The sequence below is a fragment of the Pongo pygmaeus genome, chromosome 21 (genome assembly GCF_028885625.2).
Source record: "Pongo pygmaeus isolate AG05252 chromosome 21, NHGRI_mPonPyg2-v2.0_pri, whole genome shotgun sequence".
Classification (NCBI taxonomy): domain Eukaryota; kingdom Metazoa; phylum Chordata; class Mammalia; order Primates; family Hominidae; genus Pongo; species Pongo pygmaeus.
In genome coordinates, this window is record NC_072394.2 from 31,591,103 (window position 1) to 31,878,870 (window position 287,768).

At 47.1% G+C, this 287,768-nt stretch overlaps 3 protein-coding genes and 2 long non-coding RNA genes across 13 annotated transcripts; 3 read left to right on the forward strand and 2 right to left on the reverse strand.

The window, feature by feature from the left end:
• Positions 1–82,985: 82,985 nt before the first annotated feature.
• LOC129021723 (uncharacterized) lies at positions 82,986–143,536 on the reverse strand. Its single transcript, XR_008496133.1, has 4 exons — positions 143,095–143,536; positions 139,245–139,314; positions 124,068–124,806; positions 82,986–83,569 (listed from the first exon to the last, which is right to left on the reverse strand). It is a non-coding gene; the product is annotated as an uncharacterized LOC129021723 (long non-coding RNA).
• On the forward strand, positions 95,838–111,663 carry PDYN (prodynorphin). 2 transcript variants are annotated; one of them, XM_063659537.1, is made up of 4 exons: positions 95,838–96,515; positions 97,778–97,837; positions 107,332–107,479; positions 109,459–111,663. In XM_063659537.1, exons 3-4 carry the CDS (start codon positions 107,351–107,353, stop codon positions 110,092–110,094), a joined length of 765 nt encoding a protein of 254 aa, XP_063515607.1. In that variant the 5' UTR covers positions 95,838–96,515; positions 97,778–97,837; positions 107,332–107,350; the 3' UTR covers positions 110,095–111,663. The 2 variants fall into 2 exon arrangements, with proteins under 2 accessions (XP_063515607.1, XP_054323518.1); XM_054467543.1 differs by lacking the exons at positions 95,838–96,515; positions 97,778–97,837 and adding an exon at positions 106,138–106,225.
• A 7,388-nt stretch (positions 143,537–150,924) lies between the features above and the next one.
• LOC129021593 (tyrosine-protein phosphatase non-receptor type substrate 1) lies at positions 150,925–196,765 on the reverse strand. 8 transcript variants are annotated; one of them, XM_054467157.2, is made up of 9 exons: positions 196,549–196,765; positions 195,471–195,558; positions 175,653–176,006; positions 169,401–169,718; positions 168,467–168,799; positions 165,975–166,088; positions 162,908–162,932; positions 156,048–156,087; positions 150,925–153,480 (listed from the first exon to the last, which is right to left on the reverse strand). In XM_054467157.2, the coding sequence occupies exons 2-9, from the start codon at positions 195,547–195,549 to the stop codon at positions 153,232–153,234; spliced, it is 1,512 nt and encodes a 503-aa protein (XP_054323132.1). In that variant the 5' UTR covers positions 195,550–195,558; positions 196,549–196,765; the 3' UTR covers positions 150,925–153,231. The 8 variants fall into 8 exon arrangements, with proteins under 8 accessions (XP_054323132.1, XP_054323127.1, XP_054323134.1 ...); XM_054467152.2 differs by having other exon boundaries at positions 156,036–156,087; positions 196,549–196,757; XM_054467159.2 differs by lacking the exon at positions 196,549–196,765 and adding an exon at positions 196,217–196,350.
• LOC129021594 (serine/arginine repetitive matrix protein 1-like) lies at positions 195,548–229,248 on the forward strand. The gene is made up of 4 exons (XM_063659088.1): positions 195,548–195,584; positions 195,759–196,946; positions 203,782–203,942; positions 227,856–229,248. Exons 1-2 carry the CDS (start codon positions 195,548–195,550, stop codon positions 196,643–196,645), a joined length of 924 nt encoding a protein of 307 aa, XP_063515158.1. The 3' UTR covers positions 196,646–196,946; positions 203,782–203,942; positions 227,856–229,248.
• Positions 229,249–253,498: 24,250 nt separating this feature from the next.
• On the forward strand, positions 253,499–260,049 carry LOC134738905 (uncharacterized). The gene is made up of 2 exons (XR_010125164.1): positions 253,499–253,717; positions 259,638–260,049. It is a non-coding gene; the product is annotated as an uncharacterized LOC134738905 (long non-coding RNA).
• The last annotated feature ends 27,719 nt before the right edge of the window (positions 260,050–287,768 follow it).

Sequence of the window (287,768 nt, forward strand, 5' to 3'; positions counted from 1 at the left end):
GACCAAGTGGACTGAGACTGGCCCCTAATGAGTGCTTTGGGGACAGACAGGAGTCGGGAGTTACGAGGAAGGTAGTAAATTAGGAGGAAATCATTTATTATATGTCTGCATAACCCGCTAAGCCTCTTTCTCTCTGTGCTTGGTCTGAATGGTGTGTAGAGGCCTCAAGGTCAAGACTTATGAGAAACTGTGACCTTTTTCAAAGGCCACTCCATCAGTGCATACCCGTGTTTCATGCTCCAGGAGCATGAAACTGGTTTCTTATAACAGTGTTTGTTCCATAAGACCAAGCTATATCAGAACGCTGTGACTTTTACTCTGACTCAGAACTAGAAGTCTAAAGCAATATGCTGGCAACCAGATTGGCGCATGCTCTCTCTCTCACTCCCTCGCCCTCTCTCTCCCTCTCTGAGTGCCAGGCACTGTACAAGGCACTTGGAATACAAAGATGAAAAGATGCTCTCCTTGCCCCAACTCACTTGTAAGGGCCAGAGCACGCATGGACAAATCATCACCAAATGTGATCAGGGGTTACCTGGGGGACCCTGAGACCCTTTAAAGGGATCCATGAGGTTAAAACTATTCTCATAATAACACCGAGGCATTATTATTTGCCTTTTTCACTCTCCTTCTTTCACAAGTATACAGAGGGTTTTACCCCAGAATCGAGCCTAGATGCATACGGTCATCCCTCTGTATACACAGGGGATTGGTTCCAGAACCCCTGAAAATACCCAAATCAGTGCATACACAAGTCCCGCAGTCAGCCCTGTGGAACTCCTGTAAACCAAAGCCCTCCATACATGCTGTTTTCACATCCTGCGAATACTGTACTTTCAGTCTGCGTTTGGTTGAAACAAATCCATGTCTAAGTGGACCTGCGCAGTTCAAATCTGTGTTGGTCAAGGGCCAACTGCGTACCTCCAGAAAACCCTGCAGAGGCTACATGATGTGTGGTTATCAACCCATCATAATAGAGAAGCAGACATGAGAATCCAGTTGTCCATGAAGCCAGACATTAAAGAGGTTTACAGAAATGTAAGAAAATGTCACTCTTCACACTATTTTTTTTGAAAAATATACTCATATTTCACAAAAAATGTTTTGTTCACATTAGCATGTATTGAATTTATTATTGCCTTAAAAATAGACTAATAAATACTTGTAAAATGTCTGTTAATTTCCGGTACAGTAAATATCGATATAAAAATCTCTTTGGAGTACTCAATACTTTAAAAAACTTTTAATTTTGAGATTATTGTAGACTCATGTGCAGTTGTAAGAAATAATACAGAGATCTTTTATACCCTTCACCCAAATACAGTGGCTGTACCATTTTACATTCCTACTGGCAATTTATGAGTGATCTGTTCTCTCCATTCTCATAATTCTCTGCATTCTTACCAGTGGTTGGTGTTATTATGTAAAATCTTGCATAACTTTAGTGCAATATTACAACCAGAAAATTGGCACTGATGCAATCCACCCACCTTATCTGGATGTCACGTGTGGCATGCACTCGCGTGTGTGTGCGTGTGTGTATTTAATTCTATGCAACTTTATTACATGTAGATTTGTGGGACCACCACCACAGTCAAGATACAGAACAGTTTCATCATGAGGATCCTTCATGCTACCCTTTTGTAGCCACAGCAACCTTCTTCCTTCCCTCATCCTTAATCCCTATGTGCTCTCTCTCTCTCATTTTGTCATTCCAAGAATGCCATAAAAGTAGAATAACACAATATGTAACTTTTTTTGAGATTGTCTTTTTTTTTCACTCAGCATAGTTCCCTTGAGACCATCCATGTTGTTGCATGTATCAATAGTTCATTCCTTTCCATGGCTGCATAGTATTCCATGGTAGCCATGTAACACCATCTGTTTAATCATTCACCTGTGGAAGAACATTTGATATTTTTGATTTCTGGGTATTATGAATAAAGTTGGTATGAACATTCATATGTGGATATGAGTTTTCATTTCTCTGGGATAAATGCCCAAAGTACAATTGTATGTGTGGTAAGCACATGTTTAATTTTGGAAGAGAGTGCCATGTGTTTTTCCTGTATGGCTGTACCATTTTACATTCCTACCAGCAATTTATGAGTGATCCATTCTCACCATTCTCACCAGCATTTGGTGTTTTTGTTTTTGAGATGGAGTCTTGCTCTGTCGCCGAGACTTGAGTGCAGTGGCACAATCTCAGCTCACTGCAACCTCCGCCTCCCAGGTTCAAGCAATTCTCCTGCCTCAGCCTCCCGAGTAGCTAGGATTACAGGTGCCTACCACCATGCCCGGCTAATTTTTGTATTTTTAGTAGAGACAGGGTTTTATCGTGTTGGCCAGGCTAGTTTCGAACTCCTGACCTTAGGTGATCCGCCCGCCTTGGCCTCCCAAAGTGCTGAGATTACAGGCTTGAGTCATTGCGCCCGGCTGCTATTATTTTAGCCATTCTGATAGTTATGTAGTGATATCTCATTATGATTTTAATTTACATTTCCTTAATGGTTAATGATGTTGAACATATTTTCACGTGCTTATTTACTAGCTGTAGATCCTTTTCAGTGCAATGTCTGTTTATGTCTTTTGCCCATTTTCTAATTAGATTGTTTGTTTTCATTCTTGAGTTTTGAGAGTTCCTTATATACCTAGATAGCAGTGCCTTTTCAGATATGCGGTTTGCAAATACTTCCAGTGTTTTTGTCTTCTTCACAGGGTCTTTGAGCAAAAGGTTTTCATTTTGAATGATCCATCTTACCCATTTTTATTTTATGGATCATGTTTTGGTATCAAGTTTAAGAATTTTTCACCCAGCTCTACATTCCAAAGATATCCTATGGGTTTTTTTAGTCTTTTTCCTAAAAGTTTTATAGGCCAAGTATGGTGGCTCATGCCTATAATCCCAACACTTTGGGAGGCTGACGTGGGAGGATCACTTGAGGCCAAGAGTTTGAGGCCAGCCTGGGCAACATAGCAAAACCTCATCTCTACAAAAAATAATAAAAAAAATTAGTGGGGCATGGTAGCTCATGAGTGTAGCCCTAGCTACTTGGGAGGCTGAGGTGGGTAGATCTCTTGAGCCAGGAGGTTGAGGCTGCAGTGAACTATAATCACACCACTGCACTCCAGTTTGGGGGACAGAATGAGAACCTGTCTCTTAAAAATAAAAATGAAAAAATTAAAGTTTTATAGTGTTGTGTTTTATATTTAACCTTTGATCCATTTTGAATTAATTTTCTTGTGTGAGGTTTAAGTCAAAGTTTATATTTGCCTGTGAATGTTAATTGTTTTTAAGAGGCCCGGGGACCCAAGGTTTGAGAACTTGTACAATAAGGTCTGTGAAGTACTGCAGGACTGGTATGTGCAAGGCACTATGAGACAGTTAACTTTGAGCAGGGCAGTCCTGGAAGACTTCCCAGAGGAGGTGGCATTTGAGTTCTGCTTAGGAGGAAGAATAGGATTTTGCCAGACAATGAAGACGTTTTGTTTTCTTTTTTTCTGTTCTTCCATAGTCGGTGATATTCTCAGTGAAGATGTTAATTTTTAAAAAGTGATGGGGCCGGGCACGGTGGCTCATGCCTGTAATCCCAGCACTTTGGGAGGCCGAGGCAGGTGAATCATGAGGTCAGGAGATCGAGACCATCCTGGTCAACATGGTGAAACCCTGTCTCTACTAAAAATACAAAAATTAGCTGGGCGTGGTGGCACACTCTTGTAATCCCAGCTACTCAGGAGGCTGAGGCAGGAATATCACTTGAACCTGGGAGGCAGAGGTTACAGTGAGCCGAGATTGTGCCACTGCACTCCAGCCTGGTGACAGAGCGAGACTCTGTCTCAAAAAAAAAAAAAAAAAAAAACTGACATATGGAAAATAAATAGAAGAGCCTAAGGAGTCAGACAGACCCGTGGTTGAAATCCTTTTTACATAGCTAACTTGCTTACCTTTTTAAACCTTAGTTTTCTTATCTGTAAAATGGGGGAAATATGTCTTTCTTTTGAAGAAAACTGTGAAGATTAAATGAGATACATATGTAAACTGGGAAGCATGGTACCTTGCACATTGTAGGCACTCAATGAATGGCAGTTACCTTTTCTTCTCCTTTCATGATTTCCTTTAGCTTTTCTCCAGGTTATGAAGTTGAATCCTTCCTTTGACCTTCAACCGCCTTCGTTTGTTTTTCGCACATATTGTTCTAGATGAGTGGTTGTCAAACGTTAACTGGGCATCAACCGTCACAAAGCTGGTCATCTTTTGTCATGGAGAGCATCTTAAAACACAGATCACTGGACCTTGCTCTCAGAGTTTCTGGTTTAGTAGGTTTGGGGTAGGGCCCAAGAATTTGCTTTTCTAACAAGTTTCAAAGTGCTGTGGCTGCTGCTGGTTCGGAAACCACACTTTAAGTGGCACCACTCTAGATAGTCCTTGAATAGCCTCAATAAATTGTTTAGGAGGAATTAAGATGTTCATGTTGTATGTGTAAATAAATTTCAAAGGAAATGGCTTGTTTGTTTTTCAAAATTTGTGGAAAACACAGTGGGGACACTTCTGGTAAGATGGCTGAGTTTTGCTTATTTGTCTTGTATTTAATTGTGGTTAAAAAAACACACACATAGCTTAAATTTACCATCTGAACAAATTTACAAAGTGTAAAGATCAACAGTGTTAAGTATATTCAAGGAGGGCCAAGTTTTGTTTCTATCCACTTCTCTTCTCATTAAATCCACTTCAGACAATTAGGAGAACATACAACAAAAACACCCTTTCCATCTTTGATGAAGCCCATAGAACATCTCTAGCCCTGCAACACTGTAAAGGAAGATAGAAAGTGTGTTGGGGAATGGTAAACAATTTGGCAGGTTGGAAGAAGGTTAACCCTGCCGCCTTAGAAGGGGCATCTATTGAGGAACATCAAATTCACCCCAGAATGCCAGAAAGCCTCAGGAATTGGCAGAACCAGACATTGAGGAGGTGGAGGGAAAGCAGGGTGCTGAAAACATGAGGATTAACTGAAAGTCTTTGTGGGGACATTTTGACCTTATGCAGCCATGCACTTCTGTCCCCAGAGGCCACCGGGGATTTGATCTCTCGGAAATTTGAATCAGACAGGTTCCAGATTTAGCAGCCACAAAGAGAGCATTGACTCTGGCTGCGATATAGGGGAGAGTCGGGAGGGGGCTGAACCAAACATAGGGGTTAACTAAAAAGCTGCTTCCCGAATGATGACAACTCCAACCTGTTCCTAGCCCAGCATTAGAACATTACATCTAGACTCACTGGGCAATGTCCCCCATCCCCTAACAGGCAATGGACTGGAGCTTCTTTCTATGAAGAAATTGAACTGCCCCAGAGAATGGACCTGCAATCGTGACCTTTGGAACTTTTCAGTGAAAAATCTGGCTGGACACTCAATTGCCTATAAGGAAATACATCAGTTGTGAAACCCTCTCCGTGCTTACTAAGCTTTCCATCAGCTTTTACTCGCCTCCCTTTGAGATAAAGATCATCAGTCCCTTGAGGTAAGTTTCCAGCCTGAAAGAGAGACCAAACCAAATCTTGCAGAAACAATGCTTTGCTGTGACTTCCACTTTAGCCCTCTCTGGGGCTGTTGTGCATCTGCAAATGAAGGGTTGGGGACATAATGGATTCTTAATCTTGGATCCCTGCATCCCTTGGCAGTGTGCCAGTTTCTGTATATGCAGGTATATGGGCTCAATTTTGGGATAGAATTAATCAGATTCTTCAAGGGGGTCTCAGATCCCCTAAGAACTGATGATCCACTTATTGTCTGAGTCTCTAAGCTCTCTCCCTGGCTTTATTTCTTGAATATATCTTACCTTCACACATCTCCAGGCCTCTGCACATGCAGGTAATTTGACTAGATCATCTTTTTCCTATTAGGTGGAGTTAATTCCTACTCTTCCTTCCAGACTTATCTTAAATATCAGCTTTTCCAGGAAATCTTTCCTGGCCCCCAACCTCTCTTCTCAGTTTAGGTGACTGCTTGGTGTTTCCCCATCTGTTGACTTTCCCCATTTCCTTTAGAGGGATGTGCCTCCTGCCTCTGGGTGGAAAAGCCCAACTTCTCCCAGCAGCACCTGCGTTCCCAGTCTCAGGATGAAGCATTTGTTAATTGGGCTGAGAGCTGGTCTGGATAGGAGTAAATCAGCTCAGTTCTTTGAATTACACTTCAAAGCCCAGCAGAAGGCAGAGTGCGTTGTCTGAAAAAAGAAAAAGGGGAAGGCAGGGCAATTATCACAACTCTTTGTGCCTCTGCCCTTAGGCTCCCTAGTAGGGCTAGGTTTTACTGAAGCTCTTTTGAATACTGTAAAAGTGAATCTGAACTTGGTAAAGGAAAGTCAAGGTCAAGGCAACACCTCAACCGTCTGATTCAGCACCAGATGCTACTGCTTCTCAGGACAGGGGAATGAAGTATCCAAGTGGGTCCAGCCCTAACCTGTGTGATATGTGGGATGAATATTATTTATTTGGGGGCCACCCTGCCTCTGTTTGCTATATTTGGAGAATTCCTCATATTATGAGTCTTAATGGGAGGCAGAAGTCACTTGAGATTTGAAAACCTCCAAGGAGACATATTCAATTTCCCAGCCTCCCTTGCAGCTACAGGATGATCACGTGAGCTAGGCTTAGCCAGTCAGGTACACTTACCCACACTTTGGAGAGAAAACAAGTGACACAAGAAATGAGGATGGTGAGGAAGGCTTGCATGACAAGGGCAGCAGTCACAGGAAATTCATGTTCCTGCAGCAGGGGTGGCCGTGGTGCTGAGGCAGCATCCAGGCTCCCAGGTGGGAGGGGTCAGTGATGCACTTCACCATGTCTAGTGCTCCCCCAGATCAGAGGTGTGCTTCCTGGACCACTCTGTCCTGTACTTTGATTTTCAGCATGGTTCCCTGTTGCAGAGTCTCTGTCTTCAGGTTTTTCCAAAAGCAGAGCTTGAAACAAGAACCTCAGGTGGAGATGGTTTATTTGGGAGGTGATCCCAGGAAGTAGGTACGAGGAAGTAAGGAGAATGACAGCGGGAAGGAGGAAAAGCCTAGAAAGGGTGCATTCTCAAGGTGGCTCCTAAAGGAAATGGGGCTCAACTCCAGGGACCTCTGAGAAGCAAAAAGAATAGTAGGCATTTATGTGCCAGAGTCCTTCCCCATTGGATTGCCTCCAGGAGTGGTCATATTCTTGCACTTCTGAACTGAACCTATGCATGGGCTGAGCAGACTCCTGAGATTTCAAGAAAGTCCCAAGGCAGAAAAGCAGAGATGGAGTAGGCCCCTGAAGTAGAACATGATCAATGTGAATATCACTATTCACCACAGCTGGGGCCAAGCAATTGTAACATGGGGCACCTGAAGCACCTGTTTCTGCCCCTAACCTGGTTAGTCAGTTCTGGCAATTTTCTGTACCACCCCATTTCTTCCTAGTTTATTTCTTTTCTGCTTACACTGATCAGAGTTGGTACATGTGGCTTGTGGTTAGGAACCTTCACTGATAAGGAGAGAACTGAGACAGGTGAGTAAGTTGCCTGGACACCCTTCCTCCTGCCCTGGCAATGCACTTAGTCCTGGGCCAGGGGGATTCTTCTTCCTAAATCCTCCACTCCTCCCAGGCATTGCCCAGGTTCAGGCCACCCCATCTCTCATCTAGATTGCTTCTCAAATGCCATTCTCCTCTTCTTCTATTCATCTCTATATTGCAGCCAGAGTCAACTCTCGAAAATCCAAATCTGGTTTTGTTGAGAGGCATGAAAATTCTTTCAATGACTTCTGCCTCATACTTCTGTCCTCCAGAGGGATAAACCATGGTTAATTCTTTTTTTTTTTTTTTTATTGAGACGGAATCTTGCTCTGTCGCCTAGGCTGGGGTATAGTGGCACGATCTCGGCTCACTGCAACCTCCACCTCCTGGGTTCAAGCGATTCTTCTGCCTCAGCCTCGTGAGTAGCTGGGAGTACAGGCATGTGCCACCACACCTGGCTAATTTTTGTATTTTTTCTAGAGACAGGGTTTCACCATATTGGCCAGGCTGGTTTCTAACTCCTGACCTCATGATCCACCTGCCTCACCCTCCCGAAGTGCTGGGATTACAGGTGTGAGTCACCACGCCCAGCCTAACCACGGTCAATTCTAAGACGCCTGAGGTCTTTCACAGGTCAGTTTTGATACAGAATTTCATTTGAAGAAGAATACTCCAATCCAGTAATAGAACCATCTTATAACATTGTTGTGAAAATTAAATTATGTGTACACAGGCCGGGCGCGGTGGCTCACACCTGTAATCCCAGCACTTTGGGAGGTGGGCGGATCACCTGAGGTCAGGAGATCGAGACCATCCTGGCTAATACGGTGAAACCCCATCTCTACTAAAAATACAAAAAATTAGCCGGGCATGGTGGCGGCCGCCTTTAGTCCCAGCTATTCAGGAGGCTAAGGCAGGAGAATGGCGTGAACCCGGGAGGCGGAGCTTGCAGTGAGCTGATATCGCGCCACTGCACTCCAGCCTGGACAACAGAGAGAGGCCTGGGTGACAGAGACAGACTCCTTCAAAAAAAAAAAAAATTAGCCGTGCGTGGTGGCAGGTGCCTGTAATCCCAGCTACTCCAGAGGCTGAGGCAGGAGAATCGCTTGAGCCCAGGAGGCAGAAGTTGCAGTCAGCCGAGATTGCGCCATTGCAGTCCAGCCTGGGCAACAAAGCCAGGCTCTGTCTCAAAAAGAAAAAAAAAAAAGAAAAAAAAAATATGTATGTGTGTATATATATATATGTATGTGTGTATATATATATGTGTATATATATATGTGTATATGTATATATATATGTGTATATATATATATATATATATACATAGTGCCCAGAACACATTAAATGCTAGCTTTTTTAAATTTAATTTTAAAATACACTTTCTTTTTAGATCACTTTTAGGTTCATAGCAAAACTGAGTGGAAGGTACAGAGATATCCCATATTTCCCCTGCTCCCACATACACACAGCCTCCCTGACTACCAATATCCCAAACCAGAGCAGTATGTTTGTTATAATCAACAAATCTACACTGACACATCTTTATCACTCAGGGTCCATACTTTACCTTAGGGTTCTCTCTTGGTGTTGTACATATCTTTGGCTTGGACAGATCTAGAATGACATGTATCCACCATCACATTATCACACAAAGTAGTTTCACTGCCCTGAAAATCCTCTGTGCTCTTCCTTATTCATCCTTTTCCCCCAACCCCTGGCAACCACTGATTCTTTTTACTGTTTCCGTAGTTTTGTCTTTTCCAGAATGTCATATAGTTGGAATCACACAGTATGTAGCCTTTTCAGATAGTCTTCATTTGCTTAAGAATATACATCTAAGTTTCCTCCATCTATTTTCATGTTTTGATAGCTAATTGTTTCTTAGTATTAAATAATATGCTATTGTCTGGATGTACCACAGTTTTTATCTATTCTCCTACTGAAAGACATCTTGATTGCTTTCAAGTTTTGACAATTATGAATAAAGCTGCTATAAACATCCATGTGCATATTTTTACATGGACATAAGTTTTCAGTTCCTTTGGGTAAATACCAAGGAGTGTGATTGCTACATCATACAGTAAGAGTATGTTTAGTTTTATAGGAAACTGCCAAACTGTCTTTCAATGCGGCTGTACCATTTTGCATTCCCACCAGCAATGAATGAGAGATCCTGTTACTCCACATCCTCACTAGCATTTGATGTCATCAGTGTTTTGGATTTTTACCATTCTGATGGGTACGTAGTGATATCTCATTGTTGTTTTAATTTGCAGTTCCCTGGTGACATATGATGTGAAGCATCTGCTTAGATGTTTATTTGTTATCCATGTATCTTCACAACACAACACAAAAAGGTGTGTGTGCAGGTCCTTTGCCCATTTTAAAATCAGGTTGTTTTTTGTTTCTGTTGAGTTTTTAACAGTTCTTTGTATATTTTAGATAACAATCCTATATCAGATGTGTCTTTTACAAATATTTTCTGTCAGTCTGTGGCTTGTCTTTTCATTCTCTTGACATTGTCTTTTCAAGAACGGTTTTTCATTTTAATGAAGTCTAGCTTATCAGTTCTTTCTTTCATGTTTCATGCTTTTGGTGTAATAATGTAAATAGTATCTAAAAAGTTATCACCATACACAAGGTCATTTAGATTTTATTTTATGTTATCTTCTAAGAGTCTTATAGTTTTGTGTTTTACATTTAGGTTTATGATCCATTTTGAGTTAATTTTTGTGAAGAGTGTGAGATCTATGTCTAGATTCATTTTCTTTGCATGTGAATGACCAGTTGTTCCATTATTATTTTTTGAAAGACTATCTTTTCTCCATTGTACTACCTTTGTTCCTCTGTCAAAGATCAACTATTTTTATGTGGGTCTATTTCTAGGATGTTTATTCTGGTCCATTGATTTATTTGTCTATTCATTCACCCATACTACAGTCTTGATTACTGCAATTACTGTAGCTTTGTGTGTGTGTATGTGTGTGTGGATTTTTTTCAATTTGAGAGCAGGTACTGTTTATTAACTGACCAGATTAGAAAAACAATCATGGTAGACACCTTAGTTCATTCTTCTAATAAGCCTGTTGATCTGGTCCTCCCTGTTGCCAGCATCTCCACCTTCTATGAAATGGGTGGTCTGTTACTTCATTCCACCTCGTGGAGAGAATAATTTGAAGGGCCACAAGAAGTTATTTGCTTCTTTGAAGCGTTTCCCAACAGTATAGATCTCATAATCAGATCCTCCATGCAGATGATGCCATGTTTACCAAGATATCGAGCAATCGAAGTGTTATATGTCAAAGCAATTCTCTTCTTATTGATTATATCTATTTAGTGCTGTGGCATGATCATAGCTCACTGCATCCTTGAACTGCTGGGCTCAAGCAATCCTCTCACCTCAGCCTCCGAAGTATGTAGCATTCATTACATTAAATCTTGAAATCGGATAGTGTCAGTCCTGACACTTTTTCTTCTCCTTTAATATTGTTTTTCTCCTTTAATAGTGTTCTTCTCTTTTAATATTGTGTTGGCTATTCTGGATCTTTTGCCTCTAAATATAAACAATTTGTTGATATCCACAAAATAACTTGCTTTTGATTTTGATTGATATTGTATTGAATCCATTGAACTAAGTTGGGAAGAGCCAACGTCTTGACAATATTGAATCTTCCTATCCATGAATATGAAATATCTCTCAATTGATTTCGTTCTTTTTAGATTTCTTTTACCATAGTTTCATAGTTTTCCTCATATATATTTTGGACATACTTTGTTAGATTTATACCTACATATTTCATTTTTGGAGTGATAATGTAAATAGTATTCTGTTTCAAATTCCACTTGTTCAATGCTGGCATATAGGAAACTGATTAACTTTTAAACGTAAATTTTGTATCCTGCACACTTACTATAATCACTAATTAGTTCTAGTGAGTTTGTTTTTGTCAAAATATATTTTTAGCTGTAAGGTTTTTTTTTATCTGTTCTTTATCAAGTCGAGGAAGTTCCCCTCTGTTCCTAGTTTGCTGAAAGTTGATATTTTTTGTTAATTTTTTCCCCTTCCTTCTTCCTTCCTTCCTTCCTTCCCTTCCTTCTTTCCTTTTTCTTTTCTTTTCTTTTTTTGACAGGGTCTCAGTATGTTGCCCAGGCTGGACTAAAACTCCTGGGCTCAAGTGATCCTCCTGGCTCAACCTCCCAAGTAGCTGGGACTACAGGTGTGTGCCACTGTACCCAGCTAGTTTGCTGAGAGTTTTTATCATGAATGGATGTTGAATTTTGTCACTAGCTTTTTCTGCAACTGTTAATATGATTATGTGATTTTTCTTCTTTAGCCAGTTGATGTGGATTATATTTATTTATTCATTTTTAATTTGCTTTTAGTATCTGTCTGCTATTGAAAAATTAGTTGATTTTTGAATGTTGAACCATCTTTGCACATCTGGGATAAATTTTACTTAGTCATGGTGTGTATAATCCTTTATCTACATTGTGGGATTTGATTTGCTAATATTTTGTTGAGGACTTTTTTTTAATACTGTCTTTGATTTTTGCATTAGGGTAATGCTGGCCTCATAGAAGGAGTTAGGAAATAGTCTCTCTGCTTCTATTTTCTGAGAGATTGTTGAGAATTGCTATAATTTCTTCTTCTCTTTCTTCTTCGTATGCCTCCTCCTCCTCTCCTTTCTTCTTCTTTTTCCTCTTCTTCCTCTTCTCTTCTTCTCTTCCTCTTATCTTCTTCTTTTTCTTCTTCTTCTTCTTCTTCTTCCTTGTCTTCTTCTTTCTTCCCCTTCTTTTCTCCTCCTCCTCCTCCTGCTCCTCCTCCTGCTCCTTCTTCTTCTTCCTCTTCCTCTCCTTCTCCTTCTTATTCTTCTTTGTTGAGACAGGGTCTCATTCTATCACCCAAGCTGGAGTGCAGTGGCTCCATCATGGTTCAATGCAGCCTTGACCTCCTAGTCTCAAGTGATCCTCCTGCCTCAGCCTCCTGAGTAGCTGAGACTACAAATGTGTGCCACCACACCTTGCTGATTTTTTTTTTTTTAATATCTTGTAGAGACAGGGATGTCGCTATGTTTTCCAGGCTTGTCTTGAAATCCAGGACTCAAGGGATCCTCCTGCCTTGGCCTCCCAAAGTAGTGGGATTACAGTTGTGAGCCACTGTGCTTCACCAGTATAATTTCTTCTTAAATGTTTGATAGAATTCAACAGAGTGCATCTGGGCCTGGTGCTTTTTGTTTTGGAAGGTTATTAATTATTGATTCAATTTCTTTAATAGATATAGGCCTATTCAAATTGTCTATTTTTTCTTGTGTGAGTTTTGGCAAACTATGTCTTTCAAGGAATTGGTCTGTTTCTTCTAAGTTATCAAATTTATGGGCATGGAGTTGTTAATAATATTCCTTTATTATCCTTTCAATGTTCCTGGGATCTGGAATAAAAGCACCTCTTTCATTTCTGATATTATTAATTTCTGCCTTTTCTTGTTTTTTCTTAGATAGTCTGGCTAGGGGTTTATTTATTTTTATTTTATTTTTTGAGATGAGTCTTGCTTTGTCACCCAGACTGGAGTACAGGGGCATGATCTCGGTTCACTGCAACCCCTAGCTCCTGGGTTCAAGCAATTTTCCGGCCTCAGCCTCCCGAGTAGCAGGGATTACAGGTGCCTGCCACCATGCCTGGCTATTTTTTTCTCTATTTTTAGTAGAGAAGGGGTTTCACCGTGTTGGCCAGGCTGGTCTTGAACTCCTAACATCATGATCCGCCCACCTCGGCCTCCCAAAGTGTTGGGATTACAGGCGTGAGCCACCACACCCGGCCAAGGCTTATTTGACCTTGGCCAAAACTGATCTTTTCAAAGAACCAATTTTTTGTTTTGTTTATTTTCCCTATTGACTTCCTATTTTAATTTCATTGTTTTGTGTTTTGTTTTTAATTATTTTTTTACTTCTGCTTACTTAGGTTTAATTTGCTTTTTTTTTTAAATTTCCTAAGATGGGAGCTTAGATTACTGATTTTAGTTATTTCTTTTTTTCTTTCTTTTTTTAGAGACAGTGTCTTGCTCTGTCACCGAGGCTGGAGTGTAGTGGCACAATCTCGGCTCACTGCAACCTCTGCCTCCTGGGTTGAAGCGATTCTACTGCCTCAGCCTTAACTACAGGTGTGTGCCATCACACCTGGCTAATTTTTGTATTTTTAGTGCAGACGAGGTTTCGCCATGTTGGCCAGGCTAGTCTCAAACTCCTGACCCTCAAGTGATCCACCTGCCTCGGCCTCCCAAAGTGTTGGGATTACAGGCGTGTGCCACCCTGCCTGGCCTCTTTTCTCTAATGCATATATTCAATGCTATTAATTTCCCTCTAAGTACTGCTTTTGCTGCATTACTACAAATTTTGAAAAATTGTATTTTCATTTTTACTTAGGTCAAAATAGTATTAAATTTCTCTCAAGATTTCTTCTTTGACCTGTTATTCAGAAAGTGTTGTTTACTCTCCAAGTAGTTTGAAAATTTCTAGCTGTCTTTCTGTTATTGATTTCTTGTTTAATTTCATTGCTGCCTAAGAGTAGACATTGTATGATTTCTATTCCTTCTATTCTTTTTTTTTTTTTTGAGACAGAGTTTTGCTCATGTTGCCCAGGCTGGCATGCAGTGGTGCGATCTCAGCTCACCGCAACCTCTGCCTCCCAAGTTCAAGAGATTCTCCTGCCTCAGCCTCCCGAGTAGCTAGAATTACAGGTATGCGCCACCATGCCCAGCTAATTTTGTATTTTTAGTAGAGATGGGGTTTCTCCATGTTGGTCAGGCTGGTCTCGAACTCCTGACCTCAAGTGATTTGCCTGCCTCGGCCTCACAAAGTGTTGGGATTACAGGCGTGAGCCACCGTGCCCGGCCAACTTCTATTCTTTTAAATGTGTTCAGGTGTGTTTTATGGACCAGAATGTAGTCTATCATAGTGATATTCATCAGAAATTGAGAAGAATGGGTATTCTATTGTTGGATGTAGTCTGTATTTGTTAATTATTTCTTGTTGATAAATGATGCTGTTGGGTTCAACTATATCATTACTGACTTTTTGCCTGCTGTATTTGTCCACTGCTGATAGAGGAGTATTGAAGTCTCTACCTACAATAGTAGATTCATCCATTTCTCCTTGCTTTTTTTTTTTTTTTTTTTTTGAGATAGGGTCTCTCTCTGTCACCTACAATGAGTGCAGTGGCACAAACACAGCTCACTGCAGCCTCAAACTCTGGGGCTCAAGCGATCCTCCCTCGTCAGCTTCCTGAGTAGCTGGGACCACAAGTGTGAGCCACCATGCTGGGCTAATTTTTTATTTTTTGTAGAGATGGGATTTCGTTACATTTCCCAGGCTGGTCTTAAACTCCTGGACTCAAGTGATCCACCTGTCTTGGCCTCCCAAAATGCTGGGATTGCAGGTATGAGCCACTGTGCCTGGCCTCTCCTTGCATTTCTGTCAGTTTTTGCCTCATGTATTTTGATGCTCTGTTGTTAAGTGCGTAGACATTAAAGATTGTTGTATCTTCTTGGAGACATAATTGTTGGGTCTATTCTTGGAGAACTGGCCATTTTATCATTATGTAATGCTCTTCTTTTTCCTGATAATTTTTCTTGCTCTGAAGTCTGCTCTGCTTTTGTTTGTTTGTTATGAGACAGTGTCTTACTCTGTTGTCCAGGCTGGAGTGCAGTGGCAAAATCTCGGTTCACTGCAACCTCTGCCTACCAGTTTCAAATAATTCTCCTGCCTCAGCCTCCAGAGTAGATGGGTCTACAGGCACGTGCCACCATGCCTAGCTAATTTTTGTATTTTTAGTAGAGACAGGGTTTCACCATGTTGGCGAGGATGGTCTCGATCTCTTGACCTTGTAATCTGCCCGCCTCAGCCTCCCAAAGTGCTGGGATTATAGGAGTGAGCCACCACGCCCGGCCTCTATTTGAAATTAGTATAGATGCTTCAGCTTTCTTTTGATTGGTGTTGTCATGGCATATTGTTCTCTACCCCTTTACTTTTAATTTAAAGTGGATCTTTTGTAGACAGTTTATGACCCAAATGGTTGGGTCTTTTTTTCTTTTCTTTTCTTTTTTTTTTTTTTTTTTTTTTTTTGAGATGGAGTCTCGCTCTGTCACCCAGGCTAGAGTGCAGTGGCATAATCTCGGCTCACTGCAACCTCTGCCTCCCGGGTTCAAGTGGTTCTCCTGCCTCAGCCTCTCGAGTAGCTGGATTACAGGCGCCCGCCACGATGCCCGGCTAATTTTTGTATTTTCAGTAGAGACAGGGTTTCACTATGTTGGCCAGGCTGGTCTGGAACTCCTGACCTCATGATCTGCCCACCTCAGCCTCCCAAAGTGCTGGGATTACAGGCATGGAGCCACCACACCCGACTAGGTCTTATTTTTTAATCCATTCTGATAATGTCTTTTAATTGATGTATTTAGATCACTGACATTTACATGATTATTGATATAGTTGGATTCATATCTACAATATTTATTACAGTTTTCTATTCATTGCCCTTGTTCTTTGTTCCTATTTTTGTCTTCCACTCTTTTTGTGTCTTTTGTAGTTTTAATTGAGCACTTTATATTATTCTATTGTGTCTCCAATATCATTTGAATATTTGCTCCCATCAAATCTCATTTTGAAATGTAATCCCCAATGTTGAAGGTGGGGCCTAGCGGGAGGTGATTGGATTATGGGGGTGGATTTCTCATGAATGGTTTAGCACCATTGCCCTTGGTGCTGTTCTCGCCATAGTGAATGATTTCTCATGAGATCTGGTTGTTTAAAAGGGGCATCGCCCTCCACTTGCTCCCGTTTTTGGCCATCTGATGTGCCTGCTCCCACTTTGCCTTCTGCCATGAGTAAAAGCTTCTTGAGGGCCTCACCAAACGTCAAGCAGGTGTTGGTGCCATGGTTGTACAGCCTGTAGAACTGAGAGCCAATAACCCTCTTTTCTTTATAAATTACCCAGCCTCAGGCATTTCTTTACAGCAATGCAATGAACAAGCTAACATACTCTCCTTTCTTGGTATATCATACTTCTTTTTTTATAGTTTTGTTAGTGGTTGCCCTGGAACTCACTTACTCTCTCACCCTCTCTATACATATATATAATGCATATACAGCTATATATAATGCATATGCATTCTAGTGGTTGCCCTAGAATTGTGTCTATATATAAAATACATATGCAATGAATACAAGTCCACTTTCATATAACACTATACTACTTCACAGGTAGTGCAAGTACCTTATAATAACAAAGTATTCCTAATTCCTCCTTCCCATGTCTTACATCATTGCTGTCACTCATTTTATTTACACGTAAGTGTGTGTGTATATATACACACACATAAGCATACATAATTGAATCATCTTTGCTATTATTTTTAACCAACTGTCATCTGTTAGATCAATTAAGAATAAGAGAAATAAAAGCTCTATTTTACCTTCACTTATTCCTCATTCAATGTTCTTTTCTTTACGTAGATCTGAGTTTCTGACCTATATAATTTTTCTTCTCTCTGAATAAATTTGCTTAACATTTCTTGCAAGGCAGGTCTACTGGCAACAGATTCCTTCCATCTTTGCTTGTCTGAAAAAGTCTTTATTTTTCATTTTGATGGATACTTCCACAGAGCACAGAATTCTAGGTTGATTTTTTCTTTTTTCTTCTCTCAACACTTTAAAAATGTGACTCTACTGTCTTCTTGCCTGCATGGCTTCTGAAGAGAAGACAGATGTAATTCTTATCCTTGCTTCTCTGTAGGTAAGCTGTTTTATTCCTCTGGCTTCTTTCAAAATTTTTTCTTTATCTTTGATTTTCTGCAGTTCAAATATGATATGGCTCAAATGTCTTTTTTTTTTTGGGTTGTTGTTAGATTTTTGGCACTTATTTTGCTTGATGTTCTCTGAGCTTCCTGGGTCTGTGGTTTGGTGTCTGCCATTATTTGTGGGGGAATTCTCAATGATTATTGCATCAAATATTTCTTCTGTTCCTTTCTGTCTTTATTTCTCTTCTGGTATTCCCTTTATGTGTGTGTTATACCTTTTGTAATTGTCCCACAGTTCTTGCATATTCTTGTTTTTGTTTTGTTTTCAGTCTTTTTTTTTTTTTTGATTTTCAGTTTTAGAAGTTTCTACTGACATATCTTCAAAGTCAGACATTTTTTCTTTAGCCACATCCAATCTATTACTGAGCCCACCAGAGACATTCTTTATTTCTTTTACAGTGTTTTTAATCTTTAGTATTTCTTTTTAACTTTGTCTTAGATCTTCCATCTCTCTGCTCACATGCCCTGTGTGTTCTCTTGCATGTTGTCTGCTTTTCTCATTAGAGCCCTTGGCATATTAATCACAGTTGTCTTAAATTTCCAACATCCCTCCCTGCTATATCTAAATCCGGTTCTGATGCTTGGTCTCTCTGCAAATTGTTTTCTGCCTTTTAATATGCTTTGTAATTTTATGCTGAAAGCCAAGAATGACGTACTGCATAAAAAGAACTTCAATAAATAGGTCTTTAGTAGTGTGCTAGAAAGGTGTAGGGTGAGGGGAAACATTCTATAGTCCTATGATTAGGTCTCAGTCTTTTAGTGAGTCTGTGTCTATGAGCTGTGTTAAAACTCCAATAGGTCAGGCTCTGGCAAAATAGTTTCTCCTGAGGGCAGACTTGCTTATGAACAGAATGCTCTGGTGTATTTCACAATGGTTCCTTTCCCCATTCCACCTGCAAGAAGCCTTTATTTTTCTTTAATATTCACTGTGAGAACCCCATAGAGCTCCTGAAGGTAAAAAGGTAAGAAGTGTGGGGGCCTCCCTATGACTGGACCCTTCTGACGTTTTTATCTCTCAGACTTGTCCACATTGAGCCTCCATCGGTTTGTCAACTGCAGGTCAGGTTTTCCTATCTAGTACTGATTCCTGCAGAAGTTTCTACTGGAGGATTTTTCTCTGGCAAATTGTGATTCTATGTATCTGTCTCTCTTTCTCCAAGTTAGAGGGCAGCAGTTTGTCCTATGATCTCAGTTCTCTGACAAATCTGAGAAGAGTTGTTGATTTTTCAGTTTGTTCAGTTTTTGGCTTGTTAGAATGAAATGACAACTTCCAACATCTCACATGTTGAACTGGAAACTGCCAGGCTGTGATTTAAAAATTTGTTTTTCATTGTGGTAAAATAGATAAGTTAAAATTTACCACTTTAATCATCCTTAAGAGTTGAATTCAGTGGCAATAAATATATTCGCATTGTTGTACGACCATCACCAGAACTTTTCTATCATCCCAACCTGAAACTCTGTACCCATGAAACACTAACTCCCCATTAAGTAACTGGGAGCTTTTATATGATTGCTGATGCTGTCGCTACTATGTAGTAAGCAACTGCAGATCTTCTACTGGGACATTGGGCATCATTCTCAAGAACATATGTGGGGTGGGGCATCATGACATACTTTTGAGAAGGGAGCTAATGAGGTCAATGTGTGTGTTTTAGGGAGAAAAATCACTAATAGAGAGAAACTGGTGGAGCATGGTAGTGATGCTCCTTCAAGTCAGAGCTAAGCAAGCTGCCCTGAAAATTGGTCCTAAATGGAAACATTTATCAAAGTAAATGTCTTGGCTCCACATTGACTTCATTTCACTGGTTTTGTTTTATTGTTTCATCTGCCCAGGAATGGAACCTTGAAACTTTTAGCGAGATGAATGGGAAGATTCCTTGTACTAATCTCATTTCCAAATGTAACTGGTGTCTGAATTATGAAGCTCTCTGCTTCCAAAGGCTACGTTAACAGAACCATCTATCCTCCTCTCCATGTAAGAGGGCCAGGGTGCCATTGTGATGCATGTTCATTATTCCAGCAATGGAGAAGTAATGGAGTTGGTACAACCTTTCCAGAGGGCAATTGGGCAATATGTATCAAAATGTAAAATTTGCAGAACTTTCAGTTCAGCATTTCATTTCAAGGATCCCAAAGAAGTAATTGGACAAATGGTCAAGGGTGTTTGTATAAAGATGTTCAATGCAGCCTTGTTTATAATTGTGAAATATTGGAAACATTCTAAATGTTCAACAGCAGGGGACAAGGTACATTAGTTATCCACACAGTGGAATGTTTACTATGCAACTCACCAAAGATAAGGTGGAGCTGGAGGTAAGGAAAAACCTCCACAGTATTCAGGGATATCCTGCAGAGTATTTCTCTGGTTAACATTTTCCCAGTGGAATCATTCTTAGTTTATAATACCCAAACTTGAGAGAATACACATCTCTCAAGAACAATGTCTTTTTTGGCAAATGTTTGCATAGGAAAAACATTTATATTCATATCCCTAAAATGCAACAAAATATTTTAAAATTATTTTGGGGAAAAAGTTCCTCATTATATCCCAAATAAGCTTAATGCAGGTTAGAATTACATACAGAAGGATAAAAACGCAACTGAGTGACCCAAACCCTCCAGTACCAAGGAGTCCTGGCCGATAAAGGGCAGTGGAAGTTACTGGGTGAGACTTTCAGGGATGCTTTTATGGAAGGAACAGCCCCTGTTCCTTGCCTCTCTTTTGCCTTTTTGCCCCTTCCCCATTCTTCCTGTCTGGAACATGGAAGTGTTGTCTAGAGTGCAGCAAACAGCATACAGCCACGAGACTACAAAGCCTGAAGATGAGTCTTCACACTGTGCAGAGAGGAAAGAAGGAAAGAGGAGGCATAAGGCATACCCAGCACTTCTTGTTACATAAGACATATAAGCATTTTAGTAATTTATATCTTTTTTTTTTTTTTGAGAAGGAGTCTTACTCTGCTGCCCAGGCTGAAGTGCAGTGGTGCAATCTTGGCTCACTGCAACCTCCACCTCCCGGGTTCAAGTGATTCTTCTGCCTTAGTCTCCCAGGTAGCTGGCACTACAGGCATGCACCACCACATCTGGCTAATTTTTGTATTTTTAGTAGAGACGTCATTTCACCATGTTGGCCAGACTGGTCTTGAACTCCTGACCTCAGGTGATCCACCTACCTTGGCCTCCCAAAGTGCTGAGATTACAGGTGTGAGCCACCGTGCCTAGCCGATTTATATCATTTTTTGGTCATAGCTTGTTCCATGTGCTTCTAAACGTGATCCTGACACTGTGGTTATTATTTTCCCTTTTTTTTTTTATTTCTAAAACAAAATTATAAAAACATATCATGAACTAATAATAAACAATACCTGAAGGAGTTAAATAGAAAGAAGTTTAAAAACACTGCCAGGGTCAGTGGCTCATGTCTGTAATCCCAGCAACTCAGGAGGCTGAGGTGAGAGGATCACTTGAGGTCAGGGGTTTAAGACCAGCAACATAGCAAGACCCTGTCTCAACAAAAATAAAAATAAAAAATCAGTTGGGTGTGGTGCCACTTGCCTGTTCCAGCTACTTGTGATGCTGAGGCAGGAGGATTGCTTGCACCTAGGAGTTAGAGGCTGTAGCAAGTCATAATTATGCCACTGTACTCCAGCTTGTACTAGTTAGGAAGCTTTTGGCTGTATGTAACTCAAATGTGAAAATGCAAATGAAATGCTATCTCACTCAAGAAGCTAGAAGTAGAGTGTTTCCAGGGTTGGCTAATTCAACCTTAGATACGTCATCAAGGATTTGAGTTCTTTCTACATTCTTGTTCTGACATCCCCAGATCATTGGCTCATTCTCTTAGACCAGCCTTTTTTGGCACCAAGGAACAGTTTGGTGGAAAACAATTTTTCCACGGATGGCAGGGAGGGGGGAAAGGTGGGGGAGGGTACTGCTGGTGGTTTCAGGATGAAACTGTTCCACCTCAGATCGTCAAGCATTAGATTCTCATAAGGAGCGTGCAACCTAGATCCCTTCCATGCACAGTTCACAATAGGGTTTTGCTCCTATGAGAATCTAATGCTGCTGCTGATTCTGACAGGAGGCGGAGCTTAGGCAGTAAGGCTTGCTCACCCCGCTCACCTCCTGCTGTGCAGCCCGGTTCCTAACAGGCCATGGATAGGTTCTGGTCAGTGGCCCAGGGGTTGGGGACCCCTGTCTTAGTCTTATTCCCTCCAAAGCCCAGGATAATTGCCATTGCTCCAGAAGCGCCATGCTAATGGCAATATATAGAGGCAGAAGATACTAATATCTTAACCACGTCCCTTTCTGAGATTGGGGAAAACTTTTCCAGAACCTCCATCAGGTGGTAAGGGGAACAGGAATATAACAATTCTTAAACCAGTCAGTGGTAAGAACAGGACTGTAACAATGAGTTGAGACCAGTAGCTCTCAACTCCAGCCACATGTTAGCAACACTACCTGCGAGGTCTAGGCTCCTGAGTCCACAGCACACCAACAGTCTGTAGTGCAGTATCTCTGGGGGTGGGACCTGGGCTATGTATATATTTTTAATTCCTTGGGTATTTTCAATGGGTAGCAGAGTTCAAAACTACTCTTTTGGCTGGGTGCGATGGCTCACGCCTGTAATCCCAACACTTTGGGAGGCCGAGGCGGGTGGATCATGAGGTCAAGAGATGGAGACCATCCCGGCCAACATGGTGAAACCGCATCTCTACTGAAAATACAAAAAATTAGCTGGGCGTGGTGGCGGGCGCCTGTAGTTCCAGCTACTCGGGAGGCTGAGGCAGGAGAATCACTTGAACCCGGAAGGTGGAGGTTGCAGTGAGCTGAGATTGTGCCACTGTACTGTAGCCTGGGACAGAGCGAGACTCTGTCAAAAAAAAAAAAAAAAAAAAAAAACCTACTCTTTTATGCTAATTCTACTTCACCTCCTGGGACTAGGGAAGGGGCTGATTTCCACCTTGAAGAATATTGGGATTGTTAGCAGAGGAAATGATCGAGAAGTGTTTGTTATGTATGTAGACTAATGATAGTATTTAACACATATGTTGTGCTCCTATTTCTGTAGTTTAAAAAATTGTCTAAGTACATAAAATGACATATATGACAAGAAAAAATCTGGAAGTCTATAGACCAGACTTTTAATACTGATTATTATGGTGGGGTGGGGAGGGTTAATTTTGGATTATTTTCACTTACTAGTTGAACTTTCACAATGAACATTAATCACATAATTAGAAAAACAATGATGATACACCATTTTGGAAAAAATATTTTTAAAAAAACAAAGAAAAAAAAGGAAGGTGTAGAAGAAGAGATGCTACTTTACCTTTGTAGGTTGTCTTCTGTGGGGCAGTCCAGTCCCTTGTTGAGGGACTTGTTATTATGCTTGTAGAGCTGGCCGGGCATGGTGGCTTATGCCTGTAATCCCAGCACTTTGGGAGGCCAAGGCCAGTGGATCACCCGAGGTCAGGAGTTTGAGACCAACCTGGCCAACATGGGGAAACCCTGTATCTACTAAAAATACAAATATTAGCGGGGCCTGGTGGTGCGTGCCTGTAGTCCCAGCTACTCAGGAGCCTGAGGCAGGAGAATCACTTGAACCTGGGAGGCGGAGGTTGCAGTGAGCTGAGATCGAGCCACTGCACTCCAGCCTGGGCAACAGAGTGAGACTCTGTCTCAAAAAACAAAACAAAACAAAAACAAACAAAAAAACAAAAACAAAAACATAGTATTGATCACTGACCCAGCAATCCATGTGACCTGGGGAAAGGTAAACCCTGATCATGACACTCTCGTTTCCCTTGCCAGCGATTGTCGTAGGCCAGGACGTGTGATGCAGTTGTGGCCATTAATACGTGAGAAAGCATCTGCGGGTAGGGGTGGTGGCTCTGGAAAATGTTTCTTTACTTTTCAAAAACATACAGGAAAATAGGGTCTCTTTTTACCCCAGACGTATTCCTTATTACATATAATGCCTGGCTTTTGCAGCTGCCATCTTATGATTAAGACAAAGTCCACACACTGAGGCTGTCACAGTGAAAATATGAAAAGAATTGGGTCCTCTTTGGTGGCACATTTTTAAACCTGGCGTATAACTTTCATACAATAAAGTGCACACATCTTAAGCGTACAGCTTGGGGAAGATTTTATGTGTATACACTCTTGTAACCATGAGCCCGATCAAGATACAGCACACTTCCAGCTCTCCAGAGGGCTGCCCTGTGCCCCTTCCCAGGCAATTTCCAATCTTCAGTGTTCCAATGCCATAACAATTTTTTTTGTTTTTAATTGTGGTTATGAACACATAACATTAAATTTACACTCAAACATTTTTATGTGTATAGTTCAGTAGTGTCAATTATATTCACATTGTTGTGTAACAGATCTCCAGGATTTTTTTCATCTTGTAAAACCCGAACTCTATGCCCACTAAACACTAATTCCTTTCCCACCTCCTCCTGGCCCCTGGCAGTCACCATTCTATTTTCTGTTTCTACAATTTTGACTGATTTAGATACCTCATATGAGTGGAAACATACAGTATTTGCCATTTTGTGACTAGTTTATTTCACTGAGCATAATATCCTTGAGGTTCATCCATGTTATAGCATGTGACAGGATATCCTTTTTATATTTTTTAAATTTTACTTTGAGTTGTGGGATACATGTGCAGAACGTGCAGGTTTGTTACATAGATATACATGTACCATGGTGGTTTGATGCACCTATCAACCCATCGTCTAGGTTTTAAGCCCCACATGAATTAGGTATTTATCCCAATGCTCTCCCTCCCCTTTCGCTCCACCCGCCGACAGGCCCCAGTGTGTGATGTTCCCCTCCCTGTGTCCATGTGTTCTCATTGTTCAACTCTCACTTATGAGTGAGAACATGTGGTGTTTGATTTTCAGTTCCTGTGTTAGTTTGCCGAGAATGATGGTTTCCAGATTCATCCATGTCTCTGCAAAGGACATGAACTCATTCTTTTTTATGGTTGTGTAGTATTCCATGGTGTATATGTGCCACATTTTCTTTATCCAGTCTATCATTGATGGGCATTTGGGTTAGTTCCAAGTCTTTGCTATGGTAAATAGTGCTGCAATAAACATACATGTGCATGTGTCTTTATAGTAGAATGATTTATAATCCTTTGGGTATATACCCAGTAATGGGATTTCTGGGTCAAATGGTATTTCTGGTTCTAGATCCTCCAGGAATCGCCACGCTGTCTTCCACGATGGTTGAACTAATTTACAGTCTCACCAGCAAATCCTTCTTTTTAAAGACTGCATAATATTCTTGTATATGTACAAACCATATTTTCTTTATCCATTCATCTGTCATTGGAAATGTGGGTTGTGTCCACATCTTCACTGCTATGAATAATGCTGCAATGAACATGACAGTGCAAATATCTCTGAGATCCTGCTTTGAATTCTTTTGGAAATAAATCCAGAAGTGGGATTGCTGGGCCATATGGTAATTCTATTTTTAATTTTTTGAGGAGCTTCCATACTGTTTTCCATAGCTGTTGCACCATTTTATATTCCCAGCAGTGCACAAGGGTTCTTATTTCTCTGCGTTCTTGCCAATACTTGTTTTCTGTTCTTTTGATAGTGGCTGTCCTAATTGGTGTGAGATGATATCATATTGTGGTTTTGATTGGCATTTCTCAAAATATTAGGGATGCTGAGCATCTTGTCATGTGCTTTTTGGCCATTTTCTTTCTTTTTTTTTTTTTTTAATTTATGAAGTATTTATTGATCATTCTTGGGTGTTTCTCGGAGAGGGGGATATGGGAGGGTCATAGGAAAATAGTGGAGAGAAGGTCAGGAGATAAACACATGTACAAAGGTCTCTGGTTTTCCTAGGCAGAGGACCCTGCGGCCTTCTGCAGTGGTTGTGCCCCTGGGTACTTGAAATTAGGGAGTGGTGATGACTCTTAAAGAGCATGCTGCCTTCAAGCATGTGTTTAACAAAGCACATCTTGCACCGCCCTTAATCCATTTAACCCTGAGTTGACACAGCACATGTTTCAGAGAGCACGGGGCTGGGGGAAAGGCCATAGATCAACAGCATCTCAAGGCAGAAGAATTTCTCCTAGTCAGAACAAAATGGAGTCTCCTATGCCCATCTCTTTCTACACAGACACAGCAACAATCTGATCTCTCCTTCCTTTCCCCACACTTCCCCTTCTTCTTTTCAACAAAACTGCCATCATCCTCATGGCCTGCTCCCGATGGTCGCTGTCTCTTCGGAGCTGTTGGGTACACCTCCCAGACAGGGCAGCCGGGCAGAGGCGCTCCTCACTTCCCAGATGGGGCCGCCGGGCAGAGGCGCTCCTCACTTCCTCCCAGACGGGGTGGCAGCCAGGCAGAGGCGCTCCTCACCTCCCAGACAGGGCGGCCGGGCAGAGGCGCTCCTCACTTCCCGGACTGGGCGGCCGGGCAGAGGCGCTCCTCACCTCCCAGACGGGGTGGCCAGGCAGAGGTGCTCCTCACTTCCCAGACGGTGTGGCGGCTGGGCAGAGGCGCTCCTCACTTCCCAGATGGGGCAGCCAGGCAGAGGTGCTCCTCACTTCCTCCCAGACGGGGTGGCGGCCAGGCAGAGGCACTCCTCACTTCCCAGATGTGGTGGCCGGGCAGAGACGCTCCTCACTTCCCAGACGGGGCGGCCAGGCAGAGGTGCTCCTCACTTCCTCCCAGACGGGGTGGCAGCCGGGCAGAGGCACTCCTCACCTCCCAGATGGGGCGGCCGGGCAGAGACCCTCCTCACCTCCCAGACGGGGTGGCCAGGCAGAGGCGCTCCTCACTTCCCATACGGGGTGGCGGCTGGGCAGAGGCCCTCCTCACTTCCCAGATGGGGCAGCCGGGAAGAGGTGCTCCTCACTTCCTCCCAGACGGGGTGGCGGCCAGGCAGAGGCGCTCCTCACCTCCCAGACTGGGCAGCCGAGCAGAGGTGCTCCTCACTTCCTCCCAGACAGGGTGGCAGCCGGGCAGAGGCACTCCTCACCTCCCAGACGGGGCGGCCAGGCAGAGGCGCTCCTCACTTCCCATATGGGGTGGTGGCCGGGCAGAGGCGCTCCTCACTTCCCAGATGGGGCAGCCAGGCAGAGGCACTCCTCACTTCCTCCCAGACGGGGTGGCGGCCAGGCAGAGGTGCTCCTCATCTCCCAGACGGGGCAGCCGGGCAGAGGTGCTCCTCACTTCCTCCCAGACGGGGTGGCAGCCGGGCAGAGGCACTCCTCACCTCCCAGACTGGGCGGCCGGGCAGAGGCACTCCTCACCTCCCAGACGGGGCGGCCGGGCAGAGGCGCTCCTCACTTCCCAGACGGGGCGGCCGGACAGAGGCACTCCTCACTTCCCAGACGGGGCAGCCGGGCAGAGGCCCTCCTCACATCCCAGACGATGGGCGGCCGGGCAGAGACGTTCCTCGCTTCCTATACGGGATGGCGGCCGGGCAGAGGCGCTCCTCACTTCCCAGATGGGGCAGCCGGGCAGAGGCGCTCCTCACATCCCAGACGATGGGCGGCCGGGCAGAGGTGCTCCTCACTTCCCAGATGGGGCGGCCGGGCAGAGGGGCTCCTCACATCCCAGACGATGGGCGGCCAGGCAGACGCTCCTCACTTCCTAGACGGGGTGGCGGCGGGGCAGAGGCTGTAATCTTAGCACTTTAAGAGGCCAAGGCAGGAGGCTGGTAGGCGGAGGTTGTAGCGAGCCGAGATCACGCCACTGCACTCCAGCCTGAGCAACATTGAGCATTGAGTGAGCGAGACTCCGTCTGCAATTCCAGCACCTCGGTAGGCCGAGGCAGGCAGATCACTCGAGGCCAGGAGCTGGAGACCAGCCCGGTCAACACGGCGAAACCCCGTCTCCACCAAAAATACAAAAACCATTCAGGCGTGGCGGCGCACGCCTGCAATCCCAGGCACTCGGCAGGCTGAGGCAGGAGAATCACAGGAGCCCGAGGCAGGGAGGTTGCAGCGAGCCGAGATCACGGCAGCACAGTCCAGCTTCGGCAACAGAGGGAGACCGAAAAAAGGAGAGGGGAGAGGGGAGAGGGGAGAGGGGAGGGGGGAGGGGGGAGGGGGGAGGGGGGAGGGGGGAGGGGGGAGAGGGGAGAGGGGAGAGGGGAGAGGGGAGGAGAGGGGAGAGGGGAGGAGAGGGGAGAGGGGAGGAGAGGGGAGAGGGGAGGAGAGGGGAGAGGGGAGAGGGGAGAGGGGAGGAGAGGGGAGAGGGGAGAGGAGGGGAGAGGAGAGGGGGAGAGGCTGGCCATTTTCTTTCGGGAATTATCTATTCAAGTCTTTGCCCATTTTAAATCCACTGTCCTAATTCCTATCTCCATGGTTTTACCTGTTCTTGAACTTTGTATGAATTGAATAATATAGCAGAAACTCTTTTGCACTTGGCTTCTTTTGCTCAACATGTTTTTGAGGTTCTTTAATATAATTATTATACTGGTAGTTTATATTTATTTATTTATTATTTAATGTAATTATTATACCGGTAGTTTATATTTATTTATTTATTTATTTTTGAGATAGGATCTGGTTTTGTCCCCCAGGCTGGAGTGCAGTGGCATGATCATAACTCATTGCAACTTCAAACTCCTGAGCTCAAGCAATCCTCCTGCCTCAACCTCCCACGTAGCTGGGATTATAGGCACATGCCACTATGCCCTGGTAATTAAAAAAAAATTTTTTTATAGAGAGAGGGTCTCTCCATGTTGCCCAAGTTGATCTTGAATTTCTGGTCTCAGGTGATCCTCCTGCCTTGGCCTCATAAAGACCTGGGATTACAGGCGTGAGTCACTATGCCCAGGCTAGTTTATCTTTTTAAAAAGAGCATTGTGTAATGTTCCATTCATTTTTTTCCATATAGATTATTTTCTATGTTGATATAAAATTTCTCCTGACCTACTGAATTTTGGTGGTAAATCAAGCTACCATACTTGTTTGGATCCAACATTGGAGTCTAAATGCTATTCCATTGGTCTATTTGTCCATCCTTGCACCAATATCACACTGCCTTAATTACTATAGCTTTATAGTAAGCATTGATAGCTGGTGGGGCATATCCTTCTTTAAGATTGCCTAGGTTATTTCTAGGTCCATTGTATTTCCATGTAAATTTTAGAATTAGCTTGATAATTTCTGCACTTTATCGGATTTTGGTTGGGATTGCATTAAATCTACAAATCAATTTCAAGGGAATTGATTATCAATATTGAGTCTTCTAATCCATGGTATATCACTCCATTTATTTTGCCTTCAGTCTGATGACATTATTAAGCATTTGATTTAATTTCATCAATCCTGGAGTTACCTTACTTTGGTCTTCATATTATTATATGATGCATTTTACTAATTAAGACTTTTTTTGTAGTTGTTTACAGCCATAAACATCTCAACTGATACAATAAACTTGTCCTCTATTGTGATAGATGAAGCAGAAGGCTTTAGTCTGTGCGATTCACTGTGTGACCATGGGTAAGTCACTTTACCTCTCTGGGCCTATTTCCTTATCCATGAAAATCCCACAGGATTGAAAACCCTTTTTCACAAACTGGTGAATGTCAGCTCATCTCTTGTGTCTCAATTTAAGTATCACTTTTGTTAGGAAGGCTTCCCTGACTCTTCCAGAAAAATCTGATTTTCTTTTCCTATCCATGCCTCTCAAAGCAATCAACGCACTGTAATGCCATTGTTTGCTGATTTGTCTCCATCAATGCCTTGGATCAGTCAGGGACTTGTAGGAAACAGAAAGCACAGTTACAGGCTTCCTTGAAGAGAGGATTAGACCGGATTAAGGGAACCCATACCAGAAGATGAAGCACCCAGGGCCTAGCCATAAGCCGAAGCCATTACCAGTCTTGGGCTTGAAGGATTAAGATGAAAGAATTATTACTGGAGCTTAGTGATACCTATAGCTGTGGAACAGGGACTGCCCAACAGATGGACAGGTGGGGAAGGAAGAACAAATGCCCGCAATCTCTCTTTTTTCTCCCCCTCTGATTTCCTTCCACTGCTCCCATAGGCTGAAACCAACCACAGGTCAGAGGGTGATGGAGCTTGGGTGATAGACTGTATAAAGTTCAGTCTCCTGGAACATACAGCAGGGCAGAGAGAGGCACATATGGATACAGGAGAAGGAAAAGGTAATGCTCAGGATACTTACCTTCAGTGTGAACCTTTGAGAATAGACATCAAGTCTTTGAAAAGTAATGTTGCCACAGGGCTTATTACACCTGTTACAACAGTAAACATTATAGAAAATAAAAGACAGCCCCAGAAATGACCATAGCTAACTCTTTGTTATATAATATTTCAGATTTATATATATACACACTGAATATATGGGTCTGTGGAAGATCACAATTTAAAAAATGACCACAGCAATATTTCTGGTCTCACGTGCTTTTCTAGACATTGCCACTCCCCATCACAAGGTAAGTATGTTTTCCCTCCCCTTGAAACTGGGGAGGGCTTTGTGACTGCCTTGGCAGATAAAATGTGTCATACATGATATTTCGTGACTTCTAAGTCATAAAGACACTATGGCTTCCACCTGGAAGTCTCTTTCCTGGGATTCTCACCCTGGGAACTCCGCCACCATGTTGTGAGGAAGCCCTGTCACATGAGGAGGCCACATGCAAGTGTTCTGGCTGATTTGCCAGCTGACAGCATCAATTGTCAGAACGAGCTTTTGATGATTCCATCTTTCAGTGTTCAAGCCACCTCAGTTGACGCTAGTTGGAACAGGGCAATCTATTCCCTAAATCCCTATCCACATTGAAGATGTGCGAGCAAAATAAGTGCAGTTGTTTTCTTAAGTAATGGAGGTTTCGAGTAATTTGTTACATAGTCATAATAACCAGCAAAGAGGCAATATGAGGGGGTTAAGCTCTCAGAATCTGCAGCCAGACTGCATGGGTTTGAATGGGGTCTCTGAAACTTATTCCCTGTGTAATATTTGGCAAGTTGTTCAAATTCTTATTTTAAGTTCAGGAGTACATGTGTAGGATGTTCAGTTTTGTTAACATAAGTAAACGTGTGCCATGGTGGTTTACTGTACAGATTGTCCTATCACGCAAGTATTAAATCCAGCATCTATTACTCATTCTTCCCCATGCTCTTCCATCCCCCACCTCCCCAGCCCCCAGGTGCCCAGTGTGTGTTGTTCCCCCACCATGTGTGTCCATGTGTTCTCATCAATCAGCTCCCACTTATAGGTGAGAAAATGTGGTATTTGGTTTTCTGTTCATGCGTTAGTTTGCTGAGAATAATGGCTTCCAACTCCAACCATGTCCCCGCAAAGGACATGATCTCTTTCCTTTTTATGGCTGCATAGAATTCCATTGTGTATATGTACCATATTTTCTTTATCCAGTCTATCACTGATGGTCATTTAAGTTGATTCCATGATTTTGCTATTGTAAACAGTGCTGTAATGAACATACACATATTTGTATCTTTGTAATACAATGATTTATATTTGTTTGGGTATACACCCAGTAATGGGATTGCTGGGTCAAATGATATTTCTTCCTCTAGGTCTTTGAGGAATTGCCATACTGTCTTCCACAATGGTTGAACTAATTGACACTCCCACCGACAGGGTAAAAGTGTTCCTTTTTCTCCACAACATCGCCAGCATCTATTGTTTTTTGACTTTTTAATAATAGCTAGTCTATTTTTTTCCTTCTTTTTTTCTTTTTCTCTCTTTTTTTTTTTTTTCTGAGATGCGATCTCACTCTGTCACCCAGGCTGCAGTGCAGTTGCACGATCTCGGCTTGCTGCAACCTCTGTCTCTCAGGCTCAAGCAATCCTCCCACTGTAGCCTCCCAAGTAACTGTAACTACAGTCATGTACCACCACACTGGGCTATTTTTTTTTTTTTTGTATTTTGGTAGAGATGGGGTTTCACCATGCTGCCTGGGCTGTTCTGCAACTCCTGAACTCACATGATCTGCTCACCTCAGCTTCCCAAAGTGTTGGGATTACAGGCATGAGCCACCATGCCCGGCCAGTACTAGCCATTCTGATTGGCATGAGATGGTATCTCATTGTGGTTTTGATTTGGACTTCTCTAATGATCAGTGATGATGAGCTTTTTTCCATGTTTGTTGACTGCATGCATGTCTTCTTTTGAGAAATGTCTGTTTATGTCCTTAAGTTGTTCAAATTCTAATCGTCACTTTCTTCATCTGTAAAATGGGAATAATGGCATTAAAAATCTCACAGAGTAGGATTAGTGTATAAAACACTCCGCCTAGTGCTCAGCACATATTAAGTGACTCTTTTTGATGATCGATTCCCTGAAAGCCCACCAGGAAAAACTGTTGATCAAACAAAGCTAAGCATATTAAGTTAACTGTAGTAAGGGAGAACAATGCCTTAAAAAGTTATTCTAGTATTTCAAAATGAAGAAATTAAGGAAAGGACCCTTGTAGGGTTTAGGCTGCTCAGGGTAATTTTTAGGTAAGTGATATAGACAGGAAACTGGCTGGGCTTGGGCAGAATTTATGACATAATTGCTTTGGATTGGTGAGCCCAGAGAGGCAAGAGCCTTGAAGTAATTCTTGATGAGCAAGTTATCTATTTTGATAAGTAAGATGTTTAGTTGGTTTGGTCTTACCTTCCAAGAGCAGGCATTTCCTGGAGCAAACAGCTAAATTGTTATTACTTGGCCCCAGGATTGTTTAAGGCAGGGGCAGAAAAATATGTTGCTCACAGTTCTCATTATTATACATATCTTTTCATGGAAAAAAAGATCATATCCCACCTATTGTATTGAAACTTACTTTTTCATCTAACTACATGTCTTGAACACCTTTTCTTATCAGCACATGTCAATTAATTGTATCCTTTTCAACAGCTTCCTGGTATTAACTTGCATAGGTGCATCATGATTTGTTTGCCTTTTCCCATATTAGCAGGTACCTGGTGTGTATCTGAAGTGAGCTGGGGCACCCAGACCCTTAGTACAGTGCCTGGCACAGAGTAGGCACCCAGAAAGGTTTTTTTTTTTTTTTGAGACAGAGTCTTGCTCTGTCACCCAGGCCAGAGTGCAGTGGCACTATCTTGGCTCACTGCAAGCTCCGCCTCCCGGGTTCACGCCATTCTCCTGCCTCAGCCTCCCGAGTAGCTGGGACTACAGGTGCCCACCACCACGCCCGGCTAATTTTTTGTATTTTTAGTGAAGATGGGGTTTCACCGTGTTAGCCAGGATGGTCTCGATCTCCTGACCTCGTGATCCACCCGCCTTGGCCTCCCAAAGTGCTGGGATTACAGGCATGAGCCACCGCGCCCGGCCAGGGTTTGTTATTTTAAAGAGAGAGGACATGACATGTGCAAGCTGCCATATACATGTAATGTATGGGTGGAGGGTTGAGATTCCCCGATTTCTGCATCTTATCCCATCCCAGTTTGTCTCCTGTATTAGGAACCGTGTCATGGATGTGCATGGCCTGGGAGAGATCTAGAACTTCCTATGAATCTGGGATGGGGGAGATTGCTGAGGGGTTTGAAAACCAGGGAGCCCAGGGAGCTGTGGGGTGAGCAGCTGAGGCAGGGCTGGATGGAGGATGCAGCTGGGGCTCAGGTGCCCAGGAGAGTGGTGGTGGCAAGAACAGACTGTGAGTTTCAGCGGGTGTGGGCTTTAGCAGCTGGCGCCTGGCTAGGTAAAGCAAGGACACCCCTGGCTAGGTAAAGCAAGGGGCATCTCATGAAACCAGCCAGGACTCACAGGACTGTACCAGGGCCACCCCTCCCCATTGCCATGAGAACATTTCCCTACATCCAGATGTCATCTTGAGGAGAAGGGAGCAGAAGAGAAAACATTTAGAAGAAAAATAAAGCAGCCCCTGTAGAGATTTTAACCTGATAATCAGATGCAATATTTATGAAAAAGAGGATGAGATGCAATGAGGCATGGGTTTTCAACCTGGTGTGACATCACAGCAGCAGGGGGCATTTGGAAATAGGTGGGGCATTTTCCACCCACTACAGAAAAGTAGAAAGAATCATGGAACAAATACACTTATATCTATCACGTGGATTTCTCAGTTATGTGGGGGATTTGGCTGTAATCGTTTTATCTATTTTTTTCTGAAGAAGTTTAAAGCAAATGACAACTATCATAACATTTCAACCCCTAAATGCATCTCTGAAAAATAAGAACATTTTTCTGCATCATGTGGGGATGCTCTTGGTTGACACTAAGAGTGCTACTGGCATTTAAGTGGGCAGAGGGCAGAGAGGCTAAATGTCCTGCAATGTGTGATTTGCTTCAGGATAGGAAGAATTGTCAGGCCTAAAGCTCCAATAGCAACATCTTGTAGCAAGCCTGTTCTGTAGAGGAATGAACTTGTGTGGGAGTGTGTGGGTGTAGGTGGAAGGGGTGCTGTCACACATTTATTCATTGTATATATGTGTGTGTGTGTGTTTATTATAAAAGTAACACAAAAACTGGTAAGATGTAGAGACATACCAGAAAAGTCTAAAGAAGCAATAGGATAAAATCACCTGTCATCCCATCATCCTCTGAGAGTCAACCACTGTTAACATTTTGGCACATTTCCTTCTAGTTCCTATCTTTTCACACAGTTGAGATAATGCTAAACATATACACAGCTTCCCATCTTAGAAAGGCACACTTTTAATTGCTTATTTAAAGTTCCTTTTTCTCTGCCCACTCACGACAACCTAGTGGGGAAGGGAGCTGTAGAGCAAGAGGAGATCTGTCTCTAAAGCAAAAAATAATGCCACATTTTCCAGAAATGCATTTGATTTGTTGCTTGTTAATTTGTTTTCACCCTACCTACTTGTGACCTCAGTTAATCTTCAGAATTACTTTATGATGTAGAGATTATCATTCTCATTTTCCAGATGAGATACCTAAGGCACAGTGAGTTTAGGAAGCCCACCCAAGCAAGCTCTGTGCTCTTTACCATTCTGACTTGCAGCCCCTGAATACACTGTCTACTCCCTGACCAGCTCCAGGAACAGAGAAGCCAGGCTATGGGAGTGCAGAGGGAGCACTTGACTCAGGGATCTTGGGAGATAGGAGATTCTGATTCTTTTCTACTGAATCTTAAATGACAAGTAGGATTTACTTCAGTTGTGAGGAGTCAGTTTTCCACTCCCCATTTGATCACCTACTTCTAGGTTGGAACACGGTTTGGGGAAGAAGAACTTACCTATCTGTGTCTGAGCATAGTTATCTGGGGCCAGTACCTGGAGTGAGAATGCAAACTACCTGTAGTAGATTAAAGATGTCTGCAAATTCTTCGACACTCTTTTCATTCAAGAGGAGGGGTCTGTGTTTCTCCCCTTGAATCTGAGCAGACTCAGTGAATGTTGACTAATAAAACATTGCAGAAATGAAGTTGTACCCATTTTTCTGGCCCGGGATTTAAGAGACTGGAGTCTTCCAGATTCTGTTTCTTGGAACGCTTGCTATTAGAACCTGGCTGCCATGTTGTGAGGAAGCCCAAGCAGCACTGCAGGGAGGCCCATGCAGAGATAATGGAGGCCACCGGTGTACAGCCTTGGCCAAGCTCTTAGCCATTAGCTAGCACTGACTTACTCCCCATGTGAGTGAGCCAGCTTGGAAGCAAATCCTCCAGCCCCACTCACACCTTCCCAGCTGATGTTGCATGAAGCAGAGATGAGCCAACCCTGCTAAGCCCTGCCCAAATTGCAGATTTATGAGCAAAGTTAATGATTGTTGTTATTTTAAGCCACTGAGCTTTGGAATGGCTTGTGATGCAGCATTAGATACCAGAATGCATCATTTTCTGAGCTGAGCCTCTAGGCCAAATTATATGTCAAACCTTCCACACATACCAGCTCCTTTAATCCTCATACTCCACTCTAAGGCAATAAAACCAATAGCTAACATTTATTGAGTGCTTGCAGTATGCCTGGTGCAGTTCAAAATCCTTTTTCTATGTCAGTTCATGTAATTGTCCCAATAGCCCTGTTTCACAGGTACTATTATTCTTATTTTACAGATGTGGAAACAGGTGCCGAGAAATTGGAGAACTTGCTCAAAATTACACAGCAAGTGGCAGAGCCAAGGACTCCCTGTCTGATTTGAAAGCCAGCAATCCTAAATGCTCCATTGTGCTGCTTCAGGCAGAGCAGGTCATTGTCCCTAGTTTTCAGATGAGAAGGCTGAGTATCAGAGAGGTGAAGTGACTTCCTCAAGGTGGCACAGCTAATGAGCAACTTTGGGCCACTCATTCTCTGGGTGGCTTAGGACTTCCTCCAAGGAACCTGCCATGGCCCTGTTGGAGGTGACTGTTCTTTTGGGCCTGTCTCTGTATAGCCATGGCTGGCTCTCGATCTCTAATGGTGTCCATGAGCTTGCTTCCTTTCCCTACAACTGTGGCTCTTTTCCCAGTGACCTTTGGCTGTCTCCACACATTCAATTCCATCCTCAAAGCACAGGATTTTCCTAATCAAGAAAGTTCTTCAGAAGAATGTGCCCCAGGCTCATAAGGACTTTCCAAATAACTTTCCAACATTCCAAGGACAGTTTGTGCTTTGAGCTTCAGGCAGTCCTCCCTGCCTTTCCTGCCCCATCTGCCCAGTCTGCCTTGTAGATGAGGGCTGGAGGTGAGCAGGACAGGATATAAGGGATGGAAGTGAACATGAGCTTGCCAATCACACAGACCTGTGGCTTAAGGCAATTATTTAACCACTCAGAACTTCTACTTACTTACCTGTAAAATGGGATTATCAATAGTCTCTTCTTCATAGGGTTGTTGAATAAAATAATGTTTGTGTTTCCCAGAGTTCCTCTAAGACTCGTTGCTCCAGATGCTGGCAGGGTGTCAGCTGCAGAGAGTCTTCTTGCCCAAGGTTTTAATCTTCCCATGGTGGCTTGTATCCGAAGACCGACTGATATAGGAGCATAAGGGTCTGGTCATCATGGCCCAATTTGGGACAAGATTGAAGGGCCATTCTAGCTTCAGAGCTGTCCGTGGGTTTGGCCAGTGCTGTTATTGGACCTGCATCGTAGCTTGACTTCTTCTTCTGCCCAATTCTATTTTAGTCCACTCTCTGCCATCAAGTGTTGATCCAAGGGCCTTTTTAAATAAGTGTCCTGCACACTAAACTCTGTCTCAGCTGTGACAGCATGAAAAGCACATACTCAGTGCCTGGCAAGTAGTACTCATGCTCTAGAGTAATGAATACCATTGTATCTGTTATGGAGGAATGCTTTGTAATAGTATGCTAGCACACACCCATCCTTAACTCCATTTTCAGTGACATCACATTGGTATCTTGGAATCAGCCATATATGGGAATCACCAAATGCTACAATCAGGGCCTCCACTCACCCTGGTGACCTTGTTGTTAAACATCAGTGCACCACTGGAACTTAGTCACGTGGCCACACTTAACTGAAAGGGAGGTTGGGAAATGTAGTCTAGCTGCAACTCCAGAGGAAAGGAAAATGGATGTGGTGAATAGCTAGCCAAAAATACCAGGACCTATTTCTGGAACTGGAGCAATTCCAAACACCGCAGTCTTTCCACATGTAGGATTGAATGGAAGGGATGTTGAGGAGTCAGCCACAATGTCCATCATACTTTTATTCCCAGAGCCCAGTCAGGACCTGGCCTGAGGCCTGCACTTCATGAAGGCTGAATAATCTCGTCTGCACAGGTACCCAGATTTGGATACTCTAGGAGCCCCAGAGAGGAAGGTTAGCAGTCACAGCTTGGACCTCCCAAGGCAGAAAGACAAAAGTGGGCACAACGTTCATTTCTTTTGGGCTTAGCTGCACCAGTTTGACAGAACAAAGGGCCCTGCCATGCCACTTGTCTTTGCAAACCTAGAGGCAGAGATTCAAAATTAACTCCCCCAAGGGTGGTGCTTAAGATGCCAAAATTAATTCCTCAAAAGCTGGTGCTACAACATGCCTGTGGGGCATATGTGGGCAGAAGAGGCCAAAGCCTCAGGCAGTTTGAAATAAGACTCTCTCCCGCCCACCTGAGCTATCTTGGAGGGACACCAATTAAGCGGGCAGAGAAGCAGTAGAAGACATGTCAGTTCCTGGCTGCAGCCTCTCCCCAAGCTGATCTGGGTCATGTCTGACAAGGGACGATGCTGATCGAGGCATTTGGCACCTGACCTCCAAACTAAGCACAGTTGGGCAGTGTGTTAGAATCAGCCCTGGCCACTCAGTGCATAGCAGAGGCTAAGAGCAAGGCCTCTGCGGTCACATAGACATGGCTCTGATGTGCTCCGTGACCTGGCGAAAGTTACTGAAACTCCTTGAGCCTCTTTTCCTCTTCTGTAAAAGATGGCTAGTATCTGTATCTAAGGTGTGGGTAACACCGAGTACAGTGTTTGGCACAGAGTAAGTGATGCGATTGTTAAAACAAAAAGAAAAAGGAATACTCATATTGAGGACTTATTGACATATAGTGCTCTCTCTACACCACCTCCTTTAGTTTTCACAGCAACTCAGGGCCTCCAAGATATGAACAGTAACCCCTGGAATTTACAGTGCAGCAGTACAGCAGCAACCCTGTGAGGTAGGAATTCTCTTCCTTATTTTATAGAGGAGGGAACTGCAGTGTCACAGACACTTTCAGGTCCTCACTCATATCTTCTTGCCTCAACCAACTCAGTGAACACTAAGAGCTAGCACCTGCGTTTCTTTGCCCAAGGGTTTCCTCTTGCAGTTGGCCCAGCAGGCTGGAAGCATTTATAACCCCTTCACCAGCAGCTTTCAAACATTGACTGATGGGAGTTTGTGCATTGATACCCTATCTCCCTTAACCTTTGGGGGTAACCCTGAGGTGTGTGTTCTATACTGTCTCCCAGATATCCCCAGTGGGATTGAACTCCAGCGGCCCACAGTGGCAGCTGCCTTAATCACACACCCTCTCTTTGCTCTTTCCTTCTGGCCCTCACCTCTCTATTCTCCTGTCAGTTTTCCCTTCACTTCTTGAATAAACTACCTACACTTGAATTTTTATCTTAGGGTATGAAGGACCCCAAATTAAGACATGAGACTTAGAGGGTCAGGAGATTTGGCCCAGGTTGCTCAGTTCTGGCAGAGTGGCTCACTTGGGTTATCAGGAACCCTGTGTGGGGCCAGGCACAGTGGCTCACACTTGTAATCCTAGCACTTGGGAGGCCAATGCGAGTGGATCACCTGAGGTCAGGAGTTCGAGACCAGCCTGGCCAACATGGTGAAAACCTGTCTCTACTAAAAATACAAAAATTAGCCAGGTATGGTGGCAGGTGCCTATAATCCTAGCTACTTGGGAGGCTGAGGCAGGAGAATCATTTGAACCCAGGGGTCAGAAGTTGCAGTGAGCTGAGATCGTGCCACTTCACTACAGCCTGGGTGAAAGAGCAAAACTCCATCTCAAAAAAAAAAAGGACCCTGTGGGCTGGGCATGGCGGCTCATGCCTATAATCCCAGCACTTTGGGAGGTGAGGTAGGAGAATTACGTGAGCCCAGGAGTTTGAGACCAGCCTGGGCAACAAAGCAACACCCTGTCTGTAAAAAACTAAAAAATAAAAAAAATAGTGTGGTGGTGTGTGCCTGCAGTCCCAGCTACTCAGAAGATTGAGGCAGGAGGATCACTTGAGCCTAAAAGGTTGAGGCTGCAGTGAACTATGATGGTGCCATTGCACTGCACTCTAGTCTGGGTGACAAAGGGAGACCTTGTCTCAAAAAAGAACCTTGCATACTTGGGTCTAGTGACAGAAGTGGAGCTGGTTTGGAAGACGTTCTCTACCTTATTTCCTGGGGGCCTGGGGGAGAAGTTCCTTTAGTTCCCAGCTACCCAGGGGCAGTTGATAATCCTGATCAGCTGATTTTTTGTTTGTTTTGGTGGAGAGGGTGCTTTTGTCCTCCCCCCAACTTTAAAGTATAACTTAAAGAATACAGGAATCATAGAGTATAAGGAGGCGGCACTGCCCTTAGGGCTGAGATAGAGTGCCCAAGAAAGAGCTACTCTTCCCCTATAAGCTGAGATCCAGACCTTGTTGGAGAGGGCAAGGCTGTGGCAGAGATGTGGCTGACCTGCAGTGCCACCAGGACTTTGGGGAACCTGTCCTCTGGGATATGGGTGAAGCCACCCATGGAGAGATGCCATGCCTTAGTGCTCACTGCAAAGCTGCCTGAGAGGGTGCCTGGGGAGCTACTCACAGAGAGGTACCTTGGCAGTGGCACTCTGCTGCAAAGTTGTCCAAAAGGTGCGGGAGAAAGCTGATGGCCACTGCATGCTGTAGGGCACTGGAGAAGCCATACCCTGCTGAGGCCAAGTGCTGGAGAAGTCATGTGAGCCACTGGTGCTGGGCCCTGCAAGAGCCTCACACACCACAGGAGGCAAGTGCTGAAGAAGCTGTGTATGCTATCGGGGAGCAGCACTGGGGAAGCCACCTGCACTGGAGGAGCTACACTAGTGAAGTCACACGCAGTGCTGGAAAAGCATGCAGTGCTTCAGAAACCTGCCTGGAGGAGCATGTAGGAGCCAGGAAGAGGATCTCTTCCTCCTCCAGGGTCCCACAGCATTCTTTACTGACAAAGCTCGAGAACAAGATATATTTACAGAGCCCAGCTCCATTATTATAGAGAGAGAATGAAGGGTAAGGTTAGAGCTTGGAGGCAATATGTTGATAACTGATTCAGTCTACCTTTTGGTTATTCTGTTCTTTCTATGCAACAAATTACCGTAAACTTGGAGGCTGCAAGCAAAACACGTTACTATAAAGCTACCAGTAATCAGAACAGTGGCGTATTGGCATAAGGATAGACATATATGTTGATGGAATAGAATTGAGACTCCAGAAAGAAGCCCATACATCTATAGTGAATCGATTTTTTGACATGATGCCAAAACCATTCAATGAGAGAAGAATAACAGTCTTTTCAACAAATGGTGCTGGGACAACTAGATATCTACAGGCAAAAAAATTACTTTGGATTCTCACGTCACACTATATACAAAAATTAACTCAAAATTATGAAAGACCTAAATATGAGAGCTCAAACTATAAAACAAACTGTTAGAAGGAAACACAGGCATATCTCTTTGTGATCTTGAATTAGACAACAGTTTCTCAAATGTGATATCAAAAGCACAAGATGCAAAATTAAAAATGGATACGTTGAACTTTATCAAAATTAAAAACTGTTGTGCATCCAAGGATACTATTAAGAAAGTGAGCTCTCCCTCTCCCTCTCCCTCTCCCTCTCCCTCTCCCCCTTTCTTCGGTCTCCCTCTCCTTCTTTTTTCGGTTTCCTTCTGTTGTCGAAGCTTGACTGTACTGCCGTGATCTCGGCTCACTGCAACCTCCCTGCCTCGGGCTCCTGTGATTCTCCTGCCTCAGCCTGCCCAGTGCCTGGGATTGCAGGCGCGCGCCGCCAGGCCTGAATGGTTTTTGTGTTTTTGGTGGAGACGGGGTTTCGCCGTGTTGACTGGGCTGGTCTCCAGCTCCTGGCCTCGAGTGATCTGCCTGCCTCGGCCTACCGAGGTGCTGGAATTGCAGACGGAGTCTCGCTCACTCAATGCTCAATGTTGCTCAGGCTGGAGTGCAGTGGCGTGATCTCGGCTCGCTACAACCTCCGCCTCCCAGCTGCCTGCCTTGGCCTCTTAAAGTGCTAAGATTACAGCCTCTGCCCCGCCGCCACCCCGTCTAGGAGGTGAGGAGCGTCTCTGCCTGGCCGCCCATCGTCTGGGATGTGAGGAGCCCCTCTGCCCGGCCACCCCATCTGGGAAGTGAGGAGCGCCTCTGCCCGGCCACCATCCCGTATAGGAAGTGAGGAGCGTCTCTGCCCGGCTGCCCATCGTCTGGGATGTGAGGAGCGCCTCTGCCTGGCCGCCCCGTCTGGGAAGTGAAGAATGCCTCTGCCCAGTCGCCCCGTCTGGGATGTGAGGAGCACCTCTGCCCGGCCGCCCCATCTGGGAGGTGAGGAGTGCCTCTACCCGGCCGCCACCCCGTCTGGGAGGAAGTGAGGAGCGCCTCTGCCCGGCCACCCCATCTGGGAAGTGAGGAGCGCCTCTACCTGGCCGCCCTGTCTGGAAAGTGAGGAGCGCTTCTGCCCGGCCGCCCCATCTGGGAGGTGAGGAGCGTTTCTGCCCGGCTGCCCCATCTGGGAAGTGAGGAGCGCCTCTGCCTGGCTGCCACCCCGTCTGGGAGGAAGTGAGGAGCGCCTCTGCCCGACCACCCCGTCTGGGAAGTGAGGAGCGCCTCTGCCCGGCCGCCCCGTCTGGGAAGTGAGGAGCACCTCTGCCTGGCTGCCACCCCGTCTGGGAGGAAGTGAGGAGCGCCTCTGCCCGGCCGCCCCGTCTGGGAGGAAGTGAGGAGCGCCTCTGCCCGGCCGCCCCGTCTGGGAAGTGAGGAGTGCCTCTGCCCGGCCGCCCCGTCTGGGAAGTGAGGAGCGCCTCTGCCCGGCCGTCCCATCTGGGAGGTGAGGAGCGCCTCTACCCGGCCACCTATCGTCTGGGATGTGAGGAGCGCCTCTGCCCGGCCGCCCTGTCTGGGAGGTGAGGAGCGCCTCTGCCGGCCGCCCTGTCTGGGAGGTGTACCCAACAGCTCCAAAGAGACAGCGACCATCGGGAGCAGGCCATGAGGACGATGGCGGTTTTGTTGAAGAGAAGGCGGGGAAGTGTGGGGAAAGGAAGGAGAGATCAGATGATTGCTGTGTCTGTGTAGAAAGAGGTGGGCATAGGAGACTCCATTTTGTTCTGACTAGGAGAAATTCTTCTGCCTTGGGATGCTGTTGATCTATGGCCTTTCCCCCAGCCCCCTGCTCTCTGAAACATGTGCTGTGTCAACTCGGGGTTAAATGGATTAAAGGCGGTGCAAGATGTGCTTTGTTAAACACATGCTTGAAGGCAACGTGCTCCTTAAGGGTCATCACCACTCCCTAATCTCAAGTACCCAGGGGCACAAACACTGCAGAAGGCCGCAGGGACCTCTGCCTAGGAAAACCAGAGACCTTTGTTCATGTGTTTATCTCCTGACCTTCTCTCCACTATTATCCTATGACCCTGCCATATCCCCCTCTCCGAGAAACACCCAAGAATGATCAATAAATACTTAATAAAAAAAAAATACAAAAAAAAAGAAAGTGAAACGACAACCAACATAATGAGGGAACATATTTACAAATCATGTAATTGATAAAAGCCTGGTATCAAAATATAGAAATAACTCTTGGCTGGGTGCAGTGGCTCACACCTGTAGTCCCAGCAATTTGGGAGGTCAAGGTGGGTGGATCACCTGAGGTCAGGAGTTCAAGACCAGCCTGACCAACATAGTAAAACCCCATCTTTACTAAAAATAGAAAATTAGCTGGGCATGGTGGCACATGCCTGTAATCCCAGCTACTTGGGAAGCTGAGGCAGGAGAATTGCTTGAATCCAGGAGGTGAAAGTTGCAGGGAGCTGAGATCATGCCATTGCACTCCAGCCTAGATAACAAGAGTGAAACTCTGTCTCAAAAACAAAAACAAAAACAAACAAAAACAATAACATCAACAACAAACAAAAAAATGTTTACCACTCAACAATAAAGAAACAATTTAAAAATGGGCAAAGTCAGTTGCTAAGCATCATTAGACATTAGGGAGATTTTCAAATTTCAAAATTATAATGAGATATCACTTTACATTCACTAGGGTGGTTGTAATAAAAAAGACAGATGACAAGTGTTGAGCATGTGGAGAAATTGGAACCCTCACATATTGTTGGTGGAAATGTAAAATGATGCAGCCAGTTTGGAAAACTATCTGGCAATTCCCCAAAATGTTAAACAGAGAGTTGCCATGTGATCTAGCAATTATACTCCTGGGTATATACCCAAGAGAATTAAAAACATGTATCCACACAAAAATTTGTACACGAATGGTCAAATGATTGAATGTTCCATCAAAAAGTGGAAGCAACCTAAATGTTCATCAACTGATGAAGGAATAAACAAAATGTGGCATGCTCATACAGGCCTATTATTCAGCCATTAAAATGAGTGAAATGCTAACACGTGCTGCAACATGGATAAACCTGAAAACCTCATGTTAAGTGAAGGAAACCAGCCACAACAGCCCACATACTGCATGATTCTATTTATATAAAATGTCCAGCATAGTCAAATCTATAGAGGCAAAAAGTAAATTAGTGGTTACCAAGAGAAGGGTGCAGGGAAAAATTAAGAGGTATGGTGTTATTTGGTGGGAAGTGATGGAAATATTCTGGGATTAAATAGTAGTGATAGTTGCACATCACTGTGAATATACTAGAAACCACTGAATTGTACACTTAAAAACAAACAAAAAAATCCAAGCCAAACCAAAACAAAAAACCAAGCATACACATATGACCTTAGTTTTCATGGGTTGGGAGTCTGGGCTTGGCTTAGCTGGGTTTCTTGCTCAGGCTCTCATCAGGTTGTAGTCCAGGTGTCTTCTACGTTGTGGTCTTTTCTGGAGCTTGGAATCCTTTTCCAAGCTCATGTAGTTGGGAGCATAATTCAGTTCCCTGTGATTGTAGATCTGAGGTCCCCATTTTCTTGCTGGTTGTCAGCTGCAGGTAACTCTCAGGTCCTAGAGGTCACTCACAGTACCTTGCCACGTGGCCCTGTCACAGGTCTTCTCATAGCCCTCCGCCCATGACATGGCAGCTTCTTAAAAGCCAGCACAGGACCTTCTGGCTTAAATCTGCTAAAATGGAGACTTTTATCGCATAATGTAATCATGGGAGTTACTATCTTATCACCTTTGCTGTATTCTATTGTCTAGAAGTAAGTCACAGGTTTTGCCTACATTTAAGGGGGAAGTGAGGATATACAAAGCCCTTACTTATTGGGGATCGCCTTAGCATGTGTCGCCACAGCTACTAGGCTTACATGTGCACCCTCTACACACATTTAGAGTCCCATATAATAAAACAATTCCTCTTCCCATCTAACAAGGTATAACTATCCTCCTTACATTAGTAAGCAGTTCTCACCTTCTCCCCAAAATGAGGCGCTGCCCCATCCTGACAGTCATTATATCCATTGCTGGATATATTAATTGCCTTTCAATCTGTTATAGTACCACCGAATATTCTGTTATCTAAAGGCTAAATTATAAAATTAAGCTTCAAAAAATTGTATAATATAAAACAAAAATAAGAAGAAAAAGAGTAAAGTAGTTAGCACATTCTTATAACAAGCAAAGAGAGCATTTGCAGAGCTGCTACAGGTCTTGATTCTGTAATAGGTCATGAGGTCACAGTTGATATCCATGGCTTCCTTCTTCCATTACCCACCCCCCAGACAAGGTCTTGCTCTATTTCCCAGGCTGGAGTACACAGTGGTGCAGTCACAGCTACTGCAGCCTTGACCTCCCACACTCAAGCGATCTTCCACCTCAGCATCCCGAGTAGCTAGGACTATAAGCACGTGCCACTATACCTGCCTAATTTTTTTTTGTAGAGATTGGGCCTCACTATGTTGCCCAGACTGGTCTCAAACTCCTGAGCTCAAGTGGTCCACCCATCTCAGCCTCCTAAAATGCTGGGATTACAGGTGTGAACCAACACGCCTAGCCTCTACTACCCAATTTGTGTTTCCTTTGCTCTCCAACAGAGCCTCAGTTAGTTGGGGTTCCTTATTTGATGGGGCAATCCAAACCTTCCTTCTCAAATGGCCTGAGTCCTCAATTATTCTGCCTTCTTTTGGGTTGCTATAGTTTTATCTTAATGTTTATTATTGGGCATGGACACACTAAGAGGCGATCCATAGAATCCACTGCATTCCAGGCATAGATCTTCTTGTCCCCACTTTGTGGCAGCAATCCAGTTTTATCTTGTTAATCAGGATCAATCATTCCAGCCCATAGAATAACCCCCTTTTCTGCTTATTGAATCAGTGGCATAAAGAGTCCCAAAACGGCCAAGTGACAGCCTCACCTTCCAATTCAATGGAGTCAATTTTGCATTCTCTGATTGAAGTATTTTCACCTGGGAAATAATCAAAGCTAGTATTTCTCATTGCCTTAGTCAAGTGAGTGTCTGCTGGGCCTTCTTATGAAGACAGTTGGCAGGTGAGTGGGCAGGTTGCACGTGATATCCAGGCAAACCTTCTGGTCTCCCTAAGCCTTTGAATTTCCTCCTCTGTGTAATTTTAGGGAAGTTCTGGCATCTCAATATCATTCGATATAAGTCACCATTGAGCCCAAGTTTTAGTCAACAACCAAGAAAGCAGTTAGAGACGCTTCCAGCAACATGAGGTCCATACAAGATAGAGCTATCCTCCTTAAAAGTATGACGTTCTCATGCTCTCCCTCAAATCCAGTCACTAGTAAGTTCACTTACATCAGTGAATTTGCTCACTATAGTGTTATAATCTACCCTACTTGGTCTAACACCTTTCAATTCCGTACTCACACGTTACCCAGGTTAATGCTGATATACATTAGCAAATTTTTGCAATTCTTTTGGTGTTTAAGCTATTTTCCCCAGGGTCATAATGTGTACCTGTCTCCCTGGAGCATGCTGTTATTTGACCCTAGTCACTAGGTCTAGTGGCAACAAAAGGTGGTTGTGGTAGGTTTGGAAAAGAATGGCCATACCTTTTCAAGGTATTTTCCTCAGATGAGGTTGTCACAGGGCTGTCAAGCAAATAAGTGCTAGTGTCCTAATACACCAGAGGGCAAGCTACTTCCACTGGTAAGAGAAGCTCACAGTGATTTTGGGATTCAAGATTATCAACTTCATCTAGGTCCAACCAGATGTCCCTGTTTCCAGTTTTATGATTCCATTTTTTTCCAATCAATTTTCATTTGAGCAACTTAGTAAGCTTGTGAATCTGACTGACACTATAATTCAGCAAGCTGCACAATTAAATTTTTTGTTATCTTTTTCAGCAACATCAGCCTTGTATCTATAAGAAATAAAATATTCATTTAACCTCTCTGGTTTTCAGGTCATGATTTGAGCTGAGTTTGGCATTTTCTCCCTGTAAGCATTCAAGTCCACTCAAAAGAATATATTCCACACTGCAGTCATTATAGTCATCATTACTGCTGTAACAATCAAGTGGAGCATCCTCCTGGGCTCCCTGGGCACTTGCTTCGGTTGGTTGTAGCTTGTTTAATTGGCACTGCATGCAATGAATTGCTAGCATCCCATTTTCCATTGGTAAGGAGCTATTACTGTGCTCAAGCCCAAGGGCATGACCAAACCAATGCCCAAGTCCCATCTTTACAGATCCATTTCCTGAGATGACTCCTATGTCAGCCAGAGTCTAGTCAGGGGATAAAAACTGCACAGTAATTTGAACAGAGAAAGTTTAATATGAATATGGTTAACTAAGGAGACAATTGGAGTAATAAGGGATTGACTGGTAAGAAGTGAAAAACTGTAAAGAATGCAGAAATAGCAGATATGAGGAGTACCCACTACTCTTAGGACTGAGATGGAGTGCTCGAGGACGATCCCCTAGCTCCACACTGTGATCCAGACCTTGTTGGAGAAGGCATGGCTGTGGCTCACTGACTAGTGGAGAAGTGTCCAAGCTACCGCCCCAGCGGGACTTGCTGAAATCTTCCCTCTTGCATCCCAATGAGGAGCATCCATGCAGAGATGCTGTGCCTTGAAACTTGCTGGAAAGCTGCCCAAAGGGGAGCCACCAGAGGCAGTTCACAGTGAGGTACCTCATTTGTGGCATTCCACTCTGAAGTCACCTAAAGAGGTTCTGGGGAAACCTGCTTGCGTTTGGGTACTGCTGGCTGCTGCACCCTGCAGGGACTGGTGCCTGCCCTTTAGGAGTTGGAAGTTGAAGCCAAGACTGGAGCCAGGTGCTGCAGAAGCCACATGCACCGCAGAAGCCAGGCACTGGAGAAGCCACGTGTGCTACTGGAGCTAGGACCTGCAAAAGCAGCCTGCACTTCCAGAACCCGGTGATGCATAAACCATAAAAGCCTGTGGAGAGAAGTGCACTGGGAAAAGGAAAAGAAACACCTTTCTTCTTCAGTGTCTTTTCTGTGTCCCCTAATGTCAAAGCTTAACATTGTGCTTGCTGGCAAAGGAAAAATTTTCACAAGGCCCAACTCTATTATTGCAGACCAGGCAATAAAGGGAGACTTTGGAGCTGGGAAGCAGTAAATTTGTAATTGGCACATGGAACAAACATTGTAAATTATCTAACACTGCATGTCCAGTATAACCACATGTGGCCACTTCAATTTACATTAATTAAAATTAAGTAAGAATGTAAAATTCCAGTCCTCAGTTATGCCAGCCACATTTCAATGTGCTCAATAGCTACATGTGGGTAGTGGTTGCTAGAGTAGAATGCTGCAGCTATAGGACATTTCCTCCATTGAAGAAATTTCTGTTGAACAGCTCTAACAACCCTTGGCCATCTCTTTGCTTTGGCTGCTAGAAAGCTTGGACATAAATTTCATCTTCAAGGTTAAGGATAATGTACATCTCTAGCAAACGATAAGTCTATATTCTTACCCCTGGCCTCCTCTTACTTTCTCTTCATCTCAATTTCCTAATCTATTTATTTTATCCTGCTCTATTCCTTTCAGTAAACTTTTAAAATTTACACACATTGAAGGATTGGGATGGCTAAAATAAACATCTTTCAAGTAGAATACCCTTATTTTTAAAGCCGGATGAGTCCTTAGAGATCAACTTGTTCGTTTTTCAAATGAAGAAGTCAAAGCCTAGAAAGTGAAAATAAGTCACCCAAAGTCAAAGAGTCAGAACCAAGATGATGACTCAGGTCTAATGACTCCCATTCCAGGTCTCACTGCACAGAATTCAATCTCTGTCTCCAAGATTTGAGGGTGACGTCACCTGAGGAAATAATTAGACCTGAAATTTAACCCACAATTCATGGCTCTCCTCTGAGGTCCTAAAGTCGGGGCTCAAAGCCTCAGATGAGAAGGAAAATTCAAGCAGATTCAGGGAGGGGTCATGGCAACCCCCTACAAGCCTACCAGAGTCACTTGCCACCTTTACCTTGGTCTCCTTTTTCATGGATGGGGGCTGGTTGACTCTCTGCAGCCATCACCTGGGATCCTGTTCATACCTTAGGTATGCCTTAATACCAGTCTGCCCTGCAGTCCTATGAATTTCTGTTCTACAGGGTCTCCAGTGGTTCCTCTGCCCACTCGCCTGACTATTGTCCCTGTCTCCTTCCCCTTCTGAAACTACAAGGCCACAGCATGCTTTGATTGGCAGAAGTTGCAGATATCTATTGGGAAGTTGTCTGTGATACAAATGGCTCATATAACTGACAGAGAAAGCAACTGAGAGTGAGCCTACTAGGTGCCAGCCTTATGCTGCATGGTATTTTGGGTATTATGTTTACCTCCTAAATAGCTCTTGGATCTGCCTACTTCTCTATCCTCACTGCCACATCCTAGTACAGACACGTCATCTCATCTCTTATCTGCAAAGGTCTTCTAATTGGTCTCCAACCAAATCAGTTCTCCTCTCTGAAGCAAAGGTGTTGTCTTTTTAAAAAGTGCAATTCATATAGCATAAAATTCACCTTTTTTGAGGTATAGTTTTGTGAATTTTGACAAGTACATGCAGTCACATAACCACCACCACAACCAAAATTTAGAACAATTCCAAGATTTTAAGAATTAAAATTTAAAAATTAAAAAATAAACAGTACAGTTCTGTCACCCAGAGTTCCCCCTGAGGCTCCTTGCTGGCAACTCCTTCCTCCACCCCAAGGCCCTTGCAAGCATTTCTCTGTTTCCTATCCACACAGTTTTGGCTTTTAAAAGATACCATATAAATAAAGTAACATAGTAGGATTCTTTTGAGTCTGGCTTCTTTCATGCAGCATAATTCTTATGTGATTCATCTGTGTTGTGTGTATCAGTAGTTTGTTCCTTTTTGCGGCTCAATAGTAGTATTTCATTGAATAGATGTACATAGTTTGTTTATCCCTTCACCAGTCAATGGACATCTGAATTGTTTCCAAGTTTCTGGTGATTTTCTGTAAATCTGCTATTTAATACAAACATTGACCTCCAGTTTGTGCTTGTGTGTGAATGGAACTGAAATGCTGGTTCAGTTACTTGCAACTTGCAGAATCCAATTAACAGTGAGGTCTCATATAAAGTGATTTTTTATTCCAAAGCCAGCTTAGGGGAAGAAATATGGGCTTCCTGCTTTAAGGGTACCACTTACTTTTTAGAGCAGAAAGTGAGCACTTTTAAAGGGGGCCTAACATGAACAGCATGAGGAGGGGTAAGGGGAAATGAGTGGGTAGGGGGTCTTCGTGTTAGCTTAGTGCCTTATCTACCAAGCTGTCAAGGTGGTGACTGCTGGTGTTTTTGTGGGCAGGCATACTTTGGGTTGTAATTGACTGTTATCTCTTGAGGTAACCTCCTAGTGGGTGAGAGTTCCTTTCTGGAGCTCCTAAGCACATAGTTGTGGGTGAACTTGTCTTGTAGGGAGTGTCTGGTGAAGGGGAAGGAAGGCTATATTTTCATTTCTAAAGGGCTAAGTAGGAAGTGGGGAAAAGGAGAAAAGAAGAGAGAGAGAAAAAAATATTAAATTATCTCTTAGAAAAATGAGGGTACTAAGTTACATGAACATACATTTAAATTTCAGTTGAGTAAATACTTAGAAGTGGGATTGCTGGTTTCAGGGTATTTCTAACTTCATACAAAACTGCCAAACTATTCCTCAAAGTAGTTGTGCCATTTTGTGTTTCCACCAGCAGCATATGAGAGTTTCAGTTGCTCCATATCATCACCAACACTTTATATGGTTGATTCTTTTTAAAAATAGGAATGTTCTTTTTTTTTTTTTTTTTTTTTTTTTTTTTGAGACAGAGTCTTGCTCTGTCACCCAGATTGGAGTGCAGTGGCGTGATCTTGGCTCACTGCAACCTCTACCTCCCAGGTTCAAGTGATTCTCCTGCCTCAGCCTCCCAAGTAGCTGGGACTACAGGCGCTCACCACCACACCTGGCTAATTTTTGTATTTTTAGTAGAGACGGGGTTTTGCCATGTTGGCCAGGCTTGTCTCGATCTCCTGACCTCAGCTGATCCACCCACCTCGGCTCCCAAAGTTCTGGGATTACAGGCATTGAGCCACTGCACCCGTCCCAGGAATGTTTTTTAAAAAATTCAAATTTAGTCATGCCACTCCCCTATTGAAAATCCTCTGATTGCTTCTTATTGCTCAAAATTCTCAAGGTGGCCTTGAAGATTTGGCAATTGTCAGCTGGGTGCAGTGGCTCATGCTTGTAATCCCAACATTTTGGAAGGCTGAGGCAGGCAAATCACTTGAGGTCTGGAGTTTGAGACCAGCTGGCCAACATGGCAAAACCCTGTCTCTACTGAAAATACAAATATTAGCCAGACATAGTAGTGTACGCCTGTAATTCCAGCTACTTGGGTGGCTGAGGTACAAGAATCACTTGAACCTGGGCGACAGAGGTTGCAGTGAGCCAGGGTGGAGCACTGCACTCCAGCCTGGGCGACAGAGCATGACAGAGCATGACTCCGTCTCAAAAAAAAAAAAGTCCTGCAATTGCCGATGCTCATTCCCATCTTTCATATGTGCTATTGCGTCTAACTGAATATCACCCCTGACCTTGCAACTCTGCCCACTGAATTCTTGCTCTCAGCCATCATGCCTTCACCCTTCCTTAACCTCTCATTTTAGGTAGGTCCCTCTTAGGTCACCATGTATCTATCACAATTGTAACAAGATAATTAATTTTATAATGAGATATTGAATATGTGTCTGCCTCATTAGAGCATCAGCTCTGCCATGGCAGGGAGCATGTCTTGTTCACTACTGTACCTTCAGGGCCAGAACACAGCCTGTGTAGGTAGGTGCTTAATAATGTTCTCTTGGGCAAGAGATTTCATTTAGTTGTCTTAACAACCCTGAATGGAACTATGATTGTTTTCATTTTACAGAAAGTCTCAGGGAGGTGAAGTAAATTGCCTCTGTTGCTCTGTCAAAGCCAAGATTTAACTCCTGGTGATCTCTACCCATTTTCCCTCCCTTAGTCACCAGGTCTGAAGCCCCCTGCCCCCACGTTTACAGATGGCTGGGCCAGTTGTTGAGTCTGCTGGGGCCTGCCTCTCATCCTAGGGACAGTTTCCTAAGGTCTTCTGAGAAGATAAAACAGAGATGGGATGGGATATTCAGCTTGTCATATCCCTTATTTCATTGATTCCTAACAATAGCCGTGTATTTTTACCCCATTTTACAGTGGAAAAAGTGAGGCACAGGTAAAGAAAAAGATCCATCGTATGTCCCACAGCCAGTGCTGCCCTCTTTCTCCCCCTGAGGGAAGTGGCCCATGAGGAGTGGTTTAGGAGGGATAGAGGGATGCCTCTGGCATCACATCATCCTGAGGGCTCTTTAAAATCCAGATTTATGGCTCCCACCACCAGAGATTCTAATTCAGTGGGGCTGATGGGGTCTGAGAATTTGCATTTCTAGTAAGTTCCCTGGTGAACCTGTGGACCACAGTTTGGACTACTACCTTATGGTATGCTTACTTCTTCAGGTCATTGGGGCCTCTCACTGCCCCTAGAGTCCTAATAGTAATAGCAGCCAACATCTTATTGAGCATTTACTATGTGCTTGGTACTGTTCTAATGACGTCACACACAACGCCTCACTTAAACCCACAATATCCCCATTTTCCAGATGGGGAAACTAAAGCACTGAGATGTTAAATAATTTGCCCAAGGTTGCAGCTCCCATAAGGATTGGAGCTGGGCTTTGAACCCAGACAGTCTGGCTTTAACATCCACACCTACAAATACCACACTGTATTGCCCACTGCTCACAATAGTGCCTGCCCTTCCATCAACACTGACAGGACCAGTCCAACCTGAATACTTTTCAGGGCAGGGCCGGAGTTCGTGTTCCCCATTTTGTTTACAATTAGTTTCCCCTCTCCCCAGTTTAGTTCTTGGGCCACATTTAAATGGAATGCAAACCTTCCCCAGTGTCTCCAGCAAGTGGCAGTTGACACCTCTGCTGGCATTTCAAGAGCCAGCCTCTGGCATCATGCTACTTGTTGACAACTCCTCAACTACATGCAATCAGTGATTATACACTGTCAGGGGCTTATAAATAGCTTCCCCCTTGGAGCTGTGGCTCTGGAAGGCAAAGGTGTCTTGAAGATGATTCTGCAGAGACAAGCTGATGATGACATCTGAGGGCTGGGAGAACAAAAGCTTTATATTGAACAGTGGCCAAAAATAACTCTTTTATATTGGGAGGAAGAGCCATCGAAAATTCATGGTAGTGAAAAAAAAATGCAGATGTCAACTTTCCTGAGGCTAAGTGGCTAAAAGTGGTACATTTAGCTGCACAGTCCCAGAGAACATCAGAGGGAAGCTATAATGTCAGAGCTGGAGAGGTTCTTAAGGATGTGTGAGCCCAGTCTCTTCTTATTTCACCTAAGAAAGATGAGGCCCAGCGACGGTCTGGTCCTGCTTAAGATCACACAGCAGATCTTGGCCTCCCATTTAGTGAATGGGCTCCAGGGCCTGGAAGGAGGGATGCAGGCTGTCTGGGCAAAGGCAGGCTTGCAGAAGAGGCCAGTCAAAGGGGGGCTTAAAAAAGACACCAGCCTTGTCTTCCTCTGTTCAACTTCCAGAGTCATCAGAGAGGATACTTCTAATAGCACACACTTTATCAGATTATTCCTGATTCAAAGATTTTGATGGCTTCCCACTAGACAGAATGAATCCAAACCCTTGTGGAATGGATAAAGTTCAAGCTGACATAGGGCAGTACAGCTTGGTGGTTAAGAGCATGGAGCATGGAGTCAGAGAGACCTGGGCTCATGTCGTGGCTTTGCCACTTACTAGCTGTGTGACATTCAGCAAGGTACAGAAACTTTTGGAGGATCAGTGTCCTCAGGTGCAAAATGGGTTCATAGTAGCAACTATTCTCACATAGTTGAGAGAATTAGATGAGATAATACAAGTAAACGGACTTGGCAGCATTCTCGACTCACAATATTGTTATTAATTGTTCTATATGTGGCACCCAAGGGCCTCCATGATTTGCTCCCAGCCTACCTGTCCAGCCTTGTCTTCATTTCTGCCCCATTCTTACATGTCTTGGTGCCAGGCTCTCTGTTCTTTCTGCCTTGAAAGCCCTTTCTTCTGTTGGCGTTTAAGACTCGGCTCAAGTGTCTCCTTCCCTGGGAAATATTTCCTGATTCCTGATTTGTATTATGAACTTCTGCTGGGAAGAAGAAGGTCAATCACTGCTATTTGGCACAAACGTTAAGAGCAGTTTGGAGTTTTGAGCAGTTTGAGTCTGAGCACTGAATCTGCCTACTACTTGCCAAGCAACTTGGAGACTTGCCTCCTTAAGCTCCAGTTCCCATATGGGTATAATAATAACGACCTTGGGATTTTTCTGAGGATTGGAGGAGGTGATCTCTGTAAAGAGCTTAGCACAGGCTCTGGCACATAAGTACTTATTGAATTATAGTACTTATTGAATAGTATTCAGTAGCTATTATTTTAACAAGAGATAACTGGGCTCTTAAGTACCTGACTATATGTGGCTGCTTCTTCATTCCCACTTTACTCTGGTCCACTGTCCATCCAATTTAGTGCCTTTGACCATCTACCCACCATCCAACCACCTCCCCACCATCCACTCATTTCTCAACTATCCATCCGCCTACAATTCATCCACCCACCATTCCTTACACATCTATCCACTGTCCATCCATTCATTTACTATCCACCTATCCACCCACTCACCTACTACTTATTCACCATCAATTAATCTCTCTCTTCACCAAACACCATCTACTCATCCTTCCATCTTCTCCATCAGTATGGAGTGGACACCTATTATACTTCAGAATTTGTAGAGATTTAGAGATAAATCAATGAAGGCAACAGGATGTCATTGAAAGATTGGGAGCTTTGACGTCAGGCAGACCTGGATTCCAGATCAGGCCAGCTCTGTGACCCTCTAACATTACTTCACTGTGAGAATGTGGCAAGACACTTCTCAAACCACATGTATCTTTTAACACATTTTCCCATTCTGAACGCTTAAGCATTTATATAGCCATTCACCTGAGCATCTCCTTGGGCTTGATTCTATGCTGATGCCCAGCCACAGAGATGAACTGGTTGCTGTCCTTGCCTTGAGGATCTCACCCAAATGCCTCTACTGTGTGTCTAACTATTAGAGTCATCTTGAACATCCCTTACAGGGGACTCTTTTCTAATTGTTTTCATTTTTGTTTTGTTTACCTCTGCATTTTGTCTCTTTCCTCAACTTAGTTGTGAGAGCCTTGAGAGCAGGGACAATTTTCTTTGGATCTGCCTCGGTGTCTAGCGCTGTGCTTCTACCTAGCAGCTCTTTGTAATTGTTTGTCTACATTGCACCCCTGGACTGTCTATAATAATAATAAAGCTGATACTTATTGAGCACTTACTATGTGCCAGGTCTTGCATTGCATTCATTATTTTATCTTGGTCTTACCACAACATTATGCGGTAGGTACTTTTTACCCCCATTTTACAGATGAGGGAACTGAAGCCTAGAGATACAGAGTCACTGGTTACAAAGCTGCTCATTGACAGAGCCAAGAGGGAATGCAGGCAGTCTGATGCCAGAGACTGCTCTCCTCTGTAAACTGAACCACCCTCTGCTATTAGAGAGATGGATATGACTATATTCGTCCTATTTGCGTCAAAGGATGGCCTAAACACAATAAAACGAAATAACTGGAGACTGCTTAAAAAAAGAAGAGGAAGAAGTTAGGAGTTAAAAGGAACAGCATTATCATTAAACCTTTGGGATTTCCAGAAGTTATTTAACAGTTCCGGTTCCCTGACACTATCATCTGGTACTATCTGCCCTTTATTAATGGCCCCCAGGGGGAATGGTGTTGACGAGGAACCAGTGGTAATTGAAAGAAAATTGCTCCTCCAGGTGTTTCAGAGTGAACCTTAAATCTTTGCCCTTGCAGATAAAGCAAGTTTCTGAGAAGTTCAATTTTGATGCCTCATTTGAAGGTGACAGAGAGGTGAAAAAGCATTGATCCTTTTGGAGTACTTTTGGGATTTGGAGTCCTGGGGAGCTGGATCTGCATATTGTCTGTCTCCCCTTTCTAGGCCCAAGAATTCCCTGGGACCAGGACTGGGCTTCACCTACTTGTGCATTTCTGGTTCATCACGGGTATTCCAGATTGTGCTGGCAAATATCTCCCAGAGATGACTCTGTCTGAGATGATGCTTATCCTTAAAGTAACCACTACAGCCAGGCAAAAAGAGAACTTTGTCCAGGTCTGGGTGAGTGGCTACCACTGTGGTGGTGGAGAACCACATTTAATGCGTTCCACACACAGAGAAGGGGGTTCTGTTTCCCTAGGGAGGCAGGGAAAGGGGCTCTAAACCACAGGTGTCCACAGTCAGGCATCCAAAGTCAACAGTCAGAGCAAGACCTCATTTTGCTCCAAGCAGTAGCAGACAGCACAAATTGTGACCACCTTGTCTTGCACTGACAAGAAAACCACAGAGCTCATTAGCTGGGTGATGACTTTTGCTGCCAAATGAAGAGAAACTGAAGACAATGGAATTATGCATCCATTAAAGAGAGTGAGGCAGATGATAATGACAGTTAACATTTACTAGGAACTATGATACGCACTTTGCAGGCATTACCTCATTTAAGTCAACAGCCTCATGAGGTAGGTCCTATTATTGTCTCCCTTTGACAGAGGAAGAAATGACACTTGGAGAAGTTGAGTCACCTGCCCAAATGGTTTGGGTGAAGCACATTCCAGAGGCCAACTCTCTTCTTTCCTAGCTTTTTATTTTTTTAAAAAATCTCAAACCTCAGAAAAGTTCAAGACAAGTTCGATGAATACCCATATATCCTTCACCTAGTTTCGCCAGTCCTTCAACATTTTGTCACATTTGCACCATACTCAGGAAATTCAAGGCTAATACCATACATTCTCTACATTCTATATTCTATATTCTACATTCTATATTTGAATCCACATTCTATATTCAAATTTTCCCAATTGTCTCCCAAATGTCCTTTTCAGCTAGTTTCTTTTCCATCTAGGATTCAACCCAGGACCATGCCCTACAATTAGATGTCATATCTCTGTAGTTGCCTTCAACCTAGAACAGTTCCCTAGCCTTTTCCCAGTGCCCCCTGTCCCCATAACACTAACATATTGGAAGAGTCGAGGAGAATATCTCACGCTTTGGATCCATCTGATTGCTTCTTCCTGATTAGATTGGTGGCAATGGCTCTGAAGTGATGTCATGTCCTTGTTAGTACCTCACACACAAAGGCATGTCATATCAGTTTGTCCCTTGTCCCTCACTGGTGATGCTAAATTCAATCCCTTGGATAAGCAGTGGTCATCAGATCTGGACCCTCCCACCTCTGTAAATAAATAACCCTTAGGTTGATACTTGGAGACAGTGTGAAAATCCTATTCTTCATACATGTAACTCCACTGCACATAATTACTGATATGGATAGATATGGATGTACATAGTACATAATTAAATTTAAAAAGCAAGTAGCAGAACCGTGCATGCAATTACAACCTTCCTTCTTTTTGAGCTACTGTACGTATTAATAAATACGTAAGAGAGAGGTATTTGCTGAGAAAGACCTGATCTATAATAGCTGGGCTGTTTGCTCAGGGTAAGCCCAAGCCGTGAGTATCTCTGGGTCTTCTCTCCAGGGCTGCTCATTTTCCCCAGAGTGGAATCTTTCCGACTGGTGGGGTAAAAGCCTGGTCTGTCACAGTAGAGAGGAGAATGAGGCCTCAGCCTTTAAGTGATAACTTTCACATAAACTCAGCCTTTTCCCCGTTTTGGGATGGAACACCTCAAGGCCACAGCCTCTTGCTTCAACTGTACCTTTTTTTAAGAGACACATCACAGTGCCAATTCCTGAGCTTTGTGGGGATCCATAGCATAAATTAGATGAATTTTCTGGTTCTATACTGCCTGCATAGGTTTCAGCTTTCTTAGATCTGCTAAGTCAGTTTCCATTGGTCCATTTACTGCATAGCATCACTAAGGTTTCATTGCTGTTGTCTTCTCTCTCCTTCTCCTTATCCTGTGGGTCATCTCTTTGATCTCTTAAATTATAGTGAGAGTGTGGAGGGGCACAGAGGTAACTGTTTCACTGGTTATGCTTAGCTGTAAATCTATAGCATATACAGTTTTACAGGGTTTCAGCTTTTAAAATGAGCCTATATTTTGTAAAACAAATTAAAATGCAATAAAAACATTTTTGTTTTGTTTTTAAACATGCCACATCTAAGAGGCATAGTAGTCAGAAGCCTTATGATTGCATATGACAGAAATTCGCCTGAAATTGTTTTAAGGAAAGGAGGAAATTTATTGGTTCACGTAATTGAGGCATCCACAGTGACACCTTGGGAATGCCACGGACACCAATAATGTCCTTAGGAATCTCTCTTTCCATCCTTGACTCTCTCTTCCCCATCTTTGGTTTTTTTGTACAGGCTTTCTCCATTGCTCTCCATCTGCACATTTACACCTGCAAAATGGGGCTGTCAGGAAAAATGAGTGATGGAAAGAGCTGAGAATTAATGCACTCAGCAAACAGAGAAGGTTTCTGAAATCCTAACCAGTAATAAGCATAATTGCTCTTCAGAAACCTACCCAAAGCCCCCGCCTCCAAGAGCAGGCACACAATGAGGCAGAGGAGAATTTTCAGCTTTGCATTAGGAGCTGCCTGAGCTGAGAAAATGGAAACGTGTCTGGGTGAATGAGTCAGTCATCAGCCTTGGTACAAGCTGATCTCTACCCATGGCCCAGGTAGCTGTGTCCCACTCCAGAGCTGCCCCAGGTCTCCGTGTTCTCAAGACTGAGTGCTGGAGATGCTGGAGGGTAAGGTCTTAAGGTCGAAACTGCCTTACATTCCATGATGACAATGTGTGTATGTGTGTGTGTGTGTGTGTGTGTGTGTGTGTGAGTGTGTGAAAGAGAGAGAGACTGACCTCTCCGACCCTTATATGCTAAGTTCTGTTTCCTGGGTTGAAGGATGAAGATATGGTCTTTTTGTGCAGCAGACATTGAGATAATGGAGACTGTGGTGCAGTCAATGAGCAGCAGGGAAACAGCAGGAGAGAAAGCAGGGCGGCAAGAAGATGAACTGCACATTTAGGGCAAGTAGGTAGTTCTTGTTGCCAGGGCAGCATCCCTTAGAAGTTCTTAGGACCTTGGATAAATTGTCTTTTTACTGCCAGCCTCAGTTTTCTCATCTACAAAATGGAACAGCATTAGCACCCTACCTTATTTATAGATGTTAAAAGCCAGAGAGAACATTTTGTTTTCTCTTTTTTTTTCCTCCTATGTTTGGAAAAAATACTTTGATAAGCTTGTGGAGGGTGACAGACATGCACCCACCCCTTTCTGGGAATAAAACCACCAAAGGTGATTCCCATGCTGCTGTGCAGATGGCAAGGGGAATGTATGTTGCTCATGAGAGGGAGGGAGGCAACAGGGAAGAATGAAGTTGGTCAGACAGTATGTGTAAGCCTCTTGCCTACTTACTGCAGCTCCCAAGAGTTTAATCAAGTTGACAAAACTCACAAAATGCTCAGTGTGGGTGGAGTTCCTGGACAGATAAGGGAAGAGGCTGAGTAGATAGGGATGTAACAGAGACATTCCTGCAGAGGGCACAGTAAAGAAAATCCCTTTGCAGAAATCATGGAGAGGACTTTATAGCCATAAAGCTGAGGTCTGAGCAACGCAGTTCATCTGCAAGAGGGAACCTGAATGGATGGCATCCAAGGACATGAAACACAATGATGAGTGGATGGGAATGGACACAATGCTTGATATAGTAGATGCTCTATAAGTGGCAGCTACTATTATTTAAATGATCACTATAATTAGAACACTTGTTACTCCCTGTTGTCTCTCAGGACTGAGCCTGTGAGCCTTGAGCCAGTTCTCTCTAACCATGTTTTGCTTCTATATTAGGAAATATAATTTGTACAGAAGGAATTGAAATTCATTGAGCTTCACTAGCGATAAAAGAAAAGTGGCCAGGTGCGGTGGCTCACGCCTGTAATCCTAGCACTTTGGGAGGCCAAGGTGGACAGATCATGAGGTCAGGAGATTGAGACCATCCTGGCTAACATGGTGAAACCCCATCTCTACTAAAAATACAAAAAATTAGCCAGGAGTGGTAGCATGCACCTGTAGTCCCAGCTACTTGGGAGGCTGAGGCAGGAGAATCGCTTGAACCCAGGAGGCAGAAGTTGCAGGGAGCCGAGATCACGCCACTGCATTCCAGCCTGGGCGACAGAGCAAGACTCAGTCTCAAAAAAAAAAAAAAAAAAGTTTGTTTGGCACATATTTTGTTTTTCAAGTGTTAATACCTAGTATAGGTATGGACAAGGGGAGATCAGCCATCTTAAATCACGTAGGTGGGAGTATAAACTGTTACAACTTTTCTTGAAGACAACTTGACGAACAGCATTATGAGCATTAAAAACATGCTTGTCTTTTGACTTTACAATTCCATGTCTAGAAATAATATGTAGTAGATGTTGGCAAAGGTTTAGTTGAAAGGCATACTGTGCTGATTGTTCCAGTGAAAAATTGAAACTAGCTAACTGTTCAACAATAGGTATTTAATTAAATGAATAATGGTACATCCACACATAGGACTAAAAAGCAGTCATTCTAAATGATATTGTTGGAAGCATATCTACTGGCCTAAATATAAAGTTAATTGAAAAAAGCAAGGAACAAAACTCTGTGTGTGGATATGAGCTTTTCATCTCTTCAAGATATTCTTGGGCAAGCCATGTCGTTAGTGTACCCCCGGGCTTATGACTCAAGCTAGGTCAATGAAGGATCCTAGAATGATGGTAAACCTCTCAGGAGGGAAGCGCCTCTCTTTCTGCAGGCTGAAAGTCCTAAAAACCATGCATGCTAAGAGCTGTCAGATCCCTCTTTGCCACCATGTGGGAGAGCCTGCTTCAGATGAAACAAACCAAGGGAAAGCAAAGCCAAGAGGGAGAATGGGACAGATCCATGATATTATTGAGCTCCTGGATCCACCTGTTCCTGAAGATGGCCCCTTGAGATTTTTCCGTTCTATGAGCCAATATATTTCCTTTATTGCTTACATTAGTTTGAATTGGGTTTCTCTCACTTTCAAGTAAAAGAGTCTCCACTAAAACTATTTCAGCTTTATAAAAATCAACAACAAATCAGTATCCAGAAAAATTTACATGAAGATGTTGATTGTGATGATCTCTTGGTGGGCAGGGTTGCATTGTTGCTTATTGTCCTCTTTTTGCTGGAATCTTGGGGTATTTAAAAATAGGCCCGCAAGTTGATCTTTGATACTCCTTTCAGCAAAAAATGGGGTCTCTGTCTTCTCCCACTGAATATGGAGTGATCATAGTGACTAAATGTCCACTGGAGTGCTGGAAAAGTGATGTTATGTGACTTCAAATGCTAGGACATCAAAGGCCAGGAGGCTTTAGCTAGTTATTTTGATGTACAAGCCTTGGAGCCTTGAGCTTCCTTGCAAGGAGTCCGAGGTAGCCATGCTATGAGCAAGCCCAGGCCACATGGACAGATCATATGTAGCTATTCCAGCCAATGGCCCAGGCTGAGGTCCTGGATGACTGCCAGACATGTGAGTGAGGACATCTCCAGATGATCCTGCCCCCAGCAATCAAGTCAACCCCAGCTTTTGGTCATCTTAGTTGAGGTTCCCTGGTGGAACAAATACATGCCATTGCCCACCCCCCTCATTCCCTTTCCAAATTCTTGACTCACAGAATGTGGGAGCATAATAAGATTGTTATTTTAAGCTGCTGCCAAATTTTGGAATGGTTTGTTACACAAAAATAGATAGTTGAAACACAGATTTATTTTTATTTTTCTGTAATGAACAAGAGTTGTTTCATATTTTTAAAACTAGCAAAAATTACTCTTAAAGTTTTCAGACATAAAAAAAATTTCACAGCACCATCTGGGAAGATTTACTTGGTCCTTTAGGTAGTGGGGGTGAGGGTGACAGACATTGCTCCACTTCCCATTCCATAGCTCATTGAAGGTCCAAACTGAATGAGTCAACATCCTAGAGTTCTTGTGACCCCTGATATACTGAATTACTGAATTCTCAGAAGCAACTGTCAATTGTCTCATCTAATAGGTTCAAAATAATTTCTGCCTAATTGCAAATGTTGACAACTCTTTTGAAAAGCAATTTGGCAGCGTGTTGTACATGAGCTAGGATGCTTATATTTGAAAGTGAAAGCAAAAATGCCACTTAAAGTGGCTTATCCTAGAAAAGGAATTTATTGACTCACATAATTAAAAAGCTGAGAGGTAGGGCCAGCTTCAAATGAGGATGAATCCATCAGCAATGTGACCATGATGTCTCCCTTTAGTTATTTCTCTCCTCTGCTCCCTCGGTGGGGAGGGGGCTAATCCTCAGTGAGCAACAGGATCTCCCTTTGTGGCCACCAAATTGTAATCACTGGCACCGGGGCTCTATGTCTTCTGGCTCCATTCAGAAGAGTGTGTTTTCCTGATAGTAAAACACAAAGCAAAACAAAAATTAAAACCACTGCTGGATATATATCCAAACAAGATGAAATTAATATGCCAAAGGGATACCTACCTGCACTCACACGTCCACTGCATCATTATTCACAATAGCCAAGATATGGAATCAACCTGTGTCCAGAAAGAATGAATGGATAAAGAAAATGTAGTATGTATTCACAATAGAATACCATGCAGCTTTGAAAAAGAAAGAAATCTTTTCATTTTTGACAACATGGATGAACTTGGAAGATATTATGCTAAGTGAAATAAGCCATACACAGAAAGTCTAATACTATGTGATCTCACTTACATGTGGAATCTAAAAAAGTCGAATTCACAGAGAGAAGAATGGTAGTTAGCAGCGACTGACAGTAGGAGATGGAAGATGTTGGTCAAAGGATATAAAGTTTCAATTAGATAGGAGAAGTAGGTTCAAGAGATCTGTTGTACAACATGGTGTCCATAGTTAATAACAACGTGTTGTATTCTTGAAAACTGCTAAGACAGTAGATACTGTGTTTTCACAAACACTTAGCATAAAAAATGATGAGTACTGTGTATGAGGTAATATGTATGTTGCATAGCTTGATTTAGCCATTCTGCTATGTACAGTCATCCCTCCCTAGGCTCAGGGTATTGGTTCCAGGATCCCTGAGAACATCATAATCTAAGGTTGCTCAAATCCTTTATAGAAAATGACAGTATAGTCAGTCCTCCATATCTGCAGGTTCTGTGGATCCACAGATTCAACCAACTACAGATCAAAAAATATTCAAAAAAAAAAAAAAAGAACAGTCAATAACAATACAACAATAAAAGTGATGAAAATAAAAATACAGTTATAACAACTATTTTTCATAGCATTTGCATTTGTATTAGGTATTATAAGTAGTCCAGAGATGACTTAAAGTATATGGGAGGATGTTCATAAGTCATATGCAAATACTACACCATTTTACATAAAGGACTTGAGCAACCTTGGATTTTGGTATCCAAGGTGGATCCTGGAACCAATACCCAGAGAATACTGAGGGACAACTATATTTGCATATTACCTATGATGACAGTGGCAACCCATCTGGGGTGGCCACTGCCATGACACCAGCTGCAGTGGGGGAGGTGTGGCTGGGGCTGCGCACTCCACGGAGCTGGTGGGAGCCAGGAACAGGTAGGAGCCCTGCTCCCATCCAAGTTAAAGGGGTGGGAGCTCTGCCCTCCCAGGCACAGCTGCAGCTGCCCAGCCATGGCTGTGGACCCAGGAATCTCTGCACTCTCTGGGGCCTAGGAACCCCTCCTACCCCCACAGGCTCAGAAGTGCCTGCTCCCACTTCCTGGCCTCTTCCTGCTCCTGGTGCCCACTCCAATTTTGGAGCAAAGTTGTGGCCGAGCCTGGGCGCTGTCATGACCTGGCCAGATGTGTATGTGCTTGGGGGCAGCACTGACATGCCAGCCTCCTGCTGCCTCAGCCCCCTCTGGACTTTGGGTGCTGACAAGTATGGGAGGGAGGCAGAGGGGCAGTTAGGGCAGCTCAGCACAGGCCTGCAGGCACCCCTTGGCATGAACAGCCTGGGCATTGTGGGCACCATGCATGGCAGGTTAATGGTGGCAGGAGGCGGACGGGCTCCTGAGTGGAAAGGGGTGGGTCCCTGGTGAAAGCCCACCTTCAGCTCAGGGACAGCCTGAGGCCTGGGGACTGCACTGACAGTTCTGCAGGAGTAAGAACTTATGGTCCTTTTTCTGGGCCACCCATGATTGGCCATGGATAAATCAGCATATACTTCCTTTCCTCTGAAGCCCATAAAAACCCCAGACTCAGCCAGATTTGGGCAGATGCCAGGGTGACCTGCCTGCAGAGAGGAGTTACCCACTGCAGGTCTCCTGTCTGCTGACAGCTGAGCAGATGTTGGGATGACCTGCCTGTGGAGAGGAGCTACCCGCTATGGGCTCCTCTGAGCTGTTCTGTCACTCAGTAAAGTACCTCTTTGCCTTGTTCACTCTCCACTTGTCCATGTACCTCATTCTTCCTGGACACAGGACAAGGACTTGGGACTCATCAAATGGCGGTGATGAAAGAGCTGTAACACAAACAGGGATGAAGCATGCCCCTTGCTTGCCACATTGCAGGCAATGAGAAGGGGAGAAGAGCTGCAGCCCTTTGGGGACCCCAGATCTAGTAGCTCCTTGAACCAGGGCTGTGACACCATCTTTGGGACTCTGTGGTTCCTGGCATCTCCAAGCTTCCATGCACCACCATGTTCCCCAGTGCCAGCTGTGGAAGCTTCTAGCAGTACACCTGGTCCAGCTGCAGCCTTGCAGTGAGCTGGCACCCATGCCAGTGCCTGGAGCTGCCTGCCCTGCTGCAGCTGGCATGCCTGGCTGTGCACAGTGGTTGGACCCCATGCTTATTCACACATGCCTCACTACTCCATGGCTGGCTTACCTTTGGCAGGTGTGGGATCCAGGCTAGTAACATGAGCCGAGCACAGCTTGCCAGGCTGAGTGGGCAGAATGAGTCCAGCAGGCCTGAGCAAAACTTGAGCAAAGGTGCCACTGGCCACAGAGGTTTCTGGCTGGAAAAGTGACACCCCAAGGATCCTGTGACACCTACACACATCTCTAGCATATTTTAAATTATCTTTAGACCACTTATAGTATCAAATACAATGTAAATGCTGTGTAAATATACTATATTTTGTTTGTATTATTTTTCATTGTTGTGTTGTTATTTTTTATTGCTTTTTTCCTGTTACTTTTGATCCATGGTTGGGTGCATCCACTGATGTGGAATCCATGGATTCGGAGCTTCAATTGTATACATATTTCAAAATATCATGTACACAATAAATATACACAATTCTTATTTGTCAATTAAAAAGAAGGGTTGGACCTGAGTCTGGTTGACTCTGATTGGACTAGCTTTGTTCACATGATCACCCCTAAGTCCCTCACTCTGTGTGTATATGTGGGGTGTGGCTGGTATGGATGGTATGGGTGTGGGGAGTGAAAGGACATCCCAGTTGGATTTAAATCAGGGATTCACTCAATGGTGTGAAGGTTTAATAAACCTTGCCCAAACTCTATGGGTGACATATTCAGGGTTTTGTTAGAAAGGAGTAAGGAAAAAGTGTGAGTGAGGCATCTACACTATAGTGAGAGACACACAAGTCTTTATCCTTGTCCCAGGAGCCCTACTTCTGGGGAAATATTCTAAACCACAGGAAAAGGCATATTTATGGAGCTACTCACTGTTACTTACAAGAATGAAAAGCAGGAAGCATCCTCAAAGTTGAATTCACTCATTTATTCCACAGTTATTAAGCTCTTTTACAATATGGTAGGCATCATTCTAGACTCTGGAAAAACTCACAGATAATAAGACTAGTCTGGAGTTTAAAAACTCGAGGTTCAGAGTATAAGAGAAAGTAAGTGCTGTGGGAGCTTAGAGGAAGGACACCCAACTTGATTTAAGGAATGATAGCAGGGAAGACTTTCTTGAGGAAGAGACTGAGAGGCCAGTGACACTTAACCACAAAAGGGCAGGGAAAATGGTTAGGAGTGGGGAGTGAGGTAGGAGCAGGTAGATAAAAATTATGAATGCCTGGGTCCCACTGCACAGATTTGGTTTCTATTGGATTAGGGTAAGGGGTGGGCATTATTTATTTTCAGAGAGCCTAATTAAAAGAATAAGTTGATATAAATTGATAAGCTCCTGGGGGTGGATGGAGTAGGAGACTCTCAAGACCCTTGCTTCGATGTTAAGATGTGATTGCAATAATGTGGAAACTGAGACAAAGAGAGGAGTGTATTCTGGTTCTGAAATGACTTAGGAGTAGTGATGGGTGGGTGCTGCCAGTGTGCTTGTGCATTCTCTATCCCCACTTTGCTCCTTCCCATGGGAGTCTTCCGTGTTCAGACCCCGTCCCAGATGCTGGAGCTACCTTGGTCGCCGGCCTCTGTCCCATTCTTATGAGCACCTCCCCATGAACTCACCCCTAGATCTTGTTTAAAACTTTCCGTGATTGGATTGCCCATGGAGCCCACTGAGGGGCTGCACATGGGGCCTGGGAGGATATGGGGATGTCAGAGACAATGACATGGTCAGCACACATGCTCAGCAGAGTGAACCAGGCAAAGCCCCATGGAAGTCACAGGAATTTGGGGGCAGCTATGGAGTGGGAGATCCCAGGCTCTTTGAGGGAATAACAGGCAGCTCCCAAAGGTGCCAGACTCTCTTTCCTGGCAGAATCAAGGGCAGGATTTTGGTTCTACTGGGAAAGAGTCTGGCACCTTTAGGCACTGCCTGTTATTCAGTTTGGCTCAGGTAGTGTGAGGGAGAGCAGTGAGTGACAGGGTGGGAGATGTTGCTGGCCAGATCTTTTAGGTCCTGGTAAACTGGATTAAAGCCCTTGGACTTAATCCTAAGGGCAAGGAGAAGCCAATGAACCTGACTGGGAAAGTGGACTGATTAGAAAAATCCACGCTGGCTGCTGTGTGGAGAACACATGGCAGACCTGGTCTTGATCTTAGGGCACTGCCACTTACAAGTCAGAGCACTAGGGTGAGAGGTTTTCCTCCCTGAGCATCAGTGTCCTTATGTGTACAATAGTGATGATACTATTTACCCACTGTGGGTTGATGGGCAGATGCAAAGTGATAGGGCACATGAGATAGGACAGGGTCATATGCTTAAGAAGACTGAGCATGGGGCTAGACTGCTTGGTTTGAATCCTGGCTCTGCCCTTGACCAGCTGTCTGACCTTAGGCAAGTTGTCTGACCTCTTTGTGTATCAGTTTTCCCTTCCACAGAATGGGGATATACTAAGCTCCCATCTGATAGGATTATATGAAACTTAATATTAGTCACATGCTCAGAAGGATGACCAGAGAAGTGTTTATTAAATAAGCAAAGTGCTGAGAGTAGCTGAAAGGGCATTGGAGAGGACTTGACTTGCCCAAAGTCACATAGCAGGTAGATGGTATCAGAAGCTGATCTGAGCTAAAGCCTTTAGCCTGTATGCTGCCTTTTAAGTTAGATTGTTCACCTTATTACTACTGTTTCTAATTGTTTCTTTAACATGGGATAAGAGCATAGATTCAAACCATAAACACTACACAATACTGCTTCTCTTAGATATGAAATACCTGGCAGGTAACAATAAATAATGATCAAAGAAGCAATTTTCTCTTTGTCCTCAAGGCGCTGGCCAGAGGATCAGCACAGTTTTGAAAACGATGCCAAAAGGGTGCTAAAGAAACCCTGGGGTGGACTTGTAACCATCTGGACCCAGGTTGGTATTCTGAGTTCAAAGCCGGGTTCCACCGACTAGGAGGGGTGTGACCTTGGACAAATCACTTAACCTCTTTGTGTCATAGTTTTTCATCTGAGAAAATGGGGTGGGGTGGGGAATAATATCACTCTCCGAGGATTGTTGTGAGGATTAAGTGGGTTAATACCTGTAAGTGCTTTTTGTACCTGGCACATCCTAAACACTGAAAAAGTTTAGCTATGAAGCAATGATGATGATTCTTGAGTGTTTACTCTGTGTCAGGCTTCACATTTGCTGTCTTATTCCAGGCTCACAAAAACTCTAGCAGGTAGATACTATCTATATATGTATATAATATCTCTATCTATTACCCACGGAGATGAGAGTTTGGGCTCGGGGACCTTAAATAACTTGCCAAGGTCACACAGCAAGTACATGGTGAAGCTGGGAGTTGAATCCCCACCTATTTGATTTCAAAGTCTGAATCCTTAACCACCCACTAACCTTCCATGTGTCAGTCAGCAGCCCCACCAGACTTTGAATAACATGGGGGCGAAAAGCATGTTATTAATTTTCACACCCTTCACCACCCCACTAACACTTCTAAGTGCTTGCCCCAGAGTAAGCATCAGGAAATGTTTGCTGAATGAATTGTTGATCTTTCCTCCCACTCTGGGCACCCCTCAGTCCTTCAAGGACTTCCCTCTCTGTAGCCTTGAACCAGCTGTTATTGAGCATAAAAGGAGGAGTTATAAAAAGAAGTCTTTCTCTTCAAGGATACAATTAATCAGAAAGCTTCAGTCGCGCACATACCTCTGTCTGTATAAATACATGTATATGTATCTATATAAATAGTAGCATTCACAGAGGTTGCTAGCTCACTGATGTGGTTGCATGGGAAACTGACAGCGTGATTCATGCTCAGGTCAAATTTAACTCTAACCTGTCTGTGCAAGACAGATTTACTCCAAGAGCCCTTTCTGTTGCATAATTGCTATGGGCCCACCTTCTCCCCAGGAGAGGATATTTCCACATCAGCCCACAGTATCCTGCTGCTGCATTCCCAAGTCAGATCTGGAGTCTCTTGGCCACTTTCCCAGCAGTGTGGGCCCAGGTAAGATCCAACAAGGCTGTCTTTGTCAGTGCAGGAAGGAGTAATAAAAACTGCAGCAGGGGGCTGCCAGCCAGGAAACCTGGGAATATGAGATGGAGAACCCTCTGGCATAAGTGATCTAGAGAAAGCCGTTAACCCATCTGTCTATCCATTTGTCCTTCTACCCACACATAGCATCTATCTATCCATCTATAGCATTCCTCTATCCATGTGTTTAGCTGTCTGTCCATCCATTCATTATATCCACCCGTCCATCACATTCTTTTCTCCATTCATCAGGCATGCATAAGATATGTGCTGAGCAGCCCCTATTCGCCTGCACTGTGCTGAACACTGGGGTTATAGTGAGCAAGTCAAACAGAGCCCTTGCATTTATGGAGCTTACATTCTAGCATGAGTTCAGTCAATAGACACATAATCATGCCAATAACTTATTAATCAGAGGCTCCAAGAAGTGCTATACAAAAGAGTTGCATGGCGGCTGGGCGTGGTGGCTCACACCTGTAATCCCAGCACTTTGGGAGGCCGAGGCGGGCAGATCACAAGGTCAGGAGATCAAGACCATCCTGGCTAACACGGTGAAACACGATCTCTACAAAAAATACAAAAAATTAGCTGGGCGTGGTGGTGGGCACCTGTAGTCTCAGCTACTCGGGAAGCTGAGGCTGAAGAATGGCGTGAACCCAGGAGGCGGAGCTTGCAGTGAGCCGAGATCGTGCCACTGCACTCCAGCCTGGGCGACAGTGCGAGACTCCATCTCAGACAAACAAACAAACAAGAAAAGAAAAGAGTTCCATGGGGTTAAGAGACCCGGTACCTAGGGAACTTGGCCTAGTCTTGGGGCCAGGGAAGGCTTCTAAGAGTTATGGATAAGAAGGAACAATCCATCCAACTAGGAGCTGGGTGGAGTTTTCAGGGCAGAGAGGAGGGCCTGAGGGCAACTTTGAGGCTGAGAAGACCTCGGTGTGAGCAAGAAGCAAAGTGGTTTTAATGCACTAAGGAGGAGAGCGAAAGGAGACTGGGTTGGCAAGGCACTGGGAAGCGAGATCACCCAGGACTTTGGAGGCTGTGGAAGGATTTGGTGTCTGGAAGGATTCTAAATTTCTTGTGGTTCCATTTTCTCTGATGGAGTGGGAGCTTCATGTCTTCCACGGGAAGGTGGTAAATCATGGTGAAGAAGTACAGAGCTGAGCTGAACTCTGAGATCCTCCAATCTACAGATGTCCAGGCTTAGTGAGGCAAGCCATTTAACTTCTCTGACTCTCAGATTTTTTCACCTATAAAATGATGATAATCCTTCCTTCCTTTCGTCCTTCGTTTAATATTCACAGAGCACCTACTATATATTGGGTGCTGTTCTGGGCGCTGGTGAAATTCCAATGACCAAAATAGATGAAGTGAACTGAGTTGTTATAAGGACTAAATGAGATAATGCATATAAAGCATTTGGAAACATGCCTAGTTCATTGTAAGGGCTTATTAGATAGTAGCTGTTTTGATTATCATTTTAAAAATTAAGGAACACTTTTCTAATATTGTTCAATATACTGGGAGCTCCAAGAAAATAGCAGGTGGCATTTCCCTTCTCCAATCCTAGCATCCCTATTCACATATTCTACCAACACAGGAATCTGGTACACATTCTTCATTCATCCCTCTTCCTTACATCTGACAGCCAATCATTTACCAAGTTCTGCCTATCTTACCTCCTAAATATCTCAAATGTACCCACTCGTCTGTAGCTCCCATTTACTGACATAGTTTGGAGTTGTTAATCTTATGCCTGTCTAGCAGAAATTGTTAATTGCTTAGTCAAAATATATGCATTCCCTTCTTCCTTACTCAAAGAATCATGATTCTGGGTATCTGTAATGTTCATGTCTTCAGAATAAATACTCACATTCCCAGCCTGTTTTGCACTTAGGAGTGATCATTCTGGCCAAAGAGTTAGAAGCAAGGTCTCCTGGAGGAGACTTTACCCAAGAGTTACTATTTCCTAATATTTCTCTAAAAAATTTACTAAGGAGATAGGACAATGAAATGCAATGAAAGATCCTGGATTGGATTCTAGGCCAGAAAAAAGACATCAATGGGAGATTTGGCAATATTTCAATGCGATCTGTAGTTTAGTTAATGATATTGCGTCAATGTTGATTTCCTGGTTCTGATAATTTTACTATGGTCATGTAAATTGTTAACATTAGGGGAAGTGATGAAGGGCATACTGAATTCTTTGTACTACATTTTCAACTTTCTGTAATTCTTCAACTATTCTAAGTTATTTCAAAATAAAAACTTTTTCAAAAGATCCTTTTAAGCTTAAGGAAAAAAATTATAAAACACAAGAGATTGGCATAGTTTTTAATTATATTTTTATTCTAGAGAGTATGGAGTCATTCCCTATTAAGAGATATGATGATATTAGCACCCTTATAATTATTTTTATTTTCTCTTCCCCAACTTGTCAATTTCTGTTAATTATTATTATTATTACTACTAGACAATAGATATAGATACTCTCGCTCTGTCACCCAGGCTGGAGTGCAGTGGTGTGATCATGGCTCACTGCAGCCTTGACCTCCCGGGCTCAAGTGATCCTCTTACCTCAGCCTTCCAAGTAGGTGGCTGGGACCAGAGGTGCATGCCACCACACCCAGCTTTTTCTTATCTTTTTTTCTTGTAGAGACAAGGTCTCACTGTGTTGTCCAAGCTGGTAATTATTTTTATATTGTCAACAATTTTTGGCAATCATAATTATTACTGGAGCTGTTTAATCTTAATTATGTATTTAAGTACATTCAGTGCACACCACCAGGCCTTTTGTTTCCTGAAATCTTTATTTTGACTTATCTCTTTATTGGCTGGATTTCCTAAATAGGAACTTTTTTTTCAGGAATGGCTTATTGCTGCTATGTTCCCTGAGCTCATGCATGCTTGAGGATGTCTCTGATTTGCTATTATATACAAATGAAAACTTGGCTAGGTATACAATTCTGGGATTTATGTTCAGAACTTTGTAAACATTCCTCTACCATTTTCTGTCATTGGGTTTTAAAAAAATTTCCATAGTGTGACATTGACTTGTTGGTATACTATTTTATAAATTTTAATATATCAAATTGTCACATAACCATAACAAGAATCAAATACAAAATGGTACCATGATCTGAACACTTTTTATGCTACCCCTTCAGAGACAAACCTTCCCTAACCCCTAGTCCTTGGAAACCAGTAATGTATTCTCTGTCCCTATAGTTTTGCCATATTGATGTCATATAAATGAATTTATATGGTATGTAACCTTTTAATACTGATATGTTTTGTTCAGCATAATGACTCTGAAATACATCCATACTGTTGTGTGTATCAGCGGTTTGTTCTTTTTTACTGCATTGTGTCAATAATCCACATTTTGCTTATCAATTATTAAAGGACAGAGTGACTACCATTTTCCTTTCCACCAGCAATATATGAGAGTTCCAGTTGCTTTCCATCCTTATCAGTACATGATATTAGATTTTCCCTTCTTAATTTTAGCCATTCTAATAGGCGTGTGATGGTTTCATCTTGGCTTTAATTTGTATTTCCATAAGAGCTAATGATGTTGAACATTTCTTCATGTGCTTATTTGTTAACTCATGTATCTTCTTTGGTAAAGTGGCTGTTTAAATTTTTTGCCTTCTCCTTGATTTTTGAGAGTTCTTTAAATATTCTGAAGACAAGTCCTTTGTAAAATATGTGGCTTGCAAATATTTTGTCTCCACAGGTATCTTGTGTTTTCACTCTGTTAGCAGAGCAAACATTTTAAATTTGGATAAAGCCCAATTTATAAAAAAATTTTAGTAGATTACGCTTTTGGTGTCATATCTATGAACTCTGTGCCTAACCAAAGGACATGAAGATTTCTCCTGTTTTTAGAGATTTTGTCTCAAATGTTCCATTTGTGATAATTTTGAGTTAATTTTATGTAAGGCATGATGTATAAGTTGAGGTTCAGCTTTTTTTTCACATAGGTGTTCAATTGTTCCAACACTATTTGTTGTTCAATGAAAACCATTGAATTGCTTTTGCAACTTTGTCAAAAAGCAATTGACCATGTGTATGTGTCTTTTTCTGTACTCTCTGTTCTGTCCCACTGTTATGTGTCTGTCTTTTTGTTAATACCTCATTGATTTTATTACTGTACTTTTATAGCAAATGTTAAAATTGGGTGGCGTAAGCCCTTTAACATTATTTTAATCATCAAAATTATTTAGGCTCTTCTAATTCCTTTGCCTATACATATAAATTTTAGAATCAGTTTGTCTACATCTACTGAGAAATTCCTGCTGTGATTATGATTAGAATTGCATTAGTTTGGGAGAATTGACATCTTAACTATGTTGAGTCTTTCAATCAATGAGTATAGTATGTCTCTCTGTTTTTAGGTCTTTTATCAGTGTTTTGTAGTTTTCAGCATACAGATTCCATATATGTTTTATTAGTTTTATACCAAAATATTTTACAATTTGGGGGTTTGTTGTAAATGGTACCGTTTTTAAATTTTCCGTTTCTAATTGTTCATTGATGGTATACAAAAATATGATTAATTTTTATGCATTGACCTTGTATTCTGTGACCTTGCCAAACTTACCTCTTCGTTCTTTTTTTGTTTTTAGATTCCTTGGAATTTCCTATATATTGTCTGGGAATAAGGACAGTTTTATTTCTTACTTTCCTATCTGTATGACTTTTATTTCTTTTCTTGACTTATTGCAGTGGCTAGGACCTGCAGTACAATGTGGAATAGGAGTGGCGATAGTGGACCTCCTTTCCTGGGTCCCAATCTCAGAGGAAAAGCTCCCTCTTGCGCCATTAAGTATTATGTTAGTTGTAGGCTTTTTGTAGATGCCCTTTATTAGGTTAAGGAAGCTGCCTTTTAATCCTAGTTTGCTGAGAGACATTTAAAAAAAAACATAGATGAATATTGAGTGTGGTTAAGTGCATTTTCTGCATCAATTAATAAGATTATTTGGTTTCCTTCCTTACTGTGTTAACATGTTAGATTACGTTGATTTTCAAGTGTTGAACTGTCATTGTACTCCCAAGATAAACCTCGCTTGGCCAAGACATATATTTTGTGTGTGTGTGTGTTTTCATGTGTGAGTGTGTGCCTGTATGTGTGTGTGTGATTTGCATATCCATACATACACAGTGGTGTATCACTTAACAATGAGGATACCTTCTGAGAAATGTGTTGTTAGGTGATTTCATCATTGTGTGAACATCATAGAGTGTATTTACATATATCTTGGGGGTATAGCCTACTGTACACTACTATGTATGGTATAGTTTATTGCTCCAAGGCTACAAACCCATATAATATGTTACTGTACTGAATGCTGCAGGCAGTTTTAACACAATGGTGTTTGTGTATCTAAATATTTCTAAACATAAAAAAGGTACTGTAAAAATATAGTGTAAGAGATTAAAAAAAGTACACCTGTATAGGGCACTTCTCATGAATGGAGCTTGCAGGACTGTAAGTTGCTCTGGGTGAGTCAGTGAGTGAGTGTTGAGTGAATGTGAATGTGAATGGCATTACTGCACATGACTGTGAACTTTATAAACACTATATACTTAGGCTATGAAATTTATAAAAATCGTTTTTCTTTCTTCCATAATAAATTAACCCTTAGCTTACTGTAACTTACAGACTTTTTGTTTTTATTTATTTTTTATTTTTGAGATGGACTTTCGCTCTTGTTTCCCAGGCTGGAGTGCAATGGCACGATCTTGACTCACTGCAACCTCCTCCCGGGTTCAAGCAATTCTCCTGCCTCAACCTCCAGAGTAGCTGGGATTACAGGCATGTGCCACCACGCTTGGCTAATTTTTTGTATTTTTAGTAGAGACAGGGTTTCTCCATGTTGGTCATCCTGGTCTCGAATTCCCGACCTCAGGTGATCCCTCCGCCTCAGCCTCCGAAAGTGTTGGGATTGCAGGCGTGAGCCACTGGGCCCGGCCTATAGCCTTTTTAATTTAAAAAACTTTTTGACTCTTTTGAAATAACAGCCTAAAACACATTGCACATTTGTGCAAAAATATTTTCTTTCTTTATATTTTTATTTTTTCACTTTTTAAAAATTTTTAGTTTTAAAAATTTTTTGTTAAAAATTAAAACATAGCACCTATATTAGCCTAGGGCTACACATGGTCATGATCATCAGTGTCACTGTCTTCCACTTCCACATCTTGTTGCAGCGGGAGGTGTTCAGGGGCAATAACACGCGTGGAGCTGTCATCTCCTACGATAACAGTGACTTCTTCTATAATACTTCCTGAAAGATTTGCCTGAGGCTGTTTTAAAGTTAATTTTTTATTTTTATTTATTTATTTATTTATTTATTTATTTATTTATTTATTTATTTATTTATTTTTGAGACGGAGTCTCTCTCTGTAGCCCAGGCTGGGGTGAAGTGGCACCATCTCGGCTCACTGCAAGCTCCGCCTCCAGGGTTCACGCCATTCTCCTGCCTCAGCCTTCAGAGTAGCTGGGACTACAGGCGCCTGCCACCACGCCCAGCTAATTTTTTGTATTTTTAGTAGAGACGGCGTTTCGCCGTGTTAGACAGGATGGTCTCGATCTCCTGACCTCGTGATCTGCCCGCCTCGGCCTCCCAAAGTGCTGGGATTACAGGCATGAGCCATTGCCCGGCCTAAAGTTAACTTTTTAAAAATAAGTAGTAGAAGTGCACTTTAAAATAAGGATTAAAAATATAGCATAATAAACACGTAAACCAATAACATAGTCTTTTATTGTCATTACCACATATTACGTACTGTACATAATTGTACTGCTATACTTTAGTATGATTGGCAGTGCTGTAGGCTTGTTTATGCCAGCATCCACACAAGCATGTTAGTAAGGTGTTTCACTATGACATTAGGAGGGCTATAACATCACTAGTAATAGGAATTTTTCGTCTCTATAATCTTATGAGACCACCGTTGTATACTTGGTCCATTGTTGACCAAAAGGTTGTTATGTGGTGCATGACTGTACATGATTTGCTGATATTTTGTTGAAACCATATGTATGAATTTGGAGTTATATTATTGAATGTTTTTAACTATTAATATTAATTTGGTTTTGTAAGGGACATGGGAATATTTAGGTCATCTATTTCTTCTTGGGTGAGTCTTGATAGTTTGTGGCTTTCAAGAAATAGGCCCATTTCAGCTAAGTTGTCAAATTTAAGTGGATAGAATTGTTCATAGTATCTTTTATTATCCATTTGTGTCTGTGTGGTCTGTAGTAATATTCCAATACTTTTACTCTAGAGATTGGTAATTTGTGTCTTCTCTCTATTTTTCTTAGTTAATCTGGCTAGAAGTTTATCAATTTTATTGATCTTTTCACAGAAACAGCTTTTGGTTTGATTGATTTTCTCTATTATTTTTCTGTTTTCAATTTCATTGATTTCTGGCCTTATCTTTATTATTTCCTTTCTTCTGATTGCTTTGGGTTTATTTTGCTCCTTTTTCTAGTTCTTTAAATTGGAATCTTAGATTGTTGATTTGACACTTTCCTTCTTTTCAAATGTAATTATTTAATGATAAACATTTTTCTTCTGAACACTGCTTTAGCAGCATCCCACAAACTTTGAGATGTATTTTCATTTTCTTTCAGTTAAAAATTTTGTAATTTCCCTCGAGAATTCCACACTGACTTACGGATTATTTAGAAAGGTCTTTTAAAAAAATTTCTAAGTGTTAGGGGAATTTTCCAGATAATTTTCCTATGTTAATTTTTAATTTAAGTCCATTATGTTCAGAGACATTCTTAGGGTGATTTACTCTTTTAAACTGTTAGGGTTTGTTTTATGGCAAAGAATATGATCTATTTTGGTGACTGTTCCTTCAACATTTGAAAAGAATGTGAATTCTGCTGTTCTTGAATGGAGTATTCTGCAAATGTCAATTACATGAGTTCACTGATGGTGTTGTCCAGTTCTCCTCTGTTCTTGCTGATTCTCTGTGTACTTGTCCTATCAGCTCCTGAGTGAGTAGTGTTCACATCTCCAACTCTAATTGTGGGCTTGTCATTTCTCTTTTCAGTTCTAGCAGTTTTTGCATCACATATTTTGAAACTCTGTTGTTAGATACATACATCTTTAAGAGTGTTATGACTTCTTTGTGATTGATGCTTTTTCATTATTTAAAACCCTCTTGATCTCTGGTAATTTTCTTTTCTCTAAAGTCTACTTTGTCTGATATTAACAGAGCCACTCCAGTGACTTTTCTTTTTATTAGTATTTCCATGGTATATTATTTTTCATCCTCTTACTTTTAACTACCTATGTCCTTATATTAAAAATGGAATTCTTGTAGACGCTTACAGTTGAATCTTGTTTTTTTTCTTTTTGGTCCAAATCTGGCAATCTCTGTCCTTTAACTGGTGTGTGGTATGTTTAGACAATTTTCCTTTACTGTAATTATTGATAAGTTTGAATTTAGGTCTACTTTTTTTTCAACTCTGTTTTTCTTTGCTGTATTTTCCCTTTCCTGGCTTCTTTTGGAGTATTTGAATACTTTTTAGTATTCCATTAAAATTTTTCTATTGTTATTTTACTGTATCTCTTTGTATACAGTTTTTAGTGGTTGCTCTAAGGATTGTAATATACATACATGACTTTACAGTTTACTAGAATCAATGTTTTACTACTTCTGGTCTTACGTGTAACCTTATCATGAAATGGGTCCCTGGGTCCTCCTATTATGTTGTATTTCTTATACATACTACCTCTGTATGTAACCCAGCAAAACAATGTTATAATAACTTTTTGCTTTCAACTGTCATTTCTTTTTTTCTTTTTTCTTTTCTTTTCTTTTTTTCTTTTTTTTTTTGAGACAGAGTCTCTCTCTGTTGCCCAAGCTGGGGGGCAGTGGCGTGATCTCAGTTCATTGCGACCTCCGCCTCCCGGGTTCAAGAGATTCTTGTGCCTCAGTCTCCTGAGTAGCTGGGATTACAGGCAGGCACCACACACCTGGCTAATTTTTGTATTTTATTTTTAGTAGAAATGGGGTTTCTCCATGTTGGCCAGGCTGATCTCTAACTCCTGGCCTCAAACTATCTGCCCGCCTTGGCCTCCCAAAGTGCTGGGATTGCAGGCATGAGCCACTGTGCCCAGCCTATTTTAAAGTTAAGAGGAGAAAGACAATCTATCTATCCAGATATTTACCATTCTTATTGCTCCTTCTTTAGCACTCATGTTCCAAGTTTCCTTCTGGCATTATTTCCTTTCCTTCTGAAGAACTTCTAATAGTTCTTTTAGAACAGATATTCTGGTGACAAAATCTTCATCCAAGAATGCCTTTATTTTGTTGTCACTCCTGAGGGATATTTTTGCTGGATATAGCATTCTGGGTTGACAATTCTTTTATCTCTTTAAAATGTTTTTATACCTCCTCTTGTCCTCCATGATTCCTAATGAGAAGTCTGCAGTCATTTGGATAATTGTTTCTCTATATGTCATACGTTATTTTTCTCTGGCTGCTTTTGAGGTGATTTATTTTTTAGACTCAGAGTCTTGCTTTGTTGCCCTGGCTAGAGTGCAGTGGCATGATCATAGCTCACTGTAGTCTTGACCTCCTGGGCTCAAATGATCTTCCCATCTCAGCCTCCCAAGTAGCTAGGGCTACAGGCATGCATCACCACACTCAGCTAATTTTTAACTTTTCTGTAGAAGCAGAGTCTCCCTATATTACCCAGTCTGGGCCCAAACTCCTGGCCTCAAGTGATTCTCCTACCTCAGCCTCCCAAAGTGCTGGGATTACAGGCTTGAGCTACTGTGTCCAGCCAAGATTTTTTTATTTGTCTTAAACATTCAGCAATTTTTATTATAATATGCTTGAGCATGGATTTCTCAATTTATTCTGTTAGGATTTGCTTATTTTCTTGAGTCAAGTTTGTGTGTTTCACAAACTATGGGAATTTTACAGCCATTATGTTATTAATACTTCTTTTTTCTGTACCACATGCTTTTCTCTCTCCTTCTGGGACACCAATAACATGAAAGTAGACCTTTCTATATTGCCCCGTAGGTTACTGAGGCTTTGTTCATTTTTTCAATTTTTTTGATTGGATAATTTCCATTAATCTGTTTTCAAGTTCACTGACTCCCCTCTGTTATTTCCACTGTGCTATTGAGTTTATCAAGTAGCCACATTTAAAAATTTTGGTTATTGTGTTTCTCAGTTCTCAAATTTAATTTGGTTCTTTTTTATAGCTTCTATTTTTCTACTGAGACTTCTCAGCTTTTCATTCATTTCAACGGTGTTTGCCTTCTTGGATTATAATACTTACCTTAAAGTCTTTGTCTAATCATTTCAATATCTAGACCCTCTTGCCATTGGCATCTGTTGTGTTTTTTACCTGAAATTGTTAAACTTTTTCTTGGTTCTTTATATGTGGAGTACTTTTTTATTGTATCCTGGCCATTGAAATATCATGGTATGAGACTCTGGGTCTCATATTTGTTTAAATCCTATATAGAATGCTGATTGTTGTTATTATTTTTAGCCAGGAAATTGACCCACTTAGTTTTGGGCTACAAGTTTTGATCCACTTTCTGTAGGCTGTAGTTTCTTTATCAGTTTAGTTTACAGAGGATTTCTGGTGCTAGTCAGATGTATTCTGCATATTTACTGTCCATTGGCCAGCCTGGGATCTTGGTGGTGGTCTGTTCTCTAGTTCAGTTCTCAAAGTCTTTGGTGTATGTTTAGGATTGGATGCATATATGCTTATTTCAGGGATAAGCCCAGGAATACATAGACTACTTTATTAGATCCCTTTCTTCAGCTGCCTTCTGAGGGTAAGTGGCAGAGAGAGAGAGAGAGAGACATACATCAGCAGGTGAGCACCCAGAGCTGACGATGCTGAGAATCCTTAGCCAGTCTAGGGGATATTGTTTGAGCCCATGGTCAATCTGTGCTTGGTCTCCAGACTTCTCAATCACTTGTGCCAATAATTTTTTTATTTCCTAAACTAGGTGAGATCAGGTCTAGTAAAAGAATTCTGAGTAATATGTATGCCTCTTGTGAGCATGGCAGCCATGGTGGTGAATGAGATTGTGGAATAAGAATGTGTCGAGAGAGAAGAAAAGAGAAGCCCGTTTTAAAAGATAGGTAGGAAGAGGAGCCTGTGGAAGAGAATGAGAGGAGTGCTTAGAGACACAGGCGAGTTCTTTGTCATGAAAGCCCCAGAAAGAGAGTGAGTCAAGAAATGGAGAGTAATTAACAGCGTAAAATACTTGTAGGGGATCAGTCAAGATAAGAACTGAGAAGGGCCCTTGGAATCTATCAACATGAGGCTGTTGACAAAACAGTTGTAGTTACCACACTAGAAGAGTCCTTTGAAATCATATCCTACACCCTCTTCTGCAGATGAGGCAAGTGAGGTAATGAGCTACTTAGTTTTCTAGCTTTGTTTTTTTAAGTGGCAGATACAGAATTACAATAAGTAGAGGTCAAGGCTCTAAGGATATTTAAAGGTCGCCTGCTCTGATTCCTTATCCAGTACTTGAGTCTCCTGTACAACAGCTCTCTGAAGCCTGTGCTTAAATGCATCTACTGGGAGAGAACTCAGTTCCCAGTTCTAATGAGAGCCCTTAGTGTCTGATTCTTTATACCTTGTTCTCTTATACCACAGGGCAGACACATGCCAGAAGATTGTCTGCATCCTGAGCTGATCCCGGTGGAAGCTGATTGGATTTGAGAACTCAGAAGATTCGGTCAGGTTTTGAGTTTTAAGAAGGCTCTTGGCCTAAATGAAACCCTCTCCTCATAACTCCGGCCACTCCCTAAATAAAGCCAGATCCTTAGGGAATTCCAGGACCAGGGTGTTCCAGGTCCAGGATAACATTTCCACATGGGTGTTCATAGGCACCTCCAGCCCAATACATGAAAAGGTGAGCGCATCACCTTCCCCTGCCAAAACCTGTTCTTATTCTTGAGACTCTGACTCCTCTACCATCCAGGTGCTCAAGACAGAACTCTGGAGGTCTCCTTGATTCTTCTCTCTCCTCTATTCCTCATTTTAAAATGAATCATTATTATTCTTCCCAGGCATCCCTGAAACTTGTCAATTTCTTCCTACTCCACCATACCTCTCAAGTACAGGCCACCATTACCTCCTGTGTGGACAATGATCAGCCTTCCAACTGGTTTCCTGCTTCTAGTGTCTTCCCATATAACCTGTTCTCCACATTGAAGCCTATCACCTCCATGCTCAAAATCATTCAGTGCCTTCCCATAGCTCTCAGGATAAAATACAGGCTCCCTAACATGGCAAGAGTTTGTCCTTAATTCTAGGGCTTCTGCCTGCTCTGTAGCCTCATCTTGTGCCTCTCTTTCTCACTCACTTTCTGCACTTCATTGACAAAGCCATGCTATTTTTCTCTTTCAGTGCTTTTCGCTATTCCCATTCTTGGAGCTCCTTTCTGTCACCTTCTCTAATACTGCTCATACATTCTTAAGATCTTTATTTGGATATCACCTTCTCAATAAAGCCTTCCTTAACTAACCCCCGCCCATCATAGGTAGGATTGTTGCCATCCCTGTCCTCTCACAGGTCCTTGGGATGCCTGTATTATGTAACTTTTACTATTCTCTGGTTATCTGCTTTGAATCTTTCTCCCCATTTGACTCTAAGGCCCAGGAGAACAGGGAATATGTCTGCCCTCCTTCTCACGGTATTTTTACTGCCTGGCACAGTGCCTAGCACACAGAGTGTGTTAAGCGTGTACAATCCTATGGTTTAATTATTTATTTAATGCTTTTGGTGTTGTTGGCACCACTTGGATGAAAAGAAGCTGGGCTCAGATGAATTAGTACACCAAAATTCTTACTGCACCTTACAGAATTCAGATAGACATCCTCTACATTCTCTGCTGTCCCAGGGAGTACTGAGTGTAACAGCTGAGATGGGAGCTATTGTGGCCTCTCCAGAAGACCAACCCTCAAAAGTGTACCCCAGGAGGTCTCATTTCAATACCAAAAACTTCTCCCTGGAATACCAGTAAGCCCTATGATGACATCAGAGCCAACCAGGTTTCTGATTAATGTGAGCTAATTACTAATAGTAAATGTGATTCCAGCGCAGACATAAAGCCTTGGTGGCCTAATCATCCATTCCCTCTTCATTCAGCAAATATTTAATGAGCACCTACTCTGTGCCATTCTCTGTGCTAGGTGCTGAAAACACAAGACAGACAGGGGTCCCTGTCTGTTAGTTAACTTGATAGTGGTCAGGTTGAGCATGGGGCAAGGGAAGGCTGTTAGTTAAATAATTACATAGTGATTGCGATTAGTACTATGATGTAAAAGTACTGGGTTCTCTAACAGCATATAAAGGGGGTCCTGACGTAGGTCTGGAGAATTGGAAAGGATTTCCCTGAAGCAGTGGCCTAGGTATACACAATTTTTTGCCAGGCCATAAAATGAGCAAGGAGTGTTCCAGGCAGAAGTAGCAGCAGAGCAAAGGGACTTGGCAATTGGGAAGGAGCATGATGCCTTTTAGTTGCTGAAGGAAAGCAAATGGCAAAGCATTTGAGAGACGAGATGGGCAGAAAGAAGCTAGGGAAGAAATCAGGCCCAGACCATGCCAGGCCTTGTAGGCCATGGTAAGAATTTATAGATTTTATCCAAGAATGATGAAAAGCTCTCACCAAGAACTGTTTGATCCTCTGAGGGAACAGGAGTAGCTGTTGTCAAGTACTTGGCATTGAATTATAATAATACCCATGCATGGTAGGTGTGGTAGTTTTCAAACTTGGCTGTAAATTGACACTCCTCCCACTTAGAGGAGTCTATGTCCCCTCCTCTTAATCTGAGTGGGCTTGTGATGGTTTTGGCCAACAGAGTGCGAAGGAAGTGACACTATGTGACTTGCAAAGCTAGGTCATAAAAGGTCATGCAACTTCTGCCTGTTCACTGGAACACTAGCTTTTAGAATCCTGCTGGAGAGGCCAAGGTAAGTCATTGTAGCTGAACCCAGCCTTTGAGGCAACCCTGCCTGGGACCACGTGAAAAAGCCTCAGGTTATTCCAACCCCTACCCATTTGAGTTTTCCCATCTGAGACCCCAGACATCATGCAGCAGACACAGCCATACCTGTTATGTCCTGTCTAAATTTCTGATCTAAGACTCTGTGAGCATAATCGAATGATTGCTTTGTTATTCCACGAAGTGTTAATGTGGTTTAATATGCAAGAATAGAGAGCTGAAAGAGTAGATATATTATTAGTATTCTCCCATCTTACAAATGAGGAAGCTGAGTTTCAGAAAGATTAAGCAACTCGATCCAGGCTTTGCAGACAGTCAATAGTAGAGCCACGATTGAATCAAGGTCTGGTTAATTGCAAAGCCTGCTCCCTTCTGATGATCCCGGGTGACTCCTACACTGAGTAAGGCTCCCTGACAAAAATCTCCCAAGCTCCCCCGTTACTGCTCTTCAATCTGGAGACCCACTTTGGTCAATCTAGATTTCAATGACTAGGATTTGATTACAGAAACAGCCTTCGTGACACATTTGATTTGCATTCTTTTCAAATAATTGAAAGACATTCACTCTGCAGTCGCTTCTTTTCTGACTTTATTTTCCCCTCCACACCCACAGGCAGGAGCCAGATATTTTTGCCAAGCCTGACAAATCTGCTCCTCTCCCCACATTGCCCCCAGTGCACCAGTGCCCACTAGTCCCCTATTAAATCCCAATCAGGGTTGTGAGAGGGCTGATTCAGCTCCCTCTCCCCACCCCCTGGGAAGAGTTAGGGATGAGCAAATCACTTACTGGAGTAATTCTGGGAGCCGAGGCAGAGCCATGGCTGGAAGCCACCCACTAACAAGAAACCCAGGACATCAATCAGCCAAACTGATTTTTCCGCTGCCGCAGCCATTTAAAGTTATCTTTGCTCGAGGCTTTGTCCAAAGTTACTCAATCAGAGGGTTCCTGGGCGATAAGTCACGGCAGCGTCACTGCACTGTCTCTGTGTCCTAGGGCTGCCTCTTTACTCACTTCTCGAGAGGGGTTGAAGTTCATTTGTCGCACTGTAAAAAGAAGAGCTCCTGCACTGCTTGCGCACATATTCTGGTTATAGCGGGAAGATGAAAAAGGATACTGAGGTCTGCTGGGATATCAATACACTTCTCATTTGACGCCCTGCGGAGGCAAGGGAAGGATGTTTTAATTCATTTTATAGCGCCCCCTGCTGGTCGCGTTGTCTAGCTGCAACAAATGCATGATTCAAGCCTTCCGGGGAGCCCCTTATAAGCCATTTGTGGGGTAGGGAGGGGAGCCATTAGCCATACAATCTCCTTTTCCATTTTACATATGGAAAAGTTGAGGCCAGAAAGAAAAACATGATTCCCTCAAGGTTGAATAGTGAGTCAGTGCTATTGTTAGAATCATCCTCTCCCAAGATGGCACCTTTTCTAGGCTCCGAGAGTGCCCAGCGCATAGTTAAGTGGCTCTGCTTGACAGCACAGCATGAAATTGGGAGGTCCTGGATTCAAACCTAAGCTCTGCCGCTTAATAGCTGTCATGAGAAGGGAGTTTTCAGAGACTCAGTTTTCTCATCTATGAAATAGGGGCAAAATAAAAATGGGCAAAATAGGATTTTGTGAAGATTCATTCATCCACACATTTATTAAAAACCTATTGAGTGTCTACTATGGGCCAGGCACCGTGCTGGGTACTTGCGGTATAATGGTGAATAGAACATTGCAGTACCTGTTTTTTGCTTTTTTGTTTGTTTTTAGGGTGGCAGTCTAATGACAGTATTAGATAACATATGCAAATACACGGCATGAATTCAACAACTGTTGAGAAGGGAAACATTTTCCCTTTGAGTCTCCACATTTTCCAAGCATCAGGAGGCTCGGGGCCTCGCCCCAGCTGTATCAGTTTAGGAATATTGATGACTCGAAGAGATTAAGTTATTTAAAGGTCAAGACCACATAAATCTCTGTATTCTTCAGTATGCCTGCCCCCAGGATGTGCTCAGTAAATATTTGTTTGGTTACATGAAAGTCCCACGTTCTGGCTTCCTCGCCTCCCCGGCGGCCAGCCAATCGCTGTCCGTGGTGCTGAAAAGCAAATTCCTGCTACCGAGCATGAGGCGGCGCAGGTGCTGAGGCAGAAAATGGAGCCCAGGGGAAGTGAATAAAGAGAGGAAGAATGAGCCAGCTTTTCACTGACTATAGTGACATCTTCATTTTGCCATCTCTTGGAATCCAAAGCTGATATTCCTTTTTCCAGATGTCCTCACTTGGCATTTCTTGCTAGCTGGAAACACTGGGCAGATAGGTGATGCAGGATGATCATCTCTACAATGGGGGTGGGGGGGGGAGGGGGTACTGGGAGTCCATAGCCCCATAAAGCCCTATTTTAAAGTGTTCTGAAAAAGTGGTGGATTCTTTCTCTAGACTCTTCCTGGGCAAGGAAAAGGCAGCAGTCATCGATGCCTTCTCCAGCTGCTTTCATCCATATCTGTCACCAAAGAATGTAGGCAGCTCTGAGTCAGAACTGGCTGTGAAAGTTCTGACTCAGATACTCAGATGTATATGGTAGAGTCATATATGTGATATATAGTAGCCCAAGAGAGATCGTTCTGGGATTAACAGGCTGAAGCTGAATGAGTGTTTCATTTTGACCCATATTTAATATGATAACATTTTTACTTTTTCATGCATTCTATAAATATTTATTGAGTGCTTCCATGGCCTGGAACTGTTATAGGAGCTACAGATATACAGTCAAATACAAGAAAGACAAGATTTCTGGCTTCCTGAAACTTACATTCTAGTGGATGAGAAAAAGAATAAACAAGTACACAAATGTGTAGCATAATTCCAAGCAAGAGGATAGATGATGATAGATAAGTGCTCTTTTAGATAAGGTAATCATTGGAGGCCTCTTTGAGGAGGTGTCCTTTGAGCACAGATGTGAATGAATTGAGAGAATAAAACATGAAAATATTAGGGGAGGGCAGCATTCTGACTAGAAGCAACAACAAGAGCAAACACCCTAACATGGGAACAAGATGGCATATCCAAGGACCAGAAAGGGAGCCAGTATGAGTGGGGACATTAGGGGACACGAAGATGAGATCCTGTAGGTCTTGAGGAGGACAAAGCAGGATGTCTGGAATATGAGAAACACAAAATGACAGTTACTGCTGCACCTGCTATCATTTATTGATCATTGAGTATGTAGTAGGCACTGTGCTAAGCATTTACATATATTAATTTCATACTTGCAACAACCCTATGAGGAAAGTGAAGTTGTTACTCCACTTCACTGATAAGAAAATTGAAGCCCAGAGAGATTAAGCAACTTGCCAAAGATCACACAGCTAGTCCAGGGCCGAGCCAGGCAGTCTGGCTCTGGAGCCCTTCATTGCTCCTAATCACTGTATTCTATTGATAAAAACATCATTACTCAGAGAGGTAAGTGAATTGCCTAGCTAGTTATACACAGCCCAGAAATGACGGATCAGACTTGAATCCTAGGATTCAGCCCTAGGGTATTTCCACTGCACCACACTGCCTCTTTCTATGGTAAAGCAGAATAAAGGAGAGAGGCTGTTCTGTGACACCACCACAGAGGCACGGAGCAATTTTAATGCTGCCAGCGAGCCCCACGGGGATTTTATTTAAATGATGATCTGCACTGTGCAGTTGTCTGATATTCCCTCCCACTTACCTTTCTCAAATGTGAAAACCATGTCACTCCATGCACCCTCCACCAGCACGTAAATGCTTTACCAAGGATGCTGAACCTTTCTGTAGGGATTTCAGGTGTTGAGAAATCTCCCTCCTTAAATACCATTGTTTCAGGGGCTTGTAAAGATGACTCAGAGAGAGAGAGAGAGAGAGAGAAGCTGCAATGGAAAATTAATGATCTTATCTGAGATGGGACCCAGGCTGAAGGCTCAGCTTTAGGCTGATAAAGGCCCTTCAGCGAGGTCTCCAAGGAGTCCTGAGTTGTCACTGACCAGTTGTTTAAAGAGAATTCAGGAGCAAGGCTCCAAGCTACTTCCATTCTCCACAACTTTTAATATTCCTGAGTGTGTCACAAAACTAGGAGGGTGTGGAGTGTGCGTGTTGAAGTATATGTATGCATGAGTGCTGCTGTTGTTTCTCTGTGTGTGTGTCTATGTGTATTTAGGTGAGGTAGTGATTCTATAAGTTTGTGTGTGAATCTGAGTACTAGTGAGGGTCTGTGTATTTGACCATGCTTATGTGTGGCCGTTCAAAACCAGGTGTATGTATAAGTGTTCGTTTGGTGTTAATCTGTGTATATTGGTCTGTGGGTACTTGTGGGTCTCTGGGTGAGATGAGGGGAGGAATCCTAGATGTTTAGTTAGAAATTGGCAAATGCAGGTAGGCTAGAATAATGGAAGCAGTTACAGTGCAGGTCTTTTTATGCTGCTACTGAGGTCGGAGAAGAAAAAGCAGTGAGGTTAAACCACATAGAAAACCTTTAAAAAGTTTTCATCTTCAATTTGGGAAGGATTGGCTACTATTAATAGTAATAGCAGTTTATAATTAACAATAGTATTGTGGAACCAGTCCCATCAGCTCCCATTTCGAGAATACCTACTGTAATCTTCATTATATTTAGTATCTGCCATTCTCATGACAGCTCTGTGCTTTTCTCCATGTCCATTTCACTGAGGAGGCAACTGGAGCTCAGGGAGGTTGAGTAACTTGCCCAGAGTCACACAGTTAGCAGGAGTGGAGCCCGGAGGAGAACTCAGGCATAATTGACACCAGAGGCTGAGTTTTTTTCCCCTCTCCAGACTGCAATTCTTCACCTACACCAGCCACCACCCCCAGCTCCAGCCAGGCCCCAGCCCTGGAACATGAAGAAGAGGATGGCAGAGCAGGCACAACACAAAGGGGAGAACAAGGTTCTAGGCCCCACTTGTCCATGGAGTTGTGTGGCCTTAAGACAATAGTCTTCCCTCTGCACCTCCATTTCCTCATCACAGAAGTGAGAATCTGGATTCACTGGTCTCCCGCTCTGACAGGGCCACAGGGAAGGGGTCCTTGTGGGTGGTCCTTATATCACCTGTGGAGTGTTGACCTGAAAAAGGGCCTCTGTGTGGAGGCAGAAGAGAAAATTCAAGATATGTGTCCACCTGGCCTAGGGCACTCACTCCTTTCCTTCCCAGTTGCAGGGGATACGCCTGCTTGGGCCTCAGCCCCCATTCCCATCCACTCCCCCTCTTCTCCTTGGTGCACTTTCCTGTATTGCAGAGATAGGAGTTGAAAACTATTTTCCCAGCCTCCCTTGCAGCTAAAGTTCTCGATGTCAATTAGGTTCTGTCAATTATCTACGCTGTGTGAGATTTTGACTCTGGAATTGAAACAGAGGCCGTCTCTCTGCTGCTGTGGCTCTTTCCTCCAGCAGGAGCCATCATGGTGGCATGGGGGTTTTTGCAGCAGCATCTCAGAGTCTGGTGGCCACCTCCATGGGTGTTGAGAGGCAGTTGTGATGACGTCATGGTGGCTCCCCAGTCCCAGCTTCCAGATCCCTGGACCCAAGTGTGACAGTAAGTTCTTGAACTCACTATTTGCAGGGGTGGTCTCCCGTTTGCCTGACTTTCTGATTGCATGGCTGGTTGGTCCGGTAGTATTCTGGGAGTCATTTACAGAGGCCCTGTTGACTCCTCCAGCACCTTCCCTCCCCTAGCACCTTTTAGAGTTCCTTATCCCCTGTGTTAAATCAACTTTTGCTTTAAAAAGCCTGGATGATTTCTTTCAGCTGCACAGAACCCTTTCTGATCACCATGGAGCTCTCCTACTCATCCTTCAAAACCCAGCCTTGGTCTCTAGCTCCAGGATGACTTCCCATATTGAACAGACTGGCTTGGGTACTTCTCCTGTATATCCACACCTCTATCTCAGCCCTGTCCAGGTGGTGCTGAAATTACTGGAAGTACTGTTTACTTCCTATCATCCTTGCCAGCTTGTGATCCCCAGAGGGCAGGAACTGGGTCATCTTAGCCATGCAGCTGAGTGTTTAGCAGAGAACCTGGCCTATAATACACACTCCAGGTGTCTTGTGGAATGAATACAGAAAAGGCCACAATTTGTCAGCTCAATAGGATTTAGGAGAAACTATAAGATTTATGACTGAGAAAAAAGCAGTTTAATCTCCTCCTTTGGCAAAAAGAAACTCACCCGGCATAAAGAGCTATTATTAGGAATGATGTACATTATGGGGCTCATGGGATGATGAGGAGCAGGTCTTAGATGAAGGGTCTCATTTCAGATCAAATACCCAGGATCTCCGGGCAGGTCTGTCCTCTTGCTGATGCCCAGGCTGCTGCTGAGGAATTAGGAGATGGTGGCTTTTGAGAGGTAGCTTGATGAGTGAAAAGAGCCCTGGCTTTTGAGGCAGACAGACCGGGGTTTATATCCTAGCTGTACCACACTCTGTGTAACCTCAGACAGGTGACTGAGCCCTCAGCTCGGTTTCCTCATCTGCAAAGGGGAGCTAATGATGTTTACCTCCTAGAGTTGTTGTGAGGGTTAAATGAGATAGTTTAGGAGATGTGCCTGGGACTTAGCAGAGACTTGATGAGTGGAGGCTGTGATTAGATTTTAGCGATGTGAGATGTAAGGTTTTTCTCTTTTGTGCAGGGGGCTAAAAATAGTTCACATTATTACCCAGTGAAGTCTAGACCAGGCATCCAATCCTGCCACTGACCTCTTGTTCGACTGGCAGCAGAGGTCAGGCGCATGTTCCAGATACGTGGTCATAAATGTGAAGCCTGTAGTCCAGACCCAGAACATAGTAGGTGCTCAGTAAACAGGTGTCCCTCCTTACCATGTGCTGGTCAAATTCTTGTTCAGGTCTTGGTCCCAGAAGGCTAGGAAGGACAGAGGAGCATCATGGGTGGATGTGACAAAGCAGAAAGGGGCACAGACTTTGGAGCTATACAGATCTTGATGTGAGTCCTGACTCTGTCCCTGTCGTGCTGTGCTACTTAGGAAGTCATTTCATCTCTCACTGTCTCAGTTTCTTCATCTGCAAAGTAGAACTTACAGTGCCTGCCTAACTGGGCTACTGAGAAGTTACTAAAGATCATGTATCCCTGTTCTTAGCATTCTGCCTGGCACAGGGTGACTCTTAGTGGATAATAGCATGTATGCATTTGCTGCTTTTGGGTTTCAGCTTGCCTCTGTGAGGTAGTAATGCAAAGCATGGCCTTTGCAGTCAGAGGAACTTGGGGTCTATTCCATTTGTGAGCTGTATGACCTCAGGCAAGTGGCCACCTCTCTGAGTTCAGTTTCTTCCTCTGGCAGATGAAGGCAAAAATAGCACCTACCTTGTTGATTTGCTATGAGGATTAAATGAGATAATAATACATAGAGACGAACTAGCAGAGTGATGGGCATCAAGTAGACGGACAATAACTATCAGCTCAGAGTGTGGAAGTTGTGCTGCCAGCTGAGGCAAAATAGGAGAGAAGGTGAAGTTTTGCCCTTTGGGAATGGGTAGTTCGGTGGATTCATAATGCTGTTGCAACCATTACCACTATCTATACCAGAACGTTTTCATCACCCCAAGCAGAAACTCCATGCCATTTAAGCAATAACTCCCCACTTCCCCCTCCGCCTAGCTCTTGGTAAACTTTACTCTGCTTTTTCTCTCTATGAATTTTCCTGTTCTACGTACCTCATAGAAGTGGAATCGTACAGTATTTGTCCTTTTGCATTTGGTTTATTTCGCTTAGCGTAATGTTTTCAAAGTTTGCCCATTCTGTAGCATGATCCAAACTTCATCCCTTTATATAACTAAATAATTATTTGTTGCATGTGCGTCTGCCACATGTTGTTTATCTATTTTGCTGTTGATGAACACTCAGATTGTTTTTAACTTTTGCTGATTGTGAATAATGCTGGTATAGGCTGGGCATGGTGATCACACTTGCAGTGCTAGCACTTTGGGAGGCTGAAGTGGGAGGATCACTTGAGGCCAGGAGTTTGGGACCAGCCTGGGCAACATAATGAGACCCTGTCCCTAAAATAAATAAATAAATAAATAAATAAATAAGCTGGCTTACAGGGAACTGTGATCACATTACTACACTCCAGCCTGGGTGATAGAGTGAAACACTGTCTCTAAATTAATGGTGGTGATGATGATGATAATGATGCTGTAAACATTGGTGTACAAGTATCTGTTTGAGTCCTTATTTTCAATTATTTTGGGTATATATGTAGGAGCAAAATTGCTGGGTCATATGGTAATTCTATGTTTAACATTTTGAGGAACCATCGAATTCTTTTTTCCATAGCACTGTACCATTTTACATTCCAGCCATAACACATGAAGTTTTCAATGTCTCCATTTCCTTGACTTTGGCTCTTTGAGGTGCATTAGGAGACCAATCTTTGTTTGGCAAACTCCTATTCATCCTTCAAAACCCACCTCAGAGTTTGCCTACTCAGGGGTCCCCAGACAGAGTACATCACTGCTGCCTCTGTATCTTGCGTTGCTTTGCTTTTGCTCCCACTCCATGGTGTTTTATGCCAACAGTAACCCTTATTGGACTGTGAGCTTGTTGAGCATAGGAATCATGTTGGATTTGAATCTGAGTCACCAGCACCAGAGCATCAAGAAATGCTCATGAGCCAGATTAAATGATTAAGTTCCCTCCAGATCTCTGAGTTCTCTGTCCACATGGAGAGCCATTGCCAACCCTTTCCAGCCTCCAAACGTGCTTCAGATAAAGTGCTATGTTGACCTGGCTCTTGGGGTCCTGTGTGGCTTCTTCTCCATTTCCCAACTTTCACTCTGTGCTCCAGCCACACTGAACCATTTGTTGTTCTCTTAGTCACTAACTCAACAAATGTGTACTGAGCACCTACAATGTGCCAGGCAAGACAAAAGGCCTACCTCCCTAGAGTTTACACTCCACCAGTGGAAACAGGCAATAATCAGATAAACCAATAAATATAGTGTATCAGGGAGGAATAAATGCTGTGGAGACTGACAGAGGTGGGTGAGGGATGGAGAGGGACAGAACACAGGGCGTGCAGAAGAGAACCTGTTTTAGGAAGTGATGTTTAAGCCCAAAGCCAGATGCAGTGATGGAAGGAATATGGGGAAAAGTGTGTTCCTCAGAGAAGGCACAGCAAGCACAAAGTCCCTGAGGCAGGAACGTGCTTGGTATGTTTGGGGAGCAGCAGGGAGGCCAGGGCAGCTGCAGGAAGCGGGGAAGACAGGAGGTCAGCAGAGAGTAGACCCTCCAAGTGAGGCATGTGGATTTCTTTCAAGTCAGATGAAAACCACTGGGGTGTTTCAAGCAGGGGTGAAGTACAATCTGAGTTGCTTTTTTTTTTGAGACAAGGTTTCACTCTTTTCATCCAGGCTGGAGAGCAATGGCATGATCTCCACTCACTGCAACCTCCACCTCCCAGGTTAAAGCGATTCTCCTGCCTTAGCCTCCCAAGTAGCTAGGATTACAGGCGCCCACCACCATGCCTGGCTAATTTTTGTATTTTTAGTAGAGACAGGATTTCACCATGTTGGCCAGACTGGTCTTGAACTCCTGACCTCAGGTGATCCACCTGCCTCGGCCTCCCAAAGTGCTGTGATTACAGGTATAAACCACAGCACCTGGCCTGAGTTGCATTTAAAAGAATCTCTCTGGCTGCTGAGGAGCGAATAGTAGGCTGGGTAAGGGCAGAGGAAGAGGCCAGCCATCTAGGAGAGAAGTGACAGCGACCAGGGGCCCAGGTGATAGAGTCAGAAGCAGTGAAGAGGAGGTGTCAGGGCAAAAGAAAGAGGAGAGTCAAAAGCGACTCCCCAACCGTCCCACTCAACTCTTCTTGCTTCTAGGCCTTTGCCTAAGCTGTTCCCTCTGCCTGAGATGCCCTTTCCTGCCCTCTGCCTGGAAAACGCCCACCTGTGCCTCAGTCTTCACCTTCACGCTCACTTTCTCCAGGAAGCCTTCTCCCAAGTCTTCAGCAGGCTGGTTGGGAGCCCCTCTTCTGTTCCCACAGTATTCCAGGTCTCCTAGCCCCTACTTGCCATACTGCTGTGAGTGGCTGTTCCTATATCTGCCCCTCAACCTGGATCATGAGGACAAAGAGGGCAAAGTTGTGTGTGGCATGTTAAGCCCTAAGGGCTCAGCACTGAGAATGGCACATTGAGATGTTTCAATATAGAAATATAGAAGAAGAGGAAGAAGAAGGAGAAGAAGAAGAGGAAGAAGAAGGAGAAGAAGAAGAGGAAGAAGAAGAAGAAGAAGAAGAAGAAGAAGAGGAAGAAGAAGAAGAAGGAGCTGCAGCAGAAGGGAAAGAAAGAGAGAGAGAGAATGAGCACAGCTCCTCACTCCCTCTTGCAGCAGCGAGGCACAAACACGACGGCTGGGGCAGTGGGAGTCTCTCACCCGCTTGCCCACCCAGCCCCAGTGTGGACATTCACGCTGGACACATGGCAGCATGAAAAATGATTTGGGAGACTTGACACTGACCAGAGGACCGGAAATTAATCCCACTGAAGTCCTCCTGAGTGATCCATGTTGCCGGCCGCCGCTTTTCCAGGCCGACGGTGAATAGAGAACACACACAGAGCTCCAAGCATGAAGCAGAGCAGGGAGGAGAATTCCAGATGCAGCGCAGCTCATGGCTGGGGCACAAGCCTGGAGTTGGATTGCCTGGGATCAGGCTGTGCTCTGCCACTTTCTAGCTGTGTGGCTTTGTGTGAGTGACTTAACTTCTCCCAGCCTCTGTTTCCTTCTCTGTAAGGTGGGGGCAGGAATTGCATCTAATGGCAGAATGGTGGGGAGAATCAGGTGTTGATTGGTGTCAAGGGTTTACAATGATGCCCGGTAGCAGACAGCCCTTCAGAAATGCTGGCTTTGTTTCTTAACTTTTCTGTCTTCCAGCCTGTGCTTCCTGAATCCTACCTAATGGAATGATTTGAGGACTGGTTGTGTTAAGTATATCCTTTTCTTTATTGTTTGCCTTTTGCCCACCTCGAGATCTGCAGTAGATACTGGTCATGCACAGAGGATGTGCAGGGAAGGGAGCATGCTAGAGCTTTGGAATGAGCCCTGACATCTGTATAAAAGCTAGCAGCATCCTCCTGTCTTCAGAAGATGGCTCAGGTGCTCAGAGAGGTGAAGTATCCATCAGTTGTCACACAGTGATGAAGCAGTGGCGTCGGGATCTAAGCCCAAGTGAGCCTGGCTGAGCCATGGTACCCACCCCCAGGGCTGCTGCCCACAGGGCCAGCACCATGATTGGTGCATCACTGAGCCCAGGAGAGAAGGTGAGCTTTATGGCAAGGTTCTCCAGGACTAAGGGGGAAGGCTGCTCCTGGCCTTCTCCTACGTGTGTGTGTGTGTGTAAAGGAGGCTGCGGAAGGAGAGGAAAAGCAAATGCAGGAACTATTTGCTCTTGAGGTGACAGTAGACTCAGGGGGTGAAGGATGTTAAACATCAATGGCTTAATGAGGATTATCCACAAGTGTCTCTACTCTCACCGCCCCGACTTCCCTCTGGTGAATAACAGTCAGGAGAGGCCCCTGTTCCTCTGCTCTTCCAGTGCTTGCTGACTTCCAGCCATGGGAGCCATTGTACTCCCTCTCTAAGAGTCTCTGTGTATTCGAAGGTTATTACCAAGAGCTTATAGAGGCAGAGGTTAGGAGGAGAAGGAGGAAATGAAAAATGAGGATAGAGAGCAGCTGGAGTGAGGCTTTGGCCTTGGGGATGAAGAAGACGCTCAGTCCTGGGCTCCCAGATTCCCAGGGTGGCAACGAATAGACTCCACTCATGTCCTCTGGCCACCATGCAAGAAGCCAGCCTGAGACGTGGCCAAGTGCTTGCTGACCCTGCGCACTGGCTATCACACACTGGGCAGGGGCTTCCACATAGGGCACCAGGAGTCGCTTGCACCCACCAGTCAGACCCCTTGTGCTGCCTCGGGAAGAGGAGACAGGGAGGAGAAGGAAAGTGAGGCTGTGGGTCCAGAGGGGAGTGTGGTGGGGCTGCAGCTTTGGGATCTGAGGGATGGGTCTCGGTTCTTCCTCCCTCCCTGGGCGGCTGGGGCCTCTCTGAACTTCTGCTGCCTTCTCCATCTGAGGATGCATTGTGAGATCCACACCACAGGTTTTCTTGTTGTGAGGATGTGATGGAATGTGGAAATGTCTGAGGCATAATAGGTGCTCAGCAAACAGCCCCTTCTACCCTCCTCCTTATGTGAGAGTTTAATGAGCCAGGTGCAGGGAGAGGAGGATGCCCAGGAGAACCTGCTGCATCAAAGCTGGAGTGATGTGGTTTATCAGGAATGATGGGAGCAGAACACTCGCTCCATACCGGCTGCTTTAAGTGCTATTGACACATCCTCCTTTCGCCCTCACAAGAGCCCAAGAGCCCCATGATACTGTTGTCCCCATTGTACAGATGAGCAATTAGAGGTTGAAGTTGGCAGCTTATCCAAGGTCTCTCCGATGGTGAGTGGCAGACCTGAGAGTCAAACTCACATCTTAAATGTCATTAAGCACAGCCTGTGTGTGGAGAGGCTGAGTCCTAGAGAAGGAAACTGGCCCCACCCCTCAGTGTGGGCAGATTCAAGCCTGGGGAGAGGCAAGGAAGGGAGCAGAAACTTGGAGGATAGATCAACCTGATTTTGGATTCTAGCTAGATGACTTACTTGCTGCGTGTCTTTAGGCAAGTTTCTCAGCTCTCAAACTTCTGTTTTCTCATCTGCAAAATGGGGACAATATTAACCAACTGGCTAGGTCATGAGGATTAAATCTGACAACTCTAGCTAACTGCCTGGTGCAGCCAGGTGCCCACAAAATGGGCGGCCCTGCCAGACTTCTGAAATAGTTGTGCCTCCCACCACAAACTGTCTGCTATTGGCTGAGAAGAGAAGCATGTTCTCTTCCAAACTCAGAGACCCCTATGTTCTGGAAGATCTCTGTAGCGATGAAGAGTGCCACCTTCAAGCTGCTGCTGGTCCAGGCCAAGGGTATATTGATGTGGGTCCCTCCCTCACCCAGAGTGTGTGCTGAGGCATATTGCAGCCCATATTTTGAGGGGTTTTTCCTGCTATTCATTTTGTGTTGCCGCCAGAGAAAACTAAACTGCAGCTCCTGGCTGTCAGGGAAGAGCTGTGCTTCTGCCAGGGCTAGTGTGCCTGGCACCAGCTCAGGCATGTACCAGAGCCGAATGCCGTTTGCAGGCAAATGTACACACAAAAAGATTCCAGCACACGCATGCACCTGCCAACACAGAGTTGCCACGGCACACAACAGTGGGCCATGCACGTGCCTGCTGACTCGGCTGTCACCTCCCCACTCTCTTCCATGATCAGAAGACTCTCTCAGCCTCTGTCTGTCTCTGCGTCTGTCTGTCTGTGGATCAGTGTGTTTTGAGTCTGACTGTTTTCCTGGTTGGTTTCCTTTTTTCTTGCTCTGTCCCTCTCTCCTTGTGTTTCTACCCATCTCCCTATCTCTGCCACTCTCTCTGTCTCTGTTTTTCTTTCTCTTTCTCCCCTCCTTTGTATCACTCCCTAGGTCCGACATTGCCTCTTTCTCCATTTCCGATTCTCTCTGTTTTTCTCTCTGACTCCCTCTCTCTCTCTTTCTCTAACTCTTCTGTCTCTGTCCTTCCCTGTCTTCTTTTTCCTGTGACACTCTCCTGGAAACGCATCAAAAATTGAAGTGGCCGGATTTCAAGTGACAAACAGCACTACACCCAGAATCCGCCCCCCTCCCCAACACGGCTGCCTTCCTCCTCCACATCCCTGTCACGAAGAGAAGCCTATTGTGTCGGGCCCAGGGAGTTCGAGTTGAAGGGCCTGGGGGTCTGCGCTCTGACTGCTCTCAGCCACTTCCCCATTGGCTCCCAGCAGCCTGTGCTCAGCAAGGGCTGAGCGACAGGGGAGGCTCTCGTCCATAAAAGGGGGGAAGAGGCACCAGAACTGCTATTCGAAGGGGCTTTGGTGGTGTTCACAGCTGCTTCTTTGGCACCTCCTCCCAAGCCAGAGTCAGGGAGGCCCCTGAGCCTTGGACCAGCCACTGCCACCTCCGACCTGCTCGGCCAGAAGCTGCCCAGGGACAAAGCAGAGTGCAGGTAACATCCAGAGGGGGCACTGGAATTCTATCGCTTGGTTTTATTTGCTTATTCCTGGTCCTCTGGACCTAGAGATGGTGGGAGCTCGGGCTGGGGATTTTAGGTTTGGGTCTGATTATCTAGCAAAGGTAGTTATAGTTAGGAGGCTAGTTCACAAAAGCCAGACCAGTGAGAGAATGCTCTTTGGAATCTCCCTTTCTGCACAGTCCTGGCTTAAACAGGTGGTAAGCTCTCTCCCAAGAGGACCACTCTTTGGCTTTAGCTCCAGGGTCTCCTTCTCCTTGCAGTCTCCCACACAGCAGTTCCTATGCCATTCCCAGGGTCTGGGGAAAATGGGACACCCTGGGTGGGAGAAGTGAGAGGTTTCACTAATCAGGGTGATTTTAAAGGTCAATGAGTCTCACTGGACTTAGAGAACAATGGCTTGGGGACATTAATGAGATCCAAGGCTCTGGCATTTATCACATAACATGTACATCAATGTACAGCCAGGTTCAGCCTTTTCATTCTTTTCGGATTGTGTTTAATTACTGACAGGGTGCTGGTTTGAGTGGCTTCTTTCGATGGAATTTGATACAGGTTGAAGTTTGGGGGTGTTTTGTTGGAAGGGAATGGGAAAAGGGAGTGACAACAAGCCAGGAGGCCCAGGCTTAGCAGGCGTTTTGTTGTCCATTTTACTTGGAAAGGACTTGTTGCTCTCCTATTAACTATAGCCAGAGGAGTCTAAGGCCAGGAGGAAGCTCAAAGGGAAAGCCATTTGTTCACTGGTCCAGAGACCCATATTCAGAAAAGTACTGAGTCTCAAAGTTTGATTCTAGCAAAAAGCTGATGAGTTTCAGGAAAAAAAAAAAAAGCCTGCTGACTACTCCAAGGTTGAAGAGTAAATTCTGCAACTGCTTACTTTTTCCTGGGTATCCAGAATCCCTCCAAGCTCTACAAGCATTACTTAATTAAGTCTCCAGGCTTCCCAGGGGAAACAAGCTCTTTCGATTATTGGATCTGATTTCAATTCCCCTCCCACAGACTGAAAGTCTTCATTATCATCTTTCTTCCAAGGGTTGCTGAAATATACAAGGCTTGCCTTTCTAATTTGACAGGCATCCCAGTCGAGATCCATTGCAAAGCGTTGCAGAATGTCGATCCTCTTCTGTTCTTTCTCACCCCAGGCCTCACTCCCACCCCCCTGTGGCACCTTCCTTCTCTTTTCCCCTCCTCTTCTCCCCCCAGTCCCACCACACCTTGCCTTTGTTCTATTTTTGCAGGTCATTTGTCTTCAGGCTTTGAGATCTGCGTGGGGGGAGCTGTCGCAGCAGCCCAAGCCGGTGAGTTATGCTGCCTGGAGGTGGTTTGCATTCACTGACGGGATCTCAAGCCCACTGCTTTGCCCCAGCTGAGCTAGAGGTGTGATAGGTGGTAGGCAAATCCTATGCCTCTGTTGGCAGCTGGGAGGGGGATGTCACACTGGTCCCCAAGGCTATGTGGCGGAAGGCAGCACATTTTAAGGGAGCAGGCAAAGGGATCAGCTCTGGGGCTATTTGAGAGATTTGCGATCTTAAAACACGTGGAAGGAGTTAAGGTTTCTTGAAGTAACTCCTGGGAGCCAGGAATTTTCCATCTGTCATCTACACGTGTGTCTCACAACACCTGAAACAGTGCTGGGCTGAAATCCCAGATCCTACCACTCACTTACTGTGTGACTTTGGAACAGTAGAAGTCCCTCTCTGAGTCTTACTTTCCTTACCTGTATGATGAGAATAATAATAATATTCACCTGCTAAGGTTATTGCAAGGCTCCAACGGGATACAGCAATATGCCTGGCATTCAGTAGGTGCTCAATAAATACTGGTATGACTGCTCAGATTTTCACTGTTCTGAAGTGGTGAGATTGGACCTTTCTCTCCATCGATTATCATATCGCTGATCATCCCACTCCATCATGCTGTGTGCTATGTCCAGGAAATATGCTCTAACGTCTAATATTTTCATTTGAGGGGCTGGTGCTCCTTTCCCCTCCCCATCCCAGAAGAAGACTTTTTATTTCATCTGCTGCATCAGGATCATGGAGTCTCTTTTTGATCAATACTCCCTAACTCCCCCTCCCACTACTCACCTCCTTGGGTCATTCCTGCACAATTGTTGTATTTGTTAGATCTCTTCCATCATTGTAAGAGAGATCAATTGTTACTGGTTCGATTTCAATGCATGCCTGAGAAAGTGTGGTTACACAGCTGATTTCTCTCACTGTATTCACTCATCTCAGCCCATGAATGTTGGCTAATCTTGCTGGGTCTGACAAAGTGATAAACCTGTTTCACTGAGACAGAGCTGGCCACTGTGGTAAGCAGTAAACATTGGCTGGAGACACCCAGGTAAGCCCAGGATCAGACCCTCGATATGGAGTGAGGTCTGTTAGTGCTGTGAAGCGCAGCCTCATCAGTCCCTCCCAGCCTGGATCCAGACTGATGCTCCTGGCAGGAGGACGATGGCCCAGGTCCATGAGGCACATGGCTTGGCTCAGGGGGCTCCTCCCAGAGTCCATCCAGGTCATCCCACTGGCCAGAGCGGCTGGCCACAAGCCGCAGACATATGCACTGAGGCAATTTGTTGATGCATTGGCTCGAACTGCCATTTGGTCCCTGTCCTATTCCTGGACAATTTTATTTAACTTGACAGTGGTTTACTGAGCAGTTATTATGTGGCAGGGTCTCTTGCCCACTGGTCCCTAGGAACAAAGGGCGGACTCAGAGAGCAGCAGGAGGGAGAGAATTGGTGTTTGTGATTCACATGGTAGGTCAGCATCCTGAATCAAAATCTACTCTCCCTCCCCACTTCTCTCTTATTTTGTTCACTTCCCTTCTCTTTTTTCCCTCTTCTTCTCCTCCTCCTCACCCACTCCCCTTCTATTCCCATTCGTCCTCTCCCCATCTCTATGTCTCATCTTGTTTTTTCTTCCCATATGGTCCTCCACCTCTCTCTGCTTTTTCTCGGTGTCTCGATCTCTTTTTCTGTATGTGCAGGTCTCACCTCTGCTATTCTTTTGGGCCCATGTCTTTTTCTCTGTGTCTATATCTCTAACTCTCTCTTTCTACATCTCTCTTTCTATGTCTCTTCATCTCCATATCTCTCTGGTTTATCCTCTTTTTGCCTTTCTCCCCATGCCTTAATTGCACCAGATAACAAAAAGGGTGGCGGTTCCATCCAAACCTTGCTCTTGAAAAACGTTCTTATAAATATGGATTGAATGATCCCACCAGGACCATTGCCTGCAAGGCCATCTTTCCCTCTGGTCTCTGCACAGCAAATGCAGCCGACCACCAAACGGGACCCTTATCCGATTCTGTGCTTTGATCTTTGCCAGGCTAAAGTGTGGGTTTACTTTCTGTTCAGAACCCGAGTCTCCTTCCCACTGATCATTCATCTTCTGTTATGACGCGAATACCTAACAAGGGGCACCACTTTTCCAGGTTCAGGGGCTCCCTTTGCCAACCACATGGAGACCCACAAGGGTGAACTTTACACTTTTGAGTGTGGGGCAAAAGCTCCTGAAATGGTTTCAACGTCAGGAATGTGAGAGTTTGGGAGGTTATCCAAAAGACACTTGATACATATTTAGGCCTCAGGATGGTTTGTGGCATGGAGTCAGCAGACTGACTTTGAAATCTTATTCTGCTGTTTCCTTGCTTCTTGGTCTTGGCCCAGTCTTTTAGACTCTGAGCCCCTGTTTTCCCCATCTGGAAATGGAACTGATAGTTCCCAACCCACTGGATTCTCTTCAAGAGAAGAGAGAAGTAATTGAGATAAAGTGGAGAGCAAAGAGCTTGTCCCTTCTCATAGCTACACCCTAAATGAGGAATGCGATGGACTTAGAGAATTCCAACTCTGCCATGCTCTGTGACCATGGAGAGGCACTTTATCACTTGATCTGGATCCTAAGCCTGTAATATTAGCCCCTGCCCCGTAGGGTCCACGGGAGGCACCTGGAGTGCACAGCGCTGGTGCAGAGCAGCGTCTCAGTCCTTGCTGGCTGTTAGGATGGTTGTCATGGCAGGGTCATTGAAACAATGCCATCTCTTTAGTGGGAGTCACGGTTCGGGTGTGGGAGGCTGGAATTCTGTCTCCATTTCCCTCCTGACTCATGATATGACCTTAAACAAGTGACTTCATTTCTACCTTTTCCCATTTCCTCTTTCATCAAATAGGGATAATCATATGCGCTAAAGTGCTCAGAGAGATAATTGCGATGTTAAATCAAGCCATTATTATTCCATGCTGACTTTTTAAATAAAAACGCTTGCGGCTCCTCTGAGCCCTCAGCTGACTACAATATAGAAATATCATCGAGAAGCCAAGAAGTCAAAAAGATCGTTCCCTTTCAAGGAACTCTGGGCCCTGGGTGAAAAGAGGGTCTACTTTGTGCTGGCCCTTTAAGCGGTGCTGTCTCAGTGCAGGAAGACGATACACCCCAATCACAGATGAGAAGACTGAGGCTTGTGGAGGAGGTGGCACCAAATGGCTGCAGATCCCATGCCTTTCCCTGTCAAGGAAAAGGAAAATCCCAAGGCAAGCCTCCCCAGGTCCTCTCAGTATTTGCCGGGAGAGCAGCCCAGGCAACTAGAAAGGGCTCAGGGCTGAAGAATGGGGCCAGTTGCTTCCTGCCTCTTCCATCGGGAAACCCACCTGACCCCCTGGTAGGAGATCCATCCACTAGCAAGGCATAAAAAATGTTTTATTATTTGAGAATATGTTCACGTGCCTGAGGACTCAAGAAAATTAGCTTAAAAACTATTAGAATCATAAAATGTTTATAAAACCGGTGAAAGTATGGTCAGCAAACCTTGTCTGTAAAGGACCAGAGAGTAAATATTTTGGGCTTTCTTGGCCCTACAGTCCCTGTTTCAAAAATTAACTCGGCTTTTGCAGCATGAAAACAACCACAGACATAGACGCAAACAAAGGGGCACGGGTGTTGTATTAGCCAAGGTTCTCCAGGGAGGCAGAACCAACAAGGTGTGCCTATCCACAGAAAGAGATTTACGTAAGGAATTGGCTCATGTGATTAGGGAGGCTGGTGAGTCTGAAACAACCCCACCTGTTAGGGGAGAATCACCCCCCCTTCTTTCCCCTACTGGGCTGTTACAAAGCACCCGAGGTAGTGGCTGAGAAAAAGCTTCACAAACTGCCAAGTGCAAAGGACTTTTCCTTGTGCGGCCTCCGGGTCCTCGGCCAAGTCTGTGAAAGAAGACCATGCAGGCCCTCCATCAGGGTCAGATGCTGACGTCACACCTCCTGCTTACCAAGGGGGCTTGCTTCCCACTTCTCATCCCGATGATAGGCAAAGTTCCTTTCCTCCTTGGCCCATCCCTAATCAGACATGATAGGCAGGCAGGGCTCTCTCTTATGTGTGACTTCCCAGCTCCATTCCTTGGCAAATCCCCATCAGAAAGGTCGAAATGCTTCCCCCAGGGCCCATCTGACATTGTTCAGTAATGTATTTATCCTATAAAAGGAAGGAAATAGGATCACCTATGAAATTGTGAGGGCCAATGTGTCTCTACTAGAGTCCCCTTTTAACCTGGAGGGATCTGGACAGAAGCCCAACTCCCCCATTCATGACTCCAGGTGAACTTGGATGAGCAAGTTCCCCTTTCTCAGCCTCAGTCTGGCTCTCTGTAAAATGGATATTAAAAAAAACCATGCACCTCTGGGGTTGCTGTGAGGATTACAGCTAATATGTACAAAGCAGTAATGCACAGCCTGGCACCCAGTAGGCTCCTGAGAATTGGTGGCTGTTGCTGGGTTGACAGGATCATGGATGAAGGGCACTCAGCCCAGACCAACACCCAGCAGGCCCTCTGTCCACGGCAGTGAGTCATGCAGCAGCATTTTTTGTTTCTGCAGTGTGCCAAGCTCTTTATGGTCTCTCCTTTTTGCCCTCTTCTTTTCCTATCTCCTACAGCTCAAGTAAGACTAGACTGGAGCCTTCATACTCCAGTCTGCAAAGCACCTACTATGTGCCAGGTGCTTCAAATGTGATCATTTATTTAGTTCCTATGCCCACCCTCTGAAGCATTATTATTAGCCCCATTTTGTAGCTGAGAAAACTGAGGCACAGTAAAACTAAGTCATTTTCCTAAAGTGGTGGTAAGTGGTGGGCTGAGACCTGAGCCCACATTACTGACCACTTGGTGATCCTGCTTCGGGGTCAGGAAAGAATTTGAGGTCCTACCTCTCCTTTCTCACCAGCTGTGTCCCTCCCACCCCATGCTGCTTCTCCAAGTTAGAGTGGGTAATTCAGGGGCTGCAGACTCACTTGTCTGTCAGGCAGTCGGCAGTGAGGGAAGCCCTGGGTGGTTCCGCGGGTGGTGATGGGCAGTATGGTTCTTCCTCTGTGACTGTTGCCATATTGGAATATAGGATCAATGTCCCCAGGCCTTTTGTTTTTTCAAGACAAATTGAAAATTGAGTTTTTTTAATGTAAAAATTTCCTAATTTTAAAATAGTGCCTGTTTATTTTCATAACTAATTGGTGTGCAGCTCCTGCTCTCATTCTAGCCCTGTATGAGGTACTGGGACACTATTCATTCATTCATTCATCAATCACTCAAACCTCCTTAGTCTTCCAGTCACATTTAGATCAAATGCAAACTCTCCCTTTGCCTATGAGAGCGGGCATTATCCATCCTCTGCCCACCTCTTTGCTTTTCCACCCCAGTCTCTCCCTTATGTCCCTTCATCCACCCTGGCCTTTTGTCATCCTCAAGCACAACACACTCGCACCTCAGCAACCCCCTTACCTGCCCATAAGGGACTCAGACAGGTAAGTGGTAATTTTGTGATGGAGCCAGCATAGGAGGCTGTGGGAGCTCAAAGGAGGGAACTAATCCAGACAGACTTCCTGGAAGAGGCAACTGAGGCTGAGTTTTGAATAATGAGTAAGAATTAGCCAAGTCAAAGTGTGATGGGAGTGGATGAGTGGGGTGAGAAAGATGTTCCTGGCAGAGGAAACCCTGTGTGCAAAGGCTTGGAGGGTGGGGTGTGTGGAGCATTTGTTTTGAAATTGCTGGTGGTTTGGTCAAGCCCAGGACGGGCAGAACTCACATCCAATCTGTCTGGGTGCTGTGTACTTGCTGGGATACCTTGGACAGACTATGTGATCTTTCTGTGTCTCCATTTTCTCATCCATGAATGGGGAGAATATTAGTCCCAGTCTTATGGAGTTGTCATAAGGACCCCCTTACAATAAGACACACACAGTTCTGAGCACAGGGACAGGCACACAGGGAGCACTAGCAAATGTCAGCTGTTGGTATTAGGAGAGCCCGGGGGTGCTAGGTGACGGGGACAAGCTTCCTCTGGAAGCCAGTGGACACAGGGCAGAGGTGCAGTCAGATCTGCATTTCAGAAGGGTCCTCCAGCTGCTGTGTGGAAAGTGTCTAGGAGGGAAATATTGGAGGCCACTCCAGAACCAGGTGGAGAGTCCACCTGGAGGGAGAAGCTGGAGGCTGGAGATGAGAGGACTGAAGGGGCCTGGGCAGTACACAGCGGTTATGAAGGTAGCTCTGGAGCCAGACAGCCTGGTGCGCATCCCAGCTTTGCCACTTACTCCCTGTAGAATCTTGGCAGGCTCTAGAAGTTTCCTCATCTGTAAAGCGTGCATGGCAGTAGCACCAATGCTGTAGAGTTTCTGTGAATGTGTATGAGTTCATCCATGAGAACTGCTCAGAACATCGTGAGTACTTAGTTACCATCAGATCAACCAGAGTTATCATTAAATATAAAGTTAATGGATGAAAGACAAGGATGCCAACATTATTTTTGCCTGAGATAAAGAGATCTTAACGTAAGTCCCCTACCTTAGCAGCTAAGCTGTTTGGGAAGCCTTCAGCCAGGAGTTAAATGGTGTGGTAGGCGCCCCCTCCCCAGTAGGTTAATTCACTGCTAATCTTCTAACAGGCCAGCCCAGCCATTGCTGATATCAGAGAAAACATGAGCTGCCCGCTTTGCATGGCTCACTGGTGGGGAACTGTAATCCACTCCGCAGCTGACAGAGCGTGAGAGAAACTCAAGGGGAAGAGAAAGACACAGGAGGGACACTAGTCTGCTTCCCTGACTTTTCCACTGAGCCTCCCTGGTTCAGGGGAGCAGACCTTGCCAGCCTCAAGCAAGGCACATGGGCCTGAGTTTGTGCCTTGAATTGCTGTGTGACCTCAGGAGATTTACCAAGCCTCTCTGAGCACCGGTTTTCTTGTCTATAAAGTGGGGCTAGTGATACCCACCTCTCACAGTTTGTGGGTAGGCTGAGTATAATACACAGGTCAAGGGCTTTGTATATAAAGCCCCTTGGATCTCACGGAGGGTGCAGCTGTCAATGAATTGAAGTTGCTCTAGAAATTGTAGTCATTAAGTGTAGGGGGTCAAACAGAACAGGCCTTGCACCCCAGCTTCACTATTCGCGGTAGAACATGGGCAATTCACCAGACCAGAAGTGCCCACTTCCCTGAAGGAATAAATGAGGTGATGAATTGAAGAACTCAGAGCAGTGGGGGTCTGATAAATGGTGACTGGTATCACTATTAAGCATGCTCTGGTGGGAGAGCCTACTGCATGCTTTAGCGGGGATACCCTGCTCTGGCTACAGCATGGGGATCTGGGGCCCGTGGAGCGGAAGCTTCAAAACACTCTGAACACCTGAGCAAATAAGGCAGTTTGCAGGGATGGGGAAGTTGGAGGAAAAGAGGACAGCTATTTCTGAGAGTAGATTGGTGTTGTCAGGTTACAAAGACCATGCTGGGCGAAGCGTGAAGCCCCTGGCAGGGTGGGGTGGGGTGTCTTAGGGGATTCCAGTTGAAAGAACTGTACTGTGCTCTCATAAATCAAATATCAAGGCCCCGAGTCTTGATATCTGATTTATAAAGGGCTGACTATGAAACAGACACCTTTTTTTTTTGAGATGGAGTCTCACTATAAAGGGCTGACTAAGAAACAGACAACTTTTTTTTTTTTTTTTTTTTTCTGAGATGGAGTCTCACTGTGTCACCCAAGCTGGATGGCAGTGGCATGATCTCTGCTCACTGCAACCTCTACCTCCTGGGTTCAAATGATTCTCCTGCCTCAGCCTCCTGCATAGATGGGGCTATGGGTGCATGCCACTCTTCCCAGCTAATTTTTGTATTTTTAATGGAGATGGGGTTTCACTATGTTGGTCAGGCTGGTCTCGAACTCCTGACCTCAAGTGATCCGCCCGCCTCAGCCTCTCAAAGTGCTGGGATTACAGGTGCGAGCCACCATGCCCAGCAAAACAGACAACTTTTAACAGATTATTTATGAGGCATTAATTCATCTGCCAAGAATTTATTGAGGACCTGCGATGTGCTGGCCAGGGTTTTAGGAGCTAGTATACAGCAGAGAATAAGACAGGGTCTGTGCCCTCAAGGAGCTAACATTCTATTGGGGAGGCGATAACCACAACATACACACCACCAACAACAACCAAGCATCAAATAGAAGGAGACTATGAGGTGGGAGTGTTCTGATGCAAACAAAGGGTGAGGTAAGAGAGACACCAAGGAAGTGTCATTAGACATAGTGATCAGTAAATGCCTCTCTGCCAATGTGACAACTAATTTAATGACAAAGAAGGAGCTAGTGATGTAGAAGTCTGAGGTCAAAATACTGCAGGCAGAAGAACAGAAAGTGCAAAGACCCTGAGGTAGGAGCAAGCTTGGCATATTTGAGGAACAGAGTGACTATTTCAGAGAAAAAGACAAGAAGTGGAATCAAATCCTGAAGACTCACATAGTTAATTACCAAATAGTAGACTATTTTCATGGAAGAGGCACATGTTGCTGGGAGAATAGAAAGGAGGAGCAGCTCATCTAGCCTAGGCAATCAGGGAGAGCTGCCTGGATGAAGTAATATCTAATCCAGGAACTAAATGACAGGTAACAGAAGAGGAGATGAAGGGTTCTCCAGGCAGAGGGAACAGCATGTGCAAAGGCCTGGGGGTGGGTCAGAGCCTGATGCATTCATTAAGGGAATTGCAAGAAGCTGATGTGGTTGGAGCCCAGAGCTGAAGTGTGGAATTGTAGGAAAGGGACTGAGGGTGCCCTGACATTTAGGCAGAAGGGCCAGCCTGACCCCACCCAATGGGTCTGTTCACAGAATTGATATTGCCAAGACGGGCATTTCAGGGTGGGAAGGAGGAATCAAAGAAGGAACTGGAGGCAGGCAGGGAGGTCAGCAGGGAGAGGGAGTGAAGGTGGAGCCATGGCCAAGGTCAGTGACAGTACCAGAGTGGGAGAGAAAAATTCCGAAGCCCTCACACAGCCGAAAGGACTGACATGGGACAGCCTGGGACACAGGGACAAAGACCTCAGAGAACTCAGAAAAGCATTTAGCCAAGTATCTTCTGGCTTGGCGGGTGGCCAAAGTGGGTTTTGAAGTCTGAAAGACCCAGAGCAAGTCGTGGCTTGTCCACCTCCTTGCTGTGTGCAACTACTTCCCAGCTCTGAGCCTCATCTTCCCCATCTGTCGAATGAAACTAGCACAGCCCACATTGAAGAACTATCGTGCAGATTGAAAGTGAATGTGTAGGAAAGCTCTGGGTATACATTGGGCGCTCATTCCCTTCCTTGACTCTTGGCTTTGGGCCTCCACTTTACCTCCCTGGGCCTCTGTTTTCTTGACTGTAGAATGGGAATCAGAATGCTTTGCAGTGCTGTGGGCAGGAGTTAAAGAGATGACTTTGTGGGCTCAGAACACAATCTACAGAGTGGTGATCACAGATTTCATTATCTTCTCTTTTTTCCTCCCCAGCAGGAATTGCTGAGACAGGATGGCCTGGCAGGGGCTGGTCCTGGCTGCCTGCCTCCTCGTGTTCCCCTCCGCCACAGCGGATTGCCTGCCGCGGTGCTCCTTGTGTGCTGTAAAGACCCAGGATGGTCCCAAACCTATCAACCCCCTGGTAGGTTTCAGGCAAGGTTCTTCAATGCCCAGGTCCTGGGACCTGTGCGAGGCAGCCCAGAGAGGGGAGGTTGCAGGCCTGGGCAGCTGTGTGCTGTCCTGTAGATCCATCCCACCTGTGCAGGGTGGTGGGTGTCCTGCCCTGTAGATGGCCTGGACACCAGGGGCTGCTGTGTCCCTACTCCAGACCTCACCACTGTGGGTTCACTTAGGCCAGGAGGAGAGACTCAGGTTTCCAGGGAGAGTGATGCCTGGCAACAGGGAGTGTCATTTCTGAGGTGGTGCTGACTTCAGCAGTCAGCAGCTCTAGATTGACTTTTTAGGGCTTCTTTTTCCTGGGCTGATGAGCACCTCCAAATCTAGACAGTTCCATGAGAGGAGCTGCCTCCACCACCCCTAAATGCAAAGATCTGGCTGACAGGATCAAACTTTGACCCCTCTCCTGGGCCTTACCACCTCTTGGCCCTACCTTGTTGGCTTTGCTTTAAGTTCCCCCACATGTCTCTCCCATGACAGCAGAAAGGCTGGAATAGAAGTACCAAGGGCATAGGGACAGAACACAGACTTTGATTCTGTCCCTTTCTAGCTCCATGACCTTGGAACTCCCTCTCTGAGCCTCGGTTTCTTCATCTGCAAAATGGAGATGATTCCATGAGATAGTGAAAGAAGTTATTTATTTATTTACTTTTTCCGAGACAGGGTCTCACTCAGTAGCCCAGACTTGAGTGCAGTGGCGTGATGTCGGCTCACTGAAACCTCTGCCTCCCGGGTTCAAATGATTCTCCTGCCTCAGCCTCCCGAGTAGCTGGGACTATGGGCACCCACCACCATGCCCGGCTAATTTTTGTATATTTAGTAGAGATGGGGTTTCACCATGTGGCCAGGCTGGTCTTAGACTCTTGACCTCAAGTGATTTGCCCACCTCGGCCTCCCAAAGTCCTGGGATTACAGGCATGGGCTATCAAGCCTGCCCAGAAGTTATTTATTACTTATTTATTTATTTATTTTTGTTTGAGACAGAGTCTTGCTCTGTTGCCCAGGCTGGAGTGCAGTGGCACTATCACAGCTCACTGCAACCTCCGCCTCCTGGGTTCAAGTGATTCTCATACATCAGCCTCCCGAGCAGCTGAGACTACAGGTACACACCACCACACCCAGCTAATTTTTGTATTTTTAGTAGAGATGGGGTTTTGCCATGTCCGCCTGGCTGGTCTCAAACTCCTGGTCTCAAGCGATCCGCCGGCCTTGGTCTCCCAAAGTGCTGGGATTACAGGCATGAGCCACTGCACCTGGCAAAAGAAGTTATTTAATATACAATTCTAGCCACCGAGAGATGCACACAATGGGCCAGGTCCTGCCCATGCCCAATCTTGAAGAGTACCGTGTTTAAGCATGAAGACTCATGGCGTTGGACGGCCTGGGTTCGAGTTCCATATTCTTTGCTATTGTCATCATCATCATGATTGAATGCTCCCAATGGCCCTATGAAGTGATGCCATTGCCCCCCACCCCAGGCCTGATGAACCCTCCTGTGTCCTCTCCTGTGTGTTCTCTGCCATGCTGCACTTCTCTGTTCCACTTTACCAAGAGTTAGCAGCGTGCTTCACACTTGCGGAAGCCTGGGAGAGAATTTGTATTTTTAATGGAGATGCGGTTTCCTGTCTGGGAGTCAGATGTGGAAGGGAAAAGGTGAGCACGCAGAACACTACGGGAAGATCTTACTTCCAATTCTGGCAATTGCCACCTGCAGCCATGTGTCCTGGGTCTAAAGCCATTTCACCTCTCCAAGTCTGTCTTCTCTTTCTCACAGGCACAAAGTCCCCTACCTTTATGCACCACCAGTAGTATGAACATGGGTAGCCCAGGGCTTAGCAGTGGCATTCATTTTGGTTTTCTCAGACACTAGACAGGGGAGCCTGGGGCAGACCAGTGCACGTGTTTTGATCATTTGCCACTGTGGTCTTTTTGGGTCTTTTGCAGATTTGCTCCCTGCAATGCCAGGCTGCCCTGCTGCCCTCTGAGGAATGGGAGAGATGCCAGAGCTTTCTGTCTTTTTTCACCCCCTCCACCCTTGGGCTCAATGACAAGGAGGACTTGGGGAGCAAGTCGGTTGGGGAAGGGCCCTACGGTGAGCTGGCCAAGCTCTCTGGGTCCTTCCTGAAGGAGTTGGAGAAAAGCAAGTTTCTCCCAAGTATCTCAACAAAGGAGAACACTCTGAGCAAGAGCCTGGAGGAGAAGCTCAGGGGTCTCTCTGATGGGTTTGGGGAGGGAGCAGAGTCTGAGCTGATGAGGGATGCCCAGCTGAACGATGGTGCCATGGAGACTGGCACACTCTATTTCGCTGAGGAGGACCCCAAGGAGCAGGTCAAACGCTATGGGGGCTTTTTGCGCAAATACCCCAAGAGGAGCTCAGAGGTGGCTGGGGAGGGGGACGGGGATAGCATGGGCCACGAGGACCTGTACAAACGCTATGGGGGCTTCTTGCGGCGCATTCGTCCCAAGCTCAAGTGGGACAACCAGAAGCGCTATGGCGGTTTTCTCCGGCGCCAGTTCAAGGTGGTGACTCGGTCTCAGGAAGATCCGAATGCTTACTCTGGAGAGCTTTTTGATGCATAAGCACCTCTCTTCATGGAGTAGAGTCAGGAGCATCCCCTGACACCTTTTCAGGTTGGAGTGCACTCATTCATCCTCTTGTATGTGCCCCTTCCCCATGCTCAGCTCAGCATTGTGTACAAAATATCCAAGCCCAGCCTATCTCTCTTCTGCCTGGGAGTATGTTATTTCTCTGGGGTCTGTGATGGGGAAGGGTGGATGTCCCTTCCCCACAATAGGCTTAGTGCTTGGCTCAGACACCTAGACTCTAAAACTACCAGCAGCGGCGGCAGCAGCAGCAGCAGCAGTTTGTGATCTCAGTCCTTCCAACCTGTTCACGTGACTCCTCAAATCCAGGGAACCAGAGCGACTTTCTTTGTACCTGTAGGTCTATGATCTCCAAACTTAACCGATCACATGCCCCTCTCAGAAGAAATATGAGCATGCTCCCTCATGCAGATAGTATACACATCATAAACAAAGAGTAGAACTTTAAAATAAGGTAAATAATCATACACAGAAATCCTAACATTATATTCCCAAATCTCAAAAGATCTCTTGTGCACCCCACTTTGGAGATGATGCTTTAGGTACAAAGCTTAAACATTGCCTTATATTGGATCAGGAACCCTTACAGTAGAGGGTCCAGTCTTCTAGTGGGTTTAATGTTTAGTCAGTGTACTCTGAGTCCTCATTGTTCAGAAAAGCACCTCTTGAAGAACTGACTTCCTGAACTCCCAGTCATGTTGGTACCCTGGACAGTGCCCAACTCCTTACAGAAGGGAGTGAAAACCCCTTTCGGAAATGATTGAGAGCAGCCTCTTGAATGCTTAAATGATCAAGGAGGGAGAAAGGCAAACCAATTTGTTCTGTGCAACAAACTCAAAATGTGGTCCAGTTCCCTCAGCCCTCATTAAACTAATTAAACTGATTGGTATCATGCTTCTACTCCATGGTGAACTGAAGCAGAGTCAAGTTGATGAAGTTAAGCACAACCATGTTCTTGAGCAGCTGAATTGGCTGCCAAGAGTCCAAGCCATCTGGCCTAACATATGCACTGGGCATTGGGTAAGGGACTCCAGAAGCAGCAGCTAGAAAGAGAAAAAGGCCCTCTTCAATCCCCATGATGCTTCTTTCCTCTTAATGTCTCAAAATAAAACCAGAAAGAAGAATAAAATGATTAAGTGCTTGAGGCCAAATGAGTTCCCTTGATTCAAATAACCCTGAATCAGAGGCAGAGACCTCCCGATATCTTGATTTCAATCAAAGCCCTCCCCCTCTGTCTCTCTCTCCTTTGATCTCTCATTCCCAGGCACTCTCTTTTGGTTTGTGGGTCCAGGAGATGGGGCTGGATAGGAGAGGAAACAGGCTTGAGTTTGTATAATTTGTGTAAGATGCTGCTGAGCACATCTCTTCATGCGCAGTCCCCAGGTATCTGATGATGTTCTGAAATGGATAGATTGTTTTAGAGTTATTTTGTGTGCTTTAAAAAAATCCCATTTATACAATTTACTTGGAATTTGCTTAGCCTTTAATAGGCTTGTGTAATTTCCTGCTCCTCCAGTACAATAAATAAAAGAAAGATGCTGATGACTTGGTGGGTGTGTGTGTACATGCACGTGCACATGTGTGTGAGCCTCAGTCCTCAGAGAGAAAAAAACATTTGCAGAAAAGAGTGCTAGGGAATAAAGAAGAGTTACACACACACACACACACACACACGTATATTCAGGTTGGAAAACCAAGTGTGGGATAACAGAGCAAAAACTGTGAAGTGTCACAGCTTTAAATTGGAACATTGGATCTGTGCGACCTTGAGTAAGCCATTTGGCTTCTCTCAGCCTTAGTTCCTGCCTCCATAAAATAAAGACTAATAGTGCCAATTTTGTAGAGTTGCTGTGAGGATTAGATGAGCTCATATATGCAAAGATCCTGGTACACAGTAGGTGCTCAGTAAATGAGTTTTCTTTCCTATGTTGTCTTAAGGGACGGTGACAAAGCTTGAGCATTGAGCAACACAATGAGGAGAGTGGGGAGAGGTGCTGCAGAGGGAGTCTTCATCCCACATAATTCCCATGGGCTGTTTTCTATGCTAGATGACCAGGACAGAAGATAGAGACATGTTCCCAGACAAGGATGAGTGAGTTAGGGATGGAGGATGCTGTAGCCATTGGGTGGCATAATGTCCTTTACTAAAATGACATTTTGCATTAAATGTTGTTGATGAGATGTCTTTAAATAGGATGAATGTGAGATTTAATGGCCACAGACCTCATGGGTTCCATTTGGACACTGGCTTTCTGAATGACTTCATAGAAAATGCAGGATGAGGAAGGTCTCATTCACTCTCTCATTCATTCAGCAAACTCTTAATTAAAGGTCTACTGTGTTTGGCAGGCCTTTTGCTAGGTGGTGGAAGTACAGAAAAATGAAATGGACAAGATCTCTGCTGTTATGGAACTAACAGTCTAGTAGGAGAGACAAACACATAGACAAAAATATAAGTCAATCATTAAAAATAATGGTAATTGTTGGTAAATAGTTGGGATGTGGAGGTAAAGGATAACAAGGGTAGGGGAGAAACCTCCCTAGTGTATTTAGGAAATCCTTCTCTGAGGACTGTGTCATTCTTGATATTCATAGGATCATCAAAACGGAAGGAACCCAAGGCTTGGTTTCATCTTATCCATCCACCTACCCTGTGCCAAAATTGACACATTGATAGGAAACTTTAATCCGCTTGAATACTTTTGTTGGCTTGGATTCCACAACATATTCCTATTCCTCAATGATTCAGTGTTGGAAACTTCCATCTTTATGTCAGGTTGAAGTTCAGGTTTCTGTTATTTTTACCCACTGAGTCCCGATCCTGTTGTCACTAGCCTGGGAGATTCTCCAGGGAAGAACTGTCTACCACTTGAAAACAAATGACTCCTAACTCTCTCAAATGAGTTAAACAAATAAACTACAACAACAAAATCCAAGTAATTTGTTGGTTCACATAAATAAAAATTCCAGGAATATTTAGCTTCAGGTAGAGTTTGATCAAGGGACTCAATAAGGATATCATGATCTCTGCATCCCTAGGCTCTCTTCTCCTCTGTATTGTGTTCATTCTAAGGCTCTATGTGCTTTTAAGATGACTGGCAGAAGCTCTGGGTTATACCCGCATGCTATTTTCACTGCAATCTCAATCAGTTTTACGACATCTCATTGTCTTTAATTGGATCATGTGTCCCATCCTGAGCTTATGCCAGTCATTGTGGACAGATGGATGTGATGCTCTGTTTGATTAGAACTGAATCACATGGACATCACTGGAGCCAGCGATGGATTCAACCCCACTGGAAATAGTGGGGAAGGAAGTGGGTGGTTCTTAAGAAGAAAATGGAGCATGGATCCCAGTAGGAGAGCAAATGAATTCTAGACCTCCTAGGGTATAGAGTAGGAATATATTATGGAATCCAAGTCAACAAAAGTGTTCAAGCAGATAAAAGTTTATTATCAATGCATCAATTTTGACACAGCATAGGTGGATGCCAGTGAGTAAGGGGAGCTGGAGGGGATTGGGGCCAATTGGAGAGTATATGCTGTGGGAAATGTGGCCCTAGAATGGCAAAACCTTCTCTGATTTCCAAGAGACTGCAGAGATTGCTCAATATGCATATGACATCTCTGTTTTTCAACCTCTAGGCAGGTAATTTTTTTAAAGTACTGAGTAAGACAAACAATAACATGTTTAGGATAAGACACATCACCCTCTCACCACTATTTTGTGAGTTCTTTCTAAATCTTTTTTATGAGAAATACTCTTTTTTCATTGTTAGTACTTTTCCCCTTATGCTATGGACTGCAGAACACTGTTGTTCTGGACTTTCTTTTCTGGACGGATTTCATTTGGTCATAGGATGGAAAAAGCATGGTAGGAGCCACAGAGAACAGGGTTCAGATTCTGCTTCCCAGGGTGACTCTGTGAACAAGTCCCTGAGTGCTACTGTGCCTCAGTTTCCCATCTGTCAAACGGAGAGAAAAATAGTGATTTCACCAGGTTCAGTAATATATTCAGTAATGTGAAGTGCACCTGATGCATAAGAGGTTTATGATTCCTAACTATCTCAAATGGGTTAAACAAATAAACAACAACAAAAAAGCCCAAGTAATTTGTTGGTTCACATAAATGAAAAACCGAGGGATATTTAGCTTCAGGTAGAGTTTGATCATGGGACTCAATAAGGATATCATGATCTCTGCATCACCAGGCTCTCTTCTGCTCTGTCTTGGGTTCATTCTAAGACTCTATGTGCTTTTAAGATGACTGGTAGAAGCTTTGGGTTATACCTGCATGCTGTTTTCACGTTGTTGCTTCCTCTTAAAGGGGTGTGCCTTTGATTATGGTATTTCTGATGTCACCTGAGTGAGGCACACACCTGTTGAAGGGACAAAATTATGCTGGTGGTAAGAAAAGGGTGAAATTAATTTTTTTAATAGAGCTGTAACATATGTGCTATAAAAGTGTGCTTAAGTGTGGCACTCAATGGAGCCTCACATTTGCATACACCTGTGTGGTCACCACTCAGATCACACTATAGAACATTTCCAGCACCCACAGGGCTCAAGGAGATCATTTTAATAGGCTGTTTGTGGGGGATGTGGAACAAGCCAGAGTTAGAATTGGAATAAAAACATTGAAGGCCTTGTGGATTACTGGTTCTTTGTCCATGCTACAAAGGCCACTGTGCAGTGATCACAGAGCAGGCATTGGTTAAGGGATTCCAACATCCCGGTAACCTTAAAAGAGCACGTTACTAATAAGCACACGGTTTCCACGACAACGCCGTACACCATCGCTAGCGCGGAAAGTCTTGTCATAATGATCACGACAATCATTATGATCCCTCGGATTTGGATCACCCCGCCCCCACCCCCAGCTCCAAGCACTTCACACAAATGAGCCCAGCCATGGGGCTTGTCTGTTAATTAAAGGCCCCAAAGTGAAAACAACAAAAATCCCCACGACAGTGTTAGGAACAATGGTTCCCTAATAGATGTCATCTCAGCATTCTTGATTCATGTGCTGGCTCCATGTCGCCTCCCATTAGCTATGCAGATTTATAACAAAGATTTATAATCAGCCCTCTAATATGTAAATCTGCATCTATGTTGCATTCCCCCATGATTTGTCTTGTCTCTGTCTAACTTACACCAAGCCCCATTATTCTTTGTTCCCAGGGCTCCCCTCATCCTTCATCACCTTTGACATGAAGTGTGCCTTCTGAAAATGTGCATCTGTCTCACTCTTAAATCCCAGTTACACCTGGTGAGCTCCTACAGGCCTGTCCTCAGGTTTGGGAAATCAGAAAGGGCTTTCTGGTTATTGGTAAGATCCATGCTCTGTCTGGACTTGAAGAAGGAGCACTGGAGTGAGAGTCTCACTGGGGGTGTGAGGATGGTCCCAGCTCTGCTAACCAGTCACTGGAGGGGGCTGTGGCCTCCCCCAAAGAGTTTTCTCTTTGGTAGAGAAAATGATGCTGAAAGATGGTAATGTCTTCTGTCCTTTCAGGAGCTGACACATAACACCTGCTCTGTACCTGTCAGTCAACTAATCAACAAGGCCTCAGTTGACTCATCCCAAAATGGGGGTGATGGTTTCTGCCCTGATGAATAGAGGGAGGCCATGCGATAAGACACAGGGACAGTGTCTGACCCAAAGTTGTTGCATAGTCAGGGTTAACGCCCTCCCCTCCCATATTCCTCCAATCTTTGATGAACATTTACTAAGCCGCTGTTGTGTGCCCTGCGCTGGGCTAGCGGCAGGAGATTCAGCAGTGATTAAGCAAAGTTGGTACTTCCTGGGGCTCACTTTCTAACAAGGGAGACCAGTCACCTACAAATGAACAATGGTCTCCAGGTTGCAGGCGCTTGCTAGTGCTGTGAAGGAAAATACAGGGTGAGGGATGCAAGTGACAGGGGCAGGGAGGCTGTCACTCAGAGAGGGCACAAAGACTCTCTGGCAGGTGACATTCAACCAGAGATGTGCAGCAGGTAAGCCTGTGGGTGTCTGGGCAAGGGAGTGAGGGAAATAGCCTCCCAGGAAGAGGGAACAGCAAATGCAAAGGCCTCGAGAAGGATTTGTGGCTGTTTGTGTACAGAAGAGTAAGGAGCTAAGGCAACAGGTAAGAGCAGAGGGTGGGAATCAGGGTGCAGAAGTGGAAGAGACCAGATGGTGGAAGGCATCCTGCACCTTGCACCATCCTGGTTTACACTGTCACCCTGTGTGACTGTGGAGCTGCTTTTACTCTCAAAGTATCCTGGTTTGGATAATGTATAGTATTGATGCCTCACTTATGGGCCATGGATGTTGACTTTTGACCCATGGCAAGATGGGAGCCACTGGAGGATTTTCAGCACAGGAGGGGCATCTGACCCAGATTTAAAGGGACTGTGCTGGCCGTTGTATAAAGAGCAGGCTGCAGGGAGCACGAGGGAATATTCTGCGTCCCTGTCAGCGAATGGCACTCTCCAAAGTGAACATGAGAGACGGAGGTACCAGGAGTGACATGGGAGCTTTTCTTTCTTGAGATCAAAGCCCCAGTCACAGTGTTCTCTCCTTAATACACAGCCACAGGCATCAGGACTCTCAGACACTGCCAGTGGTAGTGGTGGATGGCATTTAAGAAACTAGTCTGCAGAAGCCAGGCTGGAGCCCTCCTCTCCCCACTCCCGTCTCAGCCTTGAAAAATGTAGCCTCATAGTCTGAGCTTTTGGGGAGAAAAATCTCTGAATTGGGGCTTGCTTTACGTAAAGGACAGATCATTGGAAAGTGTATAAATCAAAGTTTGGCAAATCGAATTGTATTTTAATCCACTGGGGAATGTTGCTATTCAAGGTCCTCACTGATTTTACAGATTGCAACAGTATCTCTTGTCCATTTAGGAACATTGGTAAAACCCAGAAATGCATCAAGAAGGTTCCCATGAAATTGATCAACAGTCAGAGGTTCAGATAAGATCATTTACGGAGCCCCTGCCCTGGCCAAGGCACAGTGAGGATTAACGCATTAATGGGGATAAATTGGAGATGAGCGCATGACCTCTGTGTTCAAGGAGTTTGCAGTTCAGCAGGAAAGACCTCGCATAGCAAATAACTATGGAAATAAAAAGAGTTACTTTGGGAAGACTGAACAGCAAAGGTTGATGCAGGTGTCAGGGGCAGAGACCTGGCCTGGCAAGGGCTGAGGATTCCTGAGGAGGTGACTGAGACCTGCGGAGGGGCAGGACAGAGCTGGTGTGAGTGGGGGTGAGCGCAGGGAGGGCTTTGGTGGCTGGGCAGAGACACAGCAGGGAGCTTGATCACACAAGACCCCTAGGCCGTCGTCATGATGTGTGGACTTTGTCTCAGGAACAAAAGAAGGATGTGCAGAAGTTCAAGAGAAGTGGCATGGTCAGGTGTGTCGAATAAGGGTTTTCTAGAACAAGCTGAGGTATACATATTTATACATACGTCTCCAACAAAGAAAACAAATGTCACCCTTGATCTCACCTCTCAGAGTTAGCTACGATTAATATTTTAACATATATTCTCCCAGAGTGGTTCCTCGGTGTGTCTCCCAACACTGGATGATATGCCTTTCTTGTTTAACATTATAATGTCTTAAGCATTTTTATGCATTCATTATAAGTGTCAATTATAAATCTGCATAATCATAATAGTTTACAAACTGGATATACCACAGTTTACTTCAGCGTTTCCTAACGCACATGATGGTATGCCTAGAATGTTCCAAGGTTGTGCCTTTCCTCTGGTGTCATTATTAATAGCACCTCATTCACTTTTGGAAGAGTTCTGGATGAAAAATTATATGGTCACCCTTCCTATGCAATAAACATTTGAGTTGCTTTCATTGTTATTATTATTATTATTGCATCATAAATAACCCTGTGATAAATATATTTCAGCTTGAAAACCAAATCATCACGTCATTGCTCCAAAGACTCTTAGAATTCTTGTCGTGTTTCTTAAACTTCAGACATCCACGTGCAATCTGTCACAGCCGACACTATCTTTTAACATTTTTCTTTAATTCGACTTACTTTTTTAAAACCATGAATGAGCTGATTTAAGAAGGAAGCTTAATGTTATTACCATGAATGGAAAACCAGTATTATATTCCATTAATAGAAGTGGCATAACAATGAATTCAAGCAACAATTCAAGGAACAATACCATGAGGAACCAGCTCTAAGCCGAAGTCTGGTAGGGACAGGACAAAAGGAAGCTTTGCAAGCATTAGAGGGGTGTTAAAGACTTACTAGTCTCAAATGGAGCCTTTCTCTTTAGTAGAATTGGAAGGCTTTAAAGAGCATTGAAAACTTCCTCCCTCTGGGGTCCCAGGTGGCAGGTCTGGACCCAACATCACCCGAGGGAGTTGTATGTGTTAACAGCTAAGGTAGCCTCAGATCAGGACAGCCTTTATGCAGCACGGTAATGAGCTCGGAATTTACTCCTGCATTTTAAGCATAAGAGTGGCACAGTTATACCCCCTTACCACATAACAAAAGCTGCCCAGGCACCAAGCCCTGGGCTATCAATTGATGCATCGAGTCACTCTCTAGGAGATGAGACAGGAATAAGCAAAGAAAACCCCACTGTAAGTGTATATACGTTAAGGGCTGTAAGAGCTTTAATTTTTTTTAAAAAAATTAATAGGCCAGGCACGGTGGCTCACACCTGTAATCCCAGCACTTTGGGAGGCTGAGGTGGGCAGATCACTTGAGGTCAGGAGTTCGAAACCAGCCTGGCCAACATGGTGAAACCCCATCCCTACTAAAAGTACAAAAATTTATCCAGGTGTGGTGGTGGGCGCCTGTAATCCCAGCTACTCGGGAGGCTGAGGCAGGAGAATTGCTTGAATCCAAGAGGCGGAGGTTGGAGTGAGTTGAGATCGTGCCACTGCACTCCAGCCTGGGTGACAAGAGTGAGACTCTGTCTCAAAAAATAAAATAAAATAAAATAATAAAATAAAATAAAATAAAAGACTCCATTTTTTTTTTCCGAGAATGAATCTCACTCTGTCATTCAGTCTAGAGTGCAGTGGTGTGATCTTGGCTCACTGCAACCTCCTCCTCCCAGGTTCAAGAGATTCTTCTACCTCAGCCTCCCAAGTAGTTGGGATTATAGGCGCAAGCTGACTGGCTAATTTTGTATTTTTAGTAGAGACGGGGTTTCACCATGTTGGCCAGGCTGGTCTCGAACTCCTGACTTCAGGTGATCAACCCACCTCAGTTTCCCAAAGTGCTCACAGGCGTGAGCCACTGCACCCGGCCCATTTTTTAGTTTTGTGTTTACAGAAAACTCGAATGAAAGCTCAGCGAATCCCCATACATCTCTTCACCTCCCCCCAACACCTGCAGTTTTCCTTGTTATTAACATCTTGCATTACTGTGAAACATTTGTTACAATTGATGAGCCAATATTGATGCACTGTTATTGGAGTTCACTCTTTGTACCGTATATTCTATGGGTTTTGAGAAAAACCCATAATGACATGTATCTACCATTACAGTAACACAGAGAATAATATTAAAATACTAGTCCCACTAATATATAATATATAAATATGCTTTTATATATAATATGTAATATAATATATAAATAAAAGTCCCACTGTCCTAAAAATTCTCTATGTTTTGCCTATTCATCGCTCCTTCTCAAATCCTTGGAAACCACTGATCTTTGTACTGTCGTAGTTTTGCCTTTTCCATGATGTCTTATAGCTGGAGTCACGCAGTGTGTAGCATTTTCAGATTGACTTCTTTCACTTAGCAATATGCATTTAAGTTCCTCCATGTCTTTTTGTGGCTTGATAGCTCATTTCTTTTTAGCGCTGAATAATATTCTGTTGAGGGACATTGCACAGTTCATCCATTCACCTACTGAAGGACATCTTGGTTGCTTCCAAGTTTGGGCAATTATGAAGAATGCTGCTATAAACATTCATGTGCGGGTTTTTGTGTGGACATAAGTTTTCAGCTAAGAACTATTTATTAAAGTTATAATTTCATTGTGTTGCTTTTATTACTTTTGATGGGATTGGCTGCTCTTCTGATGATATAGTCAGGGAAAACTCTGGGGAGATGACATTTAAAATAAGACCTAGCTGGGTGCCGTGGCTCATGCCTGTAATCTCAACACTTTGGGAGGCCGATGTGGGCGGATCACGAGGTCAGGAGATCAAGACCATCCTGGCTAACACGGTGAAACCCCATCTCTACTAAAAGTACAAAAAATTAGCTGGGCATGGTGGTAGCAGGCTCCCAGCTACTTGGGAGGCTGAGGCAGAACTGTTTGAACCCGGGAGGCAGAGGTTGCAGCGAGCCGAGATTGCGCTGCTGCACTCCAGCCTGGGTGGCAGAGCGAGACTCTGTCTCAAAATAAATAAATAAATAAAATAAAATAAAACAAGACCTGAAGAATGGGGAAGGAGCAGCCATGAAAGAGCTGAGGGGAGGGCATCCCAGGCAGAGAGAAGAGCAAGAGCAAGGGCCCAGAGGTGGGAGCACTGCTGGCCCAAGGACCCTCAGAAGGTCAGTGAGGCTGGTGAGGACTGTAGGAGGTGAGAGCAGAGCAGGCCCTAAGGCCACAGTGAGCATCTAAGATTTTGTTGCCAATGTTCCAGGAAGCCATTGGGGGCCTTGGCAGGAGTGAGGGGGCTGAGAACTGCAAGGTGTTTGTAGACAGAGTCTCAGAGACCTCCCAACAACCCTGTTAGGTTGGTAAACTCTCTCCATCTTGCAGATAAGAAAACAGAGGCTTGGAGCAGAAGAAGGCTCTCATTCTGTATCTAACTTGACTTAAGGGATGTTACAGCTCAGAGCCCAGAAAGGGAGAGATGCAGAATCCAAAAGGAAGCCTCTAAGTATCTATCTGAGTTGCAGCCTGAGCAGACAGCAAGGGCAAGAAACAGCTTCAGAATTCAATTAAGCAATAAGGAGATTAGCAAAGGAAGCCAGCTTTGACCTCCTAGGCAGGAGGAGGGCAAGGCGGGGAGTGTCGGCGGATGGTGGGGGGAGGTGGAGGGAACTCTGGTCTCAGATCAGACAGAAGAATTAGGTAATGGTATGGCCAGAATCTAATTGCCCACAAGATACCCACCTCTTTAGAGGAAATGGAGTCCTTTGTTGTCATAGCAACCGATTAAAAAAAAAGGGCTCAGCACATCCATCAGCAGCAAGAGAGAATCACCCTGGCCACTGAGGTATCACATCAAAGCAAAAATCTCTGGTCCAGAGGTGCATGTGTGCATCAGGATTCTGTTCACCCAAGACCCAAAACCATCATGCCCTAAACAAGATCAAAGTTTCTTTCTCATGAAAAAGTCAGAGGTGGGCAGCCCAGGGCTGGATTTTATTTAGCTTTCACTGCATCAACAAACCACCCTAAAACTTAGTGGCTGAAAACAACAATTTACACTTCATATTTTGCACATTGGTGAACTTCCCCTGTGGGTTTCTCCTGGGCTCCCTCCTGAAACTGCAGGCAACTGGAAGGTGGCCTGGGCAGAAGGGTCCTACGTGGGCTCACTCCAGTGCCGGCAGCTGGTGCTCCTGGCTGGAGACCCTCATCTTCTGGGAGGCTAGGCTGGCTTTCTCACATGGGAGTGTCAGGCCCCAAAAGTCACCCAATGCCAATTTTGCCACATGGAGGTGGGAGCACAGTGCTGGGTTGATTCAGGGACACATCCAATTCAAGGGAGGGAAACAGACTTCATCTCTTGATGGGAAGAGGGCAAAGTCACATTGCTAAGAAGCACTGGGATGGGAGGGATCTTCCCAAACAATCTCTCACAGGTTGAAGTGGATGTTCTGTTCATGAAGTTGTCAGAATCCCAAGATTCTTCTATAGCCCATCACACCACCAGCCCTAAAGGGGGACCCTGGACCTCTAGGTCCAAGACAGTGACTGGAATCCAACCACTACACCTGCGTTAGGCTGTTCTTGCATTGCTACAAAGAAATACCTGATACTGGGTAATTTATAAAGAAAGCAGTTTAATTGGCTTATGGTTCTGCAGGCCGTACAGGAAGCATAGTGCTGGCATCTGCTCAGCTTCTAGGGAGGCCTCGGGAAGCTTACAATCATGGTGGAACGTGAAGGAGGAGCAGGCACATCGCACAGTGAAAGCAGGAGCAAGAGAGAGAGAGACGGGGGTCGAGGGAGGTGCCACACACACTTTTCAACAACCAAATCTCCTGTGAACTCAGAGCGAGAGCTCGCTCACCACCAAGGGGATGGCCCAAGACACTCACGAGGGATCCGCCCTTATGATCCAAACACCTCCCACCAGGCCCCATCTCCAACACTGGGGATTACAACTCAACATGAAATGTGGACAGGGGCAAATATCCAAACCATATCAACATCTATGGTCCAGGTGGCAAGATGGAGGAACGAATAAAAAAGAGGGAGAAAGGACATACGCACCAGGTGTCTTTTCTGGAAGTTGCTACATAACATTTCTGCTTATCTCACTGGCCAGATCTGAGTCACATGGCCACACTTAGATGCAAGGAGGCTGGGAAACGCCATCTTTATTCTAGGTGACCAATTGGCCCATTTAGAGTCTGAGGTTCTATTTCTAAGGAGGCAGGAGAGCACGGATATTGGGGATCCAGCAGTTTCTGCCACAATATGAAACCTTTGCCCCTGAGGTAGTACAATCTACTGAAAGACGTCACTCCAATTACCTTAAAATAGAGAACTTTTTCATCACTGGGCAGATATCTTTTAAACCCACAAAGGTTTAGAAGTCAAACCCATATTATTGTGTAGTTGGTATTTAAAGTATTCATAACATTGAAGAGGATTTTTTTGCATATTAGAGTATGAACAAATTAGCCTTGTGACTCCTATTTAAAATATGTAATTGAGTTTAGACTTGTGATTCTTCCGTTGAGAAGCACACGAATCTTTTTATACTAAATTTATAAATGACTCCAGAATGTATAAGAGATCTTGAGATTCACTGTTGTATAAGTTTTTAAATTAGATTTTCCAAAGTGGTTTAAGTACTTTGGAAAGTTTTGCTTGTCAGGTCAGGCAATGAAAGTGTTTAAAAAAGGAAATTGAATATGTTAAATTAGTAAGTCCTGTGTAAAATGTTGAAGATAATTTAATTAACCAAGTTTGCAAATGGTACAAATCATTTAACCGAGTATGAGTCGATTGACCATTAATCAAAAGCCCCTTGAAACTGACTGCATAGAAATCGAATAATAAGTTTTGTAAATTGAACTTAAAGGCTTAAGAATGACTAGGGTTTTTTTTTAAGCTACTATATTACATTGAATATTAAGTAACAAGTACTTGCAAGAAACCTTTTCTGCATCCAAAAAATCCCTTCCACACTGACATTCCCGAATTCACTCAAGAGCTAAGTTGGGGTTTTGGGGTAACCCCCAAAGTCCTTGCTTGTCTGCTAACCACACGGTAACTGCCAGTCTGGGTAGGGAACATTAAGGGTATGGAATCGGCAGGACAAGGCACCTGACTGGATTGGGAGAGAGAAAGAGGAAAAGTGTCGAGAATGAGCTTGGTGCAGTTTGGGCACAGGTGAGTATGCAGAGAGCACCAGCAGGCCTTGGGAACTCCTAAAGGATCCCCACCATATCATCTCATCATCTCTCTCATCTCAACCTCCCAAGGTTACACATTGATCTTCACTGGAGATTTTCTTTTGGAGAAGGAGGTCCTAGCACACTCTCATGAAAGAGTTGGGGCTGACACTGAGGAGCCCTGGGGAGCCCTGGAAGAGAGGGTGTCTCTGAGAGCTACCTCCATGCTCTCTGCCTAAGGGACGGATCCTCAACATAACCACAATCTGAAAACAATCATTGCTGACATTTGGGGGTATGCTATGGGAGCCACATCTAGGCCCCTGATTCTGGCTGTCATACCCCTCCCCACTCCAGATCTGGGGGCGCAAAAGACCAGTCACTCACCTCGTGGTAGTGCAGCTCCCATTCCAGAGCTCCCCTAGGAGCAGGCTGAAGCTAGTGCACAGCTGAGACCACTTTCTTGCTTGGCAACATGCTGCAGAATGCTCTGCTGGCTGCCCGGGAAACTGGTCTGAGGGTCAGGCTCCCTCCTTCACCCTCAGCTTCCTTCCCTTCTTGGACAGCCACCTCTGCAGGCCCTCAGTGTTTGTGGAGTGAATAACTTGGGTTACATAAAGCCCTGGCACATAGTAGGCCCTCAGTGCAGTCCCCACTGACTTCCCAGAGGTCCAGAGTTTTCACAGAGATCCTGGGACGTCTCACAGAACATCTTGTTCCTCGGTAGTGACCTTGCTCTAGCCTTCAGGGCTGCACCTGGACTTCAGGGAGTCTTAATGGGGCAGGAGACCCCTGGCCTCGCCTTCTGGGCAGGTGCGCGAAGATGATGCATGCACAAGAGGTGGCGGCCGCGAGGCGGGTGGGCGGCAGCGGCATGTCTCTGATCTGGGAGCGCCCCCTCGTGGCGAGATGAGCAATGCACGTTGAGGGACGATTTCCCCACCGTCCAGGTGGTCTTAACGGTTCAAACTCAAGGAGACAAAAAGAAAGGCGCTCAGGGGATCATCTAATATAAACGGGCGGTCGTTAGCATTAAGATGAGAAGTCTTGGTGCTTCCTATTAAAATATGTTGTTCGGCAGTGCGGTCTTTCCTCTTAGCCTGCAAATGATTAGGCAATTTCCACACTGCAAAGAAAGGGAAACACGGTTTGCCCCAGCTCTCATCGGAACCAGTGGAGAGTGAGCTTGGATAGTGGCGTTCAGAAATTTAAACCTCACTCGAGTAGAAAGCACTTTTGCTTCCTCCACCCATCCCATGTTTTCTCCGTTTAAAATTAAAAACGAAGATAAAAACAGGCCCGAAGTATTTTGTCTACCTAGCTCTGCCTGAAGCTCTGGGGGAAATTTTCAATGATGATGATGATGATAAAAGCAAAAATAGTAAACTATAAATGTTGAGAGCTCTCAACTAAGGTTGGAACGTCTGAGAGGAAGAGCTTTTCATGAGCCTAGAACTCTTAAAGAAAACGTTATTCGTGGCACTCGCTGAAGGTGGTGAGGCCGATTCAAGGTCCCCTGGCGATAGATACAGGGATCGCTACAATAGGGTCTCATAGTGGGGAGAGAGATGGCACTCAGTTCTGACTCCAACAGGGACAAGTGAGAATTTATAACCAAGGAGCAGGGCAGGGGTCCATGGATGGAAAATTACTAAGAGGAAACCTCAGGGATTTTCTGGCTAAACTAACGTGATAGGATTATTGCTGAAGGCAGGCCAAGCTGATCAGATATCCACAGTGGTCGGATACCAAGAGTGGGGATTTTTGCTAAACTGATTTAGCAGGATTCTTGCTCCAGCTGGAGTCTACAAGGACAGAGAGGCCGCCTAGTCAAGTGGAGGACTCAGAGGAGACAGACTAGTTTGTGTCAAAGGAGAGAGTCTTTGTCTCCTTTGACCAAACCCCGGGAAGTGCTATGGGTGAAATTCAGCTGCTCAGATGTGCAAATGAGAAAGTGTGCTTCTGTGAGAGAAGAGACATAGTATGGGCTTTATAATTTTAAAAAACTCAGGAGGGATTTCAGGTAGTACAAAAAGAATGGGGGGACTGGAGTGAATGAACACTTGTTGAGCCCTTATTTTTGCCATGCGGCTCTTATTATTGTGTCAGAGACATTGAAACAGGAGTGACTCCATCTTGAATAGGGGCTGGGTAAAATAAGGCTGAGACCTACTGGGCTGCATTCCCAGGAGGTCAGACAATCTTAGTCACAGGATGAGATAGGAGGTTGGCAGGACTAATATCACAAGATACAGGTCACAAAGACCCTGCTGATAAAACAGGATGTGGTTAAAAAAACAAAACAAAACAAAACAAAAACGAGCCAAAACCCACTGAAACCAAGATGGTGATGAAAGTGACCTCTGGTCATCCTCACTGCTCATTATACACTAAGTATAATGCATTAGCATGCTAAAAGACACTCCCACCAGCACCCGTGACAATTTACAAATGTTATGGTAACGTCGGGAAGTTACCCTATATGGTCTAAAGCAGGGAGGAACCCTCAGTTCTGGAAATTGCCCACCCCTTTCCTGGATCACTCATGAATAATCCACCCCTTGTTTAGCACGTAATCAAGAAATAACTGTTAAGTATACTCAGTTGAGCAACCCACGCCACTGCTCTGTGTGTGCTTTACTTTCCTAATAAACTCATTTCCACTTTATGAACTTCCCCTGAATTCTTTCCTGTGTGAGGTCCAAGAACCCCCTCTTGAGGTCTAGATCAGGACCCCTTTCTGGTAACAATTACATCTTTACCTTAGCCTTGACAAATAAAGGCAATTTTTCCATTTTACAGACAGAGAAACAGGCTCAGAGAAGAAAGGGCCTGAGCTCAAAGTAACATCATTGAAAAGCAAAGGGCTAGGATTAGAAACCAGGCTCCTAATATAAACCTCAGTGTTTGCCACAGCACTGGGTCAGTGGGTCTACTGACACTCATTCATCCATTGATTTATTCATCAAATGTTTATTGAATACCTACTATGCACCAGATACAGTTATAAGCACTGGGGATACAGCCACGTCCACAACTGGCTGAAGAAATTAGGGCTACAAATATTGCTGGGTGGGGAGGCTCAGATGACCAGTGATATTTCTTTACTAACTACTTTTGTTTATCAGCTCATTCACCAATCCATTTATTTTTTATTTTATTTTATGCAAAGAGTTTACTGACTTATTTATTCATCCATTCTCTCAGTCACTTATTTTCTTATTTACTTATTCATCCATCCACTCAAACATTGATTCACTTGCTCATTCATTCTTTTGATCATTTATTTATTTATTCACCTGCTCATTATTTGCTCATTCTCCTACTCCATCAATCATTTACTCATTCCTTCACTAATTCCTACTCTCATGTGTCTGTAAATCTCTCCAACCATCCATCCTTCCTTCCTCCTATACATCCATCAATCCCTCATAAATCCATCCATTCCCCTGTCCACCCATATCTCCGTCTTCTTTCTTTCCTTCCATTTCTCCCTCCCTCCTTCTTTTCTCCCTCCCTTCCTTTCTCTCCATCTATGGTTCCTCCAGTCACTCCTCCATCAATCTCTCCCTTCTTCCCTCTATCCACCCCTACATTGCCTGTCCATTCTTTCAGGCCTCATGCTGACCCTGAAAATTAAGAAATAATACAACCCATTTCAACCTCCAAGGCACTTATCATCTAGTAGTGGTGAGTGACAAGAAGAAAGGGCACCATATCACTGTGATTAGAAATGTGACAAGAAGCTAGGGGAGGGTGGCACAGAGGAACCCTAAGTCACCTGAGGGCTGGGAAATCCAGGCTGAGTCCTAAAGGAAAAGTTAGCCACATTGAGCAGGATGGAGGCAGTAGGAGTTTCAGGCAGAGGGAATCGCATATATACATGCTTGGAGGCAGAGTGGGCACAGCGTGATTGGGGACGGGCAAGTGTGGCTGGATCTTAGGAAGGGCAGGGAGGCAGTGGAGAGACCACACCCACTACTCTCCCAGGCATTGCTTCCTGAGATTCTTAGCTTTGTGTATTGTGAGGATGGCCACATTTGGTGCTCTGTCTACCCCAGTCCCCCTCTGACCTCCTTCATCAGCTTGAGAGGGCAGTCCCATATGATTGCAAGAAATCCAGGCTACCCATAGTGTTGTTGGTAACAGGGCTCACCTCTCCTCATCACTGTCAGAGCCTGCAGTGAAGAGAACACTGCCCCCCCACAGCCCTCCCCTTTGTCTGTGGTGATACCCTGGGCTGTGATACCCCCACAGAAACATCTTCTAGATCAGCTCCAGCACAGCCCTCCCCAGCTTCCACGCCTCCCCCGTGTCTGTTAGGTCTCCAGGCCCTGCCCCTTTCACCTTTTCATCACCTCCTCCTTGTCAGCTAGACAGATATTTACCTAACTCTGACCCCCATTATGCCAGCCTCTCCCTACCAGCCCTGTCTCTCACCTCTCTGCCTCTAGCGGCTTCCCCCTGACCCCACATGCCCATTCCTCTGCCTCCAGAGTAGCCTCCCTGAAGCTCCAATATCCTCATGCCACCCACCTGCATAAAATCCTTTAAAGACACTTTGTTCCAGGCCAGGGGGTCAAGTCCAAACTCCCTGGCCAGGCATTCAGATTCTTTATCATCTGGCACATGCTATTTCTCCAGGCTTGCCTGGCTCTTACCTCCTCACGTGTACTATCCATGCAGACCAGAGCCCCAGATATTCCCAACACATCCCACTTCTACTCACCTTTGCCATCTTGTAACTGTTGGACCTTTGCCTGTGGTGGCCTTCCCTGCCTTGTCCCCCGCGAAGACTCTTGCTCATCCTTCAAAACCTGGTTGGGTGCATCCATCAGACCTTGTCAAGATTGCTATTTTACCAGTCATCATACTTCATTGCATATCTGTCTTTCTCCCTTCACTAGACTGCAAGCCCCTGGGAGACACAAGCCTTTTCACAGTCTTCACTGCTTTCTCAGTGTCTAAAACAGTGCCTGACACACAGAAGGTACTCACTCAACAAGCGTTCTATGGACAAATGAATGAATGAACAAAATATCTCTATGGATGTCTGGGTTTAAATTAGACCAATAATGCTTCCTGGGTCCTCTGAGATTGTGTGTCCAGCCTGGCCACTTATCCTGCCACAGGAGAAGCTCTGCAAACATTGGACAAAGTCTCACATGACATCAAGTGGGGAAAACAATCTGGTTGCTTGGCATTTAGGGCTGGTTTCCAAGCGTTTGTCTTCACAGGGAGATCCTGTCTCTAATGCTGGCTGGCAGATCACTGTCCTGAGGGTGGGATGGGCTGCCCAGAGGTTACCCAGCTGCTAGGATTATGGTAGTCAGGTGAACTCTGGAATCAGAGCCAGTGATCTCGGGGAGAAGGTGGTGGTGAATGAAGACTCATTCACAGGTGCTAGCAGCTGCTTTCTGAGGTTAACTCAGTGCTGCTCTGCATTGACATTACCATAGCACACGCTGGGAAGTCTCCACTCTCTACTCCTGGCACAGAGCGTCCTGACTTCCATTTTGGCCCACAGAGAAGGGACCACATGTCTAAGAGGCAACAAAATGAGATGCTAGAGCACAGCTGCCAGGGCTGCCCACCCCCACCTCTGTCTAGGAGATGACCTTGGCAAGTTCCAATCTGATAATTTCTGCCTCTTTAATTTGGGTGTTTAGACCATTTACATTTAATGTGATAATTGATATGGTTGGGTTTAAATCCACCATGTTGCTATTTATTTTCTGTTTCTCCCATTTGTTATTTGTTTCTTTTTTGTTCTGCTTCTTTTTTAGATTAATATTTTTTATGATTCCATTTTATCTCTTTTGTTGGTGTATTAGCTATAATTCTTTGTCAATTTATTTTAGCGGTTGTTTTGGAGTTTATAATACACATCTCTAACATCACAGTCTGCTTTCAGATGATATTATACCACTTCACATATAGAATTGGAACCTTACAACATTATACTCCCGTTTCTCCCCTGTTGGCCTTTGTGTTATTGTTGTTATACATAGTATTGCTTCATATATTATAAGCTCCACAGTACACTGTTGTTATTTTTGCTTTAAATAGTCAAATTTGTTTCTAAAGTGATTTTTAAAGTAAGAGAAAAGAGGGGTTTTATTTGCCCATATTTGTCATTTCCAGTGCTCTTCATTCCTTTGTGTAGATTCAGACTCCCATCTGTTATCTTTTTCTTTTTTTTTTGCCTAAAGGACTTACCAACACTTTTTTTGTATACAGGTATGCTGGTGATGAATTTTTCCTGCCTTTGGATATCTGAAAACATCTTTAGTTTGATTTTTTTTTTTTTGAGACAGGTTCTCATTCTGTCACTCAGGCTGGAATGCAGTGGTGTGATCTTGGCTCACTACAGCCTCGATCTCCCCAGGCTCAGGTGATTCTCCCATCTCAGCCTCCTGAGTAGTTGGGACTACAGGCATGTGTCACCATGCTCGGCTAATTTGTGTGTGTGTGTGTGTGTGTTTTGTAGAGATGGGGTTTTGCCATGTTGCCCAGGCTTTCATTTTTAAAAAGACATGTTTGCTGGATGTAGAATTCTAGGTTGACTTTATTTTTCTCTGAGCGTTTTAAAGATGTTACTCTACTGTCTTCTTACTTGCATTGTTTCTTTTGAGAAATCTGATGCCGGCCTTATATTTGTTCATGTGTATATATAACCTGGGTTGTTTATTTTCTGGCTGCTTTTAAGATTTTTTGTTTATGTCTAGTTTTGAGTAATTTGATTGTAATGGCCCTTGGTGTCATTTTTTAAATGTTGTGAGAGTCTCAAGTATAATCTTGTAAGGCAAAGTGGTATAATATCAGTCGGAAGTAGAAGGTAGAGACTGTGATAAATTAATGTGCTTAGGGTTCATTGGGTTCCTTGGGTCTGTGAGTTTTGTTCACATCAAATTTGGCAAGTTTTCAACCATTATTTCTCCTTCAAGCTCTCTCATATATATATATTTGATCTCTCTATACACACATATATATACACATATGTATATATTTATCTGCTTATAAGTATATCTATCTGCTTATATACATATCTATGTATGAGTGTGTGTGTGTTGTGTGTATATATATTACACTAGAAGTTGTCCCACATTTCGCTGATGCTCTGTTCATTTTTTTTTCAGTCTTTTTCTTCTCTATGGTTCATTTTGGATAGTTTCTCTTGCTGTATATTTAAGTTCACTAATCTTTTTTATTCGAGTCTTTTTGCTGTCTTCCATGTCACAATTTAGTATACTCAGTCCTTCCTCTCGTTTCCTGAACCTATGAAATACAGCTATAATCATGGTTTTAATGTCTTTATTTATCATTTCTATCATTTGTGTCATTTCTGGGTCAGTTTCCAATGATTGAATTTTCTCCTCATTAATGGATTGAATTTCCTTGCTTCTTTGCATGCCTGGCAATTTTTTTTAATGGATACCAGACACTGAATTTACATCATCATGTACTAGGTTTTTTTGTGCATGTTTCTATAAATATGTTTGATTTTTTTTTCTGGGACACAGTCAAGTTCCTTGGAATTAGTTTAATCTTTGCTTTTAAACATTTTTAGATGGGACCATATCAATGTTTAGAGCAAATTTTGTCCAGCCACTAAGGCAAAAACCTTGTGACTTATCTGCCTAAAGCCCTGTGAGGTTTTTCACTCTGGCTCCTAAGAACAGAGACTATTCCCAGCCCTGTGTGGGCAACTGGGGTTGTTCCCTCTAATCTAATCAGGTGGTTCTTTGCTGGCCTCAGGTAGGTTTCACACATGCACGTGTTCATTAGTACTCAGAAGACAGGAGGGGCTCTCTGCTGATCGCCAGAGCTCACCTGTGCTCTTTTACCTGCTCCTCCCCACAAGCTCTCTTCTCAGTGATACTCTGCCCTGTGAACTCCAGATGCCTTGGCCTCTGGATTAATGTGTTTGCATTGCTACAACAAAAATACCCAACGCTGGGTAATTTATAAAGAACAGAAATTTATTTCTCATGGTTCTAGAGGCTGTGAAGTTCAAGATCAAGAAGCCAGTGTTGGTGTCTAGTGAGAGCTGTTCTCTGCTTCCAAGATGACGCCTTCAATGCTGTGTCCTCCAGAGGGGAGAAATGCTGTGTCCTTATATGGCAGAAGCAGAAGGGCAAAAGGATAGACTCCCTTCATGAAGCCCTTTTATAACAACATTAATCCATTCATGAGGGCAGAGTCCTCATGACTAAACACCTTCCAAAAGGCCCCATCTCCCAACACTATTGCATCAGGGGTTAAGTTTCAACATAAATTTAAATTTTTTTTTTTTTTGGAGATAAGGTTTTGCTCTGTTAACCAGGCTGGAGTGCAGCGGTATAATCATGGCTCATTGCAGCCTTAATCTCCTAGACTCAAGTGTTCCTCCCACCTCCGCCTCCTGAGTAGCTGGGACTACAGGTGTGCATCATCATGCCTGGCTAATTAAAAAAAATTTATTTTGTAGAGATGGGGTCTCACTACATTGTACAGGCTTATTTTGAATGCCTGCCTCAAGCAATCCTCCTGCCTTGGCCTCCCAAAGTGTTGGGATTAAGGGCGCGAGCCACTGCATCCAGCCTCAACATAAATTTTTACAGGGGACAAAAACATTCTAACCATAGCAGCCACCCAGCTCCATCTCTTCAACTCAGGAAGACCCCTGGGCTCTACCTGGACTCCCTGTCCTGTGCCGTGGCCTGAAAACTCTTTCCAGATAGCAAGCAGAGGCAATTGCTAGGCTCTCTTTGGTTTTCTCTCTCTCAGGGATCACGGTTCTGTGTTGCCTGATGTCCAATGTCTTGAAAACTGTTGATTCACATATTTTCCCCAGATTTTTTTGTTTCAGCTAAGAGGATAAACCCATTCTCTGTTACTCTACCTTGACCAGAAGGAGAAGTCAGTGAATGAGCCCAGATATCTTCTAAAGGAACCAATATATTTCCAGGTGTTTCAGTTGGGCAACCAGGATGGAGAACTATTGATCTAAGCCATCCTAATTCCTCTACTAAATTTGTTTTTTTAAAAATACTCGATGCACCAAACAAGACCTTCTGTATGCTATATTTGGCCCTTGGGCTGCAATTGTGAGATTCCTGTAAACAGGTAAGGCTTCCTGTTTCCAGGTATTTTTTACCTGTTATTTTAACTAGTTTAAGCCTAAAAATAGATAGTCTTTGCATATTACTGCCCAAAGCTAGGAGTTGAAAGAAACAGGATTTGAACCCAGGTCCTCTATGACTTCAAAATACCATCATTTCTTTCATGAGATTCCTACCCCATTGTTCTCATTTGCACTGTTATATTTCACATTATTTTGTGTGTATTCCCCCACCCCACCACCCTGCACTTTGAGACTTCCTTGTCTTTGTATCCTCTAAGTTTAGCAGAGGGCCTGACCTGTGGGAGATGTTGAGAGAATTTTTGTGGAACAAATAACTTCTCTCCTTCTGTTTGCTCTCTTAATGTTTCATCCTCCTGTAGTCCACACCCATCTATTAAATGGGAGGTATGTTACCAGCAGCACAGGTGGGATTTAAATCAAGCAGCTGTTACCTGCGAGATGATGCCTCTGCTCCCACAAGAGAGATACCAAGACACAGAGTTCATTCATTAGAGGAGAAAAGGGCTGGTTAACATTCTGTAAACACAAGTTTGAGGGATTTTAAAAAATATTTAAAGTCCTGAGATATTGGAACTGGGACATCCAACTTCAGTAGTCATCACAGAAATTCAAATTAACAAACAAAATACTGGCATAATTTTAAAAAACCAATAACATGGGATATTAATAGGAATATAAGGAAAAGATGACCTCATATGCTGCTGGTAGCATTATAAATCAGTATAATTTTTCTGGAAGGCCATTTAGCAAAACATATCAAAAGTTTTAAATATGCTCACGTAATTTTCCTCAGCAATTTCACATTTAGCACATTATATCCTAAGGAAATAAGTGGACAGGTGCACTGTGATTTATCCATGAGAATGCTCATTGCAGCACAGTTTAGTTGAAGACTGTGGACTAGATAAATACATCACTATGAAGGGTAAGCCCACAGCCTTTGAAAGCAAATACGTTGAAGAATAATGACTTGAAAAATGTTTTTGAACAATTGTTAAGAAATCTTGATTAAACAATTATATGCATATTCATCATAATTAATACTTCCTCTGTGCTTTACTAATTTAATTAACTCATATAATCCTTATAATAATAATAATCTCATGAGGCAGGTACTGTCCTTGAAGACTCAGAAGTTGCATCATGGAGAGGCAGCCTAACTCCCCTGTGGGCAGGTAGTGGGTGGCAGAGCTGGATTCCAACTACTGGTGCTTAGGAAATCTTAGAACACTGAGTCCAGTGCTTCCCAAGGTGTGGTCCCTGGACTAGCAGCCCCACATCACCTGGAATTGTTAGAAGTGCCAAATCCCAGGCCTGGTCCCAGACCTCCTGATCAAAAGCTCTGGGGGTGGGGCCCAGCAATCTATGTTTGAGCAACCCTTCCAGGTGAATGTATGCTCAGTTTTGAGAGCCACTGTGCAATTGTAAGGGCCGAAGGGAACCTTTTCCTCTGTCCTCTGAAGGTTTGCTGAAAACGAACTATAATAGACAGATTAGTAAAAGAAAAAGGCATAGGAAATTGTATTTAATGAGGCCGGGCATGGTGGCTCATGCCTGTAATTCCACATTTTGGGAGGCCATGGTGGGAGGATCACTTGAAGCCAGAAGTTTGAGACTACCCTGGGTAACAAAACAAGATCCCGTCTCTACAAAAATTTTTTTAAAAAATTAGCCAGGCATGGTGATATGTATCTGCAGTCCCAGCTACTTGGTAATCAGAGACAGGAGGATCACTTGAACCCAGGAGTTTGAGGCTGCAGTGAGCTATGATTGTGCCACTGCACTCCAGCCCAGGCAACAGAAGAACATCTTGCCTCTCAAAAAAAAAAAATAATAATAAAATAAATTATTTAATGTGAATAACACAGGGGAATTGCAGGAGAATGATTACCCAATAACCCTTATATGCCCTTCTTCATCAGGGAAGGGGAAATGGGAGGTATAGGAGTAAGTGATTTTTTAGGGAGAAATGAATGAGCCTAAAGAACAAGTGCTTGAGACAAAATTCTTCTGAGCTCTGGGGGAGGTGGTGGGAAGGTAAGGGGCAGAACTTCACTGTAAACAAAGATTGTCTTACTATGCAGATAAAGTTTCCCAGGTGATCTCTAGGAGCTGCTCTCAGAAAAATAGATGAAAGTCTGTCTGAGCATGGTGACTACATCTAGTCTCTTTTCCAGTGGTTAATCTTTCCTGGTTATTCGATGAGATTCCTAGGGACGGGGAGTTTTAAGAAATTGCATTTCTCTTGGAAAGAAGCTTTCTTAGGCAGATAAGAAAATTCCGGAGACAGCCCCTCCTGGTGCTTTGGGAAAGTAAGAGGATCAGAGAGACAGGGAGCTAGGGGAAGGTCAGAGAGAGACCTTGAAACCGCTTCTTCAGTTGAGCACGTCAAAGCGCCAGATTCTGGGGTATTATTTTCTGAGCCTGAACACAACACTATTGCATCTTTTCTCGAAATTTTGAAAAAAAAATAGTATATGCATGTATAAAAAAGTCTGATGGATTGGCCATTAAAATATTAACAGTGTCACTTCTGAATGGTGGGGTTCTGGGTGATTTTTGCATATATATATTTTTGTTTTATAATTCTAAAAGGTACATAATGAACTTCTGTGTCCAAGGTAAAAGAAAAAAATACATGTTCTTTAAAAAAAAGAAGAAGAAGGGGCCAGGCACAGAGGCTCACGCCTGTTATCCCAGCACTTTTTGGGAGGCCAAGGTGGGTGAATCACTTGAGGTCAGGGGTTCAAGACCAACCAGCCTGGCCAACATGGTGAAACCCCATCTCTATTAAAAATACAAAATTTAGCCAGGTGTGGTGGCACAGGCTTGTAATCCCAGCTACTTGGAAGGCTGAGGTGGGAGGATCGCTTGAACCAGGGAGGTGGAGACTACAGTGAGCTGAGATCACACCACTGCACTCCCCTGGGAGACACAGTGAGGCTCTGTCTCAAAAAAAAAAAAAAAAAGAACTCTGCTTCAATACTCAGTGAGATGGTATATATTTTGGGTAGAAGGGAAGTAGAGAAGAAAATTGTTCCCCTAAATCATATGGCAACTCCAGCAGTGCTTTTCCAGCGTGAATGAATCACCAGGGGGTCTTGTGAAAATGCAGACTCGGCCGGGCGCGGTGGCTCACGCCTGTAACCCCAGCACTTTGGGAGGCCGAGGCGGGTGGGTCACGAGGTCAGGAAATCGAAACCACGGTGAAACCCTGTCTCTACTAAAAATACAAAAAATTAGCCGGGCGTGGTGGCGGGCGCCTGTAGTCCCAGCTACTCCGGATGCTGAGGCAGGAGAATGGCGTGAACCCGGGAGGCGGAGCTTGCAGTGAGCCGAGATCGCGCCACTGCACTCCAGCCTGGGCGACAGAGCGAGACTCCGTCTCAAAAAAAAAAAAAAAAAAAGAAAACAGAAAAAGAAAAAAGAAAATGCAGACTCAGTGGGGCTTGCGGCTAAGATGCTGCATTCCCAACCAGCTCCCAGAGGATGCTGACGATGCTGGTCTGGGGTCCACACTTTAAGAAACAAGAGACCAGAGAGACGGAGGCTCTTAATTTCCAGAATGCAAGCTTCACGAGGGGCCTGGTCCCATGATGTATTTCCAGTGCTGAGAACGGAGCAAAGAATAGTTATCCAATAAATAGATGGAGGTGCTGCAAGCCTCCTCATTCCTGGGACCCAGAAATGGGGGTTCTCGTCATGTTTCTGCATCTGCTGCCAGTAATACCTTTGGCTAGCTGTGGCCTCCCTGTGATGACAACTGTCACTGGGCAGGGTGACAGCTCTGGGCCCTTCTTTTCCATGACCCAATATGCAAGACCGGTTCAGCCTGGGCCAGGGCTACCCGACATGTCAGTCTTGCACCAAAAAAAAAGTACCAGGAACTTGGTAACACAGGTGTTCTGAGAAGCCCAAAGAAAAGGAACTAGAGATGAAGAAATATCTAAGTTGAGGTTTCCGTAGAAACATTAACTCATCTGCATAGGCTGCGTGCTGCATTTGGATTACAGATTAGGCTCGTAAGCCTGAAATAAATTATATACTCTTCGTATTATTCAACACTGTACTGTATAATAATAAATTATACAGTTATAGGCCTCAGCCCAAGTTATAACAAATTATACCACGGTGCATAATTACCCTGCACTGCACCATATAATAATAAATTAGACAGCTACAAACCTAAGTTGTGATTCCAGAAAGAGATAGGAGAATGAATGGGGGCTATTGATCCATTCCTCTGATCAGTCAGACAAGCCTGGAGCCTGAGAATGAAGAATTTAATTCCTTATTCCTTCCTTCCTCCATCCCTCCCTTCCTTCCTTCCTCTCTTCCTTCCTTCCTTTCTCCCCTTCCTCCCCCTTTTCCTTCCTTCCCTTCTTCCTCTCTTCTTCCTTCTTCCATCCCTCCTTCTCTTCCTTCTTTCTTTCCTTCCTTCTTTCCTTCCTTTCCCCCTTCCTTCCTTCCTCCCTTCCTTCCTTCCCTTCTTCCTTCCTTCCCTTCTTCCTTCCTTTCTTCCTTCCTTCCCTTCTTCCTCTCTTCTTCCTTCCTTCCTGCCTTCCTTCCCCTCTTCCTTCCTTCTTCCTTCCTCCCTCCCATCCTTCCCTTATTTCTCTCTCCTTCCTTCCTTCCTCCCTCCCTCTCTTCCTTCCTTCCTCCTTCCCTCCCTCTCTCTTTTCCTTCCTCCCTCCCTCCCTTCCTTCCCCTCTTCTTTCTTCTTCCTTCTCTCTCTCCCTCCCTTCCTTCTTCTTTTCCTTCCTTCCTTCCCCTCTTCTTCCTTCTTCCTTCTCTCTCCCTCCCTCCCTTCCTTCTTCTTTTCCTTCCTTCCTTCTTCTTTTCCTCCCTTCCTTCCTTCCTTCCTTCCTTCCTTCCTTCCTTCCTCTCTCCCTCCCCCTGTCATATTTGAGTGCCTCCCTGGTTTTTGGTGTAGACTTGACCATGGGAGCCTGAGCTGACTTGGAACGAATCCCCATCCTTGGGGTGAAGAGCATGTAAACTGAAAATGAAACAGTGTAACAACAGCTGCTGTGGAAAGAGTAAATTAATCACAGTGGCCTTGGTATCAGGTGTCTACTAGGTAGCAGACATCAGCACAGGTGTTAACTCCTCATGCCCTGGGAGTGGGTATCATCGTCTCCATTTGACAGGTGAAGTGAGCAGAGCTCACACAAAGTGTGACTCGCTTAAGGTCACACAACTATTATAGAAATGGTGGATGGGAATTTTCACCCAGGACTGTCTATCTGATGGTTAGATTTCTCTGAGGGTGCTACTCAGTCGAGTCAGCTTGGAAAGCAAAAATCAAGTGTAATGAAAAGTACCCCTGGCAAATCCTCAGAGACACTAGGTTGGGGACTGATATTCAGTCTCCTAGTGAGTCCAGCACAGTTAGGGTTCCCTGCAGCCCTGGAGCAGGTTCCTCTTCCTTCCACAGAGGGTACTGGCTGGGGTAATATTAAATCATAATATAATCCAATGCCAGTGTGTATTAGGAGCTACTGTGAGCACTTCACAGGTGCTAAGCTCATTTTATCCTCTCAACAACCTTATGAGGTTGGTGTTTTTCTTATGCTCACTTTACAGATGAGGAGCCCCAGGCACAGAGGAGTTAGCAACTTGTTCAGGGTTATACAGCCAGGAAGCGGCAGAGCTGCAGTCTGAATTTAGGTTAGTCTGGCCTGCCAAATCCCTCATTCTTTCCCACTATACTGCTAGTTTTTTTTTTTTTTTTTTTTCCACCTTATATTTAAAGACTTGTCCTTAGGTAGCTGTAGGATGAGGGGCGTATGGGGACTGAGCCTCAGAGAGCAGATTCTGCCTCTATCTCATAACCACTTAGGGTGTGTGCCCATTGGGCCACATGGTCCTTACTTAATTTCTTTCTCTCTTCTTGTCTTTCTTTCTGTATTTTTTCTTTTTTCTTTTGTCTGAAGAGCATGTTAAACTTGCATAAGCTGTAATTTTATTGTAATCAAACTGTCAAACAGGCCCAAAGTGACAGGGAAGTGAATGCAACTGCCTCTCTTCCTGCAGTGGTCAGGGAAGGCTTCTGGGAGGAGGTGGCATTAAAGGCATAAAGGGTGAATAGGAGTTTAAACAGCACACAAGAGAGGGAGAGGCTCTCCAGGCAAGAAGAGTGAAGGTATAGATGAGAAGATGTTGTTTTGGGAGGGACTCTTAAGTCCTTCCAGGTGGCTGTGTGAGCTGGGCAGGAGGTGAGGGGGGGTGGCAGACAGGGCCTTTCAATGCCTCACTAGGGAAGCTGGACTTTATGTTAAAAGCAGTGACCATCAGTGTGTGGACGGTGGGCTCCTTGGGGATTTCCGAGCTCCACATTGTAGCCAAGACAGGGAAACCAAGGCCCTGTAAGGCTTGTCAGCCTGTCCCATCCCACCCAGTTCCCCAAGGCTCTTCCATGCTGACCAAGCACCTACCTAAATGCTCTTATCCTCATGTCTGGCTGATGGAAGCGGCTCAGTCTGGCAGGTCTGTCTAGAAGGGCATCTACTGGGGGACGGAGAGAGGGTTGACAGAGAAAAATACAGGATATCTATGCCCAGTTACATCTGAACTTCAGACAAACAGCAAGTGATTTTTATATCTCAAATATTGCATGATATATACTAAAAGTATTCATCATTTTTATGAAATTCAAATGTGATTGGGGGTCCTATATTTTTATTTGTTAACTCTGTCTAGTCTAGATGGAGGGGAACAGGTCACTTCCTAAATAGAATTGAAACCCCTGTGCCTTAGTCAGCATCGCATCAGAGAATTAGAGATGCTGAGCCTTTAGGAGTCATCTAGAACAAGGGATTCTTCCTCTAGTGTGGACTTGGAAGGCCCATGGATCGGCTGGACCAGCAGTCGGAAGGAAGGGCTGCCACGGACAAGAGTAAGAACAAACGGGAACATGTGTCTGTCTACCACCCCTGCCCATGTCACTGCCACAGTGACCTGCAGGAGAACCCGCCGCCTTCCCTCTGAGAGGCTTTGTAACCATGGTTACAAAGGAAGGGCCCTGGGGAGTATGGAATCTGCACCTCAGTTCTGCCCTGGTCTGTAACTTTGGGTAAGTTACTAATAGTCAACTTCTCCATGCCTTGGTGTCCTCACACATTAAATGTATACAAAAACTCACACCTCCCTTAGAGAGTTGCAGAGAAGATCCAATGGGAATGAGCCCAGCCTGGCAGCTGACATTTCCTAAGCAGTCAATTAATAATAGTTACTAGCAGTGTCAAAGAGTTGTTATCCATTTATTTTGCTATTAAAAAGAAGTCACTTGTTTTAAAAGACAAGATAGGCTGGGTACGGTGGCTCACGCCTGTAATCCCAGCACTTTGGGACACCAAGGTGAGTGGATCACCTGAGGAGTTCGAGACCAGCCTGGCCAACATGGCGAAACCCCGTCTCTACTAAAAATACAAAGATTAGCCAGGTGTGCTGGTGTGTGCCTGTAATCCCAGCTACTTGGGAGGCTGAGGTGGGAGAATCGCTTGAACTTGGGAGGCAGAGGTTGCTGTGAGCCAAGATCATGCCACTGCACTCCAGCCTGGGCGACAGAGTGAGACTCTGTCTCAAAAAAACAAAACAAAAACAAAAGACAAGATATTAAGAAGCAGTATGTTTCAAAATCCTCTCTTGATTAAGTAACTCACCAGGTAAGTCTTGGAAAGATAACATAAACCACATTCAAAAGCATCTCCAAATGCCAAAGTGAAAATCAGATACCATGCACAAGCGAGTTACGAATCTCTGAAATCTTAGCGACTCTTCCCCCAAATAAATGGAATGGATAAGCGCTAAGTGATGGGAAAATAACAAAATTCTGCTTCAGCACTGTTACAGATGCAGTGACTGCTGATTAAAAGAAAATACTTCCTTTAAAAAAGGCCACTTATGAAAAGGAAACTCTGGTAGCAAAAGCTGGCATGGAATGGGGGTCAGGCAGCAGATGGTGGCCACAACCAGGGGGCATTGATCAGATGTGAGATGGGGAAGGCCAGTGGGCCTCCAGGGGGGCTGAAGGGCAGAGGACCCAGAGGACAGTGGCTCCCTTCCTTCCCGCTGCTCAGAGAGTGGTGGGGAGAAGGGTTTCCTGTAACCTCAGGGCCTGTTTTCACTGCTTGTTTTCATGGCCATTCAATGCTCTGGCTTGTTTTCAGGCCTGAACAGGGGGGAAAAAAAGCCAATTCCTTGTATTTGGAAGAATAGGGGTAAATTGGCCCTCTTCAGGGTGTTGGAAGCCTCTCTCTGCCTCCTGCTGGAAAAAGAGGCCCTTGGGCAGTCTTTTTAGCCACTTAGCCTGGTTCTGAGGTTTTCTTCTTAACAACTTATAATTCCAGATTGCAGCAAGAAATACAAATGCACTGGAGACCGGGTCTGTGCCAGAGGTGGAGGGGTTGGGCAGAGTGTCCCCGGGAGCACAGCAGGAGGAGAAAGTTCCAGGGTAGAAACTGGAACTCCTGCATGTTGGACACAAGTGGAATGGAGGCAATGTGGCCATCTGGATATGATTAAAAAAAAGTTCACGCCTTTGATCCAAGCATCTCACATCTGGGGATATCTATGCAATAATGTTTAAGACAAAATTGTTTGCAAGTAGGAAAAAAATAGAAACAGTCCAGCTCTCCATCAATAGGGAATTCGTTAATTAAATTATTATGTTGACATCTGCCAGTGGCAACTTGTTTCTTTTTTTCCTTCAACTCTGTCTTCCCCATCAGCTGGTCCCGTGGGCTCTGCCACTGAGGCGTGTTCCAGGCTGGAGGCTGCATCCCTAGTCCCCGCCACCATCGCCTCTTGCCCGTGCCTCTGAATCCTGTAGCCTGACAAACTTCCTGGTTCTTCCATTGGTGCCTCTCCAATCTGTTCCTACACAGCTGCAGGACCCCTGGGTTCAGGGACTTCACATGTCTCTCAGGATAAAATCCACAGGCGCTGTCTCATTGGGCCCTGGCCTGACTCTCCAACCTGGGTTTCAAAAATGCTCATTCTCTACCTCCAGTTGAATCACACTTGAGCTTAGTCCAGCCTCCCAGCCTTTGCCCTGGCTGCTTCCTCTGCCTGGATTGCTCCATGCTCCTTCCTTCTCTTCCTTCCGGTGGCAGTAAAATGCCATATTCCTGGGGACTTCACACACTCTCTGTAAATTATTTCCCCTCTCCCAACCGGTGTCTCTCTAACACTTTGTCCATCTTTTATTTTTACTTTTTTCTTTTTTTTTTTTTTTTTGAGACAGAGTCTTACTCTGTCACCCAGACTGGAGTGTGGTGGTGAGATCTCGGCTCACTGCAAACTCTGCCTCCCAGGTTTAAACAATCCTCGTGCCTCAGCCTCCAGAATAGATGGGATTACAGGCATGCACCACCATATCCAGCATTTTTTTGTTTTGTTTTGTTTTGTTTTGTATTTTTAGTATAGATGGATTTTCTCTACTAAAACCCTAGGCTGGTCTTGAATGCCTGGCCTCAAATGATCTGCCCGCCTCGGCCTCCCAAAGTGCTAGGATTGCAGGCATGAGCCACAGTGCCTGGCCCCATCTTATTTTCTTCATAGCACTCAGTATAAGGTGAAATGCTCTCAACTATTTATTCATGCATTTGTCAATTATCCCTCCCATGAGAACTCAGAGCAAGGACTGAGTGTGTTGTGTGCCCTTGCCTGGTGTACAGGAGCTGCCTGCTCTACACGTTTGGTGAATGAATGAATATAAGAATGTTACGAAGCTGCTTGAAAGAATGAAGTAGACCTGTATGTCTTACTTGAAAAGGTGCCTTAAATGTATAGATGTAAATCCACTTATGAAAAACTAGAAATTAATCAAGTCTATGGAATTAGAATAGTGACTAGTTTTTGAGGGCTCACTATCATCTGGGCACCGTTTTAACCACTTTTAGATTTATTGTCTTGTCTCACTTGGTCCTCACAGTAACCTTCTGGGATAGGTACAGTTTTTGTCACCATTCTACAGAGGAGGACGCTGACACAGACAGGTTAAGAAACTTGCTTAAGGTCACGCAGTTAGGAAATGGAGGAGCCAGGAAATGAATTTATAGGGTCTGACCTCTGAAAGAACATTCACTAAGTGGTGTAGAAGGGGATGGAGAGGGGCTCGGGTGAGATTCTGGAGGCCGTGGGATATTAGGGGAGAGGTCCAGACGCCAATTCTATTCCTGCAGTACTGTGTGATCTTGGGCAAGTCAGCTGCTTCTCTGTGCTCACCTGGGAACCAGAGGCGTTGGTGCAGGGCTACCGAGAGAAGTAGATAGGATAACATACCCACAGCGCCCAGCTCGGGGCCCTCCATCAGCCAACGATGGGAATGTTTGGTGGAGCAAGTCTGCCCTTCAAGGCCTGAAAGCCCCGTCCCGTTCCTTGCGCCAGGGCCACACAGGGATGGGGAGAGGGCCGCAGGGCCTGGTTGCTTGGCTTGAGGCAGGGTCCTCCCTCAGGGCCTTGGCTCTCCCAGCTGTCGCCCGCGCTGCTGCTTCCCCTGCTCTGGACAGCGACTGCCTGGGCTGGGCGGCCGCACCAGCGGAATACACAGGGGTCATTTTTGCAAGAGCTCAGCTCCAGGCGCAAGGTGCCAAGAGCAGGGCGGATGACTTCAAAGGGCCTTTGCAGCATGTCCTGAAAGATGAGCCCTTGCAGCTCTCCCTGCCCCCGCAGAACACACAGCTTGAAAGGGAAATCGAGCTCGGAGCAGGTGGCTCAGGAATTTGGTGCACGCTGGGGAGGCAGCTCATTTGGGCACAAATACGTGAGGAGGGCGTGGCCTCCTTACACTCCCGGTTAGTATTGCGCGTTTGGGTCGGGGTGAGCTCGCCTTCTGAGCTTTCATCGCTGGCCGCATTTCGCATTTATTTTTCTGATTATTTCATGATCCCTTTTCTCCTCGACAAGGGCCTGGGATTTGTCTGTTGCTCTCTGTGTCTACAGTTCGACCTGCAGTAGAGGATGAGTAAATGTTTCCCTAGCGAATGAATGCGTTTTCCTCTTCCACCAGCTTCACCACGTTGGAAAGGCACCGGGATTTAATCCTGCCTCTACTAATAACCAGTTGGGTAATCTTGGACTTAGCTGTTCAGCTATAGGCTTAAAATCTGCCTCCATTTGAACCCAGGCCCTGCCTCTTACTAGCTGCGTCACTTTAGAAAGTTGCCAAACTTCTCTGTGTTTCAATTTCCTCATTTGGGCAATGGGGCACTGAGTGCCTATGTCACAGATTGGAGTGAGGGTTAAAGGGCTTAACACATAGGAAGCACAACTAGGACGGCACATAGTAAGGTCTAGATAAATATTAACTCGTATTATTTTATTATTATTTTAAAATCAACTTTATTAAAGTATTAACTTACAAACAATAAAATGCACTCATTTTTAAGTATACAGTTTAATGAATTTTGACTGATATATACACCCATGTAAGCACCACCTCAATCAAGATAAGCATTTCCAGGTTCCCAAAAGTTCCCTTTGTCCCTTTTAGTCAATTGCTTCCCTCTCCCTAGCACCTGAGAGATGAGTTTTGCCAGTTCTCGAACTTTCCATGAGGCTGGGAATGGTGGTTCACGCCTCTAATCCCAGCACTTTGGGAGACTGAGGCAGGAGGATCACTTGAGCCCAGGAATTTGAGACCAGCCTGGGCAACATAGGGAGACCCAGTCTCTACAAAAATTTTTTAAAAAAAATTAGCTGGGCTTGTTGGCATGCACCTGTAGTTCCAGCTACTTGCAGGCTGAGGCAGGAAGATCACTTGAGCCCAGGAGTTTGAGACCAGCATGGGCCACATAGGGAAACCCTGTCTCTACAAAAAAAATTTTAAAAAAATTAACCAGGCATAATGCATTGCACTAACACTTATTCCACACTCAAGAAATGCTCTCTCCTACCTCCCTTCTTCCCATTAAAGGGGTCCTTCCAAGGGTATTGGGAAGCAGGAATCTAAAGGTCAAGGGCACTGTGGAGTTGATGGGGGAGAAACCACTGTGTTTATAAAGCAGGTTGTTATTTTTTCATTCTTTGCCTTGTGTCCTTTCCCCTACTTCCCTCTTTTGAGGATAATTAAAATGCAAGCTGGCACTCCCTTGGAGGAGACAGCTGAAGATTTAATTGCCCCAAGAAAAATTTTCCAGCAGAAGGTCCTGTGGTAATGGCAGCTCTTGGCCTGGCTGCCCAAGTGCCTTTGCATCTGGCACAAAACATTAGCGATAATGCATTAATCTGCATGTGCACAGGGTCCATTTACTGGCATGGGGGGAGCCATGGCAGAATCGAGCCGACAGCCTTAGTCAGGCTGCAGCCTTCTTGCCATTAAACTCTCACCCGGCCTCATTCTGGAGACAGGTCTGTGGCCCAGATCCATGCGACCGGCTGCCGCACCAGCTGACCTTGCCCAGAGAGGGCCTGCGGGGGCAGAAGGCCCAGGTTGGTGGGAACGGCACCTTCTACCATGAGGGCTTGGCCTGTTGTCATTGAAGCAGAGCCAGGAGGACAAGTCTGTTGAGAGGCTGAGCCCCGCCAGCTCCCAAAGTTGAGCCATTGACCAGCCGCGCTGGGGTTGTGCAATTTGAGAGTAGACAAATTTTTGCAATCTTTTATCCTGTTTTCTAAGTATAGCCCCAGTTTCTCTAGAAGAGGAACCAAAGGCTCAGACAAAGGTCATTGGCTCCTTGCCTGTTGGGGATCATGTGTCATTTTTTTAAAAAGATGATTGCCCTGAACCCAGGATCATGATGAAAGGCAGAGAAACTCAGTGGGAAAAGTCAGATGTACTGAGGTTTGCTTCTAGTTCCAAACCTGCCAGCCAGGGACTCTCAGTTCTCCTAAAATGCCAAGCAGACTCCAACTTTTATGCTCTTCCTTCTCCCCCTTTGCTCTCTTCCCTGCCTCCCTCTCCCCCTTCCTTTCTTCCTTCCCACGCATCCACCCATCTATGCTCTCCTGCATCAATCGAGCCATCCATTCAGCCTCCCTCTTTCCATCCATCCACCCATCCATGCTCTCCTGCATCAATCGAGCCATCCATTCAGCCTCCCTCTTTCCATCCACCTATCCTCTCATCCTCCTTCTCATCACTCCGTCCATCCTCCCATCGCTCTAATATTTGTTGGGTGCCTCCTATGGGCTTAGCATAGGAGTTACATTGATGAGTGAATCAACACCCTCCTTGCCCTGAGGCAGCAACTAGGGCAGTAGAGGAGAGGATGGTAATCACATAATCACAATGCCAATGTATAATTACAAATTGAGATGAGGGCTACAAAGAAGTGCCGGACATGGTTACAGTGGAAGTATTTGACAAGGGAAATTAGCCCAGCCTCTGGATTGGAGGACAAGCAGGAAAGATCCAGGGAGTGTTGCAGGCAGAGGGAGTAGCTCATGCAGGGGTCCTGTGGTTCATTTTAGAAACTGGCAGGAGGCTGGTGTTGCCAGTGCAGGGAGTGATGGAGAGAGTGGTGTGAATCGGGCTGCAGAGCTCAGTAGGGGCCAGTGCATACAGGGAAGGCTGGCCTCTGCCAGGCGCTGGCTCCTTGGAACTCCTTTGCACTGGCTCCTTTGCACTTATCTGGCTTCTTATTACTTATTTTTTAGATCTCAGTTCAGGGATTTCCTCTTCAAGAAGTCTTTTTCTGCCCTTTGCAGGCTGAATGAAGCCAGTATACTTTCCTTTAATAAGACAAAGTATCTCAAATTTGGAAATAAGGCAAAAGAAGGCAGTGCTTCATCTCGTTGCCATACTGGGGCACGGTTTAAAAGCCCCACTGAAGGATTAGTTAGTTCTGTACAAGAATATACCTGAGTTTGTCTTTCCTATTTGATTAAGGCCCAGATTGGGGCTAATTTGTAGACTTTTGTCTGGTGGGTGCAAATGGCTTCTGTCTGGCAGAAAAAAAAATAGCTCCAAAGATATGGCCTTATTGCCTTGTAGAACATTAACTGGATTGATCTCTAACTTGAAAATGTTATTCTCACCTTCCTTTTTCAAAGCCTCTAAATGCCCATTTACTCTTGGGACCAGCTCTTGCCCCACTGCTGGCTCACTCATTAGTGTGTTAATTCTGCACTTGTATGTCATGTTTGTCACACCCTTCTCAGCAGCACTCATCCCTGCACTGGGATTGCCAGTGGCTCTGGCTCCCTCATATATGAGCTCATATGGGTGTGGTCCATTTTTTTGCCAACATTGTGTCCTCAGAATTTTGCACAGGGCCAGGTTCCAGTAGGAGCTTGAGAAATAATTACTGGTTGAAAGATCTTGAACTTATTACCTCTCCACCTCTCTGAGCCTCAATTTTCTTCCCTGTGAAATTGACATTCCATTTGTAAAGAATGTGAAGGTTCCATGAAATAAAGGATTCGAGTGTCCAGAGTCCAGTGTGGCACATGGTAGGCTTTAGTCTCCCTTATCCTAGGTGCTGAATCCCAAAGGTAGAGCGTGAAGTTCTGGTTTGGGAGCTCATGTCTGGTCGAGAGGACACCAAGTCACTGGAGGAATGACTCATGGTGGGGTTAGGGAAGTCAAAGGAGTTGCTATATAGTATTTCTTGGGAGAAGAAGATCAGCCTGGCCAGGGAGTCCAGTAGGGGCTGGGGAGGAGCAGGAAATGTTCTTAAACAGGTCAGGTGGTGGTATAAGGCAGAGGACTCTGAAAACCAAGCTGGGGTGTTGCACCCCATCCCCGAAAGGTTGGTAAGAGAGACCTATCTCAGGCTAATGAGAAAGAGAGGGACTTGATAAAATTATTTGTCAGAAGAGAAGACCCACCATTGCAGAGATGCTCTAATAACCTGGCCTGTTATGTGAGTGTGTAGGTGTCAACGTGCATGTGAATGTGTGTGTTTGTGTGCATATGTTGACTGCTGTCTGCACCACACTGCTGCAAAGAGTCTTAAATCTACTTTCTCATCGAACCCTCGCCAGAACCCTAGGAGGTAAAGGCTGCTACTATCCCTGTTTCACAGGTGACAAAGCAGAGGCTCAGTGATGAATCTGTTTGCCCAAGGTCACAGGGCAAGGACTCCGGGGTGCAGTTGTATCCGATTCCAATGGGCGGAGAGGAGGAAAAGTGATGGAAGGAATCTCAGGAGATGAAGTGATAACAGATAATGGCTTATCCTTGTAGCCATCCTTAATCTTTGTGCTGTTTGGCATCTTTCACTGTTTTCTGTGCTGTTTTGATCATGGGGATATTCATCTTTCAAATGAACTCAGCGACACTCCTTGGGCCTCTCACTGGGGCCAGGCCCTGGGCTGGTCCAGGGACCAAAGGTAAGGTGTTGACACTAACTTTAAAAAACAGATTGGCCGGGGGCTGGGGGGCAGGCATCACAGGTTGAGGGGGACAGGGCAGGGCATCCATCTTTTAAAAAATTCGAGGCATAACTTATATACAGGGAAATGCACCCATCTTAAATGTGCAGCTGCAAGAGTTTTTACATATGCAACCCCCCAGATAACCATGACTCGGGAAGACGTAGAGCATGTGCCACCCGAGGCTTCTCCTGGTCCTCCCTCCAAGGGCAGCCACTCTTCTGATCTCTGTTGCCAAGGTTTTGCCTGTTTTCGAACATCAGGAGCCCATCTTCTTAAAAAGCATCTTCAATGTCATAATCTTGTATTCAGAAAAGAAACCAAGAGCCTGGTCAGGCACAGTGAAGAGGGTGGTGAAGCAGGGTGGTGTTGGGGATCCCAGCAGTGGCAGGCTCAAGGGTGCCTCGGCTGGCTGGTGAGAAGGCAGGCAGCCATATCACCCTGATGTTCTGAAACTTTGGTGGTGAGATGTGGTGTTTCTGGCTACTGACAGTGTCCAGTGTATCCTGAACGTTATCTATGTCCCCCACTTTCTCACTAGCGGCCCCAGCCCCCATCATATGCCCATTCAGTGCTGGACTGGACCATACCCACAGTGGCGTCACTTCCTGGGTGGCGACATTGGAGCAAAATGCTTAATCTCTCTGTGTTTCCATTTCTTTATTAAGTGGGGGATAAAAATTGTACCTAACTCATAGGTTTGTTAAGAGAATAAAGTGAATTAATTTTAATAAATACTTGTCCAGAGTTTAGGAGAGTGTCTAATATGTAGTATGTGCTTATGCCAAAATTAAATAAACCTTCGTCAAAACTTGGCTGTTGAAAATGTGCTAGAAGACACATGGGCTTTTACAGTTGGGCATTCAAATCTTGGGGTTGGGGGCAGGTGGAGATTTTCCTGATTATCACGTAAAATGGGCAGAGGCTTCAGGTGGAAGGCAGAGGACTCTGACCTGGTCCTCATGGAGGAAGGGAGTCTTAGCATTCTCCTTTGCACCAGGAGGAACCCCAAGGAGGTGTCCGATAAATGCCAAATGCCTGACTGATTTCCTGGCGAGCTGGAAAAGGGCCACTTAGCTACCATCAACTTTCATTTCGCCTGCCAACCTCCAGCCCTGGAGATTTGGCCGTGGAGAAGCAAGGCCCAGGTGCTGCATAAAATACACCCCCCAAGTCTCCTTGCCTGGACACGCAGTCCATCATCCCCCACCTTCCCAGAGAATGGAAGGCATTTCCCCACCCACTCGGCCTGGATTCATGCCTTGAACACCCCATTCCTGCAAGCAGTGCACATATTTCATGGGTTGCTCCTGGAGGGAGGCGGAGAGCTGAACTCAGGCCACGGGCCAGGAAACTGCTGAGCTGTCTGTTACAGCCAAGGTCCTGGCCTGAGAGGAGGGTGACCTCTCTGAGCCCCACAGAAGGCTCCTTTGTTCAGGTGGTCTCTGATCACATGGACCAGGCCAAGGGTGTAGGGATGATCCCCAGTGGGCTTGTGGATCTGAGTTCAAGTCTCAACTTGACTAAAGACTCTGCGTGAGATTGGTCATGTCACGTGCACTTCCAGAACCTTATCTTTCCTTCTTTGCAAAATGGGCACAACCACAGCAATCTGATAGTCATGAGAATTAAATGAGGCAGTAAGTACAGTGTGGGGGAGAAGAGTCAGATTCCCTGGCTTCAAACTGCTCTGCAATGGGACATTGGAGAAATGACTTCTCCGTGTCTCAGTTTCCTCATCTGTAAAGCACAGAGAACAAGAGTTCCTCCCTCATGTAGTTGGGAGAATGAAATGAGTTCTAACTGTGAAGCACTTGGCACCACACTTGTCATAGCTGTTACTAGCTATCATGGTGGTTAATTTTGCAGTCAGTGCTCAATACATCATGTATTGATTATTAACCCAGTGGCTAAGCATCAGGCACTACAGTCATCCAGTTGGAACTGGAGGCTCAGTAACATCACTCATTAGCTGTGTGATCTTGTATAAGTTACACCCTCTCTCTGTGTCATCTATAGAGTCAGTAACATGATTGCCCTTGAGTCACAAGGTTTAAGAATTCATCAAGGTAAAGTGTCAACACATAGTAACCACTAAATATTAACATATTTATGCCTTAACTTTATTACATAATTAGCACTAATATCATTAATGATCTAATGGAGGGAGAGAAAGGAAACTAACACTTATTGAGCACCCACTATAAACCAGCACTTGACATCAGTCATCTGGCAAGGATATTACAGGACAAGCATTAGATGTCTGCATTTAGTGGGGAAGGAAAGTGAGGCCCCAGGAGGGTGAGCCGGGTGTCGGAGATCCCTTTAGTGGTGAGAGGCCACGAGACTCAGCTACGCAGGGTCAGGGCAGGAAGGAAAGACACAAGCCTCAGTGATGGCCTACCCAGTGCCAAGCGTGGACTCAGTGCTTCCAACCTCCTTGAATCCACACAGTCACCCTGGCAGGGACTATTCCTGCCCCATTGTGCCGACGCGGGGCCCAGGTCTCAAAGAGGTGCTGTTTGAATTCCCACAGCTACAAAGCAGCAGAGCCGAGATCCAAACTCAGTTGTCTGTATGGAATTTTATCTCAACCTTACACTGGCTCCTTCTGAGCCAGGGCAAACAAAAATCGTGTGTCTCTACAACCTACATGAGGGGCTCAAATGCTGTAGGTTGTTTCCAAACCCTGGAGTCCATTCAATCCTCTTCCAGGCTTTGGCAGGAGGGTGGACAGCCCCCGAGGCGGCCCCGGGACACACTCACAAAGACAAGAATACTGAACACCGGAAGGACTCATTATTACCCAGAAATCTTTATTACAAAAATATTTTGCAAGCCAAAAAGTTTAAGTTGCAACTATATACAAAATGGGGCCTGTTTCCTTCCCAGCAGTCTTAAAATAAACTCCTGAAACCATGCTCCTTCTGCAGGGTTGGTTCGACCTCTTCCTTTTCCTGGGGTTCAATACACAAGGTATGTGGAATCTCCAGGTTGCCAGGCTAAAGCTAAAGCTATACATCTTCCTCGGCCTTATTCCCTTATTTCCCCCTCCAAGAATTAAAATAAAATAAAATGAAAATGGCACCAAGAAAACATTTTTAAAATACTGAATGTGTGTGTGCATGCGTGTGCACACGTATGTGCTGTCTCTGGGTAGAAGAGAGGGAGACGAAGGTTTACAAGCCAATCTTTTGGAATTTGGAACTAGCCCGAGCCAGGTGGCTGGGCCACTGTGGCTCCCAGATGCCACACGGGAGCTCCGGCCAAAGCTGTCCACATGGTCTGTTGGCTCAGCTAATTCCTGGATGCCATCATTGAAATCACCAGGTGACCATCCCCCAGAGAGCTGGGTCTATGCTGAGCTCCTGCAGTTTCACCTGTAGGACCTCCAGGAATGGGCAGGATGGCTCAGCTACTTTTATAGCCTGAGCCAGAAATCCCTTGGGCATCCCAAGGCCAGGAGTCATGAACATTAGCGTCTCAACTCTAAGAGTTATAGTGGAGACTGAATAAATAGGGCTTGCGACATCTGCTTGCCCTGGGCCCGGTCAGGCCCTCACACCCAACTGGAAGGGTGGGGGTTAAAGGGTAACTGGGTCACACCCTCTGGCCAGCCTTCTGGGACAGAGGGGGAATGAGCCCGAGCTTCACAGCTGCACCATCCCCCTGGCTGTCTTCAGTTTATTCCAGTTTGATCCCAGTAGGGTTTGAGAGCAGAAATGGAAGATTTCTTCTTCAAGGATCAGCTCAGAAAGCCGGGATGGGGGGCGGTCACTAAAGGAGTAGGACAGACAGCCAGGGCCACTATCCCTACCCTCTATGTGTTCCTAAAGTGCTTATGAGAGGTGGTGGGGAGGGGTGTCATCTTCACTATCCCCACTTTACAGATGAGCGGACTGAGGCGTTAGGTCTCGATAAGACTGCACTGTCAAGAGGCAGCCCTCAGCAGCCCTGGGCAGGCTGGACTTACCACAGCAGGGTCATAGAAGGCTGTAGTACCAGCCGCGTGGCTCAGCTGAGAACATGGCCAAGTCAGTCCCAGTCAGAAGGCTAAGTGTCTCCAGGGAGCAGCTGACCTGATCCTTCTTGCCCATTCTTGGGGTTCTGGGACTTGGAGGAACTCAGTCTTCGCTGTAAGAAAATCCCTCCAGGACAACAAACTGTTAAACCTCAGACTTCACAAGACCCAACCATGGACTTCAACACATGACAGACAGCCAAGATCACGTTGCTGTTGTTTTAAGAAAAAAACAAAACGAAACACCACAGATCAAGTTTTCTAACACCTCAGTTTCAAGATTGCACGTTTCACATTTCTCAGTAATTTACAGGCGTCCACAGCGAGATGTTGCTTAGTGCTAGCTGGAGGGGCAAGCTCAGGTCTAGAAGGGAGAGATGGGTCCAGGTGGAGCAACACAGTTGGGCCCCAGGGAGTCTTGGAGGGACCCGAGGAAGCAGAGGGTTTTGTCTCCAGTCCTTTGGGAGGGGTCCTCTCCTCCTCCAGGACTCATGGCTCTTTAGCCTAGGGATGGGGGAGGCCAGGACTGTTGGCAGCAACCTCACCAAGCCTGGATATGGGTTCCAGAGTTTTTTTCCAGCTTTTCCATGGAAGGGGCAGTTTGATCTAAAGGGGAAATCTTCCCCACTCAAGCCCCAGTTGGGTGGTGGTAGTGGTCGTGGTGGTGGTGGAGGAGGTGGAGGTCAGGGGAGGTGGGATTTTCCCTCCCCACCCTGGAAGATCAGGCTTCGGAGCATCGGGGAGGCAGTTGAGGGTCTTCAAAACCCACATGGTGATGGACGGAGGCACAAGAGTTCTTGGACCCCAGGCAGTTCTGGCCACTTCCCAGGTCGGTTCCCTGGCTGGTTTGGCAACGTCAGCCTCCAGGTGTGTGGCAATGTGTGGGGAGGGGGCCGTGGCTGCCCAGGAAGTGCTGGAGAGCCAAGGAGGGGTGGGGAGAGAAGAGCCACCCTGGCCCCTGGGTCCCAGAGCCTGCACCGCCCCAGCCCTCCAGGAACTGGGTTGGCTGTGCTCATCACGGAGGCTCCCTGTGGGACAAGAAAGCGCGTAGAGATGGATGCTAGAGCAAACCACGGTCCCATTCACTTCCTCGGGACCTGGACGCTGGCATACTCTGAGAAGGACGGCTCGGGCTTGGGGGCCGGCTGCTTGGGGGTCCGGTTGAGGTGGACCATGTCCAGGTCAGCATAGGTGAGGGTGTCCTCCGATGCGGGCTGCGGGCTGGTCTGAATGCTGGCATACTCCGTGTGGTTGTTGGGCTCCGCGGCCTGGGGAGCAGGCTTCTTCTCCTTGGGCAGGTTCAGATCCGCATATGTGATATCATTTGTGTCCTGGATTTAAGATACCCAAAGAGAAAGTCATGAGAAGGTCATTCTATAGCCCCTGGCCCACTCACTCAAACTGAATACCAAGTCTGGATGCTTCTGTGTCCTCTCGGCCCACACTGGCTCAGCCATAAGTCATGTTCCCCTCATCTCTTGCCAGCGTTACTTGCCTCCAACCTTGCCCCTTCCCATCCGCCCTCCTCCTCACCCTGCCTGAAGGGTCTTTCTGACCCGCACAGTGGGGTCCCCTCAAAGCCCCACCTCAGTGTCACCTCCTCCCGTTCCTGCCTCCTTCCAGCCTGAACCACCTGCAGTCTTCGCCCATTTCTCATGTTCGTCCCTCGAGGGTGTCTGTCCTGCTTCTCCTTGTAACAAATCCCAATCCACCCTGTAAATTTCAGATGAAGCATGGCTCATCCTAAGACCCTTGTGGCCCTCCCCTCTCCTGGCAGGGTCCACGTTCCTTCTTTGTGCTTCCTCAGCCCATGTTTGTTTTCCATCACAGGACCCACTACCCAGGACCATGTCTGTTTGGGGGCCTGAGGAGGTGCTGATGGTGGTATGTGTGGGGACATTCATTAATGTATGCATTTATTCCACAAATATTCACTGAGCATTTGTTATGATTCAGAAACCAAGGCTGGCACATAAGAAGTCTGATCCATATTGAATGAAATACAAGAGTGGATGGCAATAATTTTAGCTTCACTCAGGGCAAAGCTGGGGACAGGGAGACAGAGAACAGGGGCAGTATAAGAACGAGATCACCAGTTAGTGAAGCGGGAAACGTTCTGGAGTCAGAAAGCCTGGGTTTGAATCCTGGTTCTAGCTCAGGGATTTTGAGCAATTCACTTAACCTCTCTGGGCCTCAGTTTCTCCATCTGTAAAGAGGGGATGATAATAGTGTCTACTGCCAGGGTTGCTGTGAGGATGGAATGAGATTATCCAGGTAAAGCGTTTAGAACAGAGCCTGGTACCTATTGAGCATCTGTCTTCAATAAATGTTCGCAATCATTAACCACTTAGCAAACTTGGATACCTCCCATGTGCTAATCCTGCCAACCTGCCACTGCCGCCTCAAAATCACCCATCATGAATGATAAACTTTGCTCCCTCTGTGACTGGCCCCTGCATGATAGAACAGAATAAAGCTACCACCAACCGGCACAACTCCTAAGTTGGTGCACGGTAATGGCCGATTTCAGTTCTCAGGGCTTACAAGCAGCACACAACCACACAGATCACCCCATCCACTCTTACCACAACTCTGCTTGGGAAGGATTATCTATTCCACTTTACAGCTGAAGACACTGAGACCAAGGGAGGTTCAATAAAGTGGACAAAGTTGTCTGGCTGGCAAAGAACCAAAGTGTGTTGGACTCTACGACTGTGCTCTTAGCACACAGCTCCTCTGTCCTGAGCCCTGTGTGCTCTCATTTGCTTCTGTCTGGGAAATCCATGTTGACAGCGTGCAACTCCCTCCCTGGCCAGGGCTGGCACCTGGCACTGGAATCGCAGGCACTCTGCCAGCTGGGCTGTGACTGTCTGGCTCACTGTCCAGTGCGTGGCACACAGTGGTTGCCCAGTAAGTCTCTGCTGTGAATTTCGTACAGGTTTCCATGACCCATTCTTCTCACCATCATTTTTTCCCCCAGAAGATTCCAGGAGGAAGTCCAGAAGTAAAATGATGGGGGAGAAGGTCTCCCTCTCTCATGACTGGAAATTGTTTTGTTTTTCTTAATTACAACTCGAGCTCATGTCTGGGGCTGCGGGGGGACCCCACGGGTCACAAGGGCAGGGCCAAGGCATTTTGGTCTATAAATGCTGTGCCTTTCACCAGCTCGACTCCTTCAACAGATTACATCTAAAAAGATGACAACTGCCTTGGAAATGTCAAGGACAGCTGGCGCGCTCTCGTTCCGGGTTCAGAGCAGAGCCTGTCTTGTTACAAGATGCTGAGGAGCCCTCTGCCTTCAAGGTCTGACAGCATCAGCCGGTGATAAGCAGGGCTAGGTTTCTCAGAAACCGTGTTGCCTGCAAAATCATCTCAGCAATGTTGACCAGAAACCTCCAGCTTGAGTGAGTGTGCCCTTGCGTGAGGTAATTAATGACATGGGGTCTTTCCATCAGCAAAGGTGGGAGAGGCCCTAGCAGGCTGGGCTTTGCAGTTAGAGCATAGAAAAGCCTGGCTGTGAGGAGCAGGCAGTGAGCTGGGAGTGGCGCTCCCGGTAGAGGGACGGGCCTGGGCAAATGTACAGAGATGGGAAGGCACAATCCACACTAAGGGAGCTTCAGCCTGACTCCAGGGCACCATTTTCATAGGATGGATTGTGAATGGTGCCCCTGGGGAGTTGTGCAATGGGTCGCACTGAGTCAGGAGGCTGCAACAGCCACTCTTGGCTGCAGTAGAGAGAAGGAATATGCACAGGACATGGGGAAAGCTAGGAATGTAAGATCCTCCACCCTCCACCCCACAAGGAGTCTTAATTTAGAACCAGATCTGCAATTCCGGTTGATGTGAAGCAACCACGCCATGGAGTTTCCCAGGAAGGGCATCTCACCAAGGACTGTACCTGTGTTATTTCTCTGGCATTCTTCTCGGGCTCATGCAACCTAAAAAGGAAAGAGACACACAGATAAAAATACCCTCACTATCTCAAGTGCTCATGCAAATTGATAAGAATAACATTTAGGCTCCATTTTGTATATGGGTTGAGGACATGAATGAAGGACTCATAACAGAAATACAATTGCATATCAAATGTTTGGACAAAGGGGTCAATCTCACTAAAAAGGAATTCTAAGCAATGCACTATCATTTCTTTAACCTACTCTATTGGCAAGGATCTTTAAAAATTATAATACTTGGTGCTGGGGAAGCTATGGTGAAATGAACTGGAGCTTTCATACGTCGCTGGTGGGAGAGGCAAACCAGTACAATCCTTTTGGGAAGCAGCTGGCAAAATCAAGAGCTTGGAAGATGTCCTCATCCTTTGACTCATAATTGCACTTTTTTTGGGGGAATTCAAAATATAGAAAAAGCTTTCAACACAAAGGCATTTGTCAAGGGCGGGATGGGGGAGGAGGTTTATATCTTAGGGCTTTGCCAATTGGGACTGGTTAGGGAAATTAGGATAAATCCACAGATAAAGATTTAAAAGGTTTATGATGAGGTTTTTTTTTTAAGTTAAAAATGCTTACATTAAAATGATAAGTGAAAAAGGAAAATTCTCTGTGGGATTATCTCAATTATGAAAAATGTGTGGATAACACTGGAAGGAAACATAGCAAAATGCAAACTGCAGTGGTCTTTGCAATGTATTTTTTTTCTCCTTTTTAGTTTCCCATATTCTCCAAATGTTCTGTATTATAAACATCTATGTATCATCATTAAAGAAAGAAAAGAAAAAGACCAAGATGTCCAAGTTAATCAAAGAAGTTGTTCGTGCACTTGCTTCTGTAATTGGAGGCCACGGCTTGACTCACTGGAGGGTCACGGTCAAGGTGATGAGCAAACCAGAGCCACTGGCTTGGCAGAAGTTGTGTAAATTCTCAAGCCGGCAACCCCGGGGATGTTAGCATGGATAATGTCAGAAATGAGCAGTGGGGCTTGGCAGCAGGGTTATTAATGGATTTGGCATGAGTGCTTGGCTCCAAGAGCAGTTCTGAGACATGACAAGTCCCACGTGGCCACAGAAACAACCCTCCAGGAGCAGGGGCATGTCTGCTGGGGAAGATCACGCAGATCTGTCCCCACCCTACTGGCCTCCAGCCCTCCTGGAGCTCCCCACTGGCTGGCTGGTTCAAGTCCAATTCATCGCCCTGCTCAGAGTCCCATGTGGTCTGACGTGCTGCCTCCAGGCTAATTCACTGCCCTGCCCTCATGTACCCACTCATCTACCCACCAGATATTTCGGGGGGGGGTGGCATTTGATGTTATGTACTTCATGCTTCAATAGCAGCCTCGAAGGACCCCTTTGATCATTTTTCCTCTTGGTTAACTTTCGTGTCTCCTTCAAGACTCAACTATGGTGTCACCTTGTGATGGCTCTGCTGACAGTGCTGGGCTGGCTGGGCTGCCCCTCCATGACAATCTCAGATCTCCTGTCTATCTGCATATCTGGTTTCTGTTGCTGTCTGCCTGCCTGCCATGCTTCCTCACCACATGTGCTCAAAAACAGTGACTTGGAATGAATGCCAGTCAGGCTGCCTCAGGGCCTTTGCATGCTCCGTGCTGCTGCCTCTTAATCTGCTTCAATCCTTTTATTCCTTCAGATGCTATTTTAAACAGCCTTTTCTTGGAGAAATATTCACTGAACCCCCAAACTCCATTCTCAAAACATTGGGTTCTTCTCTTTCAAAGCAATTTCAGACAATAACCAATTATCATTTTCCCCATATCTGTGTCTCCCCTGGATTTTCCTATTTCAGTGAATAGCTCTACCATTGTTCATCCTGTGCTCAGGCTGGAGAAGTGGGAGTCAGCCCTGATTCTTCTCTCTCTTCCTTTACAGCTCTCATCTAATCCAACCTAGGGCTCGTCGGCTCCACCTCCAAAATATCCATCAAAGCCAGCCACCCCATGCTCTCCACCATCTGAACTCCTCTGATTCCTGAAGAACCTCCTCCCTGATCTCCCCACCTCTATTCCTGCTTCCCTGCCCTCCATTATCCCTATCTGAAATGCATAAGTGATGTCATGTTACTTTTCTGCTCAGAATGCCCAACCCCTCTATAACCACTCCAAGGTGGTCAAGTGACACCAGCTCCAAGGCTCAGCCCGGCCGACTACTCTAGGCTCCATCACTCTCCTGCCTCTGCTCTGCTCCAGCTCCTCTGGCCTCCTCTGTGTTCTGTGCATGCATCTGACTGCTCCTGTCTCAGGGTCTTGGCACTGGCTGTTCCCTCTGATTGGTGTAGTCTTGTCCCAGATGTTCCCATGGCTGGAGCCTCCTCATCCTTCAGTGATCTTCTAGATGTCACCTTGCAGACAAGCCCTCCCTGCTCGCCCCAGACCCCACCTCCTTGATCTGCTCTATCCCATACCTGGTTTCATTTTATTTAGTCAGCAGCTGCACCACATCCCTTATTAACTTTCCAGCTTGTCTGGTAACCTGTCTCCTCAGCAGACACTGAGCTTCACACAGGGAGGAACTGGGCCAGTCTTATTCACTGCTGAAGCCCCAGCACCAAGAACTGGGCTGGCACATCGTCAGCAGTCCATATGTATTTGTTGAATGAATGAATGAATGAATCTTTCTCACTGGCTCTTAAGTGCCATGAGACCAGGGGTGGGCCTTTTCTGCTCCCCTTTGCAACCCTCAGCTGAAGGCTTGGCACTGAGTTAGGCTCAGTCCAGATGAATAAATAAAAGACTCAGGGAAGCCCTAAATATTCCAAGAATAAATGCAGTGAATGTCTGACAAGTGAATAAATGGCTGAGCGAATGAACCCCAGTGCCCAATTAAGAGAGCAGAGACACATTTTTCTTTCGTCTGAGCTGGGGAAGATTACAGACAATATTCCGTCTGTACATTCCTAACCCAGGGAGTTAGAGCCAATCCCTCCACCAGCCCTGCAACCTGAAGAACCCTATGAGCTCAAAGTGGCAGCCTCCCCGCTTGCAGCCTCCCTGAGGTGCTCGGCTGTTACTCACACCAACGTCCTCTGGAAAATGTCTGATCCCAGCAAGCCAAAGCCGAAGCCGGCTGCTGCGTGGGAAACCACCATTAGCACTCACTAGCTATTGCTTTGGTTTAGAGAGATGAAAGGGAGCAAGTGATCTCATGGCTCCCTCGGTAGGCTCACGCTGGAAAAATAAAAAACAGGCAGAAAACGGTTGGTTTCTCTGGGGAAGAAGAAATAGACAGCAAGAAGCATGGGAACAGTGATGAAGGCACCAGCTTTAGTACAAGAGATGTCGAGGCTGAGGTCATCATTCCGGTGCTTCCTAGCCACAGGACCTTGGGAAATGTCATGACTTCTCTGAGCCTCAATTTCCTCAACCATACAATAGGGAACAATAAGAACCTTCTAGAACAGGGGTTCTCAAAGTGTGGCTGGGGAACAACAGCATCAGCACCACCTGAGAACTCGTGGAAATAGAGATTCTCAATCAGGGACTTTGGGGTTGGGGCCCAGTAATCTGTGTTTTAACAAGTCCTTTGAGGATTCTGTAACACACTCAAGTTTGAAAACCACTGTTCTATAAAATTAGGATAGTGATAAATCATAGGGTTTCTGCAAGAATTAAAATCACAAGTGGGCTAATATACATAAAGGCATAGACAGTGCCAGGAGCACAGTAAAGTGCTCAATAAATGGTAGCTGCTACTGCTGTTATTATTATTGACAATGTCCTATTCTTCCAGAAACTCATTGTCTAATCGGGGAGGTAAGACAAGTAAAAAATAATGACAACAGGGCCGGGCGCAGTGGCTTATGCCTGTAATTCCAGCACTTTGGGAGGCCGAGGCGGGTGGATTACCTGAGGTTGGGAGTTCAAGACCAGCCTGACCAACAGGGAGAAACCCCATCTCTACTAAAAATACAAAATTAGCCAGGCGTGGTGGCGCATGCCTGTAATCCCACTCAGGAGGCGGAGGCAGAAGAATCGCTTGAACCCAGGAAGTGGAGGTTGTGGTGAGCCGAGATCACACCATTGCACTCCAGCCTGGGCAACAAGAGCAAAACTCCGTCTCAAAAAATAAAAATAAAAAATAATAAAAAAAAATAACAACAACAGAAACAAAAAAGAGATCCTCCTAGATGGGGCTGTGTAGCCACAGGGAAGCAGCATTTTAGGGATTCAGAGAAGGCAGAGTGGGAAGTGCTACAGTGGTTTAGGATGGCATGCATTGATTCATTCATTCATTCACTCATTCATTCATTCATCCGTTTGTTCACTTGTTCATTCAATAAACCTTTACTAAGCACCTATCCCATTCCAGGCATGGTGCCAAGTTTAGCAGCTATTTGCAGTGAACCTCAGGGACATGGGCCCTGGCCTCGAGGGGTGGGTTATGAAATGGGACAGGTGCAGAGACACCTTGAACACACCGGGGTGTCCATGCTGGGGCACCAGGAAGGTTCACAGGAAGCCCCCCAACCCTGGAGGATGTCGTCCCTTTGCTGACTTCAGAAGGAGCAGGAGGTGACCAGGTGACAGGAGGGGTCCCACTCTAGCTACCACATTGCATAACTCCAGGGGGTGCCATTCACAGAGCCCACTGTGCCTGCCACTCCTGGAGCTGGGGGACCCTGGGTAGTGCATGAGCAGGGGCAGGGAGCACACCCCAGCAGAGAGAGCAGTGTGCAAGGGGGAGGAGGAGAGTGAGGGCCCAGCCTGCGGGAGGAGGGGAGGAGGGGAGCACAGTGTGGTTGAGCTGTGAAATGTGAGGACAGGGGGTGGCTGAAGTGAAACTGTTCAAAGCGACTGGACCACAAGGGGCCCAGAAGCCTCAGGGAGGCATCTGGACTTTATCTGGAGGGACAGGTAGAGCCACTGAAGGTTTTTTGGCAAACGATATAAACGAGTCTTGCCCTTGGAAGAGTGTCCTAGGTGTGGGAGTGTGACAGGCACAAGCATGACAAAAGGAAAACACATGTGCCCGGAAGGCAGTGAAGAGCCTAGTTTCGCTGGAGAGGCGGCTCTGCTTGTTCAGGGGAGGAGAAGGCCAGGAGGTTGGGCAGGTCTCAGACCAGGAGGCCCCCTGTGGAGATCAGAGCAAGAAGCAAGGCTTTATCCCAAGAGTACCTTGGACTCACACTGCTGGGCAGGAGCGGGGCACCCGATGCTTCCCAGAGCCTTCTCTGGCAGAAGAGCTGCTCCTGCTATATGCAACTGCTTTGCCTGATATTTGCCCCATCACTCCACCCATCACCTGCACCCCCCAACTCAGGATACAGCACTCCACTGCCCCCAACCTTGAGGTGGTCCTTAACCCTACAGCCAATATATCAGCAAGTCCCCTTGTGTCTACCTTCAAAATATATCCAGAATCTGAGCATTTCTCAGCCCATCCCACCACTTTGGTCCAGGTCACCATCTTTTGCTGCTTGGACCAGGACTGCTATGGTCACCTACACACCCTCACCTCCTATAGTCTGGGCTCCACATGTAGCCAGGTGACACTTTTAAAACAAAAGTCAGATCATGTCCATCTTTTGGTTCCTCATCCCACTGCGGATAAAATCCCAAGTCCTTCTAACACCCACAGGCCCCACTCCAGATCATCATGTCCTATTCTGTAATTCTGAAACCCAGAAAGCTCTAAACCATCAAAAGATTGGCACTATGCAGTTGCTGGCAAAACCTGGTGTGAACCAACATGAAGCTATTTATAGTTTTATTTATCACCCTTAGCACGGATGTCCACACGGTTCTATGCAGATAGGTTCACATGGCAGATTACGGTGTGCTGCCTCTGCTCTGCTGGGGATGAAGATCAGAGGCCTTCCAAAAAGCCGTTAAAGGCTTTTCACAAAATAGTTCACAACACCTCTGACTACAGGGGCATCTGCGAAGGACACCGAGATGCCAAGGACCTGTGTCTTCCTGACTTATCTTCTTCCTCTCCTTCCCTCTGGCCCAGCACACAGGCCTCCTCTCTGGCCCAGGATGTTCCTCTCCAACAGAGCTCACTAGTTTCAGGCACCTGCTTGCATCCCCTTTTCAGAGGCAGGCCCTTCCTCTGCCTAAGACAGCCCCCCACCATTCACCTCCATCCCCTTGCAGGGTAGGAGTTGTCGCCACCTGATATGACACCATGAATCACTTTATTTCTGCGTTTATGCCTGTTTCTCTCACCGGCATCTGAGCCCCATGAAAGCCTGGGCTGATTCTTGTTTACTGCTATATCACCAGCTGGTCCTGAGCAGGGCTGGCACATAGTAGGGACTCAAGTCACTAAAAATGTGAATCAACAAACTAAAGTGCCATCGGTGATGTAACGTCACCGTCTGAGCCTCTGACCAGGCTGTGAGCTTGCAGAGGGCACAGATTCTATCCTACTCATCCCGGCATTCCAGGACCACAGCACGCCAAGGTACTCAATAAATATTTACTAAACAAAGGAAAGAGCAGAGTATACAACTTGGATCTGGGAGGATGCATCCGGTGGTGTGTGCAGGATGTCTGTGAGGACAGAAAGCCCGGGAGGTCTCTGCCCCAGTCCACATGGGATTAGACAAGGGTCTCGTTGTCTGGGAAGATCAGGCAAGAAATCAGCGCCTCTGTGCATCAAAAAAAACCCTCATTTGGGACAATAATTAAAAACAGTATGACCCAGTGCGAGGTTACAAAGGAGAGAAAGAGACACGTTGACTAACACATTGGTGAGGTCAGTGGACATGGATTATGCTTTGTAGTCTGGGGGGCTGTCAAACAACCAAATAATAACCGCAAGAGGGTCTGGACCAATGATGCACTTACCTTGTAGAAGAGGTGGAGCCCTGGGCTGAAAGACAAAAGAAACAAAAGCCAGTTGTTTAACTAGAAGCACACTTTTCTTATGTCACTATTTTTTGGCAAAAGGTTTGCCTCCAGGGACATGGAGAGGAAATACTGTAATCACATCCTTGGAACCACAGGAGACCCCCATGCCCACCCAGTGGGCATCCTCTTCCACCAAGGAAGCCTGTGATGGAGTAAGCTAGATGGTCCTGCTTTTGCACTTCTGGAAGTTGCCAGGGGTCCAAAAGCAGCCTTCAGCCTGGGAGAGGACAACCAACCTACCTCTGTCTGAGCCTCACCTCCGTTCACCCACAAACCTCAGCGGAGACCCTCCAACAAGCCTAGGTCCCAATCAGTGCCCTTCGTGGCTTGAAAACAGATTCTAGCAGGGCTGCAAATCAGGGATCGGGTGTGAACCCCAGGTCTGCTACCCACTCACTCACCGTGTGACCCTGGGTGGGTCACTTCCTCTCTCTGAGCTTCTATAACTTGCAGGGTTGGGCTGAGCATCCATTTATTTACATGCCACCACTTTCCAAAAAAAGGATCTTGGAAGGAAAGAAAGTGTCCATCTGGTTCAGAGGTTTTAAACCTGTGATATGGGGTAACCCACAGAGAAGCCTCCAGGGTTCAGCAGCCATTTGATCCCATTTTGCTGTAAAATTGTAATTAAAAAGCAACATGCACACCCAAATGCACTCTGCACCGCACTTTAATAGGCTGGAGGCTGCCACAGTGCAAGAATTCTTGCTGCCGGGTTAATGCTTGGTGCCTGGGCAGGTCCTGGATCTTTAGATGAGGTGTACCAGTTGGAAGCTGTGCTCAGCACCAAAAGTCTGAGTGGAGGCTGACAGGTTGCAAAGTGCTGGACACAAGTCATCTCTGGGAATCCAGTGACAGGACACCAGTCACCCCCCTTTTACACCAGAGAGACTAGGTGACTCCTCAGGGTCACACAGCTGGGTAGTGGTTGAGTTGAAATCAGGACATTTCACTGTGAGCATTGAGAGGTTGAGCAGACCCCTCCAGGGCCTAATGAGGGAGAAGGGGGGTCTAGTTATGGCAGAGGGAGGTAGTGTGCAAGGTGGTCCTAGACATGGTCCTTGGGTTTAAATTCTGGCCCCACCACCTCCTGGCTGTGAGGCCCTGAACAAGTGTTATAACTTTCCCATGCCTCAGTCTCCTCATCTGTAAAGTGGGGTTAGTAATGTCACCTATGAGGTCTGTGGTGAGCACTGACTGTTACTACAGGGAAAGCACAGTGAGCAGTGCCTGGCACACTGGAACTGCTGGGGGATACTAGCCATCCCTGTCACTGGAGCCTGTGTTTGAGAACTAGGCTCTGCACACAGACCCGCCACTCGGGCTGGGTGGCCTTTACCAGAGCTGCAGCCCTGCAAACTCCATTCCTCTGCAACACCTAAGCCCACAGTAATGAGCTCACATGTGCCAGGAGCCTGATATGCTGCCTGGGGCTGAGACTCAGAAAGGATGGCCAGGATTTCACTATCAGCCGCTACGAATGCTTCATCCCATGGGATGGGTTGTCACCCTTGGTGGGGAAGGGACCTGCTTCCCCACCCAAGGAGGAGTCCTCCCTGTGTGGGGCTCTCCAGGAACTTTAGGGAACCCACCGGGTAGACGTCTTGGTGGGACATCTTGCAGATTCTGGAGAAGCAGGGCCTGACTCCAACCCTCCCAGACAGGAGCATGAGGCTTGGCCAGTATCTCAGAGCCAGCTGAGGAGGGAGGGAAACTTGGGAGGCAGAGGTGAAGGAGTTACCGAAGGGATACGTGATTAGTGTACAATGTGCCCATCCAAGCTCAGCTGTGCCAGGCCACAGAAAGGCAGCTCGGGACAGCACTTGTCCCTTTGGAGGCGGTGGGTCACAACCAGCATTTTAAACAGAAAAAAGAATATGACAAAAAAGAAAATATCAGTTTTAATTTTATATACAAAGGGTGTGTGTATGTGTTGGGTTGAGATGTGAAATGTATTTCTATCTCTTGTAATAAAAAAAGGTTGCAGAAATACCAGCTTAAAATTGTCTTCTCCAAGAGTGGGAAAGAGAACATGTATTTATGGCGATCCTAGAATGTGTCAGACCCGTTATTTCACATGGGCTTATTTGGATCTTGTAACTTCTCCAAGACAGGCGTTGCTAAACCCATTTTACAGATGGGGAAACTGAGGCTTGTAGAGGCCAAATTGATTGTTTAGAGTATACAACCAGGGTCTGGAACCCTGGTTTGTCTGACTTCAAAGTCAGAGGCCCTGCCACAGCAACAACCAACCCTCCCAACAACCAACACACACACAGACACAGACACAGACACACACACACACAGACACACACACACAGACACACAGACACGTAACACATGCACACGAACAAGGGGAAGCTGTGTCCTGGGTTTGACCCTGTGCCCCCCTGCTGTGCAGTCAAAGGCTATGCACCTTGCCCTGTGAGGGGGCTTTCTAGGCAGGTGGCTCATATTTCTGGGCTCACATACAACACGGGTAATACTCAGGGCTGACATTTATTGAGCATTTGTGTGCCAGGTTACTTCCCTAACATTTCCCATGCAATCACTTGTTAAGTCCTCCCAATCAAATGGTGGCGCTATTATCTCCCTTCCCTCTGGCCTCCTGTCCAGGGGCTGGTCATGCAACCTAGACTTGTACCAGGAAAGCAGAAGTCTGCCGGGAGGCTCCTGGGAAAGACGATGTCCTCCCTGAGACAGGTAAGAAGAGTCCCTGCCTCCCCTCTTCCCAGGCTGGCAGCTCCCTTGCTCAGTAGTGGCCCCTTGAGGACATGGGGCCTGGGGCAGTGATGAGCATCTTGTAACCATGAGGGGGAAGCCACAGAGTGACCCACCCAGACTCTAACATGGTGAGGCCACTGCCCCAGCCCTAGCACTACCACCTCTGGACTTCTTGCTACTGGCAGAAGCTGATGTCCTTAACCCAAAGCACCTAATGGCGTCTCCCTCTGAGGACAGTCCAGGGACAAACCCTTAGGGAGGAAGAGGGGAATGCACCCACCTTTCTTCTGTCTGATTCGGACGAGGTAGAGGGCCGCCATCAGTAGGGCCACCAGCAAGGTGCACACCACGCCCACCACAATATAGACGTTCCGCTCATTAGGTCCAGTGTTCTCTAGGGACCACATGGAATAGAGGCTTCACGTATGCAGATTAAAAACAGAGAAAACCAAACCCACCACCACTTTTCACCGCTAAGCAGGCATCATTAACTGAGAACATCTGGCTGGACCTTCTCAGATGTCTTGAGTCACATGGGCACACTCACGGGTCTGTACACACTTGCCCACGAGGCTCATCCATAAACAGCACAAAAACCATGCTGAGGTGCCGGGGGGAATATATTTGCTGCTGACAGCTACGGAGGAACCCCTGCTGCAGGATACAGACAGAAATCTCACTCCTGAGGAACAGAAACGTTCCTTCTCATCTGGAGTGAACCACAGAGCGGTCACGAGGGTGCCCCAGATCCACTGGAAACTCTGAATCAGCAGCTGGAAGAAGGGCAGTGTGGCTAGCAGGCTCTGAACAGCTCAGGGGCTGACCACTGATCTGTGCCCGGCACCTGGGCCGTGCACATTGGGCTCAGGAGTTAGCATAGGGGCTGTGAACCAGGACTCTTGAAATGACAATGGAGGCTTGGCTGCCCACAGCACAGGTAAGGGGGTCATAGACTAGAACACAGTGGTTCATCAGGAGCAGGGCTCTAAGCCACAGAAAAGTGCTTTCAAATCAATGCTACTAAGTAGCTGTGTGACCCTGGGCAAGTAAGTTAAGCCTCCCTCCAAACGCTGGCTGCTTCTTCTGTTACTGGGGCCAACAGTCATCTCTACCTCATTGGCTAACTAAGGATTATGTAACCAACCAACCAACCAACCAATCAACCAACCAACCAACCAGCCAGCCAACCAACTAACTCTTTCATCCTCCTTCACTCAAAAAGTATTTATTGAGTGCCTACTGTGGTCAGGCCCCGAAGCTACAATGCTGAGCAAGATAATCATGGCCCCTACCAGCTGAGACTCAGAGCTGAGGGGTCATGAAGCTCATCCCCTTCAACACAGCCACAAGCAAGTGGAGGCCCAGAGAGAGGCACTGACTCGTCCAAGGTCACATAGCAAGTCTGCGACAGAGCTGGCACGGAAAGCCACACATCCTGTCTCCCGATGCCCTACACGTCCTATGAAAATCCGGCACTGGCCAATGCTCCACACGTCCTAGGAAAACCCGGCATTGCCTGATGCCCTACACGTCCTAGGAAAACCCGGCATTGCCCGATGCCCTACACGTCCTAGGAAAACCCGGCATTGCCCGATGCCCTACACGTCCTATGAAAACCCGGCATTGGCCGATGCCCTACACGTCCTAAGAAAACCCGGCATTGCCCGATGCCCTACACGTCCTAGGAAAACCCGGCATTGCCCGATGCCCTACACGTCCTAGGAAAACCCGGCACTGCCCGATGCCCTACACGTCCTAGGAAAACCTGGCACTGCCCGATGCCCTACACGTCCTAGGAAAACCCGGCACTGGCTGATGCCCTACACGTCCTATGAAAACCTGGCACTGGCCGATGCCCTACATGTCCTATGAAAACCCGGCATTGGCTGATACCCTACACGTCCTAAGAAAACCTGGCATTGGTGAAACCAAAGTGTCACTTTGACACAGCCCCAGGGCTGTCTTTTAGAGCTTCCCTGAAGGGTGCATGAAGGACAGAAATGGCTTCTATTATAATCCATTCAAGGGTTCTACTATGTACAGGGCATCAGCCACATTGAAAACAGGTGATGAAATATTCCATGGCTGCACTGAAATGCCAACCAGGTGCCACCATTTGAAAACAGAAGAGATGTACACCAACACCACGTTGCAGGGGCTGAGAAAATGATACCTTGACACCCTCACACTCTCTCAGGGGAGTGACAGCATTATCTCCTCCTTACATGAGTATGCCTTTTGGCCTAAAGTGTTCCTTGGGCAATCACACAGAAATAGTCACATGTGGGATGGAACATGTACAAGGATGTTCACTGAAGCACTGACTGTATGTGGGACAAGCTGCAAACACCCTGAATGACTCCACCCTGGCTTCCAGTGGGGCAGGCTCCCAATGGCAGCCAGGGAGATGAGGCAAAGGCTACAAAGAGTAGGGAAGAGGGGCTGGGCCAATGAGGAATGGGGAGCGTGACAACTGTCAGGTGAAGAAGGCAAGATGCAGGACACCATGAACAGCTGGACCCCCCTCTCCCTCTTTCCTCCTGTGATATAAATCTATGTCAAAAGATCTATCAAGATGTGCATCACACTCTTACCAGTGGTGACTCTTGGAGTGTGGGATTTGGGGAAATGGAGCTGACATTAAAATTCTACTTTATATTTATAGACTTCTAGATTATTCTATAATAAGTATGAATTACTACTTTTAACATTTAAAAAACCCACAAAACTAAAAGTTTAAAAAAGCTGGGTCAGCTGAAATAGAGGCCTCACCAGCGGCGGTATTTGAGCCCTGCTCCTTCGGGTGGGCTGAGACCTTCAGGTCATAGTTTTTGCTGACCGCTGGCTGCCCGTCATGCTCCACCTGGCAGGTGAGCTTCACATCATCCCTGTGGGCAGATACATTCACCAGGAGCCAGCTCATCCAGTTGTAGGTGCCATCCTTGTTCTCTGTAAGAGTTGAGGCTGTTTCTGTCCGGGACACGTTTCCGTTCTCCAACCAGGTCAGCTGTAGTCTCTGAGGGTAGAACTTCCTCACCTGGCAGGTGACATTCACCTGGTTCTCTGCCCTCATGGGCTGTTGAGTAACCTCCAAGGTGGGTGGAACTGAAACAGCACAGGGCAGAAGCTCTGACCTTGTGGCACAGACAGATCACAGGGAGGGCTCCATAACGTAGCTCCCACCACCACGGTGAGGGCATCACCAGGACAGTGCTAGGCAGGCAGCAGGTGCTCAGACATTGAGGGTGCTCTTTGCATATGAATGAAATTACTAAGCACAATGCCCAGCACACAGTAGGTGCTCAAGGACTGGTAGCTCCTACTAGGCTAAGAATGAGGGAAATCTATAAGCACCACCCCTGGCATGCAGTTGGAATGTTGTAACTGTAGCAAAATAAAGAAAATCACCAAGCACATAGAGGCTTAGCTCACAGTAGGTACTCATTAATTGTGTTTGCTATCAGTGAAATAAAAGAAACGGCTAGCACAGTCCTTGGCATCTGGTGGGTGGTGTGGTCACCTAGCCACTGCCATTAAAATGTTAGTAAGTGGCTGGCACATCTAGGGGCATGGGAAGTGGGCAGTTAGGAATTTAGGTTCCAGGCATTTCAAGCCCTGGAGCAAGAGTAGAGCTGGATGAGTGGAGAGTGGTGGGGGCTGGGCTTGGCGGCCAGGTGTGGGCTTGGGCTGGGTGAGGGTCTTCTACCTCGGATGGTCTCAGACAAGTTGGCAGTCCCACGAAGAGGGTCCCCCTGCAAGGTGACGTGGGCCACCTCGCAGATGACTTGAGAGTGAACGTCCTCGCGGGTCAGCACCACCTTGGCCGTGCTGTGGATGCTGTAGGACACGCTCTCTCCTATGGGGTCCACGTTGGTCTGGAAGTCTGAGAGCTGATTCCCATTTTTGAACCATTTCAGGGTGATGTCTCTGGGTGAGAAGCCATGGGACTCGCAGGTGAAGTTCACTGTGTGCTCAGGAGTGGCCCTCGCCGTAGGGCCCGATACCACGGGGGCAGAGGGTTTGGCTACAAAAGGAGCATCGATAGTCAGGAGACATGACTCAGATGACCATCACTAACGATAAGTGTGTGACACGTTAAGAACCTTCTGAGACATTATTTTTTATCCTTCCAATAATGTGGAAGGATTAATGAGGGCGGTGTACTTATTCTCATTTTACAGAGCAGGATGCAAAGGTTGGGAGAGGTGAGGACCCATATGAGGTCAGACAGTGTAGGGGCAGAGCCCAGAGGGAAGTCCAGGCCTGAGTTCAAACTTCTCCACTCCACACAGGGTGACTTCCACCAATTTGGGCACAGGATCAAAATTAACGATCCATCTCATCCTTGGTATTAACTGTTTCTATCCTGCCTCCCCTGGCAACAGTGCCAACCTCAGAGACAGCGTTTATAGAGGTCAGTGCAGGGAGTAAGTAGCAAAGTGGCACCACCATGAGAGCTGGAACCAGGCCACTCAGCCCATGAGAGGGACGGCCTGGCACACCCAGCTCCTTGTCTGTAAAATGGGACAGCAGCATTTCTCCTTCCTGGGATACAGCGAGGATTAAATGAGGCAACAGAAGCAGTTTTGCTTTGGATAAACACAGAAGATGCTTCACAAAAATAAGCAAAAACAGATCTAACTTTAACCCAGACTTTATTCATATCCAAAGCTCTCTCTTCAGGTATTTATGAATTTACTTCATATTTTTCATTTTCTCCACAAATATTCCAGCAGGGTCTAATCTGTGCCAAGTGCTAAATTTGAAAGGAAGGGATACTTTTCTGAATCTGGGGTCTTCTTTGGGGTCAGTTTTGGATAGACACTAAAGATCACCAAGTGTGGAGAAAGCCAAAGTAGTTAATTTCTTAATTATCAATTAATTACACAGACACAGGGCACCCAAGCAGAGAGAAGCACTTCCTGGGTGCTGAAAGCACACAAATGGCTGAATCAGAATGCGGGCTGTTTCTCCCTGCAGATGGGTCCTAAACGTGTCTCCAAATTGCTAATCATTACCCTGTACCTCCTATTGCAGTCACCAGGAAGCACATATCACACATACTTGCATTTGTAAATATTAACCTGCTCCCTAACACCCATCAAACATTTTGAAGGCACAGTAAGGAGGGTGTCACTTGAAGAAGTCAAGTCATTGAGGCCAGCAGCCTGAATGTCCCCACAGGGCTGAGGGGCTGCAATCAGTTCCCATTTATCCAGGGCTTCTCTGGAGCTGGACACTGGCTGCTCCTTCCATGCCCCTTGGCTCTTTAATCCTTACTCCATCTCTGTGAGGGGATCCTTGTGTAAGCCCCTTTTAGGACGAAGCTCAGAGAGGCCCAGGGCCAAAAGTGGATACAAACCCCACCCTGGTAAGAAGAGGGAGGATGAATGCAAGCACAGAGCCTGGTATGCAGCAGGTGCTTAATAAATGACCCCTGTGACTGTTATCAGGAGGTCTGGTCATTACTGCTTCTGAATCTACACATTTATCCTTCAGGCAGCAGAACAAAGCAGAACGGAAACACCAAGAAAAGGCTCAAACTCTGCTCCCTGCGGCTCATGACAAACCCAAATGATAAAAGGAGCAGAAACCACCAAGTGAGGATTCTCTCCCCTTTTCTAAACAATCCCCTCAGGAAACAAGTTTGGCGAATTGGCTTTCAAAACACAAACAAGATCACAGGCGCCTCCCTCCAGAGGAGCCATTTACAGAAGCTGGAAGCATTTTAAAGGAGGAGGGAACAGACTCCTCCGTGACATCTTGGTGTGTCAAGGCAGGGAGGGTTCTGAGGCCGAATTGGAAGGATTTGCTGGAATTCCGGCGGTCGTTTAGACACAAACATTTTCAAGATGGACAGTTTCCCCACACTGAGGCTGGATCTGAGCAGGGCTTTGTCTGGGGCCCCCACCTTGGCCCCCGAGTCCTGTATCATAAGAGGGGGTCTGGCCAGGCCACTGGGGCCTCCAAAGAGCTGTCCCGGGTGCACATTGTTCAGAAGCATCCACACCCTGAAAAGCTGTTCTCCCATCTGGCACCACAGAGGACCATCTTTTCCAACTTGTCCTCTGTGATCTCTGGGTGTCTATCCCAGGGGTTTTCAGTCCTGACTCTGTATTAGAATCTTCTGGATTAATTAAAAACTTTAGATGCCTAGGCCCATGCCAGGCCAATTGAAGAGGCATTTCTGTGGTGCAGCCTGGGATTTATTTCAGAGTTTCCCAGATGATCCTAAAGAGTAGCCAAGATTGAAAACTACCTGAGTACATCCTAAGCACCATTTACCCTTGAGGCCTGGAGGAGCACTGACCCATCTGAGGTCGCATGGCTTCAGCATCACACAGCTCACATCTGTTGAACATTGACTGCAGGCTAGGTGCTGCCCTCAGCACTCTACAGGATTTAACTCATTCGGTCCCAACTCCTGGTCTGTGAGGTTGGTGTTATCACTGACAAGTGAGGACACTGAGGCCCATGGTGGTGGAGTGCCTCGTCCCAGGTCACAGAGCCAGGAAGTGGCAGAGCTGGGATGTGGCCCAGGCAGTTGGACTCTGGCCACACTCTCCTAACTACAGTTCTGCAGGAGCTCAGTGATAACCCGAACACCGCCACCATTCCGAGGCTCTGTACATCCTCTCCAATCCTTACAGAACCCCTGAGGGTTGGCAATCATCATCATCATTTCATAGACAGGGAAGCTGAGGACTCAAGGGAATCCAGGATTTGCCCAAGATCACATGATCCTGGGAAAACCCCATTGCTTACTAAGGTCTATCGTCTCCCCAGGCTCACTGCATCCTCATAACATCCTGGAAAGGTTGGTACAATTATCGACGTTCTACACATGGGGAAACTGAGGCTCAGCAAGGGGAACTGGGTTGCCCAAGGTAACACATCTTAAAATAACACCTTGATGGCAGGGCGCGGTGGCTCACACCTGTAATCCCAGCACTTTGGGAGGCCGAGGTGGGTGGATCACCTGAGGTCAGGAGTTCGGGACCAGCCTGGCCAACATGATGAAACCGTCTCTACCAAAAATACAAAAAAAAAAAAAAAAAAAAGCTGGGTGTGGTGGTGGGTGCCTGTAATCCCAGCTACTTGGGAGGCTGAAGCAGAATCGCTTGAACCCAGGAGGTGGAGGTAGCAGTGAGCCGAGATGGTGCCATTGCACTTCAGCCTGGGAAACAAGAGTGAAACTCCATCTCAAAAATAAAAAAAAAATAACACCTTGATTTGGGGGTGCCTACTCTGCACTGGGTGTTTTATACACAGGAACTCAAATCCTTTCCACTCTGCCAAAGGAGTCCCTGATTATCACCATTCTACGGATGAGGAAACCGAGGCTGAGAAAAGCGAAGGCACTGTCTCCTCATCCCTCATGTACCCAATGGGCATTTCCAGTGTTCCCCAAGCTCTTGTGTCTATCGATTGAGCAAGTGCCTGAACTTCATGAACCCTGACACTGACCACCACCTTCCCTTTTTCCCTTTGAGATCCTTGACTTCATGCAATTCTAGGGAGAAGCCTCCCTCCAGGGTACCCAGATCTGGTTACCCTATAGCCATAAACTGAAGTCAGTGGGCTCCTGACAGCCTGAGGGGATAATATAAATTCTTGCTCCAATGAGCCCCAAGCACCCACAAGGAAATGCCTCATCTCCTCATCCTTAGTCCTCAGCACCATGAGTAGGTGGGCACGTGGTCTGCTGGGCTGCAGGAGGCCCAACTCTGCTCCATGGATGCTGCTCAGTGATGTGCTGAGACCCGTCCTTTAGGAACAGGTTCCCATATCATGAGACACCTGCAGGACCTTTCTGATGGGGGCCAGTCCCTCCTACTCCCATAGGACTTGTTATTTTGTTTTTTCTTTCTTTTTTTGAGACAGTCTTGCTCTGTCACCCAGGCTGGAGTTCAGTGGCACGATCTCGGCTCACTATAATCTCCATCTCCTGGGTTCAGGCAATTCTCCTGCCTCAGCCTATGCTTATTGCTATAGAACTGCAAGAGTTTGGAATGAGAAGGGTGGAGCATTTCTCCACACTTTGACAAGCATAGCTGAGTGTTACAGAGACAGGTGCTGTGAGTCAGGCTGGTGGGGATCAAACCTTGGCTCCCCCACTGGCTCACCACACAGGTCTCCTCTCTGAGCCTCAGAGTCCTTATCTGTAAATGGGGCAAGAAATGGCTCTTCCTTCATAGTACTTGTTATAAAGGGAGAAAGTGCCAGGATGAGGATCTGGCCCAGCTGCTGCTCCCTGGCCGCCTCCCACCTCCGTCCTTTCTCATCCAGGGCATCATTTAGGCTGACAGCATGGCAAAGAGGAGTGAGCACTCTGCTAGGAGTCAGCAGATCTGGGTCACACCTGAGCCACTTACTTGCTGTGATTGTCTAGGCACGAGATGCATCATCTGGGAACTTCTTTTCCTGTAATATCTGCACAATCAGAATTTAAAGCCACCCTCCCTGCCTAGGTCCAGTGGTTGTGGGGAGACTTGATTGTTATGTCTAGGAGGGAAATTAGGCCATATCCACACACATTAAAACACACACCCACTCTGATCTAGCAATGGCACTTCCAGTGGGCGTCTCCCACCTGAGTAAGGTCACACATGTATAAGGTCATCCACTGCAGGACTGTTTTAATAGCTCAAGGTTGGGGACAACTTACGTATCCATCAATGGAAGACCGTAAAATAAATCTGATATTTCCATAAGCTGGAGTATTCTGTAGCTATTACACAATGGAGCAGGTCTCTATCCTGATATGAAATCTCAGTATCAAATGATATGGCTTACATTTGGGAGAGGTTTTCCAATCACCAATGGGCCTAACGGTCTGAATGTCAGTATTCTGAACCTTTAGGAAACTGATGAAAAGGAGAAGTGCTGGCTCCCTGCTTAGCAGTTCTGTTCAAGGAGCTTTCAATCAGCACCTATGATGCACCAGGCTCTTCTACGGAAACAATGTCTAACAAAGGAGCCTCCCTGGAATCAGATGTGGGCTCTGGTTCAGATCTTGTCACTAACTGGGCCTATGACTGTGGACAAGGCCCCTGTCATCTCCTGACTTCAAGTTTCCACCTGTAACTAGGGGTTGGGCTGGATGGTCTGAGGGTCCTTCCTGCACTAATGTCCCATGATCCGGAGTTAGAATCCTGGGAGGATCCTGGGGCTCTGGCAGTAAATACAAAATGAGCATCTTTGCTGCCTTAACGGAGGAACCCAAAGTCACCTAGAAGGGAGACCTCCTCCCTGGGGTGAGGGATATTCTATGATGACCCAGCTTTGTTCAGAGCCTTTAGTGACTGCATGAATCAGTCCCTAAATCACACAAGGGTTTTTCTAAAAGACCCACAGAAAATGCCCAAACCTCTAGCTTCTCCTCTCACCAGGGCCATCAGATTAAACAGTAAATCTGTGCCTTTTAGGAATCTTCTCAGTTGGTGTTTGGTGATGAAATAAAGGAAACACACCCTCCCTGCTCCCTGCCCTGGGTGGATTTCTTATTGGAAGGGATGAGAACACAAGCTTGGCAGAGCCTGGCACACAGTAGGTTCTCAGTGAGTGTCTGTCGCATAGCGGAGACTCAGCTGCCCTGAGAGGGAAATGCTCTCTGGAGGCAGCAGGTGAGGTCTGGCCCTGTGCCTGGGCAAGTCACTCTATCTGTCTGTTTCCTCATCTGTGGAACCAAAGGGCTGGGTCAGCTTTGAAGAGGCCAGGGCTACAGAGCCAGGCAGATGAAGGTTGCAGATGTTCCCACCCTTTACCAGCCATGGAGCCTTAAGCAAATAGCATGACGTCTCCAGGCCTCAACTTCCCTTATTTGTAAAAGGGGGAGACATCAATTCATGAAAAGGAGAACCCATCACCACACCTGATCATTGCTCAAAGAATGGAGGGTGTTATTATTGAGTTATTGTCACACACCAGGGGCAAAGGAGGCCCACACTGTACTCACCACGCACAGACAGCTCAGTGCCCGCTCCAGACTTAAACTCCATGTCAGGGCTCCCTTTCCGGAATTTCACACAGTAGTAGGTACCGGCATCTTCTGGGGTGATGTTACTGATGCGGATGGAAAAGTCCATGTTGTTTCGCTTTGTGAGGTCTGAAATAGTTGTTACCCGGGGGAAGTGGCCTTCTTTCTGATGGTAGATTAATTCCCGGTCGGGTCCAGCTCCTCTGAACCACTGGATGGGCCCCACAGGGTTCAGGGAGGTCACAGTGCAGTGCAGAGTGGCCGACTCTCCAGCTGCAACCGACACAGACTTCTCAGGCTGAATCACCTGCAGCTCCTCCTCACCCGCCACTCCTGGAAAGGAGCACAAAGCAGTCACTTTTTTTTATCCTTGCATGATCCTCTGTGTTTCCTCAAGTGTTTATCAGTGACTTTCATTGACTGGATGCATACCAGGAGCAGGCTGTGAGGTCAGTATATTGCATGTATTATCTCATTTAACCCTCACAACAAACTTGCAACATGAGCCTGTATTCTAAGTGGGGACACTGAGGCACAGAAAGCTAAGTGACATGGCAGAGAGTGGGTTTGAATGCCTGGACCCTCTTTGGAAAAGTCACATCTGAGCTGGGCTCTCTAATTCTAATCTGAATGAGCCAGAAGGAAGCCTGGTGTTTCAGACAGTGGGAACAGCCTGGGCAAAGACTCAGAGGAAGGGGCCTGGCATGTGTGGGGCTCTACAAGGCATTAGATTCTGTTTCTAGCAGGGCCCAGGATGCAGGCCCTGAGAAGGGAGGCTGTACTCAGCGGTTTGGGCAGTAGGAGAACGTGGTTTGAGTTCTGGATCAGTGGCCTATAGCTGTGTCCTTGGCAACCACTCAGGTGACCAAGAATATCCAATGTAGACTCATGCCAGTGTGTTTGAGTCCCCGCCTGGAGCCCGGGACTGAGTCTGACTTGCAAAGTGCCACACAAATTCAAGACCTGCCTTAGTTTGCCCTTACTGCTCTCAGCCTTGGTTTCTTCATCTGTAAAATAGTTACTATGACCCCACCTCAGTGGATCTCTGGGAAGACCAAACAAGCCAAGGCTGGGGACAGCATCCAAATGTAGCATCTGGTGTTTAGAGTCATCGGACCTGGTTTGCAACCTGGCTCGCCCCTTGTTCTTGTGGGACCTTAATTTATCCATCAGTTTTGAGTCTCAGTTTTCTTATCTACAGGATGGGTGGAACAGCCCCCAGACCTCTGCCTTGTTCTGAAAAGAAAATGAGATCATACATAGAAGTCACTTAGCCCTGAGATGGACACTGATGCCCTGTGATCCAGGCCTCAATGTGATGGGGACACACTGGAGCTGGACCCAGTCCAGGCCTCAAGCGCTCCCAAATGGGTAGCTGGAAGGAGTTGTAGAGGTCGGCTGCAGAAGCCTGAGCCCCAGTCAGAGACACTGGGGCACACAAGACAGGGACCCTGGATGGAGAGATTGGGGTGCAGTGGGGAAAGCCCAGACAGGAAGAGGAGGGCAGGATGAGGTTGTCATGAGATGCGTCAAAGATGCTTAGGGACCAAGTGAGAACAGTTGAGAGCAAGGCAGAGCCAGGGCCTCGATTCTGAACAAGGTGAGGTATAAGAAACAAAAAAAAGAAAGACAGATCATGATCATAAAGACCTCAGAGAAACACATGCCAGAGAGATAGAGGCAGAGTGAGAGAGCGAGCTAGAATGGGGGAGAAGGAGAGAATGAGGTAGACAGAGGAGTGGTAGCTACTTGGTATGCAGGTGACAGGTAACCTGGGGCCCCAGATGGGCTCTCCACTGACCCTCCATGTGACCTTGTCCTGCCCTGACCTGGGCCACCTTTGCCTTGTACATCAGACAAGGCTGCGGCAGATGTCCAGAGCAGCCCCTCTGGCTCTGGCTGGGCAGAAGAGAAACCCTGTGAATTTGCCCACCAACCTGTGGCCTGGCACCGCCGCACTGGCAGGGGCAGGGCAGCCAGGGAAAGAGGCTCACAGACCCCTATCTGCCGTCACTGCAGCAAGCCCAGGGCCATCTGCCCATTGTCCTGCCTCTTTCTCCCATTCCCAGCCTCACCCAGTCTTGACTCTGGCAAGGGACCACCCTTGGGGCCCGGTTCTCATGGCAGGTGAGTGGAGTCTCAGAGTGCCTGAGACCACTTCACCTGCTTTGGGTGTAAATATGACCATTTTGACTTTATTTTCCTGATCAACCACTTAAGACCTCAACTGCTTTTATTGTCAGGAAGTCCAGCTTCTCATTTCATTTCCATTTGAAGTTGAACATGGCAAGATCTTCATGGCACCGGAGAAAAAAACAGAACTCACAGTGGACAGACAGAACCCGCAGTGGACAGACAGAACCCACAATGGACAGACAGAACCCACAGTGGACAGACAGAATGCACAGTGGACAGAGGCCCAGCCAGCATCAGACAGCCTGAGAGGGGTGAGGCTGGGGCCAGATGTGTGGGAGGCCCAGGAGGCCCGTCCAGGCGGGGACATCAGAGGCAGCACCAGCAGCTGCCAGCAGCACTGAGCTAGGAACTTTCCCGATAGGTCTGTATTTCAGCCTCGAGACTGGACCAACTGGAAAGGCTGCCTTGAGGAAGCACAGTTGCTGGGGCCAGCAGGCCTGGGCAACACCATGGCTCCCCTCTTAGCCACCTCTGTACCCACCTTCCCTGGACCCCCATTCCATCTTCCATAAAGTGGGGTTCCGGCATCCACCCCAGCACAGTCATGAGGACCCTGACACGGTGGTATGCCTGCTGCATAGGTGCTGGGTAAGTTTTAATTCCTATTCCTGTTATTGTCACATAGCTATATTATTCATATATTTGATTTTCTCTGGATTGCCCTATTCCCAATAGTAGGATGTAGGATCCACAAGGGACTGTTTCCAACCTCCTGCCTAAAACAGTGTCATCGATAAAAATATGCAGAATGAATGCAGTAATGAATGAATGAAGGAAGGATTTCGTTGGCTCCATGACCCTGGGCAAATCTCCTCTCTCTTCGTGTGTTAAATGGAGTTGATGCTGGCATATCCAGGAGAGGGTGCAGGCCTGGAGCCCGGGACTGAGCCTGGCTTGCAGTTATTATTATCCTTATCAATAACACCACACGGGGCTGTGAGTCAGCAGTTGGTGAGGGAGCAGGAGGCGCAGGAGAGGCTGCAGAGTCAGGCGTGCAGCATGTTGGAGCAGGGCTATTCTTGTGGTGCAGCCGGAGGCCTGTAATCACACCCCAGGCAGGCGACAATAAAATCTGGAGTTGTGTAGGGCTGGCTCCCCCATTTTTTTTTTAGCTCCTCTCAAGCTCTCTCCACCAACTGCAGCCAGATTTAGGCGGCTTAATTAATTAGCTAGTGTTTATAAAGCGTTTGAAGAATTTTAAAAGTGCGACGTAAGTGCCAAATATTATTTTAATCTGTGTATGTGTATGTTTTTTCCAGTAGAGAGGTTTTTTTTTTCTTTTTCCTTGCTTGCTTTCTTTTTCTCTGCAGGTTCTGTTCTGAGAATCAGGCTTGTTAAAAATCACTCCTGGTTCAGGGTCTGGGGTCACTTGCTGGCCAAATTATTTCCTGTTCTCTCTTGCCCTCCTGGCAGAGGATGCAACTGTCCAGGGGCCTGAACCGCCTCAGGGAGAGGAGGGCGGCTGGGCAGGCATTCCCACACACTGCCAGTGGGAGTGGAAATTGGAACATCCTTTTGGGAAAGCAGCTTGGCAGGATGAACCAAAGGTGTGAAATCTGTTCACCAGCCTTTGCTGGGCTGCTCCCTGAGGACGTAACCCCAGATATGGAGTAGGTTTCCTGTATAACAATCTTAAAGATGTTGGAAAAAGCCCAGCCGGTCAATGATAGGGGATGGTTAAGTGAATTATGGCCTATCCCCTATGTGGAATTACAGGCAGCCGTAACAAGCCATTACCATGAAAACGGCGGTCATAGAGAAATTTTCATGGCATCATTTTAAATAATATTGTGTTTATGCAAATAAAACCTGTTCATTGCAAGGCATTTAGAGAAAATAAAGAAGTATGAAAACAAAGTAATAATCTCACATCATACCATCAAAGATAACTGCAATCAACATTCTGATGTAGTGAAAATATGAGTGAAGAAAAACAATCTAACATCATACCTTTAGGTAACTAAGAATATGTGCAGACATCTTGCTTCATTCACTTAAGTGTTTGTATGAAAATAAAAAATTGAAAATATCCTAATATACAAGGAAAGGAGATTGGCTGATCCCATTGTGGTGAATCTACTTTGACAGCTATAGGCCAAGTCTATAGCCATGAAAATGATGGTATAGAATTACAATGGAAATGTGTTACAAGATCAGAGTCTGTTACCAAGTGGTAGATCCAGTGTGATCCCAAACTCCCAATTTTAGAAAAAAAACAATATTAAAGATTAGCCATGATTATTTTGAGTGGTAGATTTACATGGGATTTTGCTCTTGTTTATGTTTCCTGTTTGCATTTCTTTTGTAAGAAAAAAAAAGATGGAGAAAAATCTATACTCTGTATGATCATGACTTTGTAAAATAAAACTATATATAAACAACTGGAGGGTATTAAACAAAGCTATAAAATGTAACTCTCTTTGGATCATGAATCTAAACCTCATGAGGTTTTTCTCTTTTTTTCCCCTCCTACTTTGGGCATTTTTTCAACTTCTCTAAATTAGATGAACAAAAAAGAATATTTATAGTATCTCATTTTGTTTTTTAAAAAACCCGTACATGTAATGATGTGTGTTACCGTATGTGTATTATTTAAATGAACCTCTCCTCCAGGGATTTAGTCTGTTTTGTTCACTGCTGTTTCACCAGCTCCTGCTACTGTGGTTGGCACAGTGTAGATGCTCGATGAATATTTGTTGATTGGTCAATCGCATGTCTAGAGAAAAAGGTTTGCAAGGATGATAAGTTAAACATGGCACTGCTGTGGTGTGTTACATCTGGGAAATGGGACTGAGGTATGATGGGGGTCGGCATGTTTTCTTATTACTTTATAATAAATCATATATTGTATTTTTTTGCAGTGAACATTTATTGGTTTTGGAAAAAAGTTAAAGTAATGAAACAAAACACATGAACACGTTTTCTAAGGGGAGAAGTCAGCACAGTGGGTGGTCACCATATGTTTGTTGTAAGAGGAACTCAGTGTCCACAGCAAGGGCAGTCAGTGCTGCATTCTGGATCCTTCCCTGTGCCAGGCCCTGAGCTAAGGGCTGTGAAATGGCTGTGTCCCTGGCCTCATGGAGCTTCCACCCTCAAGGCAAAGATGGATTTCAAAGAAATCACTCAAATCATTACATCTGGAATGTACCTAACCCCCTTGGGCAAGAGGCTCCTGCTGGCATCTTAGATCCCATCTCCTGGCTCCTTCCTGTGACCTGCTTCTCCCGCCACATCTCCTTTCTCTTCTTTGAATTGGCCAAGGAGGGTGTGACCACCTGTATTGAATGCCACTGAGAGATGCAGTAAGATGGGGGCTGAGAACTGACCACTGGGATTTAGAAAATATATTTGATTTCTTAAAAAACAATGTTCATGTGTGTGGCTTCTGAGATTAAAAGATGAAAATAATTTCATAAAGGGTGAAAAAATTAGTATGGATACTTTTCTTTTTTTTTCTTTTGAGACGAAGTCTCACTCTCATCACCCAGGCTGGAGTGCAATGGCACAATCTTGGCTCACTGCAACCTCCACCTCCCGGATTCAAGCAATTCTCCTGCCTCAGCCTCCCAAGTAACTGGGGTTGCAGGTGCCTGCCACCACACCTGGCTAATTTTTGTATTTTTAGTAGAGATGGAGTTTCACCATGTTGGCCAGGCTGGTCTCAAACTCCCGACCTCAGGCGATCTGCCCGCCTCAGCCTCCCAAAGTGCTGGGATTACAGGCATGAGCCACTGCGCCCTGCCCACATGGATGTTTTTTCTAATAGAAAAAAAATCAACTTAGAACCAAAGCTTGAGGTGGGGATGGGGAGGGCTGCCTCACCCTGGGGTGTGAGTCTTCCAGAAGCCTGTCTCAAGGGGCGGGGAGAATGAAGCTAACAAGCACATTTCCCAAGAGCCAGCCTTGCCCAGGCGGGTGCTCACTGACACTGCATGGGAGCTTGCCCATCCCTGGAAGCAGTGGGTCACCACAGCACAAGCCACAGGGACAGGCTGGAGGCCACCTGTTTGGATTCTTTGTAGATTCTTTGTTTGTATTCAAGGATCCCCAGGGTCTGGGAGGCTATGGCTGGAGCTCTGGCAGTACACAAGGCTCAACATTCTAAAGTGGCTGCAGTGATACCCGGCTCTCTTCTTCCCTCATCATTATTGCTATTCACTATCCTCAGAAGGCTACGATTTTCCACCCCGCACTTATAGTATCTCCTCATCAGGGGCTGCCTCTACTATCTTCTGTGTGTGATTTAATGCTGTGTACAAGAGTATGCAGTGCAAGAGTGTGCATTAAAGAGGGTGCTCACAGGATGTAGTACAGGACCTTGCAATAGCACATGTGAACATAAATGTGCATTAAAGCGGATGCATACAGGATGTAATAAAGGGCTATGCAGAGAATATGTGAACATTAAGTGTGCATTAAAGAGGATGCACACAGGATATAGTACAGGGCTGTGCAATAGAACACGTGAACATGAGTGTGCTGAGGGTGCATAAGAGTATGCACACGAGAACACGTGTGTACATACATGTATGTGTGTACAGAGCATAAGCATCTGCACACACGTACACAAGGGTGGGCACAAGGAGGAGTGTGAAAGAGACGGTGCCTGTGTGCCAGAATATGTCACAGTGCAGCACAGGAGTGTGTCTGAATGGGGGGCTAGGGATCATGGGCGTGGGCATGTGAATTGTGTGCAGGAGAGTGTCTGAATCATGGTGGCCTGGACATGTGTGGGAGGGTGTGAGTGTGTGGGAGAGTGATGCAGGAGCGGCATGCACGTGAGTGTGGTGTGTATGTGTGTGTAGAGGGTGTGTGTGTGGGGGGGTGGCACGTGTGTGACAGAGTGGTGTATGCGTAAATGTGACTATGAGGGTGTGTGCACTGACAAGCAGGGAAGTATGCACATGCCACTATTTGTGTGCACCCCAGGTGTCCGTGTGCCTGTGTTTGGGAGTGTGTCCAGCTGGGCACGTGCCTGGAATAGATGAGGTTGCTGTCTAAGTTTCCACAAGCATAAGGGTGACGGAGGATGTGAGGAGACACACTTCCCTCAAGTCTACCATGGACTCCTGGCGGTCAACACCCTGTGTGGTATCTGTCTAGGGTCCTGCCCTTGATAGGAGGTGCTAACCTTTCTAGAGCACCTACTTACTATGTGCTGGCCACAGGGCACAGCTGTGAACAGGCTAGCCCAGAACCATCTGTTGGAGCCCATGACCCCATGCAGGAAGGCGAAAGGTAGCTGGGGCTGCATTCATGGCCGGGGCTGCGCCAGTGGATGGCTGCATGGATGCTGCAGTTCCTAAGAAGAGAGCTTGGGGCTCCAACAGCCATGACTACACAGCGATTTCCTCTGGAGTCAGAATGATTCATTCATGCCCTCTCAAACCTCACTCTGCTGCCAGGCCCTGTCCCAGATACCACAGAAAACAGAGCCAAGTAAGACAGGCCCTTGCCCTTGAGAGTATCTTAGCATGTGGGGCCATCCTGGACATAAGCAATGACCACGCACATGGCGATCGGTGTTGCAAGAGGAGGTTTGGGGATGGGGTTCTGGAAGAGAGTGAAACCCAGGAAGACTTCCTGGATCTGGTGGCCCCTGAGCTAGGTCTTAAAGGCTGACAGAGGCTGGGGTGAAGGAAGGCATTCCAAGAGGAGGGAACCACATAAGCAAAGATGCAGAGGTGACAGGACTCAGGCTAGAGTCCTTGGAACATGCTCACTGGCTGTAAGGAAGCTGAGATGAGGAGGACCTGGGACTGGGCTAACCTAGCGCCCTGAAGGATGGTTTTGGTTGCCCATCTGAAGAGCAGGCCAGCACTGGGAGCATTCTGCCAGCACCACTGGATACACCCATTGCGCAGGGACAAACCAGGTGCTGTGATAGAAACTGCTACCTGCATTGAAGCCACCAAAAATGGGGATGTGTGTGGCCTGGTAAATAAGCTGACAGCTGACCCAGGGGCTCAGGGTCCCCAGTCCTTCACCCTTGCCCTGGGTAGCTCTGAGAACTCAGTGCTGTGCCACATCCCTGCAGGGAAGGGGCAGACTCTGGTGGCCCCTTCCATGCAGTAGGTAAACTTCTAAGGTGCTAAGACCATCCAGAGCTCGGGCTCTGGGGCCGGATGACCTTTATGTCTTGCCTCTAGCACAGTGCTTGGCAAAGTTGCTTTTCTCTAAGCCTGTTTAGTCACCTGTAAACAGGAGGTCAGATGCTCTGTGGTTAGAAGTGCTGGACTGAGAATGAGACATTTCCTTGACTCCCTTTCATCTGTGTCCCACAACCCATCTGTTAGTAGATCCTGCTGCCTCAACTTCCAACACATGGCCAGACCCTGACCTCTTACCACCCTGACTGAACCTCCACGCTGACCTCCCTGCCTCTGCCTCACCTCTCTACCAGCCACATTCCCCCAGCAGCCAGAGAAGCCTCTAAAACCTAAGTCAGGTGACATTCCTCCTTTGTGCAAAACCCTCCCACAGCCCCCACTGCACTCAGAGTGAAACCCAGAATTTTTACAGTGGCCCCAGGGGCCTGCAGCCTTGCTTTTCCCCAATTGTGCCAGATTCTCCACTCACCACATGGCCTTTGCACTCACCATTGCCTCTGCCTGGCACTCTCATCCCTAGATATCTACATGCCTGGCTGCCTCCCCTCCTTCAGGCCTATCTGAGAGGCCTTCCTTGGCCATTCTGTCCAAGATACTATCCACCTCAATGTCCCTGGCTCTGCTTAATTGTTCGATATATCATCCTCACTCAAAAAACTACGCATTTCTTTGTTAATTTTTTAAAAGTGCTCATCTCCCTGTCATAGACTCACTTATAAGTCCTTCGAGAGCAGGAACTGAGTTTTCTTCCCCAGGGTTGGAGCAGTGCCTGGCACTGGTTGAAAGTATGTTTTGATTTGGATTCCAACTCTGCTACCCATGAGACTCCAGGAAATGTCTCGCCCCCTCTGGACCTCTGGCTCTTTATCTGTAGAATGGGTCTGATGATGATGATAACAATACTAGGGTTGTTTTGAGGATGAAACGGGCTAGCGTGCCTGGCACAAAGTACTCAATGCAGAGCAGCTGTCACCATGCAGATGGGTGTCTAAAGATGAAGGGAGCGACAGATGACCACGTCCTTAAGCCTGAGAGGCTCAGGATCCTCTCCGAGGCAGAACCAGCTCTGCCTCGATGCATGCATGAGGCCCCTCTGGCATGGACCTATAAGCAGGCTGAGCACACTGCTGGCAAGGAGGCAGTGGGGACAGGCAGCGCTGGGAGCCCTATGGAGCATTTACCAGGTTCAGATGGAACCTGGAGGTGATGAAGCGATGCTTGCAGTGTGACCCTGTTTGCAAAGTGGCAGGAAAAGAACAGCAAATCTGTGTAAATATCCTTTAGAATTAACAGGCTTTGGGGGACCAGCAGCGGCTGAGAGAGCAGGTAGAGGACATTGACATCTACTAGGCTTGGTGCCTTGACAACCTAAGGACGTTTCTTCCTCCTCATTTTGCAGAGGAAGAAACTGAGGCCTGGAGTAAGGCCTGGAGAGGCTGAGGTTGGGAGGTCCTCCCAATCTCCAGGCCCCAACCATTGCCCTGAGACAGGCCCTGGTGCTGCACAGCCACACTTTCATGGGGGCAATGCATGGGTTAGGCCAGATAACCAGAAGCCTTCATTTAGCCCTCAGGACATCCTAGCCCAGAGTGGCAGGTGCTATTGTCACTGTCCCCTCCTACAGATGAGGAAGCAGAGCCTGGAGAGGCAGGTAAGTGGCAGAGGTGGGATTCCAACACTGGAGCCTGGAGCCACCCCATGTGATCGCTTCTCCCTGTGACAGGTCCCCTCTAGTTCAGGCTTCTGGATTCTCGGGTTGCCAAGGATGTGCACACATTTTCCCAGCTGAGATAAAGGCCCTCTTAAAAGCAACACGCATTTATTAAACGACATTTGCCAGGGTTTCAGCACACTGCCGGCAGCAGACAGTCTCCGGACTGACGGGATTTTTCCCCAAGCTGACACTATTCACTGATTCCTTTTATAGAGCATTTTGCAGCTTGCAAAAGCACTTTCCACGGCTCTTAATTCCTTAACCCTCAACAGTCACCCATTTGGGAGGAAACAGTGTTAGCGGTTCCATTTTGCAGATGGGGAAATGGAGGCTCAGAGCTGGGAAGACACCTGCCCCAGAGCACACAGCCAGTAAGCGGCACATGCTGGACTCCAATTCAGGAATGTGCCCCAAAGCAGAAGCCCCTCCATGGCCTCTCCTGCCAGAGGAGTCTGTGGAGTCATCAGGACAAAGGGCCAGGAGGATATGCAGGCTGGAGCGAGCATCAGGGCTGGAAGGGACCTGCAAGAGAGGAGCCGAGCCAAGCCTCCCGGTCACAGAAGGGGAAACTGAGGCTGAGGGGGCCAAGGAGTGGGTTTCAGGTCTCCCCACTGGCAAAAGATGGAGCTTTTAAAATTCCCAAACCATAAAATGATGATCATCACATAACAGCAGTAGCAATAGCTAATAAGCGTCGACGCTGCCCAGAGCAAGACAGGCCTCATGGAACCTCTGCAGGAACCCAGTAAGACAGGGCTGTCACCACCCCCAATTCACGGAGGACCAGATGTGAAGCTTTGGGAAGTACAACCATTTGGCCATGGTCACAGGGCTGCCGAGTGGTCTGATTCCACCTCCCTCTGTTCTAACCCCCACCCCGCACCAGACTGCCTCATGCAGTGACCCTCTAGGGGAGGCTAACCTCGAGGTGGGGCCTCCAAGCCAACCCCCAGCCAAGAGTGCAGCACTAATTACGTCATGTTTCACGGTTTGCAGCACCTGATCATTCATCATGGTGTCTAAAGTGGGGCAAGCAGTTTGTGTAGCCAGAATTTTAAGTACAAATTCTGGGGTTTCTTGACTGCCTCCTCCTATCCCTCCTGGCATTGATATCTTTGTGCTTCCTGATATCTTAGGGCTCTTCATGACAGCTTGATGGGCAGGGAATTGTGGTATGACCCTGGCCCTGGCTGCAGAGGGGGGACTGTGGTAGTTAGGGAATAAGCTTTGCTTGTACAACCTCATAACTCCAAGCCTCTTCTTTAAAAGGGGGATTTTAGTACCCACCTTGTTCTTTCATTCAATCAATATCTATTAACCCACCTACTGTGTGTCAGGCCCTGTGCTGAGGTCCTGGGAGGCCCAACAGTGAGTAAGAGACATAGCCCATCTCTCGTGCAGCTTATATCCTAGTGGGGGAGACAGGGCTGAAATAATGAAATGAATTAATATAGAAATGGCTAGGAGCACTAGGCAATAGGCAGATTTGGCCCAGTGATAGAGAATCACAAGCGAGAACCTCTTTTGGAATGGGGTGGTTGGGACAGCATCCAAGGAAGGGAGGTGGCAGCTGAGACCCAAAGGAAGCAAAGACCAAGGAAGATGCTCCCATAGAAGAGACAGCCAGTGCAAAGGCCCTGGGGTGGGAAAGAAGCTGGTGAAGGGCCAGAAAGGAGGCTGCCAAGGCTGAAGCCCAAGAAGGAAGAAGAGTGGTAAGAGGTGAGGATGAAGAGACAGACATGGTCCAGAAATGCCATGCTGGAAACCGAAAAAGGTTTCCAGCAGAACCAAAGATGACTTGATTCACTCCAGCTGCTATGGGTGAAGAGCCTGAAGGGGGCAAGGGTGGCCGTGGAAAGCAGCAATGGGGATGCTGCAGCATTCAGGGGCCTAAATCCTAGTTCTGCACATAAAAGCTGTGTGACCTTAGGCAAGTCAATTTACCTCTCTGAGTCTCAGTTTCTTCATCTGTCCAATGGGTTAATGGTATTTCCCATCTTACAGAACTGTGGTGAGAATTAAATGAGAGAATGCATAATGGTCCTCTCACAAGCCAGACATGCTCCATGTTAGGTGCTCAATGAGCCAGATCCTGCTGGTCTAGCCCTGACCTCTGCTCACTCCCCCACCTCTTTTCCTTTCACTCCAGCTCCACTGGCCTCTTTGCAATTCCTGGAACATACAAGCTCATTCCTGCCTCAGGGCCTTTGCACCTGCCATTCCTCCCACATGGAGGGCTCTTTTCCTGCTATCCCCCGTGGCTACTCCTTCATTTTCTTTTCTTTCTTTTTTTTTTTTTTTTGAGACAAGAGTCTTGCTATGTCACCCAGGCTGCAGTGCAGTGGTGCAATCTCGGCTCACTGCTACCTCTGCCTCCCGGGGTCAAGCCATTCTCCTGCCACAGCCTCCAGAGTAGCTGGGATTACAGGCACACACCACCATGCCCAGCTAATTTTTGTATTTTTAGTGGAGATGGGGTTTTGCCATGTTGGCCAGGCTGGTCTCAAACTCCTGATCTCAGGTGATCTGCCCACCTCAGCCTCCCAAAGTGCTGGGATTATAGGTGTGAGCCACCGCGCCTGGCCTTACTTCTCCATTTTCTTGAGGCCTCTGCTCCTTAGAGCGGCCCTCCCTCTGTCCTGACTAACCTTCTCCCTTCCCTCCTCCTGCTTTCTCCCCAGCTACCTGTCATCATTTGTTTACTTGGGTGTGTTTTTTTCTTCCTCACTAGAATGTCTGCTGCACGAGAGCAGGTGTTTTTGTCTGTCTTGTTCACATGTGTATCCTCCAAGCACCCAGAGCCATCCCTGGCACATAGTAGGTGCTCAAAAATATTTGTTGAATGAATATTTACAATTAAAATGACCCTAATAATGACTGCAAAGTGGTTAAGGGTAAAGTGAGGAGTGGAGCCTGGCTTTACCTCTCACTGGCTGTGTGGCCTAAGGATGAGCCCCACTTGGCCTTGGGAAGCCTCAGTTTCCTTATCTGTAAAGTGGGGATGAAGGGCCATACTGTTTGGCTCGTGGTGAGGGTCAGACAACAGCTCACATGAAGGGATGTGGAGAGAATATCGGTGGGTGAAATGATACCCCATGTTTAGCACTCGTTTTATATACTCCCCGATTCTCCTCTTCCTAGCAAAAATGGGGGCAGGGGACAAGCATGGTAGAGAGTTGATCAGTGTCAAAGCTGAGGCTCATTACATCATTCCTTCTCATTTTGCATATGTTTGAAATTTTCCAAAATAAAAAGATAAGGAAGAGCTAACACATGTTCAAGGCTCAGCCTGTGCCGAGCACATCGTGTACCTAGTATTTCCTTCCACCACGGGCTTCCATTTCTGGAGAACACCGACGGTCGGCCTGAAGAATGGAGCTGTAGAAACGGCGCTGGTATCACCGCCCACCTGCTCCAGCCGTCCCTCCTGGCTGGGAGGCCCATCGCTCACTCCCGGCTTCCAATCTCCCTCCTGATCCGAGCACCTGATCTCCTTGGGCTCTTGGCACTAATCTGCAGCCATCTAACACCCTGCGCCCCCGAACGAATGTGCCAGGAAATCTTACAGACACAAAGAACCAATTCTGCAGCATTTCCGACTTCCACCTCAGCTGTTTTGCATCTCTCTGGACTGAGGGCCTGGCAAGACACCTGGCAGGGAAAATCCATCTTGTGGAGGGCTTCATCAGAATACCCACCCCAGGAACACCAGCAGTTAACAGGAAAGCAGTTTCAGCTGTGAAAACAGATGCTTCCTTCTCTAGTATGGGGACAGGGACACACCTTGGGGACACACACTGCCCCCACCTCGTAGGAAGGTGCACTGATAGAAATATGAGAGGAGGCCAGGTGCGGTGGCTCACGCCTGTAATCCCAACACTTTCGGAGGCCGAGGCAGGCGGATCACCTGAGGTCAGGAGTTCGAGACCAGCCTGATCAATATGGTGAAACCCAGTCTCTACTAAAAACACAAAATTTAGCTGGGCGTGGTGGTGTGCGCCTGTAGTCCTAGCTACTGGGGAGGTTGAAATAGGAGAATTGCTTGGACCCAGGAGGCAGAGGCTGCAGTGAGCTGAGATCGCACCACTCCACTCCAGCCTGGGCGACGGAGCAAGACTCCGTCTCAAAAAAAAAAAAAAGAAAGGAAAAAAACCAAAAACAAAAACGAGAGGAGCACTAAGGGAGCAGGGTGCCAGCACAATGGGGCCTCAGTTTCCTTACCTGTCAAGCAAGCCTCAGTGACGGCTAAGGAATGGCACAACAGTTAACCACATAGGCTCTGTGATTAGGCTGACAGTGGTTATCCAAATCTGGCGCTTACTGTGTGGCCTTGGGCAAGCTGCTTCACCATTCAGAGCCTCAGTTTCCTCACAGATCGAACGGGTCCGAAGATAACGATGCGCATCACCATGTGGCTGTGAGTACCACCAGGGTCACACACACCAAGTGCTGAGCCCAGGAAGCAGAGAACCCAGATGGTTCCTATTAGTATTACTTTAGTGTTTTCCCACGGAATTCGGGATCCTGTCAGATTTCTGGCTGAAACAGTGGAAAGTTCCAGCACAGCCCAGTTTTTAAAAGCCTTGGCCTGGACCATAGGAGGCTTGGCGTTCCAGCCGGGCCTTGCCATGGATCTCCTGCGTGGGCCCGGCCAGTTTTTTTCTCTCTGTTCTTCTGGCCGCACAATAAGGCACTGGATGAAAGCACAGAGGGCTCTCTCAGGCCCCCTACGGCTTTGCAGGTCCAGGAATCCACAACTGCAGACCTGTGGATCCAGACAGAGACACCTAGAGGTAGGCTGTGCCCACAGCACTCAGTCCCTAGTAACAGGCAATTAAATCACTCTAGCCTGGGTTTCTACTCAACTTGTCCATCCCCCAGCAGCATAAAAGCTACAAGGACAGCTGGGTGGTGCGGTGGCTCAGCCTGTAATCCCGGCACTTTGGCAGGTGGATCACCTGGGGTCGGGAGTTCGAGACCAGCCTGACCAACATGGAGAAACCTTGTCTCTACTAAAAATACAAAATTAGCCGGGCATGGTGGTGCATCCCTGTAATTCCAGCTACTCGGGAGGCTGAGGCTGGAGAATCGCTTGAACCCAGGAGGCGGAGGCTGCGGTGAGCCGAGATCACGCCACTGCACTCCAGCCTGGGCAACAAGAGCAAAACTCCATCTCAAAAAAAAAAAAAAAAAAAAAAGCTACAAGGAAAATATCAAGCTGAAGGACATTTGTTCACTGAACAGCCTTTGCTGTTTTTTAAGTACCCCCTATGTGTAAGCAACCGCGTTAGATGCTTTATGAAAATCCGTCCCAATGTTATAAATGAGGAATCAAACCAGAATAAAGCCATGCTAATTACAACACTGGTTAATATGTGTTGAGTGCTTACTACATACAAGGCATGGCTTCCAGCATTACACACGCATTAATTAACTTAATCCTTGCAATAGAGTGGTTAATACCATTCCTCTTTTACAGATGAGCAAAATGAGACACAGATTTCTGCAAATTGTCCAAGTCAGCAGCAGGGCTCAGATCAACACCCAGGGGTCTTAGCACCATCTTAGCACTAGGCTAGGTTGTGTGTCTGCGTGGAGAGGCTCCTCTGACCTCCCCCCAGGAGGCACATTAACTTGAACCTCGAAGGATGAGTAGGATTCAGACATGGGAAGACAAGGAGGTACAGGGAGGGCATTTCTGATAGCAGGAACAGCACGGGCCGAGGCACAGAGCTCAGAGTTCAGCTGAGGGCATGGATCTGTAGAAAACCATTTACCAAACAGAGAGAGGCCGCATGCTAATGGGCATTGTACAAATCAAACGCCTCTTGTTCACATGTTCAGGGAACACTGGAGTAAATGTGACCCAGCTCGGGCTTCTACAATGCAGGGCTTCTCAGGGTCTTTGGGGTGCTCGTGTGGCTGAGTAGCCAGCAAAGCTCTGGTCTGCAGGGAGGAAGCCTGGTTATCCTGTAGCATCTCAACAGGTCAGCTTGTTGGAAAACATGTGGCTGGAAATCAGGCCTGGCAGGGAGGAAGCCCAGGCCTCATGGCAGCTTTGTGTGTTTTTTTTTTTTTTTTTTTTTTTTAAATAAAACTTGGACCCACTCAACAGTTTTGAGCTGGGGAGTGACATGATCTGAGTTGTGTTGACAGGCCAGAAATCTGAGCACATTTAAAAAGAGAGAGAGAGATGGGGGAAACCTTCCGTCAGTCCAAGACTACAAATAAGAAAATAACCTGTCGCACGGAGCCATTGGAAGCAGCAAGCGAGCGCGTGTGGGATCCGTACAACACTTTTAGACTCCCTTCCTCTCGCACACCCCCTCTCCATCTGTCGCAAAGGGCACCAGGAAGATGCAGGGAGGAATATTCCAGCTCTGGGGGCTCCAGAGCTCAGCAGCCCAGATGGGGGGCTCTTACAGGAGCCACATCACCCCTCATGTGTTGTTACTGGTGAGGACCAAGGGGCTGTCAGTATTTCCACTCTCAGTAGGCTTTCAGAGAAATGCCTGTGACTTCATCAAAACCTTCTGCCCAGAGAAAGAACTCTTCCACAATCCTCCACCCAAGCCCAGAGAGGGGCCTCTCTCACTCCCTCTCCAGCTTGGACTAAATCATCCTGATTAAGTCATTGAACTTCTTCCCTAGAAGCCACCCAGCAGGAAGGCCAGCATCCAAAATCCTGGCTCCTCTCTATCACTTATAAGTTACTTCCCCAGTTTGGGACTCGATTTTCTGCATCTGCAAAATGGGGATAAGAGCCAATTCATGTCTTGCGAATGAGACGATGCAGAAGCAGCATCCAACCTGGAACGCCATTAACTATTTAATGAACGTTGGTTTTCCTCCCTTCTCTCAACACATGGTTCACACCAGCACTTCATAGGTGCTGCATGACTGCAAGTACAGACATGAATTACCGTGAGTTTCCGAAGGGTTGGTAAAGGCCAGAAAGTACTCAGAGAAAACTATGGCTTTAAAGGAACTTCCAACAGCCTGAGCATGTTGAGCCAAAGCACTCCCGCCCCGTTTTCTCTTCTTACGAAAGAGGAAGTGAGATTAACTTTACCATTTAGGAAAGTACAGAGGAGCCCCCAGAGTGCCACCCTCTACCAAAGAGTCAGAGGTTCACTGGGGGGCCCCGCTGCTCCCCAGAGCCTGAACTGCAACTTGGCTTGGCCTCCTCCAGGCCAGAGAGAAGAAATGAATGGGAGTTTATCTGAGGTCGGCCTGGGGGGCGACTCAGAGGTCTCAAGGCCTAGCTGGGGCCAAGCAGGCATGCTGCGGGTTCAGCGTCAGGCCCTGCTGACACAAAATCAGGTGCCAGGTGTCCCCAGGCTCCAGTCCCTTGCCCTTCTCCCAGCCTCAGAATCTCCCTCAGTGCAGTTGTTTTAGGAAACAGGCCTCACATTGGGTCCAAAAACATAGGTTGGTGACTTCACTGGGATCTTTTTAGAATTTCCCTTTGGCAGCATTTGTGCTAAAAGCAATCTTTAGAAACTTCTTCTCTTGCCTCCCCCACCCAAGATAATTCACATGATTGGCCCCACCCCCCCCTCAAAACAGTGATCATGTGAAGACACAGGAATCATGTGACACCTCCCAGGCTGACAGTTCTGCCTGAGACACTAGTAGTCATTCAATCCAAAGCCGCCTTCCTAAACCTGACATTTTAGTTTCTCACTCGAACAAATCCATTTTCTTAGAAAATTGGACAACTGCCTCCTTGTACCTTCCTACCCCTCATATCCTGTCTCTCTACTTCTTTGTTGCAAATTCCATGTCTGGAGCAATAGGGGGAGGGGCCTGAGGCCCCATCCTTCAGCCAAACCAGGTGACTTCCCTGCCCAGGCCCATGGTGTGACCAGGACCCCGAAGAACACAGACTGAAGGATGATGGGAGGCTTGAGCTATGATGGTCGCACCCCATCCCTTTCCCACCACCTTCGACCAAGAAATTCATTCTTACCTCCTAAGATTTATTTATTTCAACGCTAATCTTGGCCCCTCTGCTGCTCCCACTTTTTCAGGCTATTGATGCTGAATGGATTGGAACGGAAGTTTTATGGCCCAATCTTTACCATTTTATAGATTGTTTTTATAGGCAAAAGGGGGAGATGTGCTCATAAGAAAGGTGTTGGTGTTCCCAGCCAGTGCCCCAGGAAAAGCAGGCTGCCCATCTGAACACTTGCTAATCAGCGTCACTGCTCATTTGCCAGGGACTGAACCACAGGCTCCTGGTCGGAGAAGGGTCTGGAATAGATATCTAGAAATTAACTCGGGCCCAGTTCCCTGCTTCAGGAAAATTAAGCACTTGTGAGTGACGCTTGTGCATTTCCACGCCAGGAAGGATGGCAGGGCAGGAACTCGGACTTTTGCAGGGTACAAATGGCTGGCTCAGGCAGGAAGGAGCAGATAGGAGATGCCACTCACTGGAGAGATGTGAACTGTATCAGTGCTCCCTTCAGCCCAGCCAGGACCCAACTATAACTGAAAAGAACTGGGGGTGGAGGGTGGGGTGGGGTGGGGTGGGGTGATACCTATGTGAATTCCTGGGTTTCAGGGGAAACTGCAAGGCAGAGAGAAGCAGCTGTCTACCCCCCTACTTCTCCTTCCACCCACTCTTTGCTAGTTCTCCCTTTCTCCCTGCTATCAGATGGTTACCACCTCTAGTTAAACGCAAAAGGGGGTGTTGGACACTGAGCTCATCTTTACCTCCCTCCTCAAGGGTGGGAGGTACAGAGAGACCCCCCTGCCTACAACACAGTTTCAAGACGACAAAAAACAAGATCCCCATTCTTCTCTCCCTCCCAACTCCCTTAATGCCATTTCTCTGCTCCCCCCGCCCCCCATCCAGTGCCCTCCCAGGAGACCCATGGTTTTGCAAAACCCATTTAAGAAGCAGGACTCCTGAATGGTGACCTCACCCTTTGGTGAACATGCACAGTAGCCTTCAGAGCCCGCCTGCCGGCGACAGCCAGGTGTTTGATGTAGGCCAACAGAAAGACATGCTCAGAGCCACAGGTAACATCCCCGCGGAGCACCTAACTGCAGGGAGCTGCCTGGAAGCTCGGGGAAGGCAGGAGGAAGTGGGAGCTGGGAGCGCCTCAAGGAACAAGACCACCAGGGAGAGGCTTTGGCAACCACAGGGACAATCCACCGTGTTTTTACATAAGGATCTGTTGCTCGCAGCAGCTCGCTCTGGGGTTACCGCGGCCTCCCTGTTCCCTCTCTCCCAGGCACACACTAACACTGGTTTACTCTGCGCACCAGAGGGAGGGCTCACTCTTCCCTAATTGCAACAGCTTGTCTCTGTTCCATTCCAGGCAGCATTGGGAAGACCTCTGCCCTCACCTCCTCCCCTCACACCCTGAAGTCAAACATGTGGAAAGTCGTATGTCCATGGGGAGAGATTCTGGGGAAGCCGGACGGCCCTGCTCTGAAAGCCACTGTCAGTCAGCCTTCCCCACTGGACTGGGCAGGGGCTGAGTGAAGCAACTCAGCTCTTTTGTCTCAGTGCCCAGCACAGTGCACAGAGTCAGAGTCCACAGAGACAAACTCTCATAGAAGAGACTTGGGTTCTACCCTTGGCTGTGTGACCTTGGGCATGTCGCTGGCCCTCTCTGGGCCTCAGTTTCTACATCCATAACCCCGGTTACAGGCGTCTCTCCCCCTATTACTGCTCGGCATTAGCCGAATGGGTCCCAGTGTCAGTCTGAGAGGCCTGAGCCCGCAGTTTGGGGAGTGCAGCGGTGGGGAGCGGGGGGTGCTTACCTGACCAGGCGCAGGACGCGGCGAGCAGCAGGCAGAGCAGCGGCCCGAGGCGGCCGGGGGCCGGGCCGGCGGGCTCCATGGGCCGCGGCTGCGGAGCGAGGAGGGAGAGCGGCCGTGAGTGCGCGCTCGGGCGGGAGCAGGCTGGAGCGGGGAAATGACTAAGGCTCCCCCCCTTCCCCCCTCCCGGCTGGGCCTCCCCCCGACTCCGGAACGGGCGCCTGGAGCGGCTTAGGAGCGGCCGCCGCCGCCGCCGCGGTTTTTGGAGACCCCCCCCTCCCCGCCCCCCAGGAGAAATCGAGAGACGGAGACTGGGAGAGACCCCAAGCGCGCGAGAAATAAAGCCAGGGGCGGCCAGAGAGAGGCGGCAGGAGAGAGAAACAGACCCAAGGGAGCCAGGCAGAGAGCCAGAGACACAGAGAGGCGAGAGGGGGAGAAAGAGGGGGAGAGCGAGCGAGCGAGCGAGCGAGGCGGCGCGCAGATCGAGACAGACTGCGCGGGAGAGAGGACCGCGCGAGCAGGGGCGAGGGGCAGCACGGCCGAGCCCGGCCGCGCGGAGCCGCCCCCGCCGCTGCCCACCTGCCCCGCCCGGGCTCCACACGGCGCGGGCGGCTGGGCTCGCTCCCGGCCCGCAGTCCCGGCCGCTGCCCCCGCCCTCCCGGCAGCCCGGCCCCCTCCCTCCTTCCCTTCCCCCTCCTCCCGTCTTCCCGCCGCCCGGGGAGGCTTCGGGGCTCCGGCCCGGCCGGCACCTTCTCTGCGAGCAAGCGCCCGCTAGCAGCGCGACCCTTGGGAGGGAGCGAGGGCTGCGAGCTGCGCGCCCGGCCGGGGAGGGCTGCAAGCTGCGCGCCCGGCCGGGGAGGGCAGCGTCGCCCCCCGCGCCGGCGCCCGGGCCCCGGCACCCCCGCGCGGGCCCCCGGCTGCTGTCCCGGGAAGGCGGCCCCGCGAGCCGCCGCAGCCCGCTGGGGCTCGGGACTAGACGAGCCTCCGGCTCCGACAATGTGCCAGTTCAGAAGCCCGCGCGGCTGGTCCCCAGCCCCGACCGGTCCCGCTCTGCCCCTCCCCGTCCCTGCCAGGCTCGGACCTGCGCCGCCCGCGAGGGCTGGAAGGCACTAGAAGCGCCGCCGGGGCTGCCCAGAGGCCAGGTCCCCGCTCCACTTTGCGCAAACTTGTTTTTCTAAGGTCAGCGCTGCGAGCTGGCTACATCGTCCTCTTAAGGTGGACTGGGGAAGTTGCGGCCGACCTCCCCTCGCCTCCGGATTCCGGCCGCGCGGCTACTCCCCTCTTCCCACTGGCGAGAGGCTGGAGGCGGCGAAGGAGTCGGGGAGTGGAGGCGCGGGGGTGGGGAGGTGTCTGCCTTTTAACCCTCCCCAAGAGGTCGTGCCTCTGAGCCCCAAAGCTGAAGCCCCCTCTTGGGGGTGGGTGCGGGCCGGAGGGGCCCGATCCTTTCAGAGCCGGGCCGAGGTGAAGGAAAAGAAGGAAGTAAGTGAACGCAGGGGGAAGGGGAGAGGAAGAAGAGAGTGATGGTACAAAAATAGCGTGTGTGTAGGAAGGACTTCGGTGCCGCCTGGAAGAGGCGCGGGGAGGAGAGGGAGCGAGAAGGGGGCTGTGGCGCGGAACCAGAGGGGAAGGGTCGGGGCCTTCCCAGGGAGGTGGAAGCCCCCTGGCCAGGTGTCTCGGTGGTGGAGGGCGGATTGAGGGGGTGGGGAGGCCCAGGCCGGGGCGTGTGTGGGAGAGCGGGGCCCTGAAGGCCTGGGTTCCAGGAGAAGGACAAGCCCTGAGGAAGATGTGGGGAAGGGGAGCCGGGGCCAGAGGCCTGGAGTTGGAGAGGACAGAACCCCGGTTTTCCTGGAGGGAACGCCGTTCCTGTAGCAGCCAGGTCAGTGATGGGGAGTGCCAGTGTCGTGGTCACCTGGCAGAAGAAGGCTCCGCACTGTGGGAGGAACACAAGTTCAAGACCCACTGCTAATGGGAGAGAATTTTGCTTCACACAGTGGTAGTTAAGAGGATAGGAATGACACAAGGTGAGAGAAGGCCCAGCCCTGTTAATGGACAGACAGTTGAGACCCAGAGAGGGAATAGGTTTGCTTAAGGCCACACAGCAAAGCTTGGGGTAGAAACAAGATTTGAATTCCTGATTCCCAGGTTAAAGACCTATGCAAAGTAACACCATTGCCTCCCCTCCTGCCCCAAGCCTCCTGGTTAAAGGCCTGGTCCTGCTGTTGTGCAGGGGGGCAGGGAAGGTGCCACACTTGAGAACATGGGCTGAACTCCCAGGGTTCAAATCCCCTGGCTACTGTTATGAGCTGGGTGGACTGGAAAGTACCTTACCTCTTCTTTGCCTCAGCTGCTTCATCTGAGACGAGGCCAGCGTGAGTCTCAATTGTGAGGATTTGATGAGTTAATATTTGTAAGACATGTTAAAAAGAGCCTAGCACATACCAAGTGCAACATAAGCATTTGATAAATAAGTGAAGTGTTTGACAACAGTCCTTGAGAACCCACAGGGTTCTGGGCAGCATTTGAAGTGCAAGGGAATTTTCATTTCTTTGGGTGTGGGAGAGCACAAGGTCCCTGTCCATGAGGAATTTATATTCTACTAGGGGAGACAGATAAGTGGACAAGTAGAAATAATTAATGAAGAATGGAAGATTGAACTTAGAGAAGGAGAGGGGTGAGCGTATTTAGATAAGGGGGCAACCTCCCTGAGACATGGGTTGCTGAATCACAAGTAGGGTCAGCAAGGCGAAGATTTGGGGAGAAAGGTGTTCCAGGAAGAGGGCCCAGCGCAAGGAGGGGAAGGCCTCAGGTGGCTAGGCTGGAGGAGAGAAAGCGCAGTATGCAGGACTGGGGAGGGTGGGATGGTCTCCAAGACCTGAGTAAACAGCCTGCGTTTATTCTGCAGTTGGGAGACCACTAGAGGGTTTTCAGCACGGGAGGGCCATGTCTGATTTGTGTGTCTAAAAGGCCACTCTGCAAGCATAGGGTGGACTGGAGAGAGAGGAGCGTGGAATTGGGCACCAATGAGAAAGGAGATTGTTCTGGGGTTATCCTGGTATCTGATGTGGGGGCAGGGAAGGTCTCCAACTCTTCAGGACACATCGGGTCTAGACCATGAAGGTAACCAGGGAGGCTCCTGGGAAAATCTGTCACCAGACTCCATCTGGGGTGAGAGTGGAGATGGGGGCTGCTGATGAAGTCAGAGAAGAGGCAGCCTCCTGCCCTGGACTTCCAGAAGGCTCTGCTGTTCACCGTTCCCCAGGACACACACACTCACAAACCTGCCCGGGGATTAGGAAACTGGGGATTAGGGAAGGATAATAATTGAACCACCTGCTATTTATATATAGCACCTTTGGCAAGGGCGCTCAGCAGGGCTTCCCTCACCTCTCCCCCAGGAGGGGGCCCTGACCCTTGTTCTCTGTCCACATAAAAATCATCCTTGGCCAACCTCAAGGCTGAGAAGCCATTGAGACCCACGGGCCATGGGTAAACTGATGTGAGGGGCAACTTGTCTGAGGCCACACAGAGAGATTATGGCAGATAATTGACATGAATCAGCCACCCGCACAGCAGGAGGTCTGGGCTGCCCTGCATTAAAATCTAACTGCCTTCACACATGTTCATTCATGCACTCAACAATATTTATTAAGCATCTGCTAGGTTCCAGGCACTGAGAATGCAACAGTTGGAAAACAAAAATCCCTGCCCTCAAGGAGCTGACATTCTAGTGGGAGGAAACGAACCGATAAGTAAATTATTTAGTTTGTCAAATGGGATAGGTGCCACAGGGTGGGGGGAATTAGCCAGGGAAGAGGCCCAGGAGTGCTGATGAGAGGGATAGATTGCAATTTTGAAAACGGATCAAGGAAGGTCTCACGGAGGAGGTGAGATGGGTTGCATCCCTGCATTTGCTGCTTGACTCTTCCTCTTACTCCTAGAGGGCACAATCTGTCAGCAAATCCTGCCTGCTGGGCCTTCTCATCACAACCAGAGCCAAACCACTTCTCAGCACCTCCGCTGCTTCCGCCCTCGTCTGAGCCTCCACTGCTCTCACCTGGGCGCCCTATTTCCACCTTGTGCCTTCTGTCGATTCCTCACTCAGCAGCCCGAGGAATCCTTGCACAGAAGTCAGATCACATTCCTTCCCTGTTGTCAAGGGAAGAAGACAAATGGGCATGAGGAGAGGATCAGGGGCTTGGAAGCCAAGATTTTGCCAATTTGACTTATGCAACTTGGGCAAAAAAAAATTTTGAGCCTCAGTCTTTTCATCTGTGAAATAGGGATAACAAACTCTGATACGAGGGGTCAGTAGTGACACGGATGTGAAAGCAGCCATGATGGCATGGCAGGACCTATCTGGAGTTTGGCCTTTGCAGGGGGGTGGATGACACCGTTGCGTGTTCTAGGCCCTTTGAGATACATTATCTGACTGAAGCCTCAGCAACTCCGTGGGGTTCCCAGAGGTGAGGAAACACACCGAGAGACAGAACACGATTTGACCAGGGCCACCCTGTGGAGCACGCTGGCACCTGCACAGCCCAGCTTCACCTGGTTCCAGCCCTGCCCGCGCTCTGCTCCCCACTTCCCGTAACCCTGGGCTGGCGTCAGCAGGCAGGCCTGCCAGGAGGCTGAAGCTGCCAACGACCTATTTTTCTGGGCAAGAAGAGCCATTTGGAGTTAGAGGTCTCAGCTGTGGAGCCAGAACAATAAAAATAAAAACAGCGTGGACTCCTGGGCAGCCTGGACCAGGGAACCAACTGCCCCAAGAGTTGCTGCTCACCAGGCTGGAGAGCAAGTGGAGTTGGGGGGATGGGAGATGGGCGTGACCTTACGGAGTCCCTGCTATGTCCTCCGGCCCTTACAGAGTAAGGGTAATCTCCAAGGCTCACAACAGCCCCTCTGTCTGGGTGGCCAAACCAGTCAGGATTTGAACTCAGTTTTCCAAACAATAACAATTCCCATCTGTTCGGCATCTACTATGCTTTACAGACTTGTGACATTCATACCACACCTGGGGGGGTGAGCTAATCATTCCCTCATTTTACAGATGAGGCAGCTGAGACTTCAGGAGGCCTCTGCTCACACGCCACCTCCTTGAGAGGCCTTGCCAGACCACCCTGTTAAAGTAGTCACCCCCACCCCTGCCCAATATGCCCTACCCTGTTCCCTATTTTATCTTCATAGCATGCATCACGACCTGCTAATATTGTGTGTCTCCATTGCATTTTGTCTGTCTCCCTAACTAGCTCCAGGTCAGTTTATCCTAGTGGCTTGCACTCCAGTGGGCTCTCAGACTAGCCCCGTGGGGCAAGTTATTTTGATGATCTGTGCTTCCTTTGGGGTAATGATAGGACCTTACCTGAAAGGTTTCTTGTAAGGGTTAAATGAGTTAATATAGGTTAAGTGTTGGCCACTGCCATTGTTTTGTCCCAGAGCTGTAGCTCCAGGGTCTTCAACAGTAAACAGTAGGTTGTCAATAAATATGTATTAAATTTAAAAACTGGGCTGGGCATGGTGGCTTACACCTGTAATCCCAGCACTTTGGGAGGCAGAGGTGGGAGGATTGCTTGAGCCCAGGAGTTCCAGGCTGCAGTGACCTATGATTGCTCCACTGCACTCCAGCCTGGGCAACAGAGCGAGACTCTATCTCTAAAATAATAATAATAAAAAAGTAAAAATAATAATAAATGAAGTGCTCTGCTCATGATCCAATCTCAGGGTAAGGAATTGGCACAGCCTGGATTTGAAGGTGGGTCTCTATGAGCCTGTGCTTCAATCCGTCCCACTTCATTATCACCTCTCCACAGGCCTCCCTCCAACCACAGCTGCACAGGAATCAGAGCTTTGGTTCTACAACGTGAGCTGATACCAACAGCCCCTGGAGGGATTGTTAAAACACTGATTCCAGGGTCCTAGCCATGGAGTGTCTGATTCAGTAGGTCTTAGGTAAGGTCTGAAAATTTGCATTTCTAACAAGGTCCCAGGTGATGCTGAGGCTACTGATTCAGGGATCACACTTTGAGAACCGCTGAATAGACTGCCATTCAAGCCAAGGTGAGACTCCTTTGTAAGCCCGGCCCCAGTTTCCCTGTTGGTTAGTCTGTCCGTCACTCTGGTTTCCGTCCTCCCCTTAGGGTGAAGGCAGAGGGCAGAACAGCGCTTGCTGTAGAGACTGTAGCCAGTGCTCTGAAGCCTAGGGGCTGTGACAGATCACCAAGCCAGGGCCCAGGGGAGCTTTGCTGTAATTAGTGCTTTCCTGGGGAAGTCAGCGATTGAGCAACTCGGCAGGCAGGCAGCTCACAGGAGCCCATCAGGGGTGGGACCACACTGTCGGGCCCTAAACACTGTTCTCAGGCTCTAGGGATCTGGCTCCACCCAGAGCCGAGCCCAGCTGTGCTGAGCTGAGCCAAGCCCTCCCCCAAAACACCTCTGGGTGGGCGTCCCTGTACTGGTGGTGTTGCAGGGGCAGAGAGCTGATTGCCTCAGCCATCACTGAGAGACCTGGGTTTCAGTGCTGACTCTGCCTAATAGTACTAATCACAGTTAAACATAGGAGTATGTGTTAAGCCCCAGGCCTGAAGGGTTTCAGCGCATTATCTCATGATGCCTCCCTGTGATTATCTTACATGGACACAATTCTTATCCCCATTTCACAGATGAGAAAACTGAGGCACAGAGAACTTAAGGAGCTTGTCCAAGAGCCCACACCGTGAGAGCTCCAAAGCCAGGCTTTGAATCCAGGAGCTCTCATTCCCTATCCCCTGCTCCCGACATGTGCACATTCTGACTTCTACTTGCTTAGGATGAGCTTGGGATGCCCCACAGTGCCCTCTCTGGGTTTCCATCACTACTGAGGTGCTGGCTTGATGATTTCCAGGTCCTGATGATTTCCAGGTCCTTCTCAGGTGCCCAGCACCGGGCCTGCTAAAAGGTCCTAGACACAAGGATCTGGTGGATGAAATAAGGAATGAACAGATGACCCTAACTCCAGTTCTGATGGGACAATATAGCTCAGTGGCTAAGAGATATGCATGCAATTCCAGGCGCTGCCCCTCACTATGTGTGTGATCTCGAGTGGGTCTCAGCCTCAGTTTTCTCATCTGAAAATAGGTGAGGGCAGCATTAATGCATAAAGAGGAGAGCAAGAGACAGAGACAGAGAGAGACAGAGACAGAGAAAATATGCACCAACGCATGGCAGCTGAGAATGATGTTTGTTGCCTGCTCCATCTCATTCTGTTCACGCAGTTTCTCAGGCAAAATACCTTGGTGCCCTCCTTGACTTATCTCTTTCTCTTCCTTCCCTGCCAGCCAATCGTCTTGGCTCTACCTTCAAAATAAACCCAGAATCCAACCACTCCTTCCCACCTGCATCACACTCTGGTCCCAGCACCTTCATTTCTCACCTGGATTAGTGCAGTCACTTCCTCACTAGCTCCCTACTTCCTGGACTCCCCACCTTGTTGCTTCTTCAATAAAAGCCTCTCAATGGCCTTCCATTCCTTCTTTTGGAGTAAAACCTGAAGTTCTCAATGCAGCTCAAAAGGTCCCCCCCTGTGATCCCCTGCTTCACTGACCCGGTCTCCCCACACTCTCCCCCTTGCTCACTCCACTCCAGTTAATTCACCATCTCAGTATTCCTTGAACATGCCCAGCAGGTGCCTACCTCAGGGCCTTTGCACGGGCTGTTCCCTGTGCCAAGAACCCTCTTCCCCAGCTAGCTGCCTAGTTTGCCCCTGACTCTTCCTTAGGGTCTATGCTCAAATGTCACCTCTGCAGAGAAGCATGTCCTGACCACTCAGCTAAAACTGTCCCATCACTTCCTATTCCCTACTCCACTTTATTTTTTTGATAGCATTTCCATTTGTTGACAGCATATCAATGTTATACATTTGATTGGTTGCGTGGCTCTCTCCCACCGATCTTTGAGCTCCATGCGAGCTCTTTGCCTTTGTTCCCTAGCACCTGGAGCTGAGCCCACACAGAGTAGGGCCTCAGGCAAAAACTACTGATAGAGTGAAAGAAGGAGCAGGAAGCAGGAAACAGGAAGCAGGATGCAGCTCTGTCCATGAGGGCACTGGCAGCTGGATCCAGGGGCTCAGGCTCCGCCACCCTGTGGGCCTGGCTTGGCCTGGGTTTCCTGAAGGAACAGGGGTCCTCGCTGAACTCCCGGCTGCTTTCCTGGGCAGGGAAGCCAAGACTCTAGTTGGCCTCATTCCTGTACCCGAGAGAGGAAGTGTCCATCCCTGGGCAGGAACTGGTTTGGCTCTCAGGGAAAGCCTAAACGACACATACCACTTTCTCTGCTGCTGCAGCTTCTGATTGGGACCATGCCCTCTGGGTAGCAGTTGGCCACAACAGCCTTCATGCTGCCACTGCTGCTGGAGCAAGGAGGGAAGTGGATTGGAAAGTCTCCCAGAGCCCTTTGGACTGTACCTGATGGGAGCCTCACAGCCGTGCCATACCTATTGTACAGGTGAGTAAACAGAGGCTCTACCTGACCAACATATTGGCTTAGTGGCACAGAAAGGCCATAAACCCAGATCTTTTGATAGCAAATCCCTTAGTCCCCCTCCTTACTACCAACTCACACCCTGCTGCCCCAGTGCCTACCCTGGGCTGGTTCATACTTAAAATTCCACCATTATAGTTCTCTTTCTCACTGTGTCTCATTCCCTCTTCAGCAAAAAAGGTGGTAACTATCCCCATGAATCTCTGGGAGTAGATGAGGAGAGTGAGGCGCAGAGAGGGAAATGGGTGGCCTGAGCTCTCACGGCCTGTAGGCGTGACAGGCCAAGTTAGAAGATATTAGTCTATTTGTCCTCTTTATGTTTCTTCTCTTCAGCTTCAAGCAAATAGTTGGGCTTAGTAAACAGGTGCTGGGGGGATTTACGCTGAAAAATGAAGGCCCCTTAGTCTTTAGTAAAGTCTAAAACCAAAGAGATTCCCAGGAAAGACTGGGAGAGGTTGGGGGTAAGCACACTGGAGAAGCTGGAGGGGGTCAGGCTGACAGGGGGTGCTGCCCCCACCCCAGCAGGATTGGGGAGGGGACAAGGCCTCCAGGGCAGGCTCATGGTGGCTCCAGGTAGCCATACCTGTGTCTCAAGGCCTCTGCCCTCACGGAAGACCCCACAGCCCCACAGAGTGACTGAGATGGGGGTCCCTTAGGATGGGACAATGGGCACGGCTTCCATCAGCCAACAGATATTTATTGAGCACCTACTATGGCCAAGGGCTCAGCTGGATGCTGGAAATGAGATAGTCACAGTTCCTGCACTCAAGGCATTCACATTCTAGTGGGGGAGATGGAAAGATAAACGCATGAGTTAGGGGGAGGGGATGCTATTCTATGCAGTGGCAGTCTCACTCAGGGAGTGGAGTTTCCTAAGGAAAGTGTGAAGGAGAGCCATAGGAACACCAGGTGAAAGAACGGCCAGTGCAAAGACACCGGGAAGACCCTGGGATGACAAGTTCAAGGGCAGCTGGGCAGCCAGGCAACGGGAAACTAGCCAGGAGTGAGGCGGGAGATGAGGTTAGAGAGGAAGCAGGGCCCAGTCTGTTGGGCCGTTGCAGGCCAAGGTGAGGCCTTCAGCTTTTACTCAGAACCAGGTGGGAGCCACTGCGGGATTAGGAGCCGAGGAGCTGCAGGCAAGCAGTGTGGACAGATTCCTGGAAGCCACCTCAAATGTCCAGAGACTCTCTAAGACCCTGGATCTGAGCAGGCTCTAGAGAGGAGAGAGCCCCAAGAATGACCAAGGTTGGGCTTGCTTCACGTCACCCCCATGGGATACATTCACAGACCAGATGAATTTAAGTAATTTGGGGCTTCTCAAACTTTATTCTTGTTAAATGCAGATTCTGACTTAGTAGGTTTGTAGTGAGGCCAAGATTCTGCATTTCTGGTAAACTTCCAGGTGAGGTTGAAGCTGCTGGTCCCTGGACTGCACTTTGAGCAGTGAAGATTTAAAGGAAAGAAATGGCCACATCTGGCCCAACTGTGCCTGTGGTTTGAGAATCATACCTGCTGATTGGCTTCAAGGCCATCATTCAGGGCTCTTGACAAATTGTGCAGCCCCTCCACTCAGCCTGTTGCCCCCAAAAATCAAATGGGTCTTTCCCCAGCTCCATGCTTCCTGTATGACATAGGAGTGCTCAGGGTGGGCAGTGGGCTCCGGAGCCAGCTTACTTGGGTCCAGATTCCAGCCGTGGCAGCTACAGGTGGCAAGACTGGGGAAATGATTTTATTTGTCTTGCCATTTAGTTTCTCATCTGCAAAATGGAAAACTCATGACAGCTTCTTTACAGAGCTATTTGAAGATTCAAATAATATATATCAGAAGTCTGGCACACAGGAGGGACTTAATAAATGTTATATCACTTTCCCTTCAGTTTCACCTGTCCTTTAAAGTAGTGATCTATGTACCTTTATCTCATTATTTCAAATTTTTCTATTTTTGTGTATGTTCTATGAAGTACATAACAAAGAAATATACAAAAATTTGTAAAAAGTATCAAATGTACATACATTGAGGAATACATGTTTTAAATGTTTTTACTAATAGGGAATATGATACAAAAAATTTTGAAGACCACTGTTTTGAAGCCCAGTGGAATTGATAGAAATAGACTCTCAGGGCTGGAATAGATTTTAAAGGCCTTCAGTTCCCCTGGCACCCACTCTCCCATCTGATGCCCAAAACCCTTGGTTGCACTAGATTGCCTCCAGGGGCGGGGAACTTACCACCTTTCCAGGCGATCCATTTTGTACAGCTCTGGGAACGGTTTCCTGAACCCAGTGCCTATCTGTATTCTAGCTGCCTCTGAGTTCCCAGGGACTGACTGAACTGTTCCTCCCCTTACTCCACCGTGTCAGAGCCCTGGGATCTCCCAGGGGCCCAGTGCCAGGTTGTGTGCAGAGTGGGCCCTAAATAATGTCCCATGAATGAGAGGGAGTGGGAGATGGGGATGAAAAGGGGGATTCCGACAACTCTCATTTGGAGGTGTGTTAACAACTCAGTGCTGTTGTCCCTCCGGGAGTGTGTTGATCTGTGTAACTCTGGATCTGTATCTATTTGTTTGGATTTATTTGCATGTGTTTGTACATATGTGTGTGTATGCATGCATCGTGTGTTTTGCTGTGTGGCTGTATATGAGTGTGTGTGTATGTCTATGTTGCACTGCAAATTTCCATGTGTGCTGTGCATGTCTTTCTCTGTGTTTCTGCATGCCTGTGTGTCCAGGTGTATGTCACTGTGGGGTTGTGTGTCTGTCTCTGGTTTGTTTGCATGTGTGTGAGTGCTGCACACGTGGGCGTGTGCTGTTTGCACTGTCTGTGTGTGCGTGCATATCTCTCTCTGTTTCTTTGTGTGTCTGTGTGCCTGGGGCCCTCCTTTGTGTGTCTCTGTGTGTGTGTCTGAATCTGCAGGAGTGTGTTTCCCTTCCCTGCTCAGCCCTTTCAGGGAGCTGGGGTGATTTGCTGCAGCCTGGTCAACTTAAGGCCGTCTGACTGGCAGGCAGCATGGGTTCCACACCCTCCTCTCCTGCTCTGCTGTGCTAATCACTGGGTTATATGCAGATGGCAAATGTGTGGCTGCCAGGCTTGGAGGAGGGACTGTGGAGGGGGGTGTGCAGATGAGCAGACACCAAAGAGTGAAAAGACAATTTAAAGGCAGAAAGGGGGAAAACAAGCCTGCTTGGCTTTGGAGTTATGGGTGTGGGGTTCTTTCCAGAGGCGTGAATTTTATTAAGAGGATGTGATGACTACGATGTCTTCCTTCCCCTAATCAAGTAAGAGTCTTAGAATCAGAGGATTCTAAAATCTTGGAATTGTCGAACTATAGAATTCTAGAATCTCAGCCAAATGCAACTCTAGACTCGTAGAACCTCTTCAAGGACCCTAATCCTCCTGGGATTTTAGCATCTCCACATGCACATGCAATTCTTCTTGTCCCCCTTCTCTTTGTATAGAATCATGGCCAGGAAATGACCTTGAAAGTTCATCCAGTCCACCCCACCCTGGCTCCAGGCAGGGCAGTGGAGACAGAGGTCCAGCCAGTGAGGACATTCTTGGAAGTGTTGCACTGGAATCTTCCCTGGATCTCTTGCTGGACAAGGACTTGTTGCCTGAAGGGTCTGGGGTCTTATATTACTCTTCCCACCACCACCTTCCGCAGGGACTGAGTTCTTGGCAAAGACAAAGGCACCTATGTTCCCAGGATGTTCTCAGCAGTTCAGGAGCTGGCACAGGCTGCAGGTGTGGGGAGAGTAAGGGGGCGGGGCTCGGTTCCTCTGAGATCCTCCCTCGGTGGAGGCTCAGTAACCCAGCCTGGGGTGGGGGTGGGTGGCTAACCAGGCAGCCACACACATGCCCCAGGATATTCAGTGGGGTGTCTTCTTCCTCTTATTGCTTCCTCTTACTGCTTAAAAGAGTAGACTATGTCCGGTCAGGTACAGAGGCTCACACCTGTAATCCTAGCACTTTGGGAGGCCCAAGCGGGCAGATCACCTGAGGTCAGGAGTTCAAGACCAGCCTGGCCAACACGGTGAAACCCTATTTCTACTAAAAATACAAAAATTAGCCGGGCTTGGTGGCAGGTGCCTGTAATCCTATAATCCCAGCTAATCGGGAGGCTGAGACAGGAGAATCGCTTGAACCCGGGAGGCGGAGGTTGCAGTGAGCCGAGATCACGCCATTGCACTCCAGCCTGGAGGACAAGAGCGAGACTTCATCTCAAAAAAAAAAAAAAAAAGAGCAGACTATGTCCTGTCTCAAGAATACTGGGAGCCGTGGACTGTCCCTGAGGGAGGGCATTGCACTGTACTTTGAAACCCTCCAGGACTCACCTACACTCTTTAATGTGGCAGCTTTTCAGGCTCTGGCTACTAGCCATCCCCTCCCTCCCTTGCTCCCTGCCTCACTCCCTCCCTTTCACACATGTCCAGCTGCAGTGTACTCCCTATTCACCTTGCATCTACTTGACTTCATGCCTCTGAATGTTTGCACAGGCTCTCTTTCCTCTTTATCTCTTCTTCTTGGTGCAAACCTTGTTCATCCTTGGAATACAAGCTCTCACTCAATTGTAAGCACCATGAGAAAGTTTGGTTTATTTAATACCTTATTTCCCCGAATCTACAACATTTGGCACACATTAGGTATTGAACCAATGTTTGTTAAATGACTGACTGACTGAATGTATGGTTCAAAGTCAGCTCGTTTCCACTCTAAAGCCTCAATTCTCCAACCCCTTCTAGATATTTCCCTGGGGCCCACACCACGCCCAAGATTACCTGTGGTTGTGAGCCCTTTCTTACTTCTTCACCAGACAGGGAACCTCTTGAAGCTGGAGCCGTGTCTGATTAATCTTTTTACCTGTAGCATCCAGTTCAGGGCCTGGTACCCAGCAGGTGCCCAGCAAATGTGGGGCCCTTGCCAGCAGCCTGGCTTGGTGACTTGAAATCCCCTGTCGGTCCCAACTGCATGCGCCAGTCCAAGCTGTTGGCAACATCTGGCTCAGAGTCTCATTTGCAATTATACATTCTCAGGCTCTTGCCACTTAATATTTAATAACCAGGCGGCTGGCCTTCTCTGGCAGCCAGTTAAGTCCCTGATTGCGTCTTGTCTGAACTTGGCCCCAAGTGAGGCAGGGACTGCTTTGGGGTTAAGTATAAAGTCTGTGTCCTGAGTTGGGGGCTAGCATAAGGCCAGACCGTTGGAGATGGAGGAAGGAACGGCTGCTGGCTCAAGGCTTCTGGGTGACCTTACCAGGCAAGAGGCAGGTTGGGCATTTGCTCCAACTGGCACCTCTCCTCCCCTTCCATGTAGGTCGACACCCGCTCCTGGCCTCATAACAGGGGAGGAGGAAGGGAGGAAAATTGTTAATGAGAGGGTCCCTGACTCACATCTGATTGGTCCAGGAGAAAGAAAGGGGGATTCCGCCTGGGCTGTGTCCCAGCAGGAAAGGTGGTTCTATCCTGTGTGGTTTGGCCACCAGGAGCCAGGGCAGTCCCTGTGAGGGCCTATGGCGCCACAGAGTGGGGCTCTGGCAGTCGTGTCAGCCTCTCCTGGCACAAGGCTGGGGAATCCTTCCAAGTTGGCTGTGGAAGGAGATGAGGCAATGGTGATGACCTGACCCTAGGGGTAACCCAAGCTGCTGCCGAGCTCTGTGAAACCCTGCAGGCCCAGGGAGGCGTGGGTCAGTTCTAAAGGCTGACCTCTGCAGAACTGCTGGGGTGAGAGGGCGCAGAGAGGCCAACTGACATCCAAAGGTCATGGGAGGCTCCAGGAAGGGGAACAGCAAGCATAAAGGCTCTGAGGCTGGACTCTGCTACCGAAGCCCGAGGTCCAGAGAAGGACTCACAACTGGGAATCTCAGACTTTAGATCCCAGAGGACATTTTACAGGGTCAAGAGATCCCACTCTGCCCCTAACAAGCCCAGTGACCTGGGACAAGTCACGCTGGTGTTTATACTGTCACCGCACATGTTGGGCAACATGACTGCCTGACCCCTTCCTGCGTGGAGTCCTCTGTTATCCCCTCAGAGGTCATTTGGTGCAATCCAGGAATCTGAGACCAGAAATGCCGCTCTGTTGATCGACAGGGCTGGTTCCTTTAGAAGGTGGTGCTTAGTATAGAACACTATGCTTTCCCAATGGGCAGTGTTTACCAGCACTTACTGTGTGCAAGGGGCCATGCTCAATAAACCCTCTGCTAACATACATGGTCTCAATCACCTGTGCCATCCTTGTCCCTTCCCTTTCCCTCTCCTGCTCATCATCCTCAGATCCTGTGACAGTATCTTTAAAACCCAGCCCAGCCCTGGTCCACTGTCTCGTCCCACGTTCCCCCACACTACCCTCATAGACCACAGCTGCTGTCATGCCCGTGGCTGTACCAGCCTCTTTTCAGCTCCCCTGCACCACCCTGGCCCCTGCAATCCATCCTCTACCAGCAGCCAGGAGGCCTTTGAACCATCAAAATCAGATCACGTCCCTCCCCTGCTCTGAACCTCCAGGGACTGCCATGGTGCTTCCAGTCAAACTGAATCCTACAGCCACGCTGCTCTATGTGGCCAGTCCCCACTCTTCTCCATCCTCAGGTTATCCATCTTTGCTGCCCACTCTGCTTCAGCCACACTGGCCTCCTTCCTCTCCTCAAATGTGTCCCTTGAGGCCAACCTGGGGCCCTTCAAGGCTGTTGATGTCACCTGTGCCTTAGTTCAAATGCCTCCCTCCAGAGTATCCTTCCTTCAGTCTCTAAAAGACCCCTCCTCCTTACACCTGGCCCCTTGTTATCCCATTTCCAAGTTTTATAGCACTTTTCACTTTCTCATGTTTCTCTTATTTATTTATGTGCACCCTCCCCCACCTGGAATGCAAACTTCGTTAGAACAAGACTTAGTCCCTGTTGTTCCCTGCTGGTTCCCAGTGCCTAGAAGGCACCAGCACATGGCAGGGACTCCATGGGATTTGTCAGAGGAGGGATGACATGGCCTGGAGGGATGAGTGTAATAGTAGTATCCTATTTAATAGAAAGCCCAGCAATGCTAGGTGCCTGTGCAACTTACCAAACTTGTCAAGGGTGGAGTCGGGATTCAAACCCCCATCCAGGGGGTTCCAGCATCTATGCTTTTGTTCAGGAGGCTGCATGCTGTGGTCATGGTCAGAGTCCCTGAGCCCCAGGGACTCAGAGGTCAATTAGGGGTGGGGGAGAGGGAGGCACTGGCGCTGGTGGTGCCTGGGATGTGCTTCTTGATTTTGCCCCCAGCTGGGGCCCTACCTTAAGGTTAGGGTTCTGGAATGAGGGGCAGCCTCACCCATACCCCTCTGCCCAAAGGCCACCCCTGTAGCTCCTGTTGAGGCTGCTGAGCCCCCTGGAAGTCCCTGGCTTAGCTGTGGGTCAGTGAGCTCATCCCCTGCCCACCCTACGAGTTTCCAATGCTCCCTCCCTCTGCCGCAGTCGTTGCTACACAAGTTAATGGAATAACAAGACACTTTACCTATTATCTGATGCAAATACCTTTCCTCGCCAGCACCAGCTCTACAGCTCAGATCTTCCTGTAACCCAGCAAACAGGCCTCCCGCTCCAGGCTCCAGCTGAAGAGGCCTGAGCACCAGCCAGGCATATACAACCCCCTAGTTCGAGGCCTGGAAGGAGGGGTCAGAGGTGTTCTGCTGACGGGGTTGTGGCACCAATCTTAGTACGTTTCACCGGCAACTGTACAGTGAGGCCCACTGTGCACAGGCAGTTTGCATATTTCACCTTCACATAATTACATACAATTCTGATCCTCACTAGGCAGATGTGAGGGTGAAAGGCACAGGCAAGGCTGTGTAGCGCTCAAGTGGTGGATCCAGATGGGTTTCACACCCACATCCCAAACTTGACCACTTCCTAAGGGCTTTGTCTGAGTGGCCCCATTTAGACCCGATTTCCCTCATAGCTCCATAGTAGAAGTTCTACTTATAGACAAAGAAGACGAAGGGGGTGGCACCTTGCTCAGCCACACTAGGGTAAGTGGGACTCTATGCCCAGGAAGGTGGATGTGTGTGTGGGGGTGCAGTTGGGACAGGAGAGCTCCCAAAGTTTGCCCCTTGGGAAGCTCTGTCCTGGGACCCCCCACCACCAAAACGCACCTGGCCTAGTTCATATTCAGTGCTGCAGGCATGTACAGGGCATGTATGCAGGCGTGTACAGGGCACCTAGCAGGTGCTGGGATCACCCAGATGGAAGGTGGACCTCCTCCAAACAACTACATGAATCTCACAGGATGGCAGGACAGACTTAAGCTCCCTGTGCCTCAGTTTTCTCATCTCTAAAATGGGGAAGATAATACTATTACTTCTTCTATAGAGTTGTGCTGAGGATGAAATGAGAATGAAACACTTAAAAGAGGACCTAGCACATACTCAGTGACCAATCAACAGCCATTTTTATTGTCACCTCCAGATCCCACATAGGCAGCTCTTCTCAAGGTCTATTGTCCTGACAAATAAAGCGCTAGTTCTGTCTAGGTCAGAATCGTCCCTAAGCCAGTGGTTCTTAAATTCCAGTGTGCTTCAGAATCCAGTAGCATCATGTGAAAAATGTAGCCACAGCAGGTCTGAATGGGCTTTCTAGGAAGCTGTCTGCATCCCATTCTGACACAGGTGGTTTGCAGCAGTACTCAGACCCGCTGCTCTGGGAGGCACCAATGAGACTTTGTCGTGGGAACGTGACTCCTGGTGACCAGCCCCTCCTCATCGCCATCAAGAGAGATTTAGGATGTAGCATAGTGGTCAAGGCCTTGCCGGGAGACCTGGGTTCAAATCCCGCTTCCCTCTTCTGGGCAAATGGCTTCCCTCATTTCCTTTTCTGAGACATGGAGGTTCCACAGTTCCCATCTCCCTGTCTGAGGGTTGGGTGAATGCCTATCCAGAGTGGGCCTGAGACATGTTGCATACCCAGCAAGCAGAGGTGGCTGCCACCTTCGCCCTGCAGCAGTTTGTCTTCTGAGGCTTCTGTCCCTGAGTGTTTTATTTTCTGTTGATAGATTCCAGCTCATGTTCATGGGCCTGCACCTGCATACAAATGCCAAGAGGACTGGCCCGCCCCCGGGATCTGTCCTCACCCGCTCCTCATCAAGCACCCGGCTGCAAGTTCCCAGCAGGGCTCGGAAGTCCCGGGGCCTCCTGTGAAGCTGGGACCACCATGCTGGTCCAGCCTCCTTGGTTGTGGTCGTGGCCGGAAGCAGCCAGACTGCTGGCCCCTTTGAGAGCGGGTGTCTCTGTGAGAGAGTGGCTGCTGGGAGGTCTTCAGGGAACTTGGGCGCCACTGGGACAATTGGTCGCTGTTTGGGGGAGTGAGGTTGGCAGGCCCTTGGCCCTCGGCACTGAGCCTCTGCCAGGCCCCTGCCAAGCCTGGGGCTGGTTTCCCACTGCCTGCTAGTTTCAGGGCCATTTGGGAAGGGGGCCCAGGGGAATTCATTGCCCCTCTCTTCAGCGTCTTTGCTGTGGTCCAGGAAGCCCGGGCAGTGTCCGCTCTCAGACAGCAGGTCAGCACAGCCTCAGACATGTTCTGATGATGCCCGCTGTCTACCAGGCTAGGGGCGGGATGCTTAGAACCAGCCTCCCAGATGCCTTAGAGACCCCTCCAATGGGCTGCCAGGGGCCTCACAGGCCGTGGTAATGCAGAAGGCCTGGCTAGCTTGAGCCCTTGCATGCTTGTTAACTCTGGGTGGCCCTAGTCAAGAGCCTTGGCTGGGGAAACAACTGAACAAAACAAAGCCTCTACCCTCCTGCAACTTTACATTCTCATGTAGGAGGTGGGGGTCAAAGCTGTGACAGTGCAGGGGAGAAAAATAAAGTGGGGATGGATACAGGGGGATGGATACAGAGGGATGGACACAGGGGGATGGATACAGGGGGATGGGCACAGGGGGGTGGACACAGGGGGATGGACACAGGGTGTTGGACACAGGGGGGTGGAGACAGGGATGGATACCGGGGTGTGGATACAGGGGGGTGGATACAAGGGGGATGGATACAGGGGGATAGACACAGGGGGATGGACACAGGGGGATGGACACAGGGGGATGGATACAGGGGGATGGATACAAGGGGGTGGATACAGGGGGATAGACACAGGGGGATGGATACAGGGGGATGGGTACGGGGGATGGATACAGGGGCATGGATACAAGGGGGTGGATACAGGGGGTGGATACAGGGGGGTGGACACAGGGGGATGGATACATGGAGATGGACACAGGGGGATGGACACGGGGATGGATACAGGGGGATGGACACAGCGGGGTGGACACAGGGGGATGGATACAGGGGGATGGATACAAGGGGGTGGACACAGGGGGATGGATACAAGGGGGTGGATACAGGGGGGTGGACACAGGGGGGTGGACACAGGGGGATGGACACAGGGGGATGGATACAGGGGGGTGGCTACAGGGGGGTGGATACAAGGGGGTGGACACGGGGACGGACACAGGGGGATGGATACAGGGGGATGGACACGGGGATGGATACAAGGGGGTGGACACAGGGGAATGGATGCATGGGAGTGGATACAGGGGGATGGATACAGGGGGGTGGATACAGGGGAATGGATACAGGGGGATGGATACGGGGGGTGGATACAGGGGGATGGATACAGGGGGGTGGATACAGGGGGGTGGATACAGGGGGATGGACACAGGGGGATTGATACAGGGGGGTGGATACAGGGGGGTGGATACAGGGGGATGGACACAGGGGGATGGATACGGGGGATGAATACAGGGGGATGGATACGAGGGATGGATACAGGTGGGTGGATACAGGGGGATGGATACGGGGGATGGATACAGGTGGGTGGATACAGGGGGATGGATACAGGGGGATGGATACAAGGGGGTGGATACAGGGGGATGGATACAGGGGGGTGGATACAGGGGGATGGATACAGGGGGGTGGATACAGGGGGATGGATACAGGGGGGTGGATACAGGGGGTTGGATACAGTGGGGTGGATACAGGAGCGTGGATACAGGGGGATGGTGTGGGGGTGATTTCTGCCAAGAGGTCGGGGAAGGTCTCTCTGAAAAAGGTGACATATGAGCGGAGACATGTAGCTATACATCAAGAGTGTTCAGGCAGAAGGAACAGCATGTGCAAAGCTGCTGAGCAGGGACAGGGCCTGGCATGTTTGAGAAAGGCTGGGAGGCCAGTGTGCCTGGAGCAGAGGGAGGGAGAGGGGGAGGGGAGGCAAGGAGGCCTAAGCAGAGAAACTCCTCCCCACCACCATTGTCCCGTCTTGCAGACAGGAAACTGAGCCCAGAGAGGTTAAGCAAGTTGCCTGAGGCCATGCACCTGGTCAGTGGAGGTACCTGGCTGGATGCCCACTGTGATGTCAGAGCCACTTAGCACCATGTGACTAACATGCTCTGTTGTAAAGCACAAGTGGCACCTTGTCATCGGTGACCTGGGGTCACTGAGTGCTAGTGGTTTCCCTTTTAACTGTAAGCCCATTTGGCAGGGTTGTGTGCTGGGCACCCAGGAGCCGGGCCATCTTTAAGGACCTTCCTGAGATCTGGAGTCTGACAGGCCTGGGTTCGAATCCCTCTTCTATACTCACTAATCACTGGGGTTTTCTAGGCCTTGGTTCGCTTCTCTGTAAAATGGGGCTAATGCTGCCTACCTCAGTGGCCTGGCAGGAAGTGAATCAGCCCGAGACTTACTTAGAAAACATTTACCACCTTCAGCCTCCCTCACCCAGGCCTCTAAAGCTGTGGTCCTCAAACCTCACAGTGTCCTTCCCTGGGAAGAAACAGCCCTCCCCAGAAGTGCTGGGTCTGCATGCCTGGGGGCTTTAAACGGGATTCTGATGCGAGGTGCTGCAGGACAACCACTGCGGTAAGGTTTCTGCAAACCTTGTACAAATGGGAGATGTTGGCATCCCCCACTGTCCCCTCCCAGGGCCCTCGCTGCTTTTCCTTTGTGGCATCCATCACACTTGTAATTACTTGTTTAGCATCTGTCTGCTTCTCTGGGCTGCGTGTGCTGGCCTTGTTCATGGCTGGGTCCCCAGCACTGAGCAGACTGCCTGGGGCGTAATAAGTGTGTGTTGGGAAAACAAACAAACAGACGCCTGGCTGGCTGAATAAATGCACGGATGCTCTTCAGAGCAGCTGGACTCAGTATCCCCCCCGCCCCCTCCCCCCCCCCCCCCACCCCAAGGCCTGGGTTCTGACACAGGCTCTGCAGCCACACACTTCTTGTGTGATCTTGGGCAAGTCATCATGTTCTCTGAGAAATTACATTGATTACTGAGGAGGAGTCACGTGCAGAAGATCCCTGAGAGCTCTGGAAGAACTTGTTAGAAGCGGGTTTTTGGAAGAAGAAACTGAGTGAACAAAGGTAAGGAGGGAGGAAAGTGCACAGCTTGTTTAGGGGATGGCCAGATGGCCAGGGGGTCCGATGCACTTCGTACACCGTGGTGTGCGTGTCTGTGTATGGGGGAGTGTGGGATGTGTGTTTATGTTGCTGTGTGTGTGTGAGTTTGAGAGTGTATATGTGTGTGGTGTGTTACTGTGTGTTGTGAAGAGTGAGAAGCTGAGGCACAAGGAGGGTAAGGGTCTTACTTGATGTCCCTGGGGTGAGTGGCACGTGGTAGCCACCCTCTCGTGCATGCCCTTATCCTCTGCTCCCCTGGCCTCAGGATGTGCCAGGCACTGACCCAGGCACTGGGGTTCCAGCAGCTACAATGGCAAACAGAATCCCTGCCTTCACAGGGACTGCTGTCGCAAATAGAGGGGTGACATTGTGGAGCAAGGGCACAGTTGGCTCTGGGAGCCTCAAAGGTCAGGCTGTTGAGCTTAGACTTAGGCCTGGAGGCACGGGGAACCGTGGGAGGGATCTTGGAGGGGAGGTGCCCTGGGAGACATTGAGGAAGGAAAATGCACCATGAGATAAGTTCTGCAGCTGCAGAGCATTGGGCGCTGCTGATGGAGTAATCAGGAGACATTGTATTCACTTCTTCCCTTCCTAGAAGAGGAATCGCAGCACAACCGGGGTGAGGCGAGTGTATGGGCAACTTAGCTCAGTAGCTAGTGTGTGTGTGTGCGATGTGTGTGTGCATGTGTGATGTGTGTGTGTGTGTGTTGTAGAGTGACTCAGAGTGGACTCTGCACCTCTGTGAGAGGGAATTCTATCATGGAAATCGTTTGGTGGCCCTCGGAGGCACGGGGTCATGCAGCAAGCTGGCACTAGAATATTTCGAGCTCGCAGTAATGAAAGCAAATGGCAATTTGGCGTGTCTTCAGGCTTGAAAGCCGCAGAGCAGCGTTCAGTCATCAGCGGCGGTTATCACCCACCGATAATGGGGGCTGCTGCTCAGGGCCCGGTGAGGGAGAGGAGGGCTCAGAGAGGTTAAGTGACTTGCCCAGCATCACATGGCTGGTAATGGGAGGGCAAAGTCCAAGGTGCAGAGTTTGGCCTTTCCCCCTCTCCCAAGGCCGGGCCGCTCCCCAGAATGGATCATCTCTGAGTATTTTCTGAGTGCTGGTTTCCATAGCAGCAGGGCCATTCCTGCACAATGGATCCCCATCTTTCCCCAGCTTTGCTGCTGTGGGGGCTGCAGGGGTAGGGATGCTTGGTCTTGGGGACTGCTGGGGTGCCAGTAGGAAAGAGCTGGACAGGCCATTTGGATGGTCTTGGGGCCTCCAGCCTTTACAGAAGGGCCACACCTGTTCAATGTTTTCCATTTCAGCTCTGGAGTCGGGTCCACTTCCAGGTAGAGTGTAGGGAGAGAGAGGACAGAGAATGAAATAGGAAAAACACCAGAAACAGAGAATGGGAAAGTCAGAGACAAAATAAATTTTACAAAAGCCGAGACAGAGAAAAGGTGTTTGCTTTCCAGACAAATTATTTCATTTCATCTTTACAACCTTGGGAGGTAGTTTCTGTTTACTCCAAATTGACAGATGAGGAAACTGAGGGCAAATGCAGTGCTTCTCAAAGTATAGTTCAAGAGCCAGCCTGGGAGGTCACAGGGTGAAAGGTTGTGGAGAGGATAGTGATTAAAACTCAGATTCTCTCACCCCATCCTGGACCTATAGAATCTGAATCTCTCAGTGGAACCAGGAGTCTGCATTTAGCCAGTTCCCCAGGAGAAATTTCTATAAAGTTTGAGAGTATCCACAGTCAGGAGGGTTGCCCTGTGCTATGCTGAAGTTTATGCAGCACATAAACTCAGAGTCAGGATTTAGGACCCAGAAGGGAACAAGATAGAGAGGAAAGTGACAAAGAGAAGCTTTTCAAAGCAAGACAGATATGCCTCAGAAGAGATGGCAAAGAGCAAGAGAGAGAAATAAGACTGACAGAGACACGTGGGGAGAAGTCCTCTGAGCTAAGAGAAGGAGGAATCTGGTAGGACTAGCGTGCACTTTTATAGATTGTGGATTGTCTGTCACTGTAAACACAGCCCTCACTTAATCCTCACAACAGTCTGATGAGGTAGGTCCTATTGCTCCCATTTTCTGGATAAGGAAACTGAGGCAAGGAGAACAAAGGGGAAGAGCCTACTTTGACCCCTGGTGGCCTGGCTTTGGAAGGAGTTACAGCTTTAACAACCAGGCTAGGCTGCCTCCTAAGCAGAAAGCTCAGGGACTCAGACTTAGACCCCAAATTTTTCTCCATCACCCTACCTGTATGACTCTGGGAAGCTTTCTGTGCCTCAGTTGCCTCACCTGCAAAATAGTGATAACAATACCTGTGTCAAGGAGTTCCTGTGGGACCTTGTCTGAGGCGGTACAAGAGCACAGAGCAGTACCTAGTGCTAGAAGTGCTCCGTAACAGTTAGCTGTCAGTAAATACCTAGAAAGTCCGGGAAACACATAAAAGTTTCTCACAAATGGTGGGTTTCTTGAGGCCTCTTTGCCCTGAACTGGGGCAAAGGATGGTGTCTTAGTCCGTGTTATGCTGCTATAACAGGATACTGCAGACTGGGTAATTTATAATGAATAGAAATTTATTTGGTTATGATTCTAGAGACTGGGAAGTCCAAGAGCATGGAGCTGGCATCTGGAGAGGGCCCTTGGGCTGCATCATCCCATAGTGGAAGGCAAAAGGGTAAGAGATTGTGCAAGAGAGAACAAGAGGGAAGGCTGCTGAGCTCATCCTTTTACCAAGAACCCAATCCCACGATAACAACCCACTCCCATGATAATGGCATTAATCATCCCTTAAAGGTCCTACATGTCACCACTCTTGCATTGGGGATTACATGTCCAATATGTGAACTCTGCGGGGCACATTCAAAACTTAGTAGAGGGGAAGAGGCTCTCAGTGAGTCTTGCTCTTCTCTGAGTCTAGAGCAAACCTACCAAACACAGAATCATTGATGACACAGAGACAATGGCCCGACTCATGGCCCTATCTGCCACTCTAAGCCATTGGGCTCCTGTGAGCCTCACCAGGTTATATAGGGAAGCCCCAACCTGTGACTCACAAGAGCTCACTCACAAGTCTGCTCTGCCAGATGCTATGGTGGCTCTGGTTGTCACTATTATGTGAACTATTATGTCTACTGTGCACCTGCCAGATATCCTCTGGGTACGTTGGTGCCATCCTGTGACTGAGGCACAGGAGCCCTGGGGATGCCCCACTCACCCTTCCAGGGAGGAATGAGTCCTCCCATTTTATAGATGAGGTAACAGAGGCTCAGAGAGGCAAAGTGATGGGCTGTGGGACACACATCTGGAAAATGGTACAGTCAGCACACACACACACACACACACACACAATCTGGCTGTGCTCTGGTTGCCTCTAACAAGCATTTATTGAGCCCCTGCTGTATACCAAGCATTTGTGATATTTGTGAACATAGTCATTACCTACATCCTCTCATAGGCTGGAGGCAGCGTAAGAGGAAGGAGATCCTCCTACATGGCGTGATGGGTGCAGCAGCGGCAGCATGTGACACTCATGCAATGTGCCAGGCACACACCCAAGGATGTCTCATCACTGCATGCCACAGCCCTGTGGTCACGTGGTGAACATAGCTTCAGTGGGAATGAGCAGCCAGCCTTGGTCCAGCCCCTGTTCTCAAGTGTGGGCGGTCTTGGGTTGACTGGGGTGGGAGGAGGTTAGGAAACAAGCCCTGTGACCATTGGAACTTTCTCTGGTGGTGGTGGGCGGTGTGAGCTTTATGTCTTTGCTCTCAGGACAACACAGACCAGCTGATAATGCTGATGTTCATTGCCCTGTAATGGTACTGTCGTGCAGTTTATACAATTGAACTTCGGATTTCACTTACTACCTGAGGGTGGGTTTTTAATGGTCTGTTATTATTATGTCCATTTTACAGAAGAAGAAAACTGAGGTTCAGAGATTCTAAGTAGGGAAGATTTGAATCCGGCACTTGATTGCCAAGGCCTGTCCCCTAACTGCCTCCTGGTTCTCTGGGAAGGGAGGGATGAGGCAGGTCAGGAGCTCTGGGCTGGCTTCCCAAAGGAGGAGGTGAGGGCTAGACTGAAACTTGACGGACAAGCAGGCGTGGGACTGATGGAGCATGTGTGTGTGGAGAGGGGGTGGTGGCTTGGGCAGGGCTTACTGGGTGGGGCCCAGCGGGGCTGGAAGGTGGGAGCAGGGCCTCAGTGAGGAGCCGGCTGCAATCTCCTCTTGTCACCTGGGTTACCCTGTGTTAGTAAAATCAAAGTGAGGTCACGCTCCCTCCTGCATTCAGAAGACTCCTGTGGCTCCACATTGCATGCAGAGGAACAGCCAAAGTTCTGACAGTGGCCTGCAAGGCCCTGCCCTGGCTGACCCTGGCCACTCCTCTGACCTCATGTCCAGTCTAGGTCCCCCTTGCTCACTGAGCTCAGGCCGTGCATTCATGGACCATGTTAGGCACGCTCACCGCCCTTCTGCCTGCAAAGCTCTGCTTGGAGATATCTAGAGGGCCCCCTCACCTTGCCAAATCTTTTCATAGACAGGCCTTCCCTGACCATCTTATTTAAAATTGTGACACCCTCCTTTCCACACCGCTGCCTCTCACACTCTCACTTCCCCTTTCTTGGTTTAATTGCTACTTTTTCACAGCACTTATCAGCATCTGACATGCTGTGTATTTTACTTGCTTATTTGTTTAGTGCCTGGCAGTCCCTATAATGACATCAGCTTTAACTGAGATTTTGTCCATGTTATTCACTGCTATATCCCCAGAGCCTAGAACAATGCCTGGCACATAGTAGGTGCTCAATAAAATAAATTGTTGCCTAAATAAAAATACCAGCAATGACCCCATCTCATCATCATCCCTCTGCAAGTCATTTTATTTTTTTTCCAGTTTTGGAAGTTGAGGCTCAGAGAAAGCAAGGAGCTTACCCACGGTCATGTAGCAAGTAAAGGGGCAGGGTGGGTGCGCAGCTTGCCTCAGGAAAGAAGGACTTACTGCCCAGCTATTGATGGTGCAGCAAAGTCCCTGTTGGAGATTGCCCAGTTAAGGAGAGCAGTCTTGCCTGAGGTCATGTCCCCTCCCTGGGCAGCTCATATCTGATGACCGATTTATTCAGGGTCTAAAGGCCCAGCCCAAGCCACTGACCGCAGCCCCAGGCTCTGGTGGCAGTGGAGAGAGAAGCACAGCTTACTTACACCTGACAGCCCTAGGCAGAATGTTTTAGATGCCATATAAGTTGAATTATGTCTCCTCCCACCCGCACCAAATTCATACGTTGAAGCCCCAACCCCCAACACCTTAGCATGTGACTGTATTTGGAGACTGGGTCTTTAAAGAGGTAATTAATTAAATGAGATCATTGAGGGTGGATCTTAATTCAGTATGACTGGTGTCCTTTATAAGGACACCTTTATAAGAAGAGGAGATTAGGATGCAGACACACACAGAGGGAAGACCAGGTAAAGACACAGAAAGAAACAGCCATCTACATGCCAAGGAGAGAGGCCTCAGAAGAAACCAGCCCTGCCAACACCTTGATCTTGGACTTCTAGCCCCCAGAATTGTGAGACAATAAACTTCTGTTGTTGAAGCACCAGAATATCCTGTGGCTCCGCCTTGTGTGCAGAGGAGAAGTGAAAGTCCTTAGAGTGGCCCGCGAGGCCCTGCCGTATCTTCTCTCTCTAGACCATAAGTTCCCTGAGAGTTGGGTCCTTGTCTGTCTTCTATACTGTGTCTCCGGTATCTAGTGTAGTGTCAGAAACATAGCAAGTGCTCAATAAGTATTGATTGATTGGATTTGCAAAATGACCAGATGCACAAAGTCATTGTGATGCTTAAGTGAGGTTTTAATTGTGAAGCATCATGGCACAAAACAACAGAAATTTATTGTCTCACAATTCTGGGGGCTAGAACTTCATGATCAAGGTGTCAGCAGGGTTGGTTTTTTTTGAAGCACCAGTATCACAGCCAATTGTGACACTTCGTTTTTTGTTTGTTTGTTTGTTTGTTTTTGTTTTTGTTTTGAGTTGGAGTCTCTCTCTGTCTCCCAGGCTGGAGTGCAGTGACATGATCTTGGCTCACTGCAACCTCCACCTCTTGGGTTCAAGCGATTCTTCTGCCTCAACCTCCCAAGTAGCTGGGATTACAGGCACCCACCACCATGCCCTGCTAATTTTTGTATTTTTAGTACAGATGAGATTTCACCATGTTGGCCAGGCTAGTCTCGAATTCCTGACCTCAGGTGATCTACCTGCCTCAGTCTCCCAAAGTGCTGGGATTACAGTCATGAGCCACAGCGGCTGGCCGAGTGTGATACTTTGTTATGGCAGCACTAGCAAATTAATCCAGTGCATTTGCTCATCCAGTCCTTCCAAGATCTGCACAGTAAGTCTAATAATTACCCCATTCTGCAGATAAGGAAACAGGCTCAGAGAGGGGCAGTGACTTGCCCAAGATGACCCAGTTCAGCTCTGTTCTGACCCCAAAGCCAGAGGCAGCATGCAGTCTAGTGAGAAGATGGGCTTTCTCCAGCAAAACTGATGAAGGTGCCTTGGCCATCTGCCCTCATGACTGGGCAGTGCTGTGTGAGCTCAGAGGACCAAGGGCTCCATTTAGGGCAGTCAGCCAGGCTTCCTGCAGGAGGCAGAAGCCCCTGGGCCTTGCAGAGTAAGTACAGTTTCCTTCAGGATAGTGAAACCACAGAATTCAAGGTAGACAGCTGCTGTTTAGGGGTGTGGAGGGAGGAACCCTCATGGCCTCCTGGGGTAGGTGCCTCAGTTGCTCATTTGGACAGAGCACAGGGTCCAAACTAGGTCATGGCAGGTTGGGGGAGGAGAGGAGGAAGTGAAGAATTGATGCCAGAGGAATCATCTGGCATGTGTAGTGTGAAGTTATCACATGACACTGGATTTTAATGTTTTGGTTTCAGGACCCCTTTATACTCTTAAAAATTACTGTGGATCCCAAAGAATTTTGTTTATGTCGGTTTATCTATTGATAGTTGCCATGTTAGGAATTAAAACATTTAGGAAACACACTTGGCCGGGTGTGGTGACTCATGCCTATAATCCCATCACTTCAGAAGGCTGAGGCAGGCAGATCACTTGAGGTCAGGAGTTTGAGACCAGCCTGGCCAACATGGTGAAACCCCATCTCTACTAAAAAAAAAATACAAAAACTAGCTGGGTGTGGTGGTGTGCACTGGTAGTCCCAGCTACTCGGGAGGATGAGGCAGGAGAACTGCTTGAACCTGGGAGGCAGAGGTTGCAGTGAGCTGATATCACACCACTGCACTTCAGCCTGGGCACAGAGTGAGATCTGAAATAAAAAAAAAAAAAAGAAGAAGAAAGAAAGGAAATAAAGGAAAGGAAGAAAGAAAAGAAAGAAAGAAAGATAGAAAGAAAAACTCCATTAGTTGTCAAAGCGAGGTCATCTTCCTAACAATCTTCTAGTGTGTTACTATTATAATCCCATTTTACAGATGAGAAAACTGAGGTCCAGATAAGCTGAGTCATCCCAAGTCTCACAGCTACCATATGAACTGAGCCAGGATTTGAACCCAGGCATTCTGCCTCCAGAGCCCAAGCTGTTAACTGCTACATTATGCTGCTTGGACACGCTGCACGTGCCCCCATTCCTACCCCAGGTATGGAGTTTGGACATTATCCTAGGAGTCTTGGGCTAAATCCCTGGAGCCTGTCTATAGTCAGTAGAACGGGGTGCAAGGAGTTAAGCTTTCCTGAGATGAGATTTCAAACCGTGAAAGGGATGCTTTACCCCAGAGGCTCACCAGGCATCCCACACCCACCTCCACACAAGGCAGGGGTGAGAAGTCTGCTCTCACAGCCAAAGCCTTTGAAATGTTATTTCCTGAAGTGTTGCCTCACCCCTACCACAGCTCAAAGCCTCTGGGACTGGGGCTCCCTCCAGGAAACAGCTGGTCCCCATCCTTCCTCTTGCATAGAGCCTGGGACCAGCCAGGACCAGAGATAACTTAGCTCTCTGTAGGGTATAAGGCAGGACAAGTCCTGGCTAAAATCTGCCCTCCCACTGAAAGCCTTGCCCAGCCCACATGCACCTTGATTTAGCTCATTTTTACTGTATTTGCAGAGGACCTCCTGTGTGCCATGACACTTCACAATCAGAACCTCGCTTAAGCCTCATGACAACTTTATGCATCTGGTCATTTTGCAAATCCAATCAATCAATACTTACTGAGCACTTGCTATGTTCCTGATGCTAAACTGGATACCAGGGACACAGTGCAGAGGATGAAGACAGATAAGGACCCATCTCTTGGGGAACTTACTGTCTAGAGAGAGAAGACAGCCAGACCAGGAGAGAGGCAATCGTGGGCAGTGCAGGATACCAGGAAACACAGGGGGCTGTGCAAGCACAGAATAGGGGCTCAGTAAATATTCGTGGTTGAATGGAAAGCTCTTAGGATAATGGCTCTCAGATAGCTCTCCAATGTGCCAGCCTATTGTGTTAGTTAGGGCAGGATAACTGCTGTTAACAGACAACCCCCAAATCTCAATGACTCACAATCTGTTTACTTGTCACTCAGGTCACAGTCCAGTGTAGGTCAACTCCTCATGGTCACACTCAGAGATCCAGGCCCTTCCATCCAGGGGAGGGGATCTTGATTATTTTTTGATCTTCTGCATCCCCCAGCAGAGGAGAGGAAAAGGCAGGGTGTGGAGGAGCATGGGGGAGGTTTTATGGGCAGGCCTGGAAGGGACTCATGGCCAATTCACCTGGTCTTGTGTGGGGGTGTAGGTAGTGACCTAGGAGTGAAGGAAGGAGCAGTGTCATGCCCAGCAGTTCCCCCAGGTGAATTCAATGGAGGAGAGGTGATTTTCCTAAACAATGAGGGTTACTTAGGAAGGGGGCATGGATTCTGGGTGGTCACAGCCTTCTAACCAGTATGTATTCACTGCAATATGCTAGTCAGGATTCTCTTAGCTTCAACTGATAAAAACCCAACTCAAACTACTTAAGGAAAAGAGGGAATGTATTGGTTCTGGTCTAGGAAGGTGGTTTCAAGAATGGCTGGATACAGGAACTCAACAGGGTCATCTTTTCTGGTTGGCTTTAGCCTCCAGGCAGGCTGTCAATGTGTGGTAGGGAAGCTGGCCACCAGCAGGTGCACCCAAACATGTATGCAACAAGCCCAGCAAGCCTGGCAGGAGCGAGGCATATATATCATGTATCTGTGTACATCTATAATATATATGCCATATATCATGCATCCTCTCTATATATCATATATCCATGTGCATATGTCATATATGTCACATATTGTATATCCTATATATGTCACATATGTCATATATTGTATATCCTATATATGTCACATATGTCATATATTGTATATCCTATATATATCATATATATGTCATATATCCTCTATGCACATCATACATCCATGTGTATATATCTATCATATACATGTCATATACCTACATATATTATATATCCATATCTATGCCAAATACTCATCCCAGAAAATCACTTTGGTCCTGAATGGGACCCATGACCACTCTTGTTTTGGTGATCTTGATGGAAACCCCAAGTTTACATGGTGTGGAGGAGGGACCATTTTCCCAAAAAGGGACTCAGACAGACAATACCATCAAGTTCACTACAGGAGACATTACTAGATCTTTCCAAGAACATTGGGTCTATCTCACAGTCCTAGGTGTCAAAAGGGAGAGGAAACTTGAGAAAAATAGGCACCTAATCTCTTTGTTAATAGCCAATTTCTAGGAGCCAGGTATGGACTATGTGATTTTTATGGCATCAATATATAATGTTGCTTTCTCCCTCACTGAAGTTCAGAAGCAGTAGGAGACCCAGGAGTCAAGAGGTGAGGAACAAAATGTCAGCTTATTACAGATAAAGCTGTTTAGAGAACGTGGCTTGGGCATACAGGAAAATGGAACTGCTAACACTGATCCTCAGAGTTGCACAGCCTTACCTTTGCAGTCACAGGTAGATGGATAAACACAGATCTCTCCCCTCTGACTCCTGGGACAGAACATGTCTTCACAGGTAGCTGATCCCAGGTTGAGAGAGGGCACACCTCTTCATACTCACCAATCATTCAGTCCAGGTTTGTTGCTCTGATGGAGGCCACTCCAACCCCCAGCCCCTTTTCAAATGTGCACCACAGCAGGGAATGAGGCCAGGACGTGAGACCTGGCTGCCTGGTGGGTAGACCCTGGAATGTACAAGCAAACAGCCCCTAATGCCAGGAGCTCCTGGTTCCCGAGGAAACAGATGAAATTTGTGATGGGCAGAGAGTCAGAGAAAGAAGCATTCTTGTTTTCCTTTATTTTTTCAAAAATGACTGTTCGAATAATACAATCCACTGTGAAAATTTTAAAAGGAAAAAAAAGCCAGGAAAGAATTGTAAAACTGCAAGCCACCTTCAATTCCATCATCTGGTGTTAACTATCATTACATGTTGGTGTATATCCCTCGGGCCTTTGTGAGTGTGTGTGTGTTTAAACAAAATTAGAATCATGCTCTATGCATAATTTTTTATCTGGCTGTCTTTAACATTCTATATAAAGCATTTCAGCATGTCCACCACGCTGGAGGCAGCACGAGGGCAGGAACCAAGTTTGCTTGATGATTGCTGTCTCCCCAGGGCCTTCCATGTGCACCACACTAAAAAAAAAAAAATATTGCAGAAAAGAACGATATTCACAGGTAGTATTGATTAGGTGACTTCTAGGCATCACCATGCATCATCGAATTACATTCTTACAAGATAATGCAATGGGCACCTCTATGAACCACACCTTGTAGAAGAGGAAACTGAGGCCAGGGGAGGTGAAGTAGCTCACACAAGGTCACCATCAATGTTACATCCCTGCATGAACACATCCTGTATGTGCATCTTCCTACTTGACACATTTTCTTCTTGCCACTTTCCAGTTTTAATCAGGGATAGAGGGAAGCTCTGTTTACTTGAGAGAGGACTCTTTATTTGGAAAGAAGGTCTATCCCATTATGGGAGGGGGATGTGCTGAGGAGTGTCACCCAGCCTTTGAGCCCCATTGGGATTCTTTTTTTTTTTTTTTTTTTTTAATTTTTCTTAAGACAAGGTTTTGCTCTGTCACCCAGGCTGGAGCGCAGTGGTGGGATCATAGCTTACTGCAACCTCAAACTCCTGGCCTTAAGTGAACCTCCTCCCTCAGCCTCCTTACAGCATGAGCCACAGCATCCCACTGGGACCCTTGGGCAGCCTGGGCACAGGATGGGGATGGGTCTGTCCTCACTTGAGCCCTGTTGCCCATGACCCACCTGTCCCAGCTGTGTGTGTCAGTGCGTCTGCCTCTCTGCCAGATGTTGGAGTCTCCCAGTATGCTCACTGACTATCTTTCAGAATTCCACAGGGGCAGATGCTCTTAATGCCCCACCTGAGTTCCCTTGGCATTTCTTTTCTGTTTCAGGACACTTGGGCCCTGTGTCTGGCTGCTGGCACATGAGTCTCTGCTTGAGGGTTTATCTGGCACTGGACCCTGCTCACCAGGAATTGATGCCTCCTGGGAGCATCCTCCAACCAATTACTCTACGAATTGGCATTGAGATCCTCCAGCCTCCTACCCTTGAAGTGGGCAACTCTGAGGCACGCTCAGTGCCGTCTCGCAGAACTCCCAGCAGGACTGAGCTCCCGTGGCCCATGGTGCTAACTGGCTTTCTAATAAACATTTTATCAGCCTTCTTCCTTTCCCTGTCTCACTTCCCTCTCCCTCCTCCCCATATCAGTGCTTCCTGGGGTCCCATCTCAAATAAGATTGGATCCTCGGCTCAAGGTTTGCTTCTTAGGGAACCCAAACTGAGACTTTTTTCACTCTTTTCTTCCCTGCAGCCACCACCCACCTGAATTCCCCCACAGGCTTTGTCTGCACTCTTTGCCCTCTAATCCATTGGCCACACTTGTCCTCAGAGTGGCCTTTTATGTTTTGCCCCACTCCCTATGTGGCTGATTTCCCCTGGCCTCCACGCTGAAGTCAGCCCAGCATTCAAGGCTCTGTATGTTTCTCCCCTGTCAACCTCTCCGTATCTTTTTGAAGTATGACTCTCATCCTATGCTTAGGCCATACGGACCTATCTCATCTGTCTCTGCCTTTGCACGTGCTGTTCCACCTGCCTGATGTGCCCTTCCCTATGCTGGTCATTCAGAAACCTTCTACTCATCCAGCAAGACCCATCTCAGAAGTCACCTTCTCTGTGAGGCCTACCTAGATCATCCTAGATATTGACAACCTCTCCCTTCTTTTTTGCCCCATTTGTATATTATTTTTCCCTTGTATCCAATACTTATATTACTTTATTGTAATTATGTGTTTGTATTCTGTCTCCCCAACAGGACTGTGAGCTCCTTAAGAGCAGGATCAGTCCTATTCTCTCTCACCCCAGGGCCTGCCTAGCACTGACTCTGGGACAAATTAAGTCCCCAGTGAATACAGGTGTCTCTTGCTATCCAAATTTTCCTATATACTCAAAACCTAGAAACAAAATAGGTTAGGACAACATGGCGTCCCACATGATTCTGAGTCCATTGTCCAATACCCGCTACCTGAATTTAGGAGTTCTATGGATTTGGATGGCAAGAGATACTTGTATATGAATGAATTAATTACTTAATGAATGAGGGCATTCAAAGCTGAGAGCGTTCATCAACTCTGGGCACAGACCTGCGTGAAGTTGGTGGAGAGGAGGGAAGGAGGGAACATGGAGATGCCAAGCCAGAGCCAAGAAAGTTGTTTTGCTTTGGAATATATTATTTTTGCAGGTTGCTATAGTTACCGCTGTGAAATTAAAAATTAAAACCTTGTGAAAGAGAGAGGGTTGACTGAGATGAGGCAGTTCCTTGACAGGCTGAGTTATTTATCTTTTCCCCATGTAACATCTGGTTATGTGCTTGCAAATTTATTTTTAATTCAGAGCTCTAAAAAGGATTTCGTGGCAGTGCGAGGTGCCTGGATGATAGGCTTGGGAGGGAAAGGTTAGAGGGTGGTATTCGGGGCCTGCTGGTGACCCCCAGCTTCTCTCCTGGCCCTTGCTCCTGCTTCTCACACAACCTCTAGGAATCAGGGGGTAGCTCGAATGTGTCTGGACCCCCTGCCAATCAAGCAGCAGCCGTAACCATGGTTCCCAGATGCAGAGCCAGGATGGAGGCTGCTGTCTGGTTCCTGTGGTTCTTTGAGTGTGAGGACAAGCATGGCTGGGAGTGGGGCAGGTTTCAAGTTCCTATCTCTCCAGTCTGTCTCCTAACTTGTGTGTCTCTGAGTGTCTCCCGGGATCTTTCTGGACCCCTCATTCTGCCATCCAGAAAGACAACAACTGTGGTTTAGGGGAGGCAACACTGGCCAGAGTTAAGAGATGTGGGATCTGGGTCCAGCCCAGCCACTGCTGGCTGTGTGACCTGGGGAAATCACCTTCCCTCTCTGGTCCCTGTTCTCTTCATTCTTCAGAGACGGGTTGGAGGCTGCAGTAATGCATCGAATCCCTACTGTAGGAATCTAAGTGAGCCTAAGGAGGTGCCAGCCATCATTGGAGCCTATTTTTGTGCTTTCGCCTGACTGCCCAAGGTGACAAGTTGGGAACCCGGGACAGGCTGCCCCATGGGTTCCTTTACCCTGCCAAGCTTCTTCCTGCCTTGTACCTTTGCACTCTATGTTTTCTGCCTGGAGCTTTCTTCCCCTAGATGTTCACAGGACTCCCTTCTCTGTCCCACCCAGTCTTATACGTCACCTCCTCAGCAGGGACTCTCCGCCCAGCTAGTCTGGAATGGCCTCATCCTCCCTCCCCCACCTTGAAGCCTCTGCTTTTCTCTTTGAGCATCTGCGCTGCCTGTGAGTGTAGTATATTTTCTGTCTGTCTGTCATCTGTCTGTCTGCCTTCCTGTTGTCTGTCTTCCTTGCTGGAATGTCAACCCCATGAGAGCAGAGACATTGCCTGACATTGTCTGTTTGGGTCACAGCTGCTTCCCCAGCTCGCGGAGCAGGGCCTGGCATGTTGGAGGAAGTCATAAATGTTTGTCAAGTAAATGAATGAACGAAGGAAGGAATGAAGAAAACATTTATTGGTCTCTGCTATATGCTGGATTAGGTTAGGACAAGCTACGATGGGTTAGGACTGAGGGGAAATGAATGAAATTAAAAACTCCCAGACTAGGAAAAATGAATGCCAAAGACAACTTTAGAGGAGGAAATAAATTCTTTCATAATGGCTGAGGTGTGAGTTGTGTATGTGTGTATATATGTGTGGGGTGGGTAGAGGGGGCGTTTTCTTCCATGGTAATAGTCATCATATAGGTGGGTAACAGAAAATAATTGTATGTGTAAAACTTAAATCCTCTGACAATAACAAGAGTCATAATGACCATGAATCGTGCACTTATTATATGTGGGACACAGTACTTTAGATACATTAACTTGTGTAAAACAAGCCCCTGTGAGAACAGGACTTGGCTGTTCTTTTCACTGCTGTATCTGCAGTGCCTGGGACATAGCAGGGGCCCAATATACCTATACGCAGTGAATGAATCTCCATTTTATATTTGAGGTCTTTGATCAGAAAGGGCAAGTGACTTGTCCAAGGACACACAGCTGGAAAGTGACAGAGCCAATTGAAGCCAGGTCCATTTGGCTCTGTCCATCTTGCAAAAGGAGATCTTCTCTCCACGTTCATTGGCTTCTTTGAGTCACTGCTGACCACCACCACCACTCCCCTGAAGAAATGACTCCCTACCCCCTTCCCTCACTAATCCTCACAACGTGCCTAAAACTCTGCTTAGCTCAAAGTCTGAAAGACCTTGGGCTAGGTAGAATGGAAAACAGGCTGAGCGGTTTTAGCTACCAACATTGCAAACACAGCCTGGGCCCTGGTATCTCTGAAGCCTCCTGGCTCATTGTCATCTTTCACTATGCCTGACGAGGCTGGTGTGGGAGGACCAGGGAACATTTTGTGGGCAGACACGTACATTCCAAACTTCTTAACAGGTCTGGGCTTATCACCGAGGCTCCCCCATGGGTGAGCTCCAAAAAGCATGGCTGAAGCCCTGGGCCTGCATGTTCAGCAGGGATGAATAATTAAGCAGCCATCAGGCGCCAACAGCTTGATGAGGGGGGTTTTGTGTAGCTGACAATGCTGTATCCCAGCCCAACACTGATTTTGGATAGAGGCTGTTGTTTCTGATGGCTGTCTCAGTGGTGCCCAGAGCAACAGATCCCCATGGCAGAGGGACTTATTTGATTGTTCTAGTGGACAGAGGATGTGCCCTGGGGAAGGCAATTGCTGCCAGACTGACCCTCCTGGACATGGCTGGGTGATCTTGGGGAAGCCTCTTCTTGGTCTCGGTTTTGTGCCTTTGTTTCTTTGGCAAAATGGAAAAATGAGGAGTTATTGAGGAGGCGAAGTTAAGTCTCCTTAAAAAAGCCCTTCCCTTGTGTTTATCCCTTTCCCTTCTTCCTACATGGAACAGGGATGTGATACCTAAGACCTGGCAGTCATCTTGCAACCATGAGGCACTAGGAATGAGGATAAAGGACAGATAGATTCTTAAAAGTAAACTGTAAAGCACCTTGTAAAGGTGAGGGACCTCTCTGCTGACTTGGTTATGGTTTGCTTCCCCCACTAGGATATGAGTTCTGATGACAGGAACTTTGCTGATTTTTTTCACCTATGAGCACCTGAAACTGGGCATCCCCTCAATAAACATTTGTTTAGAATGATGGATGCTATTATTTGTTTAGAATGATGGATGGATTGTTATTACGGGTCAAATCAAATATGTTTCCTGGAAGTCCACTCTGTTGGATACTTGGGACCCTGGAATTTTCGTGGTAGATGGGTTCAGGGCAAGACCCCACCCCCACTCCTCATGGGTTCACATGGGTGGATCTAGTGGCTGCGTGGCCTGAGGAGCAACTGCTTAGCACCCTTTTCTGAGCCCTGAGCCAGGCAAATGCCTAATGCTGGTGCATTTTGGAAGAGATAGAAAGGGGGAGGGTACATCCCCTGGGAGGTAGTGTGATTCCATAGAGGGAACAAGGGCTTGGTGACAGGCAGTCCCTGGGTCCTATCTTGACCCCATTCTTGGGAAAGTTAGGAATGAACTCAGCTAGAAATAATAGAAACCCTTCTACAGAGGCATAATCCATTTTGTGTCTATTGTCTTATAAGTCCTGGGCAGGCCACCTGGGACCAGTGTGGCTCTCACTGATGCCATTGGAGACTCAGGCTCTGCTTGCCATTCATCTTTGCCATCTTTAGCATGTAGCCATTTATCCTCATTCCTAGTGCCTCATGGTTGCAAGATGACTGCCAGGTCTTGGGCATGGCATCCCTGTTCCATGTAGGAAGAAGGGAAAGGGATAAACACAAAAGAAAGGGCTTTTTAACTGTGGAGGAAGACTGTTTCTGAGACTTCTACCTACATCTCATTGATTAGATCCGCAAGTGTCACATGCCACTCCTAGTTAAAAAGGAAGCTGGGAAAGTTAGTGTTCTGGCTTTTCTTGTAGCTAGCATGAGAATAACTATTAGCTGTGTGGGAGGAAGCTGTCCACACATAGTTTGCACAGCCACAGGCTGATTTTCCAAACCCTGAAGCCTCCTTCACCCATGCTCACTGAGTGATGCTGGAACTTCCAGAAAGAAGATCCTCTTCCTGCTGTCAGTGTAGTGATCAAGATGGGTTGTGAAGCCAGGCTGCTGGGTCTGAATCCCTACTCTACCGGATACCAGCTGTGTGGTCCCAGGCACATTCTGCACCTTCAGTGCGCCTCATTTCCCTCATCTGTAAAATAGGGATGCTGATGCTTCCCCCATGGAGTTCCTTTATAAGGCTGGAAAATGTTCACTCATGTGAAGGACCTAGAATAGTGCCTGGCTTATTGTAGCCATTCAAAAAAAATATAGCTCTTAACAACCTAAATGGCCACCAGTGGTAGGCTGGATAAAGAAAATGTACGTATACACTGCAGAATACAATGCAGCCATAAAAAAGAACAAGATGGTGTCCTTTGTAGGAACATGGATGAAACTGGAGGCCATTATCCTCAGCAAACTAATGCAGGAACAGAAAACCAAATACTGCATGTTCTCACTTATAAGTGGGAGGTAAATAATGAGAACTCATGGACAGAAAGAGGGGAACAACAGACACTGGGGCCTACTTGAGGGAGGAGAGTGGGAGGAGGAAGAGGATCAGCAAAAATAACTATCAGATACTATGCTTAGTACCTGGGTGACAAAATGGTCTGTACACCAAACCCCCATGACAAGAGTTTGCCTGTATTAACAAACCTGGACATGTACCCCTGAACCTGAAAGTTAAAAAAAAGTTAAAAACATCGGGAAATTCTTTTTCTCTCAAAAAACAAATTATATCTATATCTATATTTATATCTATATCTATATCTCCATCTTATGATTGTTGTTATTATTATTATGACTATGGTTACTAAGATAAGACTTTGATGTCAGTGAAAACAGTAAGGCCTCAAATGCCTGGGGGTGCTCCCAGCTTTGTCCCAACCTGCTGTGTAACTTTAGATGAGCCCCTGTCTGGGCCAGTGTCTCCTTTGTACGACGAGAGTCTGGATCCCGATGGTTGGGTCTTACAGGCCTTCCCGGAGAGGACTCAGATGGAATCCTTCTATCAGACACTCACAGGTAGAGTGGCCTGTGATCACATCATCCCGGAAAATGGGTCTTATCACAGGAACAGCAGAGTCCAGGAGCAGGGGAAATTTTGGCAAGTTTGGGGGCTCTCCCAGGATTGCTGATCCCAGGCTTGGTGTCTGGAGCTGGGCCAGGGCTGATCAAGCTTCTCTGTGTGGGGAGTGGAGGCTGAGCTGCCCCTACCCCCAACCTCCAGCCTCATCCTGCCCCCGTTCTGCTAGGCTTAGCTCTGGTTCCTGCTACCCTTCTTTCCTTTCTCTAAGTATTACTTCCTCTTGCTGATTTCCCAGCAGAAGCCGGTTTCCCTCCTCCAAAACCAGCTTCCTGCAGTGGGAGGTCCTGCACCAGGGAGGGGCACTAAGGAGGCTCACTGGGTCCCTCTGTGGCAATGTTGAGAGGGGCGGTGGGGTTTGCACTGGGACTGTGTACTTGTTGTGGTTGTTGTTTGTTTTTCTGGGAAGGCAGCAGAGAAGCCCCTCTGCTCTCCAGAGGGAACTTGGCTCTTAACTGGTTGGTAACCTTAGCAGTCCTCTCTAGGCCTCAGTTTCCCCATCTGTGAAATGTGGCACTGAATGCATAGTTTTGAGAGGCCCGAGCAGACTGGATTTTGACAGCAAGGACACAGCCACTGAGGTGCAGGCGCCTGTGGTAGCATCGGGCCATGGTAGAGTTTTTGCAGGCTATTGCAGGAGGGGGTCAGATTTCACAGGGCTCCAGTGCTCCCAGCCCCTGACTTCTTCAGGTCAGGCAGCTTTTCTTTGTTTTATTTGTTGTAACATCAGTATCCACTGAAGTTTTGAATGGAAGACAGGACTCCAAAGTTAATATAAAATGTTTGAAAGTAATAGCTAACACTTTATAGACTTACCATGTGCCAGGCACTCTTCTAAATGTTCCACACATATTACTTTATGTAATCTTACAGTAATGCAGTCAGGTAGGTACTATTATTAGTTCTGTTTTAAAGGTAAGGAAATTGAACAAAGAGAAGTCTAGTAACTTGCCCAAAGTCACTCAGAAAAGTAAGAGGGATTTGAATTCAGGCAGTCTGGCTCTTAACAAGTATTTGTTTGTTTTTTTCCAAAAAGCCACTGATGTAGCTCATCCTCTTTGCCTCCCATCTGGTGTTGGAATCCCTACTACAACATTCCACCAAATGTACTGCCTGGTCTCAGCTTGCACACCTGCAGGGATGGGGAGCTTGCTACCTCCCTGGGGATCTGTGGCCAGCTGTACCAGTTTTAAAACTCTCCCCCAAATTTATGAATTCCTTAATAAGTCCTCAAGGCTCCAAATGGTTTCCTGGGAAACAGAGCAGCTTGCTCAGCCCCCAGGGACCTGTTACGGTCTGAATTCCAGATGGAGAAATCTAGAAGGAGCCAACAAACCTCACATTTCATGAACATGAGAGAGGGCACAGGGTGGACACCAGAGTGGAGGCTCTGCGTGTCTGCTCTGAAGTCAGTTTTCTGCCTGAGCCTCAGTCTCATCTTCTGTGAAATGGCATTTACCAAGACCACCTTCTTCATAGGCTTGGTGTGAGGATTAAAAGAGATAATCCACACGCAGTGCCTGGCACTTAGGTAGCATTAAAAATTGTTAACTAGTATCTTGGTGTCATTTTTACCATCATCATCATTATCACCTATGAAGTCTCTCTTCTCACTCTGGAATTTAGGAATGACTTGGTCAGTGGCTTGACCATAGAATGAATGAATAAGGCCAGCAGCTTGATCCCTGGATCCAAATAGTCCTCTTTGGCATATGGAGAAATTGAATCTCAGAGAAGGCTGGGGACTTGCTTAAGGCTTCCCAGCTAGTCAGTGGCAGAAAAAAATGGAGTTCCATGGAACAAAGGGAGAGGAGACTGGTTAATTCCACTAGATCCTCTTGGAAATAAATGTGAGATCAAAGGTCAGAAGCAGGACCACTGGGAGTTTGGGGCCAGCTCCTTGACACTCAAGCTTCTGGGAAGAGCGCAGTGTGGGTATTAGAATGGTCAGGTGCTCAAATTCACACATCCATACATGTTGCCTGACTAGGAGTTTTTATGTTACATCTGGGTGTGATCCTGTTGCAGGGATGTAGCTTGGATTGGGCAATAGTCATAAACTTTTTGGAATTTGTTTGGGTGGCTTTGGAACACCAGGGGCAGGGCACCTCTATATACCTGAGTGATTCGGTAGAGAAAGCAGAGGTTCAGGAAGCACATATAGGCTTGAATCCCAGCTGCTCCACTGACTTGCGATGTGAGTGACCACTTCGAGGCTCAGTGTCATCATGTAGAAGATAAAGGCGGAGTTGTTGGAAGGATTAAATGTGATGAGGGCAGCTGAGTAGCTACAGAAGTTGCCAACCCAGAATCTGTCTTAACCATATTTAAAAATTAGGAGAATTGATAACCAAATCCAGATTGCCTCTTTCTTTCAAAAACTCAGAAAGATCCTGCCACCTTAAACTGCTTTTTCAGGAGGCAAAGTTGGGCATCTCTGGCCCCCTAGAGCTGCACTCTCTGACCTGTCAACCCAACACCTGCAGATGGGTCAGAGGTCAGCTTCTCCACCTTCCTAGCTCAACAAGTCTGTCCCAGGCCACAGAGGCAGCTGCCCCCGCTCCAGGAGCAAAGATCACTGGGAGAGGAAAATTCCCTATCCCTGGAGGTGTTTGCTCAGGGCCGCTACAGGATGAATATTTCCTTTCATAATGTTGCTAATCATTTTCCCCTCCAGGCAGGAGCAGAGGCTCTCCCGAGCTCCTCGCAGCTGTGGTGCCCTGTGGGCTCTTAATCAATGTTACATGGTAATTAATAATAGATCCTCCTGCTCCGTCTCCATCACTCCTGGCTTCCCACTCTCTCTGACAAGCTGGCATCTTCCTGGCCAGATGAGGCCGAAATCAAAGGCCTGAAATTAGAGCTGAAAATTTGTCCTCCAATTGCTTGTGGGAAGGAATCAGGATAGCTCGAACCCCTGGCAGGTCTGGCGCTGGCTGAAGTTCTCATTGTACCCTCTGATCCCATGGGTGCTCAGCCTTGCTTTATGGATGGGGCATCAGGCTTGGGGACGTTCGCCCATTTGTCGCAATGGTTCTCACACTCTAGCGTGCATCGGCATGATTCAGTAGGTCTGCAATGGGAACCAAGAATCAGCATTTCTAACAAGTTCCCAAGTGCTGCTGCTGCTGCTGCTCCTGGGGCTACACTTCCAGAACCACTGATTTCTCTCATCCTTTTCCAAGGGCAATTCACCGGTGCCAGGCACTGGGAATATGGCGATGAATAAGGCAGATGTAGTGCCTGCCCTCTTGTTGGGTGGAATTGACCTGGGCATCACATGATGGGTAGGCAAGTAGGTTTTAGAATCAGACATGCTTGATTCAAGTCCTGACTCTGCTAGCGATGCTCTCTGATCTGGGCAGCACCTGCCTTCCCAGTGCCTTCGTCCCTGCAGCTGTCTAATGGGGATAATTACATTCTCTGCTTCAGATGATTGATGTGAAGATCAAATGAGGAAAGGAATGTACAAATATATGCTCAGGGCTGGGTGCCTGGCTCATGACTGTAATCTCAGCATGTTGGCTGTCCAAGGCAGGAGGATTGCTTGAGACCAGGAGTTCGGGACCAGCCTGGACAACATGGTGAGACCCTGTCTCTAAAAAAAATAAAAAAGTAAAACATTAGCTGCACATGGTGGTGTGTGCCTGTAGTCCCACTTATTTGGAGGCTGAGGTGGGAGAATCACTTGAACCCAAGATAAAGGCTGCAATGAGCTATGATTATGCCACTGCTCTCCAGCCTGGGGAACAGAGTGAGACCCTGTCTCATAAAAAAATGTGCTTAGAAATGTTAGTTATAAAGAGTGATGTATCATTAATAACTATGTTATTATTGTTGCTGGGTCATTTTCCAAGATTGTGTAACTAGGCCTGGGGAAGTTGAAATTCACTTATTTATTCATTAATTCATTTGACACATATGTCTTGAACAACCAAGTATGTACCAGGTGTTGGAAACACAGAGCTGAACCCAAAAGTTAACTGTCTACCCTCATGGAGCGGACTTTCTTGTCAATAAGCAAATAGATACGTAGTAAGTCGAGAGGTGTCAAGCACGAAGACGCGAAACCAAGCAGGGCGGGGATAGAGATGTTGGAGCTGGGAGAGGTGAGCAGGTGATGCTCTTTTAGGTAGAGTAGTCAGCTGAGGCCCCTCTGATAAGGTAACCTTTTAGCAGAGAGCTGACCGGGGAATTATAGTGAGCTAGTAGTTGTCTGCAGGGGGCGTGTTCCAGGCCCAATGAGTGTAAAGGCCAGATGGGGACCAAAGTCTGTCTGGGACTAACAAGCATTCCACCTGGATGTCTAACATTGCATCCAGGAGTTCCAGACCTTCATGCTTTGTGGTTCCAACAGCCTATACATCTCTTCTCTCCTCCACACTGAGGACTGACCCTAGATCCCATCAGAGGCAACATGTGCACTTGTATCCCAGGGCTGTGTAGCCTGGTCATCAGATACCACTGGCTTTGGAGTTGGCTGGTCCCACTGTGACATTGCGTAGGCCACTTCCCTGTCTGAGCTCCACTTGACTTGCCTTCAAACAGTGGATGATAATATTACCTTCATTACAAATGGTGACAAGTGGCAGAAGAGCTCCAAGCCATGAAAATGCTTTGCAAGTGGGACACTTAGTAGGTGCTCAATGAATCGGGTCATCACTATGCCCTCCTCTCACTCCTTCCTTCCCTTCTCAGTGAGACCCAGGATCCAGGTGGGAGCTCAGACCTGGAATTCTTGCTTAGCCAGAGAGTGTGTCCCATTTGCGTAGATTTGCATAAGGCAGGGAATGGTGTGTACCTCTTTTTGCCGTTAGTTCCTGCAAGCTCACGTCACCATTTAAAAATAGGGTGTTGATCTTCCCCTTTCCCTACCATTCATTTTGTCTCTTGAAAGAATTTCAAGCTGTTAATCAAATATGCTGGAGTCGGAAGCTGTTTTTATTTTGGCCTGGTGCAGAATGGGGTCACTAGCTCTGGGCAGCCCTTGATTACCTGCTTTACTGGAGGAGAGACAACAGCAATGATCTCACAAATTGGAGGGTTCTGGAAGCTTTCAAAAGAAGAGCCAATTTTATTTTTTATGCTTACAAAAGTAGAACATATAGGTAAAATGGAAAATATAAAACAGCAGGAAAAATTCCCCAACAAATTACCCATAATAAGTGTAACCAAGCATAATCACTATTAACATGTTACTGTCTTTATTTCATGGTTGATTTTTCCTCATGTGATTTTTCTATAATTGAGATTATATATAATATATAATGCTACAGCCGGCTTTTCCCCGTGCTATAATATTATAAACTTGCAAACATCATTTTTTATGATCATGTAGTATTCCACTGAACAGATAGTTTTAAAATCCTTCCTCTGTTATAGGACATTTAGATTTGTCCAGTTTTTTTGGTGGGGCTGGGGCAGGATGAGGAGGATATTGTAACTGTAACTGTCATGAAAATTATGTTCCTGGCTTTTTTCTCTGCTTATTATGGGTTATTTTATCAGAAGAGAGCTCAGAAGTAAGATTACTAGGATATAAGAAGAGTGAGATAAGCTTAAGACTGTGGATAGATTTCACTGCATCTCAATCAGTATCTGAATTCAAGAATGTACTTTTGAGTTGGCATTGTCATAGCTTCCTCTATAAACCTCAAAGCAACATGGGACACTCTGCCATGGGATTTGATGGGCTCCCAGCCTGCTGCTCCATGACTCCTGGTGCCCCTCTCACACAGGGAACACTCAGCTCTTTGCTGGAGTGGATGCAAAGCTTGGACAATCAGCTTTCTTATAACATCTTTGGGCAGAACTTGTTTATGAAAGTATCTGGAATTCAAGGATACTCAAGCTGTGTCTTCAAGGCTGTGTCTCAAGGCTCCACAAGTCCTATTTTACAAAAAATGACTTGGCTTTGTGTCAGTTAGGAATGAATGTCTTTGGCTCAAACAAATATGCATTTCCAATCCAATTTTTCATAATAAGAAATCAAGAGATAGCATTCCAGACTATGCACAGCTGCCCAACAATGTTGTCTAGCCTTGAGGCTCTATTTTTCTGTTCTGCACTCTCTGGGACTGTGGCATTTATTCCTGCAGTTTTTGCCTCATGGTCCCATGATGGCTGCCACACCTCCAGGTATCAAATCCTCATTCCAGGTATGAGGAAGAAGGAAAGCTAAAGGAGCAAAGGAATATGCCATCTAAGTCTATTTTTTGCACCAGGAAGGCAAAAGCTTTTCTAGAAGCCCCACCTAGGAGATGCTTGCATCTCATTAGCTAGAACCAAGTCCTGTGGCCATCCCTGAACCAATTGTTGGTGAAGAGAAATAAGGTTACCAGGAACTTTGGACCAATCAAGATTCACCCCCAGAGCTCATGTTAGGGGCCTACCCTCTTTGAGATCAGTGACTCACCAGTGCTGTGGACACAAATCAGTTTCCTTAGCAAAGAATGGGATGGAATAGCTGAGATTACTGGGATATGTGTTACTAGAAGGAGGACATTGTCATAGGCTTTGTGGAAGATGTTATGATTTTATCCCAGGGGTAAGCTCTCATTGGCTGATGCCCATTTATTTCTCTTGCCCAGTGATTGGCTCAGAGATAAGCACATGGTCTAAATAGAGCCAGGACATCCAGTCCGTAATGAAAAGAGTAGGCTCCTCTTCTTTTTGCAGTGGGGTACTTGAATATGATGCCCAGAACTGCTGCAGCCATTTTGTTCCTATGGGGTAAACCAGGCTGAGGATGAAGCTTACGAGTGTACAGAAGAGGGGATAGAGACACAAGGGAATCCTCAAGAGATGGAGCCAAGGCCTTGATGGAACTCTACCTGAGGCCCTTATGTTTTCTAGACTTTCAGTCTCAAAAGCTAACATACTCTTCCGGTTGCATAAACCAGCTTGACTGAGGTTTCTGATGCAAGTAAAAGAATGATAACTGACAGAGATGCAAACAGGAACTTTGAGAAAAAGAGTTATGTGGTTAAATAAGTTTGAAGAACTGGATTAAGCAAAGTTTGACAAACTTTTTTTTTTTTTGCTTCCCTTAGATTCTTCTATATGCAAATATGTAATGTGAAGCTTCAAGAGGGGGAGATTTCATGTAGCATTTCCAGAATGTATTGTCCCCAGAATTGTTTTATCGTGGGACAGTACATCATTGGGAAATGCTGACAAGCCTAGCCCCTACCCTATAAACCTTGAATTTTTGACTTGAGATTAGACATACGGTTAATGTAGACAGAGTTAGGAGGCGAGTCTAAAGGGAAGGCAAAGGTTTCAGTTCCCGGAACATCTCCCCAGTTGTCTCTGCGTTTCCTCCAGAGGGACACATTGCATCAACTAGATAGGAAAGAATGCTAATTGCAATTAGACACAAAGGAAATTCCAGGAAGCTCCAAGTAGCCTAGAGAGCCTCAGCTGGGTGACAGGTTAAAACTGATTTTTTCGTCCCCAGTTGCCTACATGCAACACACACACACACACACACACACACACACACACACACACACACATACTCCCTTCACCTTTAGTCCATGGCTTCCTGGATGGCAGGGTTAAGTGTCTTATTCATCTCTTTCTCCAGGACAACACAGAGGGCCTGGCACTGAGCAGGTGCTTATAAATCCAGCCCCGACACTTGGGAGACATCTGGGAAGAATGTCACTGACAACTTGGCCCTATTGCCACATTTCACAGATGTGAAAACTGAGATCCCGAGGGAAGGCATCTGCCCAAGCTACAGGGAAAGCCAGAGGCAGAGCCATTCAGGAAGAGAGCCTGATAACCAACCCCATCCTCCTTCCCCACCTCCCCACCCCCTACCCCACTCCGCCAACCCGGCTGCCATTGCCTCCTGCCTTTCCTACGCCCCCTCCCAGCCTCCTGGTCAGGAGTTCAAGACCAGCCTAGCCAACATGGTGAAATCCTGTCTCTACTAAAAAAATAAAATAAAAAATTAGCTAGGCGTGGTAGTGGGCACCTATAATCCCAGCTACTCAGGAGGCTTTCTAATTATTTTATTTATTTTATTTATTTATTTATTTATTTATTTATTTATTTATTTATTTTGAGATGGAGTCTTGCTCTGTCGCCCAGGCTGGAGTGCAGTGGCACAATCTCTGCTCACTGCAACCTCTGCCTCCCAGGTTCAAGCAATTCTCCTGCCTCAGCCTCCTGAGTAGCTGGGATTACAGGTGCCCGCCACCATGCCTAGCTAATTTTTTATTTTATTTTTTTTAGTAAAGACAGAGTTTTGTCATGTTGGCTAGGCTGGTCTCGAACTCCTGACCTCAGGCAATCCTCCCGCTTTGGCCTCCCAAGTGCTGGCATTACAGGTGTGAGCCACTGCACCCGACCTCTTTTTGATTACCATGAGCTCTAGAATGCTGCATTCCTGAGGCCATATCCAGGCTCAGTGGGGAAGAACACCCTGATCATTTAGTGATGTCTGCCATGGACAGTGGGAGCAGGGCATGCCTGCCAATGTGTTGTCATTATCCTTGTAATATAGTGCAGCTGAATAAGGAGGGAGAGCAGAGGGAGCTGTGGGAGCCACCAGGGAGCCTAGCCTGGGGTGAGTTCCAGCCATCTGGAGAAGAGGGCAGTGACCCTGGAGGTGACAGAGAAGTGGGAGTTTGCCAGGTAGAGAAGGGCAGGAAGAGGATTCCGTGCTAGAGCAACCTGGAGGAGCAACTGTGCAAAGTTCTGCAGCGGTGCTTTAGGTACAGCTTCTTACAGCTGGCAGGTACTGTGGTGGTGGGGTAGGGAGACAAGAAGGCCATGAAGAGTGGGACCAGATCACACAGGGCCTTGAAGGCCACTATTAATGTTCTAGATGTTATCCCAGGCCAGGGGGAGCTATGGTGGAGTTTTAAGCACTCGCCGAGTGACATTGTCACCCTCTTCAGAATGGCCCCCTCTTGCTCTTAGTGGGGTGGATGGGAAAGGTTGGGTGGATGCAGGGGTACCAGTAGGAGCCCATGACAGCCGTCAGGTGGAGGGCAGGAGCCAGATGGAGCAGTGCTGTGGAGAAGTGGCGGCAGGAATCAGGCATTTGAGTCGAGCTGTCTTGAGGAGGTTGCCCACCTCCCCTCTCCATGAATGTTTAGGGAGTGAGATGAGGGCACCTGGGGCTGCAGGGACCAGCTTTTCCAGATGAATCTGCTGCCTCTGAGTAAATCAACAACTAGAACCTTACAGCTGTGGAGCTGGGGGCTGCTCAGAGCAACCTTGAGCCTGCAGCTGCCCTGGGCTGCCTGCAGAGTGAGGAGCCTACAGGGCTGGGCTCTGGGGAGATGGACCTTGGCCACCAGCTACCCAACAAGTGCAACAAGATTGCCCTGGCAGGAGGGGCCAGGTGAGCAGCTTCACTCCTGCTTGTCTGGGTTGGGGCTCCTTGAAAAAAGTATGTGGGAGCCTGGCTAGCCCTAATAACAGCAACACATATAAAAACAATAAGGGCTCTCCTGACATCAGCATAGCCATCATAATGTACCCCAAATCTAAAAGCTGCCATCATCTCTGTGGCTACCACCTTCATCCCAGATGCCATATCTCACCTGGATCTTCACCACAGACTCTCCACTGGCTTCCCTGCTTCCATCCTGCGCCCCTCCAGTCCATTCTCCACGTAGCAGCCAGAGGAATCCTGTTAAAACAGAAGTCAGGTCATGTGGCTCTTTTGAAGGAAATCCTCCAAAGGCCTCCATCTCACAGCTGAAGCCAAAATCCCTACATGATAATCTGCTTCCCTCCTCGGGTGGTGGGGGGCCACCTCCCATTTATCTTCCTCTCTGACCTTGTTTTCCATCATTCAAGATCATTCCTCTCTGGCCACCTCGGCCTCTGGGCTTTCCCTGGGGCATAACTGGCTGTGAACATTTATGCCCCAGGACCTTTGCACCAGCTGTTCATTTTGCCTGGAATGCTCTTCCCCCAAATATTTGCCTGGTTCCTCTATTACCTCCCTTGGGTCTTTGCTCAAATGTCACCTTCTTATTGAGGCCTTCCCTGACCCACCGCCTTATTTAAAATTGCATCCCCTGAATCTACTCTTCTTGGCCTGCTCCCATGCTTTTTCTCTATAGGACATATCACCACCTGATATGGTTTGGGTGTGTCCCCACCCAAATCTCATCTTGAACTGTAGCTCCCATAATTCCCATGTGTCATGGGAGGGACCCAATAGGAGGTAATTGAATCATGGGGGTTGGTCTTTCCTGTGCTGTTCTTATGATGGTAATAAGTCTCATGAGATCTGATGGTTTTATAAAGGGGTGTTCCCCTACACAAGATGTTTTGCCTGTGCCATGTAAGATGTGACTTTGCTCCTCATTTGCCTTCCGCCATGATTGTGAGGCCTCCTCAGCCATGTGGAACTGTGAGCCAATTAAACCTCTTTTCTTTATAAATTACGCAGTCTCAGGTATGTCTTTATTAACAGCATGAGAACAGACTAATACACCATCTAACATACTATGTATGTATTTTACTTATTTAGGAGTCTGATCCTTCCCTTAGATTGTGTGCTCCCTGAGGGCAGGGACCTTGTCCTTTTGGTCACTGTTGAGATTCCAGCACTGTGAACACTGTCTGGTGCGTAATATGGCCTCAATGCACTTCTGTTAAATGGTTGAAGGAATGGTATCACTTAGCCCAATGTGTCTGACACTGGCTTTCACCTTCTTAACAACTCTAGGAAAGCTACATTGTGAATTTTCGTTCTTTTCTCTTTTCAGTTTGGAGAATTTCTGTTGACCCATCACCAAGTTTCACTTTCCTCCCCTGTGTCCAGTCTGTTGCTAATCCCATCAACAGAATTCTTCCTCTTTGATATCACATTTTTCTTGCTGGTTCCAGCATTTCCATTCAGCTCTCTCTCTCTTTTGTTTTTCATGGTTTTATTCTCTCTTCCTAAACTTCCCATCTGCTTATGTACGTTGTCCACCTTTTCTGCTAGGTCCTTTAATCTATTTATTACCATTATTTGAATGCCCTTGTTTGATAGTGGATGATCATTTATTGAGTACTGTATGTCAGACATTGGGATAATGGATGACTTTAACCCTTTTAACAAGTTGAATTGGATGAGAAAATGGAGGTTTAATAGTAGGAAGTAACCAGGGGGTGAGGGCATTGGGATTCCAACCTCAGACTGACAGCAGAGCTTTTGTTCTAACTAACTCTGTTAGTCTGCCTTTAGCTACCAGCTCTCCCAGAGACCTGGGCTCAGTTCACCAGTTTATTCACAATGAAGGATCCAGGTGGCCGGTCCCCATGGCACCTCACTGTGGCCAGGTCTCTGAAGAGTAGAGCCAGCTCAGATGCAAGCTTCCCCACTTGGCCTTCCAGACCCCTACCATCTGGCCCCATCCACTTTTTCCTTCCCATTCCCAGGGCTCCCCTGCAGGGAGCCAAGCTGGCCCCTTCCTCTGCCAGAACCACTCTCCACCTTGTTCTCCATCTCTCCACTGCACCCCAAACATGGCTTTTCTGTGTCTCATTCAATGATTCGGGTCACTTAACATGTATTTAATCAGCTTGGTTTCTGGTCTCTTCACTTACCAGCTGTGTGACTTAAGTAAACAATTCGCTTCTCTGTGCCTCAGTTTCCAAACCCATGAAGTGGGGACAATGGAAGGACCTATCTCAGGGAAATGGCATGAGGATTGGCGAGTTAGACCACATATCAGTACAGAACCAATACAGTGCCTGCCTCTCAGCCAGTCCTTAGTAAGTGTTAGCCATCATTAACAGTGACAGCTATGATGTGGGAACACAAAGGTGGCTCAGGCCTGACCCTGCTCTCTTGGATCCCCCAATCCCGAGGGGCATCAGGCATGTAAACCCAATCCCTGTGATCAGGGATAGAGATGGCACAGGCCGGGGACAGCCTGGAAGAGGGGCACTTCCTTTGCCTGCCTGTCTAGCCACTTGGCCGATCAGAGGGACAAAGTCACTGGGCTGTGAAAAGTCCAGCTGGCCAGGCCATGGCAGGAGCCCCCTCCTGCTGGCCCTTCCTCCAGTCCCCACCCCAGCCAGCCACATTTGCTCTTGTCAGGCAGAGAGGAGGCTGGGCACTGCACATGCAGGGCTAAGACTGAGGTTGTGCACACAGAGACATAGGTAAGGTGTGAACTTAGGCATGCCAACTTGCATGCTATGAGGCATATCAGCTGGGGCAAGTATGCTCAGTCAGCCAGATAGACACAGACAGACACATGCATGCAGAAAGAGCCCTAACATCACAACAGCTCACACATGGCTCCTAGTATGTGCCAGGCATCAATCCAAGCATTACACATATATTCATTTATTTGATCCTCACAACAACCTTATAAGGTATGTTTTATTAATATGCCCATTTTACTGATAAGGAAAGTGAAGCAGAGAGGGGGTTGAGTAATTTGCTCAAGGTCATACCCAGTAAGTGGCAGACCTAGATTCCAACCCAGGGAGTCAGGCTACAGAGACAGAACTCTTAATGGCTGTGCAGATCCATGAAACACATGCACAATGACACACACTCATTTTGGACATGCAGACATGGATACATGCCTCCTGCTGAACATGGATACCTTCCCAGGGATGTATAAACACAAAGACAAGATGAAGATGCCCATGCACGCTTGCATTCACACAGTTGGGGAGGGCTAAGTAAACCACTGTTTAACTTGTGGGCAGCAGACTCAAGACCCCTACGCAGCCATAAACACTCAGGCAGACACACTCAGAGGTAGGAATGCACATGCTGTGTGTACACGTGCTAAGACTCCTTCCACAACCAACACACAGAGAAACGGAAAACAGCAATCACGATGGATTCTTATAGTATCTGCTCAGGCTCTTAGCTGACTTCTCAGTTTCCCTTCCTCTCTCTACAGCAGCAGCAGCCCCAGAAGGGTGGGGGCTTCCCCCATGTGATTCCCCAACGTGTTTGGCGCAATGCCTGGTAATAACATACGCTCACCCTTTCTGGCTTTCCTCACTAGAAAGAGTGTCAGGCCCTTTGCAGTTAAAAGCTTCACTTTACAGTCAGACAGGCCCAAGATATTGCTCTCAGCTGCCCTACTTGTGAGGCAAGGGATTTCACCATTCCAAGCCCACCACTCTCCCCCTAGAACATGTCCTAGCCACGGTGGCCATTGCTCCTGTACACCAGGGATGTGCCCACCTCAGGGACTTTGCACTTGCCTTTGCCTGGATAAATCCCTGGCTAAGTCCGTTTTGTGTTGCTACAGCAGTATACCACAGAATGGGTAATTTATAAAGAATGGAAATTTTCTTTGGCTCATGGGTTGGAGGCTGGAAAGTCCAAAATCCAGGGGCTGCATCTGGTAAGGGCCTTCTTGCTGCATCATCCCATGGCAGAAGGTGGAAGGGCAAAGGGGGTTGGGAAAGAAAGAGAGAGAAGAAGGGAGTCATACTCATCCTTTTATTAGGAACGCACTCTTTCTTTCTTTTCTTTTCTTTTCTTGTCTTTTTTTTTTTTTTTTTTTTTTTTGGAGATAGAGTCTCACTCGGTCGCCCAGGCTGGAATGCAGTGGTGCAATCTCGCTCACTGCAACCTCCACCTTCCAGGTTCAAGTGATTCTTCTGCCTCAGCCTCCTGGGATTATAGGCACCTGACACCATGTCCAGCTAATTTTTGTATTTTTAGTAGAGACAGAGTTTTGCCTTGTTTGGCCAGGCTGGTCTTAAACTCCTGACCTCAGGTGATCCGCCTGCCTCGGCCTCCCAAAGTGCTGAAATTACAGATGTGAGCCACCACGCCTGGCCTAGGAACCCACTCTGTCAGTAACCAACTCCTGTGATAATAGTGTCAATTCATTTATGAAGGCAGAGTCCTCATGACCTGATCATGTCTTTAAGGTCCCCCCTCTTAACACTGTTGCATTGAGGATCATGTTTCCAACATATGAGCTTTAGGGAACACAGTAAAATCAGAGCACCCCTTCACCTCCTTTAGGTCTTAAATGTCACCTTCCCAGTGAGGGCTTTCCTGGTGTCGCTGTCAAATTGCAAACCTCCTCCACTCACCTCCCTTGCTCTCTCTACTCCCACCCCTTCACTCTGTACACTTCTCCATTCTGTTCCCTGCCCCCACAGACTTGTTTTAATTATTTATTTATTGTTCATCTGCCCCACTGAAGTGTAAGCTCCATGAAGGCAGGATTGCTTCCTCACTCTGGTGTCTCCCGAGCCCAGAACCATGCCTGGTGTGTAGCAGGAACTCAGTGACTCTGGGGAATGGAGAATGCGCTTCGCTTCATAGAAGGGTAGGAGTAACAATGCCCTTGCAGGGTAGTTGGGAGGCTGGGGAGAATCACTCATAGACACTACATGGGACATAGCATCACCTCAGAGCTCTTTTTTTAAAAATCACATACCTATGCTCTGCATGGTAAGAGTTTCATGCAACAGCTGAGTGAACTCAGTGAACCCTCAAAGGGCCGCTTGACAGCCACTCCCCCGTCCTCTTTGCCCACCCTCCTCCCCGGTTCACCACTGTATGCTGGTGGACATGTTTCCAGGCCTTTCCCATATATTTACATCTGCACAGATATAACATGTGTGTCATAGGTATGCGTCATACGTCAATAAGATCATTCTCCATTTATTTGATAACTATTCATTGAGCACCTACTATGTGCCAGGCATTGTCGTGAGGCATGAAAAAGTGAGATTCCTACGCTCCAGAGCTGACACTCTAACAGAGTAGCCAGCAGACAAAGCTCAAGTATTCTTCCAGGTAGTGATATTAATAGATGTTATGAAAGACATACATTTAGGTAAAGGGATAGAGGAGGATAGGAATGGGGTTGTGGGGGGGTGCTTTCAGTCCAGGGGGTCAAGGAAATGTCTCCTCTGAGGAGACATTTGACTTGAGCTTGGAGGATGGGGAGGAACAAGCCCTGAAGATATCCGGGACAGATTCTTGGTAGAGAGGACATCGGGTGCCAAGGCCCCAAGCATGGCATGAAATTAGTGGGTTGGAGAAAGAGTGAACAAGCCAGCAGGGCTGGAGCAAAGTGAGCAAGGGGAGGGGCAGGAGATGGGTCAGGGAGGTTGGGTGCAGAACATATGGGGTGGCATGGGGAACGCAGGTTGGGGCATACAACCAGAGCCTCAGGAAGATGGAGCAGAGGAGAGGGCTGAGCTAGGATTGGTTTCATTGGGGTTTTTTGGTGCAATTTTTTTTATTGTGGTAAAATATACACAGCATAAAACTGGCCATTTTAACTATTTTTAAGTGTACAGCTCAGTGGCATTAAGCACATTCATATCATTGTGCAATCATTACCATCATCCACATGCAGAGCTGTTTTATCTTTCAAAACCGAAACTCTGCACCCATTCAACACGAATTCCCCCGTCCCCCAGCCCCATTCTACTTTGCGTTGCTATGGATTTGACTACTCAAGATGAATCATATAAGTGGAATCATGCAGTATTTATCTTTTTGTGTCTGGCTTATTTCCCTTAGCATAATATCCTTGAGTTTCATCCATGCTGTATCATGTGACAAAATTTCTTTCCTTTTTAAGGCTGAATAATATTCCATTATATGTATATACCACACTTTGTTTATCCATTTATTCATCTGCCAATGGACACTTGGGTTGCTTCCTCCTTTCGGCTATTGTGAATGATGCTGCTATGAAGATGGGTGTGCGGATACTTATTTGAGAAGCTGCTTTCGGTTCTTTTGGGTGTAGAGCCAGATGTGGAATTGCTGGGTCCCATGGGAATTCTTTGGCCTGGTATTTTATGTAACAGAATCCAGGGGCTACCAGGGGAGAACAGCCACCATGGAAGGGCAGAAGCTGGGAGGCCAGCCAGGCAGCAGTTGTTGCAAGGCGCCTTGTCTTATGTAACAACCTCTCCTGCAGATCCCTCCAGGGTGGCACAGGGAGTTCTGCCTGTCTCTTTAATGATTCAGGGCACTTTCACTTTCATCCTTTATTTGGGTTCATCCCAGCTCTGGAAGTCAGGTGGGAAAAGGCCTATGATCCCCTTGGAGAGACAGAGACAACGGGGCTCAGGGAGGGAGAGTGTCTCAGCCAAGGTCACTGGGCTGTGACGCTGGTGGAGCCTCTAGGATGTCCTTCAACCCTGGGCCTGCCTTGGGGCTGATGCTGGGGGTAGATGACTGCACTGTGAGTCTCCCTTCTATTCCCTACTCCTGCCAGGCAAGGCTGGGCAGCTGGAGAGAGCTCACAGCCAGAGCCTCTGTGCCAAGACATTAATGAGCCTGAAATCCAACTCAGGGTATCCCTGGGACCTGGAGAGTGAGAAGGAGGCAGCACCCTAATTAGCCACCATTCTTCTCACCTGCAGCTTAGGGAGCCCACCCCAGCAGCCCTGCCTGAGGCTGCAGGTGTCTCCCGGCAGGGTTAGGAGCCCTGAAACTGGCTGCTATTGGCTGTGTGTCCTCTTTCTGTGCCTCAGGCCCAGGAATGCATCCTGAGGAGGACAGTGAGAATTCCATCAGAGCCACAAGAAGTCACACCCCACCCGGGCTGGGGTCTGACCTGGGGGTGGGCAAATCTTAGGGCCCTTCCTCTCCTGGGATCAGTTCCTCCCTTTTTAAACTTTCACTTTTTGGCTGATGAAGCTTTGTGGGATGAAAGGAGGAATGGGAGATGCTGCTTCCTTGGGTTGGGGGAGCAGGATGGAGAAGGGGCCAGGCCCTGTCTCGCTGGTTTCCCTCCCTCCTATGGGCATCCAGGTCCCAGTCTCTTCTACCCATTCAGCCCCTTCCTCCTTCCCTTCCTTCTCTGCATGATCTGTCCTGTCCTCACCAGCTTAGTCAGCTCAGCCACAGGGACCTCCTTGCTTTCTTCAAACAAACCAGGAGTGGGCCTGCCTCCGGGCCTTTGCACTCACTGTTTCCTCTGCCCGGAACTCTCTGTCCTAGATTCTATCTCATGCCTCCTTTACATCTTCACTCAAATGTGGCTTTTTCAATGAGACTTTTCCTGACTCTCTTGTTTAAAACTACAAATTGCCCCACTCCTCCCTGGCGGATCTCCACACCCTTCCCTGCTTTGATTTTTTCCACAGCACTTGTCATCACTTACCACTGGCATATATTCAGTTACCATTCTCTTTCCTCTAGATTGCATGCCCTGTGAAGGCAGGAATTTCTGTCTTGTTGGCTTCTGCATCCCCAATGGCTGGCACAGAATAGGAGCTCAGTAAAGATGTGCTGAATGCATGATTTCAAGGACCATCCATGGTCATTGCCATCACCCTGGTCCAGCCTGCAGCCACCCTTCCCCTGGATGCTGTGACAGTCCCCAACGCTGGGCTCCCGATGTCCTGTTTTGCCCCATCCAGGCAGTTTCCTGCCAGCAGCCAAAGTGAGCTGCTTAAAATGCGATTCTGACCAGATCATCCTTGATAGAAACCCTTTCGTGGATCCCATGTTATGGAAAATGAAACCCACAATACATCACTCAGTCTTCAAGGCCCTGCCTGCTCCAGCCTCCAGTTACTCTCAAACTTATCCCCTGTCTCCTCCCTCCATTGTAGCCACACTGATCTCTTTGGGGCTTCTTGGCCACATGGAGCCCTGCTCAGACCTCAGTGCCTTTGTACCTCCTGTTCCCGCTAACTGGGACACTCTTCTCTCTACCCTTTCTGGTCAGTTCCATCACATTCCTTCTGTTTCAGGCGAATGTCACCTCCTCAGAGAAGTGTTCCCTGACTAACCTAACCGGTTCCTCCACCGAGTCACTCTTATCTGTTGCTTTGTTCCTATACTTATTGTCTCCTGAAGGAGACTGTGAGCTTCCTGAGAGTAGGTCCTCGTTAGCTCACTTTTCTCAGCTCGGAGGAGGCACGTGGCACATAGTAGGTTCTCAATAATATTGTCTGGCTGGATGAATGAAGGTGTCTGAGCACACACAGCCATTTTCCTCGTTATTCCTCCCTGTCCTCACAAGCTAGGATTGCGATGCCCTTTTGACAGATGATGCGATTGAGTCTCAGAGAGTTTGGGCAAGTTGCCTGGACCACACAGGCAGTGAGCGGTGTGTGTCTGTACGTCCTTTGTGTGTCTATGTGTGTGTCTGGATGTATCTCTGGGTGTCCAAGTGTCCTCTGTGTGTGTCTTTGGATGTCTGTGTGTCTGTGAGTCTCTGGGCACCCAGGTATTCCTATGGATTTGTGTATGTCTGTGTGTTTGCAAGTACCTTTCTTTGCTATGCACATGTGGCTGCCATGTGCATATCTCTGTTTCTCTGTGTGAGTCTGTATCTGTATATCATTGTGAGGCCCTTCATGTCAGCTGTCCTAGTGTCTCTGTGTGCCCCTAAGCGTGTGTGTCCACAGCCCAGCTCTGTCAGCTCTTCCAGCCCCCACTTGGTGGTCCATCTGATTCCCTGCTGCCCCAGGCTCCTCCAGGGCTCTAACAGCCTGTCGTCTTCCAGCTGTGGGGTCCTTGAGTTCTTTGGGCACCTGGGGAGCTGGAGCAGAGGAGAGAGGCAGGCAGTCAGGCAGGCACTGTGCATCCCTGGGGCCCACAGACCCCAACCCGTGGAAACCCTCGCTAGCCCCAGGATTGGCTCCTGACTTAAAATTGCCAATCCCTGATCGAGCTGCCAGGAGCCCCGCACTGGGCTGGTTCCCATGGCAACGTGGAAGCTGCCAGGCCTCCCGCTCATAAAACAGGTCATAAAGCAGGGGGATGGGAGGAGGATCAGGGGCTGCCCAGCTGAGGGAGCGGCTGGCTGCTTGGGGGCTGCTGGGGCCACTTCCCTTGGAGACCTGGCCATGCACCTGTTGGCAGCCAGGCCAGGTTCTGCTCTGCCCCTCACACTGAGCAGCCTCTTTGTGAATGGAGTAGTCATGGCCCTCTAGTTCTGCCTCTAGGTTTGACGTTGCGTGGATCCAGGAATGCTTCGGGTGAAAGGGCCCAGCAGGACTGAGGCCTAGGAGTGAGCTCTGTAACCCTCTGTCTCCCATCAGCAAAACTGAGAGCTAAGGGAAAGCAGTGTGGTGAGTGGAAATAACCAGGCTTGAGAGTGCACTGGGTTCAAACCCAGCTCCACCTGCAAGCTGTGGGACCCTGGGCAAATGGCTTCAGTCTCTGAGCTAAACTTGTTCACCTCTCAAATGGAGACAAAAATGGCATAGAGTATTCATGAAAATTAAATCAAAGTTTATAAAAGCTTCTTATGGTGCCTGGTCCAGAGACCAGCTGTGGTTGTTAGAAATAATAGCAGCTATTATAATAATAGTGATAATTCTGTGCCAAGCACTTGTCTAAACACTTTACACATAGCAGTTTATTTTATCTTCACAAGTGATAATTATTCCCATTTTACAGATGAGGATGCTAAGGCACAAGAGGTTAAGTGACTCACTCAAATCACAGAAACCAGGAGAACTCCGGTTTAGACGTGGAGTTGGGGTGCTTTCAGCCACAACCCAGTACGGCCTCTCTCTTCCCTCCCTGCAGAATCAGTGAGGCTAGGGGAGGAGTCAGCATGAGCCCCAGCCAGCCTCCTCAGCTCCAGGGCCTCCCCACTGCAGCCACGAAGAGGAGAGGGCTTGGTGAGTGTGGGCTTGGTCTTCCAGAAGGACTTGGGGAGGCAAGTTGCAGGGATCACAAAACAACCTCCTTCAATACCCTTTTCCCATTGCTCAGAGGGAGAAATTGAAGCCCAGAGAGGGCTAGTGACTTGCACAAAGTCATATAGCAAGATGGTAGCTGCAAGGATTCAAACCCAAGTCCCTTTCTTTGGAGCCAGTTATACTCCCAATAAGCCCTACGGCTGCCCAAGCACCCCGGGCCACTGGCAAAATTGAGAAGAAAGCAAAACAATAGCGGCAACAGTAATTCCTATGTATTGTGGATTTAGCAGGTATTGGGTATTGCGCGGCAACCCTTCACGTGCACCTTGTGTAGTCCTCGCTGCAGTCCTATAAGGTTAAGGCACATGATACACATTATCAACATCACCCCCATTTTAGAGATGAGAAAATTGAGGATCAGAGAGGTTATGTGATTTCCTCCAGGTCAATTCAAGAGACTTGAACCCAGACCTGCTGATCCCAGAGCAGCATACAAGGACCCAGCCCTCAATCCTGGGGTCTTTCTGTGGTGTAACTCTTGGGGCCTGCCCACGGGGGCTGCCTTGTGCTGACCACAGCAAGGCCCAGGGAATGAGCATTTCTCCATCCATCCATCTGTCTACCTACCTATCCGTCTGTACACTCAACAAATATTTACCCAGGGCTTTCTCCATGCCAGGCAATATTCAGGCATTGGGAGGCACACAGCAGTGAACAAAGCAGGCAGTGCCTGGCTTCGTGGCCCTCATACCCTCGTGGGGAGAGGCAGGCTACAAACAGAGAAACAACAAAGATATGTGTCAGGTGGTGGTGAGGGCTATGGAGAAAAACAAAGCCAGAGGCGGGGGCAGCGCAGGATGGCGGGGTCGGAGAAGGCTTCTCTGAGGAGGTGACATTTGAACGGTGATCTGAAGGAGGTGAGGGCTTGGGCCGTGTGGGGATCACTAGAGAAGGGTTTCTGGCAGAGGAAATAGCAGGAGCAAAGGACCTGAGGTGGGAGCGTGCCTGGCATATTGGAGGAACAGAGAACAGGTCAGTGCAGCTGGAGACAGCAAGCCAGCGGGAGGGCGTTGGGGATGTGCAGGGGTCAGTGGGAATCGGACCAAGGGCGGCCCTGTCAGGTTTTCTTCTGAGTCAGATGGAAGCCATTGGAGGTTCTGGGCAGAAGCGTGGAATCATCTGATTTAGTTTTTAAGAGCATCCTCTGGCTGCTGCAGTGAGGATGTACTACAGGGCTCAAAGGAAGAGGGAGCAGGGGTTAGAAAGGCAACATAGTATGTGGGTGTCAGATGGCAGAGGCTAGGGCCATGCAGAGTGAAGGAGGTGGAGAAGGAGGCCCAGATCTGAATATATTCTAAAGGCTAAGCCACAGGATTAGGGTCTGAGAACCCTCTAGGATGGCTCCAGGTTTTTGGCTTAAACCAGGATGAAATTGTCATTTATGCAGGTGGCGAGGACTGCTGGAAAAGCAGTGCGGGCCCGGGCTTTGCACATCTCAATTCGTTTGTGCCTTATATTCCTCAAGCATCAGAATCACTGGAGGCACTTGTTAAAGTCCAGATTTCTGGGATCCTCCACCAGAGTTTCCCATTCAGTAGAGCTGGGTGGGGCCTGAGAATGTGGATTTCTAATCAGTTTCCAGGTGATGGTGATGCTGCCGGTCACAGGACCTCACCTTGAGACCCACCGATTGTTGCAGCTGGGGAAGTGGAGGCTCACAGCCGGAAGGCGACTGGTAATAAAGTCATAAATTGAGCCAAAGCCTCTTCAGTCCTTGGCCAGCTTCTGGACCCTGATGGAGAGAGAAGGGAACCCTCAGACATTTGTCCCCAGAGAATGGGAGGTGGGTGTGGTTGGAGCTCCTAGGGACCCTCTAGTTTCTGCTTCTGTTTCCATGGAGGCCATAAAAAAGGATAGTGGCCGAGCGTGCATGTGACATGCATTCTCTGCAGTTTCTCCACCCCCGGATGTAATCCTGTCTGGCTTCCCTGAGCCCTATGCACAGGAGGGATTCTGGAGAAGCTTGCTGCAAGACCCAGCGGTGTCCTCATTCCTTTGTTTTACAACCGTTTGCTGTGTTCACATGCCGCAGTTGTCAGGAGTGCTGTCCACCATCTGAGTTCATTTCTGGGTCTCCTCATGTGGGGCGTGTGGAGAGGCTGTACTTTCCAGCCCTCTTGAAGTTAGGCACGGCCTTGGCACTTGATTTCTGCCAAGATCTGTGAGCAGAAGTGAGGTGCGTCTCTTTCTGGTGGGAGCCTCAAGAGCTGGTGAGCAATTTGCTGTCTGCATCCCCTGCCAGGGAGACTGGTGGGTTCTTCAAGGGAGGGCTCGCCAGCCTGGGCCCCTGACTGTGGACGTTATGGAGGAGAGGCTCTGCCAACTGGAGATGGACATGGAACCGGAGTAAGAAGCAAACCTGTGTTTTTTTAAGCCAAGGGTTGGCAAATTTTCTTGGCTAGAGAATGAATATTTTAGGCTTGTCGCAGCTACTCAACTCTGCTGTTGGAGCAAGAAAGCAGGCACAGACAGTACGTAAGCGGGTGGTTGTGGCTGTGTCTCGATGAAACTTTGTTTACAAGATGAGTGACCAGCTTGCAGGCTATAGTTTGCCAATCTGTTTGAAGTCTTGAGAATTGGGAGTTGTTTGTTCCTGCAGCATGAACTAGCCATAGTGACAATTGTACCTTCCATAGTGACCTTGCTGGCATAGACAACAGAACCTACTATGCCTATGCAAGCACAAGGCAGTAGATAAGGAAAGTGTATTTGACTTTGGCTGGAGATCTTGTGGTTCTCCTCTCAGATCCTCTTCCCACCCTTCTCCTTGCCCTCTGTCCTGAGTGGTTGGCCTGCAGGGATTATGTCAATCAAGGGAACCCTTGTTGTCTGGCTTTCCATTGGATCTGGCCCATTGGGAGCACTGGTGGGATCTGGGAAGAGATAGGATAGTGAGGCTGGCGTATTTATTCCCCAGTTCTCTGCCTTCAAGATCCCCTCACGCTGCCTGTGTCCTTCAACTGAAGGCCACATCTCCTAGTGGGGGCTCTCTCTTGTCTCCTGGTGACAGCAACTTCTCCCTTCTCCCTCCTCTCACCCTTTGGGCCCATAACAGTTCGACTTTTACCAGCTCTGAGGTACTACCTTATCCTTTGTGGTTTGCTATACTCTTTTCTCATCCCTCCTAAGTGATCTCTTTATTAAAATCAAATCAAATGACCCACCTGGAGGGTGCCATCTGCTCCTGCTGAGACCCTGACTGCTACTGCTTTGAGGCACACATGTCTGGGCTTGAATTCTGATTGAGTCACTGCCTTAGTTAAATCATGTCACCTCTGAGACCCCTGGGTTTTCTCTTCTGCAGACTGAAGCAAAACTAACCTCTAGGAAAGGAGGAGGGGTTTCCTAATCTATGGTATCTGTACAATGTCAGGAGGCATCTCAATTAGTGTTAGGAAAGAAGGAAGGAATCCTCATGACAGCTTGGAGAGGGTGGGGCCTGAGTGCTACTTGCCACTTGGGAAATGAGGCTAAGGCTGCGTGGGATGGAGTGTTCCGGGGCTCTGAATGGGCCTGAACCCTGGACAGACATCAGCACATCCACCTCTGGTTCAGTCCCTTCTGGGGATATTGCTGGAAAGGGGTCCCTCAGGACAGAAAACGAGGCATCAGCTAGGCCCAGGTTCAAATGTGGGCTTTGCACTCCTTGCTGTGTGACCTTGGGCAAGTGACACTGCCTCTCTGTGCTTCATCTAAAAATACATATACAAATACCTACCTCAATTGAGAAACAGAACAAAAGGCAGGCATCCTGACTCTCTTTTTGACTGCTGTATGCATGGTATCTAAAGCAGTACCTGGTGTATAGTAGGTGCTTAATGCTTGTTACGTGAATGAATGAGTAAACAAATGCATTTGTGTAGAGCACTTAGCACAGTTCTCACCTGCCTGAATTCAGCTTCTGATGCTACCAGTTTCCAGCTCTGTGGTCTTGGGTACCTCATTTAAATTTCTTCATGTTGAAGATGGGATTCAAAAATACCTACTTTGTGGGATTGCTGAGGACTACATGAATCTTCACATGTGCCAGGCAGAACCAGCACTCACTCATGTTAACCATCATTGGTCACACTTTTGCTGGGGGTCAGGCTTTTTAAGCTGTTTAAGCTCTTTTGACCACCCATACAGCCGTCAAAAAGAGATTCCGGATGCCTGCCTTATGTTCTAATCCTCACTCGAGGTAAGTATTTTTACCCCTATGTTTAGATGAAGCACAGAGAGGCGGTGTCACTTGCCCAAGGTCACACAGCAAGCAGTGCAAAGCCCACATTTGAATCTGGGTGCCTGACCAGTTGGCCTACTGGAATTACCCCCGGGTTGGGGACAGAAACCTGGGCAACTTGCCACATGATATTGGATGACTGTTGCCCTCCAAGAGCCTCAGTGTTCCTATCTGTGAAGTGGGAGGTGGTAGCTGAAGTGGGAGCCCTCTGAGCCCCCGTGTAGATTGCATCTGCACATGGGTCACTTTCGGACCAGGCTGTTGCAGGGGATGCCCTATGCACAGCCCCAGAGATGGGGCATCTAGATGTGAATGGACTCAGGGCAAGTTCAGGGTCAGAGCCCTCCTCACATGCCTGGGCCGGTGGCAAGCACGTGCCAACACTACTACTACACTACATCACAAACACTACTACTAATGGTATTGCTGACCTTATTATCATCATCATCATGAGGTGGGAGCTGGGAGGAAGCCCTCATTGGGGTAGGGGTCCCAGCTTCTGGGCCCTCCGCCCTGTTCCCGATTCCTCTATCCTTGCCCAGTGGTGCAGGGGGGAGGTGGCATCCCGTTGGTGCTCAAAGCTGGAAGAGACGTTCTTCACAAGTGCCATCCAGCCTTCCTTTTTTAACTGCCACGAGCTGACTAATGCCTCAGAGTGTCAGTCCCTCCCGTTCTGGGTGGCCATGCAGGGGTGTGAAGTGCCGAGAGGAGAGGAAGCTGCTGCCTTCCAGAGCTGCGGGCTGCCTGGGGTACTGCAGGCCCTCAGGGCCTGAGCCCAACCCTTGAACATACGTCTCCGAGCCCCTGTCCCTCTGTCAGGGATCCTGTATACTCTCCAAGCTCTCATGCCCCTCTCAGACCTCAGCCTCCTTTCTGAGTCTCCCCATCCTTTTCAGGTCTCCCTATCCTTTTCGGGTCTCCCTGTCTCCCCTCCGAGCCCCAGCTCCCTCTCTGGAAACCAGTCTCTTTTTTGCCCTCCTCCCACTTCCCTGTAGCAGTCCCTTGACAGATGCTGGCAGGGTTGCCTGCAGAGGGCCCAGCCCTGGCCCGGGTGCTGGGAATCCTGGCTGGAGCCTCAGTTCAGCCAGTGGCTCTTAGGGGACTTTGTGAAGCTCCTGTTCCCATTCAGGTCTCGCTTTCCCTATCTGTGTAATGAGAGGGTTGGACTGGATGGGTGAGAAGTCCCCTTCCCACACTGAGCCGAGAAGATTCCATAGAAACCCAAAAACCTTCCAGTAGGGGGTTGGGGGTCCAGCGCCCCAGCACAGTTCCTTGCATGGTGCTGGAGCCCCTTTCCCCTTTCCTCAGGGGAAAGTTCATTGCCTCTGAACAGCACAGGCTCTTGGCAGCTATCTCCTGGGTAGATTTTTGGATGTGCCTTACTGTTAGAACCATAGTTCCAACTCCTCCCTTCCTGATGTCAGCAGTGCCTCGTCCAAGTGGGCCCCCAATGGTCTTGATTCCATCATATTTTCCACCTTGCACAATCTAAAACTTGACCAAGGTGTGCACCTCTTGATGCTGGCCAAGTACTCTCCCCATAGATGCCCTGGCTGGTTAATTTATCACACTGAGGGCACAGGACGCTGCATGAACTTATTTTGATGGGCTGTGCAGGGTTTCGGAACTCTCTGGCTCCAGGGCCAAGTCTGGTTACTGCGGCGGCCGTGAACGTGCACTGCTCAGGTCTCCTGCCATGGGGAGCATGATTGACTGACAACCCCAGCTGCTGTCCCTTGGGATGTGCTGCCGTGTCTATGCTGAACCCACATTTCCTGTGGGCTGCTCTCAGCCAACCACCGAGCATGGCAGGAATACTAAAGGCAGGCCCACTCTGGAGAGATGAAGAACTCTTCCAGTAAGTGACTTTGGCTCAAGGACTCTCCATTGGCATGGCTTAACCTTGTTTGAATTGTACTGCAGTTCAAGACTCTTCCTACACAATCTGCCTTCCTTCTCCCTCTCCTTCCCCAGGTGCCAGACCTGCTTTCTCCTGCTCCCTCTCTCAATAAATCTCTTGTATGCTGAATTCAATCTTGACATCTGCTTTTCAGTGGACCACCCTAACACAGTTATTACCTACTAGGCTACTGAAGTTATGTTATACACAGGAATTGATAACAGCAACAACTAGTATTTAATGAGCACATATTGTGGGCCAGGCCATATTTCATCAACTGTTTACTTCAACCTCATGAGGGAGGAACTCTAACCATCCCATTTTATAATGAGGAAACTGAAGCTCAGAGAAGGAAGGAACTTACTCAAAGCAGAATTTAAAAATGACTGTAGAGTTTCCAAATTTTTTGTTAATATCTCTCTCACCCTCTATACAATACGAGCTGGTGAGTGTAGATATGAAGTCACTTTTTGCTAATAATCGTGTCTCCCTCCTCAGAGCCTCATGCAGTCTCTGGCATGTAGAAGGCTCTTGATAAATATTTGCTGCAATTGCCAATGAATAAATGAGCAGTAAAAGAGCTGTGAACAATGGCCAAGCGGCTTAGCCACATTGCGAAAAGGCTGCAAAAAGAAGAAGCTTTTCTTTGAAAGTCCTCGGCCCTGGTAAAACATGAGGGTGTGAGTTTCTATATTTATTAAAACATATTTAGCTTCTCTTCCTTTCTCTTTCACACCCGTCTGCTTCATACTGGGGAGGCAGAGCCGAACAATGGAAAGAACTAGTCAAACGTAGTAGGATTCTCCTGGTTTGGCCACCTACAATGTTCTGTGCCTCAGTTTCCCCATAAGATGGGAGTAGTAATGTCTACTTCATCAAGTGCCTGGCTCTGGCAGACAGAAGACGGAGTGGGCACACAGCAGGTCCTGTGCTCCTGCCAGTGTCTCCTGGTAGCCCACAGAGGTTGGGCACAGCCCCATGCCAAGCTTGGGCCAACTGGGAAGGTATGGTGGCTGCGGTGGCTGCAGTGGCTGTCACATCAGTCCCCAGAGGGGCTCAGGAAGCCCAGTGCTGGCAGCCTGCTCCCTTCCCCCAGCTGCATAGAGGCATCCTGCCAACCTTTCCCAGCCTGCGGGTGAGTCTCAGGCCCCTGGCTGTCCCAGTTTCTGCTGATAGCAGAGGACCACGCGTGAGTCAATGCATCACCCCCAGGTTTCTGCAGCTGCCCTTGGATGAGCCAGGCCTGACTGGATTAGTAACTGGATCACAGCCTCCGCCCCTGCGAGCGTCAGAGGCTCAGGAATGCTGCAGGAGACCTTGGCGTCAGCTGTCCCAGGCTCCTTGTGCCTTGCATTACAGATGGGGAAACTGAGGCCCAGAGAGGGGAAGGGATCTGCCCAGGGTCACATTGAAACTCAGTGGCATTACAGGAACTCAAGCCTAAATTTTCTCCCTCAGGGGTTCATTCATTTATTCATTCATTCATTCTGGGTCCTAGCTCTAAAAAACAGATCTCAAGTCTGCCCACTCTCCCGTGCTCCACTGTCATGTCTGTAGCCTAGCTGCTGACAGCTCTCACCTGGATGGCTGCAGTAGCCTCCTCCATCCGTTTTCCACACAGCAGCTGGCAGAGGCCTTTTAAATAAAAAAAAAAAAAATCAGATTGTGTTACCTTCTTGCACTCTCCTATAGTTTCCCATCTTATTCAGAATAAAAACCTGAGGATATGACCAGGAACCGCCAGGCCTTATGGGTCCAGCCCCTGCCACTCTGAACCCTTCCTCTTGCTGTCGCCCCTCCATGCACTTAGTGGGAAGCCAATGCCATTGGCCTCAGTGTGTCTGGAAGGCTCCACCCTGGCCCAGCCCTGGAGCCCTCGTATGTACTGCTCCCTCTGCCTAGAACACTTGTCCCCAGCATCCCCATGGCTGGTCCCTTCCACCCCTCATGTCTTAGCACAATCCCCTCCTTAGGGAGCCTGGCCAACCCAGTCCTTCCACCGCACCCCAGCTGCTCTGCCCCACCACCCTGCCTCATCCTCTCACAGCACGTACCCCTGCCAGAATGATCGTTAGTCATGCACTTAATTGTTTATCACCTAGAGCTCCAGGAAGAGTGGACACTCCCTGAAGACAGGGGTCTGAGATTCCATTATGGCCTCAGTGCCTAAAAGAGTCCCTGGCACAGAGTATGTACTCAATAAATATTCCTCTCTCTCTGTCTTTTAACAGCATAGTGTGGGGATCATAATATTTTCTCTTTTTTGTTTATTATTATATTACAAATATATAACTGTATACTTTATTTTATTTTAGACAAGGTCTTGCATTATCAGCCAGCCTGGAGTGCAGTGGCGCAATCATAGCTCACTGCAGCCTCGAACTCCTGGGCTCAAAGGATCCTTATGCTTCAACCTCCTGAGTAGCTGGGACAACAGGTGCAGCCCACTGCCCCTGGCTTTTTAAAAATTATTATTATTTTTGTTGGGACAGGGTCTCACAATGTTGCTCAGGCTGGTCTTGAACTCCTGGGCTCAAGTGATCCTCTTGCCTTGGCCTCCCAAAGTGCTGAGATTACAGGCATGAGCCACTGTGCCTGGCCATAAATATTTCTTGAATGGAGTAAAGGAGAAAGAAGGAAGAAAGAAAGGAAAGAAAGGAGAAAGAGAGGGAGAAAGGGAGGGAGGAAGAGAGGGAGGAAGGGGGGAAAGAGGGAGGAAAGAGAGATGGGGGAAAGAGGGGGGGGAAGGAAGGAGGGAGGGTGGGAAGGAAGGAAGGGAGGAAGGAAAGGAAGGGAAGGAAGAAGGGAAGGAAGAAAGGAAGGAAGAAGACTAAGCAATGGTGTTGCTGGATGTGGAGGGAGAAGGCCTGATATTGAGGGAAAATTACCAAAGAAAAGTCTGCTTTTGTTTCCTCCCTCACATAATCTCACTTTCTCTGTGAGTAGTCCCTCCTCATTCTCCCAGCTTCCCTTCTGGGCTCCTGGTGCCTGCCGCCCCGCCTCACCTGCTGCTTGTTCTCTTCTGACTCACCTCTCTTCTCAGGAAAACTAATTCTCACTCACTTTTGACAATAGGGCATTCCCATTCAAAGGGAGTTTTTATTTTTAGCTGTCTTCAAAGGGTAAAGCCAAAGAAATGAATACCTAATGGTGGAATCTCTGCTACTAGTGAGGTTGGAGGACTGTCCTAATCCCCTGAAATTACATTCAGTATGTGGCTATCCCTCTGTCCCAGGTAAGGGCTGGGTGCCCATCCCCAAGTCAGGCCAGGATACATGGCCTTCTGGACTGTGCCTGTCTCTGTCACCTCTCTCCCCTCCCTCATTCACCACTTTCCCAAGATAAATCAACCAGGTCAGTCAACACGTTTTGGTGAAAAAGAAACAAGTTAGTCTTTTGACTCGACAAAGTGGGCCTTTCTCGTGGCAGAGGGGCTGGGGCAGTCGGGAGCATGTGGAATCAGCACTGCTGGGCCAAGACAAGGCCCCATTTGTGTTCAGGGACAAAGATAGAGTGTCCCAGCAAGATGGGGCCAGGGCCTTTCCAACGCCAGCTCCGGCAGCCTGGATTGGCTGGCAGGCAGACAAGTCTACCCTGTGACTGGGCAGCTCAGGCTCCCAGCCACCGGCCGTCCCACCCCTCCCTTTGGCAAACAATTGGGTGGGGGTGAAATAAATTGTGAAACCAGACTGTCTGCCCTGTCCTGGCCACCGGTGCTCTTGGGGCTGGGGATCCTAAAACCTAACAGACCTGGTACTTGGGGGCTGAGAGTCCTTAAATCTACTATTTCCGTGGGCTTCGGAGATGAAAAAATTTGGCTTTGGTTCCAGGTTGGGTGACCTTGGGCAAGTCACCCCATTTCTCTGAGCCTCTGTTTCCCAGTCTGCAAAACAGTACAATAATAGTTCACCTCCGGCTGTGGTACAGGTTCAATGACATGGCATCTCTAAGGAACAAGGCACATGCCCGGCACAGAGAGGGCACACAACTGTCAAGTGCACAGCTCTTTACAGTTTACCACTTCGTATCTACTCTCTCATTAGGTGCTCAGAAAACTACCCCTACCTGTGGAGGCAGGATAATCACCCCCATAGACTGAAGAAGAAACTGAGGCTTGAAGGAAATTTAGAGAATCTGAATTTCTGGGGATGTGGGCATTCTGGAAGGGCACTTGGTAAGGTTATGTGTGGCCCAGGCTGATAGATCCTGAGGAAGGCTGTAAGAGGGAGAATCTCCAAGGTGTAAAAACTTGACAGGGTCAGAGACTGATGTAGGGTCATACCCCCAGGTCGTTCCCCTGGCTGTGCCCTCTGCAGAGAATGCCCTTTTCCTCCCCTCCCCACCCCCCAGGTTAATGCTGGTTGGCTTTTTAAGACAACTTAGCCTAGGAAAGGAGGAAATTCACTTTTCATTGGAAATCTTCTGTGTTTAAAATTTTTGCTATGTAGAAAAATTTTTAAATGGAAATATTTTGTTGAATGGTTTATTCATTCAACAGATATTTATGGAGGACCTACTCTTCATCAGACACTGATGCCAGATGCTGTTAAGCAAGATAGAAGTGGTCCTGGCCTCCGGGAGCCAACAGTCTAGTTCAGGGGGCTCTCAGCTTTCGCCACATCGGAATCACTTGGGGAGCTTTAAAAATTATTGATGCCTGGGCCTCACCCCAGCTATCTTGACTCAATTGGTCTGCAATGGGACATTTTCTTCTTCTCCTTCTTCTCCTCTCCTTCTCTTCCTTCTTCTTCTTCTTCTTTTTTTTTTTTTTTTTTTTTTTTTTTTTTTTGAGACAGGGTCTCCCTTTGTTGCCCAAGCTGGAGTGACTGCATTGCCCCTATTTTGGCTCACTGCAGCCTCGACCTCCCAGGCTCAAGCAATCCTCCCACCTCAGCCTCCTGAGTAGCTGGGATGACAGGGACACGCCACCATGCCTGGCTAATTTTTATTATTTTTTGTAGAGACAGGGTTTTGCCATGTTGTCCAGGATGGTTTCAAACTCCTGGACTCAAGTGATCCATCTGCCTCAGCCTCCCAAAGTTCTGGTATTACAGGTGTGAGCCATTGCCACACCAGGCTCTGCAATGGGGCACTGGGATTTTTAATAGCCACTCAGGTGATCCCAGAGGCCAACAGCATGGAGAACCATGGTTTTGGGGAAAGGAGACAAATGAATAAATCACCAAAATGCACAGACCATGATACATGCATACGGTGAAGGAAATCTATACCAGGAAAAGGGACCAGCATAATAGGGTTGCTGTTTAAGATGGCCTGACCCTAGAGGGCCCCTTGGGGTGGGGGAATACTGCAGCAAGGAATGGGGCAAAGAAAGTGAGGAGATGGATCTTTGGAAACCTGGGGGAAAGCAGTCCAGGCACAGGGAAACAGCAAGCGTGAAGGCCCAGGGATAGGAAATGGTGAATGTGATGAACAGCAAGGCGGCCGGTGTGGCTGGGAGGCTGCAGATGGGTGGGGAGGGAGAGAACAGAAGGAGGCAATGTTGAGAGGCGTCCTGTGGTTCCCCCAGGCCTGAAGGAGTCAGTGCTGCCTCAGGAAACTGACTATTTTCCTCTTATTCTTAGTCCTAGTAACCCAAATAGAAACTGGCAAGAAGTGCCTGATCTGAATATTGGGATCATTCTTGCCTGTCCCAGCAGGCTCAAAGTGAGCCCAGAATGGGTGGCCTCTTCCTTCTTCTCCCTTACCCCAACCCAGAGCCCACAAAAGCATGTGGCTTGGAGGAGACAGGTAGCTACCAGAGGTCAAGGAGTCCCTGCCCTGTGCCTTGGGAAGGACCTGCCCTCCCTCTACAAAGCTAGACAGCTGGACCTACCTGACCTGGGTCCTGGGGGCCCCTGGAACTAGGAAGGGCTCTGGCCTCACAAATCACAAACTGGCATGACTTCACCTTGTCCAATGGACATTCCAGAGGCTTGAAATCTCAGAATTCTTAATATTAGAGTAATAACTTAGTTATTTTAGAGTGTTGTATTAGCATTGCATTCAAGTAATACAGAAATGTCATATTGCGTTAGCAGCCTAGATTGGAATGTTGTGGTACAATGTCTTATAATATTGCATTAGGACATTATGTAATGTTATGTGTTGGAATGGGGTATGTTGCTCCGGAGTGTGGGATTAGAATATTGGTTAGAATTGTGCTGAAATGTTGAATTAGAATATTAATCTGTGTTAGAACATTATATTTGAGTGCAATGTTATAATAGTATATTAGTGTTACATTAAAATATTATATTGTGTTGAAATGTTTTCTTGGCAAGTTTCCTTAGAATGGCATGTTGAATCTTAAAATCAAAAGGGAGCGCATGAAATTGTGGGGTGCTTTGATGGCATGCAGAACACCGCCTGACCTAGGAATGGTGGAGTAGGGGTGGCAGGGCCTGGATTTGGGCTCAGCTCTGACACTGACTCCTTCTCCTGCTCTTCCTCTCTCTGGACCTCAGTTTCCCCATTTTTACATCAGGAGCTGTTGGGCAGTGTTGGCCTCTAGGGCCTCTCTCATGCTGACTGTTTATGGGGCTCTGAATGCTGGACATTAGCCCTATACCAACTCCCGGGCAGGAAGTGAAAATTCTGCTTAACAATGAGATTGATCTTATCAGGGAATGGATGACTTTCTGGGAGTAAACAGCTTCCTCACTGACAGGAAAAGTAAGAGGATCAAGTGACCAGGGTGAGAGAAACTCCAGACCAAGCAGGCAGGAGTATAGACCTCCAGCCAGCTGCTCACTCTTCCCTAAAGGCACAATGGCTCCATCCTGCAAACTGGGAGTGAACCAGAGTCTCCTTCTTCTTTCTAGAAACATTTCCCCATCCATCCCACCCAGTCTTCTCCAGACCCCATGGCTGACCACAGTTTTAGGCTGCTATCCCTGACTGATAGGCTGAATTGCTGAGTTCTGAGCCCCTCATCTTTGCCCCTAGACGTTGGCTGGACTCTCGATCATCTCTGTTTTCCCCCTCCCCTATGTGGATCAGGGCATTTCAGAAGTAGACCTAGAACAGGTGGTTTCAGCAAAAATATCCCACCTTCCCACCTTCCCACCTTAACTCTCCCTGCCCCTCACTCTCTAGAAGAAAAAACAAGTGATGGCAAGGCAACCTGGAAAAATCCACACATTTACACAAGCTCTGATCCTTCTGTACATCTTCATGGCTTGTATGCACCACCACCCACAGACCCTGTGGTCCCTGATCCAAGACAAGGAAGGAGTTAAGAGCAAGGCGCAGCAGACCAGCTAAGGACCATCAGTGCTCTTGTGCAACCCACTTTCCCTTCTGAACCTGTGTCCTCCTTTGCAAAATGAAGTAAGGGTTTTGACCTTATTAAGCATGATGGGCATGAATTTGAGGTAACACCTGCAAACCATTCAGCTCAGCACTTATCAAGTGGCAAATGCACTGAGCTTGTTGAGGTTGAAATTGTCTAGAACTGGGCACACCCCACACCCACCCTAATGCCTTCAGCTTGAGGTCTGGGCCCCAGCCTTCCTGCATGCTACAGCTTGGAGGGTAACATTCATATCTCGCGGTCATCCTGAGATGAAAGGGAAAATCCACAGGAGAAAGACAGCCAGGGGTCTTGGTGATTGGAAGAAGGCTTTCTTAAGAAGCTTGTAGTGAGCATGATGTTTTTTGCTTAAGTAAATCTCTAGATACTTTTGAGGGCAGACAAGGCCTTGGAACCTGGAATAAAGAGGCTGGGCAGGGTTCTAGGCCCACATGGCGTCACTGGCTGACCTCTTTCTATCTCATGGCTTCAGTTATCTCATCTGGAAAATGGGGCTTTAAAAGGCACTTCTTTCACAGGTCATTGTGGGGGTCAAATAAGATGGTCTAACTCATAGATCTAGGAAAGGCCATGAGAGGCCTGGTGTGGTATAGGGATGGAGAACAAAAAATAACATGAAGAAAAGGAGAAATGAAAGGGGAAATGGAGGGGAAGGGATAACTTAGAGAAATTGCATGCTATGGGCAGTCCCTGAGGCAGTCGCCAAAGCAACTTAGAGAAACAGCAGGTGGTGGGCAGTCAGCAGCTCTGCCACTAGCTTGTTGTGTGACTTTCAGCTGGTTCCCTGCCCTCTCTGAACCTCAGGGTCCTCATGGGTAACACTGGCCATTCAGACTGGACAACTCCAATGGTGTACCCACCTGCCTCCCTTGGTCCCCTGGATTCCCCGATATGCAGCCATAAGCCCTGAAGTGCTTGGCTGGGGAGACTAGAGTTAATCACAATTCCTAAACACCTTCACTCCGATCTTCATGGTTGGACCATGGATGGCAAGGAAAGGTTCTCAAATTTCTGGAGGCAACAGCTGGGATAGCTGAAGATGGTCAGGTTCAAGCTCCTGCCTGAAGCTTCAAGCTTCAAGCTTCAAGCTCCTGCCTGAAGCTTGCCAGACCCTATCTGTCCACTTTTGCTGTGATCACCTAGTGGGGATAGTGGAAATTGAGCAAATGTATGTTAGTCATAAATGCCTGGTATGAGAGCAAAGCAGTAAGCAAGCCAGGTCCAGTTCTTGCTCTCATGGAATAACATTTGGGGAGTAGGGTGAATAATACATTAGAACTCTGCTATTTGGTGCATATATGTATGTAATTGTTATATCTGCTTGATGAATTGACCCTTTTATCAGTATATAATGTTCTTTGTCTCTTGTAAACATATTTGACTATTACGTATGGCATTCATATAGCCATCTCAGATCTCGTTTGGTTACTATTTGTATGAAATATATTTTTTCATGTTTTCACATTCAACCTATTTGTATCTAAAATGAGTCTTTTGTAGACAGCATATAGTTGGATATTTAAAAAAATTCATCCTATCAATTTATGCCTTTTGATTGGTGAGTTTAATCCATTTACATTTAAACTAATTACTGCAATTGTGTTATTTGTTTTCTCTCAAATGTGCTGTTGAACTCTTCTAGTGAATTTTTCATTTCAGTTATTGTATTTTTCAGTTCTATAATTTATATTTGGTTCCTTTTTATAATTTCTATCTCTTTGTGGATATTATAATTTGGTTCATATATCATTCTTCTGATTTCCTTTAGTTATTTTTCTGTGGTTTTCTTTAGCTCTTTGAGCATTTTTAAGACAGTTGTTTCAAAGTCTTTATCTAGTAAGTCCAATGTCTGGGCTTCCTTAGGGATAGTTCCTGTCAATTTATTTTATTCCTTTGAATGAGCCATGTTTTCTACTTCTTTGTTGTGTTTTTGTTGTTGTTGTTGTTGAAAACTGGACATCTGAAAAAACAGCTGCCTCTCCCAGGCTTTGCAAACTGGCTCTGTGTTACACAGTCCTTCACCAAGGTGAAAGCTTCAGTTCTTCTCAGGTCTTTTCTGAGAATGGATATTGCCTGCTCCTAAATGTGGCTTACTCAATTCCTCCATATGTACAGCTGCTTTCGAATGTCTTTCTTTTTCAAAGAATCTTACCCCAGCATCCAGCTTCTCCTTAGGGCCACAGATGGTCTATTGTGTGTGTCCACTCATAATCTCTTGCCCCAGTCATCTATTGGTCTATAGTCTCCCTGCAGCTTCCACCAACAGTGCCCTTAGCTTCCCTCTACCTGAGATTTTAGTTAGACAAAACAGAGAGCTGTCCTCCAGGCAGGCCTCAGACCAGTTAGAGTGTTGCCAGTAAGGTAAGCTTGCTCCCTCTGGCTCAAGGGAGGGAAATGGGCTGCTATGCCAGGGAGGGGGTTGGGCAAACGGGAGTAAAAATGCCACAAAACTTTTTCTACTGTTTGAAGGTGGCTTTTTCTTGATTAGGTGTTCACCTGGGTGCTGTAAACCTTTGACTGTTTTCCAGAGCTCCTATATTAGTTCTAAACCAGTCTCTGGTTGTTTTCTTGGTGCTTCCATGGAGTGAATGACAGCTTGGAGCTTCCTAGTCTGCAATTTTGCAGCTGTCACTCCTCCAACGGACGGTACATTAGAAGCACTCAAATATCTAACTGCACATTACAGGGAAATGAACAGCATCGCTGGTGTGAATGTCTGCAGGGAGGAAGGTACCAGGGATAATTGGGATCAGAAAAGGCCTTGGGGAAGGTATGATTTTTGAACTTAAAGAGAGGAAGGAAAAAGCCAGGAAAGCAATTCAGGAAAGCACAAGAGCAAAGGCCTTGAGGTGAAGAAGAACCTGGTTTGTTCTAGGCCCTGTTGGAAGGATGGTGTGGCCAGAGCCCAGGGAGGCCTGGGGATCAGAGCACACAGGGCCTGGGGGCTGGGATGAGCAGCTCGAGCTGTATTCTGTGACGAGAACCCATGGAGGGCTTTAAGAACTAAAGAGACCTTGTGATTTTTGTTTAAAATGACAAGGCTGCATTGCAGGTAAGGTCTAGAGTGGGAGCAGTGAAGAGGCTGGTGTAGATGCCCTGGTGAGAGATGAAGCTACAGTCTGGGAATTAAGGGTCAGTTCTTGGCAGGGGTCAGAGGAAGCAGAGTTTAGTGGCAACAGCTGGCAGCATCCCTGCAGACTTTCAGAGGTGGACCAGGAAACATTCTTGGCCAAGTCAAACCAAGACTGGTGTTGGGACAAGAGGCAGGAGGGAGATTTTTGCCCCTGTGGCTTCCTTTGAAGTTCTAAGCTGTGCCTCTCCCAGATGAGCCTTTCCCCAGGGAAAGGAAGACAAACTATGCCTCCAGGGTTTACAGAACCAGCCTCTGAAAGGTTTTTCAAACAGGAACTAGACCATTGAGAAGATGGGGAAGCTGGGCCCAAGGAAGGGCTGTGGCCATGGCCTCACAGCACATGGTCCTCCTTTAGGGGAGATGAGTCAGGGACTGCATCATGCAGTTCCTGCTAATACTCAAGTGTCAGCATTTTCAGTGTGTTTGAGGTTAAACTCAAGGATTCCAGAGTTGGGCTGGCCTGGCCAGAGTCCTGAGCTTTCTGGCTCACAGAGTGATGCTGTGCTGGCCACTCCCCCTTTCTGAGCCTCGGTTTCCTCATTGGTACCACTGGGGCGAGGATAGTCCTCACCACACTGGTTATTGTGAACTGTGTGAGATAACACATGAAGAGCACTTAGCAAGGTGCCTGGCTCACAGTGAGTACTCAATCATTGATTTTTGCAATGACATTGCTATTTACTGTGATAAGAGTAAGTATTATCTGGGGACCCTGGTGACAATTTTGGGCACCCAGCAGAACCACAGAATCTCGCTTGGTTTGGTTTGGGAGAATGTCAGAGAGTGGTCTCCACTTCCTGTTCTTTATTTAGCCACGGACCTCACCTGTTCTCAGGCCACACACCCTATCTCACGTCTAAAGTGACATGTCATGGGTCAAAGAGAAGGAAAGATAACCTGTGACCAGGAGGCCCATGAGGACCATTTGAGCTGGACCTTAAGGTTGGGTAGGAGCAACACAGGCCAAGACAGCAGGATGCCATTCCAGGAGAAGAGAGGAGCCACAGCCAGGGCTTAGAAGTCGAAAAATGATTCTTATTCCTTTCGGGTAGGTAGAAGAGAGTGAGTCATTTTGGCCACAGTGGAGAACTTGTGATGGGATGGTGGGTACAAGGAAATCAGGTTGTAGCTAGATCATGGATGCCAGGGTGGGGGAAATTGGCCTTCACCTTAGAGGTGACGGGGACAGGGGGCTCTGACTGTTTCTGAGAAAGAGAAGGCCATCCTCAGAGCTGGACTATGCGAAGGTCACTCCATCAGCTTGAATATAGGCAAGAGGCCCCGAGACCTGCTGGAGCCTCTCTGTGGTCTAGGTCAGGGGTGCGGAGGCCCACTTTGGGCAGTGAAAATGCAGATGTAAGGAGATCCCACAGGTATGAAGGGGGTACAATCAACAAGACTTGGCAACTAACCAGAAGGGGCAGGGGTGAGGGAGGACCCAAGCCGGACTCCCAGATGCCAGCTTGGGCAATGGGGTGGTTGAACAGAGGCCAAGGATGGAGGTGGTTTGGGGAGGAAGATAGCGGGGGTGGGGGTAGCTCTGAACACACCTTGCCTGAAGAGCCCATGGGCCACCTGCACCGGCACTTGCCTCTATAAGTCTGGACTTGGAGAGAGGTCTTGGGATTGGGGACAGGTATTTGACAACGTTTATAGCCCTGAGTTTGGCTGGCTTGTTGAGGAGACAGGCGAAGGAGAGGAGGCAGGCAGGTATGCTGGCTGCTGCTCTCTTTGGCCTCAGCCCTGGGACAAGCTCGTCCGTCTCTGCTACCCTCCCCCTCTTCTTCTCATCTTACTTCCTTCTGGCTCTTACTTAGCTGCGTCATTTTAGGGAACTTGGAAACCAGGCCTGGTGTCTTTAACTTACAAAATTATACACTCCAATGAGCCGGAAAGGGGCTTTTGGAATAATTCTATTGAAAATATGTGGGTTTTCGCCTTGAAATGATCTTCCTGAAATTATCCCCTTTCTCTCTTTATAAATATTAAAAAGAAGGAATCTGAGCTTACTGCTTTAAATCTCTATTCAGGGACTTTTTCTTCTGCCTCCCAGGAAAGCAACCAGTCATTTCTGAGGAAGAAAAGGACAAGGCTGGCGCAGTTTCCTTTAACATAACAATCCCACCCCACTTCTGAAATCCACTTTTTGGAATACCCCTGACCAATCCCTCTTTGTTCCCCCCTACAGCTAAGCTGGGATTTGCTGGAATATTGTGTGTCAGTGTGGGGCTGTGACAGAGCAGCCACTCCAGGAAGGTTGGCAAGGGGAAGGTGAGGAAGGCTAGAGAGACAGGCAGAGAGAGATGGGGAGAAGCAGGGACAGGGATGAAGGGGAGACAGAGACAGCAACAGCGACAGAGAGACAGAGACGAGAGATATACAGAGAGATACGAAGAGACAGAGAAAGAGAGACAGAGGGACAGAGAGAAAGAGAAAAACAGAGAGGAAGGCAAAAAAGAGACAGAGAAGCAGAAAGAGACAGAGACAAGGACAAAGAGAGGGAGACAGAGTGACAGAGGGATGGAGACAGGCAGGGAGAAAGAAAGAGAGAGAGAGAGAAAGAGGGAGAGAGAGAGACACGGCACATACACACCCACACACACCCAGAAAGAGAGGTAGGAGGGAAAGCAAGGGAGGATACAGCAGAGACAGAGGGAGAGGGAGATAATGCTAGGCAGAAAGGGAGAGATGTGTAAGAATAGAGAGGGAGAGATGGGCTGGGGGAAGAGACATGGAGACACTGAAACCCTGGATACTGAGGATTAAAGGAGAGACAGAATACTGGTGGGGGGGAGGTGGGAGGGAGAGACAGAGAGAGAGAGAGAGAGACAGAACAAGCATGCTGAGGAGAGAGAAAGTAGCACACAGATGCAGAGAGACAAAAAGGGAAGACATAGGAATAGAGAAATGGGGAGGGCTGGGGAAGAGACAGAGCTAGAGGCAGAAAATGATAAAGAGAGAGAGGCCCACAGAATGGAGACAACGCAGATTGACAGATGGGGTAGAAAAGAGCCAGAGAAATTGCAAGTCAGGAAGGAGGCAGGGGAGAGAGGCCGACACGGAGGGGTGGATGAGGAGACCTGACGGGCTCTGCAGCCTGCGTGCAGGTGCGAGTGTGTGGCTTGTGAGCACAATGGCCTCCAATGGAGGGAAGCCCCTTGTTCCCAGCCCGGCCCCTCTGCTGCCTTCCTCAGTGCCTGAGAGTGGGGTGAAGCATTGCCTGCCTTTGATGAACAGAGGGAGGAGAAGAGCAGACCAGCTAACAGAGTGTGGTTTAGAAGACAGGCAACCCCGAGTTCAAGCATCAGTTCTGCCAATCCCTGCCAACCCCCTTGGGGCCCTTACTCAGTCTTTTGGAGCCTTGGCTTTCTTGTCTGGAAAATGGGGATAACAATGCCTATCTACATTGTAGGGTTGCCACGGTGCCTACAGGAGGCCTCACTGTAAAGGGCTTGGCACAGCACCTGAGTCAGCTGCTATTGTCCAACCTGGAGTGTAGGATGGGCTGTAGTCCTTCTGTGATCTCATAATCCACCAGCAGACCCCTGCTGTGTACCCCTCTGTGTACTCCTGCTGTGTACCTGGAGACCCCCAGGTCTCCAGGGGTCAAACCATACCCCACAGGCACCTTGGAAGAAGAAATCCACAGGAGGAAAAAAAAAGTAGGAAATCTTGGTGGCTAGGAGAGTTCCGAGAGGGCATCTCAGGCAGCTGTGATGGGTTCAAGAGGAAATGGAGGCTTGGGTGCACTTCCCTGGTCTCCACCTCCTTGAAAGAGAACCTGGGGAGGAGGAAAGTGTGACCTTGAGCCTGTCCAGGGCTTCTGCCTGCCTGGCTGACCCAGAGCGGGTTGGATTCCATGCTCTGTGAAGGCCTTTGAGGTCCAAACAGTCAGGGGTTCTCGAAGTCCATGATTGTAAGCAGCCCAACTGGGGCTGGGGGGCGATGGGGAAGGGTGTCCCCTGCTCCCCCACCTCCTCCTGCCAAGGCTGCGGAGGGAACAGAGGCCGTTGCCTTCTGAAGGATTTGTCACAAAGTGCGGTGGTCGGTTACCGGTTACCAAATAAGCCAAGCCCTTGATCTGCTGTGTTTGAGGAAACCCTTTGTTCCTTTCAAGTCTCTATTCTCTCTGCCAGGGCTGGTGCGGAGACCGAAGCAGTGAGCTTTCTCTTTCTTCCTTTTCTTTTTGGATTTTTAAAAATAACTGGCTTGCGCATTCAGGCAGTGTTCCAGAATTGGGTTCCCAGGCTGGGGTTCAGGGCCAGAGACTCCAGCAGCCCCTTCATCCCAGGAAGGCCTCGGGGGAGGGAGAGCCTAAGGGCTGATGGAGAGGGGAAGGCACACACAGGTGCTTGCGAGAGGCTTGGGCTCAGGAATCAACACTGAGGGGAGACTGAAGCTGGGGTTCTAACTCTGGCTATGCACCCCATGCCTGCCCAGTGCATCTTCTCCTGGACCTCAGTTTTTTTCAGTGCAGGGTTGGAGGCCAGAGCAGAGATGGCCGCTTTTTCCCATGGCTGAGTCCATGCCAGACATTGCTCATCAATTGCCCTTCCCCACGGAGCTTGGATGAGCCCCAAGAAGTCTTTTCAACACCGTGCTCTGGGTATCTACTGCCAATTGCATTTGGCATGCAAAGTGAGACCTGCTTCCCGTCCTAAGAGAAGATCATCTCTGAGGCACCAATATGAAGTGGGGATGCAATAAATATTTGTTGGATGAATGGGCACTGCTTTTTTTAGCCGTTACTTCATGCCAGGCATCGTTCTGAGTACTGTTCTAAACGTTGAACAAAACGAAGTTCCTGACCTCAATCTCACATGTGAGGGGGATAGGCAATAAACAAATAAACAGAGAAATAGATCAAATGTCAGGTGGTGATCAGTGCCATAAAGAAAAATTAAAACAATAGAGAGTGACAGGCTGTGGGTCGGTGAGGGGGCACGTTGTGGATAAGGTACCCAGAGAAGATCTTCTGGGAAAGAGATATGGAGTAGACAAAGTGACAGTCTCCTCAGAGCCCATCACTCTAGGACTTTGAGTCTAAATTTGTCTGACTTTAAGATTCTAATTTCATTGAGTAAGATTCTAGAATCTCGTGAATCTAGGAACCTATAACCAAAATTATAGATTTTCACTGCTCTCATATTCCATGACAATGATGCTAGAATTCTGTGACTCTGAAATTCTAGGCTTCACTGATGCATCTTTTTGCTTGAACAGACCAGGATTCATTGCCTACCCTCTCCCCACTACCCCTAGGAAATGGAGCTGAAAATAGAAACAGTCAAAACAACAAGCCATTCCAGCTCTAAGTGCCATAGTAAACAAATGGTCCAATGTTGCTCTGATAGTTTAATTGCGGCAGTTCCAGACAAGCCCATTCATGAAGGATCTTTAGTTGATGGAGAGGAGGAGTGAGCACCCAGGGAAGGGATGGCTTGTAGGTAGGCACTTGGGGGAGGTCTGTGTCACCACCCCAGCTGAGGATGATGCTCTGGGAAGCCTGCTGGGTTTCAGCAGCCAAAGCATTGGTATTTGGATCAGGCCACTTTGCCTTTAAGGACCACAATGGTGGCTATTTTAACTGGCAAAGTAAAGAAATGTCTGTTTGAGGATGTGGCATTAGAGCTAGACTGGAAGACTTAAGAAGATACTAGCTTGACAGAAATCCAGGGAAGTGAGTCCCAGGCAAAGGTGAAGAGCAGATTCAAAGGTCCTGAGGTGAGAGAGAGCTTGGCAGCTTCCCCAAGTATTCAGAGCACAGGACAGAGAGGAGATGATATCAGAGGGATAAGCAGGGGCTGTGTCCTATAGGGGTTTGGGGGTCAGGGTTAGGAATATGGAAGCCACTGGAAGGTTTTTAACAGGGGAGTGACATGATATAACTCCATATTCAAAAGATTCCTAAGTGCTTTGAGTAGAAAAGACTACTAGGGGCAAGAGTAGAAACTGGAAGACCAGTGAGAGACCCCAGTGTTTCAGTGAGAAATTATGGTTGTTTGGATTTAGATGGTGGCAGTGGGTCCATCTGTTTGTCTACTGCTTTGTTCTTCCCTCCCTTCTTCCATTCTTCTATCTCTTCATTCATCCAACCATCCATCCATCCATCCACCCACCCATCCATCCACCCACCAACCCATCCACCCATTCATCCACCCACCCACCCACCCATCCATCCATCCATCCATCCATCCATCCATCCACCCACCCACCCATCCATCCATCCATCCATCCATCCACCCACCCACCCACCCATCCATCCATCCATCCACCTACCCACCCATCTATCCATCCATTAAGTAAACACTCAGAGCCAGGGGCTGTGCTGGGTGTGTCTATGGGGAGCCAGGTACAATGCTGAGATAGCAAGAATGAAATAAACATGGTTCCCAGCCCAAGGTGCTTACAAAACAGCAGGGTACACAAAATTGCAATGTAATGTTATGAATGCTCCAGTTAAGGAATGCATGAAGCACTGAGAGAGCTCATGGGAGGTAATTCCCTATGCTGTGTCCTGGAGGAGATACTGATGTTTGAGTTGGGCCTTTCGAAGGATACGGGAGTTGAACAGGCAGCAGAAGAGTGTTCCTGGCAGGGGCACACAGCTTGAGTAAAAAGCAAGGAAGTAGCATGAGTGAGCATGGCCGGTTCTGGAAATGTACAGATGTCTAGGTTGGTTCAATCAACAGGTGTGAGTGGGGACGCTGTGGGAGAGGAGTTTGGGTCAACTTGGGAAGACGTAGAGCAGCATATGCCCATGACTGGGCCTGCCCCTTCCTGCTCAGCTCTGCCTGCCCCTATCAGAGCTGAATAATTGAATTAAGTACCAGCTCTTAAACAAGATGCAGCTGTTTAGCAGATGTTGCTTCCACCCCAGATGGAGGTGCATCTTGGCGACGGGCACAACATTTCCAAGGCGTCTAATTTGTGAGGCTGTGGAGAGGAAAGAACTTCAAGATGCTGGCATTATTATTTAATAACCATCATTAATTACACACTCCCTCCCTCCAGCACCACTGCATGTCAGACATTCCTGCTGGATTGGGACTGGGGGCACAGAGGTAGGCTGGCAGGTGGGCTTGGGGGTTGGACTTGCCGGTTCTTATTCAGAAAAACGAAAGAAGAAAAGGGAATAAAAAAGTCATCAATCCACAAAGCCTTCAAGAACTTTTATAATAATGGAAAATGATTTCTCTTGCATTTTTCATAAAATGGGTACAAATAATAACTGCTATTGATTGAACCCCCACTCAGAGCCAGAGGCTGTGCTGGGTGCGTCTTAGACATTGCCTCCAATTCCCTAATCCTCCCAACAGCAACGCATGGCCCTACCTCAGGGCCTTTGCCCTTGATGTCTCCTCCGACTGGGAAGGTTCTTCCTTCAGAAACCCACATGGCTAACTCCCCTACATCCTTCAAAGCTCCACTTAAATGTCAGCTCCCCAGAGAGGCCCTCCCTGACCACCACTCCCTGAAATAATGTCCTCCACATTCTTGACCTCCTTCCCTTGCTTTTTTTTTCATCACCGGATATATGTATATTTGTTAATTGTCTGTTTCTCTCTTTTAGATTTTAAGCTCCCAAGGGCAAGCATTTTTGTTTCATTCACTGTGGCCTCCCCAGCACTCAAAACAATGCTTGACACAGGACAGAGTTCTTTTTTCTTTTTTGAGATGGAGTCTGGCTTGCTTGCCCAGGCTGGAGTGCAGTGGCACAATCTTGGCTCACTATAACCTCTGTCTCCTGGATTCAAGCGATTCTCCTGTCACAGCCTCTGGAATAGCTGGGATTACAAGTGCACGCCACCATGTCCAGCTATTTTTTTTCTTTTTTTGGGGGGTATTTTTAGTAGAGATGTGATTTCATCATGTTGGCCAGGCTGGTATCCAACTCCTGACCTCAGTGACCCACCTGCATAGGCCTCCTGAAGTGCTGGGATTACAGGCATGAGCCACCGTGCCTGGCCCAGAGTTCTATAAATATTTGTTCAATGGGTGGATGAATCATCAGTGGGTCTCATTAAAAAATGTGCAGAAGAGTGTTAGGGAGATAAAATCTCTTTCCCAGGCATTACACAGCCAGCAAAGAGCAAGCTGAGATTTGAATTCAGCTCTGTCTAATTCTAAAGCTCTGCTCTTTTCATTAAGGACTTTGTTTTTCTTCTCCATAGACTTTATTACCACTTACATATTATTATGATTATTTTTGAGACGAAATCTCGCACTGTTGCCCAGGCTGGAGTGCAGTGGCATGATCTCGGCTCACTGCAACCTCCGCCTCCCAGGTTCAAGTGATTATCATGCCTCAGCCTCTCGAGTAGCTGGGATTACAGGCATGTGCCACCACGCCCTTGTATTTTTAGTAGAGATGGGGTTTCACCATGTTGGTTAGGCTGGTCTCGAACTCCTGACCTGAGGTGATCCATCCCCCCTCGGCCTCCCAAAGTGTCGAGATTACAGGCGTGAGCCACCACGCCTGGCCCACTTACTTATTATTTATCTATTCATGTGTTTAATGTCTGTCCTTCCCACTACAATGGCAGCTCCACTGAGGGCAGAGTTCATCTGTTCTGTTCACAGCTGAATCCCCAGCCCCCAAACAGTACCTGGCACCCAGGAAATGCTTCATAAATATACGTTGAATGAAGGAAAGAGGGTCTGGGATATGGGAGGCTGGAGGTGTTCACACCCTTGCTGGGTCTCCGACTGGGTGAGACGGTGGGGAGCTCCAAGATGTTTTCCACTTCCCTAACCCCTCCCACATACAGACTTCTTATTTACTCTTGGAAGCAATGCTGCAAGGGAAGTATTATCCAAACCATTTTACAGATAGGGAAATTGAGGCTCAATCAGAGAAATGATTTGCCTTTCTCAAGGTCACCCAGCTAGTAAGTGTCAGAGCTGGGATTTAAACCTAGGTCTCCAGAGCTCACTTGTCACGCAAAAGGGACCCTTAATGCTTGCTAGCTCTGCCCACCCAAAGGCAATAGCTAGAAGGTCCAGTCACAATCTATGCATTTCTCCTTCAAGGTCAGGGGTGTCAGGACCAATGTGAAACTCACGCTTAATTCACAACTCCCAGCTTTGTCCATTTAAATGAAAACTTTCATGTTATTTTAACCAAAATCCCCTGTCGACTTCAATGAAAGCTTTGAATCCATGAGGAAGGTCAGAAAGGGTTTTTTGGAGGTAGCACAGGCGCCCAGTGGAAATCATATTAGCATATTCATTATCATCAGGGCCCTTTGAATGTGTTTTTGAGCTGTTCCCTTCAAGTGACTGGAGACAATGGCTCCTTTCTGTTCACGAATTCCTGGGCTTGAAGTGGGCTGTGGCCAGCTCCTGTGTGCTTCTCTGCACTTTCCAAATGGTCACAGGGAACCCGTGTTGCATAAGGTAACAGGGAGGATGTCATCCACCAGGAGTGCTGGTGGTGAATGAGGCTCTTTGTCTGGGTTTGGAAGAAATATCTCCTCAAGTCACTTAGGCAGCTATGGTGGACCCCAAAGATGGGCTCAGGTAACAAAATATGTTGTTAAACTGTCTTCTAAGGAGGCTGGACCCTATTAACAGGAGATCCCTGAGTGTGGCAGAGTCAGGGCTGGGTCTGGGGTAACAAGGTAGTTGCTCAACTCTAGCAAGTGCCAGGATCACCCAGGGAGCATTTAGCAACCATCAGTGCCCAGCACCACCTCACCAGGCCATCTGGACCCAAATCTTGGGGAGTGGGGGAACAAACAGGCATCAAAGGTTTGTAAGTGTCCCCAGGTGCAGACAGGCAGCTAGTAAGCAGAGCAGAACGGCTCTCTCCTCGAATCAGAGGGGAGGAGAAAAGAGAAGTTGTGGGTGGGGTATGGTGGGGAGGGAGGGCTACAGGAAATCCTCTGGGCATGTGTCGGGAAAAGAGAACTTCAGGGGAAAAACTCTCTTTTTTTCTCTCTCTCTCTCTCTAAAGAAAATTCTCAAACTACAGGAAGTGGAGAGAACAGTACAGTGACCCTACACGCTTGTTACCAGCCTCACCTGTCACCCACATGGAGTCCTTCCCATTTGTGGGGTTTCCAGGTGTGTTGCCTGTCCCAGGGAGGCCATGTGCCCCCGCTGCCCCAGAACCTTCCTTCTGTAAAGCCCACACCGCTCCCCAGTGATTCTGACAGTAGATCCTTGGTGAGAACACAGAGCTGCAGCTCTCAGCCTAGGACAAGCTTTGACAGGAGAGCCAGCAACTGGGACACAAGTCCTTTGTATTAAGGGAAAAAAAATAGTTCTAATTAAAAAGAAATCCCCACCTATTTGGACTAATTCCTCCATGACTAGCTTCTTCTTAGTTCTCCTGTTTTTGGACAGGGCCTGAGGCTGATTTCCCCTGAATAGGATCAAAGAAGAGAGGGGACTAGCCGAGGGCCTGGAACACCCAGAGGGTGGCTGCTGGGGGCGTGAGAACTGGGTAGGGGTGCCTCCAGGAAGTCCTCTTATGTGTGCTTCTTTGTTCATTTGACAAGGATTTGCTGAGCACCTACTATGCATCAGACATTGTGTTCTAGGTAAGGGGGATACACCTGATGGAAGAAGGTGCTTCCCTAGATGTAGCTAACATCCCAGTGTGGGAGATGACAAGAAACAGTAAGTAAAATCTACCGCATGTCAATAGATGGTGTTAAATGCTGCAGAGAAAGTTAAAGCAGGGAAGAAGACTGGGGAGGGACTGCTGAAGTGGGTGGTAATTTTTAATGAGGTACCCAGGGAAGGCATCTCTGCAGACCCACACAAGTGAGAGAGGGAGCTGTGCTGGAGGGGCACCCCAGGCAGAGGGTACAACAGATGCAAAGGCCCACAGGTGGGAGTTCTTCCAGGAGCCGTGAGCACCTTGAGTGGTTGGAATAGAGGAAGGGCTGGGGAGAGTGCTGGGAGGCGAGGTCAGGGAGGCAGGTCTGTAGGGGAAACTGAGGAGGTCGGACTGTGTGACTTACGAGGCCTTTGTTTTTCTTCTGAGTGAAAAGGGCAGTGATGGGTGGGTTTTGAGCAAGAGGACTGCAAGCTCCAGCTTAGGTTTTAACAGGACATCTCTGGCTGCTGAGTTCAGAACAAGTTGTAGAAGGCAGGCCAGAGGCAAGAGGAGGCTGTTGTGTCACCCCAGGTGACAGACGATAGTGGGTCAGACCAGGGTGGTCATGGAGGGCATGGATACGTCTAGAAGGAAGAGCCAATAGAATCTGTGGACTGCAAGAATGTTGGAATATGATTCAGGACAGTCAGGGCTGACTCCAAGGTATTTGATCTAAGCAACTCAAATTATAGAGTTGGCATTTCCTGATATGAAAATCCTGCAGAAGGGGTGGGTTTTGGAGGCACAATCAGGAGTTCCATTTTGGACAGGTGAGATTTGACACGCCTGTGTAACACAGATGGAGCTGTGGAGTTAGTAGCTGGGCATGAGGCTGGAGTGCAGGGGAGACGCCTGGCCCAGAGTCACCCCAGATGGTGAGTGAGATCACTAAGGGTATGATCGTAGATGGTGAGACATGGACTAAGGTTCTGATATAACAGGAATTGGGCCAGGCCATGTCTTCTGGGCCTCGTCACCTGGGGTTGATGGAGGGATTTCCTGATCCTACCTCCCGCTCCATTCACCACTTCCAAATCTTAGCATTTACCCTAAGGACAAATGGGAGAGCTGAGCTAGCCTAATTTTGGTTGAAAAGAGCAGAGCCTCTCTCCTAACCTGAGCCACAGGGGTTGTTGTAAAGCTACATGCAGGGACTGGAAGGCAGGAATTTGGACCACACATCACAGAATACAATTTAGCCACTGGAACATCATTCAGGACCCAGTGCTCCGGGACTGAGTCAGTTCATAGTCATCTCAGGAGCAGACGTTTGTCAAACTTCTCCCCCTTGTCTGTCTTAGAATGTTGGCTTACTCATTGCCCCTGTGCCTTCACATTTGTTTGAATTATGTCATCTTTTAGGGTCTTTTGGCTTGTAGGCATTATCCCAACTCTTTGTGGTCCAATTCAAACTGGCAGCCACCATCACTGCTGATGAGTTTAGTTAATTGGGCTCAGCCCTGCTGGGTGGAGCTTCTGTCCCAGGCTGTATCACAGGCTGCTCAGCCTCTTTTTTGGCAGTCTTTGGGTCAGGTGGCTCTTCCTGCCCCCACCAGGTGTTGTGGAAGTGTGGAGATATTGGGTACAGAATTCAAGGTCAATAATAGTAATGTCAACAGTAATAGTAACAGCATGGCTATTGATTAAGGTAGACTGCATCAGACAGACTGGGTTCCGGTTCAAGCCCAGCTTCTACCACTTACTATGACCTTGGGCAGCTTGTTCAGCCTAACTGCATCCCCATCTCTACATCTACAAGTGGGAAATAATAATGTCAACTACATCTTAGCATTGTGGTAAGGAGCACATAAACTAATCAAGAAGACTCTTACGGCATATAATTTAATCAGGGCTCAAAAAATACCAGTCACTCTTACCATGACTATTGGTTGAACAGTTCTTCTGTGCTAAATGAGGTGCTTTAAAGGTGCACATTCTCATTTGATTCCTTATAAAATCCCAATGAGATAGGTTCTTTTTTCAGCCCCAACTTATAGCTGTGAAACTGGAGGCAGAAGTGATGTGACTTATCCAAAGGTCCTTCAGCTAGTACGAGATGAAGCTGGGACACTCAAACACAGGTTTGTCTGGTTTCAGAACCAGTGGTCTCACTGTGTCCCCCCAGTGGGGCATCGATATGTAAACGCTCACCCTGGGCCACTTCTTCTGCAAGACTGTGGGCAGGAGCCTCCCAAGAAGGGGCAGGGCACTCCCTGATCCCCCACAACCCCACTCCCTACCCCAGATCTTTCTGCCTTCCAAGGAGATAATGCCTAGTCTTCTAAATACTACTCAGATCCAGTGGGATTGTGCCCCTCACCTGCTCTGGCCTGCAAAGGCCATTCCTATTCCTTGTCCTGTGTGGTCCTCAACATTTCAATTACTTAGCAAAGCAGGGATTATTTCCTCCCATTTGACAGATGCAGAAACTGAAATTCACCAAAAGGATGGAACCGTATCCTCCCCAGTCCTTACGAGGAGCATTTGGAGAAAGGCAAAACTGAACTTGAGGGGAACAGGGAGTCACTGCATGTCCTCGAACAGGGGTAAGGCAAAGGCAAGAAAGACTGGGGTCAGAACAGAGAAGCTTCGAGCTGGAGCAGAAAGGTGCCTCATTTAACTGGGCCTGTGCCCTGCGTAGCAATGTAGCCAGTTCTGCAAAGTCTCCTCCAGACTTGGGGTTCAGTCAGGGTGTAAAGGAAATAGAATGATATGAATTCCTGGTGCCAGTTTAATTTCATGAAATATGCCAGCATGGCCCTGGGGCTTGATGCAGGCTTCCCTACTGAAGGATCACAGCGGGAAGGGAGCATCTGCAGGCTCTTGGCTCACATTTGTCGCCTGTAACCTTCACACACCAGGCACAAGTCTTGCCCATGCTCCGGGGCTGTCATCAGTAAACAGTCCCTGAGCTTCACATGTGTGGGTTTCACAGCACAGCTCTGGAATCTGACAGTCGAGGGTTTGAATCTCAGCCTTGCACCTACTCACTGTGTGGCCCGGAGCAAGTCATTTAACCTCTCCGGGTTTCTGCTTCCTCGTCTGTGATCCTCCCTCAGTGGGATACTGCAGAGATCAAGTGCGATATGTTCATTTAGTGCTTGGCACAGTGCCTGGTGTGTGGCAAACCCCATTACTGTTTCACACAACACAAAATAATTCAGACCCTTGCTGTTGGCATAGGAATGATTAAAAGATATACGGTATAGGAACATAACAAATAATAAAAAAGGAAAGATTATTTTGATGACAGAGTGGAGGATGTGTTAGGAAGGAGAAGACTGGTATTGAAACACCTCTGCTAGGAACAGTGTTTGGCTGTTGGTAGCAACAAAAAACAAAAAAAACAAAAAAAAAAACACCTAACCATGGAACAGATTTTAGTTGGTCCTCAACACCCATGCTCCCCTTCTTCCTTAGTCAACAAAATCCCTAATTTTCATCGGAGTACATGGCATGCCTCCTGCAATAAAGATTACAGTTTCCAGTTTCCCTTCCATATCCTAGGTATGCCCATGTAAGTTCTGGCCAATGGAAAATGTTGTGTGTGACTTCTAGAAAATGTCTTAAAAGGGAAGGTAAACACCTTCCTCCACCCGTCCTCCAAACTTTCTGGAATTTGAGACATGATGACTACATCTCAAGCAGCTGGGACCATGGGATAAGTTAAAGATGGCTGTGGATTCTTTGATCCTCCTCCCTTTGAGAGGAGGAGTCAATTTCCCCTGTACTTAAATCTGGGCTGACCTATGACTTCTTTGACCAATAGAGTATGGTGTAAATGATGCCATGCCCACTCCAGGCCTAACCTATAGGAGGACTGGCAGTTTCTGCTATGGCCTCTGGGAGCCATGAGCTGCCATGAAAAAGGTCAAACTACTCTGCTGGAGACACCCACCTGGAGAAGCCCTGGGATTCCATGGAGAGGCAGAGGGACCCAGCTGAGCTCAGTGTTCCAGCCATCCCCACGAAAGCACCAGGTACCTGAGTGAAACCATCTCGATCCTCCAGCATAGCCCAATCAGCAGCTGAATATCACTGAGTGACTCTAGTCGGCGCTCCATGGATCACTGAAGGATCACCCAGCTGAGCCCTGCCCAAATTTCTGACTCACAAAACTGTAGACAATACAATGGTTGTTGTTTGGGGGCAGTTTGTTATGCTGTAGCAATAAATAGCCAGAACAGACCAAGAGGCAGAAGTTGTTTGCTGAAAATAATGCAAAAATTATACCAGCCCTTGCCCAGCTACCTCCGGATTTCTTGCTACATGAAAAAAAAAAATCCCTATTTGTTTAAGCCTTGTTGACACCTTGGGCTATTGCTCAGTCCTCAGTTTTCCATTTGTTAAATGGAGCGTTAGCTCCTGTCTTATTACTTCCCAAAGGTGCCTGAGAGGGTAGAGTAAGAATGAAGAAGAGAAGGCCTTTTTCATGTAATATAAACAGTGCTTATGTCCCCAAAGATCAGTGAGTGACATGCTCAAACAGTTATAATATATTTAATGTGGTCATAATGGGAGTGAACTTGTCATGAACCAATTGTAATGGATTTTGGAATCAGACACGTTAGGGCTTGAGGCTTTCAGCTCTGCTAGACAAACTTCTAACTTGACAAATAGGCCAGTCATTAAATCTCTCCAAGCCTTAGTTTCCTCATCAATAAAGTACAGACGATGTGATTTCCCTCCATTGAGTCTTGTGTGAGGATTAAATTAAATGAGATTAATCCATCTATTTGATAAATATTGAATATCTCATAGGGTCTAGGCCAAACACACTCTTGATATTGGTGGAGGCTGGTGTCTACTCACCCTTAAATCTAAACATTTAAAAATTATAAATCAAACCAATACCTTCTCTTAAATGTTCTATCCTTCTCCTCAATAAGTATACCTTCTCAGCAGCCTGAAAGGCCAGGATTGATTTGGATTTCTTAGATACTTGCACTGAAATGTGGCGGTGCTGGGGAGAGCCAGCCCCATCCCCTGGTCGCTCATCTCCCAGCCTATAAACTGCCACCTTCCCTTCTCATCCCCAGCTCCATCCTGTACCGTGCACACACACCTCACCTGCATGTGTGTAGACATCTCAGGCTGCAGGTCCAATCTCCATCCACACCCCATCCTCTGCAGTGCCCCTTGGCTACACCCTGGGCTTAGTGTTCTGCCTCCAGACAACAGACCAGGAAGAGGCCTGGCAGCAGGCTTGGGACTTTTAGGTAGGGAGCTCAGGAATCCTAGGAATCTGTAGTATTCTAGACAAGGAGCAAAGACTTGGATGGGTATATCCCCTTGGCACTGCAGACTCTCTAGCCTGTGGGGATGTACGCAGCTGGAGGCTGGCCAGGGCAGAGCCCCGCTTGCCTGGGTCCAAGGATGGGCTGGTCAGCCTGTGCTAGGTGCTGCAGGTACATGAGCAGATGAAGCAGATACTACCCCTGCTTCTCCTACTCAAAGGTGAAGACATATCCCTGAAGTCAGGGCCTCAGTCTCAGCCCTATCTGTAAGATGAGGTCTTACCTGATCTGACATCAGGTAATGTTGGAGACTTGGTGTACGTCCTCAGGAATCTCCTAGAAGCCAGGAGGTCAGATGAGGAGGGGCGTGCTTAAGGCCTGAGCAATCAACTTCCTCCTTGAACCTAAGGCTGACAAGGCAGGAAGGGAATCCACCCTCTGGTCCAACTCCAACCACACAACTCCTTCAGTGGCCATAACAACACAACTTCCCATCACACCTAGAATAAAAGTCCAGCTCCTTGCCGAGACCTGCAAAGCCTGCTACCCCCAGCTCCTGAACATCTCCAGTCTCCTTACTGCTGCTCACTGAGTTCCATCCTTATGTTCATGAAACCCCACATCTACTCTCCCACCTCAAGGCCTTTGCCCTTGCTGTTTTCTCTGCTGGACACGCCCAGCTCTTTGCATGGCTAGTTCCTCTCATTGTGCAGGCCTCAGCTTATACACTCCCTTGCACAGAGATGTCCATTGACATCCTTTTAGGAGCAGCTCCTGTCTAGCCCCAGCTCTCTCTTGGGCATGTCACCACTTTACGTCCTTCCTAGTACAGCCAAAACTAGTGTAATGGAGTGTGCAAAAGCTTCCACTTGGGGCTGGACTGGCTGGGTCGAAACCCAGGCTGGGCCCAATATTCTCAAGTGCCCAGCCTACCTACTGCGCACTTGAGGCTATTGTTCAACCTGGTTCCCCACATATTGTGCAACCTGTTTCTCCACATATTGTTCAACTTCCTATTTCCCTTGAATAGATTATTCAACCTGCATTTTCCTATCTGTACAAGGGAGTGAGGATTACATGACCTAATGTGCATATAGCATAGAGCAGAGCCTGGCACAAGCGCTGCATTGGTGTTTGCTACGATATTAACACTTGTTGCTATTTGAAATTATTTTGTCTGTATGTTTCTTGTTTATTTCCCTCTTCTGACAGGCAAACTCCCCACAACAGCCTCCTCAACGCTGCCTCCCACAGTGCTTCGACAAAATAATTACAGCAAGAAGCGGGCACTGAGCTGACTCCTTATATAGGACATCCCAGTGCAGGTAGAGAAACTGAGGGACAGTTGGAGGTTCCTTGCCCTTGGTGATGCGGTGTGAAGGCCTGCAAGCACCAGCCCGGCCGCCTGCGCCGCCGCGTGCACTGCTTCTCGCGGACGCCAACAGAGCTGCGCTTCTCGTGCCGCTCCGGCGGGTTTCCGCAGCGCCGGTGTTTTTGTTCCCGGCGCGTTTAAGTCGTTCAGGCCGAATCAAGCGAAGGCGGAAAAGCGGCGCG

Bases quoted from the DNA above. Each gene is read 5' to 3' on its own strand.
- PDYN (XM_063659537.1), top strand. From the start codon at position 107,351: ATGGCCTGGCAGGGGCTGGTCCTGGCTGCCTGCCTCCTCGTGTTCCCC. The intron at 107,480-109,458 runs GTAGGTTTCAGG...GGTCTTTTGCAG, and splicing joins CCAAACCTATCAACCCCCTG to ATTTGCTCCCTGCAATGCCA.
- LOC129021594 (XM_063659088.1), top strand. From the start codon at position 195,548: ATGGGCCGCGGCTGCGGAGCGAGGAGGGAGAGCGGCC. The intron at 195,585-195,758 runs GTGAGTGCGCGC...CCCGCCCCCCAG, and splicing joins AGCGAGGAGGGAGAGCGGCC to GAGAAATCGAGAGACGGAGA.
- LOC129021593 (XM_054467152.2), bottom strand. From the start codon at position 195,549: ATGGAGCCCGCCGGCCCGGCCCCCGGCCGCCTCGGGCCGCTGCTCTGC. The intron at 166,089-168,466 runs GTGAGGCCTCTA...TGTGGTCCCTAG, and splicing joins GGGCTCAAATACCGCCGCTG to AGAACACTGGACCTAATGAG. The intron at 153,481-156,035 runs GTGAGATGCCCT...TCTTAAATCCAG, and splicing joins TAACACAGGTACAGTCCTTG to GACACAAATGATATCACATA.